General features: G+C 44.2%; 11 protein-coding genes and 1 long non-coding RNA gene across 16 annotated transcripts; 10 read left to right on the top strand and 2 right to left on the bottom strand.

Moving 5' to 3' along the window:
• The first annotated feature begins 42,175 nt into the window (after nucleotides 1-42,175).
• On the top strand, nucleotides 42,176-44,430 carry LOC135447341 (histone H2A.Z). Of its 2 annotated transcripts, XM_064712274.1 has the most exons (5): nucleotides 42,176-42,396; nucleotides 42,739-42,816; nucleotides 43,190-43,303; nucleotides 43,756-43,885; nucleotides 44,037-44,430. In XM_064712274.1, the coding sequence occupies exons 1-5, from the start codon at nucleotides 42,394-42,396 to the stop codon at nucleotides 44,096-44,098; spliced, it is 387 nt and encodes a 128-aa protein (XP_064568344.1). In that variant the 5' UTR covers nucleotides 42,176-42,393; the 3' UTR covers nucleotides 44,099-44,430. The 2 variants fall into 2 exon arrangements, with proteins under 2 accessions (XP_064568344.1, XP_064568343.1); XM_064712273.1 differs by lacking the exon at nucleotides 42,176-42,396 and having other exon boundaries at nucleotides 42,691-42,816.
• Nucleotides 44,431-45,614: 1,184 nt separating this feature from the next.
• On the top strand, nucleotides 45,615-68,518 carry DNAJB14 (DnaJ heat shock protein family (Hsp40) member B14). Its single transcript, XM_064710881.1, has 8 exons — nucleotides 45,615-45,913; nucleotides 51,505-51,679; nucleotides 60,396-60,541; nucleotides 63,525-63,710; nucleotides 64,058-64,152; nucleotides 64,803-64,912; nucleotides 66,130-66,302; nucleotides 67,951-68,518. The coding sequence occupies exons 1-8, from the start codon at nucleotides 45,781-45,783 to the stop codon at nucleotides 68,073-68,075; spliced, it is 1,143 nt and encodes a 380-aa protein (XP_064566951.1). The 5' UTR covers nucleotides 45,615-45,780; the 3' UTR covers nucleotides 68,076-68,518.
• A 5,755-nt stretch (nucleotides 68,519-74,273) lies between these two features.
• LAMTOR3 (late endosomal/lysosomal adaptor, MAPK and MTOR activator 3) lies at nucleotides 74,274-79,138 on the top strand. Its single transcript, XM_064710880.1, has 7 exons — nucleotides 74,274-74,383; nucleotides 74,613-74,665; nucleotides 74,833-74,867; nucleotides 75,517-75,575; nucleotides 76,358-76,491; nucleotides 77,563-77,626; nucleotides 78,283-79,138. Exons 2-7 carry the CDS (start codon nucleotides 74,657-74,659, stop codon nucleotides 78,354-78,356), a joined length of 375 nt encoding a protein of 124 aa, XP_064566950.1. The 5' UTR covers nucleotides 74,274-74,383; nucleotides 74,613-74,656; the 3' UTR covers nucleotides 78,357-79,138.
• Nucleotides 79,139-80,077: 939 nt separating this feature from the next.
• On the bottom strand, nucleotides 80,078-101,163 carry DAPP1 (dual adaptor of phosphotyrosine and 3-phosphoinositides 1). Its single transcript, XM_064710879.1, has 9 exons — nucleotides 101,084-101,163; nucleotides 92,615-92,737; nucleotides 89,363-89,496; nucleotides 86,504-86,634; nucleotides 85,166-85,213; nucleotides 84,865-84,927; nucleotides 82,845-82,930; nucleotides 82,230-82,317; nucleotides 80,078-81,280 (listed from the first exon to the last, which is right to left on the bottom strand). The coding sequence occupies exons 1-9, from the start codon at nucleotides 101,128-101,130 to the stop codon at nucleotides 81,230-81,232; spliced, it is 771 nt and encodes a 256-aa protein (XP_064566949.1). The 5' UTR covers nucleotides 101,131-101,163; the 3' UTR covers nucleotides 80,078-81,229.
• Nucleotides 101,164-132,319: 31,156 nt separating this feature from the next.
• Nucleotides 132,320-136,969, top strand: C4H4orf54 (chromosome 4 C4orf54 homolog). The gene has a single exon (XM_064712301.1). The coding sequence runs from the start codon at nucleotides 132,320-132,322 to the stop codon at nucleotides 136,967-136,969; it is 4,650 nt and encodes a 1,549-aa protein (XP_064568371.1).
• Nucleotides 136,970-148,993: 12,024 nt separating this feature from the next.
• On the bottom strand, nucleotides 148,994-176,850 carry MTTP (microsomal triglyceride transfer protein). 2 transcript variants are annotated; one of them, XM_064712272.1, is made up of 21 exons: nucleotides 176,727-176,850; nucleotides 175,176-175,338; nucleotides 174,643-174,977; nucleotides 174,289-174,460; nucleotides 169,819-170,006; nucleotides 169,116-169,259; nucleotides 167,142-167,249; nucleotides 166,262-166,378; nucleotides 165,087-165,226; nucleotides 164,070-164,220; nucleotides 160,572-160,729; nucleotides 159,566-159,734; nucleotides 158,878-158,985; nucleotides 157,763-157,975; nucleotides 156,540-156,751; nucleotides 155,853-155,950; nucleotides 155,630-155,751; nucleotides 154,633-154,860; nucleotides 150,734-150,858; nucleotides 150,212-150,382; nucleotides 148,994-149,325 (listed from the first exon to the last, which is right to left on the bottom strand). In XM_064712272.1, the coding sequence occupies exons 3-21, from the start codon at nucleotides 174,760-174,762 to the stop codon at nucleotides 149,157-149,159; spliced, it is 2,913 nt and encodes a 970-aa protein (XP_064568342.1). In that variant the 5' UTR covers nucleotides 174,763-174,977; nucleotides 175,176-175,338; nucleotides 176,727-176,850; the 3' UTR covers nucleotides 148,994-149,156. The 2 variants fall into 2 exon arrangements, with proteins under 2 accessions (XP_064568342.1, XP_064568341.1); XM_064712271.1 differs by lacking the exons at nucleotides 174,289-174,460; nucleotides 174,643-174,977; nucleotides 175,176-175,338; nucleotides 176,727-176,850 and having other exon boundaries at nucleotides 169,819-169,913.
• Nucleotides 176,851-178,221: 1,371 nt separating this feature from the next.
• On the top strand, nucleotides 178,222-189,232 carry TRMT10A (tRNA methyltransferase 10A). 2 transcript variants are annotated; one of them, XM_064710877.1, is made up of 8 exons: nucleotides 178,222-178,361; nucleotides 179,481-179,784; nucleotides 180,764-180,926; nucleotides 181,357-181,428; nucleotides 181,857-181,931; nucleotides 182,904-183,053; nucleotides 183,620-183,725; nucleotides 185,027-189,232. In XM_064710877.1, the coding sequence occupies exons 2-8, from the start codon at nucleotides 179,510-179,512 to the stop codon at nucleotides 185,191-185,193; spliced, it is 1,008 nt and encodes a 335-aa protein (XP_064566947.1). In that variant the 5' UTR covers nucleotides 178,222-178,361; nucleotides 179,481-179,509; the 3' UTR covers nucleotides 185,194-189,232. The 2 variants fall into 2 exon arrangements, with proteins under 2 accessions (XP_064566947.1, XP_064566948.1); XM_064710878.1 differs by lacking the exon at nucleotides 178,222-178,361 and adding an exon at nucleotides 178,390-178,824.
• A 4,344-nt stretch (nucleotides 189,233-193,576) lies between these two features.
• On the top strand, nucleotides 193,577-205,167 carry LOC135447339 (alcohol dehydrogenase 1). Its single transcript, XM_064712270.1, has 9 exons — nucleotides 193,577-193,742; nucleotides 196,614-196,715; nucleotides 197,910-198,048; nucleotides 199,075-199,162; nucleotides 199,271-199,490; nucleotides 200,177-200,437; nucleotides 200,921-201,056; nucleotides 202,879-203,017; nucleotides 204,457-205,167. Exons 1-9 carry the CDS (start codon nucleotides 193,725-193,727, stop codon nucleotides 204,479-204,481), a joined length of 1,128 nt encoding a protein of 375 aa, XP_064568340.1. The 5' UTR covers nucleotides 193,577-193,724; the 3' UTR covers nucleotides 204,482-205,167.
• A 2,980-nt stretch (nucleotides 205,168-208,147) lies between these two features.
• LOC135447338 (alcohol dehydrogenase 1-like) lies at nucleotides 208,148-212,910 on the top strand. Its single transcript, XM_064712269.1, has 9 exons — nucleotides 208,148-208,525; nucleotides 209,818-209,916; nucleotides 210,121-210,262; nucleotides 210,579-210,666; nucleotides 210,765-210,984; nucleotides 211,109-211,369; nucleotides 211,657-211,792; nucleotides 212,110-212,248; nucleotides 212,659-212,910. The coding sequence occupies exons 1-9, from the start codon at nucleotides 208,508-208,510 to the stop codon at nucleotides 212,681-212,683; spliced, it is 1,128 nt and encodes a 375-aa protein (XP_064568339.1). The 5' UTR covers nucleotides 208,148-208,507; the 3' UTR covers nucleotides 212,684-212,910.
• Nucleotides 212,911-216,924: 4,014 nt separating this feature from the next.
• On the top strand, nucleotides 216,925-221,101 carry LOC135447337 (alcohol dehydrogenase 1-like). 2 transcript variants are annotated; one of them, XM_064712266.1, is made up of 9 exons: nucleotides 216,925-217,119; nucleotides 218,003-218,101; nucleotides 218,559-218,700; nucleotides 218,804-218,891; nucleotides 219,005-219,224; nucleotides 219,349-219,609; nucleotides 219,898-220,033; nucleotides 220,351-220,489; nucleotides 220,891-221,101. In XM_064712266.1, exons 1-9 carry the CDS (start codon nucleotides 217,102-217,104, stop codon nucleotides 220,913-220,915), a joined length of 1,128 nt encoding a protein of 375 aa, XP_064568336.1. In that variant the 5' UTR covers nucleotides 216,925-217,101; the 3' UTR covers nucleotides 220,916-221,101. The 2 variants fall into 2 exon arrangements, with proteins under 2 accessions (XP_064568336.1, XP_064568337.1); XM_064712267.1 differs by having other exon boundaries at nucleotides 218,804-218,885; nucleotides 220,351-221,101.
• A 4,227-nt stretch (nucleotides 221,102-225,328) lies between these two features.
• LOC135447336 (alcohol dehydrogenase 1-like) lies at nucleotides 225,329-229,316 on the top strand. Its single transcript, XM_064712265.1, has 9 exons — nucleotides 225,329-225,346; nucleotides 226,230-226,328; nucleotides 226,786-226,927; nucleotides 227,018-227,105; nucleotides 227,213-227,432; nucleotides 227,557-227,817; nucleotides 228,106-228,241; nucleotides 228,557-228,695; nucleotides 229,106-229,316. Exons 1-9 carry the CDS (start codon nucleotides 225,329-225,331, stop codon nucleotides 229,128-229,130), a joined length of 1,128 nt encoding a protein of 375 aa, XP_064568335.1. The 3' UTR covers nucleotides 229,131-229,316.
• Nucleotides 229,317-232,056: 2,740 nt separating this feature from the next.
• Nucleotides 232,057-240,484, top strand: LOC135447334 (uncharacterized). Its single transcript, XR_010440075.1, has 3 exons — nucleotides 232,057-232,536; nucleotides 239,360-239,466; nucleotides 239,609-240,484. It is a non-coding gene; the product is annotated as an uncharacterized LOC135447334 (long non-coding RNA).
• The last annotated feature ends 34,824 nt before the right edge of the window (nucleotides 240,485-275,308 follow it).

Here is a 275,308-nt window from a genome sequence, read left to right as displayed (position 1 = left end):
CATACCTGGTAGAGCAAAATAAGGAAAAGTTAATGACCATAAGTAGTGGAGAAAGAATTTTAGGTATTCAAGGTGGTGTTCAGGGAAGAAACCCTAACTATTGAGGATCAAATAATCTCACAGCTTTTAGACAGCTCTTTGCAATGGAGCACATGAATACTTGGAGTCTGTTTTCTAAGAGAAAATGAGAGACATTATTTCCACGTTACCAAGGGAGAAAAACAAGAGTGAAAGAGCTTCACCTTGCCAAGGCATGGCACATGCCTGTGGTGGGGACAGGAAGAGCAGCCATCCAAGGCTCACTCCTGTTTTGCTCTGCAGGTTTCATGCCCAGGAAAACATTTCAGGCCTGAAGTCCTGAAGGTGAAATAGAAACCAAGGGAAATTGCAAGGGCCAAGCATGTTTTTAGAGGCTAATATTTGGATAATTTTAGCCCACCCTGTTTTATTTATTTGGTTTTTATTTAAATTTAAGTTAACTTTTTAATCGTTCATCCTACATGGTTTTGTGGCTTACCTGAAGCTCTGTGACAGCAGGTGCCTTACCAGAAATATTTAGCCGGCAAACTTGTTCTATCAGCCTCCAAAACTGCCTCTTGCCACCTCAGAGCATCAATGTCTCATCAACCACTCATTTTGCTTGCCATTTGCTTTCATCTCCCATATTAATCTAGACTGGTCTGCTTTTAGCTAAGCTGGCTTGCAATGTTCAGCACAACACAGCAAATTGTTAGAGAAATGCTGAAACTTCTGGAGCAGGCGTAAAACAAGCAAACAAATCAAAGCAGTGGTTTGGATCTGTTGGGAGAAGTAAAAGCACAGCTTCCCAAATATACAATCTATGAAATCCATAAACTGCAATAGAGAACTAAAGAATTCCTATCCTAAAAATACCTGTTAAAAAGTTGCTTTACAAAAGGAAGCAGTGCTTTTTGTATTGGACAACTTGCAGCAAACTTTAATCTTTTATCCAGAGAGACTAGAAATATCAGTGTAACAAAATAACCATCTTTCTTGATTTTCTTTCTCCTCAAGCAGCAAGAAATTCAGCGTTCTGATTGCAAATGCCCTTAGATGAACCCTGGGTGCACCATGTGCAGTGGCAGTGGGTAGGTGGAGAAGTCAGTGATGGTTTATTTTTCCTTGGGGTTTCCATCCCCAGGAAGCAAAAACTCCACTGATGAAATGAGTAGAATTTTTCGAGGGGAAATGCCTGACGAGCCCTTGTGCAGGGCTGCCATGCAGGGAAGGATATTTCAGCAGCCCTTGAGCTGTGAAGTACCATGGCCAGCTGGTAGGTGGTGTTCACCTTCACTGAAACCAGAGCCTGGGAAGTGCAGGTCTCACTTAGCCCTGCAGGTGGTTAAAGTCTTGTGCCTTCAGCACCATGCTTTCTCTCAAATATACAGACAGGTACATGATACAAATGATCTCCTTGAGCCAGGTCTTATGAGCTCATGGAGAAATGTATCACACCCTAGATAGCTCTTCTACCTCTGAGGGCATAAAATCAGCAGGATGGCTTCTATGGTAGTGTTGGAAACAGAAAAGTTTTAATAAAAGGCAAAATAACAAATCTCTTTACAGAGAAAGACCAAGCCAGGGGCAAGAGGCTCTTGCTCCTGGTAAACCACCCCACAAAAGCAATTAGTTCCTTTGTTATCTTATTTTTCGAGTGAATTGCTCAGGTGGGACTTTTTGGCTTCTGTCCAATTGGTTCTCCTTAAGTTTGAGGTGAAGTCCCCAAGGTCCTATGAGGTGTCTTTTTACCTAATTGAGGAAAGAAACTTCTCGGCTTTTTTCTTTTTTAAGGAAACAAGGATAATTTGGTCACTCTGTCAACAGGGGCACATTCCTACAGGTACATGCCATTGGCACCCGCTGACTGCGTCCCATGTAACTCCTGGGATGGACGGGGCCACTTGCTGCCTGCCCACGACAGCACCCTGGGTCTAGGAGCTGCTACTAGCTCCTCAACCCCTCTGGAGACAATTTGCTTTTGCAGTGGGAAAGGTAAATGGTGAGATGGTGATATGATGATGATGATAATGACAGTGATGGCATTGCTTTGTTTCTTTACCTGTCTAGTTACTTCTGTCTGTTGTTTTGCAGGCTGTGTTGAGTGCAACAGTCTACACATCTATATTCTTCTGATTGCCCTTAAGCTTACAGGCTTTTTAGAAGGGTGAAGAGCTTCAGAGAAGCTGGCAGTGCTCCTGTCATCAGCTGGCAGTCATAAGTGGAATGCTTTAACCACAACATAATGGAGCAGCTTGGACCATAAACAAGCTGTCTGGATACCTACAAGTTATTCTCAAAGAAAACTGTTTTCTTTGTATCTCTGAACAACTTACTGTTCTTTAAATCTTCAGAGCACCGAAATCATGACATTTTCACCAAAACATCCACCAGAGTCTGGCCTGAGAAATACAAGGCCTTGCCCCGCAAGCAGGCCCTGTTTCTTTTTCCCCGTACAACACACGCTGGCCACAAGAACTACAAAGCTTGTGGCTTTAGCACATTGCCCCCAAATCAATGACTACAGGGAGAGGAAAAGAACAAGCTTCTAACTGCTCCAACCAAGAGCCTTATTTCCACCTGTTAGACAACATCTTTAGACAACATCTCTGCCTATCAGCACAGTCCAACACAGAAGAGCAGACTGACTATATTTAAATCAGTCAAAACTTTATTTAAATTGAATTAATCAAAAATGAAACTATATACAGGAAGAACTATATGCATAAAGAAACAAGTCTCTATAACTATCTAAGTCTATAACTATCTAAGTCATCTAAGTCTATCCTGAGAAACAGAAGCATTCATAAATAAACGGGATGGTATAGTTCTGGACTGAGCTCCACCCTGCAGGTTGGGCACATGTGAGAAGCCTCCAGGGCAAGAGGGAGGCATCTACTGCAGAAGACATGGCCACACAGGGTTGACATAAGCTGTCGTCCACGTCGCACAAACTGGAAGAAAGAAAATCACATGTATTGAGAGGAAAGAATTTGACTTTGCTGCTCTATTGGCACTAGAGGCTCTATTTAGAGAATAATGAGGGACCCACAGATGTGCCAGTGCCATCTTGGCAAAGGCTTCTCCCTCTACATTCACCATCAAGAAGTGACTTGCGGAGCTTCACAGCAAGGGCTGTGCTTCCAGCCAGCTGACCACAGCACCCCACATCACCCAACTGACTTGTGCAGCTCCCCTTCTGGCTTTCTCCTCATCACAGGTGGATCCTTACCTGTGAGTATAATTCCATGCAAATGGGACACCTAATGACAATTCCTTGCTGTGCACTAGAGGGAACAGAACTAGAAAGAAAGTACAGCTGTTAATATCACCACACTTCAATGGTTATTGATACAGAAAATCTCACACAATCATGCAACTGCACTGACTAGCCATGACACATCTCCTCTGAAGAACCCTGCTGTCTTTAAGGCTCTGTGTGCTGCATTTAATGAGGATTTGGGGTCTCCCTGTCCTGAGGGAAAGGGTGTCCTGCTTTTCACCAGGAGAAAGGTGCAGTCAGTCACCCTGCCCTGGGATTTGAAGTAACAGCAGTCTCTAGCACTGGCCAGTTTCTGTATGGCAACGTTGACTTCCAGCAGGTCATCAGTAAGAGCTTTGTAACTACAGCATCCAGCTGTCCTCTGGGAACTCTTCACCCCAGAATATTCATTCCAGGACCCAGTTCTAAACTACAGAGTAACACGGCTCTGGCAAGATCCAGCCCTGGGAAGGAGCTTTTGGTCAATTTTAAATGCTGCAGCACTGAGCTCTTTCAGCCTTACCTAAACAGAGCAGTTACATTCAGTAACTGAGAGGCTTGAGACTGAAGGAACAAAATATGCCTTTTTTTATATTAACCAAGTGGTGGGATTTGTTCACCAACAGACTTAAAAACTAAAATTTAAACATCTACAGATTCGTTGGCAAAATGCATGATGGTTTAGAATAGTAGAAGCCCTTTAGTGGCACATTTAAGGCCTGACGCCTAAAAGTTCCATGCTCAAGTTCTCTCCTATATTGCCTTTCCAAAACATTCAAAGCACACCAATTACATTAAAACCTGTGTATTTCCTCTCACCCCAAAAAACCACTTTAGAAAAGCTTACAGATAATTCTCATGTTCTTTGTCTTCCCTAGTGACACAGACACCTGGTTTCATTTAATCAGTCCAATGAATTGCATCTTTCTTATCCTGATGGAGTGCTCCTACAGCAGGACTTCCCTGTTTCTCTGCAGAATGGGGATTTTACTGTAAGGCATCCAACTTCAACTGTAAGATCTCCACCACAGGAGGAAACAAATCAGGGCTTGTGGCATCCAGCACTGGCCATAAAAGCATGACCTCCACAGATGCCTGTGTACAAGTCTGCCTTGGGAAGAAGGGCTCCAGCTCCAGGAGAAAGGCACCAAGCTGGCACCATTCCACCGGGGAATTTCTGCTGGAATTTGCCCAGCTGCTGCCTGCCAGTTCCATGATGCCAAGCCCAATTGATAACAACGGAAGCATTTCCATATCTAACATCACTACCAGAGCTTGCCAGAAAAAACAAATGCAATACTGAGCTATGGCCTGTGACCAATCCCCCTTCCTCGCCATACCCCCACACTCATCACTCAGGTTCTGTGCAAAGTTGTACATCTGCTCTGGGCTGCCTTTTTCTCCCAAAATGCAAATGGAATCATTTGATCATCATACAACACGGGAGAAGGAGGGAAATCCATAGAGTGTGGGAAGGCGTCAAAGATAAACCAGGCACAGCAGAATAACTTAGTGCTACACAGAACAGAAAGAAAGGCACAGAAAGGCTCTGTGTTTGGTAGGGCAGGAGCCATACATACTCTGAACTTTCAGTGTCCTCCTCCTCTGCTCCCTGTTCTGCAGGGGCTGAGTCAGCCTCAGGTGCATCATTAGCTCCTGTTCCATTACCAGAGCCATCCACCTGTTCCTGGCTGTTCAGTGTAACATTTCTCCTTTCTTGTTCATGCACTGTAATTTAATTTTCAGAAGTTAGATCTATTATCCTCTCTCTCCCTGGAGCTACCCTTGAAATGAGTTATATAAATAGTCAGCAATGGTTCCAATTTTAAATGGACTCTATTCAGCTGGGTTAAGAACAATCTTCAACAAACTACTTTCCCAAATACTAAGGTCGAACCCTTCCAGATATTGTGACTATTCTGCTACAGACCAACACAAAACATTTGCTCTATTGCTCTATATAAGCACTGTCCTTTGCCTTTCACTAAAGGCAGTTTCAATCCCTGCTGCTTGAGTTTCTTTAATTTTTTTTTAAATATATATATTATGTTTAGGACAATTCCATTACCAACTGTAAAACATCAACTCACCTTCAAGAAACTTCCATCAATGCACATGGAAAGGTGGAAAGGGAGAGAAAAGAAGATACAGTTAGATTTGGTGAGGTCACTGGTGCTTCACACAAGCCTCAATGCAGAAAGCAGTTACAGCAGGGGAGGTGAGCAAGGGTAGGTAGGGTACCACCCTCTATGTTTGGTTAAGAGCATTCAAAGCAGTAGCACAAAGAGCTGCTGCCCTGAAAAACAAAGTGGGTGCTGCTGATTCTGCTCTCATTGCTGCAACAGGGTAGAAACAGAGGCAGCTTAGGAACCCCCTGAACACCCTCCTCCCTCTCCACCTGTTTCAGCTCCCTAATTCAATTTGGCCTAGAGCTGTTTCTTTCCCTCTTTCTTCCTCAAAAGGGAAAATTCAAATGTGATATCCATAAACACTCAGTATAAGGTGAACCACTGCTGAAGAAAGGAAACCACAACAGGCATTGGGAGTAAAGAATTCCCGTTTGCTGCCCTATTGGCACCAGGAAATCTGAGCTGGGAATATGTGCAATCTGTCACTCAATGCTAGAACTACAAGGAACACACAGATCTGCCAGTTCCAGAGCCCTCTGCCGGAGGGCTTCTCCCTCTATGGACACCACCAAGGAGGCACTTGGAGGGATGGGTAAGTTGGAGCTTCCCAGCAAGGGCTGTGCTTCCAGACAGCTGCCAATGGTATCCCACCTCAAACAACTGAGTTGTGCAGCACCCCCTCTGTCCCCTCCCTTCCCACAAAGTAGAAATTATGAGTGGATCCTCACCTCTGACTCCTCATCCTCACTAGTTGGAGGACTGGCAGGACCTGCTGGCTGTGCACTAGTGGGAGCAGAACCAGAAAGACCATGCAGCCATTCATTCCACCATTCATCAAGGGATATTGATGCATAAACTGTAAGTGATTGAAACACCCCCTATTCTGATTTAGCAACATCCCAACCCACTAACACAACCATTCAAAAAACTTTTATGTAATGCAGTGCAACTCAGGCCATTCTCTGAGAAGCATTCAATATTGTTGAAGAGAGCAGCAAGGTTTCTTCTGGACTTTGGTGTTTGCTTCTCTTAAGTTAGTTGGTTCTCTTCCAGACAGGCCACTATATGCCAAATCAATTTTTTTTCACACAGAATTGAGTAGACCCCAAAAGCTTGGGAAAAAATGTTTCCATGGTATAGTAGAAATTAGGTTTGAAGAGACATTTTCTCTAACGTACTCATTATTATCTCTTTGTTCCTCTTCGTTGTTCCCCATCACCAGCACAGCTGAGTTATCTTCTGCTCTGACGAAGCGTGGCTGCCGCCGCAGGTACCACCACTGTTGCATCGGAGTAGAAATGAAGGCCCTTAGGAACCACCTGAACACCCTTCTCCATGCTCCCCCTGTTTCTGTTCCCCAACTGGGCTTGGGCTGGAGGTGTGGGTCCTTACCTCTGAGTAGTAATGCATCCAAAATCGAGCAACATATACACTGTCTGGCCATCTCCTAAAGGGAACAGAACCAGAAGTACACACAGCATTAACTTCACTGGGCACCGAGGATTGCTGAAACAAACTGTCAGAAATTGAAACATTCCCTATTCTGATTTAGCAACATCCCAGCCCAACAATGCAGTCATTCCCATAGCTTTTATGTACTGCAAGCATTTCAGTATATCTCAAGCCTTATTTAAGAAACATTGAACAATGTCTTAATGCACAGAGAAGAAAGGCTTCTGCTGGATTTTGCTGCTTGATTTTTTCATTACTTCTCTTCAGGACACTGTATTCTAGGTCTGATGTTTTGACACAGAATCAAGCAGAGCCCAAAAGCTTAGCAAAAAATTGGGTTAACCATATATCAGAAATTAGAAAGACAGTTTCTCTCTCCCATACCCTTGATTATCTCTCGGTTCCTCTTCAGTATCCCTTGCAGGTAGCTCAGCTGAATTCTCTTCTCTTCTGAAAAATTGTGGGGGCTCCCAGTCCTGCAGTGAGATAGAAATGGAGGCACCTAGGAATACCTTCCTCCTTACTCCCTTGTTTCAGTTCCTTAATTCAGTTTGGTCTGGAGCTGTTTCTTTCCCTTCCTCTCCCCCAAAAGAGCAAATTCTGCCATCACAGCTCTAAACACTTCATGCTGGATGAATAAATCAACGTGTGGATCCTCACCTCTGAGTCCTCATCCTCACTAGCTGGAGGACTGGCACGACCTGCTGGCTGTGCACTAGAGAGGACAGAACCAGAAAGAACATGCAGCCATTCATTTCACTGTGAACCAAGAGTTCCCAGTACATAAACTGTCAGTTATTGAAACATTCCTTATTCTGATTTTGCCATATCCCATCCCAGCATCACAATAATTCCAAGAACTTTTATGTACTACAAGAATTTCAGCATGTGTGAAGCCACTTTGCTAAATGGCTTTATGAACAGAGGAGAAAGGTTTCTGCGAGATTTTGCAGGTTGGGTTTTTCTTCTTTTTTTTTTTTTTAATTAGTGCTTTTACAGACCACCAAAGAAAATGTTGGTTATTAAAAACATCCCCTATTTTGATTTAGCAATATCTCAGCCCAACAACACAATCATTCCCAGAGCTTTTATATACTGCAAGCATTTCAAGCCATACTGAAGCAACATGCAGTAATGGCTTCATGCACAGAGAAGAATGGTTTCTACTGGATTTGTTTTGCTTGTTGGCTTTTTAAAAATTACTTCTCTTTCTGTCAGGCCACTCTATTCCAATTCTAAAGTTTTGGCACAGAATCAAGCAGAACCCAAAAGCTTGGCAAAATCTCCTTCTGCTATGTATCAGAAATTAGATTTTAGAGAGTCAATTTATCTGTCACATACTCATCAAAATCGCTTGGTTCTTCTTCATCCTCCCTTGCCAGTGATTCAGCTGTTGCTGAAAGATTTGGCTGCTGCTGGCTCTGCTCTCTATCCTGCAATGGGGTAGACATGGAGGCATTTAGGAACCACCTGAACACTCTACTCCCTGCTCCCCCATTTCAGTTTCCTAATTGCATTTGGGCCTGGAGCAGTTTCTTTCCCTCTCTTACCCCCAAACTGGCAAATGCACTGTGGTATCCAAAAGTATTTTGCAGTAGATTAAGAGTTGCTGATGAAAGAACCCCAAATCCAAACCCACATTGCTTTTGGTGGAACTGGAACTGGGTCATGCAGGTTCTCTTGTAAAGTTTGAGGCCTTTCCTTTGCGAAGGCTCAGGAATAATGCTGTCAGGAGTTATCCTTTATGTTATGCCTGCTGCATATTCTGCTTTGCACAGCAGCGTGACATCCCAAAACTGTGGGAATAAACTACACTGTGGGCTGGATCAAGGGCTATTCTTTCAAATAGCAGGAAAATGAAAAGAAAAAAAATAGTGACATTTTTAAAGACTTCTTGGAGTAATAAAAATACAACTGGTTTTCACCCCAGTCAGCTGCAGTCGCACTTGGCACCTCAGTGATAAGAGCACCTTAAACTGATGTTGCAGCAAAAACACTTCTTATTTGGGAAGTCATAACTTCCTGTCCTTCCCCTTGCTTTTTCTTTAAATCACTGAAGCAACAAGATCTTTTAGATTATTCTTCCACTCTCTGCAAGTGATACTCAGAGAGATAGATGCCAGAAGACAAGCCCAGGAGATCAAGAGAAACTAATTTGAAAGGAAGATGGAGAGGAGTGTACCCTTCACTGCTTACCACAGGAGACTCATCGTCACTGATAATGATGACTTCAGCCTCAGAAGATTCTCCTGTGACATCTATGATGTCTTCACCTCTGAGATCTCTGCCTTCGTCGCCTGTGACATTTATGACATCTTCATCTGTGAGATCGGTGACTTCTTCACCTGTGGGATCTATGGTGTCTTCACCTGTGAGATCTATGACTTCTTCACCAGCTGAAAAAGAGAACATTAGAACCAAGGTCAGAGATTACAAAGGAATGAAATGGGCTGCCACTGTAGAACAGGCTGTTGGATTCATTGTGCCCTCGGTCTCTTTTTTTCAGGAATGTGTACAACATTCCACTCAAGCTTTGCCCTCAACAGTCCAACAGGGGGCATGGCCAGCCCTGTCCCTCTGAAGGGACAAAACAACAGGAAGAGCAGCTGAGCTCCAAACAACTTCTGTTGGATGACAACAGCTTACAGGAGGTTCACATCAACAGATTATTAATTTCATATACAGGAATGTTTAGCACACAGGGAAAAAAAGCCCCACCAAAGGTGTAATCATAGAGGGGATCTTCATTTTGAAGTATCATGCTGTGCATGTTCCCCTGAAGGATGGACCACAGCTAATGACAGGTTTTCTTCATCTTCATCCGGCTTGGGAGATCCCAAACTCAGCTGGCCACCCTCCGCTGAGGCAGCTGCAGTGACTGCCAGCTCATCAGAACACACAGTCAGGGCTTTGAGCACCACTTGAGCACCTTTGCTACACAGCTCCTCTCCCACTAGCTGCCAGTGTATCGAGCTCAGTAACACCAAAACAGTTGTCAGAAGGCTTGCTGTTTGGGGATCCCATTCCAGGTGCTTCCTCAATCCCAAGGTTTCCCTTCCAGCCCAGCAGAGGGCCTAGAAATTGGCAAAAGCACATGGCCAGATTTTCTTCAGCCCTCCAGAAGCAGTTTCTGTTCTCACCAGGCTCAAAGGCAGGTGCACCACTTTCCTCAAGGTCTCTTGGCTCGGTCTGCGAAGTTCCACCTGCGCTGGAGGGCAGCAGCCTGCTCCGTTTCCGAGCTGGTCTGGAACCAACTGCTCCTCCAGGGCGCTTTCGCTGACGCTGACAGGGAACAAAGCCTGAGCACTTTCTGTGGCACAAATCTTAACACGGCCCTCGGTTTTTGCAACACCAATGACAGCACACAAGGATACAGAAAACTCTCCTGCAAAGGCTGCAAAGGCTGGAATACACACCAAAGGGTGCTATGGGCCATTCCCACCTGAGCACATCACATCAGGGAAAAGACATCACCCCTGATCTCCCACAAGCCGCCTCCCCAAGAGCGAGCCTGTCCCAATGGCTTGAGAATGAAGAGACCAGTTCCCAATTCCAGCAGCTTGCTGCTCACACCATAAGCATTTCTGCACTACTGCTAACACCCACAGAGATTCAAAACCTTCACTATTCCAGAACATCAAGTTAATTACATGAAGTTTTCAAAGGCTTCTGATCCTCTGCATTTGCTATAAACTCTTGAAATGCTTTCTAGAAGTACCCTGGAAAATGTTTTAAGAATCAGATTTCCATCAAGTAGCAAAGTACTTACTGAGCTCATGGTGGTTTCTGATCAAAAACCACCAGCAGAATAAGTGGGGCAAACACCAAAAAAGAACGTCAGGGATGCGATCAATCCCTTTGGTTCCTTCAGGCAGCCCACTGCAGATTTGTTGGTGTGACAGAAAACTGCTCTTCCAAACCTATCAGAAAAGGAGGGGGGAGATTATCTATTTGGAATGCCAGTTTTCTTGAACACCCTCATGTCCCAAGACTCCCATTCCTGAGTCCCCAGTTCCTGTCCAAAGACAGAGGGGTATCTGTGACTCTGGTACTTGAGCCCACCTGCAGCCCATCCACCCATCCTGCAGCTCAGCCCAGCCCCTGAGCATCAGAAGCCTTGCCAAGAATCGCCTGCCCTCACCTGTACAGTCAGTGCAGAGTTTGGCTCGCAAATGTCAGCAATTCGCTCTCTATTCCCAGCCGGGATGGAGAAGACGGATGCTCCACGTCTGCTGCGCAGCAGAGAATCCGTCAACTGGCTCAACAGAGTCCATGCCAACAGAACCTTGGGAGCGGGAGTGCCCCTGGCAACCAGGGGCAACATTCCATGCCTGGGTAACGGGTGTCTGCTCTGCCCACCCATGGAAGTTCCAGAGCGCCATGGAGGCACCTCCACCATCACCTGCTGCTGCTGCCACCCACCAGATCAGGGTGCTCAGGGCCCTGTCCAGCCTGGCCTGGAAAGTTCCAGGGCATCCACAGTTTCTCTGGGCAGCCTGTTCCAATGTCTCACTGCCCTCATAGCTCTTCTGAACATCTGATCCCAATCTCCCCCTTCTGATCTAAAGCCCTTCCCTTCCCCATCACTCTCTACCCCCTAAGGCTCTGCAAGGCCTCAGTGAGGCCTCCCCAGCCCTGCTCCTCCCCAGGCTGGACAGCCCCAGCTCTCCCAACCTGGCTGCAGAGCATGGTTGCTCCAGGCCTGCACACATCCCCACGGCCTCCTCCAGCCCCACTCCACAGGCCCATCCTGCTGCTGGGCACAGCTCCACAGGCACATCCTGCTGCTGGGCACTGCTGGGCACAGCTCCACAGGCCCATCCTGCTGCTGGGCACAGCTCCACAGGCACATTCTGCTGCTGCTGCTGGGCACTGCTGGGCGCAGCTCCAGAGGGCCATCCTGCTGCTGGGCACAGCTCCAGAGGCCCATCCTGCTGCTGGGCACAGCTCCACAGGCACATCCTGCTGCTGGGCACAGCTCCACAGGCACATCCTGCTGCTGGGCACGGCTCCACAGGCACATCCTGCTGCTGCTGCTGGGCACAGCTCCACAGGCCCATCCTGCTGCTGGGCACTGCTGGGCACAGCTCCACAGGCACATCCTGCTGCACTGCTGGGCACGGCCAGGCACAGCTCCGCACGTGGGGCCTCAGGGGCAGAGCAGGGATAGAGCTGCACCTCCCGCTGCCCTCAGCCTGAGCTACCCGAGCATCACTGGAGCCTTCTGTGGCTAAAGAAACCTCAACAAACCACACATCCCCAAATCAGAAAGAAATTTAAACCCTTCCTTAGTCCTCCTCCAGGTTTATTAGTCTGTTGCCATTTTAACTTTAACTCTAGTAAATAGCAACTAAAATAAAATCGGAAGTTTTTTGTTTGTTTCTTTTTTTTTCCAAAACTGTTAAAAGGATCTAACCATTCAGATCCTTATTGCAAGTCTCTGAGGCCTTGACATTTTCAGGTGTTCAGCTATTCCTCTGACAGCATTTCACAACAGGGTTGAGTAGTTTTGCTCTGCTCCCGGGAGTAGCACCTTCCTCCCAAGGCCCTGCTCTGCTATGAAAGGTGAAACAGCACAAAAAGCAGAATTAGTAATTGGTTTTCCTTCTAGACATGCTGCCACTGGACCTATGGAGTGGGCTGGGGCTCCTGAGAGAAGCAGGGAACCCATCTTAGTCCTGCCAGATGCAGGGATGTTCCTCAGCAACTGGTCCCATTGGGTGCTCTGTGCTGTGGGAAGAGGCATGGAAATTCATCCAATGCTGAACAAGGACATTTTCAGCTCATGCTTTACATGAGGAAGATAATTTTTTACAACAAATTTTCAGTTATTACAGTTGTTGCTTTTAGGCAATTGGCAACATGTTGAGTGTTTAAGAATGGGTGGGGATGACTTTCCCAGTATTTGAGTCTTGTGTCTGGGAATTGAAGCAAAGTCTTGCTCTGGTCATCACATCCACATAATTTCTCATATTCAGTGTTTTGAGACTGGTATGAGGTACTTAAGTATCTATTAATTAATTACATATTTGGAATTGCTTTAGCATCTTAGCATTAAGTGTTAAATCTCTTTTAGTATTTTTCTTATCTAATCCTCTGCCCTTTGGGCCCAACATTTTTTGAAAGCAAAAGTATTTAAACAGGGAAGAAGTGGATTTACAGGAGTCTGAGACATCACATGTGCTAAAGCAGAGAGCCTGTCCACTCATGCCCCAGGTGCAGCTGAGGTTGTCTAAGTGGACTCAGCACCACGTGTGTTTTGGGACAGCACTGGATGGCTTTTAGCAGAAATGTGTTGTCATGGGTATGTGGTGTTTGTGAAGTCCCCAGGACGAGGTGAGAGATGAGAATCTGACTCCATGTTCTCAGAAGGCTGATTTATTATTTTATTATATTATATTAAAGAAAGCTATATTAAAACTATACTAAAGAAAGAGAAAGAATACAGAGAGAAGGCTTAACAAGAATGAATAATAAAAACTCGTGACTGACTCCTCAGAGTCCGGCACAGCTGATGGTGACTGGTCATTAAATAAAAACAATTCACATGAAACCAATCAAACATGCACCTATTGGTAAACAATGTCCAGACCACATTCCAAAGCAGGCAAACACAGGAGAAGCAAATCAGATAATTATTATTTACATTTTTCTCTGAGGCTTCTCAACTTCCCAGGAGAAGAAATCCTGGTGAAGGGATTTTTCCAGAAAATATCACGGTGACATGGGTAAGGGACAGGGGAGCACTGAGGAAGAGGGGCAGATTTCAGGAGGTCAAACATTTGAAGGCTCTAATCTACCTCATCCCTGGTGGACAGTGGCAGCAGGGGCTGGGAGACCTTTACTGTAAGGCCCAACACTTTTTAATTAAAGCAGATATTGAAAATATTCATTGTTCAGTGGTAAGAGGGAGAGAAACTTCCTGTCCCTGCACCGCACATCCCAGGGAAGCTGCAAAGGCCACATTCCTGTTTCATCTCCTCCCATGTGAGTCACCTTTGAAGCAAGGTGCAAGACTTTTGAAGCACCCAAGGCTTTTCCATTTTGGGAAGGAAGAATTTTGCATATATTAACTTCCAAAAATAAAAGCTAACAGCCTAAACTAAGCCCAGATTGAGCTGGCTTGGTATATGAAACACCTGGAGTTAGAGCACTGGTGTTTTCACATGATTAGCTATGGTTTGCCAGGAATTTTTGGAGAGAGGAGACTGAGGAGAAGACATCTCAGGGAGTGAGAAAGCCAGGGCTCACTGGACAGGGGTTGTCAGCTCTGTATTCTCCCAAACCAGGGCTACCCTGAGGATCAGAGCAAGGGCCATGAAGTAATTTAGGAAGGGCCATGAAGTAATTTAGGAAGGGTGAATGTAGTGAAGGATGCTGTATACCAAAGCGCTGCAGCGTGATCACTGATGACAAGCAAGCCTACAATGACATGAGGAAACCCACTTTCCACCCCAGCTGCGTCAGTGCTGCCTCTCTGTCTCCAACTCACCGTCTTCAATAACCAAAATTATTTTAATCTGAGGGTGGACAAACAACTGGATTCCACAAGGCAGCAAAGGTCCAGCAAGCATCCCAGCCCTTCAGCCCCAAGACCATGGCTGTGGTTGCCCACAAGGGTCCTTCCCACAAGCAAGCTGATTTCACTACTGGGCAACCCAAGCGAAAAAGAGCTGCATTGTCCTCACAGGCTGTCAGGGACATGTTATTGGTGTGAGGCAGCCAAACACCCAGCTTCCCACACAGCTTGGCACAGGGACAGGTCTGCAATCCCTAGAGCAGTCCTGCAGACCAGTCTCTCTAAATCCACCATGGGGATGTGGTGAAACAGGCAAGGATTACCAAAAGAAGCCCCCAAAAAGCTGATAGTCTTGACAAATGATAACTTGCCCCAGTCTCACTGAGGACTACATTTCACTTCATGTGTAAAAATGTGCCTTTACTTGACTCTAGTAATAGCTGTGATTGATGTCTGTGTCCTTGAAGACTGTTTAAAGTAAAACCATTTTTACCCTCCCTGATGGTAGGCAGTAGGCATGGCTTGTTCTGCAGAGCAAATATGTCTCTGATTTCCTTCTCCCATTTTTTTCTAATACTCCACAGAGTTATGAAATTCCTCCACAGAGTCTACATGGTCTTGAAAGCTGATCAAGATTTGTATCTTGCTCTGAATCTGAGGGTGATGCTTGCTCTGAATCTGAGGGTGATCTATGAGTGAGCTTGCAGGGAGATGTGCATAGAGGGCTTTTCAGGCAGTAACCAAATGGAAAATGTTTTTCCATCTATAGCTTACGTTGCTTGTTCATACCCCAGACCTAACACTAGGAAAACTCATCTTCATAAATTGCTTTCTTGTGAAGGCAGGTATCGTATAGTGTTTTATACAATGTTAGGCAAAAATTATCTCTAAGAATTGGGTCACTATGGTAACCACTTCTTATCTCAAAATCAAATAGCTGTTATGGCTGTAATTAAACAATATATTATTTCTACCAAGAATTATTCTAAATTATAATTCATTTTCTGTCATAAGCTGAATTACTTTTATTGCCCCCAAAGGCATCAGCATTTGATCTAATTCAGCAGAACAAAACTTTGCAGAGAGAGACTACAGCCTGTCAGAAATCATGGTCGATTACTTCAATCTCTTAAATACTTAAAGAGACTCAAAATATCAGTAATCATTTTTGGGGAAGGCAGCAGATAAACAAGGTGTCCTGAAACTTGTGCTCCATTGCAGCTAGCCACATGTCCTGAGCCCAGTGGTGCACAGAAGAGCCACGTTTGCTGCTGCACACACAGAGCATGCAGGCCACAAATTCAGATTTTCCTTTGGCTTAAGCAGAAACTTTATCTGAAAACAAGCAAAAAAAAAGATTGAAAAAAAGAAGAAAACCTCTCAGCTTTTCTTCCTTGGGCATTTCTGCCTATCACTTCTGTTCTTGGGATCAAGGACATGCATGGAAACCTTGGCAGACTAGTGGGATACAGTCAACATCATTCACAGGTCAGTCACTGTGACTGCCTTTAAAACCACAACATGAGTGACAGCAGCACAATGCTCCATGTGGGCCCAATCAAGCCAGTGGCAAGCTGGTTTCCAAATAAAGGGGGACAAACCCAGCCTTGTGATGAGGTGAGCTGCACCAGCTGGCTCTGGTGGGAGTTATCCATGGGTGGCTTCAGGGAGGAGCAAAACCCCCAGTGCCAATATGAACCACTTCCAAGGGGGTAGCAGGAGGGTGATTTTATTCTGTCCTTTGGCCTGGGGCTGTATTAGCTCAGGAGACTTTTAGCAGGACTTTTTAGTACTTGCATATGGGAGGTTTTTTGTTTGTTTTTTTTTTTTTTTTTTTTTTTTTTTTTTTTTGTTGTTTTTTTTTTTTTGGGGGGGGGGAAGGCTACAGGTGGTTTGTTCTCTAGCTAACACACTATGGAGCAAATATACACCTATGTTCTATGTAAATATTAATAGAATTGTTTGCCAGAATGTTTCCTTTTTTTATTTTTCTCTTTCCAAGAGGGAGGCAAAACAAACATTTATTTTTCTAAAAACCTGTAAATTTTTGAGGCACTCATTTCTCCATACAGTTGTGAATCCCTCTGGACTCTTGAGTGTTTTCTCCTGGAATTGAATTTACTGCTCAGTGGCTGCAGTTATTCCAGCAGGAAGCCATGGAAAGCCTTTTGGTGCCTAAAATAAGAGGTGCCTAAAAAACAGAGCCCCAATATGTCTGTGGGGCCTGAGCATTGCACCCAGCACAGTGGCAGCCCTGCCTGCAGTGGCAGAGCCACTGTATATGTTTGGGTGCTGCACAGGGATGCTTCCAGCACTGCCTGCAGCCTCCTCATCACAAGTACAAGTCTGTGGCTTTCCAGGTAAACCTCTTGCATGGTGAATGGCTTCCTGAAGCATGGACTAAGTAAGAGTTTAAGGTGCTGAAGCACATCTGAACCAAGTGCAGCTCTGAGGTGAGTTAGCTGGGCATGCCATCAGGAGGATGAGGGCAGTGGGAGGGCTCTGCAGGCTCCTGCTGTGGTGCTTCCCCAGGCATGGAGCACCCTGAACGGGAGGGCAGCAGCACAGGAATGCCCTTAGGCAGAGGGGCTTTCCTCACCCTGCAGCGTGCCCTGTCACTGCACAGGGACAGGACTCAGTGAAAGGCAGCTCCTGTGGCAGAGGGACTGAACTTTCTGGCCTTGAGGCTTTTCTGTGGCTTTGCCCTGGGCATCCATCCCTTAGCTCCACTGTGGAGCATCAGTATTTTGGCCTTTTCTCTGCTGGCTTTTTCCAGAGCCTCCCTGCTGGTTTCTCTGTTCTTCTTTGACAGCTCAAGCTAATGGTTTTTTCCCCAAACCCCAGGCTAGCGACTGCTTTTTTTGTCTTCTCTCTTCAGTTTTTTGAGATATCCAGAAATTCTCCTTTTTTTTTTTTTTTTCCTGAACTGCTGTAAAAGAGTCACAGCTGAGCTGTGGTTCAAGCTAGTAAAAAATATCCTGTGCCCACCCCCCACCCCAGCCCCCAGTGCAAGCAGGTTTTGCACTCATGATGGGTTTAATGCCAAGCAGTGTCTTCAAGTGGGATGTCATTTGCAGGGACTGGATCTTTGCACTGCCATGAATTGTTAGCCTCCTCTGCCACCCTCATTTTTCTGGTTTCATGAAGGCAGTTGCTTGCTGGCATAGCCCTACCCTTAAATTCAAGAAATGAACTTGTGTGTGTTGACACTCAAGACTACACTTTCAGTTTTCAACACAGAGTGTCTGCTGTGTGAAATCCTGCTCACCACCAAGGATGTGTTTCATAGTCCCAGCCAGTGGGGACCACATCTCCTCCCCTGAGGAGCTGCTCCATGAAGAGTGGAGATGTGTGGAGGGATAGAATGTAAGAGAATAGTGCAGAAGGCAGTCTCACACCTGAGGAGTTGCAGCTGTACCAATCACCAAAGATTAGGAACAGGCCTGCCCTTAATAGGCCTCAGCTCTGTCCAGTAAGAAGAAGAGTGCTACAGAAGAGTGGGTTAGCTGGGTGAGAAGAGGGTTGGAGTCTGTTGGTTGTGCAGTGAAGGAGTCAGTGCTGTGAAGAGCTGTCCATGAGAAATCACCCAGAAGGGATGGGAGATTTACAATGAGATGACAACAGAGATGTGCTGCGAGCAGCAGGAAAAGGTGGTGTGTCAGTATGCAGCCCTGAAACTGAAGAAAGGAGGCCTTATTTCTCTACCTAGCCCTCTTGCTTTGAACTGACCTTCCCAACTCACCCAGCAGCACCTGGGGTCAGAAACACAAGAGACCATCAGAGGGAGTTTTGGGGGAGGGGACTCCTCTGCAGCCCTGCAATTGCAGAGGTGCTTGTGCTGAGCTCTGAGGAGCCCTTGGCAATGATAATTACTCAAGACTGCAGAGGCTATGCAATCAGAGCCATGCTAAGCTTGGAGGAGCCTACTTCAGTTTGAAGTACATTAGCCTGCTCAGTGCTGGAGAGCAGAAACCAGCATGGTGCATCCTCAGGCTGTGAAGTGAGAAACAAATCCTGCTGTTTGAGCTGGCTACCAGGATGAGGTGGCCCTTCATCTGTCTTCTCACACTGAATTCATTTCCTCAGCCTCTGGAGAGGGTAGCACAAGACAGTCCTTGCCCATGGGGTATCAGAAAGAAGGGAGATGTGCTCACACAACTTAGTGCCCTCAGAGAGCCAGGTTGTAAAGGTGGTCAGGAAAGGACCAGCTGCACTGGCAATGCTGTGCCAGTCCTCAGGGGCAGTGGAGCCTTTCCTCCCCCTCTCTGCTGAGCACTCAGCCTTTGGATGATGAGAATATATTTTAGTTGTTTTTTTCTAAATGCTGGAGCATTCATATAAGGCTTTTCATTCTACAGTTTTTCAGCCATTATATATATAGGAGGAAAAAATATCCTAAATCATATCTTTCAATGGCTACAGGAAAGTACTTACTGGCCTGGTTCCCACCTCATGTAAGAAGGAAAATGTGTGCAACTGGGTTTTCCCCTCATCACTGAAAAGGTGAGTTCTGTTACAGTTGTTACTGCTGTTTTGTGACTAAGCTCTGAGCAAACAGCCTGGGAACTGCTGAACACGCTGAGACCCAAGGCCCTGAGTCATTTGTTCATCCCACTTTATAAAACAATTTAATAGAAAATAATTTAAGTGTGGACTTAATTGTGTTGCTGAATTGATACTTTGGAGTAAAGTCCCTGCTGGATTCAGTTCATCTTAAGCACATATTTATTAGAGCTTGGGCAAGGCCACTGACATTTTGCTAAAAGTGTTTCATAAAAATGCTGCTGGTGATAACTTGGACACCACCAAACAGGCATTTTGGGAAACAAATGAGTACCAACCAGAGTTGTGCTGGATGAGTCATATGGGAAAGGGGGAAATCTGGCTGATTTTGCTATTCTTAAGGCAGTCAGCCATACTGATGTGAGTGGCAAACAGGAGAGCCAGGCAAATGTCAGCTATGATGGAGTCTGTGATAGCCTGCTATTCATTTCGGAGGAAAAGTGGCAGCAAAAAGGATCTGGTCATCATTAAGCTCCAGCAGAGTTTATTCTAATTTTGTCAAGCTGACTCCTTAATTAAATGGTTGTTTTATGGGGAATTGGAGAAGTATTGCATGCGAAGTTGCAACAGGTAGAGTCTGTCATCCCAATTCATCTATTTTTTCTGAACTCTGAGAAAACATTTTCCACCTCTGAGAGTCTCTTCTCCCAAAATCTGCTGATCCTTCCCTGAGCAGACGAGATGAAAGTTGGGGGTGGGTGGGAGGGAATCCCCTTGTTTTTGTCATAGCCACCTGCTTCTGTATCCCAGCTATAAAGGATAATTTTGCATTTAGTTTCCAAACAGTGCCCAGGCATTTGTCTTTTCCTAAGGGACAACTTAATTCCTTTTGTGAACTCATTTTGGCTTATAATGTGACTATATTTCAATGCCTCTTATTAATCCCATATTGAAGGCAAGCATAGTAAAGATGGGAGAGAAAAAGAACTACAGTTTGTTTTTTCATTTCCTTTGAAGGTCTTTCTCCTTCTCCCCACTCCCAGGGCTTTCTCTGGGTTTCAACCCAGTAGCCCCTCCATCTTACAGTGCTCTTCTAAAAGAGCCACAGGAGATGCACCAGGGCACTAGGTGGAGCAGAGAGATGGGCTGGATTTTTGCATTGTACTGCTTTTCTCCTCTGTACATCCAGGGCAGGGGGTAAGGCCAGTCACACCTCGGTGTTTGCTTCTGAGGCTGGGCTTGTGCTGTGGGTTTGTGATGCAAAGCTGTGCTGGGGCTGACAGTGCACTGCACTTGTGAGCTGCAGCAGCATCCCCTGTGGCACTCAGCCTGCTGCCAAGCTGTGTTCCCAGCGAGGCCTGAGGGCTCACACCCGCCTTTAATGAACACTGTCCCATCCAGGCTTTGGATAACCTCGAGTAGTTTCAGGGCTTTGTGACTTTCACCAAAAAAGGAGTTTGCCACTGGAGAGGGAATGTTGCTAGGTGCTGTCCCAGCAGTACCCACTGTGTGGCAGAGATGGCTTTGCAAAAGGTCCTAAATCCTGCTGGGAGCAGCTGCCAGGGAGCATTCCATGCAGAACATGAACCGTGTAGGAATGCAAAGCTCATCTTGCATATGTCTTACCTTAAGAAATCCTTAGTGCTCTAAGGACACTTGTATTACAGTATTAGAGTGCTTGTACCTTTTTAATTCATGAGTGAAAGCGATGTGGAGTATCACATGTGATTGTGTCTGAGAGCTGAATGACAGAGTTGTCAGCTGTGGGACACTGCAATGACAGCCCTTTAAAGTGCTGTCGGCTCTTGTTGGATACTTTTATCAAAATGCTTATTTCAGCCTCCGGAAGACAAATCCACTGTGTCTTCCTTTTCTGGGGGGGTCTCCTTAAAGTACTGCTATTCAGTAGTGGGATGTTTAAAAAAATGTCTTTCTTGAAGTTTTCTGCACTGTAGGCAAGCTCTCCTCCCTTCCCAGAGACGGGAACCACACCAGTGCCACAGTCAGGGGCTTTAAGCAGGGTTCCCAAGATACAGAGAACTTTCCCAGGCCTTGTGGCCCCTGCCCTTTCAACATTTGATGGATTCCAAAAGTGCAAATGATCTGCCTAACCCCACTGCCAGCCCCTCTCCCATGGGAAGAGCCCAGCTCCTTCCCAGCTGGGGGAGGTTTGGTGCACTGTGGCAGTGCCACAGCAGAGCTTCCCCTAAACCCACCCACAACCATTAAATCTCCATTACAGGGCACTGATTTCACTCTGCAAATGAAAGATAGATAATGTCTCCTGAGGAAAATAAACTAAAAGCGGGGAAGGGGATTGGCAAAACAAAAACAACCCTTCCCACTGCAATAGCACTTTCAATTAAGAACAAAACAGAGCAGGAAGCTTTGAAGCTTGACTTTGGGCAGGAAGAAAAGGCCCTTTCTGAGAGCCCTGGGTTTCTGTAGGCACAGCACAGCGGCTGCTGTCTTCTTTTTACGTCAGAGCATTAATGCTGTTGTTTCGCCCCTGGTATCAACAGAGCTTGCCTGGTAGGTGGGTGGGGTATTGGGATTTATATTGTAGACTAATTCAGCAAAGCTTCAGTCTTTTTCTTTTTTTTTTCTTTTTTTTTTTTTCCCCTAACAAAGCTTTTGAAAGTCCACTGGGGACCCCTAATGTTCAGCTACTGCTGAAGCAAGCACTTCAAAGCCAGAGCTGCACAGCTCTTTCAGCCATCTATGGGTTTGATCATTCTGGTAGGCTTTTATTACAGGCAAGCACACTCCCTTCCCCCTACTAAAGTCATCTTTCTGAGAGGGTCTGAGAGCTCCTCAAACTGCCTGGTAAAACAACATTTCTATGGTCAGAAAACATGCCAGCCAACTCACACTGAGATGGCCTGGAGATGCTTTGGGAGGCAGAAACCTTTTTGCCGCCTGCAGAGCAGGCAGGATCCCTCCCTGCCCTCAGCTGTGGCAGCAGACACACCTAACGTGCCCCACAGAAATGTCTGGAGAAGAAAAGTGGGCAGAAGTGGTTATTGTAAAAGGGGGTGGGAGGAGTAATCCTGTGGGATTATAAGGATGTCAGTGACAGTGTTAGACCTCCACAAACCCCCACTGCCTAGTCCCTACACCCACATATCCCCCTATGGCTGCCTCATTTGCCCCCCAAAAAAATCTCCACTGCCCACCTTCTATGGCCCATACCAAGCTGGGCAGCCTCCATGACCAAAACCTACAGCCTTCCCACTGCCTTCAGCCAGGGCAGATGGGAACTGCTGTTATCCCAGGGTTTGCCCTAGCTTCCTCTGCTGGTGAGGCTAAACAGAACATACAAACACCTCCTCAACAGCCAGGTTTAGGATTTTTTCAGCCAGATTCCTGGGGTCAGCTTTTATCTCTCTTATGATAGGCGTGCATGTGTTTTCTCTCCTAGACTAGCATTAATATAACTCTAATTTTCCACCATAGCCAAAGGCAACAGAGTGGTTGGTTACTGGGAGAGCCACACCAAAAGCACTTGAAAGTCTGGGCAGAAAAATGTTACAAATGCAGCTGGAGTAAGTTACCTTCCAATTTCATATCTCCATTTCCAATCCTAAGTAAATCAGAAAAAATTGTGCTTTCTAAGTGGTTTCTAACATAATGAAAGTCAATTAGAGTGATGCAAACAGAGCTTATAACTGCAGGTTTTCATCACTGACTCTGTGCTAAATATCTGCACTGTGTGGTTTGCAAGGAAGTAAGGGTGCATGGAGAGGAAGGGGGGTTTTAAAAGCACTTAAATTACCTCTAATTAGCAACACAACTGTAGTCAAAACATAATGTGAGGATAATAAATTGATATTTGCATAATGGAAAGACTACCAAACTGTACTTCAAATAAGATGAATTAGATTATAATTAGAGCTGTGTTTTGGGAAAGAAAATCCTTCTAATTGCCTGAGTACAGGCAGTGCCAAGGAGGGGAGGGCTGGCAGCAGCTGGGGAGGTCCAGCCAGGGCTGTGTGGGACAAGTGCCCCACAAGTGGGGCCATTCCCTGAGGGGGGACAGGGTGCCCACATCTACCAGCAGCCAGAACAGCCATGGCAAGGCAGGTCTGGGGAGAAAAAGGGAAAAAACAGGAGGAAGGGGAATGTGTGCACTCTCAGCCATCAAGCGCCAACCATGAACTGAAAGGAGATCCAGGGTGAAATGGTATGGACAGCAATTAGGGTGGGAGACACCTGTGTTTCAGGGGAAGGTGGTGCATGGGTAAAAATGCAAGCATTCCTTCTGTAAATTGCAGGAAAACAGTGAACATCTTTTTCTGGTAAAATCTTGTCACCACCTTGAGTTCCAATGCTTCCTCCTGCTGCTGTTTGAGAACTGACTTTATTAAACCAACAATTGTTTTCATTCTGTTGAATCATATGCAAAGTTGTTTGCAAAGATTGATTGCCCAGCTCTTACTGCTCTTTTTTAGTAATTAGGGCCACCAGGATAGCACTGGATGATGGGTCACTTACCCATTGTACATGACCATGTATACCAGTAAGGAAATTACTGCGGATATGTTGTATTCCAAAACAGCTTTTTTTGAGAAAGCAAACAGTAGAATTACACCTTGTCACTGAAGTGAAGGCAGAATGAACCCTGAGGCTGACTTGTTGCCTGGTAGCTGCAGAATCTGGTGCTGATGCCCATTTCATTGTTGGGCAATGACATGGTTCAGGTGGTAAAATTGATCAGCATTAAAAACCTGCTCCCTCATTTTGGCTGGGGACTGAAAAAGGTGATTTCTTAAGTCCTGTGTGGCCATATTTTGATAGTGAGGGGGGCTATGGGATGGTTTCTGTCAGAAGCTGCCAGAAGCTTCCCCCATGTCTGACAGAGCCAATGCCTCCTGGTTCCAAGGCATGTGTGTTGCTGGCTAAGGCTGGCCTAGTCAGGAATGAGAGTAATGCCCTTGTGATACCATATTTGTGAAGGGAAAGAAGTTATTGCACAGATGTAACTGTGACCAAAGAAGAACAGGAGGGAACTGCACCTCGTGAAAAGTGACCTCATTGGAGCAGTCAGGGGAGAACTGTCTCCTCTGGGAGGGATCCCACACTGGAGCAGGACTCCTCTCCTTGAGGTGGCAGCAGTGGCAGAAACAGCTGTGGTGAACTGACCATAACCCCCATTCCCCATCTCTCTGCACTGCTGGGAGGAGAGGAAGTAGAGCCAGGGAAGGAGGGAGGGATGAGGAGGAAGCTGGTTTTAAACTTTATCTTCTTTTTAATTATTCTGCTCTGATTTTTTTAGTAGTAAATTTAATTAATATCCCCGAGTTCAGTCTCTTTTGCCTGTGACAGTATTTGATGAGTGATGTTTCCCATCCCTTATCTCAACCCATGAGCCTTTTGCTATATTTTCTCTCCCCAGTCCAGTTGCAGAGGGGAAGTGAGGGAAGGGCTTTGATGGGGGTCTGGAATCCAGGCAGGGGCAATTCAGCAATTTACTGTGAAATGCAATGACCCTGCTCACCAGGCCCTCTGTGTATTTGCTCCTCACATACCCAGGTGAGTGTGCCTTGGCTCACTGAGCTTATGTCATACCTGGGCCACCAACAGCACCATCCTGGGCCCAGTGGCAACAGGGAAGGTGTGAAAGGTGCCTGAGCTTGGCCATCGCTGGTTGGCAGAAGTGTGCAGCAGGATATGGCTCTCTGCAGCCATGCTTGGATGTCCCTCTGACATTGGCTGCTGCAGTTAGGGAGGATGGAGAAAACAAGGAGGATGATTTTGGGGGTAGAGGAGTGGCAGCACACACTGGTTCTGGGTTTCAGTGGGGTTTCTGAGACAGCTCCTCATGTTACTCGCTCTCTGGGTGCTGTTTTGAGGACACAAAGACAAGGTTTTCCTGCTCACAGGCACAGAAAGGAGGGTACCAGAAGCCTGGAAAACACGCCTGGTGCACTTAATTGGTGCATCTCTCTGTTTATGAGACGTAAAGCATAGGTCTGGTTTCTAAATCAGGAGCTACTGCTCATGCATGTTTACTCTGTGAGAAAAAAGGGCAGGGTATGAGATGTGATGCCGCACAAGCCCACATCACGGGAAATATTCCCCTGCCTTCAAAGGGTCCTGGCTCAGGGCATGGCCCACAGAGACCTTGGGAATAAGCTCCTTTTTGAGTTGGCAAATGGTGCCTTGCTGTTCTGCTTGAGGAGCTGGAAACAGAGAAACTCACCTGGAGCTCTGCTCTGCTGTGCAGTTAGTGGCACCAGATTTAATAAAGGGCTGTGTGGGAGGGAGCAGAGAAGGGAAGGAGAAGGGAGAAGAGTGGGGGAGCAGGCAGCTGCAGTGCACCAGAGAGCGTTGGTGTGCAGCATGCTGGCAGGGATGAGCTGAGGGCGGCAGGAAAGCCAGGCCACAGCTTTCCCCTCCTTTGGGAGCAGGACAGAGAGCTGGCCCTGAGGAGCCCAGCCTGGGGACAACCAGGCAGAGAAGAGGCAAAGCATCCCTTCCTTAATGTGTGGCCACCACACAGCCTCCACTCTACTGTGCAGGGTGCTGGCATGCTGTGCCTGTGGGATGCCCCCCAGCTGTTGCCAGGATCACCTAGAAAGATACTGAGGCTGACAGCCAAGAGGGGACAGGAAAATGGGAACCTCAATAAAATCCTTGATGCCTTTGCCTATGAGTCATGGCACAACAGCAAATCTCAGAAACCAAAGCTTGGACCCCACCATGGACTTGCTGTCCCATTTGCTCCCTCTGTGGAAGCCCCTTGTTCTCAGGCTCACCAGTGTGGCCTCAGGCACCCAGGGGGACTGCAGGACCGTGTGTCATGCAACAAGTGAGCTGGATAATCATGGTAGGAAGAAGGGAAACATTGCACACCAACAAAAGCCCTGGGAAACAATTTTATTGCTAGCAAAACTCTGCAGGTCTTTGTTTAGTGAGTGCACTTCCCATGAAATGCAATTGCTCACTGAGGTTTTAAACTGCGACCACCCTGAAAATGAAGGCAGTTTCCATTAAATTGAATTACTTTTCCCCAGAACTGGCATGACAATGGTAATCTTGATAAGGAACAATAGCTGTTAAGTGAGAGCATCATTTCTATTTTCTATTAAATCACTGTCATTTCCAGTACAAATGGATCATGTGTGCATGTCATGCTGATTTACAGTGATAAAGCCTTAGTTGTGATCAGTTATCACAATGCCCAAGCAGAACATGCAAGGTGCCACAAACATGCAAGCAACACTGCACCAGGCTCAGATCAATATTTGGATCTAACTTAGCATTAGCAGATGAATTGGTGCAACAGTGATGGAAGTTTTTCCAAAAATATTCATATGCTTGTCATTAGTATAACCCTAAAGGCTACTGATGCCCTCCACCTCACCTTTCCTGTGGTCTTCAGAAGGGGCAAGCCAGGAAGCAAATGGAGAAATGCTACAGACCTGACCATGGAGATGAGGCACAAAGCAAATGTAATGTGCAGTGAATGATTCAAATTCCTGAAGATTAGACACTGGGCAGGGAGATGGTGGGGTAGCTGAGCGCAGAAAAATGCAAGGTTGGATGAGCACTGGTGTTGCAGCAATCACTCAGGGAAGGTTTCTGCTCTTGAAGATGTTTTCCAAAAGTTGCTGAGCTTCTAGGAGCCCATGGGCTGCTGCCACACTGAGGAGCTTCTCCACCTCCCTGAAGGACATGAAACCTTCATCAAGAAAATATAGGAGGACATTCCTAGCTAAATTTTAATTACACAGGCTTTTTAAAGGGGAACACAGCTACTGAATATGAAAACATCTGTAAAGTTAACTCTCCCCTACTCAGAAAATTATCTGATTTTCCTTCTGCTTTTTCCTGTGGTCTGAGCACATATGTTCTAGGTTTGGTGACTTTCTCATTTTAGTTGAAGGAGAAATGATTTTGGAGTTCTTGAACTACTACTCAATATATGAGTCTGATCATGCAATATGTTGTGCAGCCTGAAACAAAACGCATTGGCTTCAAACCACAAGGTTTGTCCAAACAATGCTTTTTTAGCTTCATTTAGTGTACAAATGCTCTATCCAACCTCAGTTTTAATTTTCAGGCTTGAAGCAAATGAAAAGAATCAAAATTAAACAATACATTAAACCAGAAAAGAGCTGGGTTTCACTGTGGTGGGATCAGTTTCTTCAGTTTCACTTAGCCCTAAGACAAGTTGTCACAGTGACTGTGTGAAGCACAAGGCAACTTTTCTCAATCTCTGGGCCTTGCTGGGAACACTGGTGTGCAATGTGCCCTCGCACATCAGGGAGAGAAGCTCATCCCAGGCAGTTTCAATCTAACTCCCAGGCAGTCAACAGGAAGCTTCTCATTGACCCCACTGGGTGCAAGGAGAGTGAAAAGGAAGCCCCCTTAAAAGAGAAAACCAGAATTTTCTTTATAGCAGAAAATGCACGTGTTGCTTCAATACCTCTTTCCACACCAGTACAGGTCTTGTCCCTTGCCTTCATTGGGAAACCATCATGGAAAAACATATGCAATCAGACCACGGGAATTTTAGGTGCTGTGACACCTAAGTTTTAAAATGTCATTGGACTAACTGTGCTTTTCCCTTTCCCTGCTGCAGGTACTGCATTACTAAAAAGAGGGCATTAGAAATGCTGGAGTGGCTTTGTGCACAGAGCACCTACAGCACCAGGTTCCCCCCTCCTCAAGAGGAGCTGAGAATGAAGCTGTAATAGGAAGGAAGAGGATTATCTCAGGTTACCCTTCTTCAAGTGCCATGGTCATGTTTCTGAGTGTCCCCACTGCCAGGTTGAAGGAGGAGTGGGCATGGCCCTGTCCTGCAGCCTGCCTACAGCCAGGAAGAGACAAGCACAGAAAATGGTAAGAGAAGTACAGAAGGAAACCAGACTTTGAATGTTTTCAAGCAAGGTCAGAGTTGTTTTTGGCTGAGTGTTACTTTTCTTCCTAGCAGCTGGTACAGTGCTGTGCTTTGGGTTCAGGATGGGAATAATGTTGGTTACACACTGATACTTGGGCTGCTGCTGAGCAGTGCTGACCCTAAATCCAGGATTTTCAGTCTCCCATGCTCTGGCAGTGAGCAGGTGCACAAGAAGCTGGGAGGGAGCACAGCCAGGCCAGCAAACCTGAATGTGCCAAGGGGATATTCCATCCATGGAGCATCTCATGGTCAGTGTATAAACTGGGGAGGTTGGTCAGGAGCTGCTGACTGCTCGTCAGGGACAGGCTGGGCACTGGTCAGAGTGTGGTGAGCAATTGTGTTGGGCATCACTTCTGTTTCTTGGGGTTTGTTCCTCTCTTTTGTTACTACTGTTATATTTAACTTTATTTCAATTATCACGCTGCTCTTATCTCAACCCACAGATTTTACGTTTTTCTAATTCTCCTCCCAAAGGAGCAGGAGAGAAGAGGAAAAAACAGTGAGCAACAGCACAGTACTTAGTTGCTAGCTGAGATTAAACTGGACTGAGCAAATAAGGGGAAAGTTATGTATAATTCACTTTTAGAAATGTGATTCCTTTGAAATTTCAGGCCTGATTTGGGAAGCATCCTTATTCAGGAAAGCATGAAAGCTTCAGCATTTCTCTTGGTGTGGACATCTTTAATGATTCCTCCTTGATTTCCATCTCTTGCTGTGACAGGCATAGTTCTTTTAACCCTAAAGGTCCTGCAGCTTGATGCTGTTCTATGCCTTGAGCAGGCAGAGATACCATCCAACATGCCTACCTCTCTCCCCTTGTTTCTTGGGGAGCACAGTAAATTTCCCTGTCCTTAATCCTTCCCATTTCTCACCAAGACTGGCAGGATTCCAGGGAACACAGCCCAGGCTCCCACCTCAGGGGTAACTGCTATGGCTACCACAGCCCATGCACACACGGCATGGCTGTGTCCCTCGTGTGGCAGAAGCCTCGTGGGAGGGTGTGCTGAGAGCAGGACAATGATACACTGCTGTAACTTGATTTCCCTTTGCCTCAGCAGCTCCTGGCTCACTCCCTTCCTGCACCTGTGCACTCCTCCTGCTGCCCACCTGCAGCTCAAGCCTCCCCAAAAAGCCACAGAGCAGCACCAGCATCCCTCTGCACTGCCCCTGTCAGGATACTTCCTTTCTTCCCACGGGTTAAAAACAATAGCAACAGCAGGTGGGGAAAGGGGAGCAAAGCATAGTGCAGCCCACAGGGAGAAGTCAGGAGCTCCCAGTGCCCCTGCTGCCACCTGTGAACCTCCTTCCCACCAGCACAGGACAGCTCAGTGAGGGTTTCCCCACAAAGCAGTGTCAACTTTTCCTTCCTCCCACACCACAAGTAGCCTTTCCCCAGAAGAAGCCAATTTCCCATGACAGGAATCGCTTGGAGGGTTTTTGAGCCTCACCTGAACCAGTGCATGGCCATGTCCTCATTTTTTTCCACTCCAGCTCCTGGGTGTGAGACAAGGTAGCAAAGGTTATAAGATACAGTGTCCAAAATCCAGCAGGGTATTGGTACCACAAAGGCACCTTTGTGTTTCCGGCCTATAAGCATGCACACTGTGGCAGCCACAGACTGGAGAAACACTACCTTGCAAATACCTCTGTGCCAGGATGTGCTGGGCATTGGGGTACCCCAGGCGAGCATACACATGAGCCACATGGAAATGGAAATGCTCGTAGCACAGCAGGATGTACAGCAGGAGGAGGCCAGCAATGATTACAGCTGCCAGCTGTAAAAGAGAGCAACAGTCATGATGCAAGGAAGAAAATAAGCTGAGGGCTAGCTACAGCAAATATTTCATCTGAACTCTGAAGCCTCCCAAAGCTATTCCCCACAGAGAAATGGGAGAAAAGGCCCACACAACTGCAGAAAATCAAAGTCACCTTTGATAGAGAGCTGGTTCCAGAACTTCCACTGAAGCTGGCAGAAAAGGCCCTGCTGAATTCAGTGAGCAGTGTATGAGCTCCCAAGTTAATTTCCCCTTTAAGCTCTCCTGCAGCAAAGGAAAGTACAATCATTTAATTTTGTAGTGGTCCTCTTGAAGTAAAGGGGGGAAAATAAACCCTAAGGTGCCATCAGGCTTTTAGAAACAATTCATCAAAGGCACTTACCAGAAGGAGCCTCATTCTCCAAGCACCTGGGGACTTGTGGCCACCACTGCCCACATAATTGTCATACAGATGCGAATTTTCATATAATCACAAAATGGGTCAGGCTGGGAGGGACCACAGTGTGTCATCTGGTCCAACCTCTCTGCTCAAGCAGGGTCAGCCTAGAGCACATGGCACAGGATTGCATCCAGACAGTTCTTGGATATTTCCAGGGAGGGAAACTCCACAGCCTCTCTGGGCAATCTGTTCCAGTGCTGTCACCCACACAGTAAAGGAGTTCTTCCTTGTGTTCAGGTGGAAGTTCCTGTGCATCAGTTTCTGCCCCTTGCCTTTTGGCCTATTGCTTGGCACCAGTGACAAGTGCATGGCTCCATCCTCTTGACATCCTTCTTTCAGATACTTCTAAATGTTGATGACTTCCCCTCTCAGTTGTCTCTTCTTGAGGCTGAACAGGCCCAGTTCCCTCAGCCTGTCACCCTCCCTCAATCATCTTCATTGCCTTGCACTGGACCTGCTCCAGGAGCTCCATGTCTGGCTCCCTTTGAACATCCACAGCCCATAAACCCTTTCATTCCGTGTTACATCAAGGACATGCCTACACCTGACAGGAGAATAACCTTGAGTCTGAAACTCTTCTTGCATCCAAGGTATAAATCAATGAAAAGCCTGAACAGCACCAGCAGGGGAAAATATATGAGAGACCAGAATAAGACTGCTTGCTTCTTTTGCCAAATTGGATTTTCTTTGTTCAGTGAGCTAGCTATTAGCTTCCAGTGAGAGGAGCTGGCAACTTATGCACCCACATCTTGGCAGAGTCAGATGTTCCTGGCTAGGGAAAGAAGAACATACTTAGGAAAAGGCTGTAGGAGGCCCACGTGGAGCCCCCTGCCTGCACAGGTTACCAGAAGCCCTTTGCCTCCCTGAAGGGGAGTGCAGCCTGTCTCACCAGTGGTGCCAGCCCTGCAGAAGGTAAAAACCTTCCCTACTACAGGGGAAGATGCACCAGGTACAGTCCTGGATGGAAGGCATGGCTTTTGAACACATCAAGGAGGTGAGTGCTGATCAGTCTCTCCGTGCTGCTCTGTGCAGAAGGAAACCATGCTGATGGTGTGGGATCTGCAGGAACTGGGGGTATCCACTAATACCTCATCCTTCAGCTCTGTAGCTTTGGTGAAGCAGTGATGGACTCTTGGAGCTGATGCTCATGGGGACGTGCAGAAGTGCCTGCAGGTGCTCTGCATGCCACCGTCCCTCCCTTGGGGGGAGAAAGCAGAGCAGACACAAGTAGCCCTTTTTAACAGCCAAGTCAGAATCAAGCCCCAAGGTCTGTCCAGTTGACCACAGCTGTTCCAGAACAAGCTCACTTTTTCATCTGGGCATAATTTCCATAGTGGCTACAGCATGTGTGTGTGCATTTGTCATCATGTCACATTCAGAATGAGCCAAGGGGACATGAAGCAGCTGCAAAGGATGATGAGATAGAAGAGCTTTAATAGTCAGGGGCTCTTCTGGCCACTGTGGATGGTTTGATGCAACTGACACAGACATGTGCAAACACCAACTCTCCTTCACTTTTTGGGGGGCAGGAGGGAGAGGGTGTAGTCCTCAAGATATATGCAGACCACTGCAAAGCAAATGATGCATTTAGATCCTGATCTGCTGCTCAGTTGTCTTTACAGCTTGAGCACAGAGATGTTGTGGGTCTGCAATTCCTTGCTGTTTCATGGGGGCTTCTGCATTCCCACACATCACTATCAGCTGCAGGGATTGCTGGAGCAGCAGATTACCAAGAGCTTTTATCTCCTAATTGGGACCCAGGTCCTGGTTTGGGCCCATCTCTAATTGGGATTAGTGAATGCTGAGGATTAAATGAGCCTAGTTAGCTAATTAGGCTAAATGATAAAATAGGTAAGCAATAATGACATGCAAATGCCCCAACATTTCATTTTCTGATTGATAAATTTAGGGATTTAGGAAACTTGGACACACATATTCCCCCATTCAGCCTGTGTGATGCTGTTCTGAAAGTGCTGATGGATATGTAAATCCCTGTAAGCCAAAGGCAAGTCCAAGAGGAAATGCAAGTCATAGGTCAAACTGGTTGTTTTGAAAGCTTTTGATCTTATTTAAGAGGAGGAAATGATACTCCTCCTGGTAAAAAGTGCTTCTTGCTGGAGATGTGGCTGATGTTAAAGGTCCAGCTCAGGCAAAGCTGAGTACAGACCTGTGGTGAAGGGTAGGACAGTGTTTCTGAAGCAGTGCAAAGAGTCTGGTTTCACACAGGGGCCGTGGGCTGTCACTGTGCTGTTTTGTCACTGCTGCAGTGCCTGGAACATGTCAGGGAATGTTTCATGTGGCTGCAGGCGATGCACCAAACTGCAAGAGGCAGTGGCAGTGCTTTTATGGGTGCAGGTCTGTGACCTGCAAGATGCTCATAGCTGTGGTGTCTGCTTTGTGCTCCATGACAGGTTGTCTGAAGCCTCAGGAAAGGAGTAGGAAATGCAGGGTTTTGGAGGAGCTGTTCCTATTGCAAGTCTGGAACATCCAATACATGTAACAGCAAACAAATGACCAAGAAGGTGAAAGGGAAAGGATATGGTCAGAAGCAAGGTGACAGGGGAAACCTCTGTGACCATGCACCAGTGCCATGGGGGTACACCCTGGCATATATGCTCTCTGTGGAACACCACCTTTCCACAGCAGTGTCCATAATGATCAGCCATGCCCTGCTGGCAGCCTCCAACCTCACTACTGCAGAGATGCTGTGCCTGGCTCCTTGAGACAGGTGGTGAAGGAACCTCTGGATGTTCACTTTTTATCACAAGATGTTTTTTGAGGGGAGGTCTTCAACTTTTTGCAGTTGTGTAGGCACTGACATGTATGACAAGTTCACATTTCACAGGGACCTCCTTTAGAAATTGATCCCTCAGCATCCCCAATCTGATTCGCTTGTTTGTTTATTTGGGAGGGGTTGTGTTTGTGTGGGGTTTTTTTCCTATTTTTTTTCCTAAACAGCAAGAAGGAGAGAGACCTAGACATGACAAAAGGCGGGTGCACAAAGTGCTGGAGTGCACTGATCCCAACTGCAGAAGATAGTACCACAAACAGCTGTTGCTTGGCTGCCCACCACCTGAAAATGCATCCACAAGAATCTACATCTAGTCCTACACAGGCAGAAACATTAGCAAAAACACTCCTTTGTCCTCCACTGTGCCTACATCTGAGTTCAGGTAAATATTGTGTTAAATGTCTCCAAGACCAAGAGAGGAGGGAAACACAGCTGCTGTGGATGGGGAGTCACTTTGAAGTAAGGTCTGCCTGGAGAAGGGATGAAGGAAGGAGATGCAAGTCCCCTGGGCTCCTTCCTTCTGCAGGCCTTTGTCCTCACAGCCAGCAGCAGGGACTACAGGCACCAAGAGCTCCTCAGGGACCCCAGCTGGGCAACAAATATTAGTCTGCTTCAAATGGGGAGCCTGTTGCGTTGCATGCAGAGATGTGAAGCAGATCACTGCCATGAAACAGCCTTTGTAGTCTTGGCTGGCACCTCTCCGTTGCACTTCACAGCCTTTTCTGTGGTGACTCATCAGAAAATACTTTGCATGCTTGGAACCCTGCATCCTTGGGGCAGCTTTAAAGCATGGGGAAGCCCAGTGCTGTTGTTGGGGCTCTGCTGGGCAACCAGGCACTGGGGGACACAGATCAGGCTGTGTATATGTATTTATGCAACCTCGTTCCTATACACCACCCATGTGCCAAAGTCAGGTGAACAGGACCAAAATCATGACCAAGAGGAATGCCTAAAAATCCCACCCATAATCACTGCATTTGAAGATGCCACATTGCTGTGTGCTAGCAAAAGCCTCTGCTCCCCAGGCTGGGAAAGGCATCGCAAGCCTTGCCATTTGGAGAGGCTGCTGTGAGCCAGCAGCTCCTGTGGCTTCACCCACTCTGGCACCAGTGGCTTTCAGAGGCAGGGTGTAACACAGCACCTGCTGCCAGCACTCCCACCCTGAGCCCATCCCCACACTCACCTCCCAGCTGCTCCATGCCAAGCTCGGGGGGTGGGGGTTCCCACCTTCCAGAGAAGGATTTGCCCCACAGGGATCAGCTCTGCCCCTTCCCTGCCGTCGCCACCGCGCCGCAGCCTTCGTGTCCCCCATCTCTCCCTCCCGCAGGAAGTCCGAGCACCTCGTTGGAAGCTGAAGCTGCTCTCTCCCTCTCACCAGGCACCACCACTGCCCTGACATCACTCTTACCCATCACCATCCCTTGGTCTGGCTCCTGATTTACAGCAGCAGCAGCCCAGCTGCTTCACTGAGATAAGAGGGATGGATACACATCCCCTTGGAGAGTCACAGAAAAGATGGTCCTGACAAAAGCCTTTCAAACCACCAATGTTTAACTCTCCCTGTGCTGAATATTTCTCTTCTTCCAGACTGCTCCCAGGTGTTGCAAGGCCTTACCAGTAAATCATTGTATTTGACAAACTTGTTTACATTTTTTTCCTGTTTTTTACATGCACAGATTTGGGACAAATGCAAGACCATGCAGGCCCAGGTGAGAAAATCAGAAACAATGCAGTGATGTTCAATTGAAAGGTATCAGGACATACAACCCCCCCCCCAAAAAAAAAAAAAAAAAAATTGACAGGATGAGAGAGGTTTTTTTAAGCTAGAAAAGGGCTCACTTGTAAAGTCAATCATTTTATAGCTGTGCAATTATGCCTCTATTCATCTGCAGTAACTTCACCTGGTGAATTTCACATGCTAAATTTTGTTTTGCTTTCACATCTAAGAATAAAAATCCCTTTTTTAACACAAGATCTCTAAAGCATGTTACCTTTCCTGCTCTGAAGTCCTAGCAGAGGATCTTAACCAGATGGCAGCCAGGCAAGGTCCATCTCACATGAAATGCTGACCTTGCCTGGTCTCCTGACCACAAAAAATAAAATGTTTTTCTTTCCAATTTTTCAGCAAGATAAGTGCTGTGCTTTGGTTTAAATGGCAACCCCACCCCCAGAGAACAAGGATACCACTTTGGTGATGATGACTCAGCCTAAAAAGCCTTACAGAAGAGGAAGCCCTTCATATTTTTTTGCATTTTATTTCTTATGTTATGCTGCCACCATTGGGACAATTTCATTTGGTCAGTCACAGCACCTTTACAGTTGAAGAGATTCATCTTTATACCCTGGTCAAAGTGTGACTCATTTTCACAGTATATCAAATTTAATTGGGCAGTAATAGTCATACTGCAAGATCAAATGCTTCCAAGTGCAAACCTCTGCATTACGGAGACTTGGAAATTTCCAAAACAAGTCCAGCACAAAAGGCCCTTCACTGTAGCAAACAGTATACAAGAGATGAAACAAGGTGAGGAATCTACTTACCTACTTGACTTTTTTTTTTTCTTCTTTAGGAGCAATTTAAAGATAAATGAAAAAATAAATAAACATACATTAAAAAAACCCAAAGTCAACCTCTCTGGGAGTTACTGTTTGTGGGAATGAGATGCTCTTAGCTATAATCCCAAATTTTGGCAGAAGTGAACTTCTGAGTTAATCTTGCTGGTTTTTGTAAAGGTATGTCAGTAAGAGTTATACTCCCCTTGACCTCTGACCTATGACACCTCATCTTTGATCCTTGACCCTTACCCTTTACCCCTTATCCTTGGCCCCTGGCTTTTGACCCCTGTCTCTGGAGCCTGGACCCTGACCCTGGTCCCTAACCATCTGCCCTGCCTGTACCCAGCCCTGCTGCTGTGTCCTGTGTCCCCAACCCTGGTGTGCAACCCTCAGCGCCCAGCCCTGCGTGTCACTGAGCCTGCAAGTGCCATCCCTGCCTTTCTGGGGGCTCTTGTCCTCCTGTCAGGGTTCTGCTGCTGGCCTGGTGCCATGAGGGTGAAAATGGCATCCTTAGGGCAGTGTGACTTTCTACTGCTGGTTTTTTTTTTTTTGTTGGTTTTTTTTTTTTTAACTAGAGAGAAAAATTACAGTCTGGTTTAAATGCAGAAGAGCAGAGGAGCCTAGGTCTTGACAAAAAAAAGCAGATCAAATGCAGAAAGGTTTAAAATATACCCAAAAAAACGTGATTAAAACCAAATAAGGTCAGATGTTGGCGCCAAAACATTGATATGTTTTATTTAATAGTAAAAGAGGGAGGAAGGAAGGGAGGGAGTGACAGGAGTTAGGTAGAAAGGTGTCATCCTTCCAGGGATCCCGACAACATCTTGTTTCTCCTGTCCATCTGGTCTTCTTGGTGGTGAGGGTCCCCCACAGCCAGGGCCATGCTGAAAAGGACAGAATCCAGTGGGATTTGTGCTGACACCTTGACTCACTCAGAAACTGGTAAGTTCTCAGTAGAAAATAGGCCCTAGATCTCACAGTTCTTTGTTGCAGATGACTAAAAATGAGAACATGTTATTATTAATTATGTACTATTCAGTGAGGGCTAGGCTGTCTGTGTCACAAGTTAGGTGTGGTACAGGATCTCATTCCAGTTGTGATCTTCAGTTACTTCTCTACCAAACCCAACTTGCACCACGAGGAAGAAATGACAGCTGTTAGTAGCTGCTTCCTACCACCTAAGAAAAGTTGGATTCCTTCTACTTGCAATGACTTCGGCAAGGAAAGGGTTAAGCCCCCCAGTGAATTTTCTCTCCAGACTTCCAAAGGGCAGGTGGCGTTTCTTTTTTCATGTTCACAGAACAAGTTGTGTAGAACCATTTCCAGCTCCTGCAAGGGAGCATTTTGTTTGAAAACCTAGGAAAAGCCACCTTCGGGAAAATGTAATTTTCTTCCTTTTTTTTCATGTTTTCCAACTTGCTTTCTTAGGCAAACAAACTGGTATAACCAATTTTCTATAGCTGGCAAAAGCCCATTTGATTACAATGCCCTCGGGACATAGGTACCACAAGGCAAATTACGTTCACCCAGAGTTCCCCAGCTTGAACACAATTGGAGTAAGTACTTGCAAATTACTTTGTAGCCAACACAAAAGATCATGTAAATATAGCTTCAATTACCATATTGAACAGAGCTGAGATAGGAGGAAGGTGGAGGACCAAAGCAAACCCCAAAGAGTGTTGAGGGATAAGTTTCTGTGTAAGACCGTGGGAAGGATGGGGTTAAGGAGTTCTGGCTGTCACCATCTCTGACAGATTCTCATTCCACCTTGCCTAACTAGCTGTAGCTTCCTTTCAGAGCTGGCTAAACAAGAACAAGATAAAAATCGATACAGACTAGTCGTTGTGACACTATTAATAGCAAATACAAGGGTGTGCCATGAACAACAGTGTGGATATAGGGGTAGTTCAAGTCTTTCTGAAATCAGCATGCAAGTGTTATCTGCACAACTATTACAGAGACTTGTATTTTGTTACAAGTATAAAATTCATCAGAAAATAAACCCTCCTGCTTTCCAGTTGGCCCTCAGAGGGTCTGGGTGCAGCTAGGTTTAATTTTTTTATTATAACCAATTCAGCACTGTAAATTCAGTTGCATTCAGTAAGATCCCAGAGGCACCAATACAATGGGTCTCATTCACAATCAGAAATTCAGAAATAGTGCAGCTTACCAATGAGACACTGTAACTCTGGTTGGGTTCAGAAGAACTTGCACAAACACAGACTCACCAAAAGTGCAGTTTATTGGAACAACAGATTGTAGATTCTTACAGATTGGCAGTGATGGATTCGCCAGATGTGCAAAGAACTAGAACTAGAACTAGAAATATACATAGAAATAGAAATACATAGTATAAATAAAGTACTATGTACAAGTGTTTCCAGATATACTTTAGAGGTGTAAATCTTACCAAAGAGGCATCCCAACTTTGGGGAAGGAGAGAGGAGTAAAGACTTTGACTTGTCTGCAAAGTGGTCATATATCTCAAACTCTGCCACAGAGGATTTCAAATACCAAATCACATTTTTTGGAGAAGTGTGAGAATGTAGTCAAATATTCTGTTAGCTGCTATCACAAAGGGGAAGGGTAGACATTTTACACCTAAATGAGGAATATTGAGAGTTACAGAAAGAGAGATTACAAAGGCTGCATGTCATGGCAAGGGCAGAACAGGACTGTGACAAGTGAGTGTTACTCCCTGTTCCAGCTGGATTGCAGTGATGATCTCACCTTCAACCTAGAGACAAGATAACCTATCACCCCAACGGCAGGCCATCATGCCCATCCCTACAGCACATATTTCACACCACATCTCACCCCTACAATGTGTGAAGCTGTTTAGAGATAATAGATTAACAGATATATCTGTTAAGCTGAACAATTGAATTCATTAATCACTACAAACAATACAGTGCAGCCACAGAGGGTGGGATTTTCCTGAACCCAAATGCAGCAGCCAGCAAGGAGATCAGCAGAGCAGAACCCTGTTATTTGATAGAGATCCTGGAAAAGGGCACAAGGGAACCCTCTGCAAGAGGAAAGAACCCTGGGGGCAAATGCAAGTCATACAGGAATTCCTCTCACCACAAAAACGAAATAATTTAAGTAGTGTCTAAAAAAACCCCATATGAAGTATATTACTCACCTAAAGGGAGTTGGTTCGAAGTTCAGCATACTAAAACCTTTGACTAAAAACTGTGTACTAAAAACTGAACTGCTTAACTCACACCTAAAACAAAAAAAAAATTCTCAAATGCTCTCTGCTGCCTGGCTCTTGGAAGTTCCACAGATATCCAGATTTGTATCCTGGAAATACCATGGCAGAGCTGAGCACCTCGACATGTATCTGCCACTTAAACTCATGCAGGATGCAGAAACTGTAAAGTTCTGAAGGCTGTGGTACAAAGAGCTTTCTGGGAATGCTTCATCAGCCCACTGAAGATTATCTCCACCACTTCTGCAGAAACTAAAATCCTGCAAAAAATTAATTCAAGGAAGTCCAAATATTACCATGTTCATAGCCCAGTACTTACTGAGGGGGGAGCAGCAGTATCCACTTTAGAGAATTTCTTTATATTTTTGGGGCAATTGGAAATAATAAGGAAATAATACCAAGTAGTAGGCAGAGTAGAAAAGAAGGCAACGCCACACCCCAATTCTCCTAAAGCTCTGAGAACACGGAAGGTCCTTCAGGTACCACTCTGTCTCCAAGGCAGAGGTAACCTTTACCCAGCAGCTCCCACTGCAAGGCTGAGAGCCTCTCAGCAAGGAGGTGCCCTAAAGGCAGGGCACCAGCAAAGCCATCCAGCTTCCCAGGGCAGGGGCAAAGTGGTCAGGACAAGGCAGCAGCAGCCTGGGTGCTGGGCTCTGTGTGTGTGATGGACTGCAGCAGCCTGGGTAATGGGCTCTGTGTGTGATGGGCTGCAGCAGCCTGGGTGCTGGGCTCTGTGTGTGTGATGGGCTGCAGCAGCCTGGGTGCTGGGCTGTGTGTGATGGGCTGCAGCAGCCTGGATGCTGGGCTGTGTGTGATGGACTGCAGCAGCCTGGGTGCTGGGCTCTGTGTGTGTGATGGGCTGCAGCAGCCTGGATGCTGGGATGTGTGTGATGGGCTGCAGCAGCCTGCATACTGGGCTCTGTGTGTGTGATGGGCTGCAGCAGCCTGGGTGCTGGGCTCTGTGTGTGTGATGGACTGCAGCAGCCTGGGTAATGGGCTCTGTGTGATGGGCTGCAGCAGCCTGGGTGCTGGGATGTGTGTGATGGGCTGCAGCAGCCTGGGTGCTGGGCTGTGTGTGTGTGATGGGCTGCAGCAGCCTGGATGCTGGGCTCTGTGTGTGATGGGCTGCAGCAGCCTGGGTAATGGGCTCTGTGTGATGGACTGCAGCAGAAGCAGCTCAGGCACAGCCTGCCCAGCACAGACAGCCCACACAACATCAACAATGAGAAGCACTAGAAAAACTCCACAGTAAAAAAAGTAGGGGCACAAGGGCTGGGTAAATGATGCAAAGCCCATCACCACTGTGGCCTTCAAAGGTAAGACACCTGGGGATAGGTTTTCAGTACAAATATCATTCAGAACTTGGACATGGTAAATGCTCCCTTGGCTCCTTTTATGCATGCATGTGGGATTGAGGTTGAGTTATTTGTGCTCACAACTGGGTCTGAAGTTGCTATGGGATTGCTCCTGAGTACCTAAGTTTGTTTCAATTTATCTCTTTAAATAGCAGAGAGGGGAGTCCGGGTTGTGCTCATGAGAGTGTCTTGTCAGCCTGCATGAGGTGACCTGAGGCTGGTTTCATGTACTCTACCTGACACGTCACTAACCTTACCTGGATGGTAAGAAATATCCTTGCTTTGGCTCAACATTTGGTGTTAAGCTGCCTTGCCAGGTAATCCCAGCTGTAAGGAGCTCCAGGCAGCCAAAGTAAGCCATGTGGAAAGTTTGTGTGTGTGAAACAGAGAATGTCTGTGGCAGGGATATCTCCATGTGATAGGAGGCCTTTTTGTTTCTCTTCCTAGCACTTCTGTGGACAGAAACTAGAGAATTTTTTATTTTGTTTTGTTTCTTCCTACATCATGAATGGTGTTCCATAGGGGTATTATGGCCTGCAACTTGCTTCTCTTTTTCTGCAAGGTAAAGGGCACATGGATCCTTGATTTTGAAAACAAACAGTTTTTAAACAGCATGTTGAATGACATCTTAAGTTCTGGAGGCTTTTGTAAAACCTTGAGGTTTGTTTTTAAACTTTACCCCCCCCCCAAATCCTTCAAACCTTTTTTTTTTTTCTTGCTGAAGGAGAGTATAAACAACTGATGCTTCAAATAGACAGAAGCACCAGACAGTTACATAAAAACAAACTGCCAGATCCCTGCATGTAGGAGTGCTGCTCTCAATTCAGTCCTGCCTCTCTGTGCCTGTGCCTGGAAGTAGGTCTCCCCACCCGGAGGCGACAGCAGCTGGGACTAGAAGCCCCAACTGAAACAGGGGGATGCAGGCGTTGATGATGTGGCCTTGGGCTGTCCTTCATAGCCAGGGGACCAAGTACTTGCAGTCAGACATTGGAGAAGAAGAGCCACAAAGTTTTAAATCTTTACTATGTGTGTGAACAGCTCGAAAGACCTTTAAGTGAAGCTCTAGGGACATATCCTCCTGTCTTAGAGCTCTGAGTACTTCGGTTGTTGTAGACCTGAATAAAGGGGAAAAGTTATGGTGCGGAGAGCATCCTCATGAGGACTTTTTGGTGTCAGCTCTACCTGCCACTTAACATCTGGCTGTAAGAGTATTCATTGTGCTCAGGACTCTTCAATATCAAGGGAGAAGAAACAGAAACTACACCTACCCAAGTGGTGGGGGGTACCTTGTCCTCCCTCTAAAGAGCTATTCAGCCATCTAAAGGCCAAGGTTTCTCCCTGAGTTCATTGCAGGCTCACAGATGAACAGCAAATCTCTCAGATAATACAGACTTACAGTGTTCTGGAAGAGCACAGCGAATTGTTACTTTTTTGAAGCTGAAAATACAGGATTAACCAAGAACACCCTCAGTCGAGCTCTGAGGTTCAATGGTAACATACTGAAAACGGCACCTCGAAAAAATAAGTGGGTTATGGCCTCATTTTAGGGAAATACAGGCAGGGATTCAAAGTGCCCAAGGTAAGGAAATCTGCACTACGTTAATGGTTACACTTGGAACAGAAAGGATGATAAACTGCTTTTAACTGCAGTTTGTGAAATAGCCGGTGACACAAAGGGGTCTAAGGCTGGGTGGCCCTAGGTATTAGAGATAAAAAATAAAAATCAGAGCGCGTGTGTAGTTATTGGCACTTCTCCAGGGCCGCAATTTTGAGGAGTTGATGGGGGAGCTTTATTCGACGCCCCTGAGCAGCCTCGTGTCCTCGCTAAGGCAGTGTAATAGCTGCTCATCCCAAACCCGCGCATGATCTCCTCCACGCTGCTCCTGAGGCGCTTTGCACACAAAGCCAATTAACTCCATTGTGGGAAGAAAGCTTCGCGGGCAGCGCGGCGGCTCTGGAGCCATCTGAGCACAGAGGCGAGGCTCGGAGCGCGACCCGCCGATACAGAGCCCCGCGAAAATGAGTGGAGTGACTGTGGACAGGGTCTCTCTCGCCGGTGACCCCACGGAGCGCCAGCCCCAGAGCAGGCGGCCGGCGCCGAGCCGAAGGGAGCCCCACACCACGGGCGACATGACCGAGACACCCCCGCCGCCATCACTCCCCCCGCACCGTCTCTGTCCGGGGAGGCGGGGCCTCTCCCGCCCCCCGCGTCGCGCGCCCGGCCCCGCCCCAGCTCGCCATTGGTTGTCGCTGGGGCAGAGCGGCCGCCCCGCCCGCGGCCATTGGCTGGCGGCGAGGCCGGGGTTCCCGGATGCGGCCGCGCGGTGCGGATATAAAGGGCCGGGGGAAGGCGGGAGTGGGCGCAGTTTGAATCGCGGCGGGTCGGGATAGGTCGGTGCTGTCGCCCGGGCTCTGTGCGTGCGGGACGCTCTCTGCTTCAGCCTTCCCCTGCGCGGCACTGCGCTCCGGTTCGCTATGGTGAGGAAGCGCGAGGGCGCTCGGGGGACGGGCGGCGGCGGCCGGGGCCGGGCGGGTTCCGTGCTGCTGAGGGGGGGTGGAACGCGCGCGGGCTCGGTGGGGGGAGGGCGGGGGCGGCTGGGGGGGGTGGTCGCACGCGCTGTGGCGCCCCGGGAATGGGGAGCGGGGGCCGCGCATGCGCGCAGGGAGCGGCCTGTGCCGCGCGGTGCGGCGGGTGGCGCGCACGCGCCTCGCAGCCGCGCGGGTGGCTCTGCGCGGGGACGGGGGGGGTGGGGTGGCGGAGGCGCGGAGCGCATGCGCGGTGGGAGACGTCAGCGTCTGCTCTTCTCTTGGCATTGCCAGGCTGGTGGGAAAGCTGGGAAGGACTCCGGGAAGACCAAGACCAAAGCAGTGTCTCGTTCCCAACGGGCTGGATTGCAGGTGAGCAGGGGCTGAGGTGTGCGTGAGTGAAAGTCAGGCGGACCTGTTGGTTTGTTTGTGCAGTGTGAAACCTTCACACTCTGCTGTCTGGCTGTTGTCTGGAACGATGTAAGGATCGTCAACCAGATATTAGCACACCCGGCCGCTTTTAGACCTTTGCATATCTATGCAGGGAGGAAAGCAATTCCCTTGTGGCCATTACTGGGAATCGTGAAAGTTGCTGATGTGAGTTTGGCATGCAGTCTCTTAACTGGATTCTCAAGTTCTGAAATGCAGCCCGTGCTTCTGCTGCTGGGATTTTGCTGCCCACAGTGTGGTTTTGTGCAGACCCTTTCTGTCATCACAGCCTGTTCACACTTCCTTTATTTTGCAGTTCCCTGTTGGCCGCATCCATCGGCACCTGAAGTCCAGGACAACCAGCCACGGGCGTGTAGGAGCCACAGCTGCTGTGTATAGTGCTGCAATCCTGGAGTATCTGACAGCTGAGGTAAAATGCCTGCAAGGGGTGCCAGCAAGTTAGTCAGTCCCCAAAAGGTGTAACGACCAATGCCCACTGTATTTGACAGTTTGGACGGGGTTGTGAACTCTTCATGTGCTTTAAAACACTTTTAAAGTGTCTCAAAGAGCAAAAAACCATGGAATATCACTCCTCTGCATTTCAAGCAGATTCTGCAGTGTGCCTTGTAGGAAAAATGCAGTATTGAAATAACTTTGAGAATGGGCCATTACAGCCTATCATATCTGCTGCAGAACACTTACTCTGTCATTGGGAAAACTAAATGCAGAGCTCCAAAGGAGGAACCCCTTGAAAAGAGACATTGTTTGCTGTCTTGTTGTCACTAGCAGTGACACTGTATTTGGAGAAGAGAATTGAACAGGTGACAGTGTGCTGTTGGTCTCCCTTGATTGTGTAACTGTTGAAAAATGGTCTTGTTTAAGGTCCTTGAGCTGGCGGGAAATGCATCCAAAGACTTGAAGGTGAAACGGATCACTCCCCGTCACCTGCAGCTTGCCATTAGAGGAGATGAAGAGCTTGATTCTCTGATCAAGGCAACAATTGCTGGTGGAGGTATGTCAGTGCTTCCTGTTTATGGGTGCTTGGGTGGCATGAACTGTCACAGACTTGAAGTTAGTTAGTGTTGTCATTTTATTTGAAGCATGAAGTTTAGGAAAATTGTTGAAGAAAAATAGCATGGTCTTAACTGTTGTTTTTTTTTTAGGTGTAATACCACACATCCACAAGTCCCTCATTGGCAAGAAAGGACAGCAGAAGACTGTCTAAAGGATACCAGGATTCCTTGTTATCTCAGGACTCGAAGTACTTAATTTGTCCAGTGTTGGTGATTCCAGTGGACTGTATCTGTGAAACACGATTTTGCCTTTTTTTAACTTTGAGAAGCTAAAGCTCCCTTGAGCTTTCTAACAAACCAAATTTCTGCGTTGAAGTCTTAACCATATTTAAGTGTTACCATGGCTTCAAAGAAGCTATTGTGTTTGTAGTGGATTGTAATTGAGCCGACTGTTTTTAGATTGGTTTAAGTAAAGGAAATGTTTGGTTTTGTACAGACTTTTCATCTACTAGAGTGGAAATACTCAATAAATGTTATGTCAGGACTGATTTGTCTCTTTGTCATTAACTGGAAAGTCTGGTCTCCACTGTGCAGCTCTTGAAGTTGTTCCAAGAGCATGTAATGGACAGCCCTTCCTGCTGGGCTTGGGGCATCTTCAAATACAGCCCAAGAATACTGTAGTCAGTAAATAGCATGTAGGGAAAGGGCACAGGGCTTTGTCCTGTAAAGTTACACTCTTCCTACTGAACCTGCTCTGTCCTGTGCTGAAATTGTCTTTAGCAGGGCACGTAAAAGGCTGATGTTATTTAAGGCCAGTTTTACTCCATGTCAGCCTTCACAGGGGGAGAGGGTCTGTCATGCAGGAGTATAAGATAAGCTGAAGGGATGCGGAAATTCCATGCTTCACATAATTTTGTGTTAGGGCCTCTCTTAACTGTTTCAGCTTGCAAAAGCTTTGGACAGACATCCATGAGAACAGGAACTGTACTGCAGCACCCTTTAAGTTGTGCCATGCAGTAGAATCCTCAGTAGCAGTGGATTACAGGGGGGTCTGGGCACACCTTCAGCTGTCCCCCACTCTGCTAGTTCATTTCATATAGCAAAGCCCTGCCTGTTGTGGTAAGGGAAAGCCGCCTTTTGTTAAGGCAGAGGGAATGGTTACTGCATGCAGTTGGGGGTAGCAAGCTCCCTGCCTTCCAGAGCTGCAGTCAGCAGTGAAATACTGCAAATAGACTTGGTTCTGCTGAGAGCAGGCTCTCGTGTTTCCCTAAGCTCTTGGAGGCAGTAATCTCTGCTGCAGCACTGTGGCTGGGAGGCGGTGACCTAGATCGGAGACGCCGGTGAGACCTGTGCTAGCTGCGCTCCTCTGGCACTGCGCTGCTTCCCCGGACCAGCACCCTCCTTGGCGGCACAGCACTCCTTGCGGGCTGGGACTGTTGTCACTAATTACAGTCAGCCGCTGCCAGCTGCTAATGAGCACCGTCAGGCAGAGTCGGGCACGGGGAGCGGTGGCACCGTGCGGGCCTGCAGTGCTGCGGCAGCGCGCGCGGTACTTTTCCATCGCAGCCGGCTCCCCCGCGGGGCCGGCCGTGAGGGCGGCTGCGCTCCCGGCCCTTCCAGCCGCTCCAGGCCGGGCAGCGGCGGAGCCCGGGGCGGGCGGGGCGGCGCATGCGCGGCGGGGCCCGGAAGGGGCGGCCGGGCTGGCGCCGGTGCGAGCGCCGCGCTGGGGCTGCGGCAGCGCCGGGGCAGCGGCGGGATGAGCCCTGCGGAGTGAGCGCGGCCCCGCCTGACGCCCCGCGCCGCTCTCGGCGCCTCCGCCCCGCCCGCCTCCGCTCTGGCTTCGGGCCCCTTCTCTCTGCGCTGCGGCGGGCGGAGGCGGCGGAAGGAGAAGCCCATGGAGGGGAACCGGGACGAGGCCGAGAAGTGCATCGGGATCGCGCGGGAGGCGCTGGAGGCCGGGAACCGCGACCGCGCCCTCCGCTTCCTGAACAAGGCGCAGAAGCTCTACCCGACTGAGACGGCCCGAGGTGAAGCCCGGCCCCCTCCCCGCTGCCGCTGCCCGGCTCCGTCGGGACGAGCCCGGACGGACCGCGGGCCCGCAGGAGGGCGGGCGCAGGGGGGCCTGCCCGGGGGGGCCGTGCGGGCCGAGGCGAGCGGGAGCCGGCCCCAGAGGCAGCCCGGGGGCTCTGGCGGGGTGCGCGGCTCGGCTGGCGGAGGAGGCCGGAGTGTGTGCCCGGGGGCAGCGCTCGGGGCAAGTGCCTTCCCCCGCCGGTGCATGACTGGCGTCAGGCGCTGCGGAGGAGTGGGTTTGCCTCCCCCGGTGCCAGCGGGGATCTCCCAGGGCCGACCCAGCTCCTCGCCTGCATTCCTCTCCTCCCTACAGCCATCAGTAAAAGCGCAGCCGTACAGACGAGGCTTAGCCCCGATTAACATCAGGACATCTCAGGCCCCAGGCCGAGACAGGCTAGGTTGGCTTCTTTTCTGTCACTGTGAATCACCCCTCTACCAGCTTGCAATGAGAGCTGCAGCTCCAGAGTGGACCGTGTCTTCATTCTCTAATATATTTGTGGTCCGTGTCCTCATTCTCTAATATACTTGTGGTTTGGGTTTTCTCGGGTTTGGTTCCCTTTTGGGTGTACAGCGGCCACATAGGAATTGCACATGGGTTTGCCTTTGCTAGAGAAAATAGAATATGTGGCACCCCCAAGACCTAATTAGCTCTCCTGAATATTCCGTACTAAAACCAAAAAATATTACCTTTAGCAAAAAGTGTTTAGAAATAATTGTTTCAAAGGAACAGTAGTAAGGTTTCAGTGTATGTAGAACTGTTTCCTGTCTTGGAGCCTTTCTGTCACACAGTGCCAGAAGTCAGCTCAAAACACCTTTGGACGCAGCAGGGACTTGTTGCGTTCCTGTGGTTCTCACTTACGTGGTGTGTGCTGTGCAAGGAGTAGGAACAGCTTCGGTGCCCTGTACCAGTTAAAGGCCTCAGCAGTTGCCATTTCTGCAGCGGAAGTGTGAGGCCAGATCTTAACTGGAAGTTGCTGTGAGGAGATGCAGTGAACATTTTTGGGCCTCCTATCCCCTGACTTCTTCTTTTGTGCAAACAATAAATGAAGACTTTGCTGGCACTTTTTAAATTAGTATTTAATTTTTTCAAGTGTTTTGTTTTCTGCAAGACAGCATGGATATTGCCATATTCCCCTAAATTTCTGTGGCTTGAGAACATGTCATGCGTGAAAATACTTGGAGCTTTTTGGAATCTGTGTTGGTCAGGAGGCAGAAAGGCAGAGTATTTCAATTCAGCTTCTTTCACCAGGGAGAGCAAATAGCTTCATCTGCTTCACACAGCTTGTTATCATCTTATATCTCAAGGAGTTAAAGCAGCTTTCAGGAAGAAGATCTGACTTATTTTGAACATTTGGTTTTTGATTTTTTTTAAGTAGGACTGCCACTACATAACCACCATGATAAAGTATTCAGTGCAAGAAATAGATGGCTAATTAGGCTATTGTCTGTAGGACACTTGTTTTAGTCACTGTGGAAATTAGCCAAGTCAATCACAAACGAGATACAGACCTGAGGAAAAGAATTTGGCCTTGTGGTAGTGGGCTGTAATCTGGGGAATTGTGTCTTCTTAAACGAAAAGCTTCCCAGAATTTCTCTGTGATGTTAAATAAGTCAGTTCACACCATTTCCATTAGTTACCAGCTAATTGTTTGTGCTTGGTTTTTCAGGTATTCAGCTTGAAACAAGGGCCTGATTTGTGGAACTGGTGGGCAGTTAAAGCTCCATCTGAAGCTAAAGAGAATTGCAGATGCCCTAATACCACTGAAAAAGTTCAGGCCTTAGGCCTGATTTGAACTAGGTACTTAGAAATTAGGGAACTCTGTAAACATCTAATATCTCTGTGCTTCAGTTTTCTATTTGTGGAGGTTGTTGAATCTTTTAAAGTCATCTCATTTCCTCCCAAAACAACACCAACTCATTGAATTTATTTTGGTTTTAAAGTTTGAGGCACTTAAATGGCCCAATTAAAAGTGCAGTAAAGTTCAAGGACACAGACTGTATTTTTTTCAGAACAGATTCTGGATGGGCTGCAATAAATTACAGCTGGCATTTTACACTAAGAACAAATTAAATTGCTCTCATTGGCATCTTTTAGTTGGGGGCCCACTTGAAGGAAAAAATCCAATCTGTAATTCATAATTCAGGTAACCAAAAATGTGTCATAGCATATACCAGAGAGAAAGACGTAGTTAAGGTTTTGTGAGCCCCTTTAGTTCTAGCACAAATTCTCATTTTGCAGTCATAATGTGTTGGGTTTTTATGGTGCTAGGACAACGTGGTGCAGCCCCAGTTGCCTGTCTGCTCACTTATGTTTCTCTGGAGTGGGTTGGAAGGTAGTTGAACTAATTTCTCACTGAAGTTGCAGATTCTTGGTATGCTGTACCTTTAGTATCGTTTTGAGAACAGTTGCCCACCATTTCACAAACAAAGTTCTCAGTCATAAAAGCAACGAGAATGGTAATGCTGAATCTTTTACTGGTGGGAGCTTCCTCCTCCTGATGTTGTAGTGGATTACAAAAGGGCAGAGAATAGGTTTTAACTATTGTCTCTAAAACAATAGTATGTGTGATCTGCTTTTGGCAACATTTACATTTAAAGGGCATTCAGCACTAGTTCAGTCATCAGTGAAGTTTAGTTTTGCTAAACAAAGCTTCTGCCTGAAATACGCTGACTGCAGCAGTGCTATTTTAGGGCTTTACTAGTGTGAAATGTAAGGTCAGTGCTTATTTAATGATACTGAGCTAATGACTTCATAGTAGCAGTGTCCATGTTGACGTCATTCTTTGCTAGAAAATTGTTTGATTTTGGTTTTTGCCAAGGATTCATCATGCAACTGAACAGAATCTAATTGCTTGTCTGGGAAAGATTTTTTTAGAGTGAATTTAAAGATAACAAAGGACAAAATGCCCCTTTCAAACTTAGGTGCCATTCTGTTTGAAGACAGAAAACTGTGTTAAGGAAAACTTTATTTTTTTAGTGCTTCTTAAGATTTTCTTGCCCCATTTTTGATGCTGCCTTTAAAAACAAATTTTTTGGGAGCATGTCAATTTAGTTTTTAGTCTGTTGCATTAGGGCAAATTCTGAATTAAACAGAATTCTTCCATTAGTGAAGGTGGGGGAAGGAGGGGGGTCATGTTCAATGCATAATGGAATCAAATGTAGTCCAAGGATCTTTCATTCAACAGCAGGTAATAGTACACACAACAGAGGCTTCAGACACACTCAGAGATAAGATTCATTGCCTTACCTGCTAACAAAATAAGTCTTTGGTTCCCTGTATGCCCTGTTTTGAAATGCTAGATGCACAGTTAAAGTTTTCTTAAATGCAGTGTTAGTATTACATTCTAACAGCTGGTTTTACCACCAGCAGTTCATGGAAGAGCCAGAGTAATTTCTGAATACCTAAACTGTATCTTCTATTTGAAGGAAACAATGGCCCCATACCCTTTGTGTGGTTTTCTTTTTCAGTGTAGGACAATAGCATGTTTGTGTATGCTGTGTCCTGCTATTTTAAGAAGTTCACACTGATATATTTGAATTTTATTTTTTTAAGCATCCTGCATTGTATTCTCAGCAATGCAGCTCCATTATGAGGTCTGAGAAGGGGGTTAGAAAATAGTGATGTTTATTAAAGTATACTGCAACCAAACCTGTTCATTAAGAGACTTAGAGCCACGCTTGCTGTGGAGAAACACTGCTTGTTAAAAATGCAAACCATGGCCCATGCCTGTGTTTCTGCCATTTCTGCTCCCACAGCTTCTGCATAAATGTTGAGGCAGGGATGAGAAATTTCTAGAGCAATACCAATATGAAAGGAGGAACTGCAAAACTTGGAGCAAGCATTGTTTCAAGAAGGCCACATGTGCATTAGGATTCTGTGCAATGCCATTGATAAATGTCATACTCACTGGATAGAAAGATAATTATTTTTTTGTTATGTTTTCTGGTAGCAGTTCTTTGGAGCACATTGGGATTGAAATGCATCATTCCCAGGGCACTGTCTGTTCATTCAAAGCTCTGTTCTTGATTAGTTCTTAATCTGCAGACCTGGTCACCTCATTGGAGTTGTTACTACTTCATTTACCTCAGAACTTCATATGCCACAACGGAGGATATTAGAATAAAGTATTGCAAATATTCAATATGTCCTTCAGTTATAATCCATAATGCAACTGTAGCTCTCCTGTTTTCAAGCTTCAGATGTCATTTGTAGTGAGAGCATCCCCTCAGTTACAACTAGACATCTAAAGCTTAGTTGTTTCCTTATATCTGCTGTAAAGAGCCTGATCTGATCAGTCCACGAGTCTGGCTGAGGCAGGCAGAGGGCAGGACTTTCAGCTGACTTTCTTGTTCAGGCTGAGTGTAGCTACTCACTAGTAAGTGAATGTAAAACTAAATGCTGGGGTGCTTTTAAGAAGTGGTGGCTCTCCTTTTCAACAAAGCTTCACTTTCTTTTCTTCCTGTGATACACAAGGTATGATGCGTAGGATCCCAGTTTTCTGCTGCTCTAAGAAAGACTATGCTAAGCAGAGGAGAATTTTATTTTAGTTTAGGAGAAAATTCTTAAGGATTCTTCCCATGGGCTTTCTAGAAGAAAGTGCTGTACTTTCACAGTGCATGGGACATTTTTCCTTAGCAGTTTTTATTAGTGCATTTTTAATGCAGATAGTAACTAATTTTCTTTATGAAGCGAATTTAGCTTATGTAGTTTGCCATGTTGCTCTGAAGGAATCTGTTTTCAGGAAAGGTGGACTATTTAATAATCTTTAATCTATGTTATACTTTCTGTGCAGTCCCTTGTGTTAGAATGGTATTGTTTCTGATTCATTGCTAAGACAGATACCCCTAAAATAAAATACAGGCTTACATACAGAAATGGACTTTGTGTATAATGTTTATTCAAACTGCTACATTTGAGATCTACTGGAACATGGAATGAAAGAGGATTTCAAGAACTAGCAGAAGCCAACTGGTTTTCAAGTTTCAGGTCTTGAGTTGGGTGTACTTGGCTGGTCCTTGCTGGTTGTGGCATTTTAACAGTGGTTTGAATTTCAGCTGATATTGCCTGGAAGGAATAGAGCATCAGTTTGTGGCAGTAATGACTCAGGTTACAGATAGGTATGTACTGTAGGAACTGAAATGTCTGGAGATGGGCTTGATGTCTGTGTGGAATGATTTGCATTTTATATAGTGTGAAAGGTTAGTTCCTCTTCTTCAATTTGCAGTTGCTTATTCAGGTGTTCAGATGTTTTCACCCCAAGGCACAGGTTCAGTGGCTCTAAAAAACATCTAGAAATGAAGCACCTGGACATATTAGCTCCAGTGTTACATTACCTTGGCAGAGACTGATGGGAGGAGCCTGGTTACTGATTTTGAAACACTGTTCCATAGTTTTGGCACGAAATTTGTGACACAAAGTGGTGATCAGTAAGGAAGGAGGATGTAGCAGCTAGTCTTGTCATGTGGTGCTCTCATCTGAGATACTTGAGAGGCCTGACTTTTTCACTAATACCTGTAATGATACTATGATACCCTGTTGTTTTTACAGTTTTGTTGGAAGCTATTATGAAGAATGGAAGCACTGCTGGGGGAGGCGCTTACTGCCGAAAACCAGCCAGTAACAGTGATCAAAGTAAGCCCAACAGCACGAAGGAGAACAATGCATCTGCTGCAGGTGAAAGTGGAAAAGGCTACAACAAAGACCAAATGGAAGGAGTACTAAGGTATGGCTTAAATATGTCACTGCTTTTCATTCTGTGTATTATCTACTTACCCTTTCAATTCTGTCATCTAAAGGAGCCACAGGAAGTTTGAGGTTATCTCAGAGGGATTACTTGTACTGAACTTTGACTGGAAGGAGGAGTTTTGCTGGCTTTAAACACTGAATGAGATGCTGCCACTTTCTGCAAGAAAGATGCTACTCCTTTCTTCAAAATATTAAGGCTACTTTATGGAAAAATAATACTCAAAATAGTTACTGAGTAGATCTCATTCTAAATGGAAAAAGTTATGAAAATTATGTTGTACAACTTGCAGGGCAGTGTTTCTATTCAGTATTTTTATACTAAAGATACACGGTCACTCCTAAAATTTATTTTCAAGCTAATCTTGCTGTCCAGGCTGGTCTTAGACAAATGTTAAAATCATCTTGGTTTGAATGTAAAAGTGTCTGAGAAGCACTGGAATACATCATCTGAGTTGCTGTATAAACTCTGCTTAGTGCAGCTTGATAGTATTAAGATGAGGTGACATCAGGAAAGGATGTGGGAAAAGAAACAAAGGTCAATAAAAATGCCATTTTGAGGCAAGTAAGTCTTAAGTCATGTTATTATTGCATACTTGCTGGCTGTAGGAGCAAGAAAAATATTGTTTCATATGTGCCCAGGTTTCTGCTAAAGAAATATGGATATAGCAAGGAAATTTCACAGCTCAAACCCTGCTATTTTCACATAAGCCTAGCCCACATATTTTCAAGGGAGCTTGAAGGGAAATCAAGAGGTCCCTGTCTCCTGGTTTGTGTGTATTGGATGTTGTGCATAACAGAAATTTGGGGTGGTTGGGGTTTGTGTGCATCTGTGAAATGTATGTTTCTGTTGATACGATCTTAGATCTTCCTGCATTTCAAAAATCTGTTCAGCTGTGCTAACAGTGAGGAAAGAAGTAGTTTTTCTTTGTTGATACAGAAGCTCTGCATTCAGGCAGGTAGACAGCAGCAGGTCTTGGTGTTATTTACTAGTGCTTTTCATTGACCATTATCTCTGCTTAATTAACATTATTACCTTTTGTGATGTATCTAAAGTAAAGCCTGGATAAGCCTGTATGTTTTTGTTAAAATGATTGTAGAATGCATGCTCATACACACATGTGTGAGACAAAATATCCAGAAAGAAGTCCTCTGTAAATGTGGCTTAGGTCAAAATAAGACATGTCACATACCCCCAAAAAGCTGCTGCAGGGAGGGCTGTCTGGTGCCAGTAGTCACTCACCTGTGACGTGCCATTCTGAGCTGCAGTCTGCTTCGACATCAGGCTCCCTGCAAGATCAGTCTGTTTGTTTTAGCAGAAGGTATGTTGCCTACTTTGTCTTGGCTGAAATGGTGTTGTAGAGCTAGCTTTTTTCTCTGGTTGGCTTTTGTGCTATTGGGTATTGCTTTTTTGAGGGGATTTGTTAAATGCTACGTACACTTAATCCAGTTTGTTGAGATCAGGACCAGAGTTGGGGGTATTCAGGAATAGCACATTGAGGATAATATTGATGCAACGTTGCTTCAAGAACATTGAATGTTGAATACAGAGTTTTAAAACATACCAAGATACTTGCAAAATAAGCGATTGTAATACAGAACAACCCATGTTTGTTTGTTTAACATACCACTTAAAATCGTGTGTTAAAACAATGTCTTCACCTTTGCTCGGGGAACGCTGCCATCCTTTAATACAGCACTTCATGAACCTTTAGAGAGAGATGAATTTTTTGTTTAGATTTGTGGAGTGATCATGTTGAAAGTTTTGAAATGTTCGTCATGTTATTATTTAGTGACATAAACCACTTAAAAAATTTGTGGTTAAGAATTAAAAAACATGTGTGCCTTGTCAATGAGAGCAGAATTAAATACAAACAATGGCCTAAAACTAAATGGAAAAATGTAACACATTCAGCGATGATAACTGAGAGAAAGTTCATGTTTAAACCACAGTGAGAATGAGCTTTCTAGTTGGAAACATGACAGATAGCATATGATATTGCTTCAGCCAGGTCCCATATTTTTCCAGTTAAATGAAACATGCCCCTCTGGGGAGGGTATTCTTTAGAGAATAGAGTTTGTCACCACCATATGCTTCTGCTGTACCGCAGTGGAATGGTTTTCAGATGTTTGAATTGATTAAAGAAATTGTACATGAACAGAGGTGGTTTTAAACAGTGTTTCATGCCCAGTTGTTGTCTTTTTTTCTGTAAGGGAAGAAGTTTATAGACAGCAAGGTAGCAAAACCTCCAAACTTCAATAAATTCTGACACTCAGCATGGACATTGGACAGAGTGGTTTGCATGTGCATGATTCAAGAGGTCATTATCCTCAAATATTCTTCCCTTTAGGAGTTCTTGGTTCAGTAACTGAATATAGACATAGGGAAAGCTTTCAGCTACACTTCCATGCCATTTCCAATGCTGTTGTTGTAATCTTTACTGAACTGTCAGACAGGGAGACTGACTCTGAGCTCCCTGGCTTGGATCACTGATTAAAGTTCCTGGCATTGTACAGCTTTCTTGAATTTGTTTGTGACAGCAGATTTAAGAAGCATAGTGAGGATATGCTTGGAGCAATGTAACTAATTTAGCTGCATTAATTTTCATCAGGGTTACAGTAGTAATGTGAGTAGCTATGAGTACAAACAAGCACCTCTGTGCTGGCTTCATTTTTTCCACATACACAGGGGACACTGATCACTAGCAAGTTACCATAACAGTTCTGTAGAGTATTACGGGAGCTTGCAAGCTGCTCAACAGGGAGAAGCGTAAGATGTAACATATTTCCTTTGATTGCATAAGTGCTGGGTAATGCTGCTCTTTGTGGGAGCTGTACTTGCTATTTCAGTGTGACAGTTTGAAGGTTGAGAGCATTTCCACTAAAAAGATTTGTTGCTTTTTAGTGGAAATGCTTTGAAAATCCCATCTGTAGAACGTGCATCTTTTTCTTAATGATCCTTACCTTGTCACTGGCAACTGGATCAAGTTTCCTTAACACCCTTAGGTGACCTGCATGTGGGAGGTATTGACAGGAGACCAGCAGAAATACGCTAGGGCCCACAGTAGCCTTAATGCCTTCTTAGAGCAAGTGCCCTAGAGGTCTCTAGGCAACTGAAAGCTACACAAGCAGTGTCAGCTTAAGACAAATGTGCAAGAATCACATGCACGACAAAAAAAAGGCATTTTCATGTTGTATGTTTTATACAGGGTCTTTTTAAATTATCTTAAAATGCACATGGTGTTTGACCTCTTTGGTCTCTTTTTTTTAGTGAATAAGCCATAGCATGTATTCCATATTGCCTTTTTGACATCTGAAAGAAAACTGCCATGACTACTAGTATGCTAAATTTGCATTGTTGTCTTGTGAAAACTGTGGTGGAATACTGCTTTTCCTGCCTTGCCAGCACCAGCTTCTTGGAAGAAAGCACAAGAATCAAGTTTTGTATTTGGATTTTTGAGATAAAACCAAATGAATAGAGGCATGAGTTCTGTAGAAACCTTGCAAGGCAGGATTAAGTGCCATCAAGTAGTGGTCAGGAAGAATCAGTAGCTTGATTTGAATTCATGTAGTGAACCAAAAAATTGCCTGTGCACATTTCGTGGATCAAAGCAGGAGTATAAGTTGTGTGACTGACTTTTTCCAAGCATTCTGCTGACACTTTCACAAATCCAGCAAAAAGAGAGATATTGGTTCTTTTCTACCATAGTGTCAAGAAGATAATTAATTGGAAGTGGATTAATAAGAGCAATCAGTATGTGTTAAAAAAAACCAAACCACCAAAGCAGAGAAATCAGGACATGCCTTTAATTAGGATGTAGAGCTGCTGTGAGTTTTTGAAATATCCAGTTGAATGGTTGAGAAATTAAGGTGGAAATCATAGTCATAGAGCTTGTCACAGAAAAGTGGCAGAGAAGACATGATGGACTTTGTCAGAAAGCTCATAACTAAAATAAAATATTAAATTTAATCTGGAGAAAAGTATGCTGATGTAAACACAGCCTTGACTGTTTCATATGATACACACAGTAGAAACAAACTGATCAGGTACATCCAAGAGCAAGGTAGTAAGACAAGCACCCTAATGTGTTGTTGAATCTATCAGTGCAGCAGAAGTCTGAGAGTTCTGCTGCATTTGTTTCAAAAACTAGGGGTATGCTGGTACCAGCTTGAGTTCCTTGACAATGCTTGGACCTTCTCTTCCCCATCTAGAGCACTTCTTTCAGGCCATGTTTGTCACCCAAACTGTGACTGGCACATTCCCAGCTCAGCTGCAAGATACCATTTGCATCAGGCTCTCTGGCATAGCTGGAAATTTGACCTGTATAGATTTTGGTCTGCATTTTACTGTGTTTGTCGGCTCAACTCTAGGATCAGAAGTCAGTATAGCTTCCTCTTGCTGGATTCTTTGTCACTAACATTCACATTGCTGCTCAGTGTGCTGCTCAGTTCAGATTGCCATTGGGAGAAACGATTGTGGCTCCCTTGACATGCTTCTGGTTGAAGTATTTGTCTTTTGGGCTGTTTCTGTGAAGCTTTGGAAGACCCTTTGAAATACCTCCTCATACTCCAAATTTCATGATTGTGCATTGCTGCAGGTATTTGATACAGTAAGGCAAGCATCTCTGATAGGTTTTGTTAATCTGATAAAAGCTGGCAGCGCTGACCTAATCTGAATTGTAAATTTGAAAAGTGATCTGACAAGCACAGCATGAGGATCACATCATTTTGTAGTCACAGGAGAACCAGTGGTGTCAGCCCTTGTGTTTCTGCAGGTGAGAAGAGACGTTTCAGCACCTGAAGGGCTTCCTGTGCTGTCAGCCATGAGAGCATGGAGAGGAGCCCAGCATCCAGCAGAGTTGTTGGTGCTGCAGTTTGCAGCTGGCTGACCAGTTCTACTGCAGGTGCCTTGTCAGCTGCAAGCTGGGATAGTGGAGCTTTGCAAGTGGTGATGAGATGCTTCTGTCAACAGATTGGGCATGAATGTAGGCCATCACTTGCTTTCCTGCAGTTTGAGAAGTCTATTCTGTAAAAGTCAGGTGTTATTTCAGGAACAGCCAGAAAATCTGTTAATCAGAAGGACAGTGCCAAGGTGTTGGCAGGGGGACTAACAATTCAACAAGGAGAGAAATAACAGAAATAATTTGATAGTAATTCAGATACAGAAGTGATCCAACCAGAAATGAAAAGTACAGGAAAAGCAATTCACAAAAAAGCCAAAACCCCAAGCAAAGTGTCAGTGAAAGCACCAAACTTCAAGTAAACCAAAAATAAAGAACAACAAAAATAACCTGTTCAGTACAAAACGGGCAGTTAGTAAGCAAGTGATGTGTACATTAGAATTTTAAAAAGAAATGTCTGCGTGGAGTTTAGGTATGCAAGAAAACTAGCAGTAGGAACTGCAGTGCCTTAAGGGCAGCAAAACCAAACAAAGTTGATTTTTGTGCCCTGTAGTAAGAGAAAAGTGCCACCTGCCTTCCCATGACAAATCTCCACAGGATAATTCAGTGGTGCAGGTGAGGGTTTCTGGCTGAGTGAGGATTGTCAGAGGTCAGTCTGCTAAAGTAAAGAGGTGAGGAATATGTCCAATAATGTCTGCATCTTCTGAGGGGCAAGGATCAAGTTGGCCATGGCTTCCAACAGCTTCCAGCAGCTGGAGTGAAATTTCTCATCAGGAGAGTGGAGTTTTGGGGGAGGAAGACTTGGAGCATCTCTTAAAGGATGAGGAGGAATGGGGCATCTGAGGCTGTGTGCTGAGGCATCCGAGGGTGGGCTGTGTGCTGCAGCAGTGTTAGAGAAGCCTTGTGGCTGCACAGCCATGTGTGACCTGAGTCCTGGTGACCCCACAGTTTGTCCTGTGATAAACTGACTTTCCAGGTTCTGTTTGTGGTGCATTAAAGTTTTGCTTCTCGGGAGCACATCACAAACACTGATAACTTTGTTTAACTGGAAAGCACCTTCTAATCATCTTTGCTTGTCCTATCATCCCCAGTGCAAGTTTGAGTGCAGAACTCACATGAACTCAGTTGAAGGGGGGAGAAATGGAGGTGTTACCCTGTTATGATTGCCCTGAATTGTGCTCTGTCAGGAACATCCTGGCAAAAGTCACTGATTTCCTCCCAGGAGGAAACTGCATTAACCAGATGCTGGCAGCTTACAGTCCAGGTGGTTTTTGCCTTGAGGTGGCCAAGCAGTGGTGTAGAACTGCTGGCTAATGGCACAGTGTGGTAAGGGCTTCATAGAATAAGGTCACTGCTGAAAATTCCAGGCTTAGGTATTGTTTTTGGCCCCTGTGCATTTGTAAGATCATGTAATGGTTTTTAGCTTTAAAACTTGATCTGCCTAATCCAAAGTCCTGCTAAACTGCAAAATTTCTGTATGTATATGCGTGTTCCACATTTGTGTTTGTAGAATTTTTCATTTACCACTAGGAAAGACTTGCAAAGAAAAAGCAGAAATGTATTATACTTTGGCTGAACATGTTTCTCAGTAATAACAATACCTCATTTGTGGGCCAGGTTCAGGATAGCTGTTGCATGAAAGTGATTGCATTAATCCTTTAGATCTTCTGGTAGATACCCACCACTGCTGCTTCTCCTTTGAGGGTCATCCTCTGTGGAGCATCCACTGGTTGTGAACAGGAGGAAATCTCAAATGGGTTTTGGGGAGTTAGAAGTACAGGTTGACATCTGTTGCACTGGTCTTTTTTTTTTTCCCCTATTTCTCCTCTTGGCATCCTAGAGTTGTGAAATGAATGTATATTGTAAATAAATAAATTTCTGTGTTTTTTTTTTTCCCATGAAAAATTACAATATGCTGTTGAAGGAGAGAGTAGTTGAGGATGCACAATGCTTAAAAACACAGGAATGAATGTTTCACACCAGAGTTTTAATGCTAAAACAATAACAACTTTGCTAAACATTGACGGCTTGCTATGTAATTTTATATCAGCCAAAGTTCTGAAGAGTCTGGCCCACAAACAGATATCTCAGAAGCAATTGTTGAAGAGAACTTAAGATTGGATGCTGAGATAGCAATTTCATGAAATAAAAGCTTAATTTGATACTGTTAGACATTTACATAAAGCTACCTGTTCTTGGTACAGTTGATAAATCATCCCAGCATTGAGGCTATGGATTAAGGGATCTGTACACTACCACACTTCTTTCTGCTTGTACAGATTACCAAAAAGAGCTTCCAGTACTCACAAGTATAATTTAATGTATTTTCTTTCCATCCTTTCTTGATGGATTCACTGTGTTCTTTTTAGTTAGCTCTATCAGCTTCCTAATTGGAGCTTATTAAATGTTACTTCAATATAATGAGCCATATTTATTTCACAGGATGTTTGTGTTGGCAGCTGCCTGCATACATTCAATTCAGTGCTCTTGTGAGCATTGCACCGAGGCTTCCATCAAAGCTTCTGTATTTGAACACAGGAAACAGGATCCCTCAAATGAAACTTGATTTGATCAATCTGTGAAGTAGGATGGACCACACATGATGGTGTGGTTGTACTTGTGATGCTCACATTCCCTTAATTACAGGATTCCATGAGAATGCCAAAGGCTTGCTTGCCCCCTTGCAATACACAGGGCTGCCCTGTGTATAGTCTTGGAAACATTAAACCCAAATTTATCTAGACATTTGTGCGTGTAAGAGAATGCAAATACAATTACAGCCACATGAAAGACTCACATGAAGGCTTTTAAAGTATTTGTGGATATAATCTCTATTTCTTGCTCAGACCAGCCCAATTTTTTTTGGCATGCACCCTGTGTCAGTGTGCCTTATTTTTGCAGTGCAGGTTTGGGATTCAGCCTTTTCTTTCTGAATTTTTACCGAAGTAACTTGGTTTGATTGTTAAGCTGTATTTACTGGTTTGATCAGTTCTTCCTGCCCACAAAGAATTAATGTTCTCACTTTTCCTCTAAGTGCTCTTTCTTTCTTCTGGGGTATTGTGAAGTATACTAAATCATTACATCATTTTCAGATTTTGCTTTTCCTGTCTGGGTTAGACAGCCTACAAAAAGAATATTCCTGAGGTTTGAATTTTAAAAAATGCTATACTTGATTAATGAGATAAGCTAAATATGCAATTGCTTGAGCTGATAGTGTGACTTTGAATTTACATAAACACTTACAGAAAGATTGTTAAGATCCAGGTGCATTCCCAGCAGCAGAAGTATTCTCCCATGTTTTATTCTCTGAAAAGTGAATGCTTGAGTGATGGTAGGATTTGGCTTTAGTTTGGGGAAAGGGAGGTGTTGTTTGCTTTGTTTTATATCCTTCATACTGAAGTGCATTTGCTGTTTACAATCAAAACACATTTTCCTACCTGCTAGTTGTGCAAAGTAAATTTGGAACCTTCTTTTTATGCATTATTAACATCAACATTAATGTAATTATGGATGAGGAAATGCTACAGTAGTTGCAAACTGAAACCCTTTCTTACAACCATGGTAGTTCTACAGCAGAAGTAAAAGAAATGTACATAATAAGCTCAATAGTGAGTTTATTATTAAAAAAAGACATTCTTTGTTTCTAGAGTGGATATTTTAAAAATAATTTATATTGAAAGCAAAAGATGTAATATAATGCACCAGTGTATTGTATGATCTCATTCACAGCTGTGTGTTAACCCATTACTTTTACATCTTTTTGCTTGCAACATTTTACATCATTTTCTTTTGCAGTATAAAGAAATGTAAAAATTATTACGAAGTCCTTGGAGTGTCAAAGGATGCAGGTGAAGAAGACCTAAAGAAGGCTTATAGAAAACTTGCTTTGAAATTCCACCCTGACAAAAACCATGCACCTGGAGCAACAGAGGCTTTTAAAAGTAAAACACCATTTTTACTTTCAATTTCTTTTATCATTAAACTTCATCCAAATCCGTATTTATCTGCATTGATTGCTTGTATTTTTACAAATGTAAATGTGTTTTTTAGCTGTGGTTGGAATGACATTTTTATTCAAGAAAATATTTGACCTTTGTTATATTAGAAGTAAAGATAAAGAACATGGACTTCGGCAGTAGGGCTTGGTTTCAGAAAATTAACTGTAATGTTCAGTACAGGGAAGAAATACTTTATCTGTGAAACCCAATCGTACTTTTTTACTGTTGTTGACTTAATGTACTTATCAAATTTTATTGCCTTGGATCTTTACTGTACTTGAGCTAGATAAAAAAGAAAGCAATCCTTGATACCAAAATGCAGTGTTTTTCTGAATCACGTGCCACACTAAGTTACCTCTTCCTTAGAATTTCTTGGATGTGTGTAGTTTTACTACTTTTCCTGCATAAAAACACCTGAGTTCAATCATGGCCTTACTAGTAGTTGCCTTTAACCAATTTTTAGGTAAAATTTACAGTCTGACTTGACCTTATTTAAGGCTGCCCAGCTTAGCCCTACACAAGGGAAGTTATTGAAGCAAAGCTTTTTAAAAAAAACTACAACTTCATCTCAGATGAAGAAAAATGTGAATCTGTAATAAATGATAATGCATAAACAATCTGATTGTGGTACATCTTTTTATTTTTTTCCTGTGTGAGGTTTACATGCAGACATTTGAAAAAATCATTCGGATAAAACACTTAAATTGGGGAGGGGAAAAAAGAAAAAAAAAGTCCTGAGCAAGACTTCTGATACAGACTTTAAGAGGTAATTATAATGATATATTAACAATTCCAGATGAAAAGTAGATACAGCAGAGCAGGAAAGTTGATTGCTATTGATTCATTTAATACAGCCTTGTGATGTCTTTATCTAAAAGATGCTATTCCTATAAAATTGTCTCAGGCCCTGGGAATAAAATAGTTCTTCCTTGTTAATAGCATTTCAAATAAATTATCTTTAAAATGTTAAAAATCAGCTTCTTAATATTTTATTTAATGTGAGCACTTTGTACAAGTCTAATTTCTTCAGCTGAATTTCACTTTCTGGTTTTTAACTAGATGAGTAAATGAACAGAAAATTTTGTAGGGGAATCTCATTGCCCAAAAATTATTTCATGACAACTGGCATTTTCTTGCATTGAAATTATTGTAACCTTTTGTATGGCTGAGTAAATTTATGGTTTAGTTTTCCTTTAAAGATATCTGATCAGTTTTTGATATCAATCTGAGAAAAAGAGTTTATAACAATAGTTTTTATTTCATAATAATGCTTTATTTTAAGGAAAGGTCACATTATAAAACAGAATTGCATTTCATGATAGGTAAGGTACTTAGATCTTGACCTACCTAGTACTTCTATTGCACTGAGCAGTCTTACTGAAGTGAATTTTAAATCAAAAAGTATGTGCAAATGTAATAACTTCTGCTATCTTTTATCAATTTAATCAAAAATCTTTCCTGTGAAAGTTTTGACCAGTGCCTTTTTTTTCATTTTTATGTCCTTTTTGAAAAGAAAGTTATATTGGAATCAAATCTGTTGTGAATTAGCACCAGATAATCAAGAGCAAGTAACAAACAGACATATTGTGACAGTAGGGTAACTTCACTTTATGTGCAGTCACCTGAATTATCTCTCTTAGTTTTTAAGGCTTGGGATAATCTAAATTTTTACTACCTATTTTATCCTCATACTGAGCAACAGAGCAATATTTGATGTCAGTTTGTATCATGCTGCAGTTCAAAATACCAGGCTTCATTTATTTGGGTTTTCTCCTTCACTTAAAGGAATTGTTTAGGTTTTTTCCTAAGAGCATTTTAAAAGACTTGTGGCTAAAACTCATTAACTTTTGCTTAGATTGGATAATGTTTAAAATATTAATTATAAAACCACAGTCTTATTTGCCTGTGTTGAGGTTATAGTGTTGCACCTTTCACGAACTTTTGATGACTGATGGCTTTTCAACACTGAAAATCATAATCCCTGTGCCTTGGGTTGGTTGGCTGCAAAGGAACTCTTTTGTTGGAGAGGCCTGGAGGAGAGAGTAGAGAGGAAGGCAGAAGGGGTTTAATGAAGATATGACTGAGTGAAGATTGTTCATCAAGTGGCAACACAAACTTTCCATCAGTCTGTAAGATCATTATGTCTGTGCACCGCAAGAAAAAAGCTTCTAAAGTCAGCAGTGTGTGTGGGTTTTCTTGCTGATATTTTCTGTGCTTACCTAAGTGAGGTTTTTTCCTTTCTACTGCCAAAATGGAAGCTGTTCATTTGTGACACCTTAGCATAAACAGGGACAAGCATCCAGGTCAGGCCTTCCAAACACTGAGGTCATACTGACCGCCCGGGGAGCACTTTCCTGTCATGCATGCATGTTCTACTCCTCAGGTTACATCATGCAGAACTTTGTGTTATTCATGTAACCCACAAATACCTTCAGAAGCATGAAGAAAAATACATTCACACACTTGTAGACAATGAGGTTGATGCATTCCAAGAAATGCCCACTTTACCAAATGAAACCAAAGAAAACCTCCTGAGTCCATGATGGTTTTTTAAGCTAGCTGCTAGAGCAAACTGCAGTTACTCAGCTTCAGTCTCATTGTAATGCTTGATGCTTTTTTTGTAACTGCAGTGAGAGAGAACATTTCCACAAGGGTAGGTGTTCCCCTAGAAAAGGAAACAAAGCTCTCCTGCCTTCGTCCTTGTTTAACAGGATAAAAGGCTTTTGGATAGCGTTGGTGGGAAACTTTGTGGAAGCTATTCTAAGAAAAGTGGGATGTTTCTGGACCTTGTTCTACTGTAGCTGTTTTGTAACATACAGTAAATTGCATCATTTGCTGCCTATTTTTGACTTTGAAATCGCAATTTTCATGCTGGAATAGCTTTTATCATGCATTTATGGGAGTTGTGTTTTATTCCTCGCTTCAGAAATTGGAAATGCGTATGCTGTGCTGAGTAATCCAGAGAAACGAAAGCAGTATGACCTTACAGGCAGTGAAGAGCAAACCTGCAATCACCCTAGCAATGGCAGATTCAACTTCCATAGAGGTTGTGAGGCAGATATTACTCCAGAGGATCTGTTCAACATGTTTTTTGGAGGGGCCTTTCCAACAGGTATTTGTATACATCATCATAATAATCAAGATTTACTGCCAAAGTGGCATTAGAGTTTATGACATTATAAAATGTAGAATTATTCCAGCCAGCCTTGAACCCCAACTCTACAATCTGCATCAGTTTATTTTTCTCTCAAGTGTTCCTAAATCCCAAAAATGTCAGTTCTTTGGGGTTACTATCATACAGCTTAAAATACTTATTTTAAACAACTTTGAAATTTCAAGATACCTTAACGTCATTTTATGTGCTGTTGAGCAGTAATGTAAAGTGCTTTATGTTGCTTCTGTACTGACCTCTAAACAGTGTTTTTGTACATGATTTTAATGTGGATGTTCCTTCCCCAGGTAGTGTACACTCATTTTCTAATGGTCGTGCTGGCTACAGCCATCCAAACCAGCACCGTCAGAGTGGGCACGAGAGGGAGGAAGAGAGGGGTGATGTAAGTTTAAGCACCAATGGCTTTAAACTACAAAATTTGCTTTCAGTATTGTGATTGTACAGGAGCTCTGTACTGTAGTGGAGGATTTGTACCTGCCAGTTGGGTATTTTAAACTTCAGTGGATGGTTCGCTTACTGACTGGTAAATAGGTGTGCAAATTTGAGAAGGTAATAGCCTGGTTTTGTAAACCTGATGGTGTATGTCACTCTTACTGGTGACTGGTATTATTAACCTATATGTGCCATTAATTGTGGCCACTAATCCTTGTATGCATAGAAAAATTTATTTGGGCTGAGGTAAAAATTGAACTTAAGGCTCAGTATTCACCTCCATGAATTATCTCTAGTCCCGTATAATCACATATCACTGCATAGATGAGACAAAATCATGGCATACAAGTAGCTGAATCCAGCTTTTATGTGGTAGTTGCTTGTGTGTATGTGCTAACCCATGAACTCCTGCAGCCTGAGCACTGTGTGAATATTGTGTATGCATCTGAAAGTTCAGATAATACCACAGTGTTTGCAGTTACTGTTTTCCTAGCAGCTTTTGAGGCTTAAAGCAAAAAGTCACACTTAGCATTAAGTATTGTCAGATTTACCTGTTTGCCTGATGACTTACGAAATACCTGAATCTGTTTTGTTCCTTAGGGAGGTTTCTCTATGGTCATTCAGCTGATGCCTATTATTGTGTTGATCTTTGTCTCCTTGTTGAGCCAGTTGATGGTATCTAACCCTCCTTACGCCTTATACCCAAGATCGTAAGTAATGCTTAATTACATCACCTTAAAGCGGAGGGGAAGGTATTGTGATCACCCTCTCCCACTTAGAAGCATTCTGGAGAGTCTTCCCTTAGTTGATCATTGATTTCCCACAGTGAAGAAAGGGAGGGAAGGTGTAGACGAAGCAGAAAAACATGTTCTGTTTTTCAAAAAATTGAGGTGCAGAGAACATGCTGTGAGAATGTCATGGAGAAAAGAGGTCAGCAGTACCTGGAGTTCAGGAGGTCTAGTACAAGGCAGTGGGTCCATGCAACATGGATGTTGCAAACGTGTTTGCGTCTCCAACATAGTTATCAAAACCTGAAATCTTCTAAGGTTCATTACTCTTTTGGGGTAATCTGTGTTTGTAGAAGGTGAAGAACTTGAAAGCAACTTTCTCATTTTCATTTAAGTGGTAAACATGATGACGACTGGGAAGATTGTCTGTTCTTTGCTTCATTCTAGGTGATGGTAAAATCTTCTTTTTCTTGTGAAGAATTCTACTTGTAGAACTTACCTGTTTCATACAGTAGGATATTTAAACCTTTTTATCTTCTAAGAAATAAGTAACTTGAATCAAGCATGCAGCTAGCTGGTAGAAATAGCCCACTCACCACACTGATTTAAAGGGCCTTGGTTCCTTGCAGAACCCCTCAACAGAGAGGTTTCTTTTCTCCTGTTTTTCAGAGTTCTCTATTTCTGGAGTAGGATGTTTTTCCCTTCTGCAACTAAGCTGTTGTAATGCTTAGAAAAGCTTTTCTGCCAAAATGTTTGCACCCAGTCTTTGATTTTTAATCTACAGAATGCCAGCAGGAAAATGAATTTATCAGGGCTGGCAGCAAACACTTCAGAATGGAGATGCTGTTCTGGATTACTACAGAATAGTAGCCTGTTTCTGTTGAGTTTGAATGTAATTTTCTATTATTAAAACTTGTATTTGGCTAAAGAGGTATGAAATAAGTGTCTTAGTAAAGTGGATTTTTTTTTTGAGATCAAGTGTTTTGGCAGCAGAAGTTTAATGTTTAGGTAAGTGCAATAATTTTTTTCTCTAGCAGATTATAGAGCCATTCTTTTAATTATTGTCTCAGAATGGCAAATTTGGGAATGTGCTGCTATTATTCTGTAATGTCAATATTTTTTTAAGTCTACTTGTGGTGTAAAAACAATAATCAAATTAATATTTAGTCTTTCTCTCCCCCCTGCCTCCTTTTTTGCAGAAGTACAGGGCAGACCATAAAAATGCAGACAGAAAATTTGGGTGTCATTTATTATGTCAATAAGGACTTTAGAAATGAATACAAAGGAGTGTCATTACAGAAAGTGGAAAAGAGCGTGGAAGAAGATTATGTATCCAACATTCGTAATAACTGTTGGAAGGAGAGGCAACAAAGTAAGTTTGGTAATGTGTGTAATTTCATTAAATCATGCATTACTATAAAAATAGCCTGAGGCTAGAAGGAAGTGCTTGTATTATTACAACAGCTCAATGCAAAAGTTAGTGTAAGGTCCCCTGCTGTTTCTCACTTTAAAACTGTCCCCAGTGTTACTTAGTTTTTGAATTTTACTCAGTGATCTAACAACCATTTGCAAATTATCAGCGACTTTAACCTGATTTATTAGCTGTGACCATTTCTCAGAAAATTAAAGACTACACTAAATTGATTATGACAAAGCTTTTGTCCTTAACTCACTGCAATTTCTAAGAATTCTCATGTCTTCCACATTACTTTATCATGGCAATAGCTCATTTCCCTAGGTGTTTTTATACAAGTAAATAAATAAACCAGAAGCTTACATAGGTGTTTCCAGAGAGATGAAAAAATAATCTGCCTTGGACCACAGTACATACAAACACTGCTTTTCCAGGCAACCAAGGACAGGCAGCACATCCTGTAAAACAAGGGGGTTTAGTTTGCCATCTGTTTCTCCAGTCTAATATTATACAATGAGTTACTTCTTTTCAGAAACCTAGAATTCAGTGTTAAAGCATAAGAATACTGAAGAGCACCAGCAGCCTTCTCTCAATCAGCATCAATTTTAACCAGTTATTCTGTTATCTGTGACCATTCTGTGAGCTCTGTGGGAACAGCACTGCTAAAATTACATCAGTGTTGAAACCAGATGGTTTTAACTTTTCATGTGGTGAGCTTCAGTCATAGAAAACTGTTTAGAAAAATAATTCATTCATGATCTGTCACTACACAGACTAGAAGCAAATAGAATGTAGTTCTCTCAGTCAGATCACATGTTTCTGTCCAGCTTTAGTCTCTGCAGTCCAGTTGTTTGGTACTTGTCATTTATCAGGTTGTGAAAACTACCCAAACTGATTTTGAGTGAGAGGCTCCTAATGGTTTTTCTTTTTATCCTGATTATAGAAACAGCTGATTTCGTGGTTTTATGGATTTAAAATACCTGTTGTGTGTTAACTCTCTTTGACAGTTAAAATCTATCTGGGGTTAATTGACATTTAAGAATGTCTTGCATTTTGAGTTGAAGTGACAAAAAAGATTTTACAGAATTACAATGCTCAGCAATGTCAGGCTGTTGAGCACCAGTATAATACAGAGAGCTCCTAATTATTAATAGCTCTGAACACTGACAGTCTGAATCAGCATCAGTTGAAGTAAAGGGCTTAACATTAAGCATTAACATTTTGGGGCACAGACAAGATGCTAGAGGTATCAACAAAAATGCGGGATCACAGAGAGTGGCCTATATTTGTAATGTTTAATGAGGTCTGACGGAAGTAGTAGGGGATTTTTGTAGGGTGTGTTTTTTTCGTGTTAATCAGATACTGCTGTATGAACTCTGAGGGAGCTGGAAGGCTGATACAGCTTTACCTGCTCAAAAAGATGGAAATGTTACAAAGATCCAAAGGAAAACTGTAGCAGTGCTGTTTCAGTGGCGCCTGAGGGAAGTTAGAATAGCGAGAAGGAAAAAAGGGCAAGGGTTACAGTCTGAGGTGTTTTGTACAGCTCTGTCACGTGCCAAGTATTCAGTTTGTAACAAAAAAACTCTTTTCTCTTTTCTCCTTAAAGAAACAGACTTACTTTATGCAGCAAAAGTCTATCGAGATGACCGGCTCCGAAAGAAAGCAGAGTCCATGTCCATGGAGAACTGCAAAGAACTAGAACGGCTGACCAGCCTCTACCGAGGAGGATGAGCTACAGTTACACACACATCTTACCTATGCTGTTATCTCTCCTGAAACTGAGAAGAGATTTAGTTTCACCATGGATGTTGGAAAAGAGGGTGGATGTAAAACTCTACTGTGTAGCTGTTTCCAGAAACCTTATGCTGAAATATCATTTAACGGCTTCTTTACCTACTGTGAAATATAGGTAACTTTAATTGTTTAGATTTTACTTCAAAGCTTCTGTGAATTCTTTCAGCAGAGAGAATAGCTCAGAAAGGATGCTATACTTATAGAGACTTAGTCATAGTGGTTCTCCTCTAACATATTTGCCATGTAAATATCTGTGGAAAGAACTCTTTGTGTATATATGAGTTAAATGACTTTCTATTTAAAAATCTCAGAAATTTAGTTCCATATTACATTTTGTCTCACTGATGGAATAAATGGTATGATTACATCACTCCTATTCAGATGTCAAGTGTGTGGAGTTGAAACAATAATTTTTAATATTTTATCTCTAACTCTATGTAAAATCTTCTAGGTTTACCACTTAGAGGAACTTGGTATTTTTAAATATAATGGCATATATTCCTAAATATCTGTTGGGGTAAATTGATCTGGTGTAGAGTAGCAGTTTAGCTGTTGTAGTTTTTTAGCATTTCTAAGCAATGCTGAGAAAAATAAGAACTACACTAATCTCTTTTCAAAGTAAATATTTGCAAATGCTGTACAGACCATTATAAACATTGCTTTTAGTACTTGCAACAGTTTACAGCAGCTCTACCATTTGGTATTCCAGTAGTAGTAAGTCCATACATACGGTTAACATGCATCCATAGCTTCCTTAATTTTCACTGGAAAGGTAGAGGAAAACATGCAGCACTAAAATCTTAAAACTAAAATAAAAAGGCAACCTAATTATTTTTTTCCTGGCAGGCTTCCATTTTCTTACTACTTTTTTATTTCAAGCTGGGTCCCAATACTGATTCCTCAATGGGCACCACAAGTGGAACAGGGAAATTTTGCTAAGGACAAGCTATGTGCCTTTCAACCCTTTTGCCAACTATTTAAATGCTTTGCTGCTTTGCAGTGTGCTCCTATGGTCAGAGCCCTATCACTGGTCAGAAGAGGTAGGGTATGTTTTTTTGGGACCAGAATGTAGCAGGACTGACTTCGTAGAAATGAGCAAGCCTGTTGTTTAGCTCCTACATAGAAGATCATGTAACTCAGTGGCCTGGAAATGGAGACTATATGTAGCCACACCTGCTGATGCAAAGAGGTGTTCTGAAGCAGCTAAGTACAATGTACTTAAAGTTTATCAAAGTATGTTGAAAATGTTTTTAGGTTCAGTAGCTGATGTTTTTTACATTTTAACAGTGTTATGCAGGGGAATGTTTCTTGAATTTGAGAATGCCAGACAGCTTGTATTATGGGCAATATATTTTGTTTGACAAAACTGCTGTCTTTGAACAATGCTATCAGTTCATGTGGAGCCAAATATTTCTTCTAAACTGAAAATTTAAATACTTTGTCTGACTTCATTGCAATTCATTCTGATCTACAGCAGGGTATGACTTTACAAACAAACTAAATTACTCCAAGTGATCCAGAAAACATTTTGAATATATCCCTTTTCCAAATTGTCCCAGTGGAAATGTCTTCTCTTGAATTGGTGTATCATGAGACTGGCTGCAGGCTTTTAGCTAAGCAGCTAAACCAGCATTCAAGGTGAACATAAAAGCCTGGGGCACAAAACAGAACTAAAAGTTGCTGAAACAACAAAAAAAATAAGGGGTTGCTGTACTGAATGTCCTTGCTCAGACTGCAGTAAAAGGGTTCAGATGCAATGGAAAGGCATTCAGTTGTTTGAAATATGCAATTCAAATCTATGGAGAAAACCAGATTCCCCAGATTTTGTAACTGTCCAGAATGTATTGTAATTATATTAATGAAAACAAACTATCAAAGTAGATCCTGGTACTCCTGTGTCTTCTTAAAAGAAGAAAGTTGTTCCAAGGGCTTTAACAAGTATTTGGGCCTTCCTGTTTACAAATGAGTCTGAGTTTGCAAGTGATCTTTTAGTTAACAGGAAAAAGGATATATAACACATTTATCAAACATTGGAACTGTGAAGTCAGAGTGAACAGATGGTCTTAGCAAAGCTGCCTGTAATAATCCTATGGGCTGTGTCTGCCCTGCAGCCACTTCTGGTGCAGGTGAGAAGTGGGGAAAGGGATGGATGCTGAGCTGGGTTCCATTGCTGTCAGTTCCTCTGCAAACTGGAATGATGTGCTGGCTGTGCCCTATGGCAGCACAGACATCCCAGAAGGTTAAAGGTGAGACCTAGACTGCAACGTTTCATTTGACTACCTATTGCAATTAGCACTTTCTGAAAAGGAAATTGGTGGAAGTATGCTGCTTAGCATTTAACAGATTAAATAGTTGCACACTTTGAAATATGGAGTAATGTGCAAAAGGATGCTGTGATTTCCTGTGGCATAAAGATTAAGCTGCTCTAAATATAGCCTGCAAACATTCTTTTAATATTTCAAGTGGGTGTTTTTCTCCTCATGATTGTTGCTTTTTTTCCTCAAGTCTGAAGTGGTTTTTTCTTCAGAAATGTCAATATCTTCCCTGGATTTGTTAAGGGAATCTGCTGGAAAGTTCAGAAATCATTTTCTCATGAGCAAAATGCAAATTGAAGAGGGTGGAGTACTTAAATCTTTTCAGATGACCTTTCTTCAGAAGGCAAAGTTCCCATTAAAATCAGATATTGGAAAGAAAAGGGAAAAACAAAACTGGTTTTGAACAGCCTGACTAAAAATCCCTCAACATTTTATTTACCCGCTCCGTACTGTTTTTATTTAGTCATTACCTTTCATTTAATCTAAAGATAGCATGAATATGGGTTCTTGGTTTTATCCTTTAAAAGGGCAGGCAGAAAAGCCTTGCAAAAAGAGAAGAATCTTGGCATGGCTCTGACATAGCCTAATGAAAAAAGGAGGTGATTTGCATCTGCTGAAATATAACATCAATATGTGTTCTATTAATGGAGCATCCTGAGTCACAAGCAGTTCAGTGTTCACATCTGATGAACATTTCCCTACAAGTTCTCTGTTTGGGTAAAACAAGTCTAAATTGGAATTTTTAACCTTTTTTTAAACAGTCTTTTTTTCTTTTACCATCTTCCAAGAAATGGTAGAACATTACAGCACTAAAAATGTAACAGATGCATTTAAATAGACAGCAGAGACAACTTTAAATAATAAATATTTTTAATATAATTTTGTAACAAATGCTGTAAAAGGATTAAAATGGGAGGGCAAGAATATTTTTTAAGGTTGTGTGTTCATAAATTTCATTCACCCTTAAGCAGTTGTTATGCTGACTTCTTGTAGCTCTTTTTGTCAAATAGAAGGAAAGTGCAATAGTAAAAGCATTTTGGTTTTTTTTAAAGCAGGTAATGTTAAATAAATTCCTGAAGCTCTAACTTCGATATGATATAATAAATACAGGAAAGAACAAGGCCATTTGTTGTGGTTTGGCCATGACCCCAGCACCATGCAGCCAGCTGCTCCCGCCCCACAGCAACAGGAGGAGAGCCAAACTCAGGTAAAACCTCTGGGCTGAGATGGCAGAGGTTTAATCAGCAAAACAAAATCAGAGATCAGTGATCAATAGCAATGAAAAGGGAGACAGCAAGGGAGAGAGGAATAAAGCCCAAGAAACAGAAGTGATGCCCAACACAATTGCTCACCACACTCTGACCAGTGCCCAGCCTGTCCCTGACGAGCAGTCAGCAGCTCCTGACCAACCTCCCCAGTTTATACACTGACCATGAGATGCTCCATGGATGGAATATCCCCTTGGCACATTCAGGTTTGCTGGCCTGGCTGTGCTCCCTCCCAGCCTCTTGTGCACCTGCTCACTGCCAGAGCATGGGAGACTGAAAATCCTGGATTTAGGGTCAGCACTGCTCAGCAGCAGCCCAAGTATCAGTGTGTAACCAACATTATTCCCATCCTGAACCCAAAGCACAGCACTGTACCAGCTGCTAGGAAGAAAAGTAACTCCCCCATCCCAGCTGAAAGCAGGACACCATTATAAACTATACTTCCCATACTGCTCAGTCTGGCAGGAATTAGGTTTGAGTATTGGGCTTCTCCACATTTTTAGAAGTAATATTAACATGCACTGTTTAGTTATGATGTTATCCTTCATGCAGAATACACTTCTCCCTTCAGTACTGGTTTATTCCATGTACAGAATGACTGTCATTGGGATGGGAGAATAAATTGCCATTAATGGCAATACAGGGGCCATCTCATAGATGCTTTTGCATAGGTCTTATTCAAAATGTGACAGGGAAATAAATAAAATTGATCACTGAGCATCATGGCTGCAAATAAAAAAAGTTGCATTTTTAAACATTTTTAGTGTATAGTAGGGAAGATTTTAATAAATGAGAAGACAAAGGTTGTTGCAGGTAGCATTTTCAAAATACTACCAGAAGCTCACATGATGATTTTATGGGGTTCTCTTTTAAGTATCTCTCTAATATGACCAAGTCCTTATCAAATTGCTGTGTGTGCATGGCTTGGATTAAGAAGGAGGTATGGATTCTCAGTATTCAAATAAATTTGTTCTTTTGAATGACCTTTTCCTCTGTTACTTGCAAAAAGTGGCTTATCTCTGTTTCATGCTTTTTGGAAACTTCGCTGGAAGTTCAGAAACACTAGCAAGTGATTTTTTTTTTTAATTTACACTTTTTAAAATTTTAAGCAAAATCTTCAGGTATCCACAATGCTCTAGTCACTGGTGGTGTCCCCTGGGCTCAGTATTGGGCCCAGTCCTGTTCAGTATCTTTACTGACCATCTGGATGAGGGAATTGAGGCTACCCCCAGTAAATCCACAGGTGACACAAAGTTGGGTGGCATTGTTGATCTGCTGGAGGGCAGGAAGTCTCTGCAGGGGATCTGGACTGGCTGGATCAATGGGCTGAGACCAGCAGAATGAGTTCAACAAGGCCAAGTGCTGAGTCCTGCCCTTGGGTCACAGCAGCCCCAGGCAGTGCCACAGGCAGGGACAGAGTGCCTGGGGAGCTGCCCAGTGGAAAAGGACCGGGGGGTGCTGGTGACAGCAGCTGAACATGGGCCAGGGTGTGCCCAGGGGACCAAGAAGGCCAAGGGCATCCTGGCCTGTGTCAGCAGTGGTGTGGCCAGCAGGAGCAGTGACTGTCCCCCTGTACTGGGCACTGGTGAGGCCACAGCCCAAGAGCTGTGTCCAGTTCTGGGCCCCTCACCGCAAGAAGGACACTGAGGTGCTGGAGCATGTCCAGAGAAGGGCAATGGAGCTGGGGAAGGGTCTGGAGCACAGGTCCTGTGAGGAGTGGCTGAGGGAGCTGGGGCTGTTTAGCCTGGAGAAGAGGCAGCTCAGGGGGCACCTGACTGCTCTGCAGTGCCCTGACAGGAGGCGGTAGCCAGGTGGGGGGCCGGACTCTTCTGGCATGCTGCCAGTGACAGCATGAGAGGAAATTATCTCAAGCTGTGCCAGGAGAGATTCAGGTTGGATGTCAACAAGAAATTCTTCTCAGAAAAGGTGACTACTACTGAAATGGGCTGCCCAGTAGGGTGATGGAATCACTGTTGCTGGAGGGGTTTGAGGAAAGGCTGGATGTGGCACTCAGGGCCATGGTCTGGGTAACGTGGTGGTGTTCAGTCATAATTCAGACTCGATGATCTGGGACGTCTTTTCCAACCAAATTTGTCCTGTGATTCTGTGCTTGGCCTTTAGTAGTTTTTTCTTTGGTTTTTTTTGGTGGTTTTTTTTTTTGTTTTTTTTTTTTTTTTTTTTTTTGTAGAGAAAAAGCATTGATATGTGCTGAGCAAGCTTGGAGGTTTTTTGAGATCTACCATGATCATGGGGTCCTGCATTCTGACAGAAGACTTTAAAAACAGATATGTAGTTACCATTGTTACCCTGTAGGCATCTACTAAATTAATCTATTTATTTTTTTACATTAGCTGTTTAATTAGCCTGCAGCTCCATGAGTTTGATGGAGTAGATCCAAAAGCAGGGGAAATAGGCAACAGCGGAAGCGTGGCAGTGACTGCTCGGCATAAAACCACGTTTGCTCCCGGTTGCTGATCTCCTTTAACCGAAACGCTGTGCTTTGTTTTGGTTTTGGTTTGTTTTGCTGCCGGGGCGCAGCAGGGCGGAGGCGGCGGGGAAGCGGTTCCGGGCCGGGAGGGCGGTGCCGCGGCTCATGTGACAGCGGCTCCGAGGGGAAGCGGCGGCGGCGGAGCCGTGCGGGGCGCGCTGGGGGCGCCGACAGGTACGGCGGGGCGAGCAAGGGGCGCTTCCTGCGCCCCCCTCCCGGTGCGCGGTGGTCTCGGCCCAGCCGAGCGCCTTTCCCGGCGCGGCTGTACCACGACGGCGGGGCGGGGGGTGGCGGCCGGCCGGGCCTCGGGGACGGAGAGCCCTCCCCTCCCTCCGGCCGCTCCCCTCCTGGGAGGCGGTGGCCGCGCCGCGGTGACGGGGCCGCCTCTCGTCTTGTCTCGCAGGCCCGCGGAGGTGGCGGCGGCGGCAGCAGCGGGCGGGCCCAGCCATGGCCGACGTGAGTGCGGCTCCGCGGGGCGGGCGGGACGCGGGCGGTGGCTGTGGCTGTGACTGTGGCTGTGGCGGGGGTGGGGCCGGGGGATGCCGGAGTCGGGCCGGGCGGGGAGGGAGCTCCGGGGTGCTGGGAGCGGCCGTGAGTAACGCGCCGCCCGTCTCTGCCCGCAGGACCTGAAGCGGTTCTTGTACAAGAAGCTGCCGAGGTAACGCGGGGCCGTGCGGGGCGGGCGGGCAGGGCCATCCGGTGCCAGCCCTCTGCCACGACAGGGACACTTCCCACCAGACCGGCTTGCTCGGTGCCCCATCCAGCCTGGCCATGAATGCTTCCCGGGTGCGGTATCCACAGCCGCCCTGGGCAATAGGGCACTATTCCAGTATCTCACCACCTGCACAGTAAAGAATTTCTTCCTGATAGCTAAGCTGAATTTCCCGGTCTTCAGTTTGTATCCATTACTCCTTGTCCTGTCACTGCAGTTCCCGATGGAGGGTCCCTCTCCAGCTTCCCTGCAAACCCCCTTCAGATACCAGAAGGTTGCTGTGAGGTCTCCACCCAACCTTCCCTTCTCCCGACTCCGCAGCCACAACTTCCTCAGCCTGCCTTTGTAGGGGAAGTGCCCCAGCCCTCTTATCAGCTTCGTGGCTTTCTCTGGACTTGCTCCAGCAGCTCCATGTCCTTCTTATTATTGGGGCCACCAGACCTGTACTAAACAGAACAAATACTAAATTAATGAGGGCATCAGTTTTTTTCAAAGTTTTCCCCTTTCTTGCACATTTGTTCACACAAAAAAACCCTTTCCTACTAATTACTGTGTTTTTAAAATGGTGTCTCTTCTTCCCTTTTTTTTTTTTCAGTGTTGAAGGTCTTCATGCTATTGTAGTCTCAGACAGAGATGGTGTGCCTGTTATCAAAGGTAACTTCAGCTTCTTGCTATGCTCTGCAGCTGAAACCCTGATGGAACAGCAGGGGGCGGAGAAGTACAGAAAAGTCTTCTGGTTATGCCAAATACCCGAACATCCCAAGTGGTAGAGTTAAATTGGACTTTAAGTAGAATTCAGTAGTTGATTATGTACCTCTTTAAATATATCCTTTTGTTTGTGCCCTCAGTAACTGTAGTCCATGGAAGTTTTTTTTCCTCTGTGACAGGGATTGGAGTGCTGTAAGGTCCTTCTATCTTCAAGTCCCTCAGTCCCTCACAGGCTGATTGATAATAAGTGGTAGACAGAGCTTGGCAGTGTTTTGTTGGCTTTTTTGGTACTGTAGTTTTTATGTTCTGCAGTCCTTGTTGCAGATGTTTTTGGCTTGTGAGTGCAATAGTTTAAGGATACAAAGTTTCAGGTATTGCAGATTTATTTTGTTCAGTGCCCCAGAGTATTGAAGCACCCAGCAGAACTTGTACATCATCACCTGTCTGCAGTCAGGTGACTGTGTGCCAGTCAAAGGCTGGAATGGGTGCAATGGGACATGGAACCAAAGGAACATCAGCACAGGCATCCTAAAGGAAAAGGATTAAAAAGGATCATAGAGAGAGCACTAGATGATGTACAGCTTGTGAAAACTGTTTGGTGTTCCTGTGGGAGCACCTCAGAGGTCTTGCATGTTTCTCTGCTTCTGGCAGAGCAGTGAGCTGGATGAGGGTTTGGGGTGCAGTCAGAGACCTCATGTAAAGATAAGGATTTTCTTGTTTTGTTCCAGTTGCCAATGATAATGCTCCAGAACACGCCCTGCGACCTGGCTTTTTGTCCACCTTTGCCCTTGCCACAGATCAGGGCAGTAAGTTAGGACTCTCCAAAAACAAAAGTATCATCTGTTATTACAATACCTACCAGGTGAGTAACCTCAGTGTGCCCTGTCCTCAGTGACATGAGCTGTTCTTGCATTACATTGAGCAAGAGGAAGAAGGTTATTTAAGCTCTGGTAGATTTTCGCTAGGCTGCTATTGAAGAAATTTTGATTTATTTCTTACACAGCTTTAGTTAAGCCTAAATTTCACAGTATTTTTAAAACTTCCGTTACCTTTCTCATAACTTGAGATTTACTTGTTGACAATGGGAAAGTGTAGTAGTTCTGAATTTGCAGATGTTGCTCATATGTTCTTCTGAATCTTTTATGAAGGGTTTATGTTCTTTTTATAAACAATGTTTATAACTAGTGACACCTAACATGAATTAAAGCACCTGCAGCCTGCTTCATAGCTAATGCTGCTGCCAGTATGACTTTGAGGTAAGAAGGCTTCAAAATGCCACTCACATTTTTCACAAATAAATGGATTATTTGTGTCCAAAAGTCCATCATCTACTACATTTCTGCTCCTTCACAAGTTCTGGTGGTCCTGAGAGCTTTTAATTATGGCTGCAGTAAACTGGCCAGCTGTTTGGCCTGCAGTGTGTCAAGGTTTGTTTGCAAATTAATTGGGTGAGTGAATTAGTGCATTGCTTTGACTCTTGATGCTGCTAGCTTACTGTTGTGCCCGTGGCGCCGTTTCCCTGTAATGGAGGAACAGATACTCCCGTACAGGGAACAGTAGTGTAAAACAATAAACCTGCCTGCCCTCCTGTTTCCCATGGAGGGTGTGGTGTCCACAGTGTAATCTGCAGGGTCTGCAGCTGAGGCAGGCTTCTGGTGGACAGCACTGTGTAGAACAGAGTGGAGATGGAGGGAAATGCCAGGTTTTCCATCTGCAGCTCCCTGTACTGTAGTGGAAGTTCTGTTGGTGTTTTTAGCCATGACTCTTGAGAAACAGGTACACTGAAAAGTCACCTCTGTGGCTCTTGCTCCTGCTTGTCCTTTAAACTGAGGAGACTGCTTGTTGCAGAAAGAATTTTTGTGGAAAGAATTCATCAGAGCCCTGGTGTGCACAATGTGTTGGCTGCTGGCTGAGCACTTCTCTCTCCTTGCAGGTGGTGCAGTTCAATCGCTTACCTTTGGTAGTGAGTTTCATTGCTAGCAGCAATGCCAATACAGGTATGTCTGCACATCTGGTTTAAAGGTTGCAGTATTTTAATAATTGAAAATAAATTCCCTGAATTCACTGCAAGCTGTGTTAGCTTTGTTACTGCTGTGAATTTTGTCAGTGTATTGTGAAAGGTGTGAGTAAAAATTGACAGATTTTAGGTGTCTTTCTGGAGTTGTTATTCTTCTAGAAGCATATTTCTCGTGTGATTACCCTTGCCCATGCTGTGTGGGCAGTACTGTGCTGTGCAAGCCAGCTGTTGGGTCTTTCCTGCAGAATGTTAACATTCTGCAGGAATGTGTGCAGATTTGTCTTCAGTTCTGTGGGTGGGGAAGTCCTTCAGCCAGGCCCTAGCCTTGCTGGTGAGGACATTGGCTAATGAATGTGAGCAGAAGGGATTTACTTCTGGTACAGCTTCTTGGGCCACAGTAGCTATGGAAGTGACAAGGCAGTAGTGGGGCAGAGTTGTGCTGCCCTGGGTGCCTCTTTTAGTGCCAGGGACTGCAGACACCCTGCCTGGGGGTACTGCCCACTGTGCACAGGAAAGTGAGGAGCTCACATGAAACTTTGAAAAACACTGCCTGTGACTTGGGAGGGGGAGGGAGCTGTGGGCTTTGGACTCAGTGATGTTGTTTGATGGAACATTCTGTCTCTTCTCTCTTTCCAGGGCTGATTGTAAGTTTGGAGAAGGAGCTCACACCCCTGTTTGAAGAACTGAGGCAGGTTGTTGAAGTTTCTTAACCCAGTGGTACAGCCAGAGTGCAGCATTCCTCTGCAGCCCAGTGGACAGAAAGATTCAATAATCATCAGTCAAATAACACGTCTCGGAAGAAATACCACAGCTCCTTAGTATACTAAGTAAGAGTAAATTGTACATAGTACTGAATCTGAAATGATCTACTAGTGTGTTGTAGGTGGATGTTACTTTAGGCCATGCTTCTTGTATTGTGCAGTACTGGAGAGCCCACCAAAATAGCTCCCATGGAGTTTAGCTCAGCCAGCTGAGCCAGGCCGGCGCCATGCCCTCGGCTCCAAGGAGCGACCCCCAGATCTCCTGCCTCACAGGGCACATGGCACATGGCAGGGCTGTCCTCAGGCTGGCCACCACTGCCTGTGGGAAGGCACATCAGGTGGAGGGAGTGAGCAGAGACGTGCTTGGAGGCATTGTGAGAGCAAGTGTGATAGCAGTGATGTGTCGGTACAATCAATGTCCCAGCTTCCTTACACGGGGGGCACTTTGGCAAGGGAGTGCTACTAATCTGGATGCTAGCTGCATCCTGCTTCCACTAGGAAGAAAGCTGTTTCTATGGAAGCTATTGCTGTAGGGATTTTCATGATGCTTAGCTAAAAGCACCCAAACAATGTCTCACTTCTTCATGGGGTTTTTTGTGTAATATGGTTGTGAAGATCTCATGTCTCATAGTCTTTGTGTGGGTTCATCACTGGTGACACTCTCAGCTTATTTACCCTTAGGTTTTCTTAAGTAAATAAATATAAATAAAATACAGTATTTTTAAATGACAGAGCCTGGTCCACTCTTCTGTTGCACTGTAATAACCTCACAGCACATCTGCTTATCTCTAGAGAGAGCAGGTCTCTTAATTGTTTGTAAATGTCCAAACTCCATGAATTATACACTGCAAACTAACCAGTGTGTCTCTCAGTCGGGCAGTAAGGATACCAAGTCCTAGGGCAGAGCAGAGACCCCGTTGCTGGGGGTCAAGCCTGTGTTCTTAGCCCCATCCCTTGTTCCCTCCCACGTCCCCTTATGACAGCTGCCAGGCACTGCGGGTCTGGGGACAGCTCTGGGCAGGTCTGTGTGCCAGGCTGGGAAAGGGGATGCCATGGCCCTGTGCTCACACCTCACTGACCTGTGGTGCATCAGGCAGGATGGGGGGAAACAGTGGTGCTGGAAATGACAGCTGGGAGTTCTTGTCTCAAAAAGAGATTACAGCTTGTCAGTCAACCCTTTTCCATTTAAACCAAGCTGGAATGGGACTTTGGTTGCTGGTCATTACAGAAGCAGCTGGAAGGTGTTTGTATTTCTGGCAAAATGTGTTTGTGTTCCAGCAAAGGCCTCCCTTTGCTGTTTGCTTCTGTTCAACCCATCTGTCTGTGATGGCTTCCAAGGCCACCCAAGTGCTGTTTCTTTCACTGGCTTCAGTTTGTGTGACACTGTGCTGAGCTTGTGCCCAGTGTTTTGTGAGGCAGCTTGTTGCTGTGAAAAAGGGAAGGCAATGTTTGTGGTTTCCCCACAAGCTCCATTTCCAAGCCATGTTCACAGGACACTGATGGTGTTGGAGAATATAATCTCTCTCTTCCCTTTATGCTGCCTCTCTCTCACAGAAACTCAGCAAAGGTTTTGAACTAAATGGGAGATGCAAGTTTGTTAAAGCTTCATTAAGGGAAAAAGGAGGACAAAGCTTTAGCAATACAGTGCAGGAATATAAAAGACCTGTGGTAGTTTTATAATGACATTTTATTCAGAAAACAGTCTGTATAAAGATATTTACAAATACTTTGAATTTCTAAGTTGAAATAAAATGCTATTTATATGTCCTAATTTAGATTTTCTTTCTTCTTCCAATGTGCTTTTGCCTTCCTCTTCTGTGCTCTTCTCCCAGCAAAGGCAATTATCAAACACCTTCTGCATGATCAATACCAAACAGACTGCAGTGTTGCATAGCAGGAGAGGTTTGCAGATGCTGTTTCAGCACAAATTTGATTGCTATGCAGGGAGAGAGGGTCCCCTCTCTTTGCCAGCCCTCGAGGAGGCACAGAATTGCTCAGGGGATCTTGCAGCTGGGTCAGTCTGGTCTTGAGCCTCTCCAGTGTGTCAAACTTTGCTTCCAGAATGTAACACCTATTTAGAGTACAGCACTAACATCATGGGGTTTCACTTCTTGTCTCTCTAGTGAGCCACAACGCTGTTCAGTGTGTGTCCTATGGTTTCTCAGAACCCTGGTTTGTATACAGCTGTGCTTACATGATGCTGCTCACCATTACCTACAGGTGCTGTTTGAAACAAACATTCCCTTGTAGCCATCACTGTGGAATAAAGCTAAACCATATAAAAGTTTGTTTGACATCTGTCACTTTGAAAAGGCCCTTGAAATATTACTCTCTGGATTGCAATATAGATACTATTTACAAAATGTAATTCTGTCATTTTTCTTTTGGTTTAAAGCCTAAACAGGTAATAAAAAGATATTTAATGTTTCCAGAAAGGACCTGTTTTAAATAAAAGGTTCAAGGTTACAGAATATGATACCGGTGCTTAGTTGTGATGCAGCTTGTAATAAATTAATGAGTGCTTTGAATAAACCCAGAAGTTTTGAACAGTGCCCACTTCTGTGATTAGGTGGCAGGAGTTTGAATTAAGTGTATGCATTACAGGCATACACCAAACCCACACTCTGGCTCTGCAACCATCCCCACGCGTGACTCGGCAGCCCCAGAGCAGCCAGAGCTGCAGGATCCCGTGTGTGCAGCGCTGGGTGACCTCTGTGAGGGGCACAGACAGCACTGCAGACCTGAGGCTGCGCTCTGGTAAGCAACGCCTTCCCTTGGAGAGAGGCAATTCCTGCCCGCGGAGCAGGAGCGCTGGCACAGCGCTAGGAACTGAGGGTGGCGCTGCGCTCCTCCAGCTGCTTCCGTATCTGTGACTGCAACAGAAACACAGCCCATTAATTACTGCTTGGCTGTGTGCATGGGGGTGAGTACAACCCACCCAATTCCTGCAAGTTTTATAGGAAGTAGTGCTTTCAAGCCTTTACATGGTCTCCTCATTCCTGCCATCATGACCCAGGACACGCAGTCTGGGCTGATGATCAGCATTGTTTACCAAGCACACATAATGACATTCTTAGAGATGGAAGTAATTTTTTCTTACAAATGAGTGTGCCTGTAAAAGTGCATCCCAAAAATGCTGAAGTGTGTTTGCAGAGAGATACATTATGCCCCTGTGCGTGGCACTGATGAGGCCACACCTCGACTGCTGTGTCCAGCTTTGGGCGCCTCAGTTCAGGAAGGTGCCTGATTGCAGAAAAGGGCAGTGGAGGGGAAGGGGCTAGCTCATAAGTCCTATGAGGAGCAGCTGATGGAGCTGAGGGTGTTTAGCCTGGGGAAGAGGAGGTTCTGGGTGACCTTATCGCTCCCTGAAAGGAGGGGAGAGCCAGCTGGGGGTTGGTCTCTTCTCCCAGGCAACCAGTGACAGGATGAGAGGACACAGCCTCAAGCTGTGCCAGGGGAGGTTTAGACTGGACATCAGGAGGAATTTCTTCACAGAAGGGGTTGTTAGACATTGGAATGAGCTGCCCAGGGAGGTAGTGGAGTCACCATCCCTGGAGGTGCTTAAGAAAAGACAGGGTGTGGCTATGACAATGCCACAGTGTCTAGTTGACAAGGCTGTGACTGATCACAGGTTGGACTTGATGACCTCAGAGGTCCTTTCCAACCTAATTGATTCTGTGATTATGTGAAAATGCATATTCCAATCTAGCTGGCCTGGCAGCCAGAGCAAGTTCTCCCTTGTTGGAGGTGCTGCGAGCTGTAGCCCTTGGGTGCCCCAGTCCTGGGGGGCTGTGCTGGCAGTAGCAACACACATCACCTTACCAGCTTCCACCGCAGGATTTTAATCCACTCATCAGCTTCTATCCCCGTTTTTGCACACAGGTAGTATGTCCTCAGTGGGAACACTAAACTGCAAGCAAACAAAGCTTTCTTAAGTTGCTAGGACAACTGGCAGTTCTCCCCAAAACTGAGCCCAGCTGGCCTGTGCCAGCAGTTGCTGAGACAGAGCAGGACAGGGAGGCTGAGCTCCCCTTCAGCCACCAGGAGGGAGATTAACCAAGAATGGGTGACAGCCTTTTACAGCCCAGGGTCCTTAAGGACAAGGACCCTTCTAAGGATAAAAGAGCCACATTTGGGCACAGAAGAGGTCACCATGTCACCTGTATCAGTGTCTGACCCCAACATCCATGAGTCTAGGTGATGATTATAGATGCTCACAGAATTAGAAATGCCCACTACACATGGGCCCACCTTTTGCCAGGAGTAATTTGGCAAAGCCATGCAGGACTGACAGAGATTGTCTGACAGAAAGAGACTTATGAGTTAGAGGATGAGCAGGGTCACAACCACCAAAGGACCTTTCAGAAACACACATTGTTTATATTTCAAAATTCCCTTTGAACTTCCCAGCAACATGGAGAAAATCCTGCAACCTACCAGAAACAATTGACTCTTTCCTGGGAATAGTCAAATTGCACAGCTGAGCATTCAGTTAAGTCAAGTGCTCGAATTGGTTCTGTAGCCTTGAAGAGAAAATGTTTTAAAATGTGGACACATGAAAACAGAAGATAAGGTTATCTCAGTTCATCTTCAGTGCATCTAGAGTTTTACAGGCACCTCTACAGGTTTTTCCAGGCATAGTTACAATGGCTGTAACACTATAAGCACAAACTAGCAAGCATAACATCAGTGGTATGACACAAAGTGAGCTTAATACAAAAAATGCAGGGCTGTTCACATCTGGACAAGCAACAGAGGAGATCTTTGAATGTCTGAGCTACATGGAGCTGCTGAGGGTTTGGCTGATGCCTTGTAATGTGACTGACACAGCAGCAAACCTGGCACCACTTTCAGCCAAGGTTTACAGAGACAAAGGTGTGGGTATGTGGGGGGGGGGGCTATCAGACCAGCCAGCTGTTGGAGATTGAATTAATTCCTAAGTGCCTTAAATGGATGAAGCTGGGTCAGGACAAATGTAGAAGTAAAGCCAAAGTAGTGCTTGCAGCAGAAGTGATAGGTTTGGCTGCCTGAGAAGCATGTGCACACACACACACGCACACACACATATACATATATGTGTGTGTAAAAGTTTCTTTGGGGGAGCTCAGGTGCAGGGATTGTGTATAACAGCAACCCATCTCCCTCAGGAGTTTCATTCTCCCTAAGTGTGAGAGCTCTTCCTCCATTTGTTTCAGCCTCACATTAAGGCCTCAGAAGAGACAGCTGAATTGTTTTCTGCCCAAACACCGTTAGCTGTTTTCATGGTCCTTCATCAGGTGTATGGAGGTGTCTGTTGCTCTCTCATCTTCCCTTAATATTTTTGCAGACTCAGGGGCTGTTAGTAACACCCTATATCAGAAGAAAGCCCCTTGGGCTGTGGTGTGATACCAAAAGCTATCCCAGGGTTAGCTGCAAGCTGCCCATCTGCAGGTCCCTGCAACCCCACAGCAACAACAGGAGTGCCAGGAGACACTGGAACTGCTGCCTGGAAGGAGATTGTAGTCCTGACAAACACAGGAGTTCTTCTTGCCTGATAAGTCACTAATGGAGTGCTGCTTTTTGAAATGCTATCCTGCAAACTTAACTCAAGTTGTCTTGAACTGAAATGAAAACTGGTGGAAAGCCCTGCAAAAACATAACTGTTTAGAAATGGTAATGTTTGGTGAGAGAAGGCTCTTGTGTAAAAATCTGTTAGATGCTTGAAATGGGGCTTGGCAGAGGTGAACAGTGTGCATGTGTTTATGAAGGAACTTCAAACAGAGGCATTGTAAGGGCAAAGAAACTCCAGCTGTGTTTCTTATCTTTACTCAGATCAAGATAGAAATGGAGCAGCAACTGTAAGGATGCTGCAGATTAATCTTTGTCAGAAGGAATTTTTAAATGAATAGTTTTTCATGTATCCTGTGAGACCACTTGAAATAAGAGGATGAAATCAAAGAAAGCAAAGGATACTACCAGTATTTTCAGAACTATTTTAGCAGCATGCTCTCTGTCAGGTTGAGAGCATGCTGCTAAAATAGTTTATTTGTCTGAGCTACAAATAAAGGTTGTGTTGTGCTGGTAGCTTAAAATCCACTTTACAAAGCAAAACAAAAATGTATTCTAGGCCAGGTTAGGCAGGGCTTGGAGCAGCCTGGTCTAGTGGAAGGTGGAGAGCTTGGAAGAAGAAGATCTTTGAGGTTCCTTCCAACCCAAACTATTCCATGATTCTTTGCAAAAAATCCCTGTAAACTCTATCCAGTAGCTAAGACTGGCAGAGCACAGTAAACATAAAACTTAATTTCTCTTGTTGAAGTCATCAGCAAAACTGACTTTACTTGACAGGTTTGACCCCTCTGACAGTTTGGGAAGCTTTAGCTTGGAAAGCTGTGATACAGATGTGAGAAACCAGAGAGACAAGGAGGCTGCAGCTGCCTGTGTAGATGTTTAAAAGGTGGAATTGTTGTTTGCTACTTACTGTCTGGTCTTTGAAGTACTTCAGTTCATTCCTATGCAGTGTAAACCACCTTGTTTTCCAGTTCTGAAAGATCAAGAACGAATGGTAACTGCTTTGGGAGAGTTTAGTCTAAAACTTCTTGGGGAAAGAAAAACTTTCAAAGCTGCTGGCTTGCCCTGGTTTACAGCTGTGCTTTGTTGTTGCTCAAAACACAAATTGTTCCTCTCTGCAGGGAAATACAGGTGGAGCACTTTCAGCTCCATGCTGTCTTTAGCTTCTGTGGGTGATCGCAGGGTGGAAGCAACAAGTAAGTTTTCCTTACCTTGACTATTTTGCCTTGTTTTATCAAATATCCTTCTTTGGTACCGAGCTGTGAAGTAAGAAAGAAAGAAAGGGATTGTGGTTAGAGGCTGAGCTCTGCTTCCATGTCCCACATCCCCCCCTTTGCCAACACTGGGAAGATGCATCAGGTCTTTGGGAAACTCCCCAGAGCCCCTTGCCCTCACTTCAGTGCTGCCCCTGGGCTGATCCAGCTGTCCTAGGGTGAACACGGAGCAGTGCTGGCTCTGGAGCAGCCCCCAGGCTGCCCCAGGGAGCTCCTGCCCTGCCCTTCTCAGCCCAACACACCACAACAGCTCAGTTACTCTTCATTTAGTGAGGCTGGATGGCTGTCCTGGAGGTGTGTGACCAGGAGCACATGGGGTTTAACTGACCATGGAATTATCCCCAGGAAAGGCTCCTCAAATGCAGCCAGGGGAAAGTGCTGTTTCACTGAGCTGCTCTCTTCTCTCAACCAGGCCCACACTGGACAGGAAAAATCTGTTATATTCAATGTGCTTTTGGAAAAATTGGGGTTTGAACTGTTTCTCTGGCATCATGAGTGACACTTGGACCTCATCACTTCTTAGATACTGAAATTCTCTGTAGGGAACTGGCTGTGAGATCTCTGAAAATCAAAATATTGCCAAGTTACTGCTTGTTCTTGGAAAAAATGTTACCTTATTATTGGTGGTGTGCAGAAATCAAGCTTCTTTGGAGGTTAAAGTGTAACTTGGTGATGAAGGGTTGGTTGTGAGACACATCAGAAGTGGTTCTTCTTGCAACTTCATTAACCCATATTAACATAATTCTTCCTCTTCCCCCAAAAATACAGTATATAATTAAAATACTTTCCTCTCTGCTCAGAGCAAACTGTTTTGGAGAAATCACCTGTCTCACTTAGACAGGAGTTACAAGAGATGTAGAGACTCCAACTGCTGTTCAAGTGAGTCTCAAATGTCAAAATAGTTGGCCCAAATGTATATGATGATTTTTTTTTTGTATGCATTTTTTAAAAATTCACGATAATTTTAATAATGATTATTCTAAATAAATTATTCTAAAAGATAATGTGAGAATGAAAATCTTTCACAGATTCTTTGTTTGGATAGTCAGACTCACCCAGGTTTTTCCAGGGACAGTATTGACAACAATTATAAAAGCCTTTATTTGCCATGGGCCTGTACTGAGCAAGTCTGTATTTGCTTTGCCTTGTTTGGCAGAGACTACCTGTATTTACAAACCCACAGAGGGATTAATAACCAGCCTTACTCCATATCTCACTCCAACAACCATGCTAGGCTCAGGCCAGAAGCACCCCTCCCACCAGAACACAACTTACTGAGGGAGCATTTGGGACAAGGTCACTTTCTGTCCTTCCTGTCTGCATTGCAGTGTGAACTCGCACAGACTCATAAATGGAGGGCTCCTCCACTTGCCGTGGGTAGGGATGCTTCAACACAATTAAAGTTCCTGGACAGAAAAGAGCAGGAGTCATCCATCTGGCAAGTCCAGCTTAGAAAATAACTTGTCAGTAGCTACATCTCTGAGGAATGGTTTATTCCACCTTCTCCTAAAATTAAAAAGGCAGCTGTGAAAACTGTAAATAGATGGTACCTTCTCAAACCTTTACCCTTGCAAATGCTTGCATGAAATCTCTTGACTTTTCAAGTTGCTTTCCTGCCCCAGAGGCTGGCATGGAGGGTGGGCAGGATGCTGAACTAGACAGGAGGCACAGGAGTCATGGGGTTTGCCAACATGCCACGAGCTGGTGCTTAAATCACCTAATCTGTCAGAGCTTTGGCTACAGACTTCCTAACAGCAAACCCATGTCAACTGTTCTTACCACAGCTCTTCCCAGGTAATCTTTTCATTATAGCCATTCTTCTTTTTCTCCAAGTAGGGTCATGTTTATTGCATGTTCCCTGAAAAAAATCTGCATTCTCAATAGTGAATGCATTGTACTTTTCAAAATAGTATTTTTGTACTTTTAGTACAATAGTACTATTGTACTTTTCAAGAACATCCTTGAAATAGTAACTGCTCCACCATCTAACTCCATTCTTTAAAAATAATGTCACAGTATTCCAAATGCTGCTCCATTTGCATTTTATGCTGATATTGCAGCTCTTAAAGAAGAGGGATGCTAGAACGGGAAGCAACTTGGACTTGAAACCTACAGATGTATGAGTAACTTAAAAGTATTCTGTAATGGGAGGGGCTAAAAACAGAAGTGGAAAAATTGTATTTGAAGTAACCAGCTGAAATCTGTTCACAGGCACAGGGGGTGTATGCAAATGGGATCTTTTCAACTTGCTGTAGGTGGAAAGTCAATATTAGTTTATTTCTATTTGGCCTTGCAGAAAAATTACACTTTACCATTTAAAATAAAATTGAGAACAGCTCCATCACCGTTCCAGAGAAACTACTCCTGAGCTGTTGCACAGAATCAGGGTATCATCATCTGGATATTATTATCCAGATGGATGTTATTATCACATGGATAAAAAGCTACATTGCAGAAATAGAAGGACTAATATAACATTTTATACAATATTTTTCTCTGTGGATTATTTCTTTTCCTCCACAAAGACAATTGTACAGAATAATCTGGTACTTATACACAAGATCTAGCAACAGCTGCACTGTAGCAAGATTATTCTGCCACGTCTGCAACTGCTGATGCTTGGATTGGAGTTGATTCTGATGAGCCCCTACCCCATTTTTGACAAAACATGGTTATGACCCACGAGAAATTTGACACCTGTATCTGAAGGACTAGTGCCTGAGTGTTAATTCTCTCTTCTCCTCTACTGTTTTCCATGGTATTTTAAGGCGGAAGGTTTCTTGATAAGATATCCAATTTTTTTTTTTTAATTTTGTAGCACATCTGGCTTAGAGGTTTCACAGAGCCAGTAGAATCTGATTAGGAAACCTTATGGCAGCAAGTGTTAATCTCATCCATAGAGATCAGATAAAACCAATGTCTTGCTTATTAGTGTCTGTTACACATGCAGTGAAGGAGTGAGGAATGGGGAAATACAAGTTTTATGTCATCTGAAATCTTTACAGGGCTAGGCCTGTGGGTGCATGCTTGATTTCCCAGGAAAAATAGCTCACTGGCACAGATCATACATGTGGGAGCTCTGTGTTTGAACCACTCTTGAAAGCAATTTAAAAAGAGTGTTTTGAAAGATACAAGTGCTATATTGAGTGTAGAATGTAGCATTTTTCTTGAGGGGAGAAATTGGCAAAGGAGCCCTTGAATTTAATGTTTGGGTTAGCAGAGTACTGGTGCAGATTTAGTGTGTGACAAGTTGCAGTTATTGCATGTGCCAGCTATGATTTAACTGGGCTCTTGCATACATCATTAGCACTGCTCTGAGTTATTTGCATACCCTTGCCACAGAGGACAAGGTTTGACATTAACTTGGTTTAACTGAAGTTTTGGCATTAACTTGTACTGACGTCTCTTCATCGCTTACACTCGAAGCTAACCATAAAACTGACATTGCCATGATAATATCCACTTTGTTTCTCCAGGGATTCTAGCCTGATGGCGTTCAATTCTTGTAGGAATCAAGTTTAATATTTTGACCCTTTAATTCAGCCAGAACACTGGTTGTTAAAGAAACCTGTGGTTTTCTCTCTCCTCTTAAAAGCAAGAAAAATCACTGTGATGGCAGATGGCATCAGCATGGTGATGGCATTGCAGGCAGGACAGGAGAGCTGGTTAAAAACACATTCCCTACAGAAAGGAGGAGCATAACACTGTAGGCTCCTTCCTTGGACAAACAATTGTGAGATGAAACCATTTCAAGTCACTTTTCTATTTATTTTATTGGGGGATTTCAAGTTCATAGATGAATATTTATTTCCTCACTATCACTGTGCTTTGGTTTTGCTGGTTTTGAGAATGTTCTACTCCTCCTGATATTTTGAAATCCTCCTTCCTCTGAGAAACTGAAAGGAGCTCACAGCCCTGGTTAGCAAAAGCCCAATAAGCTTATGTGTGGTTTATCTTCAAAGAACTTGAAAGACTTTTTTAAGGGGAATTGATTTAGATACAAATACAAATGTGAATTTATGAACACTTTAGGAGAAGATCTATTTGCTAGCACAACAGAAAAGATCCTTTTAGTTAGATCTTTGTGAAGCATGGCTACAAATGTGTTCACACACACAATATGGCTCTCCTTACCTGTTTCACTTCCAATTAAAGGCTGGTTTGCAAAGTGCATGACCAATTCTTTCAAGCTAGAAAATTCATTAAAACCAAATTTGAATGAAGTTCCTGTGTGCTCAACATGGAAGTGTTTCACAGAGTCTTTACCCCTAAAATAAAAGAGGAAGATTTGTCAAGACATAAATGCCAAAGGCATTTTGCAGATAAAATCCTTAAATAGCATCTTTCACTGCAGGGCCCCAGGTCACAGGCTGCCAATCACTGTCCTAGTAGTGATACTACTGCCATTACTGTCTCACTCAACACAGATTGTAGTTGCTGACTTAGAGATATGAGATGATCACAGCCTAGAAAGGCCAAGCGGGTCAATTTAACTCTTGCATCAACAAAAAGACTCACAAGAGAGATTTCAAGCCTTCTGCCTAAATCCTTTCACTTACTGGGCTTCAGCCTTGAGGGTGTACTCAGTATGTGTCTTGCTCTTCAAGCAGCATCCCAATCTCACTGAAAATGTCTTCTGTTTCCCTTTGAAAAACAGGCTGTCTCTGTTTTGCACCCAAACAGGTTTAATAACCTAATTTTAAATACCTAAGGCTTTAGCAGTTGTTTGCTTTGTCTCTGTATTTGGATGATTGGTTCCACTAGGATGGGCACTGACAAACATGAACCTGGGTCCTTGTTCTCTAAGGGAAGTGACAGCTTTTGTTTATGAAACCTGATGGCATTTAGAGAAGTGTGCAAGGTCTCACTTCCTGGGTAGGCAATTGTTTTGACTTCAAAGGACAGTGAAGCACTTATTGCAAGTATTTCTCCAGTGGAAAAGAGACTTTTGTTAATGTTACTAGCACCCAATGCAAACTGTCTGAGCAAAAACTTACACAGCAAATATACCGGAAAAGTGTGGTGAAGAAAATTAATTATAGCATCTCTTTCATTGTTCATTGCCACTTCCAAAGAAGATTATGGTTTCAAACTGGTATTTAAAGATTTATCTTTGAGCAGTATTTATGGTACTGTAGAAAACAGAAGAAGGCCTCTGTGGGCCTCCCACATGTTTTGTGCTACAGTAAGCTGAGGCACAACAAGCCAAGTGCAAATGCTCAATGCCAGGGGAGAGCTGCTGTGACTCTGCTGCAATTACAGGCATTTCCATCTTTTTGTTTAATTTCTCAAGACAATGTTGCAATGAGAGCAAATTCTACTCTGCTTCCTACTTCCCTTTCAAATGGGGGGAGGGGATTTCAGGGAATAAGTGATCTCTCTTCCTACAGCTGTCAATAAAAACCTCAAGGGATGGCTAAGCAGTTTTTCCTTGAAAAACCCCAAGCTATAATCATGACCAAAGTTCCTTGTGAGGCTGAGGCAGAAAATAAAGTAAAAGCTACAGAAGATATTTCAGGACAGAAGGAAAAGGACAGCTAGAATTGCTGAAGTTATCTTTTCTACAGAAATGTATCAGAAAAAAACTGAATTACTTATTCTACTATTAACTTTTAATATTAGTCAAAAAACTGAAAGAAGACCTAACGTTAACCAGTAGAAAAGTTGAAAAACATTTTAAAATCAAAATCAGTATTCACAGGAGATGTAACAAGAGAAACTAGCAGAACAGAATAAAAGACCAAACTTCAGACTGGGCTATTCAGTTCACATGGTAATGCAGTGAGTAATTCTCACTATATGAAGAGCTGAACAAGAGATTGGAATGGACCTGAAACAGACTTTTGTAGGTCTTCTAAGGCTAGAATCTAGTCAAGCAGCAAATTTATTTTCATTAATTAGCACTTGTGTTTCCTGTTAAAAGAACTATTTAAATTTTGGTTTATTACAATAAGTTGTTTCCTGAATGCCCTTTAAAACTACCTTCAAGATACATATATATATATATTTTTAATTAGCTGAGGTAGCTACCTCAAATAATGCTTAATATTTTAAAGTAAAAAAAAATATATTAACCAGAAAAACAATTATTTACTTAAAATTATTATTTTTTTTAAGGAAAGCTATTGATTATAAATGCCACTGTTCTTTTTGGCAACACTTGCACTGAATTCAGTCATTGCTAGTCTGAATACTCATTTTGTAACATCACCTGCAGATCTGTAGGGCACCCTTTGTATAAACGGCTGCCTATAGTGGAAATAATTTCAACAGTGTGTGTATAGGCACACTTGCTCCTAGATCTTCTGTCAGAAGTGGGTCAAAGACCTCATTGTTGCCTTTCCTGGGGAACAGGGTATGTGCAAATCAGACTTGCCTCAGCTCCCAAGCAACTGCTCTTCCAGATTGTAACAGCTCCTGGTACTGAATATGCAGAAAGCCACAATCTCAAGGGCACATGCTGTGCCCCTGTCAGGGGTGGAAATAACCAGCAGCATTACACTGATCAAAGTGACTTTAGAAAGTTACTGTGATTCAGCTGAGTGGTGGTCATGAATTGTTCAGAGGCTCAGTTTGCAGCAGGAATCAGCCTGCATGCACCAGTTTAAAATTTTGGTCTAGAGGCTGTTTTTATCACACAATTGCCAAAGATTACACATGTTTTTAGGGCTGGTTACCTCTAACCAGCCAATGTGCAGGGAGTACCTTGTGTGTCTCATGCATGTGTCCTTAGGTTTCCTCAATAAAATGCTGTGGCTTCTCTCCTTCTAGGAGACTCTTTAAATGTGATTCCATAGTGAAGTAACCAGGCCAGGCTTCCTCTGCTTTGGCTGTATCCTGAACAGTTGTGTCCTAAACTGCTGTAATTGACTTCAAGGCCCTTCAAGGTGCTATTCAATTTAATCACCCAGACCTGGCTAAGACTGAACCTTAGCACAGAACAGAGGAGTAAAACAGCCAAACCCTGGATCATCCTTCAGAGGTGATGGTTCCTATACAGAGATTCAGAAACTAGTAAGATTAGCACCTGTTAAGTGTTTGCTGCTGTCCTCATCATAAAACTTTTCTATTCCCACCAGCTGTTTCTTAAGCTCTTTTAAATGACATGCGGATTTTTATCATGCAGACTGAAAATTTACAGCCATTCTATAGAATTATGTTTTGTATCAATAAGATTAATTCATAATTTGGAAAAATGAGAGCAGCTGTCAAATCCAATCCATTTTTTTTTCCTCTTGCAAAATGTCATTCAGTGGGATTACACCAAAAGGAATATATTTCAAAATAGTTTAAGCCCTAGGGAAAAAGAAAAACCTGTAATGCATGGGACATTCAAACGTGGAAGTAAGTGCAGCATTAGATTAGTTCACCCTGTCCATAGCCTACCTTACAGAGAGGGAGTACAGATCTTCCCTTTCATTGCTCTTCCTCAGAAGATAGCTCCCATCCTGCCCGTTGGAGAGCAGCAGTGCTTCTGCCGCGTGCCGGGTGAGATTGTCATGGTACCACCTGGGGGGACACAAGGGGATACAGCACCCTTCACTCTGCTGCTGCTTTTTGGAGCAGGGTTAGAAAAGGCTGTGTTAATTGCAGTCCTTCCTCTACAATTTTGAGTTGTCACCCTCCTCGCAGGCACTCGCAGTTTACACAGATCTGTGCCTCTTGCAGTGGGCATCTTTTGACACAGTCAAAAAACTATTTTTCCTTAATACAAAGTTGTGTACAAACAGCTGAGTGTTTTGCTGGATCTAAAAACCCTGCCAGTTCTGCTTGCATGAGCAACAGATTACCCAGGTCTGTGCTGATAAGGTGAAAGCAGCTTTGGGGGGTATAGAGGATCCTTTGTCTATTTTCAGAAGCTGCACTTCCTGACATATGTATGTTCTTTGGTACACATCCCCTTCTGGGCAAACAGGCAGTGCCTAAACTCCTCATAAATTCTGTATTTCCTTCAACGTGTCTTCTCTGCCAAGAACTGCAATTAAACGTGCTTGTCTAAGCTTAGAATTAAAGGGAACAAAATTAACTGACAAAATTTCAGTGAAAATTAAGATAGCTTGCCATTGTTGCCTCTTGGCCACCTGTGAGCTGAGCAACAAAAGAAAACATTTAAACACTGTTTCAATTTATCTTCAGTGAAAATAAACTTCATTTTTATATCAAAAGTTTTGAAAGGACTTCACAGGGAGAAAGCCCTGCAAAGAAGTCCAGGAAGTGTAGTTTATAGGTTTCCATTCAGAATGTTCCACAATGGAAACACCCAATTTTCAACAAGAGACAAGGATCTCACTAGAAATGAGCCTGAGACTGAGCACAAAAAGCTGGAGCTGTAAAAGGTTGGAGCTGAAATGCTGCAAGGCATGTGATAAGAACCATAGCCATGCACACACACGAGCCTCTGGAGCAGAAAGAGGGAGGGATAACACACCCAAGGCTCTGCTGGGAGCAAGCTTCCCTTGCTGTGTATGGAGTGGTGCCGTGTCACCTTTCCCTTCCTTTTAAATGCCTGCAGCATTGGGAGCAAAGCCTGTCACTGCTTCAGCCAAAGAAACAGTTCCCCTGAAAGCATTAGTGCCATGGCAGCACTTTCCACAGCTTGTAACCTGGCAGTCTTAGAAATGAAACCAGGTGTAACTGTATCCTCTTTCTCCTTAGCTGTTCATCCCAAATTTCCACCAAACTTGGCACCTCACACAAAGCTTTAGCTCTGGATTTGGACGGCTGCCTATTTGAAAGGCCAGCTGGCTGATGAATTGCTTTATGAGAGACTCCAGGCTGTTAACCCAGAGGAAGAGAAGATCCATGTGAAACTCAATACAGGCAGGGCATTGCTGCTTTGGCTCTAGAATGTGGTCCATCTACACAGTAGAATAAAATAATGAATATTTAAAGAGTCAAAGTGTCATCCTCTGGAACACCTGTTAGCCAAAATCCACTTTGGGATTAACTGCCCAAGGAAGGAACAGGCAAAGGTCAGGTCATTCCTGGTGTGGCAGGATGGTCCCAGCATGGCCAGACCTGCAGCTGAGAATGCAGCACTGTGTTTTGGGTGGGATTTCCTCACACTGTTTGGCTAACTTCAGTGCAAAAGAAGCAGATGCTGAGAAAATCTGTGAGTGGTCATTGTCAGGAAGGAAGCAGATTTAGTTTGATGTTGCTCATAACTGTGCTGTTACCTTATTTCCAAAAAACACCCCTTTACTAAACTTTTGAAAGAGAAGTCAGTTAAGTTTAAAAAATGCTGTGTTTAAATTCACACTCTCTTTACACATAAAAGACCAGTGACTAATGAAATGTTACTGCTATGCAAAAAAAAAAATTACATAAACAAACCAGAAACCAACAATAAACCCCTTAATTGGGGAAATAATGTTGTTTGAAAGCACACTTTTAAAACTTTGCTGACAAGGCTGTAGCAGTTTCATGCCTAAATATGCTGTCTCAGACAAAAGTCCCTCAAATGTTACTATGTTCCTCTTCTTCAGCTCAAAAAATAGAAGTGGATGGGAGACAGTATTGCAGATCTTGGTGTCAAAGGGACTGCTACATGTAGTTTTGGGGTTTTACTCTTCCTGACTGTGATAGATGGTTTGATCAGGTTACTTTGATATTCCACTGTGAAAATAGTCACATAAACTTTGTTCCAATTGCATAAACACAGGTAAAATATTAAAATGCTGAAGAAATTTTAGAACTTGCATGACATACCACCAGGAAGGTAAACAAATACTCACCTATACAGTCTGCTCTCACAATCAAGCCTGAGCTGACAGTACAAGTAATTTGGAAAATTGAGAGCAGTTGTCAAATCCAATCCAATTTTTTTTCCTCTAGCAAAACTAATCCCCAACGTCCTGTGATTAGACACTACTAGGTATACTTCAGGTAAATTTAAGTATTTTTCACAGGGAGAATCCTTCTATTTATCTGTCTCAGAAAAAAGACTTTCAAGCAGTTCTTTGAAATTGGCAAGCAATTCAAGATGGGATTTATGCCTCATTTGGCAAAACTGTAAAAGGCAGACCACCTTCAGGTGAAGTTTAGGTTGTCTTCTGAGTTACACTGGGGCAGGAAACAGTTGATACAAAACACAATACTGTATCAACCTTCCTGCTGTCTTAAAACGAGACATAAAGGAAATTAAAATGCTTTACAAACATCCATCTCCTTGAAGACCCTAAAAGTCCTTTATAAGGTGAATTGTCTTAAATCTTTGGTTTTGAACATGCTGGATAACGTTGGATAATCGGGATGTTTCTGAAGGTGCCTCCAAAAGTCACCTTTACAGAGTCTTGTATTCACTACAAAACAAGTCCAGAAATCTGCTCTGTACTTTGACACCTTTCAGACTGAAAGCCATCAGTAGTGTAAAAATTGCCTGAGGTTCTTGATTGAGATTTCTCTGAGAAACACAAGAAGAAAGATAGATGAAATTCTTTCCTTGCTTCAACCCCACTTCTGGCTGCCCTTGGCCTTGTACACCCTCCTGGTATTTATATATACTTCTGGGAAGTTTCTCTTTTCTAATAATTTCATTTCTTCTATTAATAAAAAAAAAAAGTGTGGCCAACTTTTTGGGGTTCCATTTCCACAATTTGACTAGCAATCTTGGGCTCAGAGTTTATAGCTGCCATAATTTATCCATTCTTGTTACTTTAACTTCATCCTAAATGGCATTAAATCTCCTTATCCCATCCCTGTAAGCATGCTTGTGTTGTCACTGTGTGTGGCTGAATGGCCATGCCATCCTTCCTGCTCATTGAAATGGCCAGTGAAGGCATGGCTTAGGGTGGGCAAGCACAGCCACTGAGACCACTTTTGCTATCCTTTGAAAAAGAAACCATTTCCAGACATCAGCCTATTGTTTATGCCACACTGCACTGGTGATGGCATAGAGGAAGGACTTCACTGATGGCTTTTACAGGAAGGAGAAGGAAGTGAAACACCCAGTGCCCCAGAATGCCCAAACCCATCAGAGCACTCAGCCTTGCCCTGAAGATCTGTCCCTCCAAACAGGATGCACTTATGCTAAAATATCTTCTTTGGAAGATCTCTCTGTAGTTAATGCAGCAACTAGAGCTACCTACACCATAGTGAAGATCAGGAATATGTTACAGCAAAGTCTGGGGTGGGCAACTCTTTGTTCAGGTTAGAACATCATCCTCAAAATGTTCATTCATTCTTTAACAACCCAAGCTGTTCCAATGAAAAATGTTAATGAAACTTCATTTCTGTGTCTCCTGCAGATCAGTGCCCTTAGGTATGGCATCTATCAGTTATGATAATGCTGTTTTCAAAGCAAGCACCTGGATATTTTGCAAAAAAGAAAAAAAATCTGCCTGTGTAAATAGGGACTGCTGAATAAACTTGTAGCTGGCATCAGGTGGATAAACTTTTTAACAATAACAGAATACACAAGGAACACAAACACTCATCCATGAAAGGGTGAATGCTGACTTGCATAATTCTCTTCTGAGCCATTTTAATGTGCAAATTGTGTAACATCCAGTAGAAACACTTGCTTTTCTTCCTCACAAAAATGAAAGATAGTAGCACCAAAAGAGCACAGCTGGAAGTTCTGGGCTGCTATTTGGTGCAAGTGTTTGGAGTGATAACTCTGCAGTATGCCCAGCTACCAGATGAATGCAGTAGGCAGAGGTCACACTTGGTTTTTGTGTCCTTATCAGATGTTCTCAGGCGGGTGTAGCCTGGATAGAATCAGAAACTGTGTGCATGTTTGGCTTGCTTTTGTGGAAAAGTCAAGCAATTCAAAGTCCTTTCTGTGAAGCAAGAAGGAGATTCTTGGTGTTCAGCTGGGTGAGCTGTGCTCTCTTCCCAGCAGCTCCCTCCCTGCTGCAGCAGGGGCAATACTGCTGGTGCCATGTGGTGGGGGAAAGCACTCGGGCTCTCTGAGCTGCAGGAGCCGAGCAGGAACACAGCAAGTCCAATTTATCCTTTGTCCACCTCTGAAAGGCAACAACAACCCAGGCTACTGGGAAGATGAGCTCCCAGTAGGACTTCACTCCCATAGTGCACACAGCAGTTATTTACCCTCAGTTGCTTGACTGGATTTTTTGTTGTTTGTTTGTGGGGTTTTTTTGTGGTGGTAGATGCTGGCAAGCTTTATGTTTTGTTGTTTTGGGTTTTTTTTATTTAATTAAATATATCTTCTACCACAAGGAGCTGAATTTACTTACACTTTGAAACTATATTCTAACCTCAAAGATGTATTCCCACTCTTAGGTTAAAGCAGTAGTCCCCAGCACTGCTCGATGGAGTGTCTGGGAAAGCACTGACTTATCTCCTCTGGCTGGATGCAATGTTCTTCACACGCCTGTGCTCCAAAAATGACTGTAAAACTGACTCATTAGTTCTCTATTTTTGGCAATCTGTATTTCAGCAACTTCCAGCTCTTATCTGTCAAGTTTAGTACTTTGGGATTTTAATTTTTTTTTCCTAATATCACACCCTAGAAGCATTGCCCATCATCTGAAAATTGCAAAAGGGTTCTATGTACCTCACATCACTAAAAGTGAAGTTTTGGCCATGTTTTTAATGGCGCATGAGTTGACAGAGCTGTAGAGAATCTCCAAAAGGGCAACAATGCTAAGACAGAAGTTACAGATGTCAGTCAACCAAATTAGTATTTATAGACATCCTTTCAATGTGTTACACTGAAATTCACAAATCTGTGTAAAGTACTTTGCTGGAATACAAGGAGGCCATTATATGGGGGAAAATAATTTTAAAATAGAAATAAGCAGAAATAACGTCATTGTATCCAGTCTTAAGGTTTGTCTTCTAACTGTAGACTTTCACTAGTTCATCTTCTGCTTTTCACTTCCATTTTCACTCCCCCTTCTTTTAACTGCCTTCATTCTGATTTTCACCCATTATCTGGCCCACTTTCTAGTCACTTTAATTTTTATCTTCCTAAAATTATAAAATAGAGATAAAAAAATTCTTATGACCATTTACCCTGTTCCAGCCTAACATGTTCCTCAGTTTCACAATTTTATTATCACCTGATCTAGGCCTGTGGCTCAATTTATCTCCTGTTGCTAAAACTAAGCATGGAATGTATTGTCCAGCCTTACAAATATCACCTGTCATGGTATTGTCAGACCTGAAAGGGCATAAAAGTTCTGCTGCAAGGGGTGACAAAGATTAAGTTTGCACTGTAGAAGGAAAAAAAGGCTACAAAATTTTGCTTTCTCTTGCCCTGTGCCTTTCACTTTTGATAAACAAAGTGTCACCCAGACGAAGCTGTATTGGGATGGGAGCTGTGCTGCCAGAGCTGCCTGTAATTACCGGGATGACGGGATCCTCCACATTCTCCCCTCTTGCGCAAACAGCAGCGGAATTCCCCGCAGTCCGTGCTCAGTGCTCAGCCCCGGAGCTCCACGCTGCTGCCTCTGGCTGCGCCTCGGCTCTCACAGCAGCAAAGGAACTGCAAAAGGGACCGACTCCAGCAATAACCACAGAGCCCTTCAGAGGAGAATCCCTCGGTCAGCTTCCTTCTCCTTTTAAGCCAAGGTGCTTGTGTCCCTTTTGGCAAACTTCAGCGTTTCCCTTTAAACATTTTGGTAGATTTAGGGACAAAGCCAACGGGTGAGGCAACAAGTTTTTAACAATGTGTTCTGCTTTTGATCTTCCTCTTCATTAAGCATTAGGTCCACCTATATACACGTCAATACAACGAAGCTGACTGAATCTGAATTTTCCCGACAAGTTTCCATTCTGTTGAGCAGCTAACCTGGTAAACTACGAGCATATCCTGGTACTCAGCTTTTTCTCTTAAGAGTAAAGTCCTTCCCATTTCACACTTCTTTAAACCTTATCCAACTTCTTTGATTTTTGTACCAGAAAGCAGAAGCTTTAAAATAAACTGCTTCAAATTCCCCCCCAAAGATATGTCAATGTTGAAGCTGCCTCTCATTGGAATGACAATTGTCTCTGTTGGACACATGCTCCTCACCAGGACTGAGTCTCAGTTGTGCTGGACACTGCATCACCTGTCATGGGAGCTCTGCACTGTGAGAAGGGGGCTAAGTTTAGGATGGAAAACCCTTGTGATTACTGAAAATTTCATTGTATGGTGTGGAGAGTGATACACTTATTTGTCACGGATGGAAAAGTATTTACATTAAGAGATCTTTCAGATTATGCTATAAGAATGTCTGGTGTACAAGGGCTTCTTTTTGCATCTTTAAGCAAAAAAAAAAGGGGGGGAAGAAATGTGGCTTCAGTACTAGGTGAAAAGAAAGGGCCTTGTTTAATAATTTGAAGGGATTCTTTATCTGGCATTGTTTATTCAACTTTAATGCATTAAACTCAACACACTTCCCTGAAGGAGATGCTGAGTGTTCTGTGGAAGGGTGAAAAGTTTAGGTTTTCCATTGAAGTGGAAGTAAAATAAAGAAGATACAGCTTTAAAAATGCATATTTGTAGCCTTCTAATTTGTACTCTTTCCTTCTTATGGATACCACATTAGGTACCACATTAAGCTCTATTTCTACAAGACTGTCTATGAGAATGAACTCCTTGCTGCTAATGTTTCTGGCATATATTAACTCCGACCACATTGTGGAAATCAGTAAAAGTCTGGTAATTGGGAGCCATGCTTCCTACAACAGCTGCAACTAGTTTTTCTTTCCTTCTTCCCTGTAGACTCTGTTTTAGGATGAGCATAATCTTACAGATGTAAAGAAAAAGTATAAAATGGCTACTCTGGGTACCACTGCAAAGTGACTTCACTGAATTTCCTACCTGTTAGGTGCTTCAGTTTCCAGGCATTTCATTGAAAGGTTCTTTTAAATATGGGAAAGTAGCACCAGTGTGGAGATAGTGAACAAATCTGAGTGCAACAAAGTAGCTTGGAATTACCAAGTGAATGAACTGCAAAAATAAGCAATGAATTGGTCCGAATCCACAAATACTCGGGAAGCAAAACACCTGTACTTTTTTCATCAGTTCTTTTTGAATGCAGAGCTGACACCAGAGCCTTTTTGCTTTGTCAGAATGATCACTGGCCTTTCTTCTGCCTTGCCTCCCCTCTGCATTGCTGCCACTGTTCCCACCCTGCCTGTGCCCACCCGTGCTGCTCCTCCTGCCCGTGTTTCTCCTTGCCCACGGCACTGCTGCCGGTGACAAAGGGACCCAAGCCTTCCTCCTGCAAAAACCAAATGTAACTGGCAGAAAAAATGGTCGAGCCACGTAAGACAGGGAACAAGGTCTGTTGCAACCTTCAGCCTTCCTTTTCGCTCCCGGGCTTTTGCTTTTCAGTGAGCATGGTGTCCTCGTCACAGTGGCTGTGACTTGTCCGCTCTGTCCCTCCCGATGCGCCGGGCACCTTTGGGAATCCTGCTGCCTCCCGGGGCCCAGCAAGGACAGCAGCTCTATAGAGCCCAGGCCCAGCTCCAGGGAGGCAGCGGAAGGGATGGCACAGGGAGAGCAGGGATCTGAGGGCAGGTGTGGGTTTGGTGCTCCCTAGAGACGCAGGGAAGTGGCACGGCACACCCTGGGCTCTGTCCCATGGCGATGGCTTCGAGGCCACAGAGGTTCTCCGAGGGAAGGTGCACCCCTGCCACCGGCTCCCCACTGCATTCGAACCGTGTGCCCGTCCTCTCGGTTTTCTAACTACTCTTTATTTCTCCGGGTCCCCTGCGCCAGCCCCTCACCCCTATCCATTACCGGGACGAGGCGCGGGGCACAGCACTGGAGCGCCTGGGGCCTCGCTCAGACAGACCCGCCGTCCCCTCCCCATCCTCACTCACCAGACACCGAGCAGCCGGAGCCGCAGCTCCCGTCCCGCCAGCCCCCCGGCTGTCCCCAGGGCCCTGCGGTGCCCTTACCCGAGCGCCAGCAGCTCCCGCTCCAGCGGCTCCCGGCGCTTGGCCATGCTCGGCCGCTGCTCCGCGGCGCTGAGGAAGTGCGGCCCGGCACCTCCCCGGGCGGGGCCCGCCCATCCCGGCCCGGCCCCACGGTGAGACCCCGGCCCTCGGCAGGAGCTGCCGGAGCCCCCCGGCTCCCAGCGGTGCCCGGCGTGGCTCCCGTGCTGCTAACATACCTCGGTGTATCGCCAGAATAATTCATACCTCCCGTTGCTTTAACCTGTCCCTCCCAGAAGTTCTTATTCCCAAGCGTTTCGTTGTCCGCTCGTTTTATTCCTGCAGTCAATCCATGAACGCCCCTCTCCTCTTTTGTGTCCTCCCAAGTGCTCAGCGAGGAAATCTGTGGAGGTGAAATTTGTGGATCATTCTGTAAGTGTCAGGTGCCCAGTACTGTCCCCAGCCAGCCCCAGAGCCCAGGGGGGCTGTAGTTTACAGCTTTCCATGGCCCTGCCGCTGGATTGCCTGGGAAGGGGATGCTGCTTGCCCAGGGTCTGCCCCGGCAGCCGGACCCGCCGATTCCCGTGTGATCCTCCGTGCAGGCTTTGAAGGGGTCACACTTTCTTTCTGAAACAGGAATAGGAACATAAACTGCTAGGAATTTACAGCTTCATTCCTTCTTTGGAAGTATCAAGAGGACTGAGGTTTGTGGATGAGAAATTTCTGAGCGTTATTTGGTATCTGTTCTTTCTAACGCTTAAACGATCTCCTGCAATACTAGAGGTTGTTGGTATCCCCTGATACTTCATGGACAGTAATTATAATAGTAATAATTATTATAATGATCTTTTTTAAAAAAAGGACAGGACTCCACAAAAAAAAAAAAAAAAAAAGAAAAAAAAAAAAAAAGACAGAATTCTCCTTTCTAGTCATAGTGAAGTTTTCACCAGGTATCCAGGACTAAAAATCACCTGTTTCCAGAAAAGCTGTTATTTGGAGAGGATGGAGCATGGAACAGCTACTTATTTTCCCAAAAGTAGTTATATGAACTGCATGCTGAGTGTGGAGCCGATAGTCATTTGGAACAGGATTTTTTAGCCTGCAGATCCTGCTGGTCTTGGGGAATCAGTTTTGAAAGAGCTTTTCTAGCCTCCCAAATGGGAAAATCTTCAGAGAGGTTCCCTGTGTCAGTTCAGACTGTCCTTTGTTTGAGTTTCTAATTGTGGCAGCAAGGTGCTCTGCTTCTGTACTTACCTGTTCATGCTGACAGGCAGACATTCAGTCGTAGATAAAGATTTTGCAGATAAGCTGGGGGTTTGTTCCTTGCTAGGAAAATGTAATTTTTTAGTGGGGAAAAATACTTTTTTCTGAGTTTTCCCCTTCCTCTATTGCTTGTTGAAAGCTTGTGATCTGATACTCTGTTTGGTAACCTGACTCTGAAATCCACAACATTTGTTAAATAGATGCTTTGATGTCTCCATGGTTTGCTTGTATTTGCTGGATAGATTTATTTATTATTGTTCTCCTGTTCCATGTTTGATTTAACAGTGATGAACAGTGATGAACCCATTCCAGGTTGTCTTGTCTGTTCTACTGATAGAGGCAGAAAATGAAAATTTATTGGTTACAGAGGAAAAGGCACAGAAGGAAAAATAAATTAAATTCCAAGCAACAAAGAGCCACAACTAGATTTTACTAAATTCTACTTGTATTTGTATCACAAATTGTACTTGTATTTGTATCACAAATGGTCTTACAAGTTCAGCAATGCATGCTCAAAGGTGGTTTCCAGCCCTTGTGTACACCATTGTGTTTTGTGCACCACTGTGCTGCAGTGGGAGGGGGTTCCCATCTGGGAGCAGACACTTCCTCTTACTCTGCACCTGACAGAGCAATGTTTCCTCTTCATTTGTAGAAAAAAAAATATCTAAAAATAAATTTTAAAAAAAGGCAGAAATTGTACTCTCATGCAGCAGAGACAGTCTTCCCCTTTAATGAAGTCCACTTGAATTTGGGTTTTTGGCACAGGGTAGCCACTGGACAGAGAGGCTGCAGATTGCCAGCTTGCACTTCCCCAAAGCCAGAACACTTCAGTGTCTGTGTTTTGGTCCTGTTCCCAAGCATGGGCATCCCTGTTGGAGGAGTGGTTCTGTGTGCAGGGTGAGGCTGTGCAGAGCAGACCTGCAAATAGCAGCAGTGCTCTGGTGCCTGCAGCTCAGCCCAGCTGGCCACACAGCACCCCCAAAGGACAGTTTGGCTCTCTACTCATCCCCTCACAGCTGCCAGCTAAAAACCAAAGTGGGATTCAATTAAAAAAAACCCAATCTCTTCAAGCCTTTCTTGAATAACTGCACCATCTCACAGGAAACAAACACCAAACCCCTATTGTTTTAAATTTAGGTCGTGAAAAACAGAAGAACGACAGCTGTCAGAATGGGGAGGGTCAGTAATGATCAATGCATGTGCTATTATTCCTTGTGTTGTGTCACACTAGGGTTATTCCAGAATGCCATATTTACCAGCAGACTTCAAACCAGTGAATCCTTTACAGTGCAGCCACCAGGTCTCTCAGTCCAACAGGTGCTTGCTTTTACGACAGTGCTTTTGGAGACTGTGTGTTCTGTTTGGGCAGAAATAGTGGGGTGGCTAGGTGAGCTTCTATCACGTGTCCTGCAAGTGGTCAGGTCCCAGCATCATGATGGTTCTTCCAGATTTTTGAGTTATTATGCAGCAATTGTTTAAAACTGTTTCAAAGGTTTAATTTTTATTTTCAGGTAGCTGTAATTTTGTATTTTAAGATATACTAAATTAATAAAGGAGAATTTGGCTTAGATAGGCATGTGACTAATACATAGATATGATTGCTGCAAAAGCATAATTAAATAACTCCTGTTACTTGACAGAATATGGCAGGAAAGAATTGAAATTTTTTTTTCTTTTAACTATTTCACCTTCTAATAGCCTGAATAGATTACAGATAGCTGTGAACCATCTGAGCAAAGATGGTCAGTCACAAAGACAGTGATTCCACCCAAATGAAAGAAAAAAAGCCCCAGAAATATCACAAAGCCATTGTTAACATGATTGGGATGAGGGGCAGGTTGGGATGGAGCACAGTGGGCACCTGCAGAGCACAGGTTTGCTACACAACAGAGAGCTGGCCATTGATTTATTCCTTTTAAGGTGATTGCATCTGATAATTTTGCAGTGCCCAAGACATCCAATCCCTATTACACTCAGGTATGACCCCATGGGATTCTGTGAAACCCTCTAAAGCAGCTACAGAAATCTTTCCACTGTGTTCAAACACAGGATGCATGCTAACATCATCTTCTGAAGTTAACCTGATTCTTCCCTTCTGAATGTGGCACAGATTGTCTTGGAATGTTTATTGGAAACAATTGTTATACTGGAAAACTTCAGACACTGGATATCAGCATAGTGATGAGTTTACTCTGTGGATTTTGAGGCACCTAGGGCATGTTTATTCAATATGTTTCTAATGTCCACAGTTGGCACATTTCCAGAGCATGCCAGCTAGCCCTGTGCTGGCTGCAATCTATTCAGACAGGAAACACAGAACAGTGGTGAGAAAAGGAGTTTGAAATTACCCAGGTTCCTAGGGGAAAATGGCTTGAAGACAGATTGTGCCAAAGGAAGGGTTGTTCTTGCCCCATTTTCTCCACAGTTTGGGTGGGGTAGGGCTCCTATAGCTAAAGATCACAGTAGCTGTGCTGCTGTCAGGGTTCATTCCCCACACCTGGATTAGGAACATGCCTCCACCTAGGCACAGCAAGAGGTGCAACAGCCATGCCCTCCCAAGCCTTTTGGAGTTTCCTGCCAAGTAGGATAGGCCCAGCCATGTCCCAAAGGAACCAAAGGAATATAATTATGTATGGGATCCCAGAGATATTAATTTAATAATTCAGCTTTATAAGTCTCTTAACTCTGCCCCTAGTTAAAAAAAATAGCATTCTTCATACTCTTCACAATGTGACTTTTGGGACCAGACATAGTTATAATTTCTAACATCATGCACTTTCTCCTCTTGTTTGCTCTAGGGAATTCAGCTACTTCTCTAGGGCTAAGTGCAGGAGGATTTTTTTTTTTCCTGGTTTCTGAACTTAAACAGGGACAGAGAAATAAGTACAGGAAGTTTCCCTTGATGCTTACTAATTTTTTTCCTAGCCCTTGATTGCTGTGTGCATAACCAGGAGCTGGAGCATGTATATTTTGAGATGATGGTGGGAGATTAAATGCCTCTAGCTAGAACAGCTGTGTTATTGCACGTGGTTTGGTTTTCACAGTTTCAATAATGTGGATAATGATGTGAAGATTATGTGTTTCCACTTTCAGTTCTACAAGGAAAACTTTCTAGGAATTTTGTCAATCCTCTCTTTAATGTACATGTGTGCTTGAAGCCTTCAACACTTTTTCATGTCCTCTTACACACAGCCAAAACTTTAAAACTTCCCACTTTAGAGCAGTGACATGCTCTCCGAATAGATGCGCAAATGCTTTTCCTGTCCAGCCCAACTCCAAGAAATAAACCCAAACACCAATAAATTATCTTTAAATTATAAAATGTGGGTGTCAGTACATGAGAGGAGGTGGGGGAGAGCAGCTCTTGCTGCCGAAGGCCAGGGTGAGGGGCAAGGTGGGAGGCAGGCAGCTCCTCTTGTGGTGCCTTGTGCCAAGTGGCCTGCTGATGGTTCAGCCTCTTTCCAAGAGGAATCAGGCCTGGCTGGCAAGTCTGTGCTCCGAGATTAGCCAGGATTTAAACATGCAGAGAGGAGGAGCCTCTCCAGACTGCAGGTGAGGAGGTGCTCCAGGTGGGGAGCACCTTCAGGGCTGGAGACCTGACTGTCCCCATCATGTGTCCTGCAGCAGAGCCCAGGGCGCCAGCTCCACCTCTGCTCTGGCTCCCAGCTCCTCACAGACAACATTACAGTACCCATGGTGATCCTGAGGCAGAGACTGCACCCAGAGCAGGACTGACCCCACACACCAGTGTCCAACATACATGAAAAGTGATGGAGAAGCAGCCTGTGGTTTTAGGCTTTGGTAAAAGTCTCATGAAAAGGTAGGCTCCGGTAAAAGTGTCATAAAATACAAAATGGAACTGTTTAAACTAAAGACAGGGTAAGGGGGATAAAAGGCTGAGAAAAGTCTTTCTTGCTGTTTTGTAAATCTGTTGTTGTGCACTCTTGTTACAGCTCATAAATTTTATTTTTTTTTAATTTTTGCTTTCTGCAACTTTAAAGTTTATGTTCAAACAACATAAATAAATAATGAATTATCTATATTACAAATAACATATCTACTAAATAAAATAACATATAATATAATAGAAATATATCTGTGCACTGTCAAACTTGATAGCCCTGTCACCTTATGGAACCGTTATGGGTACAGGGACAAGCTTTAGGAGTGATACCAAGACCTGAGTAGAAAGGAGCTCAGAAGAAAAAATCATTTTACCCAAATAAAATTATGTTACGTCAGTAGCTCTGAAAACATTTGAATGTTACATCATTTTGCATTTTATGGCACTGCTGATGCATAAAGCAGGATACTGAGAATCTGGGTGAAAATGGGGATGCAGCTTGCTGTCTGAGAGCAATGATTGTAAATACAGTGCCTTTTCCTTGCAGAGGGAGCATGGGTTAATATGTTAACATTATGTGTGCATAATATGTTAGGGTTATCCCTGCAGACATCTTGCTGGAATTACAGATGCCAGGCATTTTTCAGTGCCTTATCAAAAGCACAGTTCACGGCCAGTTCCTAATTTAAAGATGTATATACCTTGTGGCAAGTCTTTTTTTTCCTAAAATGAATAAGAGCCTAACCTAAGGAAGGGTGCAGGAGCTTTATAACTAATATTTTGTGGACCCTAATTGGTCTAATGGGTGTTCAGTGCACTGCAAATGCCTGGTATGGATGGCTGCTGCTCCTACCAGCACATGGCATCAATGACCATTTGCAAGCCAGCAGCAGCTACATCTTCCATTCCATTCCATTCCATTCCATTCCATTCCATTCCATTCCATTCCATTCCATTCCATTCCATTCCATTCATGTTCAGGCACTTCAGTGACTTTGAAAACCAGCACTCTGTCACATTAACACCTAAGAGCAGTCTCCTGGCAGGGTCCAGGTTTTAGACAGCGATCCTCTCCAGAAGCCTGGTCTCTTACCTGAGATGTCTATCTGGCCATGCTTGCAGATATGATCTCTGCATGCCCATTTTGGGGTGACTGCAGTGGATCTCTCCTGCAGTACTGGGAGAGGCTGTGCACATTGCTGTGCCCAGCACATTCTCCCTGCTCAAGGGGACGAGAGCATGTCCTCTGCTGGTTTTGGTGAGGGGAAAGCCAAGCTGGGGTCATCTATGGAGGATTGTGCAAAAAAGAGGAGAGAGCAGTAGATGCAGGCAACCATGCCATGCTTTCCTGCTGAGGAAAAGCACCAGGACTGTTGCCTTTTTTGTATTTAAACTGTAGATATTGTCTTCTTTTATTTATTTTTTTTTCCTCCCCAAGGCGAGTGCGTTTGGCCAAGTAGCACAGTAGGGGGTATTAAAAAATCCTGCCTGACCACGCTGCTTCCCTTTCCTATAGCTATTTATTGTACCATGGAGCACAACAGCTGCACTGGGCAGCCACGTGACACACAGGCCTGGCCTGTGCCAGCCCTCTTATTTATACTGCGACTTTCATGGCAGCCATCTCACCCCACCTCACTGTTATAATTAGACCTTGAAAACCAGTTCAGATAAACATAACTCCAACGTTAAAAATCTCCAAACTGATTGACATAAGCAAATAAAGTAGTGAGGGGCTGGGGAGTTTACTCAGATGTGTCCTTGTCACCGTGATTTTGGCAGAGTAGGCGGGCTCTGGTTTGAATGAAATGCAGCTTTCAGGTAGTGGTCCTTGGTTCTGTTACCTTAGAGCAGAGCAGGGTGCACTCATGTTTAACTGCTGCAAAGTTGATACAGCTCAGGCCTTGTCAGCACTGTGGGTGTGCTCCAAGTCCAGCCACTGATCTAATTTCACTGCAGATAGGCAAAACTAATCAAAGGACAGTTGTATCCTGCAATACAGGTGCCTGTAATGCAAGCTGTAATTGAACAAAGAGAGAATTTTTGGATTTTCCTGGGTTAAGATGAAGAATTAAGGAAATTGGGATTTGAGACACAAACTTGATACTGCCAAGAAAGCGGAGGAGGCTCTTAGAAATATGGGGCATTTATTGTTATTATGGCCTGATTTGGTTTCAGGGGGTTAAGATTCTCCTCTTTGAACTCAGAAATTAAATTTGCATGTTTATGCAGTGTGTGAGTCAGCTTTCTTTCTCAGTTCTGACAGACTGTAAGTTTTAATACCTGGAACCAGAATTTGGGACCTCTTGTAGGCCACCTTTATTTCTCCAGTTTTTTTGCCCTCCATTTAGGGCATGTCATGGGCTGGAGGGGAACTGGGCTATGAGTGAGCTCACAGGAAATCCTGAGTTTGAAACATGAAATTCATAAGGTGCTAGTTCTCTATATCATTATTTTTATGAACATTAAATTTAATTAACTTCTTTCTTTCTTTGAAAGGATTTGATAGTCCAGGAGTCTGTTTGCCAGAGCTGTAATAAACCAAAACTTCATGGTCTGTAATCTATTAGGAAGTGTAATTATGCACAAGTGTCAAAGCCCCCAACTTACATTCAGGAAATTTCAATTATTTAAACTACATTTCTCGTCTATAATAACCCAGATCTTTGCAGCCTTAAAAAAAAAACATAGTGCTGGCCAAAGTATATATGCTATACCCACAGAAAGCATTTTACTAACTGGTGTAAAAATTAAATATTGCAAAATTGAAAAAGCACAAGATCTTCACGTATAAATCAGGCTCCCCTGTCCTATTTTTGCAGGGGTTAAAGGAATCATCCTCACAGTCCTGAGGACCAGGTAAAATTCACACTCTAAACATCCACCAAAGCCAGGAGGCTTCACTGCAGAGCTGCAGCCCTTCACCACGGCTATGCTGCTCTTTTACCTGGAACACACAGAACTGTGCCACCCGAGGGTTTCACAGCATGTGCCAGTGTCAGAGAGAGTTCTGTGAATTTTGTGCTCCTGGCATGGCTCCAAACTGGTCACAGAATAGCACCAAGTATTGGAGGTACTAGCCAGAAGCCCAGGTGGGCTGCGTGGCTCAGTGAGGCCAAGCAACCTGTACCACAGCCAGAGCAGAGCACAGGTGCTTTCACAAGCAAATCCCTTTCTGTATCACCAATGAAAGCTTGGAAGTCATTGTCTTCTGGGATGGAAATGGCCTGGCAGAGAAAAGCAATGATGAGATTGAAGCTATTTTTAAGCTGCTAAAATGAAGTTGAGTTGTTTGGGAAATGCTGCTGAAATGCAAAGTTGGTTTAGTACAAGTTTAATCACAGTCCTGAGCCTGACCAAAATAAATTGAAACTCTGTAAATGAAAAGTTCATGGAACAAAAGCACCCAGTATAAAAAATGCAGGTTCATCACAGAGATCTCAGAATATAACAAAATGTTTATCTGCTTGAGTTAGTGAACATTATTTTGACTTCTGTATCAGTCCAAGTCGTGTCAGAGTGCTTCTGGCAAAGATGCAGACAATGACTCTAAGCCAATTGATCTGGATGTAACAAAGCTCCAAGAAGCTGAACAGCAGTTATTCTGTGGCATGTTTTGCAAATGATAAAAATCCATTTAAATAACAGGTGCATGTTCATAATCATGTTCACCAAAGGGGAGCTGCACACCCAGCATACCTTGGAGATGTCTCACCAGTGCACAAATAGGGATCTTAATCAGCATCTCCAGAAAAAAAAAAAGCAAACTGTGGAGTCAGGTGTGAGGGTGAAGGTGGGGACAGTCTGGTTGATGCCAAGAAGTAAAATGTCACTTTGATTCTTCATCTGCTATCATGGTTACAAGAAATAACCTAGGCAGCAGCAGCTCCCATTAGCACTTTGAAAAATGAGCTTTTGCTCATTTGGGATTCAAGGTGAAAACTGCTTTTTGGATTTTGAAGTGGCAGGTTCTGCTCACATTTCTGGGCTGCTTCACATTGTGGGAAGGTTCAGCTGGCTGCTCTCTGCCACCAGCATATAGTTAGGTATTCTATGCTTCCTTTAGGATCTAAATACAGGGTGTGTAAACGATCCTTCTTGCAACTTAAACAGCTTGACACTAGAAAACCCCTTATTTTTCTGTCCTTCTATTTTGCTTCAACATTTGAAATGTATAGAAATACAATACATTGAAGCAGAGCTGTTTCAGGGATGTCCAAGCATAAACACACTATCATACTGGTGAGAAGCAGCAGCAGCAGGGGAGGAAAGGGGAAACCTTATCCAGGAGGAGCTGGCACATAACTGGTACTGTGGGTCTGTCAGGCCCTTCAGACCGACACAGGAGCAGATGGTTATCTACAGGAGCACACAGTGCAAGGAAATAAAGGCTGCAGCAAATCTTCCATGATCAAACACCATGGCTTCAGGGACCCCTCATACTGTCAGGCTGATAAATAGATCTTCCTTATTACAGATATTTATGTTGCAAAAAAAGCAGCATCCACAGCAAAGTCACTGTGGAAATTGCCTCTGAAGCATGCTGAAAAACTGGGGAAAAGATGTCTAGGACTGAGATATTTTGGAAGGATATCCTGTGCTTGGAAAATATTATTTTCCAAGAGCATCTGTCAAGAGAGCTCTTCCCAAAGCCCTCCCAGTGACTGTACTCAGAGAAGCAAGGGTCTCACATAAAGCTGGGCTTGGTTTAGGCTGCCTTGGTGACCTACTAAAGAACTTGGAGTGCCAAATTACCAGGGAGAGAGAGTCCTTAGCCAGGCTTTTAAGTGACTCAAGCCAGGACAGATGGAAAAATGCTGTTCACAAGAGGTAATGTCCATATGCCCATCTGAATGCAAAGAGGTGAGTAGTAATGTAGTGTTTTTCAGCAACATCAAAGTAGAATATTTCTTTTTCAAGGGCAGAAATAGCTCAAATTAGTCAAATGGTAATAACTCCATAAGCCATAGGCAAGTTTTGCACTGTCAGTGCAGTCCATGCACTCCCCCATTTCTACTGCTGCAGGGGGAGAGGGGCTCCCAAATCTGCTCTCACTCACCCAATCTGATCTTACTCTCAAGAACAGCTCATTCCAGCCTTTCCATCTGTACAAGAGGCTCTGAAGGTGTGACAAAAAGTAGTTGCTAATCATTTAATCTGTGCACCAGGGTGCTGCTGACAAGTCCAGCTCCCTGCAGCGCAGCTGAGCCCAAAAAGAAACTCTTCTTGTGGGAATTGCAGCACGCAGCTAGGCTGCTGTGGCAGTCACAGTCCTTCAGAAGAAAATACAGTAGTATCCTGAGTAGAAAAAATAGAGAAAGTGCCCTTCCTTCTCTAGCAAGGAGGTGTACTCAAGTATTGTTAGACTGGATGAGATCCCATATGCCAGCTACGTGCTTGCAAACCCCTGTGCAAATCCTTCGTGTGAGGGATTCTTCCCCACCTATGTTTTATTTCAAAGGTTTCCTTTGAGAATAGAGAATTGTAATTTATTTATAGAGAAGAAAGAAATCAATACGCAAAGCTCATATTTCAAATTCTCACTGATTTTACAGCAGAAAGTCAGCTGTTCAGACACTTGAAAATACTTGTCTTTAATATGTGTTGGGAGGGAGCTAAACATGTGACAGAGAGATGCACATCCACAAGTTCTTGAACAACCATTTCCTTTTCCCCTGCATTTCAACCCATTTCTAGCTGTTGTCTTAAAAGCCCTGTGACTGGATTTTTGAGTGAGAACATGAACCTCTTTCCTTTGAGCAGGACTTCTGAGGGAAGGTGCTTTGTACCTTCCCTTTGCATGGATTTCCCCATCTGTAAGGCAGGGATGACAACTCTGACCTCATCTTCTGAGTGCTGCAGGCTGGCAGGCACGAGCCAAATCATCTCCTAAGAAGAAATAGTAACGTGTTTGCTTCATGTAGGAACACAAAGTGCTGTGGCTGGAGACTCAAATGAAGAACCTTAGGGGCTCAAGTAGAGTGAGAAAGAGCTGTTGAAGAGGAGGGGGAAAAAGAAAGATCAGTTCTTTCAATCTTCCCAATTTCTAATCCATGGCAACCTGGTGCTGAGGACAGCTGAGGGAGCTGCACGTCACCAACACGTCTCTCAGCTGCCTTGGCCACTCACCCTCCTTGCCCACCCTTTGGGCTTCCCTGGCTATTGCTGGCTCTGGATTTATACCACACTCCCCAGATACTGCAGGGCTGGCTGGGGTACAAATACTGCCAGACAGCGATCTGTCCCTCCTGTCACTGTCCTGACAGGCCCCAGGATGGCACTAATATGGGTTAGCAATGGGTTTCTGTGCTGGGAGAATTCTGAGCTGCTTTCTGACACCATGAATTCTCCCACTGCGGAGCTCCCACCTTGGGATTCAGTGCCTGCATGTACACTGAGGGAAACTGGGACAACCCTGGGACAAACCTTTTTTGTTGCTGCCAGCATTGTTTTGAGCTGTGCCATGCTAGACACGAGCTGTAAGGCTTGCTGCTTCTATAGCAGTGAAGAAGAGTACAAATCTTGATGGGCTTGCTACCACACTGTTTATTTTGGGCAGAACTGGCTCCTCTCCAAGTGGCACAGAGCACAGCTTTGAGGCAGTCGTGATTCACCCACCTCTGCTTTTACAAACCTGAGCAGGGAAACCAGTCACAGACATCCCTGGAGAGTGGTCACAGGCTTCTGGAGGTGTGATGATAAGTCATTCATCAAAATCAAAGACTTTGAGTGTTTCTGTGACACTAGGAAAAGAATAATACCATGAAAGGATGTAAAGGAGTGCAGAAGTTATGAGGGCAGAAAACAGTCCTTTTTCCTACCATTTTGACTTCATAACCAACAAGTTCACAGTATTCTAAATGCTTTTACCACTTGCACTAAAGCAGCAGTGAAGGAGAAAAAAATTGTAACCAAAAGAAAAATGCAGGCAATCTCATATCTTTTATAAAACTAAGCATCAGAACAGTTTTTTGTTCCTAGTTACTTTAGAGTAGGTAAAATATATCTAATTCTGAACTGCTGGGTAAGAAAATTATGTGCATTTGATATATACTTCGAGATACCACTAGGGGTAAAAAATCCTTTGATATACCACATGGGGAAAGAGCCTTTAAACCACTGAAGCTTTCTGTGTTTGGGGATGGAAATGATGGGCAAGTGTTTCCATAATGCCAGCAGAGGAAAGATGGATGAGAGCAGCCCCAGGCACTGAAGCAGCATAATAACACACCTGGGGGGCTTGGGTACTGAAAGCAGTTTGTGAACTCTTGGGAAACATGAGAGCAAAGGAAAGCTCAGAGGTTTTCTTGCAGCACAGGACATGTACCACCAAACTTGCAGGCAAATGTTCAGGGAGCCAGAGAAGATATAAAAGAGTAATGACAAGGTCGATAGGAAATATCTACAGGTTAGAAGTAATGAAGAAGGAAAGATGGAAGAAAGAAACAACCTGGAGTGGAGAGGTGAGAGGCAGGTAATAAAAGAGAAAGCCCAGAGCTTCTCTGTTGGTTGTAGTTGTAGTCCTAGCAATTACTTTTTGCAGACTATTTAAATAGCTTACAGTACCTGTGGGCCATGGTATAAGCACCTGCTCCTCCTCAGAGCTAATATAATTGAGGAGATATAAAAAAGGGAATTTGTAAACATGTGTCAGTCTTGGGGATCCTAATGCAACCTATAGGTCAAGGATATCTGATGGATATTCTCCTGGGTTTAACAGGGGAATTGTATTACTGCTTTAAGAATGGTGGTAGGGAATATATATTTTCATTAGAATGAGAATTAAAATCTTAATCTTTGGTTTAATTAAAACGATATCATTCTTTAACCATAACACTAAGTGTCTCTGGACCATACACAATCTGTGATAGAGAAACTGAGGTTCCATTGCATTGTAGCTCCCAAAAGATGAAGTATAACAAAGAAGTGTAACACAGAAGTCCCTGTGATGCATTAATATGTGTGTGTGTAGGAGGGAAACACCAGCAGGCAGGAGCTGGAGAAAGCTGTCTGAGGAAGAAGCAAGCGTACCAGCCTACCCGTACAGTGCTGCCTGGGTGCTGGCCAGGTGGTAAGCTGGTGGGTATTTGGCACAGGAGAATTTGCTGGTTTTACAGTTTTGTGTCCAAGATGGACTGTGCTTTGGAAAACACAGGAACTATACATTGCTTGCACTGTTGGGAAGCAGGACAGGGATGGCATTTGCTGGACACAGTGCCACCATCCTCCATATCAGGCTGCAGAAGAGCCTATTTGGGAGAACAGTCAGAGGGAAGGGAACTCTTGCTTTTCTCAGTGCCAAAGCCCTAATGGTTTATCTCTATTTTTTTATGGGCTGGACTGAAAGAACAAGGGATTCCAGAAATGTGAGACTCCATCAGAAGCAGGCTCAGGAGGCCACTGAGAGCTGTGAAGTGACAGAGACACAGGTAGAAGACAAGAGGTGTATGATGACAGGGGGCAAGCTGGGGAGATCCTGCTCAGCGCTCCTCATCCTGAGCATCCCCCAAGCTGGAGAATTTCCTCCCAGGGTGGAGGAGGTGTGCTGATGATGCACAGCAGCACTTCATCCTTGCCCTGCAAGGAGAGAGAAAGGCTTGATGCGGCCCCTGTGGGACTCAGAGAACAGCACAGTGCCTGCCTCAGAGCTTGGGTTGACAAGGGGACTGCAGCAACGTCAGCCTCCAGGGCCTGTCTGCCCTGTGCAGCTATTTCTGTTTGGGTGAACTGATGTGCAGAAGGGTAATGTTGTTAAATGTTGGCATATAAACAAGCATATAAAATATTAGGGGAAAATTAAAGTCAGAACAGCCTGTGGAGGTCATCCAGTCCAACTTCCATCCATAAGTCTGTTGCCCACTCTCTGTGCACCTATCAAGGACACTTGTATGAGTTTTTAAAAATAGTTTTTGTCAGTGCAGTAATTGCATCATAATTATCTCATTATGTAGCCATAAAAGTGAGGATGATGATAAGAATTCAGAGGAAAAAAAAGAAAAAATGACATCAGAGCTCTTAACTCTTAATTCCCCCGGAATTAACATCAGACTTAAACCACAACTATGAATCTGGAATATTACCCACTGATATGTGTGGGTTTGCATTTGGTCTTTTGGTTAAGTATTCAAATATGTATTCAAAATTATTTATGTAGTCAGAACACATATGGTCTTACTGAATTAAGTAGTGCTTGTTCACACTGGGTATGCTGGCCTAATTTTCAAAAAAGTGAAGAGGATGTAGAAAAAGGCTAATTTTTTTGGTGATAATAGTGAAAGCATAATTTCTTACACCATGAATGGTATGGTTATTTTCAGGAAGAACTGAGGGTCAAACAGTCTTTTAGGACTGGAAGTGTGAGACAATGGATAACCATTGTACTGGTACTGTCAGTACTGTCAATACCATACAACACAAGAAGAAAAAGAAAATTTTAAGGAAGTCTTTCAGAAAGTTCCTTTTTTTGACATAACCCTCCTCATTTGTATACAAGTAGATTCACACATCCTTACTTATGTGTCTGCTCTGTAGCACTAGCTTTACTGATGATATATGAGTTGCTTGGGAGTTTTTATGATTTAAAGAAGCGTGGGATAATTTTATCATTAAAAAGCCAGAAGTGTGGGATAGAAGGAGTAGAGGGCTGCAACCCTGCTCCACATAGACTCTCTTCCCTGCCCAACACCTCCATCCCAGGGAGCATTTTACTTCCTGAGAAAGCAGGTTGTTTGAGATGTAAATTAAAGTTTAGATACCTTGCTATGTGGCAAGGAAAACCATAACCTTGGATTTGGGTAGCTGGCCATTTAAAAAGCACCATAGTGAACTCTGTGATGGTGTCAGCAGGTAGCTCTTATTGATGTGTGACATAACTGGTTGTGGTTTCTTCCTGGACGGATATCTGCACCTAAAAATAAATGTGACACAGTTTGTGTTTTTAGCAAGATGGCACAAATACTTTTCAAATTACTCTGTTGACTAGAAAACAATTGCACTTCAACCTCTGATGAGTGCTGGCACCTGCTGCCTCCTCAAGTTTATTTGCAGCATGAATCATCAGCGGGGCCTTGAAGTGCCATCAGTCCATTTTAGGCTCTGAAGACCTGGAACACATGAAGACCTGGCCTTTTATGGACTCCACCTGAAAGCCCTTCTTCTGCTGAAGCTTTCTTTTGCTCCTCGTCCTGCATCGGTCCTGTGGGAAGGGCCTGTGACCTGCATATCCAAACGGTGGAGTTCGTGCTGCTGTGGCTGCAGTTTCTGGTCACTCCAGGGCAGTGGCAGCTCCTTTTGGCTCCACCAATCCAAGTGCTGAGGACCTCAGTTTCCAGATTGTGATCTCACTGTGCAGAAGCCAGGCACCAAGCAATCTTTGCCACCCTGTGGCCTGTAAAGGAAATGAATGAAATGTGATCATATCCATGAACCAAAGGAGCATGAAAAGGATATTTCTGTACAAAGACATACAGGCTTTTCTTATCAAAAATGGGGTCAAAGCTGGTCTGTTCTATTACTTTCAGAGAGAACTTTTATGTGTTATATTCTTTCCCAAACTGCTAGTGGCTTTATAGGCATAATCTCTTCAATTATTTCTGCATGCATTTTGCCATATTCAGAAATAATTTACAACCTAGAGATACAAGGATCATAAATGTCTCTACCTCAGAGCTGCAGAAACTCGATACTTTTCAATGCCCTTGGATGTTAACAGTGCTGGGTGTTATTATAGTAGCATTTACTCAGCCACGCTGCCCTGCTGAACACTGAGGGGCATGCTAAGAAACAGATTGGTCCCTTAGAAAAGGGAGTGGAAGGCAAGTCAGGATGTGGCATGGTTTCCCAGGCCACAGGGAGGAAAGCAGCATGAGCTCCATGTCTCTGTGAGCCTCTGAGGCTGTTGCAGCGGCAGTAAATTCAGGGTTTCCAGTGTGTGCAGAGCACACGTGCAAGGCAGCAGCGTGTCAGGGTGCCAAAGTGAGGTGGCTGGTGAGCTGGCTCTGGAGTCAGCGGCAGTGCAGGCTCCACACCAAGCCCTGTGCAGGAGGGAGCTGCCCTGGCTGAATGCACGTGGGCACAGTGGGATACAGTCCTTGTCCCTGGGCTCTGTGCTGCTGCCCAGCAAGGTCAGGAATGTGTAAGGATGGGGACGCACTCATCCTGAGCCGCCCTGCACGGAGTGGGCACGTTCTGGGTGTCCTTGGGTACCTCCTGCCATGCACACTGCTCCCGTGTGCCAGAGCCTCTCAAATAGCTCCTGAGAGCTGCACAGCCACCCCCACACTCCTGCACTAAGACAAGACAGCTGCAACTGATCTCTCTTCCCCTTTGCCACCTACTTCAGCCAGGCACGGCTGGCAAGGGCTTCGCTTTCCTTAAAATTCCCAAAGGTCTCCTGCCCTGAATGAACATGACCCATGCAGAGCTTGATTAGACCGTCTACCACCCACAGCATTTCAGTATGATTGACTTAGACCCTGAGGGCTTTGAACCTGCTCTTCCTGACCTGGATTAGAGCTGCTAAAATATGGGCACAACAGATGTCTCCTCTGTCCCACAGGTGCCAATCTGCCCCTACACGCATCTCCCTTGTTGCTGCAAGGTCCCTGCAAACACTGGCCCCATCCAGGAGAATTCCAGTGTTAGCTTGTTTAAAATGTGGCTGCATCATGCGGTATTGCAATAACTTGCCTGTAAGAGGCGAACATCTAAACTGAACATAAGCCATAAATTACAGCTGGGAGGCAGGAAGATGTTGGAAAAATCCACAGCAACCTGAATTTTTCTGGGACTTTACATGAGACTGTCAGATCAGCTTGAAAAAGTTCAAATAAAGCAAGTTCCCATCCGCACCCTGCAAAAGCAGCTCAGCTTTGCCTCACTCTAGGCAAAAAGCAGTCAAGCATTTTGGACAGAGGTCACTTCTGATCCCTCAGTGAGAAGCTGTGCCTTCTGTCTCTTTGTGCCATTTGGAATGTTTCAAGGCAACAAGGACTGTAATTTAGGCCCAGCACAGCGGAAGGATTGTGACCACCTGATGAAGGCTATTGAAGCCTCACTGGGACCTTCTGTACAGAAACTTTTCATTGCCTCTCCTCTGTGCCACTGCACAAGCAGACCACACAAAGGACCCAAGCACAGCCTTGTTCTGGGCTGCCTTTGGGTGCAGGAGGTGAATTTTAAATTTTATCAGGATGCTGGTGAAGTTGGCTGCTTCTGGCTCAGGGCCCTGTGAATGTCTAATGAAGGTCAGAGTATTCTCCCTGATGGTTATCCATGCTGCTGGTCAGATGTAACGAGAGATGTGTGAAAGCACAGGCTCTGTTCTGCTCAACAGGCTAAAGTGAGAGCAGGGATGGGATTGTGGCAGATATTTCCTCCCATCTGGCAGCTCTGAGAGCGCTCTCTGTATGGAGAGCTCACTTTCCATATGGAAAGGTCAAATGAACTTCACACTTACTAAATTTTATTAGCCAATTTTTGACATCCTTCCTGATGGCTCTACCACATGGTTAGCTTGAGCTCTTCATCCTTCATTAACAGTGATAATGATGATCATTTTTACGCTTAGCTCCCTGTCTCTATAAAAAAGCCTTGACCATGGGGATGCCTGAGGGCTGCTCAGCCTGCACTGACTATGCTTTTGTGCAGACACGGTGCATTTACTTACCCTGCAGATTAATTCACTCTGAAGTAACTCACTGCTTAGACAGCTCACCCTGCAAATTTGGCAAGAGTATTTAGCACGAAACAAACGTGGGTAAAATAAACCCAAAGAAAAAGAAGTTTTCCAAGAGAAAACCAATAATTATACACTTGTAGTGACTTAGCTGACACTTGCCTTGGAAGCATACTGCAATCAGTCTGTCACCAAAATGTGCTGTATTTTGAAAGGTAACCTTTGTACTTACTGTATGATTTTAGCAAAAAACCCAAAGCTGCACTGCAAATTTGCCATGACGAGGTAGAACTGGTGTTGCGTTCTGGTATGTAGGTTGGTTTTCAGCATCAGCTCTCATTAAAAGCTGTGATTTAATACTAGAATTTGACCATGACCAATGGATGCTCCAGATCAGTATATCTATCTACATTGTTTTAAAAAAATCTGATTAATTTTCAATTTTAAATGTTTGGGATTGGCCAAAAAATTAACTTCTAATCAAGAGCCAAGAATTTAACATATACCTTGTCTGAGGTGTTGCTATGACTATTGATAGAATCACAAACTTTGATTGCTTTTTCTACACTTCCATATTGTTTTATGGAATAAAACTTTGGCCTGCCTTTCCACACTTTCCCCTTCAATATTTTTTTTAAACTAATATTGATCAAAATGGAAGTAGCCCCTAACAGTCAGACTACCACAGCAATTAGTCTAACAACTGGTGGATCCTCTAGAAAACAACAACAATTCAGGGCTTTTATTGTGAATTTATGAATTAAGGCTTTTTATACTGCCCTGACTTTGCTAGTAACCTTTGAAGTACAGGGCTGTGCTGAAAACATCTGTTGATCTTTATACAGTGCCTCTATAAATAGCCAGTGCAGCTATTGCATCCCCGCCTCAACACTTGGGTGTCAAAACCACATTAATGTGACCAAAAAAAAAATTGTCCATGGACAATACCAGGTTATTAAGGCAAAAAATTTCATATGTCTCATTTATCATTATTATTATTCCTGTCTTCTATTGAGATATATTTTGGTCCTGTCCAGCACAAAGGAGATAATGAGGATTCTTGCTATGGTACTCTGCATTTAAAATTAGACTGAGTAGAGCTGCTAAAATGCTGCCTGATGAATACAAATCCAACATAGTACAATGCCATGCTCTTTTGTTTAGAAACTTAGTTCAGGTGATGTCCAGCTGGGTGGGAATCTCCATCTGGTGCCTGGTGAAAGCACTGGGGCAGCCAGTGCTGCAGGTTATTCAGCAGGTGGAGCGAGCATGCAGTTGTGCTTTCATGCTGGTGTAAATCTGGAGATGTGCTGTAAAACCAACAGAACAGCTGTTCCTCTGGTCAAATGGAAAGAAAGTTCACATTCAGCGGCACCTGACCAATGGAAAGTACCCAAATATGAGCCCAGGATATAGTTTTATATCTCTAGTTTGCAAATACAAAAAATGGGATAAACTTTTTTGTTAAAAGTACGTTGCATTTCACTTCTGTAAATGATACTCAATTGCAGGGAAATGCTCTGCACGAAAAGAACAGCAAGGTTATAGAATTCCAGTAAACTTTGGACTCAATGATCCTTGTGGGTTCCTTCCGACTCAGAATCTTCCATGAATTAGAGCATTATAAGGAATACTAATAGCTCCGTTAACTTTTCTGATTGCTAATGGAAGAGTGGGATGGTGTCCTCCCAAAACAAAGCCACAGTTTTTGGCTTCAGTCACAGGTTTTATCATCTTCTGACAAGCGCAATAGGAAAAGCTATTTTTTTAACTTTTAGTGGTTTTCTTTTTGAGACATTCTTTTAACACAGGTGCATTTTTAACATGCTCTTACTAAGTATTTTTTTCACTACTTTTAGTACATAACTTTATAAGAATGACATCTGAAAATAAGATATGGGCAGAATGTGATAAAAGACAGGTATATCTTCACCTCTTGCAGCGCCATACTGTGACAGGACTGAATATTCAGCTCCCCAGCCATCTCCTGAGTAACCAAGCTTAGGAACCAAACTCCTTTGTTAAAAACAAGAATGTCATTACTTTCTTCCACACTGGTACCCAGAGAGCTCTCTGTGAAAGCCCAGTGTGGCTCATTTTCAGCAGGCATTAATGCATGTGGGGGCAGAAAGGCTTTGTACGAGTGCCTGTGCCTTGTCTGTCTCTTGTGCCAGCTGCAAAAGCCTGTGCTGCGGGGTGGCAAAGCTGCCTAACAGACGAAGGCAGCTGCCAGGAGAGCTGCTGCTGATCTCCCAGCTACTTCTCCTGTAACCTTGGATGACCATCATTTCTGGGTAAAGGGAGAGAACATGAACCTGTGGATTAGGATCTGATAAATCGTGCCTTTGCCCCAAACCTACGTGATCAGTTCTATCACGCCCGGTAAGCAGTGGCCTCAACCGCGTAACCTGAGAGCCTGACCACGTACAGTAGAGATCAGCCTGGGTCTGCTGGGCTCAGTCTATGGCCTGTACTCTCTCCATGGCTGCACAGCTCTTCTCAGGTTGCCATCACATCCCTGTAACTGCTTTTGGCTCTGTCTGATGGCTAAAACAACTGTACGGCCGCAACAGGATACGCGTTAAGTAAGGCTTTGTTGTCAGTGATGCTGGATTTCTGCCCAACCACTTTAAGTGCCCATCCTCTTCAACATGTCCACAGGAGGAGGCATGGAGGTTTCAGCAGAGAGCAGTGATTTGTCCAAAACGATCAGCATGTGCTTCCTTTCATCAGTCAGGGATAAAAACCATTCCGCTGTGTTCTCTGCTTGCTTTATATATTCAGTTCATGTGACTTACTGCATGGAAAGTTAAGTGGCTTGAACTGCTGGTGCACCAGAATAAGACCTTAATGGACTCCTCTTTTTCCAGCATGGAGAGGAACATGCCCTAGTTGAATGCATTTCAACCAGGGCTCAGGAGTTCATTCAAGCTAAAAATATCCCTGCAGTGCTGTCAAGGTATCAGGCACGAAGCTTATATATAACTACATTTTTTCCACACAGACCCACTCATGTGGGTTTATACCATTCAATAAAACAGCACAAGGCAGAAAGTAGATTTCATTTGCTTTCCTTTTGACTACATAGGCTCAGCCAGATCACTGATCCCAGTTTGGACAGAGCAATCCATCTGGCAGATCTTTTTATTGAGACCCCACAGTACACATAATTATGGATACAATACATGCCTTTATGCACCAAAGTGACTCATCTGAAGTAAAAAGCTAATTACTGTCTGCTAATGACAGACCAGCTGGGACTTTAGGTGGGTTGAACTCTCCCTTTGCTGGTTGTTTTTAAAGTTTTGGTGAAAAGTTATACTCTAAATGCCTTTTCTCCTTTCTGAGCTTAGTCTTGGCAGGGTCAGGACATAGGAATGTAAATATGTAAAGGGATAAAACTAAAACTCAGTAAAGTTGTAGTTTTTCTGTCTTCTAAAGTACAGAGTAGCAGGTGTGAAATAGCTTCTGGAGAAAAAAATAAATCTAGAGTCGCTCTTCTTTTAGAATCATTTTTAATCTCTTTCTCCCCACAAACGCTAAAACAAACAAAATTTCTCTGACAAGGAGCTCATTCTCAGGTTTGGCCCTTGAAGGGTCTTCACTGTTGCAGAAAGGACTGTGTTGGGATGATGAGGGGAAAATGCTCGCATAAAGACATGCCAAGATGAGATGCCCCAACTTAACTGCTCTGCTTTTGCAGGTGAACAAGTGGCCAGCACCCCAGCTAGCCAATTTAAAGCTGTCTCAGGAATCCCTGTGCTGGTGCTGCCCTGCAGCCAGCAGCTAATATACAGCTGTCACTTGTGTCACTGGCTAGCAACCTTTTGTGCCATCTAGGCTTGTACAGGTAGTAAAAGAAAACAATTACCAGAGTGTGGCCAAATACAAGTTCCAGCTGGTCACTTCACTAACTGAACAATTCAGACCTATCTGTTAATTTGGGTTAAGCTCAGCAAATGGTTCACAAGAGGAGAAACAGTTGTTAAGTGTTCAAATTTTCTGAAACAGAGAGGGTTTTTTGCTTTCTTTTCCCAAACTTGATGCACAGAGAGGTTTGGAAGCCATTCAGAGACAGGAAGGGGAAGGCTTTCTGTTTTATTTTCCTCATCCTTGAGAGCTATCCAAAGCAGAATACGATCCATGCTCAGTTCCATGACCCCCCAGCCATGATGTGCTGGTGCAGGGGGAGGGATAAGAAGCCACTTGGCAACTGCAAGAGCCTCTGAGCAGAAGAGGCTTCTTTGGAGAAGGAATGCTGCCCCATGGGGGTTGGTTTGGGCTCTGGAGCTGGGCAAAGAGGAGTGACCTGCAGCATCCAGCTGGGCTCTATGGGGAGCCCATCGCCCCAGAGGGTTTGCACACCAGCCCTCATTGCTGAGCAGCTACAGACTTCAGTCACAAAGTGGACAAATACTTCAGTATTTTGGCAGAATGAACTCCACAGCAGCCAGTATTTGCCCAAAATTCACCCTGCCTCATTACCAGGATGATCAGTTTATTAATGGAGAACCTCCACAAGGGCGTCACTTGAGGAGCAGGTTGGTGCATGCTGCAGAGAGGAGGATTCCCAGGAGGGTGTCGGGGGAGATGTGCTCAGTGGCTGCCCAGCCTGGGGATGTAAGTCCCAGGGATTTCAGAGGGCTCATCGCTTCCTGGGAAGCACTCATCACCTCCCAGGAGCAGTGCACACTCTGTGCAGAGCACCCTACTAAACCCCACAGCCCTGGGTGCCGAGGCACCACCTGTGTTCTCAACATGCTGTGGCCAAGGGAAGTAGCAGACCTGGAGAGAGAGCCTCAGCCTCCTTGCAGAATAGACAATACACCATTTTTGTGCTCAAAGTATTCCTATTTTTCCTATTTTTAAAAATATTCCTATTTTTCACTGTTTTCACTATTTTTCCCACAAGGAGTTGTGGGAAACACTGAAGTGGATAAGAAAATCACTAGCGTAGCTGTAGATAAATACTGTATGTTTTGTGTAACTATAGATAATACGCTATAGCATATCTACAGCTATGTTTTGATTGAGAGATATTGTATATGTTGAGGCAAAACTTGAAACTGCAGTTTAATGAAAATTGCACTAAGCTTCAGCATGACAAGAACTGTTCAGTTGATGAAGGATGTGTTCAGGTGCTCGCAGTGTTCTAGAGGGTGAATTAACTCATTGCACAAGGTAAAAAAAAAATAAGCCAACAAATTCAACTTGGTGTTGAACTGCTTTTTGGAGAAACAGTATTAAGATGAGAGAGATTTTTAATGCAAATTAAAAAGTATTTTTTCTCTGGTTAGATACACAAAGGCTTACTCACTTACTCTAAGGGTGCACATGCACCTCTGTTAAATGTATATATTTGATTACAAGCTCTTCTGGACAGGTCGTCCTCCTGTTCTATGGCGAAATGCAGTTTCTCTAAGTTAAAACTGTGTTAAAGTTCCTGTAGAAACTCCTACTATTTCTACTTCTGAGGCTAGCTATTAAGAGTAGATGTTTTATGGGTTTTTTTGCAAAGCATAGGCATCAAAATTTGTATAACTTTCAATAACATATTCTGCAGAAAAATACGTAAAACCTTTGGAGGGTAAAATTACAGAATAATCCCTCACATAAATAACCTTTTCTTACTTCAATTGTCAGCTGAATGTGGAGAGCTACTTACACATTTTTCATCCCTGTGAGATCTGGAAGGATCAAGGGCAAAACAAAAAAAAATAAAAAAAAAGTAGTCCAATTTAAATAAATCCCTAGCTCTAGTATTACTCAGCTTCTGCCAAGCTATCATTTTCCAGTCTCATAAAACTGTCATGTCATTAGCATTTTGGGATGGTCTCCTTATAAACCTGACCTTTACAATGGATTTTACACGTGGATTTAAAAATCGTATTCTTACTTTGCTCTGCAGTTGCCTCATGTACTGACTAAAAGGTTTTGTCAGATGGAAACTGGCTGGATTCCTAAGTCCCCATTAGGCAGCCAGCTCCTCACCTGCAGTTCTTTAATTTGTAAACCAAGGGAGCCGTGGAGAAGCACACACAAAAGCGTGGATGTGACCTTAATTCTGGGCAGGCGCGCCGCATGCGGATCATAATGGTGTTTATTGAGCTGCCCTATATTTAGCCCCTCCATCCCGAGGGAGCTCTGCCCTGGGGGCTGCTTGATCCCCCTTGTCAGTGCCAGGGTGGGAGGCACTTTAGCTGCCTTCTGCTGTGAGCCCAGTGAGAAATGCCTGGGCACGGTGGCCGCACGCACCCAGCAGTGACCAAACATAGCCCCGCGGCAGGAGCTGTGTGAAACCAGCAGGGATCGCTTTCCACAGGGCCTCCCGACGTTATTTATTGAACACTGGGAGCAAATTAATCCCAATCCCACGCTGGCTGCCCTCCAAAGCATGGCAATTTCATGGTACAGTCTCAGAGCAGGTTTGCAATTGACTGCTGGAGCGCACATTCCTCTGTAGGAGCTCTTCTTTGTCAACAAGTTGTTGCCAGAGTTCAGAACCCCTCTGCAAAGCAGTTGGTTGCATCAAGCAATGGTATTATCCAATATAAAATCCAGACTGACTGCTTGCATTTTTAAATCTAAAGTTAGTGGGGAAAAAAAACTGATACCGCTTTGTGGTTTTGTGTGATGGCCCCTGGCCAGTTAAAAGATGGACTTTTTAAAATATTAAAATAATAAAACTAGATTTAACAAAATCTAGTGATAAAAATAAGAAATTAACAAACCATGAGAAAATTAAGAAAAATACCTTGAGTACAAATAAGTTGTATTTTAAAATACAACACAAAACATCATAAAAATATAATCCACATTGCTTCAAGAGATAATGCCTTTTTCATATCCAAATACCATGAACTTTGCAGGCAGGTTTTTAGCCTGAACTTCTTAGCTGAAATCTATCTCTATAATCAGTTTTGTGTAGTTTTAATGAATGGTCATAAATCATGTCTCTTTCCCCCCACCAGCTTGGCTGATAACAACTCAAGGAAAGGTCATGGTTTCGGGTTTTTTGGCAATCATCTCCAGAGTTCCAATAATCAGAGACATCTGTGGTTCTCGGGTTACCCAATAATACTGTACAAAGAATAGGGTCACTGAGGAAAGTTCATTTCCAAAGCAGGTCCATGATTGGAGATTTGAGCAGACCCAGGCCCCTGGGAGGGTTGCTTCTGTGGAAAGGGAATTTAAGGGACCTGGGGGAAGGGGCAGTAAAGTTGAAATCAGTCAATGCTAATTCAGTTCCTGGAGAAATGTGGGCTTAAACTTGCACTCTGTAGGCAAAGAGAGAGAAACATAAAGAACAGATAAATAATGTGAATTTGATGGGATTTGTTCTTGATGGGTCAATGGGTTTTGCAGAGAGAGCAGAAATGGTGTTTGCCTTTCCCAGGGCGTGATTCTCTTCTGTTAGCCAGGTAGGAAAGCACTTTGATGGTGAAATTATGAGGTGAGAAAAGCCTGTTTGGATTGTGCTTGAAGGTCAATTACAAATACTGCATCATTTATGTTAGTAGTGAACTTATGGGGGTCAACACCATTGTGTTTGTTCAGTATTTTCATTGGTACCTGGCAGAAGAATAGAAAGCATGGAGCCTAAGCTGAAGGACACAGTCATGCCAACATGAAAACAATGGATGTTACTCAGGGATGGATGAGCAGGACACAAAATTATTCTTCTCACTGTGGGAGAGGCTCCACCTGGTATCTTGTAGGCACCACTTCTGTCTGCCCTACAGATGGGCTAAAGGACATCTGAAGAGCAGATGGGAGATGCAGCTGCTGTGTCCCATGGGTAAAGATAACGTATACCTAGGCCTAAGGAAAGCTGGAGATTGAAGGAAGCACACTGTTCACCCTTAGTTATGAAAAACCCTCTAGCACAGAGCGGGAATCATCTTCTTCCTCTGTCTGTGGCAGAAATAATGGATTGACAGCAAGGAGAAGCCAGATAGACCTGAGGACCATCTTTCTGGTGGTGTATGGACAATCAGGTACCACGGAATTGGCCTGGGGAAGCCATGAAGCCTCTGCAAGCAGAAGTTTGTCAGTGCAGGCTGGGCAGGCACCTGCCAGGATGCTTGTGAAAGCAATAAAGTGTTTATAATTAGTCTTATTCAACAGATTCCCAGAGTTTGCATGTGCTATTGCTGTCTACATGTAATAGCCACCAGAACATTCTCTTGTGTCACTGACATTGTAGACGCAGTTTAATCTGTCATGCACAAAATTCAGCAAGTACTTGATTTATTTTGTCTGAGGAGCAGACACCCCATATAAATACACGAACACATATTTAGACTGTATCTGCAGCACTACTGAAAAGTAGGGCTGAAATCTAAACTCCTTCTGGGATTATGTTCCTGCCTGTTTGTTTTGGCATGAGATTTTGGGGTCTGGAAGGGAAGGATGGGTAGCGAGGGGGAGGATCTGGTTTAAAAACATCTATATCTTCTGCAGCCCTTGTAAGGCACCCGGCAGGAGCTGAGAACAGCAAGGGCCAGGGGAGCTGCGGGCAGGGCGGGGGCTGCCGCTCCAGGGGCTCAGGGACACGGGAATGCACAGGGCAGCGGCCAGAACCTGGTCCTGTCCCATCCTAGGAGGAAAAGCGGCCTCCCAGTCAGAGAGCCACGCCAGGGTCTTTGCATCATGCAAGCTCGAGCACTCAGGGTTAGGGTCTTGTGAAATCCACCCAGCTCTGGAGTTTCTTTAGAAAGGGCTGACACTCACTGAGAGAGAGAGCTCTGCCAGGAGGGAGTGCACATTTGGTTTCCATTTGCAGGCTGAGTGTTAAGAAGAGCCCCTCAATCTCTTCTACAGGCTCAGATGGAAAAGGAAATAAAGAAAGATCCCCTTGACTAGTATAGTCTCTGCGAGAGAAAGGATTGAGCCATCCAGGTGTTGGTTTTCACTTAGTTTTTGCTTAGTACTTTTGCAGTCAGACCCTTGCTAAATGCTGTAAGAAACATAATTTTAGTGCAAGCTACAAAAATCTCATTTTATTTCCACTTGGTTTTGCTAGAAAACTTCCATACCAACGCACACGTGTGGTTATTGTATTTCCACTCAGTATATCTGGTAGCACTTGGAGATGTATAATGTGTGCTGGGCTGCACTGTTTATTGCTAAGCCACAAATCACCTCTTCCTTTCCAAAGTGGAGTTTGCTTCCTCCTTCTTGGGTACTAGTCCTCAGAGAAAATCAAGGTGCTGCTTTCAGTTTTCCCTTCTCCTTAACACACACACATATCTAAATTCCAGTATTGTATTTTTTTGCTTTGATTTCAAAGATTACCACAGAGCTCACCCTGACAATGTGCAACATTACCAGAAAACTACTGAGAGAAAAACTTAATCCAGCAGTATTCAAATACTACTCAAGAAAATAATCAGCCAAAAATTAAAGCTTCTCCCTATGACTCTATCATTCTTCACTTTTCTGAACCTATAGTAAGTGTTTTTTGCTGTGAGCACAGAATTCAACAGAATCCTTGTGCAGTTTCCTTATTTTTTTTGTGAAAGACATCACTTTCCATGCAAGAAGCATAACCTTTCCTGCAGGCCATCTTAGTTACGGGAACAGTGTTTGTCTTCTCCATGAAAATAATATTTAGATTTTTCTTCTGTATGAGTCTGATTTTTATAACTCTTTTGTGATGACTTTACACTGTAATAACTAAAATATTTGAAGTGGTATTAATGTTTCCTAAGGTTAAATTAACAGATTAATATTTTACCTTTCCCTAGTCAGAGAAATCTCAACTAATTACTCCCCCACCAATTGTTCACTTCCTTGTCTGTCTCATTTAAAGGGGAAAAAACCCTATGCCTTCCTCTGTATGGTCTCCCATGTAACTATATAGTTACAGTCTTCCTCATTCTTCTTCTCTTGATTCCACTTTTAAGTGCCTCTTCTCAAATCCCTTTTAAATCCCACTTCCCTGCTACTTCCATGAGTAATGTATTTTAAGGCGCAGAGTGAATTCAGCCTCTCTACATTTTCCCCACCACCTTTACCTGTCTGACCTAACCTCTAGAAGCAAAGGACAGAATGTGGTTAAAGAGTGTATGTTGTTATTTTTAGCAGAAAGAGTTTAAAAGTGGAGTACCTACTGTGTTACAAAAGGCATTAAACACACAGGTCTTCTGTGATTCTGAGGACAGGTCCAGTTTCACTCACTTCATGACAGATCTGGATGCAGAAATCTTAGACTTTGGTACCTTTAGTGAGTGAGAGAGATTTAAAGGTGGAAACCACAAGAGAGTAATTGATGCTGATGCATGCCTCAGCTGAGTATTGCTAGAATCATCAGGAATCAGGATGACATGTTATTTACTGATATCCCACATTATTAACCAAATCACACTGATCTGATTATTAATCAGTGGAGATGTTATGCCAGCATAGAGCAAGAAATTGCTATTTGCAAGAAGATGTGATGGAGCTGCACTTTTCCTGTGTACTTTTGACTGTGACAAAACAGGTCCAACACTTTGCTTGCTGTAGAGCTTTTCTGGCAACTGTAGTAGATACAGAAAAACCATGAACCCAAAATCATCCACCCCTTTGCAGAGCTGCTGATCCCTTGTGAGGCAGTGCCACAGGAGAGCAGCGCTGGGGAGCCAGCTCTGGGTCCAAGCTGTGCACCCAAGCTTTGGATGCAATGCATGGAGGCTATTAGACACCTCCAAAGCAGGCTTTACAAAAGCTGACACTGTGGTAGCTAAGAGGAAAGGCTGGGAAGAAGGCATTAAGCCTAAACCCCATGGAATTTTACGCTTTGCTCGAGGCCAGACTCGCAGCAAAGCGTCTCTGAGGAGCTGGCACAGCATCAGAGCAGAAATCTGTGACACAAAAAAGAGAGGAGGCAATCCTTCTCATTTTCCCCCACTCTTCTAACACCATACTGTGATTAGAGCACTTAAGCTGTGTGTCAGAGACTCACTTTTTACAAATGGCATTAAGATTTTTGTGGCTCTGTATCCTGCAGCAGTGTCTTAGTGCCATGGGAAATACCCAGATCTGACAGCCTAAGGCATGCAGGCCTCCAGGACTAGCCCTGACTGAAAGTGGAGAGGAACAGGTGTGGATTTTATGTATGTATTTTTGTCACCAGGGGCATAAATTCCCTGTGCTGGAGACATCAGTATGTTACAAACATACATGTATGAGTGCTCCATTGTGGTTTCTGCCTCAGTTGGGAGAGGCATTGCCCGGGTTTGTAAGATTGAGTAGATTTAGTTCAAGATACCACCAAAGGAAAAGGGCAGAAAAAAACATCTCAGGACCATAGCTAGAAACTGGACTGTGAAAATAGATAAATAAAGAGTCAAGTTTCGATGCTCATTTTGGTGGGGATCTTGTCAGGAATATATGAACAAACAACTGTTACTCAAAAAAACCAACACCACTCTCAAATGTGCAGGTTTGGGGAGCAAAGATCTGATTCATTGTGTACTCTTAATGCAGGAAAACCAAACATGAGAGGGGAGAGTGAAGTGTGAGAGACTGACACCTGAGACCCTGGTTAGGGAGATCGGAGTGTGGGACACTGAGAACCTGGGGTGGAGACCTTGCTTGAGAGGAGGCATCTGGCAGAAGGCAGAGCAGAAGGCCAGGCTGCTACAGCTGCCAGCAGTCACCCAAGTACAATGAATGATCAGGGTTTAAAGTGCATTCCTTGGCGTCCCAGGCATTTGGAAAGGACTGTATTGGAGGATCTACTCTTAGCCCACCACCAATTAAAACTAAGATGTCTCTTAATAATGTGCTAAAATATTGTCTTTCTCTAGTTATGTTGTGATTTTATTGTGCTGCTTGAGATTTCATTGTGTTGCTTGAGGGGCAAGCCTGTAATATATGTGGCTGGGACACAAAACCCAGTGAAGTTGTTTGGGGATGAGGATGCCACTTAACCACAGCTCTGTGGAGAACTGCAGTCACTGTGTGCACCAGGGGACTGAAGCTACATAAGCCTGGGCTAAGATTGAGGCTGAGGAAGCCTAGTGCCCATAAAAGCTGCTGCCTAGCTTCTCCCCAACAGCACACTGGGGGCAGGACAGACTCAGTAAGGATGGGAAGCAGTTATCCCTGCTGCCTGGGAGAGCCTCACTGCATGTGACCTGACTTGCTCTGTGTCTTTCTGTTAAAATATCACGGGGTGCTTCAGTAATATTCTCCATTCTGTCAATCCACAGCCTAAGAAACTACCATTTATCTATGTAGAGTACTAAAAGCTGGAGCCACCTCACTTGTTTTCCTCCAGGCAGCGGAGACCCTTATCTGGAACAGGCTATGAACCTGCCCTTGCTGCAGGGAGCCTCGCAAGACTCCACTTGGGCTCAGTAAAGAAGGCAGGTCATTTTTCCTGGTGGCAGCAGGGCCTCCTGGCTACAAGGTGGGATGAGGAGCTGGGAGCACCGGGAAACCCTTGTTTTGACATGGACAGTGCTGGGAATACTTCTGGGATAGCGTCACCTTTGCATCTTGGCTCCTCTATTCCTGTGGCATCCGTGGCAGAGCTGCACACCATGCCACCCCATGCAGCTGGAAGGTCCTGGATCCTGGTAATCACTTTAGGGATTTCCACAGCTCTCCTGCACCTCAGTTCAGTGTTACCAGCCCAATGCCAGCTTGCTCACCTTAGTGTTCAAGTACTTTAAATTTGGGATGTTGTTTTTTAAGCTGTGAATTTGAGTTATTATTTGCATTGTATACCCATGGGGTGCTCCTCAACATTTCTGGCTTTCCTTTGTTTCTCCTCCTCAGTGTTATCAGCTTGCCTTTTCAAAATTCCCATGGTGCCAGACTGATTTTTGGTTTGTCATCTTGGGGACCGCTCAGTGAAGCTCTCAACTGCCAAAGGTCAGGCATGCCATAGAAATGCCTATTAATAGGTCTTAGGTGCTGGTTGTGTCTAAACTGGCATTTCTTGGAAAGAGGAATATTTCTTGGAGGCCAGTGGCTCTCTGGACTGCTGTAAAGGTGCAAGGCCAGACTGCCATCCATAGGGTGTCCCTGTGCAACGACGCCTCCTGCGACTGGGGACGTAGGGTGCAGGAGGATAGTTTAGGGAAGAAAACAGCAGTTTAGCCACTGCTACGTGTAGAACGAGGAGGGTGCGCTTGCCGCTGACACGCTGCGTGCTCAGCCAGTGAGAGCCCTGGGAGTTGTCTCCTGCAGCCGGTGTCGCCGGCTCCCCGGGGAGCTGGGCAGCATCTCTGTAGGCATGGGCAGCTCTCCCCTTCCAAGCGGTGTCCGGGCGCCTTTATTCCGGGGAAACACAGATGTTTAAAATAGGATTTCAGACGGCCCAAGTGACGCCGGCTCTATGTATAGTCCGCGTCTCGGAAAGCCCGCAGGACCGGGGCCCGTGCCGGGATGTGCAGGGCCAGCTCCCCGCCGTGTCCGGAGCGGCTGCGCTGTGCCGCGGGGGGAGCTGAGCCCGGCCCGACCCCTCCGCCCCCCGGCGGCGATGCCCGCCCGGGCCGGGAGCCGGCGCGCCGGGCGGAGGAGGGCACGGGAGAGGAGGGGACGGGAGGGGAGCGGAGGGAGGGCAAGGAGAGGAGCGGAGGGAGGGCAGGGCAAGGAGGGGAGGGCAGGGAGGGGAGGGCAGGGCGTGGGCGCCACCGCCCCCCCGTCCCGCCGGCACGTGCCTGCCCGCCCCCGCTGGCCACTGCCGCGCCCCGACGGCCCCGGCATGGACGCGCCCGGCCAGCGGCCCGCCAGCCCCCGAGCCGGCCCGGAGGGCGCGGCAGCGGCGGAGCGGAACCCGACCCCAAACCCGAGCCCGAACCCCGGCCCGGAGGCGCCCGTCCAGGAGGAGAGGGAGGCGGCGTACGTGGAGATCCGCGGCTCGCCGCAGGGGCCGGAGGAGAGCCGCCAGAAGCCCGAACTGGCCCCGGCCGGCGGCGCGGAGGGAGCGTCCGGTCCCGCACCGGACAGCGGAGCCGGTGGGACCGGGGATGGCGACTCGGCGAGCGGCGGACCCCCGGCGGAGGAAGCGGGGTCAGCATCCTCGGACCGCGGGCGGGATCGCCCTCCTTCCCCGGCGGCGGCGGCGGAATGCGGCGCTGACACCGGCTCCGGCTCCGTGGAAGCAGCGGGGAGCGGCGGGACGCCGGAGGCGGGGGGCTGCCCCGAGTCCTCCTCCTCCTCCTGCCCTTCGCCTGTGACCAAGGCGGACGGCTCTCCCGCAACGGGCGACCCGGTGTCGACGGAGGGCAAAACCTCCTCGTCGTCCTTCGGCTACGAAAGCGAAGTGGAGGATGAGGTCGCGGGGCGCAAGGCGACTCCCCCCGGCGCCCCCCCGGGCTCCCCTCCCGGCGGCGGCCGCGACGAGGCGCACTATATCAGCACGCAGGAGATCCAGCTCAGCGAGGTGGACCACGACATGGACTTCGACGCGGGGCTGGCCGCCCGCTGGGACTTCGAGGATAACAACGTGATCTACTCCTTCGTTGACTACGCCTCCTTCGGGAGCGACGAGACCCCGGGGGACACGCTGACGGAGGAGGAGGAGAATAGCTGCTACCTTAGCACGACCACCAGCGACCCCAACAACCAGACGGACAGCATCGACAACACCAGCAGCACCGAGATCGTCAGCCTTACCTCCGAACACGACACCCCCGGCGCGGACAAGCGCGCCAGCTCGGGGGAAAGCCGGTCCAAGCAGCCCGGCCGCGCCGGCGGGAGCCCGGGCGCCCAGCTTCTCCTATCAATCAAAGCCGCTTCCCGGGCTATAAATGAGTCTAGCAACGTGCACGGAAAGCAAAACACTGTTTACGCTGCCAAGCATGAAGGCGACATGAGTCTCCGTGTCGCCGCGGCTCCCGACCGCAGTGCGAGTTTAAAACAGGATGCGCTCCGCGACCACGCGAAAAAGTTCATCGCGGTGCCCGCGCGGCTGCAGACGCGCTGCGGGGCCGCCAGGGCAGGGGAGCACTCGAGCGGCGCCTCCAGCGCCGTCAGCGAGCTGGACGATGCCGACAAAGAGGTGCGAAACCTTACGGCCAGGGCTTTCCGCAGCCTGGCGTACCCCTATTTCGACACCCTGCGCCCCGGCTCCCGCGCCTCCTCCGCCTCCCTGTCCGACAATGCCCTGGGCATCAACCGCTGGTCCACCTACCTGGACCTCAAGTGCGGCTCTCTGGGGCCGAGAGCCGAGCCCAGCCTGCTGCGCTCCGGCCGCTCGCAGACCAAAGCCCTCGAGTTCGTGGTCAGCAAGCTCGACGGGGAGATCGCCCACGTCGAAACGCCGCGGCGGCTGCGGGCGGGCTCCCGGGTGGTGACCCTGCTGGACCTCGGCGATGCCGCCGAGGCCGGGGAGCCGCCGGCGGCGGAGGGCGGCGGGAAGGGCTCCAGCAAGAAGTCCAGGTTCGCCTCCAGCCTCCTCAAAAACGTAATCTCCAAGAAGATGCAGCTGGAACACGAGTTCAAGATGGAGCGGGGCGAGATCACCGACACCTCCTACACCGGGCCAGGCGCGGGTCGGGAGCCCGAACCCCCCGGCGGCGGCGCCGGCCGGGAGCGGCACCGGGACGGCGGCGTGCAGCGGCAGAACTCGCGGCACTCGGAGGGCGGCTCGGAGGGCGCCGCGGCGCCGGCGGAGGATGCGGGCGAGGGCGGCGGGGGCCGCTCCCCGGCCTCCAAGGCGTCGCCGGCCCGCGAGGGGAACCGCGGCCTGGACCGGGCGCTGTCCGAGGAGCTGTGCGAGGTGAAGCGCAGCGCCTCGGAGGCCATCAAGGCCACCTTCCTCCGCAGCCAGAACAGCGCCTTCAGGTCCTGGAAGGAGCGGGAGGCGGAAAGGAAGGAGGAGAGGGCGCCCATCGGCAAGCTGAAACTTTCTCCCAAGAACGACTGGCGAGCCGACCTGGGCGAGATCTCTGCCGGCAAGTCCACCAAGATGTCCCGCCTGTTCGTGCCCGCCATTCAGCACACCCCTCGCGAGAAGGATCCCGGCAAGAGGGCGACCAAGTGCTCCGCCGCCGCCGCCGTGTCCTCGGCCGCCGCCTCGCCCCCCGCCGCCAAGCCCAAAGCGCCCGAGATCAAGATCAGCCTGGGCAGCGTGCAGCAGCCCCGGGACGCCGCTTTCAGCATCGCGCAGCTGCTGACGCCGCAGATCGCAGGCCGGCCGCCCGAGGAGGGCAGGGGGCAGCCGCTCAAGCCTCTCAAGGCCGTCGACGGCACCGACAAAGTGCCGCAGTTCCTGGTGCGCGACGTGAGGGACAGCAAGTACAGAGCGCAGGGGATCCTCCACCAGGTGCGGGACGTGCGGAAGCTCATCAAAAGCTCCTACAGCGCTGACTCGGGAGATAACAGCAGCGACAAGGGCAGCGGTGCCTCCGAGCAAGGCGGTGCGGAGCAGAAGCCCCGGCAGCAGCTGGTCATCGCTGGTGTGCCCCGGTCGCTCTCTCCCGTGGTCATCACCTGCCAGGCGGTCGGCCACACCGGCACCAAGCCCACCGAGGCGGGGGCCAAGGCGGCGGGCAAGGCGCCCGCCTGCCCCCCGGAGGGCACCGTGCTGGTGCACCGCACCTCGGGCAGGCTGCCAGTGGCCACCATCGCCCCCAACAAGAGCGATGCTCGCCAGCCCGCTGTGCTCAAGATCGTTTCCAAATCCTCCGCGCCCTGGCGGCACCAGCCGCCGCCGCCGCCGCCGCCCCCCGAGAGGAGCCGGGGACCCGAGGAGGACCCGCGGGAGGAGAGCAAGGCAGCACCGGTGCAGAACGCGCTGGAGAAGCTGACGGCGGCGGTGCGGAGCATGGAGGAGCTCTACAGCTTCAACAAGCGCGAGTGGAAGCGCAAGAGCGATCCTCTGCCCATCACCGACAGCCACGTCCTCTCCCTTATCGCCAGCCAAGAGCGGGGTGCCGGCGCCCGACCCGCCGCTGCCGCCGCTGCGCCCCCGCCGCCGCCGGCGGACAAGGCGGAGGAACCGTCGGGGGGCAAGGGCCCGAGCAGCGAGCGGCTGCCCCGCCGCCCCTCCAACAGCGCCGCCGACAAGGTCTCGGCCAAGGCGGCCGCCTTCGAGAGCCTGGCCCGGCAGCGGCAGCGCGGCCCGCCGCCGCCCCGCGCCGAGCCCCCGGCCGCCCCCCGCGCCCTCCTCACGCTCCGCGGGGCGGGCGGAGCCGCGGCCCCCGCGCCCGCCAAGCTCCCCCCCGACGGCGGCCCGCGGGCCCCGGCACCGCCGCGCTCCCCTCGGCTGCCCGCGGGCGGCGGCGGCGATGCGGAGCGCGGCCCCGACTGCGGGAACTATCTGTCCCTGCCGCTGAAGGCCGCCGAGCCCGGCTCCCCCCCGGCCGCGGCGGCCACGGAGGGCGGCGGCGTCCGGCCCAGCCCGGTGTCGGCGTCAGCGGCGGCGGCAGCGCTGTGCGGCCTGCAGCCCTTCGGCGCCGCCAAGCCCCCCGGCAGCCCCAGACCGCCGCCCGGACCCCCGCCGGCCGAGGAGCCCCCCGCCGCCGCCCCGCCGCCCACCGAGGGTGCGCCCGCCGCCCTGTACCGCCCGCCGCTGCCCTTCGCCGCCCTGCCCGGCGCCGCGCCGCCGCCGCTGCTCTGCTTCTCGCCCTCCGTGCCCGCCGCCGCCACCGCGGCCGAGCCCTTCCCGCAGACGCAGCGCAAGGTGCTGCTGGACGTGAGCACCGGGCAGTACTACCTGGTGGACACGCCCGTGCAGCAGCCCCTCAAGCGGCGCCTCTTCGACCCCGAGACCGGGCAGTACGTGGAGGTGCCGGTGCCCCAGCAGCCGGCCGTGGCTCCCGTCCCGCTGCCTCTCTCGCCCCTCGCCCTCAATGCCGGTGCCTACGGCGCCACGTACATGCTGTACCCCGGGCTGCTGCCCGCCGCCGCCGTGCTGCCCGCCGGAGCCCTGCAGCGCCCGCTGTCGCACTCGGGCAGCGACGGCAGCGCGCCCGCAGAGCCCGGCAGCCCCGCCGCGCCGGAGGCGGCGTTCCCCGACAGCCCCTACTACGTGGCCAGCAGCAAGGGCCCGCCGCCGCCGCGGCACGGGCCGGCCGAGGCGAAGCCCGTCATCAGCATCACAGCGCCGGCCACCGGGCCGCGCATCGTCGCGCCGCCCTCCTTCGACGGCACCACCATGCGCTTCGTGGTGGAGCACCGGTGAAGTGCGCGGTGAGTGGGTGGGTGCTGCCTGCCGGGCACGGGAGACACCGCGGGTGGGCAGGGCAGAGCGGGTTAATGGCCAAGTGGCAGCAGTGCCACAGCTTCTGCTCAGGGGAGAGAGTTCACCGAGGGGGCCCTCACTAGGGTGTAAAATATAGAAAGGTCAGGCACACCCCTTGATGCAGTTCGGTAAAACTTGGAGCTTCTTTTTTTGGCAGTTTCAGAGAAGCACACCATAGCCACTCATCACACAGCCTGTATTTGTGCAGCCCTATGGCCGGGGCACCTCCCATTGCCCCCGGGGATGGCAGTGTGGTTGGGTATCTCTGGATCCATCATCTGGACCCACCTTGCAAGCCATGAAAGAGCCCCTTCACCTTGGCATCACGTTCTCCTCTTATCTCACCTCTCACCTCTTCCTCCCAAGAGGAGGTGGGCACCTCTCTCTTTCCCCTGTACCTGTTTCTCCCCAACCTCAAGAGGAGTGGAAGTGGGATCTAATGGAAGCAAACCCTTATTTTGGGTCCTTCTTGTTAGTGGCATGAGGGAGCAGGATGCATGGAGCAGTCCCAGGTGAGCTCTCCTGGAGCCATGGGGCTGCTGGCAGGGGCAGAGGTGCCCGCAGCTGCAAAGCACGGTTTTACACAGCAGCTCTGAGCTTGTAGTGCCAGAGTCCTGACAGTGCCCAGCTACCTGGGGCTGTAGCCCAGGGCCAACCTCCAAATTCAGGCATGTGCCTGCAGAGACACTGAGTACCTGTCCTGGAGCACAGGACTGTGCATACAGCATACACTGAAACCAGTGGTGCAGTATGTCCTGTGCAAAACAACCAAGGAATGATGGCATTTCATTTTAAAAGACCTGAAGTGTTACAGAAGTGCCTTCAGGACTGGTGTCACTGCTCCTTCTGCCTCATGCATTAGAATGCATGGCTCATCTTTATCACGTGCAGTATTAGGCAGAACTGCCAAATCTCCAGTGGCTTACCAAGAATTCACAGAGTTAGTTTTTTGGTGTATATGAAAAGGCAAAGAGAAAGAGTAGAAGACTGGCAGCAGCCAGAAATTTGGTTTTGTCACCAGTTTGGGCTGAGCTTTGCCCAGTTGCATGCCTGAGGGTAAATTTTGTCTTCCAGCACTTGGGTTATTTATTTTGCTTTAAAATATTTTTTTTTTAGCTCGCATCATTTACTGCATAGTAGATTATTTGTTGAATGAAACTCTATTGATGTAATTTATACACTTGCTTCTCTGCTTGTAATTATTTTATGTTGAAAGTTCCATTCTTTTATCCTGGCTGTGGAGGAAGTTGTTTTCATTGGCCCTTACAGATCACTCAGGACAGGCAACATGCCAGTTTAACTTGAGCTCTGCTGTGCTTTGAGTTCATCTTGCCAGTAAAATCTAGAACCTAGATGAAATGGCAAAAAGTAGTTCATTATTTTCCCTTTAGTCTGGAGGCTGGATTGAGATGGCCAGCAGAAGGAATTTGTTAGATTTCAGATTAGAGATGTGATGTTTTTGAAAAGATAGGGTGCATAGTACATGTATTTGTAACAGTAACTAAACAAAACCCTTCAGCTTTTCTTGTCTTTTTCACTCTTTAAAAGTGAAAAACATCATATTTCCTGGTGTGCCCTGCCCCTCAGTTCCCAAAGGGTTATCCTGTTATCATGTTTTTAGCTTGCCTTCAGTGCCTGGTGAGGCAGGTGATGCTCTCACCAAATTGCTCTTTCTCCGTGGTGAAGTTAAAACAGCAGCCCTGCTTTGTTGTGCTGTGTCAGAGCTCTGCACGGCAGAACTGTGTGAAAGCTGCCCCAAAACGCTGGTGGTGCATGCTCAGTACAGAAGGTCATGCACCAGTGTGCAGCCTTGAGTTTCATTTCACCATCCTGATCAATCTTTGATCATGCCAAGGCATTGTTGTCCAATACAGACAGGGGTGCCCCCATGGGCTGTCCCAGACCTGCTGAGGGAGGTGTCCTGCTGCTGGACAATGCATGCACTTTTTTCCCTTGACCTGTTCTGACAGTCTTGAAAGAAATAATTTTACCTGCTTGCTGCAGGATGTGTTTAACTTGTCATTAGACTTTGTTTATTTCTTACTATCTTATGTCTCTGTGGAAAATTAGGTATATGCCACTGAGGAATCACATCTGTAGCCTTCTTCTTCCTGTTATTTTCATTCACCTACATAACTTTCATGTCCCTGTGGATAATTTTTCAACTTCTTCTCTCTTTTGATGTCTACTTTTGTTTTCCATTATTTTCCTTTATCTTTTGTCATTCCATTCCCAATGCAAAGCCTTTGTTTGCTCAGTGTGGTGTTTTTCCCCAGGAACATCAGTATAATTTCATGTGAATCTAAGGGTGAACTGTTGTTAACTTTTTTTTATTCCAGTTAGTTGCTTTCACACCAGACCAGGGTTTTTTCATTGCAGCAATGCTGTGCAGATGCTAACATGGATTTGAAACCAGCCAGACTTCATCCTCTGAGTGCAAGAATTGTATAAAGTCCTGTCCTTTCAGGTCCCTTTTTTTAACTAGGCAAAATGAGCTGAGTGAATGTTTTTTCTCTCCACTCCTGAATTCCTTTCTGCACTGCACATACTCTCTTCTTCTTTTCTTTGCTCTATTTCTTTCACATCTTCATTCACAAATGTGTCACTGTGTTAAGGACTGCTCCATCTTGGTCTCTGTCACCTGTGGGAGGTCAGTGGGACCTGAAGTTTTGCTGAAGGTGTGATGCCTGTGGTGGATTGACACCAAATCCCCTGCACATCTGCTGCTCTTGCAGCACTCCCCCTTGTATCTGGCGCTCTTTCCTGCATAATCATTGGGATAAAATGGATCCCAGCAGTTTGTGTTCTGACAAAATCCAAGCTGCCATTTCTGAGCTATTCTTAAGTTTTTGATATGCAGGAAATAGTGGAAAATACGAGCATATTTCTGGGTGATATCTTATGGTTGCTTCTCTCCCCCTCTTCTTCACTCACAGTAAATGGGGAGCTTTAACAACATCATCCTTTCCAGCTGCACTTCTTCCTTGATGCTAGTTTTCAGTTCAAATAAACCTGCACCCAGACCTCGACAGAACTGACCTGTAAGAGTGAACTGCCTGACAGGAGCTCATTCCCAGTATGAGTGAATGAAAATGTGGTTTTAACTTTTGATCTGTTCCCATATTTTACCCTCTGGAGTTGCTGCCACGTGTTAGGCAAATAAATGAGAAAAGAACAGGTAGCAAAGTAGAAAGTAACTAGTAAATTGTACTGCCAATATTAGAAGGGTATTTTTTATTGTTCTGTTTAAACCATGAGCATAAACACCTTACAGGTACAGGAATGCATACGCAAATATACTTATCAGTTGTGTTTTCTCCCTAACTGCTATCACATAATCTATGCTTTCCTTTAAAAATTAATTTTGTGTGGATAGTATGTAAAAATTATTTTAAAGGTTCATAAATTGGAATTTTTGCCAACTTTGTTTTAGTTGTTCCCTGTTCAGCAGGATGTATGCTCCACATTACTAAGCCAAGTCAACTTACAGTGTAGTATGCATAGGACTTACTTATAGTGATGCCTTTGCTGAGAATTTAGTAAAGAATTTATCCAGTTTTCATGGGAAATATTGGAATATTCCAAGAACCAAACAGGCTCTAACATTTGACCTAGTAAATCAGTCTACAAATGGAAATAAGTGTGACTTTGTGCTCAAAAGTGTGGCTATTTAGGAAACTTTTCAATAGTGCTGAGCCTTGGTACCAATAAAAGTTCCTGGTGGCCTTAATGACTCCTCCTGCCCAGGATGATTTCCTGAGCCAGTATTGAAGTGTTCTTACAGCACTGGGGGGGTTGTTTCCCCTTTCCTGATGTGTTCCATGCTGGATGCTGTGCTGGTAAGGGAAGGTCTTTAACTGAGCACATGGATCACTGAAATTCCACACAGGTCACATTGGCCTCTTTCCACCTGTGTCCATGGGGCTCCCCAGGACCTGTCTGCTGGGAGCTGTGGGGTTGGAAGGCACAGCCTGTTCCACACCTTGAGCAGCAAGGATGGGCTCTGCTCAAAACACCAGGGCTGCCCAAAACTGACTCAGTTTGAAAACCTGGGTGCCCTTGGCTGATCCTTGGCAGGGGCTCAGGAAATGAGGAGCAAGAGTAGTGTGGGGACAAAGGAGGCATTTATGCACCTCCCTGGAGGAGTAAAGATTGTTCAGATTGTTGTGGCAGCTTTATTAATGATGCTTTTCTGGTTTTGTTTGTTTGTTTTTCCACAGGGATAAGGAAGAAGAATTATGCTTCTTTAATTTGAAATACACTTGGTAACTCTTCAACATTAATCCTAAAAACTGCTTCTACAGTTTTCTCAATTTTTTTGCTTCATCATACAAAACAAGCATGTAAGTTTCTTGTTTTCTCCTAAATGCCCCCTCCTTTGGAGTATGCCTACTTTTAATTATGTGAGCAGCACTAAATTGCTGCATTAGTTTGTGCAAAGTTCTTTTTGTGCTGAAGCCGATCTGCAGGCTTTAGGCATTGCTCTGTGCTGGTAGCTAATGACAGTGATGCCACTGCAGCTGTTTGTAAAATGCAGGGTGTAAATGCAGCAGTGTTTCAGTGTGGATCACCACACAGCTTCATTCAGGTCCCTGGAATGTGTTGTGATGATCCAGTGCAGCCTTGCAGCTCTTCAAAAAGGAAATAAAGCTCTCAGCTCTCTCCTATTGCATTAAATTAGGGTCTTCCATATAGACTTTAGTCACAATTTGCAATCAGATGATTTTTTGTATTCTCTACTTCTCACTTGGAATTGCAAAGAAAGAGAGCTGTAGTGTTGGAATTGCAAAGGAAGAGAGCTGTAGTGTTAAATTTATCCTTAGTGTTTATTTTTTGCCATGGTTCAAAACAAGCTGTGTAAATGTCAGAAAACACATTTGATTGCTTTCATTTTTTGTTTGCTCCTCTGTACTGTGTTGAATATCACAAGTTGCCTTAATTAGGACAGTGTTTAAATACTGGGAAACCAGAAATTGAATGTAATATTTTAAAATCCTGGTTCTAAAGGAGAGAACAGCATTTATTTTCCTTTAAGATTGCAGTCTATTCTCCCTCAATTGCAACATTGTTGAAAACATAATCCTAGTCACTGCCCTGTGAGAATAATTTTTAACTGTTACAGCCTCATTACTATGCAGTTGTTTCTTTAGCTGTTTGACAGGTTTATCTGAGGGCTACAATTACGATTTGCTAAGAAAATATTTACCTTTGGAACAAAAAATATACAATAAGACTGCTGACAGTGCAGTGATTTATATGTCCAACTCTGCTCAAACTGATTGTTTCTTGTTACCAGCAACTAGTTTGTCTCAGCAAAAGAGAATTGTTATTATGACACCAAATCTAAAATTCAATAGTCTCTTCCCTGCCCAAAATTTTGGCTAAATGAAGCACTTTGGGAAGCAAATAAATGTAAGACCAAACCTAAATTATATAACATAAAGCTTTCTTGAAGTAACAGATTAGAATTTTAAAGTCTAAATGCAAATCCCAGAAGTCTTTATTTAAGCATTTGCCAGCAGGCGGGATTTTTCTCCCCCTGTTCTCAAGGCTTTCTGCAGCTAGGAAAGTTTCAGTGTTTCCCATTTTTAAAATAAGCCCTGGGTTTTCATTTTCCCGAGTAACTCATGACGTACAGAAAACTCAGGTAGAAGTGTCTTCAACCATGTGTGGGAGATGGTATTTCAATGCAATTTATTTGTTTACAGGCACAAGTTGTAATTGCCCTCAGGATGAAATGCACTACAACTGTGCAGATAGCGAGTGATTTCTCATGTGCCTTCTCACTAATTTTCATCATTGTGCAAATCCAGTGAATATTCTGACTCTTTTTAAAGAGCACAGATTTTGTAAGGCTTATCCCTGTGCTCTTCAGCTGTACAGTCTGCATGACAAGCTTTACCTGCCCTCTGGGATTGGGGCTGACTGCCTCTTAAAGGAGATGAATGCTTCTCCCCCTCTCTCATGACTGCTAGGTCCATAGGTGTTGTGATTCGAGTGTCAGTGTTAGACAGAACAGTACTTGGGACTGCAGGACAGTGCAGGTACCAGAGTGGCTGGTTCCCTGTGACATACACATGTGCAGAATGTTCAGTATAATACTAGCATCCCTGTTCCATAATGGTCCTGTCCTACCTTTTCCTGTATCGGTGCTCGAAGCGGAGTTTCCTGTTGCAGTTTACAAGATATAGGTTTGCACACACAACCTCAGGTTTACAGTTTCACCCGGTGTACTTGAAAGGAAAAGAAAAAAGCACAGAAAACAACTGCCCAGGATTTCAACACGTGTTTGTTGGAGGTAAATTTTGCAGGGTTTTTTTTTTTTTACTGTCTGTGGAGATGAAAGCAATGAAATGAGGGAATGCCAACAGCTATTTATTTTCTCAGGGGAGTTTACTTCAGTGGAATGTGTCAATCCTAATGTCAAACAGTGTTTACTTGATTTTGTCTATTACTAAAAAGACTTCTTGTTTACATCAAGGGGTCAGTTTTGCAAGGTGCTTCGATAACCCAGCAAAGCCTTCACATGCATCTCCAACTTCAGATACTTAAGCAGTTTCCTGGGGACTTCAGTGGAAGGATTTTTTTCTTTCCCTCATCTATGCAAAGCTTTGCTGAACTCATCCCAGAGTGCTGAATGCCTTGCAGACCTGAGCACCAGGTTCTTCCCTTTACAGAACCGATCTCTGGGCTTGAGTCAAGCTGGACCCAGCAGATAATGCCACAAAAGGTCGCCAGAAAAAAGCTCTGGTAATATGGTGCTCCTCCATGTATGCCCAGTGGTGAATTTCTCCAGTGGATGGGGTGATGTGTAACCACATATCTTGGATTAGAGTCAAGCCCTCCATGTCAGGGCTCACAAGCTGCTAGTATTATATGTTTCACGGTGCAGTCATAGTATGTTACAGCTGAAATTCACCCCATGTGCAAAGCAGGGCAAAATCCTGTGCACCACTCAAGTTCCCTCCCAGCCCTGCTGTCGGGGTTTTGAGGGCTGCACCAGCCAACTGTCCATGCATTTTAGGTCAGGATCCAATTAAAAGTTTGAGCGGGACTGGAGTGATGCACCAGAATGTTGTTCTGGTCCTTTGCAACAGGGTTGGTTTCACTCAGTATCAAATTTAACCCTTGGTGAATCAACTGGTGAATGATTTAAATGTATTTATGGGTTGTGTGGGGTGTTTTTCCCCCTTGTCTGTATTCAGTGCTACCTTTATTCTTTAGTGTTGATGGCCAAAGTGTCATTCCTTATGCTTATATGTTGCCATTAACTTGTGGCTACCTGAGAACACATACTTCAAAAATGCTTGTGCTTTTTTTCACCTATTTCTTTTTTTTTTTATTTCTTCTTTTTTTTCCTCCCTGCCCCTTTCTTTTTCCTCTCATTTTTAAAGGGGTGAGTTAGTTATTGGTGTAAAGATATTTCAAAGTGCAAATGTGAAGTAAGCATAATGACTGTTAAGAGGATGTGGGTGGTATGTTTGATGAGAGAGAGGTGGGCTGTAAGGCAAAGGGGAAAACGCCGTGAACTGTTGATGACTGTTGCCTGTGGAGGAAGAATTAAGAAACAGAAGATGTATAACTGGAGAGAAATGGACTCTTTGAGCTGCTCTCAATGGAGACAACACTGTGGCAAGTGTGTAGCTGAAACCCAAAGTGATCCCACTGCAGGGTGCCGTGGGCCTGGGATTGAAGGACGGCGTCAGCGCTCTGGGAATTGCACGGCGGGAACTTCGGAGCGTCACTGCCACGGAAGAACAGAGCGTCTGAATCTGCCAAGTACCAAAGTTTGTACCTGAATGAGTTGGCATTTGTATTATGTTGGGGTTTGTTGTTTTTGTTTTTGTTTTTTCTCTTGAATGTTATGATAAATAAAATGTATTTTTCAGTAAAAGACACACTGCAAGTAAGCCTGCAGTCCTGCCTGGTTGTATATTTGCAAAGTTACCTTGGGGGTTGTGCAGAACAAGTGAAAACAGAGGCACTGCTTGGTTCAACATGTAAACAGCAACAGAAGAAGGGATTACACCAGAGAGCTGATCAAAAACCCTGCATTCAGAGTCTCCCTGAGTTTGTCTCAGTATTGAAAGTCTCCTTCTGACCTGATCTCTCTTTATTCTTTCCTCTTACAACAAAGGGAAGTTGGCATTGCTTATTTTTTTACCCAAGTATAATTTAAGAAAAAACTCCCCAGTTTCAGTGAACTAACTTTGACTGGTGAATGGATTTGGGTATCCAAAGAACTGCATCTTTGTATGTTGTAACGTGTTCAGAGAGAGCAATTGGTGGAGTAAATAACTTTTTTCTGCTCACTCTCCATGTTATTTCATTGCCTAACATTTGCATACAAGCAAACATGAGTTTATTAGTGGATAGCATTATTGCTTGAACTGTAACTAGGAAAAATCTTTTGCTGCTTTAGTGTTTTCCTTCTATCTTCATGGAGACTGAAAAGGTTTCTATTGTTAAGTCCAAGTGTTTAAAAAAGCATGAATCAAACACCAGAAAATCCCAGAATAGACTTGAAAACTGAACTATTACTTTTGCAGTTTAAAAGAACACTTCCGCTTAAAGGAAAACTGAAGCAAGTTGGGCTACCAGGAGATAAAGGGTGACCAAAACAGACACAAAATAATAGTGGGTGTGTAGAGCAGAGAGAAAGGCCTTGGATCACTTTATTAAATTCAGAGAAGTCCAAAATTGCAAAGGGACCTGGGGTTGTCAACTGGAAAATTTGGGAACTGCTTATCTTGAAGGAGAGCTCCTGAAGCCTGATTTCAGTGGAGATCTGTTACAAGATTTTCACAGCACTGCTGGTTTCTCACAATAGATGGAAAAATGAGGCTGAAACCTCCACAAAAGAGAGGTCAAAAGTAAATAAACTGAGAGACATGAACTTTAACCTTTCCTTAAGAAGCCCAGTAATGCAACCAGTGTTTGTCCACACACAAACTGCCTCACACCACATGAATCTACTGAAATTAAAGTATGAGGATTTCTTACAATACCTTAAATAAACTGAAAGGTGGAATATGTCTGGGATTTTCAAGGATTGTTGGAGAAAATCTTATAAGTTTCTACATAGTCGTTAAAATATCACTGGTCTGAATGACGGTAAAAGTGCAACTCTATTGTGAAAAGGAGTAGAAACAAAGTAAAATGAGAAGCAAATAATTCCTTGATGTCAGATCTAAACAAGTTACCCAAACATAGAACATAACACTAAAAAAACCTAAAAACTCAAACAAAAAAAATGGCATCTATATTAGAATTGCTGACCCTTAGGCTTGTTGCTGTTGAGAACATGTAATCTGCCTGCCAAACCCAAACTGTATCTCTATATATATGAATATTTTTTTAAGAGTAGTTGAAAAACACTGTTCAAAAAACCTGAAGGGGAAAGTTTCCAAGTCTCTATTGCAAGTGGGTTGCTTTTTGGACTTAGCTGGATTTTCATTGCACTATTCCTTCTGTGGCTTCCAATTAGAAAAGACTGAGCATTTGTTTCCTTCTCTGAACTCCAGGTATGAATTATTGTTTAATTGCTACCACTACTGATTACTTAAAAGTATATGTAATACCACTATTAAATACGTATTTTACATCTTGATTAACCCCCACTAATTGGATAAATAGAGCATTTGCTTTGTTTATAACCCTAAATGTGTTTTCCCTTCAAATGCAGGCTGGAGCAATGTATTCATTTCACCTTATTTTTAGAAGTTTGTTACTTTTGTTGTTTCCGTAGCTATGGAGCCCCAGTAAGGAAGCCATGGCCTTCCACTACCCAGCTGCTGGACTAAACCTCTCCTGGAATCCCCATTATGTCCAGCTGTTGGGATCAGATAGCCTCAGAAGCATCTGCTGCCATGCCACGGGGTATCCACAAGGACACTTATCCCTTCTGAAGGAACAGTGGGGGTCTCAGGGGCTCTGTTTAAGTGTCAAAGCTGTGGGAGGTCCACAATGTCCCTTTACTGGCTGGTTCTTCAATTTGACACAATTGAGAAGGGGTAAGCTTTGCTGGTATGATGTAAGGATTGCTGGTATCAGACAAAGATCTTACAGATATAAACTGCATTATCTAGAACCTTTTTAATCTGATTTTGGGTAAATTGATAGGCAAGCCTAAGTCATCTGTTGATATCTCAACTCTTTGCAAGTAGAAGAGTGATGGCAGCTATTTCATTGTCCACCTTCTGTATTTAGGGTGTCAGGTCTCTGCAGGAGGAGACTGCCTCTTGCCAGGAGAGTAAGTAAGTAGCTCTGCTCTTCTTTTTGTTTGTGTGTGACACAAAGAGCAAGTATTAATAACAAAGGTTTGTCTTCAGTTTGTTCCTGAAACAGCAGTGGAGGTATCAGAGTGTCTACAACACTCACAGTCTGGGAGCAGACTGAGTGGATGCTGAGGGCAGTATTGACACTGAGGAGGAGTGGCTGGCTCTTAGCTCTCCTCTGGGCAGAGGGCTTGGGCAGGCACCTCCAGCCCATGGTGCATCCTCATCTAATCAGGAGGTCTCCTGATTAGAGAGGGAGCCCAGGACCTGAGTGCCAATTGAAATTATTGCTTCATATTGTGAAGGTGAGTAAAATGGTTCCTCTTACCCCAATCAACAGCATTTCTTCCCCAATGAGAGACTTTCCCCACCCAGAAAGTAACAGACAATAAGACTGGAAACAATTTCTTCACACTGTATTTTTACCTGTTTTATTTAGGCTTTGACTAGAAATGTGCCAGCATTTTCAGGAAAGACAACAAGCAGACCATTTCATCCCACTAACAGTTTGATTTTTGCAGATTTCTGCACTCTTGGCTTTTACAACACAAAAGAGTTTGGATTTTTTTCCTTAATCTTGTAATAATTTTTTTTCATGACAATTTATGAGTTTTTCCCGGCTGCTTTTGGGTTTGGTATTTTAAAAAATAAGCAATTCTTCTTGCCTTTTTATTTTACATTTTTTTTTTTTTGTGAACAGCACTTGCCCACCTTGTCTTATAAAAATGAAATCAGATGGATCAGAGCGATCAGCTGAGCTGGGATGGGGTATATTCTTTTTTAATCTGCAATGCTGATGTAAAACTTTTTTTTATTTTTTCACATATCCTATGAAGACACTGCTTGAAGTGTCTAAGTAATTTTAATCAGAGGACTTGTCTGAGTAGTGATTATTTTTTGCATTGAAATACAAGCCTAACTTACCTAGAAGAAAATGTTCTGGCTCAGCACTTTGCTAGACTGTGCATCCAAAATCTATTTCTTTCAAGATCCTTTCCTTCTTCATAGTTCTGAATTGCCTTAATGAATGCTCATTTTTTGAAATGCACCTGCCTTGATTACACACAGGGAGACAAATTTTGATGAGCTGCCAGTATTGGCTTAACTCTGCTCCTGCTTCTGGTAGCTACAGAAATTACACCATTGATTTCAATGAGAACAGAATTACGGCAACTGTAAGTTCCTTCTGGAAACATAACCCCACACTGTTAATCAATTGTATTTAACTACAGCAGTTAATAAAAAACTCCAAAAGATAAATAATAATAATCAAGTTCTGCCTGCTTAAAAAAACCCACAAAATGCTTTAAAATCATGTAAAATAAAACCTGCTTTTTTGTAAACAGGCAATACTGAGTAAGCAGGAATTCATGGTCCTATCTGGATGTTAATTGTACTTGAATATTTGAACAGGGATCGGTCATAGGCCTAAAATACCTAAATACTTTAAAATACATTTATAAATAATCATTCTTTATACATCATAATTGTTCTTTCCACACATCAAAAACACAGACTTCTGTATTCCCCAAGAAAAAAAAATGAAGGATTACTTTTGCTTTTGGCACAAAAAAGTAAAAATGAAGAACAAGCACCACCCTTATGGGAGTGCATGAAAAGCTACCAAATTGGTCTTTATTTGCCTTAGGGCTTTTTTTTTTTACAAAAGTTTTAAATACAGGTTAATATGTAAACACTGTGCACACACTGAGAGTTTGATGCTGGCCCGTTGAAATCAATGGCAAATTTCCCATTAATGCAGCAGTGCAGGGTCAAGCTCCACGCTGGTAAGGTGTGTGCAGGCCGAAGTCACTGAGGGGCGCAGGAAAGCAGGAGCCCAGGCGCTGCTTTCAAAACCAGCCGCCAGCAGAGTCCGACTTGGCGCCAAACACCTTCTTGCACATGTTGGAGTTCTCCTGGTGCAGGGGGTATTCGTTCCCGGCCAGCGTGGCTGCCTTGCCCCTCCGGGCCGTGTAGCGCCTGCCGGAGGGCAGGCTCTCGTACTTGGTCATGTGCGTCCTGCAAAGACACAGCACCGGCTCTGCCACCAGCACGTCTGGGCACAGCTTGCACCCCGCTACCAAACCCTAGCACACGGGCCAGGTGGCCCTTCCACAGTCAGCAGACAGAAGCAGCAGATGTTTTAGTAGCTGCAGAATAGCAGACACTGTTTTCTTAGGATTTCCTGAAGGTTCTCAAAGCCTTAAAATACTCAGGTTTTTAACAATCTTTCAGATGAGAAAAACCTGAAGGGAAATCTGGCACAGGCTCTACAAATGTTACCTTCCTTAGGTGTTAGCAAATAGGGATTAGGAGAGAGCAGTATACCCAATAAGGCAAATTTGATCATCATTCTTTGGCTACTGAAGAGCATCTTTTTAACCTTATTGCACAGTTGTTTAGTTTTCAGGAAAAATGGTGCCTTAATAAAGTATGATAGAACACAATGGCTGCAGGAGTACCAGACCAGGTACTTTTGTTGACATGAGTAAATAGCAGATGATGAGAGCTTTCCACTTCAGCTCATGTATGGCTTTGCACTTCCTTTCTCAACAGCATAATAGAGAACTACTGCTGGCAAAACCTGAGGTCGCCATCAGAACTGATTGCACACAAGGGCACTACTGTCCTGCCACTTCAGTTAATTCACTTGCAAAATCAAATTAAAAAATTGGACTGAAGTGCACATTCAGAGCTGATCAGTTGTGATCTTCAGAAAGGTTATTTCTGAATCTCAGGGAGGAACAGGTTAGCAGAGAGGTCAGTGTGTGTAACAGCCTGCACTGCACTTCATTGTGTTAGGCTGGAATTTGGCCTCAGTGGATAATCTCGTGTCTGTGAAAACCAAAAGTTCCAGCAGCTAGCTGGAAAGACCCTTCAGAAAGTGTGTGCTCTTAGTTCTTACCTGAATGGAGAGTCCACTCTATCCATCTGCATACAGACCAAAAATGGGTACTGTGAAAACTGCACTGTGGAGATGAAGTCTAAAGCTGTTTCTGTTTCCAAAGTGGTTTCCATACCAGTTTTTACAAAGAAGGAATCCACCTCGGTGTTACCAGCTACAAACATGGCTACCCTACAAAAAAAAATTAGGCATTACAATTGTTTCAAAACACATTAAAAAAGAGGAAATTGAATTACAAATAGTCCTACCACACAAACAAAAACTGCCCTCAAAGCAGCCTGTTCTTCACCTAAAGGTATATAAATTCACACAAGACCAGTGGGAACTGGTATTATCCAGGTGGAAAGGAATAGAGAAGTACAGACATTCTCCCATGCACATAACTATTTCATTCTATTTATTTAGTTGCTTAATTCTAACTCATCTGCAAGGTCTTTCATATTTAAATTTGTGTCATTGGTGCTACCTTGGCTCAGAAGCCTAAGGTGCCTACAGCTACAGTGTGTGCTGGGGGTATCTCACCGGTTCTTGACGTTGGTTTTGGATTCCCGGTACCACAGGCTGAACTCCATCCCTCCAGAGATGTCGATGGCCAGCCCACCCATGAACTCTGCACTGGCTGTGGGCCCAGACTGCAGCTGGATTTCCTGGAGCCATGGCAAAGCACAGGTTACTGACTGCACACCTCTGAGGTTTCCTTATTCCCTTTGGTCCTGCACTCACACCACTTGCCATTTTGCAGGAACAAAAAGGAATAGAAGGATTTTCTGAAAGGATGGACAAAACATCCTGATGCACCTTCCTCCCCCAGAAATGGGATGAAGCTACAGCAAGGCACTTTGCATCCTTCCCCTCTCCCCTGTGTGCCAGCTGGCATCATTTCTGCACAGAGTGTCACTGCAGGGAATATCATGTCTCAAGAGCTACCACACGAGCCCCACGGAGGCTGTGACAGCAGTCCAGCTGAATCAGACTGAACTGCTTGCTGGAAGCCCAGCACAGGTGCAGTGCAGAGTGACCAGCACCCCTGTACTGGCAGTGGGATGCTGCCACTTGTGCAGTGGCTCCAAACCCACCATATGACAGGAATTACGTCTTCAGTGGCTGGGTGGCCAAACCCATCAGCTAATGCACCTTAATTGGCATTAAATGCATTTTCTAACAAATATCAAATGTGCTCATGGCTTCATGAAACCTGTAAGGCTGGACTGGAAACACATCCATGAAGTCAATTTTGGAAATGGTAATGTAGCACAGGGTCATGGCAGTTAATTCCTTTTAAGGTTTGACACACAGCCAAGATTTCAGGGTTTACCCAGCTTGGTAATCTATCTCTCTTTACATATTTGTCCTGCTTCCCTAAGAACTAGTGGATTAATTCACCATTTTAAAAGAAATATTAATTGGGGAAAAGCTTCTTTTGATCATGTGTCTCATATACAGGACACCTTCTTCAGTCTCACAGATGGTTTTCTCTCTCCTCTCAGAGTTCTGTGCCTGTGGTATTCTCAGCACCTGTGATGTTGCAGGCCTTTATAGGATATATGGGAATATGAATTTCCTGTCCCTTTTTGATGTCAAGGCACCCTAGAAGACTCTATTCTCTTCTTAGCTATTCAGTAGTCCAGTGGCTCCAACTAATGCTGTCCCAAGATTTAAGAAAGAAGCAAGCAGAGAGTCAGTCTAGCTTCCTAATCCCTATAGCAAGGAGCAACATCAGGGAAGGGTTTTGTTCAGAACATTAAAGTTATCCAGCTGTAATCGAAGACTCGGATAATTATGGTAGCTGTACATGCTTACTTCACCTTTTAGGGTAAGTTAATTATCCTTGAAATTATTTCCTTGACAGAACCAGCTTGGCAGAGCCATCTTGGCAGTCAGTTGCTGCTAAAGTGGGCTTGAGATTTAAAGAATGCAGTGGGCTGGCTGTGGCTTATAAATCCAGCGTGACCCCAGCAAGTGTGGTTATATGATGCTCTGATTTCTTATTTTCATCCAAGTTAAAATCATGGATTGAAACTGAAACCTTTCTGAAATCAAAGGGAGTTTTTATACTGACTGCAATGAGACATAAAACGCTTCCCTTGTTGGTCTGTTTAGGTGTAGACACAAAGCTTGTTTTACTTTATTTTACTTTGCTCTTAATTGGGACTGGATTGGTGGGTAGCTGCTAATGAGTGAGGAGGTAACAGTATACATGCTGGCAGAGATAGTACACACAACCAGAGGAGCAGATATTTTTAGATGTATTGTCACATTGCATCCAAGAATATTAAAGTAGGCTGGGTTTACAAAGGCTGCATGGTTCAAGACTTAAATGCTACCTAGAATTAAGCTGTATTTGTCACTGAAACCAGCAGAGAAGTTAAGGAGCACTTGTCTTGTGTTTTACTAGCTCATCTATTTCCTTATTTATAGCTCAGCCTGTCCCTCGTCTCATGTGCAAATCCAATCCAGGCTGATGGGAGGTGTAAATCACAGAGACCCAGCCTCCTAAGGAGAAGTATTTTCCTTTGCTTTCCTATTTTAAGCTTTGTGTCCCATTTGCAGTGGAAAATGTGACCCACAAGATCAGAATCAGTCATTTTTTACTGTTTAAAATGCTGAAATGTGCCATGTTTCAATAAGAAAGTGTCTTTAACGTGTCTTTATGTATTGCACTGTAATGCAATCTTACTGTAATGCAACATAGAGATGGCTGCAACAAGCACTTCTCTGGGAACTGGCTACCTTCCACTGGGGTCTGGCTTTCAAATGGCTTCTCTGACCTATCAATACAGTATTTCATTTCTCTGGGCTTGTGGCAGGCGTGTTGCCTAGGAGAACTATTAACACTGCTGAACTTTAATGCAGGTGACCTAGGAGTCTCGAAAATAGTTTTATGAGAGCTGTTTATTTTCTAGCAGGAATATAACTTCTGGGTTATTCTTAGCCCTCAAACTGTGGCCACAGGGAAGTGCCAAAACCATGTTGATGTGCTGTTGAGTGGGAGTGTAGCTATAAGACCATTCTTAGAAAGATGGGCTGTGCTTAAAAGGGAGCTCAGCCTGAAGCTGTGTTCAACAGTGCTTTAAACCATTCCTGCTCTTGTGGGGTGTGGAGGTAAGACACTGCTGCCAAGGCTTCCAAAAAGGCAGTGACTGACTGAAAACCCTGCACCCTGATATTGTTAAAAATGGCTCACAGTCCCAGCCCTGGCTGCCCCAGACTTTTGAGAGGCTCTCCAAAGGCAAGGAGTGGAGAATTTGCTGGCGAGCAGAGCTCTAGGGGTGCCCAGCCAGCTGATTCAGCCAGAGTATGTCTGGAGCTTCGTGCATGCACAGCAGTTGGAAATATTTAGTTCTCTAAATGCTCCCTGTGCTCAGGACTAGACATGATTATCTTTCTCACCTCTGCGGTCTGTTTGTTAAATAGGTCACAGCAAAGTTTTTGCCCATAATCTGCGTGTGAACTGTAAAGCACTGCTGGAATGAGCTTTAGTTAGCCAATTTGGGCACTACTTGGGAAGCCCTCTGGACTTAAAATACCATTAGAAGGAGCTGAGCTGGGTTCTGGATGGGAAAACCTGTCATGTGCAGAGGGTGTTTCTGTGTAATTTTGAGCAGAGTGGATTCTCTTATCATCTAATTCTGGCATTTTCTTTGGTCAAGAATTAAATGGGAAAAGCCAAAAGTAAAGTTTGAGACTGCAGATGTTTTGTGAGCTGAGTACAGCTGTTAAATCCACAGGTCCTAAGGAGATGTCAGCTTGGGAAGAGCAAAGATGCTGACCCTGCACTTTGAGAGAGATGTCTAGATTCTTAGTCCTCCAATAACACATTATGTAGCCAGCTATATTTCAATGTAAATCTATTTAAGCACAAAGTTAGCAAATCATTTGGGATGACAGTTGCATAAAAACTGTGTAATCCTCATTTTAATTGCTTGTTTTATCTAGAAATAAACAGTTGAAATTTGGACCTCTTAGCATTGTTCTTTGAAGGACACTTCTCTGATTCATTCACCTGACAATTATTGCCTAACTGGACACAAGGTCCCTGGACAACTCGTGAAGAGGAAAACTTAGGTGGTCATATGGGACAAGAGTGTATTACAAGCAACTGTGGGAGGGGAGGTCATAGCTGAGAGCAACATGAGTTTGCAACAGGAAACTCAGTTGCATTTGCTTTTGTTAAGTTTCTGGTTTATTTTCTAGAATATCTGTTCTCACCTTTGTTCTAGGTTGCTTTTCATGTAATTTCATTCTGGTTTTAAATACCCATGACTTTTCTATTGCTCTCCTAGTAAAGGTAACCTGTGTAACACTGGTCAAGTTTCAGCATTGAGAATAAAGAAAATAAGGTGTCCTACAATAGCAGTGTGGGGGAGGAACCATCTGTGCTTAAGAGACAGAAAAAGAAGCAAACAGTGTGCTGTTAGTACCTGTAAGAAATCTGTGAGGAGGACAAGTCCTTTCACCACATTCATGGGATCTCCAGTTGCCGAGAGCATTTTAGACATTAAATCACCATACCCTTGGAAAAATGTCACTGGTCTCAGCTGGAAACCAAACAGAATGGCTGACATGCCAGCAAAGGAGTCCAGGTTTTCCTCGCCTTCATCAGGAGTTGCAGCTATTATGGACTCCAGACCCTGAGCTTCGAGAACCACCTATGAAGGAACAGTGATACAGAATCAATGAGAAAATGCTGCCTGACTCAGACTATTAACAACACCACATATTTTCTTTATGTCTAAATGCCTAATTCTAATTTATGTAGTTGTAGTGGAAAAGGTATGAGGGTAAGACTTAATGGAACTAGGAAGAGTACTTAGAAAAATGGAAAATAAAATAATCTCATGCCATGTTTTTGCCCTTTAGGTGCTGAGCAGGATTTACCCACACGCAGATCATAATCCTAAGATAAGTTTTCCTTCAAACACATTTTCCTTAATGCATATAACTATGTTTCAGGGACAGTTGGGAGGAAAGACCAAAGGTGTTCCACTGCAATATTTTTGTCCTGCATAAATTTAGAAGAGTTATAATACTGAAGATTCTTGCCAATAACAAGAAAATTCTAAAACACAGACATTAAAATCTCTTTGATTTGTACATTTGATCTACTCCTTGAATTTCCCTTCTGTGACATAACCTGAACTGGGACCTGATTTTACAAACTCACAAAGCTTTTACTGATTACATCAGAGAAACGGCGTAGGCTTTACACAGACGCAGACTACAATGTATGATGAAAAACAAAACACTTGTTTTGTTTATGGCAACTTATGCCACATTGTGGGGTTTTCCCCTGTTATTGGCTTGTTGTCTGCCCAGTGCAGCAAGCCTTATGGTCTTAAGCATTAGCTGAAGTGATTTAGAAGCTGTGAAAAAAGGACCACATCCTGGCTAAGTTATTGTGCACAGTGTGGCAGTTACCTGGATGGCATGAAGGTCAGTGCTTCTGTCAAAAACACGGATGTTCATGTTACTTCTCCGTAAAATGCCAGAGCCAGAGTAGAGGATGTCGAGGCTGTATGTGGATGACACATCAGGACCACCTTAATTGAAAAAGAAAGAAGATACCTGTGACTACACTAGTGGATTAATGAAATGTTGGGGAATACAAAGAGGGTTCAAAGGCAGTTTCATGGTTACATACGTGTGATATATCCAGTGTAGGCAGAGGAAGAGCCCATCTTGGAGAAGCGATCGTAGTTATGGGCACGCATGTCCTTCAGAACTTGCCGAACTGTTTTGCTGTGGGATTTCAAAACAAACAAACAGACCCACTGAGATACAAAAATGTTACAGTACCATGCATTACTTTTTCATAGAAAGATCAAATTTGAGAGGGTGAATTTCCCAGTTGGAAAGAGGGTCTTCCAAACCCTAACCTTTTCCCACTAAAAATCTGCCATAACCCAGTCTCTCTTTCAATTTCAGGTACTCCCTGCAGTCATAGGAAGAAAGGCAAGCAAAGATCTCGCTTGAAAATTAATGGTTTCAAGAAGATATACATTGATTATTTTCATTCTCACACTCTGATGTTTAAAATTTTTCCACATCACTGGTTTTGAAAATACAGAAGCAAGGGACCATTTGAGAGACAGAAGACATTTTTCACAGTAATGCAAGTCAGATGCCCAATTATTTTTTGTACCTGTGAAAATGTGAATAGCTATTAAAATAATGACATTGAAATTAAGGGAGTTATTTTGAAATAACAATACAAGGGACATAAAAATAAGATATTCCTTTATACTCTCCTTAAGTTTTAGTAATTCATGAGAACCTGTGTGTTCTCTGTAAGGAAGGGCTGTATTTATTTACACTGAACTTAATGTACCTGGAAGGCATTTCAAAGCGCAGTATATCTTGGATCATGGACAGCATGTACTTGTTCATCTCCATAGGCAGTTCCCCAATGGAGAGCAGGATGTTTTTCACTTCCATGTAGGATGGGTTACTGTTTAAGAGGATGGCAGCTGCTGTGGTTCTCACTGTCTTTTCGTGGATTTTGCGAGTCTGGTGGTATATCCTGTTCATTGTTTCCTTCACCTGGTCAGGAAACACATTATTCACTCAGTGTTCATGCAGATGACTGGGCAAAGTACAGGTTGGAATGTCGTTTATAATATCAGCTTAAGTTAGATTAGTTAGCTCCATAGCTAAGGCTAATACATAAGGATATATTTTCAGCATCATGTTTTTCATGGTCCTTTTGGAATGTTGAGACATGTATAGCTCAGTGACCACAAGGACAAGTGGGACATCTGTTATGTTCTCTGAGCCACAGACCAAATACAGCCTTACACACTGGTTTTAAAGCAGGGCTGTAAATAAGTAGCAGCACTAAGAACAAATACGGCAGTGGTAAGACAGAGATTTTCTTGACTGTTAAGGAAACATGTACTTTAAAAACCAAGAATATTGTTATTTTAATTTTCTAGATAGTGCCTGTGGTGGCGTGTCCCTGAGAAGATTGTGACACATCTTTGTCACATGGGAATTTGTGGAAAGCCATGTAGTCCCACTGAATGGCCTCCTATATGCTCATTGCAGAGCAGCACCCGGACAGCCTCAATCCTGATGGCCAGCAGGTATGAAATGGAATACAAGGTAATGCAGCAGAGGAAGGACCTCTTGTCCCACTGTTTTCTATGTCTTTTCCTATTTTTAGAGGCTGCAGGGTAAAATGCAGCTATTTTACCCTTCTCTTACTTTGTGTGCTCTCCCTGTGTGAAAACACAAGGAAGAACAGAGCTGCACAGATGCCCAAGTGCTCCCTCTGGCGAGCAGAGCCCGGTTCTCCCCGCAGACTGCAGGCAGCCTTTGGTGGCTGTGTGTGACCCTGGAGCCAAGGGCTGGCTAGCACGAGTCCACCAGTCCATTCCTTGCCTTCAGCATGTTGACTGCACCACACAGCTTGGTGCCATCAGCAAACTTACTGAGATTGGACTCAACCTCACTGTCCATGTCGGTGATGACAAGAAATGAATTCTGTGAATTTACTCTTTATTTTTAATACAGTCTCCTGCGCTTCTTTTCTTGGGCAGTATATTTTCTTACCTCTTTGGTGAGAAAAGAAGGATCGTATCTCTGCAAGGCAGTGGCAGCAAGGCTGCTGATTGGCCCTTCTCCTGACTCGGCATACTTCAGGAGCACTGGAATTGCTTCGGGAAGGAGTGCGTTCTTCAGTGCCAGCAGGTACATCTGCACGTTGTCATCTTTGCTGGCCTTCTCCAGCCTATTCAGAATCAACCTTTTGGCTTCCGCAACAGCCTAGGAAAATCAACAGCACATTCAATGGTGATCATAAACCCCCCTTTTTCCCCTTGCAGGAGCAGAAGGGGCAGGGCTGGGTTCTGGCATGTTTTGTGGCACAGGGGTAGCAAAGGTTTCATTTGTACATTGATGGCTTCCTTCAAGCATAACCAAAGTGACTGCAGCCACAGTGACACCTGATCCAGAGTTTTATCACTTGCCAGCTGCTCCTGACCTGATTCAGGGACTTCACAGGTCCTCCTTGTGGGGCCAACAAGTTCCCACAAAAAAAGGCAAGGGAAGTGTTCTTCAGTGCCTCAGAACATGATATTATAAAACTACTGGGCAATTAACAAGGGAGATTAAAAGGGCCTGTTCAGGTAATTAAAAGGGCTTTGTAAGTTTTCAGTGGTGTGCTGCAGTGCTGAACAACACAGATCCAGCAGCCTTGTCTGATCATTCTCATCCTCTAACACCAGCATCTACTCAGTTCATGCTCAGAGTAAAAGTCTTCCTCCTTCTATGCATGTTCAGGGCACAGTTGAATATTTGAATCAATGAATTTTCTTTACAGAGGTGAAATAACCTAAGATGATTGCAAATAATAAACAGACCCTGAGTTGGCCAGTGTTTCTCTGAGGATATGCAAAGCTTTTGGACAAGACAGCACAAGCACTGCTTCTGCTGACAGGTTCAGCCACAGAAATGGGAAGAGACAAGATTAAAGCCTAAATCTGACAAAAGTATAGGTCATTGTTAAAAAAAATACAATCCTCTATCAAATATAGGAGTTCATGGACTTATTTTAAGTGGGAGAATCTGCTTCCCATGTCTGTCATGCTCCCCCAGTAATGTCACCAGGGATCGGTGCTGTGTGTTGCAGACCAGAATCTGGGCAGCAGTGACCATCAGATACTCACTGGCAGCTTGCAGCCGTCCCTGTCACACAGCTTTCTAATGAGCGCTCCCATGACAATGACAAGAGTTTCTCTGATTTCTTGACTGGCGACATCCCCCTTGAACTTCTCCTGTCATGCAAAAGCAAAGCTGTTTAGTGTCTCAGAGTAAACGTGACAAACCACACTGCTGTGGGTTTGACAGGTTCCCTCATTTTCTGTGAAAAATCATGCAGTGCAAGGGCAGTGATTACCACAATGGCCTGGGCTCAGGCTAAGCACAGCACAGCTCTATCATTACATATATATTACATATAATAACTCAGTGCCATTTTCACCTTCAGTTACATTCAGTGTCTCAAGTAGATTCATTCGGGAAAAAAAGGGGGGATTTACAGTTCTGATTACAGAACTTTCATAATGCAACAATCAAACAATCCTCAAATTATTTTCTTAACATTCAGTATTATGTTTCTTTTTCAAGTAATGGATTTTGGTAATATTTTACAAAGTAACTAGACTTTCAGTCTGGACATAGGAATATTTGTTGCTTGCAGGCTCTGTGTTAATAGCACACTTATAGGAAACCTTGGAAGGCATAAAGAAAGGAAAATTAGAAACAGCAACAGTTGTTTCTTCTTCTCTTCCCCTTTGGCTGGGACAAGGCATAAGAATATTAGCTCTGTTGTGTTTGTTTTGTCGTTGGACTTACAGTTAATGATTTCAGGAGCGTTTCACTGGGGTGAGAAGCAAATCCACAGGCATACAGGAACCGCTCCTGCAGGATAAAAGTGCTTGCATCCTTAAAGTCAAGAAACTCCAGCATGGCCTCCAGTGATTCTGGGGTCTGAGCTGAGGTTACAGCATCCACTACCTGTGGACTACAAAGAAGTGCAAATTAAATGAACACATCCTTGCAATGAGCCAGTCAATACTGAAAAGACTTGGCTGCATATTGAGAGAAAGAAGCTTATGTACTGAAACAGCTCTTCATTGCAAGTAGGAGAATCTTTTACTCTTGTTGGAAAAAGTGTCCCTGAACTTTCACCTCAAAATGGTACACAGATTCATATCCATGGATAGTATTTTAATTTATGCAAATAAGGGACCAAAATAAGTTTAAAAACCCAACCATCACAAGTGTATTAAAGTTTACAGGAAAAGGCTGTAGTTTTAAAGAAGTGTTTTAGTACTGCATGCACAATGAAACATAGAGAAAAGGCTTCTATGCTTCCTAAGTGACTCTCAGGTTTATCTCCATTGCTATAATTTATTTGAAAGATCCCAACCATATGACTCAGAAACGCTTTTCAACTCTCAAGTTTCAGTGTGCATGCTGTTCACAACCAAACTCTAATACTTGGACAATTCCCAGGCATCAATGTTGCCTGGGAATACTTCTTTGTTGTATTTCCTATTGAAGGAAACCAGTGGGAAGTCAAGAACAAGTTATAAGGTGTTTCAGAACAACCATTTGGTTTGAGAACCTTTGGCTAAACGACAAACTATGTTGGCCTTGCACTGCAGATACAACCCTGGTGGCTGAAAATTTATTATATTACAAGAACAAACATAACTTTTAAAAAAATCCTTTTCCTGTAGACAGTACTGAACACTGGGTTTGCATTGCTAGGACATCACCAGCAGAACTCAATCTCTTTGTATGCAATTTGCCCTTGTGCATTTTTCAGTAATTTAGCTTGTTCATGGTAACTTACAGAAGCTCTTTATTTTCACTTTTAATAATTTTCAGTATCTCCTCCTTCGTAGCTTTCCTGATGTTCTGAATGAAGGACAAAAAGCTTTTTGCTGCATCAGGTTTGGAAAGTTTGTCAGGATGCATTTGTTCTCTGATGTTCTTCCAGTGCTCAGAAAGCTGCAAAACAATTCATATTTTGTGAAATCTCTCAGATTATAGCTTCAGTTCTGAAAATCTAACTAAATAAATGCTGATATGATTTCAGCTACTTTGAGCAAATGCTGTTGCTCAAAGTAGCTGCAATCCAACAGACCTATGATCCTTTAGCTCAGTATTAAGTAACTTATGATATCCCAGCACAAATATCTTAGAAATCTTTCTATAGCTGTCTCTCTTCCAACTCTTTATTATTTTCCTGATGTTGTACATGACCTTCACTGCAATCTCTTTTGGAACAATAAAATTTATTTATACTGTAACTGGAATAAAGGGAAATCTCTTCTCTTGCAAATTTACTGCGCTTTCTGGTGAATATTGTGTTTACCTTATGTTCCCATTTTTTCCTAAGTAGACTTAAAAAAAAAAAAGGGGAGATGCACAATCCCCAATCCACTAATTAATCATGTTTTTTGAGAAGATGGTAATTTTGGGTTAGTACAGAACAAGATTAAATATCCAAGAAGTTATTCCCATTTTTTTTCATAAACTTTCATAAAAAGGGATTTGTAGCTATTGTACAAAATAAAAGGTAGGATGATGGCTGCTGTATTTATTCCCACATCACATTTTTTACCTGAACAAGCCAACATGGTAGCAAAGCACCCATATCTGTCCTTCCAGATACACTCCCATAAGAAACTGGTGCCAGTATTTTGACCTTTCTTCTCTCCCTTGCCTTTGCCTCTGTTATCTCAAGTTATCGAGAACATTCCTTGGTGAAAACTCAGCTGTTCTTTGCAACAGTCTTTACTGCAGTTTTCCTGAGTGGGAAATAAAAGTAGCACCCATCTGACCTTCACTAAAATAGTTCCCCTCTGTGGATTTTGTGTTGGGCAATAGCACTTGAACCTGCTGGCAATTAGAAGTATCATTCATCAGTACAGAGTGCAACTTCTATTGACTGTAACAAACAATAATTAGGCAACAATGATTGAGACATAGGATATTTCCTGAGGATTAATGACCAGCTGGGAGGAGCTCATGTTCTGAGGCACAGATGGGTCTTTTAACCTCAACTGGTAATTAGTGCTTAGCACCAAGGTCAGTGTTGCTATTATTAACTGAAATTGGATAAATATATAGGTCACTTTTTATTCCCCCTGTTGAAGTTGCACCACAGTCTAGCAAAAAAAACCCTCTAACCTCATTACTCCTACATTTTCTCCTGTGCAGAGCCCAGCTGTGTGGGCTGCTCTTAGGCAGTTTGGCCCATACCCTAGAGACAAGCAAGGTGGGAGATGCAAGCTGGAGCTATCTCAAGAAAAAGAGAGTGGAGACCAATCCTTCCTTTGGTGGGTGCTCAGGAGCAGCTGCCATCTCCTGCAGTGACCATGGCATTAAGAACACCATTCACAGGTGACTTTTCTGAGGGCCCTCATTCTCCTGATGTGAATGTCAGGCAGTTTGGATTTAAAAACCCAAACATTCAGGCACAAGATGCACACACTTCCACATGGCAATTCAGTGTGGACACAGACCTGTGTTTCTCTGACAGAGAGATCAGAACAGAGGTCTTGGGGGCACTCCAGGAAAACTCCAACCAAACCAAGAGATTCTAAACTGAGCAGGAGTCGGTTTTGAATGTCTGTGTATGACAGCTGCTTACCAATGTACAAAGGGTGGCTGCACAAGACAGAACAAACCCATCTCACCTTCAGAAGGGGCAAGAATCCTTCCCCATAGGAACCATGAGCATAAAAGAGTGTAACATACATGAGCTCCTCTGAAAAGAGCATGCTTTATTTTGTCTTAACATAGAAATCTAGACCTGATTTTAAGTGCAAACATTTGCCATAACCTCAGAGAAGCTAGTGCTGCCATCTGGGAAATGAGGGTAGTAATGATTATTTTATCAAATTCATAAAGATAGAGATAAGACCTGTTACAATTTAAAAAGGGCTTTGAGAATGTAAAACCCTAAGGCATAGCATGTCAGCAGGGCATTAATGTATACCATGAAATATAAGTAGCATATGCTATGTTGCTGCTTTGGATACAGTGTTCTGTTTATAGAGCCCATCTTTTCATAGCAGTTACTGAAAAATACAGTGAGAAAGCAGAACTTCATTCTCCCCATGCCATTAGGTTTATAATGACATAGGTCAGTCCCCAGGCAGTGCTCTGGAATTATACCCTGTGTTTGTTATCTTGGTCTGAAAATTATAACAGTTATGACAAGCTCAGTCCCAAGTGACAAATTGGTCAGCACAAACCCCGACAGGCAGAATCAAGGAAAAACCATCTGTCCCTACTCTGTTTAAGATGCCTTGATATTCCCTGTTAGAACTGCCCTAGCACACAGGCAGCATCATTTCCATATTGTCCAAATATGTGTTTTTGGTCTTCCCTGTGGCTCAACAAGCATTAGATATTACAGTGTAATGTAAAAATTATTACAGTGTAATGCTACTTCCAAATAATAATAAAAAGCAAAAGTTCCAATACAGGAACATATTTGTGCTCATAAGGAGTATCTTGGGAGGACTAAAATTCGGTGTGCTGAATAGAAACTATATCTTGCTTATCAACACTAGAGAATAATGATTCTTAATGTTCCCATTCATTCCTCAATGGTAATAGCATTAATACTGTTTGCTAAAAATCACTGTAGTAATCTATTTAGCTTATGATGAACATCATTAGTAAAACAAAAGATGATGCATTTACACTGTCATGCTCTTAGCCTTCAGATGTCTTAAATATAAAAAAAACAAGGCAATGTTTTTCCCAGGGAAAAATGAGAACATTATTGGACTCCCCAAGAATACTAAAGCCCCATTTTATACTTGCAAAATACCTATAAAATCCTTAAAACAAAAGACTTCCTCGGGGTCAGGTAGTAAGAAGACATTAAATATACCACCAACAAATGCTTAGCCTGCCTGAGGAATGGCTAAAGAACTTGAATCCTAGGAACAGATCAGCTCCTCCATGATAAAACTGTTTATAAACACCAGTCAGCAATCTTAAAATTAATTTTCACCCAGAGGAAATAAGGTGCACCCAGCTAAAGGCTGGCAAGGTGAGATAAAACAACAGGGTGCTGTATTTTCTAGTGATCTGGAGAAATATTGCAGTCTTTAAAAGAGAGCAAAAGTGTTGGAACTTTTAGTGGTAGATCTTACGACACTCTTGTGGGGTGAGCACCATTGCAACACTTCTGTACTCCCTACTCCAGGGTGCATTTTATATTGCTCTGCTGGACCTGTCCTAGTTCTTGCTTGGACAGAAAATTTGCTTTCACACTTGTCCTGCTCAGCTAAGCAACGTGATGTCCAATGAACCTGTGTTTACTTACTGAAGGGCACTTTTTGCATTCGGATTTCACTGGCTCTGCTTCCAGGGCAATGGCAACATAATTGGGGTCCAAGGTCTTGATCACACCAGCGACTTGCTTTGCAGCGATCAGTCCCGTCCCAGCTTGGACTGACTTCAGCTCCAGCCTCTGCCTGCACATCCACACAGTGAGGACACCATCAGAGCCCAACCATCAGCACACAGATGCAGAAATCACACCAAGGGGAAACAAAAAACCCCTCCACAGACTAAAAAATGTAGAATGCAGACTGACTGAATTCTTATTTTAAAATGTTCAGAACATGGCAAGTCTGTGGGGCTTTTAAGGTAACAGAAGTAATTGATACCAGCAAAATTACTGCTAGAGTTATGTGCAATAAATTACCTGTGTGAGAGACTTTCTAAAGCACAGATTTGTTATATTTGATAAACAGCCTTCAGTATTCACATACATTCTGAAATGTTTCATATATTTGTTCTTAAAAGATCTAGAAAATGAAATTTTTGAATGTACTTTTTCTTTTAAATATCTATTATTACCGAGTTGCCTGAATTATTTATCTTTTACGAGTATCTCCACATTTTCAGTGCTTTGGAGTCTGGAGTCTAACACAGATCTAGGTTTCACTGTTGTTTCCTTTCTATGCAGTAGATTTTATTTTCTATGCTTCCAAACTTTCATATGCTAGAAATGGAAATCCATCAGAAGTATTTCTTGAGAAATGAGACGACAGAAAACCTATAGCACTAAGGGGCAGATTAAGAGGGTATGGCCAATTCCTGCTGTTGCCTGTTAACTTCTTATAAAAGCCATTATTTATTATTTGTGGTGTGGTAGAACCCTTAATCAAAGTTGGACCTGGTACCTGGCACAGTTGGACCTGTATATGGATAAAAAAGAGACCTAAATCCTGGAGAGTTCACAGCCTTAGATCTTAATTCTATAAAACCTACACATGTAACCTAACTTGAAGCACTAGTCCTCCACCATCAATGACAGCCCAATTGCCCAACTTACTTTGAAACTATTTTGGCACCTGTTTTTCGTCGGTAATTCAGGGCGAAAACAAAATTTTCTTCTGCCTTAATGGATTTAATGAAACTGTCTTCCAGCACATAAACTGTAGCAGATGTGGCTTTTGTACTGATATCCAAGATCTGAAAATAATTAAAAAATAAAACAGAAAGCGGGTTATTCAACAAACAACATAGGAAAAGAGCTCACTGTTCCAAATGAAGGCAAGACTTGGAATGAAGCAGAGCCATATGAGGAAGGTGCATATAGGCAGGCATCTCAAGCCTATGAACCAGGTTTTCAATTATTCCCTCTGCAGTAAGTAGCCACTCACTTCTACACCATGTGCTTCAAATTTAGTATGTACCAGAGTACCAGGACAGTAGGAGCAGGCTGCAACTGAGAAAATACCCAGTACGACATTTAGTTTAAGATATGCTTTAAATAAGATAAGAATCTTTTCCAGAGAAATGTCTTGTAAATAAGATTGTCATGTTCACAATCAAACAGACCAATGAACAGATTGTCATGTTCACAGATCAAACAAGGAGGCTGTCTTTGCTTCTTGTTTTGTAAACAAGATGATGTCTTTGAAGTGTGAAAATGGGCAACCCAGTCATAATGTTAAGGCAGTTATTAAGAGAGTGTGTGGTGTCTTTGTACTTCTCTGAGATGAGAAAGGTCAGTTTCTGATGTGGAGAATCCCAGTGCCTCCAGCAGGTGTCCAGCCTGTCCTCAGCAGTGACTACTTGGAAAGCCATTTACTAACAGTGGAGGACCACTAGGGCTGTAGTAGGGCTTCATTTACCCCTATGGCACATCTCCTGTATTACACCTGTGCATGAGGGAAGCCTCTGACCTTCCAGGCAAGCCTAACCAGGCTCCTTTCAGGAGTCAGCATCTTGCCTAGCATTTACAGCAGATGGGGAAAAACTTACTATTATCACTATGACTGTATCTGTATCAGCTGAGCCAAAGTGGTTTGCACTACAGGAGAATCCATTCCCTGTTCTCTCCATGGGAACTACATGTGACATTTGGGCTAGTAAAACTACAAAATTTACATACAGAATTTGTTTCCTCTAATGCTAGAAGGACTTCTGAGAAGATGAGTAGTGGCTGCTAAGAATATATTTTAAATAGGAAGAATAGATTTTATTTTGTTAAAGAAATCATACCTTGTTGTGGCTGGTAAATCCTTTCTTTTCTATTTCACAGGAGTCCAGGTCTTTTATTTTAGTCACTTGATCTTGCCGCACATGGTAAGTAGTATCACATTTCCCAGAAATGTCCACCTTGGAAAAGAGAGTTAGATTAGGACAATTTCTTGAATTTATCTTTGGAAGGTGTTGGGACCCCCCCAACACCTTCCAAAGATGAAGCATTTTCTCTACTGCTGGAATCCTGTACCTGAGATGCTGTACTGCTTGGGTTTATTTAACAGTTTTGAGGATGTCAGTAGTTCTAACTATCTGCTTTGGATTGGCAGGGGTACTGCTCATTAGATGGCTAGGAAGAAAAATAACAATGGCTGTTTAAACCAAATAATTAGGAAATACCAGGCAGCTTACACTATACTCACAAGTTTGAGTTAAATTTGAGCTTTGTTTAAGGGGACAGGTTTAGAAATATAACAATGGAAGGCAACTTGAATGGATGCAGCTAAATCAGTGCTGACTTCGTGTGGGTACTTGGATTTAGAATGGGATTCCACTAAATTGAATTTAGGAATCAGCCAACTTTAAAGAGCAGTATAATCACTTTTATAGTGACCTGGTTTAAAGTGGTTTATTACCAAATTGTGCTAGATTTATAAAGGCATTTTAAATCAAATGGATTGCACTACTTCTTTATGCTAATTGCAGTGATTTGATTGGTGCCACCAAATATGCAGAAGACTGTCCTTAAGGCCCTAATCTCAAACGTTATCAAAGGACTGATTTCTATCACAGTTCACTCTTTCTGAAGTCAGCAGGAACCACAGGTCTGCCTTCCAGAGGAGATCAGGCTCTGCCTGTTCCTCATGTGATGATAATCTTGTCTGATAGAGCACCATACCTCACGGGAAGAGCCAGAGTGCAGCTGCAGCTGGAAAAGGCTAGCCAGACCTCTCTTAATGTTCTGAGTAAAACCAGGTTCATTTTGATATGAGTAGAAGGTTTTGATCTGTAGGAATTGAAAAAAAAAAACAAAAAAACAAACATATAGTAAGCATTCAAAAGTGTGTAACAAATCTGGTTAAATTAGAAAAGAATAGTGAGGATCCACTCTAGAAAAACCTTTACTTTGAATCTGGATGTTATTTGCTTATTTTGAGCAAACTGCGGAGGCTGCAGGGCCTGGCAATAACTGTACAAACACATTTTGGCCTTCAGCTGAACCTAAGTACAGTTTCAGTGCAGTGAGCATCTCTCCTCCTGGAATTAGAGAGAATTTAGATGGAAAATGGGAAACTTTTCATACTTCCACAGGTGACTCATTTTTCTGCATAATCCTCAGGTAATCACTCCCCACAGGGGCATAATATCTGTTGCACTTTAATCACAGGTTACAAAAACTCAGGATGAATCATAGATAAATCACAGATAGAATGACTTCAATGACGTGTCAAACATATCACAACCTTTGCACTTCATGGGTCAACTATTGTGCTTGAGCCTCTCCTCTGGTAACAAGACTTTGCACCTCCACTCTGCATTCAAGGTGCTTTAGAAATGCCCCTTTATCTGGAACTGTAAGTACAACCAGTATGTTATCTTGGGGTAACCCTGAAAAGTGAAATTACTGTGCCAGGGTTGAAATTGTCATACCACAAAGAAATCATAAAAGGAGCATATAGACCCTATCACCTGAGAAAAAGCTCAAGTTTTTAATACTACATCATAGCCTTAGCATATGAAAGTGTGCAATGTATGAGGAGCAGATGCATTCTGTGTTCTTCTGGTACCTCTGTTCTCATGTAGGGATGTGTGCAGTTCACAGCCAGCGCTGTCCTGTTTCTTTTTATGTTGTGTAAAACTGATGACAAGGCTGAGTCTGAAAGTTACTGAGCAGGTCTGACAGCAGCTGCAATTCAGCAGGCTGAGCTGGCAGCCAGGGTATGTGCTCAGTGCCTATTTACAGCAGGAGGTAAAGATCCTGCCGGGATAGAGTGTCACAGCTCTCACTGCGCTCTGCAGACGGAAAAGGGAGTGTGACCTTCAACCTTCCTCCTTTCTCACAGCCCCTCCTGCCCCACCTGCTGAGCATTGCCCGGGCTGCAGAGGGGAAAATGGGGCTCTTGGCCCAATGCCACAAGCAACAGGAGGGTGAAGGACCAGGGGCAGGAGGCAGAAGCAGCCATGGCTTGAGCCCCACCACTCCCTGGCCACAAGAGTAGGCTGAGTACAAGGGCAGCTCTCATAAGCAGCTCTGTAGGGGAAAAGAGAGTGGGATGGATGTACTTGAATTCCCTTCCCAGAGGAAGTGTGTTAGAGAAAGGGGGACACTTTGGAGACTGTCTCCCAGTGGGGGAAAAACATATAAGGCTGTAGCTCTTTCAGCATCAAGTTCATTAACTTGGCAGGTGACACAGAAGTAAATAAGAAAACCAAGGAGCTAGGAAAAGCAATCCTGGTAAAATACTTGATAAGGGTTTAAAGTGATTAACACTCTACTGAGTTCCTCACAGACTCAGTAGAACATCCCTCATGACAAATTGTATCTGCTTTTCTGCCTTCAGATCTTGGACAAAATCCTTCCCTGGCTGAAGTCAATAGCACAAATCCCACACAGCAATTTTGCATATACATGTGTACCTATCTTTGTGGACAATCTGTGCTTTACTTCCCCATTGTGTGGTGTTCTTCTAGGCTTGGGCTAGAAGGTAAATTACAGTCTGTTCTCAACTATTGTATTGCGCACAGAATGATAGGACACAATGGCTTATTAAAAACACTGAGTGAATGGTGAACTGGTAAATTCTTCAAGTCTATAACAAAAGATTTCTGTCATGTTTCCTTAGGGACTGAATTTTAAAAGACAGGCTCTTACTTTTCCACGAACTAGCTCAACCATTATGGGCCTCTGCAAAGCCTCCAGATACTCTTTGCCGATGATCTTCTCCGTGCTTTTCCCTTTGAAGATGTTTTTATCAGCTGGACGCTCATTCACATTTTCAACCTGAACATCTTTCATCTAGCAAAGCAAAAGCAGAGAAAATTAATGTAGAGAGCAGTGTAGAATTGGCCTGGAGTAGAGTAGATAGACGAAATCACACAATCAATGTTCTTTCTTTCTGCATTTCTGGTTCTGATTATTAATCTTCCATGATTACTATGTCAAAGTTTACAGAAGAAGCCAGTGCTCTCCACTGGGGAAATAAGTCCCAGAAAATGTCACCAGAGAGCTAAGTACCAAACCCAGTTTCTATTTAAAAATATTTACAGTTACAACTGAGGACAACATATTGCCCCTCAGGTAAGGGCTTGCACACCAGTTGCTTGAAGCTATAGGTGCTGTATGAAGCAATTTCTAAATACAGGAGACATTCTGAAGTGCTGGCTTATGATGTTACATAGTTACTTGTGAAATCTATAGGAACTAGGTCATCAAAGCAGCTGGGTTTAGTTGACGAGACTCGAGAATAAAAAGTTTAGCTTGTGTTCTGAAAGTGAGTTCTCTGAGATTAGATCAGCAGCTAGATAAGTGCAGAAAAGATTGGGTATGTTTTAAGTTGTCTGAAGGCAATAATTACCGTAATTTTGACCAGCTGGTCATCATCATTGTCAGGATTTCTCCATAAGAGGTTGACATCCACACCAGAAGAAATCCGATATCCTGCACTTTTCTGCAGGGATGCTTTCACTTGATCAACATAGACTTCAGCTGAGTAAGCAAACTTATATAGCTTGTCATTATTTAGGCTGGGCCCAGTAGTGTGCCCTGTTTGGAAAGGAAAAACAAACAGCATTTTAGAATTGACTAACTCTCATAATCTACCATTTTCTCTAAGAAACCTTTAGAAAAATTAAAAATTTAATTACAAGCAAAAGATTTATGGGACTGATCCTGCTACTCCTGATTACAGAGGCTGTCTCACTTGAAGCAGCTGGGGTTTTTTGTGATTAAGTTGACACTGATCATACATATTTAACATAAGAAAGGTTTTCTAGCTCTTTAAGACTGTCAGATTCTTTTCTTCAGCTATGTTAGCATTACAAATTAATCCAAAATTATTTGTAACTCAAAATACTGTCAATAATCACACAATTTGTGAGCTTAGCAATGTGAAATGCACTGATGCAATTTGTTGGGGCCAACATAAATAATTCTCTGCATCTCTTGCACATTTATTGGGAATCTTTCCATGGAGAGACTTGCCCAAGGGTGACATGAGTGTGATGAAAACATTAAGAATGTATTTTTAGATAAAATAATTAAGCTCTTGTTCTTTCAACTAAATAATTGTTCCCATAGCTGTGTCTCTTTTGTTAATTTATATATTTTAATGAACGTAAAAGGGAAGAGAAGGGAAAATAAGCTGGCTGTACACTAAGTGCTCTTAACATTCTCAAAGCAAACACACACAGAGTGACCTTAGGTGCTATCTGTAAGCAGCACAGCACCAGCCTCACACACCCAAATGCTGCACCACTGAATGCACAGGAGATTTCTTCATGGAGTTCAGGAGGTACAGAGCAGAAACAAGTTCATAACAGAGTTAATCTAAGAAACACAAAGTGCTGTCCTCAGGGACATGCATCTCAATCTTATGACAAGTGCAGGGAAGGGCAGAGGAAAGAAGAAAAATCTCCCACAACAGCTCAGAAAAATTCTTAAGCATGCTGTAATGGAATCAGTGTCTTCAAAGCCCCCTGCAGAGATTCATCAGGCTATCCTGATTTATGTTATACCCCTCTGTTTTATCTGACTCACTTACATAAGCTTCAAATCACTGCATTGTTAGAAAGGAAAATCAGTCTTATTTCACTTTAATATTTTAAAGCCCATTTAGGTGGGTGTACCGGGTAGTTCCATCATGGCTGTATGGATACATTCTGCAGTTCTTAAAGAGTTCAAAACCCCTGCTTCATTAAGACTTTGCATCACATTGTTTCCCTGTTCACTCAGATACCATAGCAGTGGATTAAGGTCAGCTTCAAAGAACGTTTTCTTGAGCAAAATGGACACTCCAGCAAGTTTAATCTGCAAGTTGGGTAAACTGGCAAAGTTACAGAACTAAACAGACTTTATGCCAGCTGGGGATGTGGTGCAGCAAGTCTGATGATCCCAGTGGGCTCAGCCTGCTCACACATGAGAGGCCAAAGCTGTAACTATTAATTTTTTCCCAGGGAGGTTGAAGGATTCATGTTGGCACAATGGGGCTGTCTGGTTTTGCATGTCTTGTGTGTCTGTTTCAAAACAAAGTCACCAAGAGGCATGTAACCCTTCTTGGAGGTTTACTGTGAATTTCCTAGCCAATTTCCTTCCCCAGTTCCCTGCTTTGAAGCTACCTTACCCCTGAGAGTAGAGGGTGCTCAGTGCCTGCTCAGAGGTGGCTATGCCTTTCAGGGACAGATTCCCGGCAGTGCCTTGGAGCCAGTTGCTTCCTGGTTCAAAATGTCCTTGATTTGCAGCAGAAACTGCAGTGCAAAGGACTTAGTATTGGCTGAGATTTTAGGAATACCACCCACTAGGTGCATTCTAAACACAGTCCCATCTAAAGGAAAAAAGTAGGGGAATAGCACATCCAAGAGAAATTATTTGGGTGCTCAGAGACAAGTCTTATTAGTTAAGGTGCATGTTATGGTTTTGCTCCCTCCCTATTCTCAGTTAAAAGCACCTTTCATCTACCCTCTTCCTTTCCCCACAGCTGAACACATACATGGTTTTATTCTTCTTTTGTAAGAGTTCCTTCCCTCCTCCTCCCTTTTAGCATTTGCTTATCCCCACATACAATAGAGCTGTTCCATCCTAAAGGAAACAGATGAGCAAATGATGCAGGACCTTCTTGCAAGTGTCATGAAAGAAAACAATAATTGCAAAGTATTCCTGGGAACTAGAAGAACATGAAGTATTGAAAACTTTTACCAATTCACACACAGAAAACACTGCAGGAACCAGGGCAGAAGACACCTTTAGTTGCCAGACTGGGCAAGGGTAGGCCAAGAGTGGATGATGATAAGAGAAGCAGCGGGGATGAGGCAGTATTGAAAGCAGTTCCAAAGAGTTAGCACTTATCCCTGTGGCAATGGGGAACCCAAGAGAGACAAATGAAGAGTGTGGTCAGGCTGAGAGATGACAGATGACAGACAGAGGCACAGGGTCACTGAGCAGAACCAGTACTCAAAACAACACAACTAAATTTTCATGCCGACTTCCACGAAGAAAACACCAGTACTATTCCGACAGGAATATTGCAACACCTTTCTGATGGAAACTTTTCTTAATAGAAAGTGACCCTTTTAGAAGCTCCTTCCTCTGTATTCAGCACAGCACTGGGATCCTTGCTGCCTGTGCAGCCATTGACATTTCAGCTGATGGCAAGTGTCCCACTGCCTGAGAAGGGAGGAGAGACGGACACACAGACTGCCAGCAGCCCAGCCAAGCCCTCTGGGGGTCAGAAGTGCTGCTTCCAAGGTGGAGGGCATAACACATAGTTTGACTAGTAACGTTAAGTGTCTGTCATTAAGGGTAACATGCCAAGTCTATAATTAAATCATGATACTGTATAATACAGAAGGTTACACTGCATAAGCAGAGACAGCTGTCAAGTCCTGTGCCTTTTATTAATACATATGGCATGCACAGCATGTGTGTCTCTAACTACTTGCTAGCTCTACCTTCATAAATCATATTTGCCACTATCTCTGACACCAGATAGCTTTAAAAAGCAAACCCCATCCGCTTATTTGAAAATATTTTTCAAGTGGAACTGCAGTAGGAAAGTTTTAAGTGTGCTGACCTACCTGAATCAAACAGAATAATGTTTCAATATTTCCAAAAGGCAGTGTGGCCTGATGAAAAGGTAGAACACTTATCCTAATCCCAGCTCTCACCCTGAGGCCCTAAGTGGCCTTTGGGCCAGTAATTTAGCTCTCAATCCCTCTGCACAAGAGAGAGGAAATCTGGCAGAGCTGAAGGGATGACTAATTAAAGGGAAAATGCTTGCTCAGTATCCTGGGGAATGTGACAAGCAAATACTACTTCACATCAAGAAGCTTTGCTTAATTGATATTAAAGGGAAGCTGGGAAGATCAGACACCAGAAATGTGGCACATTGGTACCTAGTCATAAACTGAATGTGGCAGTCTCATGAAATAAACTGACAAGTGAAGGCACTGCTTGCAAATTTCTCTGCTTTATAACTCCTGTCATGAGGGCGTATAGAGGCAGGGAAGAAGGAAGGTTGCTGCTCTGTGCTTACACAGTGTCCTGGATTCCCTGCAGAATGCAGGAGGTGGCACCCATGAGAGCATCTCTACAGCCCTTTTAACAGCTTGGCCCGGGATGTTGTGCTCCCTCTGCTTCCATTCATGATGAAGACATCCTCATTAAACTAAAAAACTCAGTTTATTTCATAAGGTTGCTGCTCCTCTAAATTTAATGTGAAGTTGTACATGAAGAGTCACTACTACAGACACCTTTCCTTGCTTCATATATTGGCACTGCTGAAGCAGACAGTCTCCAAGATTTCATACCCTTGACTTTGTCAGGACACCTGAGTAAAGCTCTGCTCACAGGGTTTCTGCAGACATCCAGATTTTCAAGACTTACTACAGAGCAACGTTCTCATGAAATTAACAGGATGCTTCTTACTGACTTCAGTGGTAGCTGAGTCAACTGCTCAGAAGCTGAAACCTGGGCAGCCCTGAGCACTTCCTGGCTCTGCTCCACAGAGCACTCCATGTGTTTCACTTCTGAGCGTGTGAAAAGTCCCTTTGAAGTCAGTGCCCCCACAGTATGTCCTGATTAAGCAAGTTCAAGATCTCTGATCTCCTGGTCCCACCACAGGCCCTGTGCACTTGAAAACATCATCTCCTCCATCACCTCTGCCGAGAGGAATGCCACAAGCACTTAAACCTAGCTAGTAAATGCATCTTGTATTACTCAAACATGTCTGAGTAAAGCTGATAATTTTCTGAAGCAAAACAGGGATCTGCATACACACACTGGTTTTGCCTCTGCTGAGGCAGAAGCTGAACCAAGCCCAGCACAGACCTACCTTTCACAGAGGCTGAGTAGGTGGAAATGATGCAAAGGAACAGCACGGTAAGAAGAATCATGCTGGACTCTGCCGAGCTCCTGACTGCAGCATGAAGTGTGAGAACCTCCAAGAAGTGAGCTGAGAGTGTGGAGCTTGCAGAGAGAGCCACAGGCTTGGCCACACTGTTTATCTAGATGTAGTAAAGGTCAGATTCCAAATTCCACACTCAGGTACTAAGTTCATTAAAGGACTTCCAGTTAATTATTAAGAACTAGGGTAACTGGCAGTTTCTACCCCATTTTATCGATCACCCCGGCTTTCATTTTTGAATACTGAGCCCACACAGACCCATTTCTGAGCAGCAGAGCCCACCTCCAGTGCTGGAAGAACCAGGAGATCCTGCCACCACTCCTCTCTCTGAATGAAGGGACCATCAGCTCTGTTTCTGCCAGGGGCCAGATCTTGACCACTGTTTCCACTGTCTTGCATCATCTGTCATCATCTCTGAGCAACCACAGAAGCATAGGTTTTTAAAGGTCTTCCAGGAAGCAGAAGTACATGGGATTTATCAGTGCCATCCCAAAAACAGATCCTACTTCATTACAGACTCAGATGTGATGTCGGTGCCTGCTGCACTGTACCATACTAAATCAATGTTCTTTCTTTCAGCCCCCATCTTACATCATTGCAGTGGCAGAGGTTAGAGCCTGAAAAATGAGATAAAACAAGACATTTTGTCCCATCTCCATGAAGGCCAGCTTGGCAAGGTCTGGGAGCAGGGCAAACCAAGCCCTTCCCCCTTTTCTTGTGCTTCCTTCACCACCTCCCTTGAAAAGGCGCTGCCTGACTAACCCACATGTCTCCCTTTTCCTCTGACAGTAAATCCCAGGCCCTCTCACACTAACCTCATGGCCACAGGGCTGGGTAAAGGATGTCCTTCAGCTGTCCCTCAGGTGTCAGTGGGGCAGCAGGCCAACCCTCCGTGTTTCTTGGCATGCCCTGCGAGGCTGCATGCCTCTCCCCAGCACACAAAGCCTTCCCAGCTCTGGGAGGAAGCAGGATCTGCTCCTGCCAGCAAAGGAAACACACAAGGGAGCCATCGACACACTCTTCCACTTCACTTCCGCAGGTTGATTTCATGTGACTGTGATCTACACATACCCCAACCCAGCAAGTGCCACCCCAGGCTGCAATTAGATGCTCCCAGAGGGCCCCATTCTCTGTGAGGGATGGTAAAGTGAGAGCAGCCTTCACCTTGAGGGGTACAAGTGCCTCCTCTGGTTTTTTTCTGTGGTAAAGAGAAGTTGAGCAAACACTGTGGATGTCAATCATTGCCCAGCAGTGGGAAACAACAGGCCCATGCCACTGCTGCTCCCCCATGCTCATCTGCACCTTGTGAAGTTCCCCCTGGGCCTCTTCCTGTATTTTGTTTGTGTTTGCACACGTGGGAGGGAGGAGATTAGGAAACCCCAGGGGTCTGCCTTTGCTTCTTCCCCATTTGTGGTTGGTTATGCTGCTTTCTCAGCACAGGTTGTGGCATGCTCCCAAATTCAAGGGGCTGAGGCAGAGGCCTCCTTTTGCTGCATTTAGTAAACAAGCATTTAGAAAACAAGGAGCTTTCCAGGCTTTCTGTGCTGTTTTGAAAAAAATAAGGGCACTATCTTGGTGCAAAACCAACTCCATCTAGAGAAGGACCAGAGATATGGGTCCTGCTTCAGAAAAGTAGCATTGACATTTTACTCAGAAGGGGGAGGTGACGTTGGTTTGAAATCTGAAGAAGAGCAATTGTCCTCTTTCTGTGCTCTTGAGACACAATAAATTTATTTCTTCTTTCAAATAAAATACTTTTTTTAAAAAAGGCCTCTGTTAGAATATCTCTAGCCAGATCTCCTGCTGATGTAAATCCACATCTCTCTTTGGACACCACTGTAGCTGTGTCAATTGCAGAGCTAAGGGCACAACTGCCACGTAAAGGAATTTTGTCCATACAGTTCCACGTGCACACACATTTATACACCCACAGGCTTACCTGTAACACAGAGCTGGGGTGCTCTTCAGACATCTTAGAAACAGGAGGCCTGAGCCTCACCCCAGTTATGGCCAGAGTTAATCAGCAGTGACTTCCTTTCAGGCAGATTACACCCGTGCAAACGGCGCTGTGCCCACCAAAGTCCACTCCACGTACAGGCTGTGGGCTCAGCCCCTCATGGATGCCTCAGGCCATGCTGGCATACAGACTGGGGTCAAAGTATTCCTACTGCTGCACATTTTCCAGAGTCCAAACTATAGGGCTCATATCTTTATACAGCCTAATAAAACTAATGAGATTTCCTCCCATGTTCTGAGTCAACAAAATGTTTCTTTCTGCCTTCTCTTCTGAAGCAACAGCACAAAGATCTTGCTTTTCAACTCAAACCTTCAGGTGTGAGCACCAAAGTACCCCAGTGCATCCTTACCTTTCAGCTGCTGCCTGTGAGCCCCCAGCTCGCAGGCTTTGGGTGAATAAGACCCCCTGTTTCTGCCGCAGGGGACAGGGGGTCAGAGATACCCACCCAAGCCACTGGCCAAAGCCAGTTTGCACCCTGAGCCTTCCTCAGGAGTGCTGCAGTCAGGCCCAGCCCACAGGGAGCAATGACATTGCCCACACCTGAGCCTCCCCTGAGTATCTTTTTTCTTCTCCATAGTCTGCCTCTTGAGCTGCAGCTCTAAGCTCTGGAATATTTAGTTCTTTCTGTTGCTGGGAGAGAGGGTGACTCACCATCGGGATCAGCATCTTGAAAAGGTCACGTTAAGGCCCTATAAAAATAATGAAATTTAGACAGACAGCTCTTTCCCAATATTTGCAACTGCTCAGTTTTTCATTTCACTTTTTCACCACTTGGCAGACTTTGGAAAACATTGCATGATGCTCTGTTGTTGTCTGAGGACACAGGGGGCTGGACGAGCAATACTGACGCTTTGCAGAGGGCACTATGAGAAAAACAAACTACGTAAGCAGCTTCTTCATTCTAGGAAAAAGCACATCTGAGTATTACATGACTTTGTCAGATGTCTTTTGCTTTTTTTAAAAAAAAGGCTTCTATTGGTAACTCATCTGCTCCCTTTCAGTGACCAAAAAACACCAAAGGATTCTCCACAGGGAGACTGGAGCATTTGGGCTTTTATGATGCTGGCGTGTCAAGCTAGGTATTAATAGTAACGTGAGTGAGGTTTTAAATAGACCCCAGCAAATGCAAATCTAGCTATTTTTAAAGTAATGCACTGAACAGGAATCACAAATTAGATCAAATACTACAGCAAATATTAAATTCCAGCAGCAGTTGAAAGGTCAGTGTCTCACTATAGCGACACAACGCAGTTTTGTGAGCGCAACACAGCTGTGGCGAACCTGAAACCAGCACTAAAACTGTCCGAGTGTGTACATGTGGCACCCATGAAACCTGAGCTAAACACTGATGCACACGGAAAGGGGATTATGGCAGCGCACGCTCGTGTGTTTGCTAACTTTGTGTGCCTCGTTAACCGGGGGCAAACAGACATCTACATACTCAGGCTGCCCAAAATACATTGTTCCCATAGAATATCATCCCAGTCTCCAAAACCGACTCCTGTAACAGGGCAGCATTCTTTCGTAAAGTTATCTGGCAGTGAAAGAACGCTGCCTTCGCTGAGCATTGACACCGGAGTTAAAAAACCTAATTGTCGGCGGCCTTTAAAAATAGGAAGCGCGAAGGCGCGGCCCTCTCCCGCGGGGGCGGAGGGAGCGCGGCAATGTCGGGGACCTCTGCAGCTACAGATCTGCCCGGAGGAATGCCATCAGCCAAAAATACTTCGCTGGCCCCTGCCTGAACTCAAACCATCAGATAAAAATAAGCTTTTGTCTTCCTTTTCGCTGCCCTTTATCCCCACGGAGCCCCCAAAGCCACGGCTGGGGGTGTGAGGGAGGTGGCGCGCGCCCTGACACCGCCCGCCGCTGGGGGCGCCCTGCCCGGCGGCCTCACGCGGACGCCGCTCTGCTTCCCTCTCGCGCGCGCCTGCGCATGCGCGGCTCCGCCCCTTCCCACGCCGGGCGCGCGCGGGGCGGCTCGCGGGTACGTTGCGGCCCCTCGGGGGCGGGGGGGAACATGGCGGCCCCCAGGGGCCCTCAGCGGGGCTCGCACCGCGCCCGGCCCGGCCCGGCCCGGCCCCGCCGCCGGGGTGGGACACGGCCCTCCGCGGGCCTGCGGCCTGCCCTCTGCAGTCATGAGGGGCGTATGGCGTGTCCGTGTGTAGATACACGTGTGCTTGCGCGTGTGTGTGTGTGTATGTATGTATGTGTATGTGTGTGTGTGTTTGTGCTCCTGTATGCAAGCACGCAGGTGTGCGCAGGTGTGCGGGGCTCGGTGTGCGAACGCCCTCACACAGGGAAATGGGGATGTGCCAGCAAAAGCTCCTCTGGGTTCTGCTGCGCTGTGTGTTTCCTGTCTCTGCTGCCGCTGCAGGAAGCAGGGGGTTGCTGTTTCCTGCCTGGTGGAGATGTAGCGTTCTCCGGTGAAGTTGTCCTTGGGGAATTGTGTGGGTGTCGAGCACACAGGAGCTCCTAGTGCGGAAAAATCGTGCTAACCATGAGAAAGGAGTAGTTATAATTGTAGTTGGTTTGAACCGAGAGTGTTTTGCTGAATTACATTTGTTCATCCTTTTACTTGTATTTGTCTTCTGACAGTGGCCGGTGTCTGTTACTGTCCAATGCCTTCTGTTTTCGGGAGAAATAAAAATTAATTTTGCAGGAGTACAGCTCGTTCACACTTTTTTTCCCCCCAAATGGCTTTAGTCCCTTTAAAATTACATACTTCTGTCTTACATACTTCTCTAATATGCTGCTGTAGTTATATTGTAAGACACGTCCTTAATTTTTTGTGTTTGTGTACACACCCTGCTAATGCTTTTTGTTCTATTACATTTGATTCAGTATGATTCCCTAAATTTATGCTGGTGTTCTTTTGCAAAGTTTTTGATCAGAAGCTATTCACTACCTGCAGATCTAGCAGGCAGAATTTTAGACTCTCAGGATATAGGTTATAATCTTTTTAGAATGTTCCATGTTATTATTTGCAGAGGCTTTAAACAAACAAAAAAGATCTTCTCTTTATTCAGGCTTATAGTAGGTGTTGAGTGGTGTTTATTCTAGTTGAGTATCTTGTTAATGACACTTATATCCCTTTGTTTTGTAGAGAATTGGTGAGCAGAAGAATTGTTTTTAATGAAATATCCGGCATGTGCTGACAAACAAGTCAGAAAACCCAGCCAAAAGCTAATGTCATCTGGGTCACCCACAGACAGTCCAGAGGTGCCAATGGAAAATACCCCATTCCCTGAAGTTCCTGATGTGGAAGGAAAGGTGAAGTCAAATGACAATCCAGTAGAGAGACTGGAGGCAGGCTCAGGCAAGGAAGAATGCCTTGAGTCCATGTCCAAGAGGCAAAGGAAGAAGCTGTTGAAGCAGAAGCAGTGGGAAGAACAGAAAGATCTACGGAGGTATGGTTTGCAAAGCAGCTTCCCATGGTTCCCATGTAATATTTAGTGCTAATAATAATGATGTGTCAGCAGAATGTGCTTGTGAATTGCTTCATCAAATCAAGGCAGTTGAACCAGTTTTCTCCCACACCAGGTTTAAAGCAGTAGCCCCAGGCTACTTGGTCTGCACTGGAAGAGGCTGTAGAGGTAAGCATCCCCTCCTCATGCTAGATTTGTTCCTCAGCTTCAGGAGGGATTCAAACATGCATGTTGTTATTTGTCAGAAGGGAGACAGAATGTGTGGCCTTGTTCCTCTTTTCCTGGTGCTGGCAGACTTGAGATTCTTAAAAATACACTGAATAAAAGCAGCCACATTTGAGACAAGAAGTGATGTGCTACAAGTTACACTGACTTACATAGAGCTTCTGTTTTGATGTGTTGAGAGAAAGTGTATCTGTAGATGTGCTGATGGTGGTTTATTCTTATCCCACTGACTGCTCCTTCCCAAGGCAGTGGTTGTTGCTGTCTCTGAAATTTGATCTTCCAACTGCCTGCTCCTGTCAGGAGGACAGGAGGATGGACCAATTTCTTCAGAAGCCTGTTGAAAAACTGTGCAGTGAAACGGGATGTAAATTGTCTTCCTCATTCTAATCCTGATACTGTGATTGCTGTTCATGTGTAAACTAACTACTTTTTTGCTAGTTCTGAGACTTGACTCAGAGGACCTGTAAATCCATGAGACTCCCAGTATTGAGTTAATTGAGCAAATTGAATTTGTGTCAGATGTCTGTAGGTATTTACAGAACTTCACAAAGTCGGGGTGGGGGATGTGTTTTGTGCTGGTCTCAGTGTGGCACAAATGCAGGCAACAGGCTGAGTTTAAACTATCACAGTCACAGGACAACCACTTTGGCCCTAGAAGTCTGCATTTGTGTGCCCAACACAGTACCTCAGCAGTGCTGGCAGCACTTTTAGAGGATTGATTTGTTTGTTTACTTAGGCAGAAACGAAAAGAAAAACGCCAGAAGAGAAAACTAGAACGTCAGTCAAAATTGGATTCCAGTAGTGAGGGGAATGGCAGAAAGTGCATGCGCAGGGAAGTTGTTCCTAGCACGCTTCGCCTCATCGTGGACTGCAGCTTTGATGACCTGATGGTGTTAAAGGTAAAAGGAACTTCAGATTAACTAGGTATATTTAATTCTCTTAAATATAGATTGTATGTTCTCAGGATTTTCCCATGGGTTACAGACTGAGTGTTGTCACAGTGATAAACCTGTTTGATTCCTCAGATTAATTCTGTATGTTCATTAAATCCCTCTGATTTTTTTTCCCCTAGAATAATGTAAATCAAGCACAATGCATAGAGGTGTCTAAGTACACCTGTGTGGAAGATGTGTGTGTCTCCTTGTCAGCATAATCCCCTCACAATGGGTGCTTTTCCTCTCAGGATCTGATGCCCATACTCTCCAAGTAGTCACTTTAGCCAGTTAAAAGCTTCCTTTTTCTCTCTTTAGCTTCAGACTGGCTCATGATAAAGCATTTTGTGATGGTCTGTGTGAAGGATTAAATAAAAACAAACTGTGTTGTGTACAGGATGTTAAGAAGCTTCACAAGCAGATTCAGAGATGTTACGCAGAAAACCGCAAGGCATTTCATCCTGTGCAGGTGAGTTTGAGCAAACTGAATGCTGACTGTTGCCAAGTACCAAACATGAGAACTGTAGTAGGAAAAGAAAATATTTAAGCTGCCTCTTTCATAAGAAAATTACTTGTATTGTAACACCCATGTGTTATAAGGATACACCTATATATGGAACAGTATGTGCATGCAGATGAAAAGTGCCAGATCCAGGTGTGCCAGTAAGAGGCTGTTGATACTCTTGGTTTTAGCTCTGGCAGATTTTTTAAAAAGTCATTGTAAGTCTGAATTTGTCTTTTAAACGTATCAGTAACTATATGAATTTGGTACTAGTCCCACTTCCATCTAAAAAATATTATGAGTTTTAGGTAACAGTTAAGGGTAGAAAGAGAGGAAACAGATTGTGGCAAATTGACGTTTCTGTATTTTGTACCTCTTGTTTGTTCTGTTCGAAGTTTTACTTGACCAGCCATGGGGGACAGCTGAAGACCAACATGAACGAAAATGACAAAGGATGGGTGAATTGGAAGGTGAATATTTGAGTATTTCTGTAAAAAGTTAAAGTCTTGATTGTAGTTGTTAACTGTATTGTTAGTTGTGAAGAACATTCTTTTTTTCCACATGGGTTTTTGTAATACATGTGAGCAATAGCGTATTTGAAAAGGTGTAGTCTTTTTGTCCTTTCAATTGATTTAACTTTAATAAGCCAAAGACTGCTTCTCTTGAATCTAGATTTGATTTTTGCTTGAAAAACTACACACAAATCCATTTTCACTTATTTTTTTTAACAAATTCCATTCTTGATAGACTAAGCAGGACTCCTTGATTTAGGCAGTTCCAGCAGTTGTCTGTCTTGGCAGTGCTCTTTTATCCATGTCCAAAACAAGACTTGCCAGTTGGGATGTGATTCTCTGGTGGGCACTTTCACTTTCATCACGTTCCTTTCAGCGCTGAAGCGTTCTGGAGAGAAGTCACTTCTCCTGTGGTCAAGCTCTTGTTGGTTTTCCCTGTGACTCCCTGTTAAGCCACTATTCCAACAGCTGCAGAGGAGGAGCACTTAGAACAAATAAAAGCAGTCCTGTTTCCAGCAGTTCTTGTGCAATAGCTTCTCCATGAGAGCTTAGCATAAACTTCTCTTACTGAACAATTAATGTTAACTAAACGTTTGCTTCTGGGTTCAGTTCTTTAATGGGCTTGAAAACTACTTGGATCCATAGGAGAAACATGGCAACGTTTGAAGGGAATCACAAGAACTTAAGGACTTGTAAAGTTCTTCTGGGTTTCAGAAAATTTCATGTTGATTTTTACAAATCGGTGCTCTAGGGACTGGATTGTTTACAGAGAAAATCAATCTGCACTGTGCTAGGTATTTGAACGCGAAGGAGGAATGTGGAATGACCACATACTGTTGGATTTATTTTGCCAGTCCCATCTTGGGTCTGTAAAGCTTGGCCAGCAATTCATCAGTTGAATGTAACTTCTTTTAATCACCTTTTTTTGAGGATATCCAAATTAGAACAGAGCACTATAGTGAGCTGATAAAGAAAGAAGACCTAGTATATCTTACCTCAGATTCCCCAGATGTTCTCAGCGAGCTTGATGAGAAGAAAGCCTATGTGATTGGAGGACTGGTGGATCATAATCACCACAAGGTAAGCTGTGGGTCTGTTCCTTTGCAGCTTTTTTTTTGGCACCTTATTTGACATTATTGCTGTTCATGTGTAAACTAACATAATTAATAATGAGAAATCTTCTTCAAAAAAGAATTCAAAAAAATGTTGAAGAAATGTGAAAAACACTTGTGGTGGTAGCAGTGGCTTGTGTTCCAGAGTTTTCTTATTCTTTACTCTTCCTTTGAAAAAAAATACTGAGTGACTACAACCTGAATATCTTTGTACTTTAACATAAGCTTGCCTTTAAAACAGCCAACAGCTGATGGTTCTAGAGCTGCAGCTGCATGAACAAGTTTCATTTACAATCCTTTTGACCACAGGTCACAATGTGAAATACATATAAAGTAATGAGTTTTCCAGTGGTGGTAGCCCTTGAGGAAGGTGCTGTCCAATCCAGTTAAGTTTCTTTTTGTAACCAACTTCTAAAGCAACACCGTGGCAGCACAGGCAAAACTCTTGCCAGGAAATTATACTTGTAGTGAATCTGTATGGGCTCATCTGAAACAATAATTCTCAATCCACTTGTTTTGGTGTCTTTTCCCCAGGGAATTACTTACAGAAAAGCTATAGAGCAGGGAATTGGTCATGCACAGCTCCCACTTGGAAACTTTGTCAAAATGAACAGTCGGAAAGTGTTAGCTGTCAATCATGGTAAGTTCTAAATCACAAAACAATTACATTATTTTGGAATGTACCTGTAATAGTCACGCCTCAAACCCACTGCACTGTAGTGCAGATGCCTAAACCTTGTTTTATTATGTTGATATTTCTTGAATTTAGTTGCCTTCAGAATACACTATTTGCCCTGAACTTTAAATATTGTAGATATGGTTAAATGTAAATGACAGTATCTTAGCCATTTAGAAGACATTGTGTCCTGTTGGCTTGTTTGAGGATTACTTGTGACTTTCTTACCATCCTGGTCTTGTTCCCAGTTTTACTGTATAAGTGAGTAAAATGTTGGAAACTATCCAACATTGTATTTTATGCCAAGGAAGGATGAATGAGTGTGATGTTTTCACCTCTTTCCACAGCTTTGTTCAGCAGTAACTGCCTCAGTACCTGTAGACTTTCCTCAGTTGGCATCAGCAGTACTCCAGCTACTGAATTTTCATAACTGTATTTTACCTGATTTCCTGGTTCTGATTGAAGTATTAATGGCTTAACCAAGCCTTAAATCTTGCTCCTTTTAAACTTTCAGCTTTATTATTAGATTGTCTTTCAGTGTCATTAAACAAAAATACATGCAAAATGCAGCCTACTCAGACCCTCATGGAAATTTTTGACATGGTGCCAATGTCTTTATTGTGCCCCGCTGCACATTCTTTAGCTTAACTTACCTTACTTTATTTCAAGTTTATTTTTTTATGTAACACATTGCCCAGTGATCACTTTATTTTCTGAAAGTGCCATATTAATGAGGCTGGCATTTGCATGATAGTAAAGATTATTTAAGCATGGAGGAGAATATGGTATGGCACGGGACTTAAAAATTGTCCAAAAAATTATCAGAAAAACTTAAGTATTTGTAAGATTTTACATGTTCCTAAAATTGGATCTTTCACTGTTGCTTTGTATAGAAAGGAAGAGCTAATTAGAGCTAATTATAGGAGGGGTCAAAATCTTTAATCAAGCGCATCCACAGCAGGATTCCTGTCAAACATGTGAAAGTATTGGTGCCTGTACAGAAGGCAGTGGTGAGACTGAAGTATTTGTCTCAGTTCCTAAGAGAAATACTGTCATGCAGCTGGAGACTTGGGCTGTGCTTGGCTTCAGGCTGCAGCAGTAGCAGAATTGCAGTGTCTGTTCCTGCCTGCATTTCATCAGCTCTGCTCTGAAGAAGCCACAAGAGCATGCACCTAAACCTCTGTAAAGATGGACTTAGGGGTGTGTTTCTGTTAGCAATTCACTTACTTCCCTGTAAAAGCTGATGGGCTTTTCTGATGTTGCAGTGTTTGAGATCATCCTTGCTTACCTGGAGAAGAGAGACTGGAAGGAGGCCTTTTTCAGTGTCCTGCCACAGAGGAAAGGGGCTGTTCCTTTGGGAGAAGCCAATGATTCATCCAAACATGCTCTGTCTGGGAAAGAAGATGAAGACAATGACTCAGACAGCAGCTAGGCTTCAGAATTGGTTGATGGGAATGAGGAGACATGCAGTTTGTGGAATAAAACTGGGGCAGGAAGGAGTTTTGCTTCAAAGACCATCTGCAGCACTTGTAATGCTGAATTGTCTCAGTGCCCGGTAGTCCCAGAGCTGTTTCTGTGCATGAAAGGTTAAGTTAAATGCAGGTTTTACCCTGAAACTTCAATATAATAGCTTTTTAAAAGAGAGGGTAAAAAAAGAAATTAATGGAAAATGCTGCATTTTTTCCCAGGGAAGCTGTTTAATTTAATTTTTTAAATATTATTTTTTATACATACCAAGCTGGATGTAAGTTCCAAGAGCACAAGTAGTTAATATTTTAATGTACACATTCTTGTCTCCATTTCTGTTCAAAAGTTTTCTTAAAAGCAGTGAATGACAAGTGCTCCTTTGGTTCCAAAACCTGTACCACTAGTGCCTGCTGCAATGTGTGCATAAACACTCTAAACAAAAATTCTGATTTTCCTGAGTATCTCAACAGAGAATCACAAGCAACTGAACTGCCTGATTTATCTACTGTGTTTAGTTGGCTGGGGTCAGTAGGTGAAGTATGAATGTGGGGTTAAGCCAGTGCTTTATACTTGAGCTTGAGATGGTTGGGTGTTAGCACAGGTGCAAATCCTATGCCTTGGTAGGCACATGGTGCACACTGAGGTGACTCAATCACTCTTGATTATTCCTTCATATTCTCAGCAAAATTTATCACACAGCCTCAGAACAGCACCAGGAGAGAGGAACTCTTCCTTACAGGTCACTCAGATTCAGTATTACTGTGTAATCACAGGATCCTGTATGTATTGTATTGTCTGTCAAATATTTTTCCTTTAAAAAAAAGTCATAATCTTAGTCTTGGATGGACGTTCTGATTCTGATTCATCCCCTGACTTCAGTGCTGTGGCAGAGTAGTGAAGTGGACATCTTGGAAGTGAGGCTTTGCTTCAGCTCCGTGAGCCTGCCTGTCCCTCTCTTCCCCAGGGAGTAGCCAGGTGGCTGCAGTGCCTGAATAAGTGTATCTCTCACACAGGTTTCTCATGCCTGAAGAGCTTGAGGTCATGGCATCCTAAGTGTTCCTCTCTGCTGAGCTGCAGTCAGAGGGCTCATTCAGCTGTGATTTGCCTTTTGCCCAATTTTCTTCTTCCCTTCGTTGCTAGTGCTTTCAAGTGGAGACTGCAAGTGGGATCCCTGTGGCTCCCTATGGTCTGTGAAGGCTTGGCACACAGCTGGGTATGACTTACACTCTTAGTGCACTTCTCTGTATGCTTTCTAAAAGGCAAATAGAGAAGTTTATTCTGTTAAAAGGATGGATTGTGGTTTGTTACTGAAGATCCATGGGGCTTTTCTTAGGCTTTTTAAAAGTGTGATTGCTTTGTTGCAGAAACTAGATCAGCCTTTTCATAAAAGCATTGCTGGCTTTATTTCTATAACAAAAAAGGCAGCATAAGTGTACCCAGCCTGTATAACACTGATTCTCTAACTGAAATGTGTAACATTTCAAGGAATTACGCATTTACAGCTGAGAGAACCTCATGTTAATCCATGTAGCACCTACTAAACCTGATCTAAGACTCTTCAGTCTGTCCAAGGTTTCCTTAAGACCATTTCATACATGTGCCTTATTTACTCAGGCTTGAGAGTATAGGAGCTCAGACAAACTGGGGGCTTTTAGAGACATGCTGAAAGAGTTCTAAAGCATCTTACAGAACTGTTGTGCAACTTAAAACACAGCCTTACAACATTACCAGTGAAATAAGATAATCACATCCAGGTGTTTTAAAATCCAGTTGTTTAAATCTGAAGCTTACCTGTCTATGGAGAAATAGAAAGAAAACATGGTCTGGGGTGTATTGCTGTTCAGAGGCAGCTCATACCAACTGCGCTGTGTCACAACAGCTCAGTGGCTGCTGCCTGTTCATACGTGTTGCTTGTCTCGCCCACACAGTGGGGTCTGCCTGTCCCCCATCATAAGAAGCATGGCAGCAGCTCAAGGAAGGTGATCCTCCTGCTCTGCTGAGACCCTGCATGGACTGCTGTGGCCGGAGCTGGGGCTCACAGCATATGAAGCCCATGTTTGAGCAAGTCCAGAGGAGGCCATGAAGATGCTCAGAGTGCTGGAGCACCTCTCCTGCAGACGGGCTGGGAGAGCTGGGGCTGCTCAGCCTGGAGAAGAGAAGGCTCAGGGGACACCTTACAGCACCTTCCAGTACCTGAAGGGAGCCTACAGGAAAGCTGGAGAGGGGTTTCTACAGGGACAGGTGGTGATAGGACAAGAGGAAATGGGTTTTAACTGACAGAGGGTGGGTTTAGGTTAGATGTTAGGAAGAAATTCTTCACTGTGAGGATGAGGACTTTTAATTGTTTTTTGTTTTGGATTTACATAGTGTACAAGTTATAGCGGTGTTTGGCACTCTGTTGTTCTAGCTTGTGGCATGCTACTTAAGAAAGCACATTTATTCTTCATTTGCAATCTACAGACCTGGCTGCTCTCAATATTTTCAAGATGGTCACTTTCATATTTCAGGCATGGCTTACAAATGCATTACACTGGAAGCAGAGATAAATCACTGCACTGTTTTATAATAAGAAATGACAAGGAATTTGTTTCTGATGCCAGAAATAAATATTGACATACAGTGCTTTAGGACACTTACAGAAAGATCTTTCTCTGAAGCAGCTTTAGGTGTATGAAGTTAATGCGACTGTAGGAAAACACACTGGGAAGTTCTCTGCTTCACACTGCTGTCCTCAGTGAAGATCAGCTCTGACATGCTTGTCTAACCAAGACTTAGAGATCTCCAATGTGATTTGTTCCTGGGCCACAATATTGAAGAACAGAACATTAAAAAACACTGCACAGCTCTAGAACAGGATCCCTGTGTTTCACCACCAGGTGTGAAACACCTGGCGTCATTGCTGAGCTTAAGAAATGCCACCAGGCGTCATTGCTGAGCTTAAGAAACCTCTGACTTTCATCACTAAGCTTTGTAAAGTTTCAGGTACTCCCAGAACTATTGCTCAGCAATGCTGGGCAGCAGAATACATCCAGAGGTCTTTAAACCTGTGTAGGAAAGCATTAAAAAGGCAATAAAGAAGGCTCAGGGAACCTGAAAAGAAAGAAACAGAAAATAGGAAGGGGATATGGCAGAAAGTCAAACCTCACTGAAATAGGCAAACTTTCTTTTAGTTTCATGCAGTGGGGAGGCCATAGCAAGGTGCCATAAATAATCCTGTTGTTTTGTTCCCTTTCCATTGAGCCTCAATATCCTTGGTCCAGATTTCTGAAGTCAGGAACCTCAGCACTGTTTATCTGCATCCATGTTGTGACAATTTCCCAAACTGTACTGCTGCAGGTTGCTGTACTTTCCCCCTTCTTGTCCATTTCCTGGATTCAGGTCAATTTGCCTTTCCTTTGGCTTCCATACGTCCCATATGCTCATTGTCCCATATGTCCCATAGTGCTCCATGTTTGCTTATGGAGCAGTAGTGTTTGACTCTAGACAGGACTCTGCAGAAGAGCACCTGAGTAGAAAAGAGCCTCTCTGAAGTGCCCCATCTCAGAGGCTTTTGGTCACAAGGTTGACAGCGATGGTGGGTTTTGCATGGAGCTCAGGGGTGTAGCTGTCCAAGGGGATCCACACTGATGGTTATTCCAAAATCCTGTGTGCATGACAAGGCACATGCACTCAGGGCAGTCTTGGGGCAATGTGACTACCAGGTGCAGGATGTGGCATTCCTAAAATCCTTAGAGCTTGAGGATAAGGTCAGGGAATTTTGAAGAGTTTTGTGTTTCTCTGATTTAAACAGAACTTTTTATTGCTCAGGCTGTGCTGTAGATCACACTGAAGATCACGGGTTCACTGCACCATTATTGGTATTGGCTCATATTATTTTAAAGAATCCATTTATTCTGCAGGAGGGCTTTAAAATAAGCTATCAGTAAGCACACATTCTTCTTATCCTAAGTTATTGAAAAGCAGAGGTGGATTTCGGTGTGACTTCCAAATCTAAAGCTGAATAAACTTTGGCCCATCTTTGAAATGTGTGCCTTAATTGTCTCTCTTCCAAGAAGGTGGCTTTGTTAGCTGGAACAACAGCATCTACTACTGACAATCCTAAAGCCAAATAATCAAATGTTTGATTTGTATTTATTCCCTTTTGTTGCATTTTTACTTCAAGTACTATAAGATGTGCTTTTTAATTTCTTGTTTGGCTGTGATAAGAGACCTAAAAGGAAGAAAAGCATTATTTAAAAAAAGGGTGTTGATGCTTGATTGAGTACTCTCCTTGAATATTATTTTCCCCTTCAAATTCTTCTAGTACTTGCTCTGAACCCACAAGCTAATTTACACCTTTCAGCTTTGGCATTTCTTCAGCTTACTAAAATGAATAAGCCATTGTCCTGTGAGCAGTTGATTTATTTCCTGTGTGTGTTTGGAAAGGTGTTTATTTCTGGATGTCTTTGTTCATGTTCTCACAAAACTGGATGACATCCTGTATGTGCTTAATTCAGCTCCATTGCTGTGTCATGCACATTTGTATAATCTTCAGACAATCCCTAAACTTTTCGAAGGGCATAACCTGCCCTGCCAGCTAGTTCTGCTCAATCTCTGTGCTTCAATAACAATGAGCACTTGCACTTAGGGTTTTGTATACCTAATCTTGTGGACATTCTTAAATGTGCAGGTGGAAAAATGCAAAGAAGTTGGAGCAGTCACAGCTTCTATACTGTGTAGGGTGGGACTTCAGAAATGTTGCTCTTTTTTTCCTATTTTCTGCTAACATGTGTGTTCCAGGGCTTTTGTGTTACCAAGTTCTTCGGAAGTGACTCATAAGAAGGTAACTTGGAAATTGCTATGGCACAGTAGGAAGAAATGCTGGATTTTCAATTTAAACACCCCCCAGAAGGTTTATTTTTCTTAACAGCTAAGTTGACTGTCGGAAAGAAAGAAAGAAAGGTAACTTTGGTAAGCTTAAAAATCAACATGGCAGATAAGGAAGAAGTAACCTGTTTTTAAAAGTGCTAAAGTTTTAGCTAAAGTTAGTATGCATTGTATTATTTGTCAGTTAAATCTGTGATGCATAACTGCTCTTAAAAGCTTTTTTGTTGTTCTCTGAAGAGCTAGAGAACAACAGGTTCTCTCTAGGTCACTTGAGCTGTGGTTAAAATAGTCTCCTGTTAAATAGAGCCAGGTTCAGTGCAGAACTAATTTTTCATTACAAGAAAGCTGTTTCAGAAAGCACTAGCTCTCTTCACCTGGAGTCAACATCATGCACTGCTTCAGGCAAGCAAGCAGTGCAAGGCTGCTCAACCCCGGCAGGAGTAAGGAGTGGGAAGCAAGCTGTGCTGCCTGGGAAGTGGCAGCAAAGAACCACTTTGCTACAAGTGCCTTGTAGGCAGAAACTGTAGCTGTGGCTACAATCTGCTGAGCATGGTCAATGTTTCATGTTAACATTTGCCCAAGTTACAGTCCGCAGGTGAAGATAACCTGGAGTGGCAAGAACAGGCCCTTGCCCACTGCTTCTGTGTGCAGGCTCACCAGCCTTGAACACCTCCAGTATGCTCTTTGTCTTCAGCCTCTGACACACATTTCACTGAAATCTGCTGAGGTTAATAAATCACTGGAGAGGGGATATTACTGCATCATGTTCAGTTGGATAAATTGAGATAAAAAAACGATAAAGGAATTATGTATCATATTTCCATAGAATTACAGGCTATCCTGATTGGAAGGGACCTGCATCAAAGTCCAACTCCTGGCCTTGTGCAGGGCAGCCCCAAGAGTCACACCCTTTGCCTGAGAGCATTGTCCAAACCCTTCTTGAATTCTGTCAGTTTGGTGCTGTGACCACTGCCTTGGGGAGCCTGTTCAGGTGCCCAACCACCCTATAGGTAAAAAACCTTTTCCTAATATTCAACTGAAACCTCCCCTGACACAACTTCATGCCATCCCCTTGGGTCATGTCACTGGTCACCAGAAAGAAGAGATTTTAATTGCACAACATGTAGATAAACAGAGAAAAAAATTCTCTTCATAGTGACAGGCCTAAAAGTGGAGAGATCTAGGGATCAGCTAAGTATTTTCTGGCAAAGGGTTCAGCCGAGGGCCTGTGCAAGCAAGTTGTAAAGGGGTGGCACTGTGGTTTCCCTGCATTCCAGGCCATTCCAGGTATGCCCTCAGCTGGAGCCTCACCCTCATTTATCTTTAGGAATTGGGCAGAGCAAGGCAAATAAAGCAACTTCTGCAACATGGCTATGCAAGTCTGCTTGTGCTTCACTGGAACCCTGTGCAGTCTCTTTTCTTGTCACCTTTTGCCTAAAGACCATGACACCTGCACAGGCTGCAGACAGGATCCACTGTCTGAACCAGTGTTCTCAGCTGGAGAAAAAAAAAGGTCATGGTCTTGATATGCATATAGCTAAAGATATGAGGAAAATGTTCAGGGGAAAGGAAACATGAAGGGATATGAGAAATAAACCAATAAGGAAAAGGGATGGGAATAGTTGGAAAAGATCTCTAAAATCGTCAAGTACAAAAGAAGGGAGGAAAGGAGAAAGATAAACATCAAACAATAGAGTGGACTAGAAATAATTCATTGTGATATAAGTTATTTTAGGAAGTGCAAATCACTAGGTTGTACATTCTGAGAAGACTGGAGAGATTTGGCTGGAATTCTGAACAAAAAAGGAGAGTTTATGTCCATTGGAAGAAAGGGCTGAGAGCTCAGGAAGATTATAAGGACGTTATGAGTTTTGGCAGGGAGAAAATTAGAAGGGTCAAAGCCCAAGTAGAACTTAATCTGGTCACTGCCATTAAAGACAATAAAAATGTTTCTATAAATATATTAACAGGAGCAGGGCCCCATCATGTGTAATGGTGACTTGGGAAGACAAATGCCATCACTACAAATGTCCATGCCTTCCTCCTTCTTCTCCCACTTTATATCCTGAGCATGATGCCATGAGGTCTGGTGCAGCCCTTTGGTCAGTTTGGGTCACCTGTCCGGGCTATGTCTCCTCCCAGCCTCCCCCACACCCCCAGTTTCCTCACCAGTGTGGCCATACGAAACACAGAAAAGGTCTTGGCTCTATAAACCATGCTTAGCAATACCAAAAAATCCCTCCGTTATCAGCCCTACGTTCAGCACGAATCCAAAACCCAGTCCCAAACCAGCCACAGTGAAGAAAACTAACTCTGCACCAGCCAAAACCAGCACAGATGTTCAACTAGGCCAAGTGCCAAGTCCAGCCCTCAGTAACAACAACTCCATGAAGCACCACAGGAAAAGCTGCCTGGAAGAAAAGGACCTGGGGTGCTGGTTGATAGCAGCTGAACATGAGTCAGCATGTGCTCTAGTGGCCAAGAAAGCCAGTGGCATCCTGGCCTGGATCAGAAATAGAGTAGCCAGCATGACTAGGGAAGAGAAGAATCTCTTCTTGAATTAGTTACAGTCATACAGGTAAACATGAGAGAATGCTATACTTAGTAATTACTACTAAGGTTATATGCAGCATTTTATCTCTTTTTTACTTGTTTATGAAAGAAAAATCTTGATTTCAGGATGCTGGGCATAATTTAAAAATAGACGAGGCTTGAAAGGAAAGGCATGCAGTGCTGACTTCCACCCAGTCCCTTGCACCAACGTGTAGTGCCCGGAGAGGGAAAGTGTGTGGGCATGTGAGCAGTGATGGGGCTGTGCTTGTGGGTATTGACAGAACCAACAGGTCAGGCACAAAACAAGCAGGGTGTTGCGTGTGGTAAGAAACATTCTGTCACAGCACTTCTGACTTACTGATTTTTGTTCTGCCCTCAGCATGATTGGCACATTGTCCTTGGACACAGTGAAAGCCAGTCCAACAGATTAATGAGTAGCCGGACTGTAACACTAAGAATTCGGGAGCACATACAGCCACAGGCACACAGTCAGTGTATGGTTCTTAAGCAGCCTGCACAATCCCATGTCTTCATGGATGAGCTGGGCTCTTACAAGTGTCACCAAAGTTCATCAGCAAAGCCTTCATGTTCTCACTGTGTCCCTGCTGCTGTGAATTCAAGAGCCACTCTCTCCGTTTCTCTTTGCACTTACAGTGCCCCTGAGAGTAGTGGGTTGGGAGATCAGCTTCCAGGGAGGTGGAAAAAGGGAAATAACTTCTAGCCAGGGCTGTTGCTTTTGTCCCATGAAATCGAGGGCAACCACAGGTGAGCTGCAAAAAAGGGTAGGAAGAGCATGACAAAGGAGTCAAGAAGAGGGAAGCACTGAAAGAGTGAGGTTTAATCCGATGAGTGCTTCACTCTCATTCTAGCACTTCTTCTGATTAAGGGGTGGGACTCTGAGCTGGGAGGCTTGGCTAAAAGATCAGAGCAGTCCACTTGTGGGAGCACTTCACACAGCCAGGTTCCCGTGTGCTGGAGAGGGCTTGTGGTGCTAGCAACCCAGCTGCTCTGGGGTGACTGAGTTCTTGGTGCAAGAAATCAGCGGTGGCAAGCTTTGAAACAGACACAGCGGTCAACATGAGCACGGCAGGCAAAGTAAGCAACAGTTTGTATTAGGAAAATTTCTTTGCTGCAGCTGAGTAATACATTTTTAAATGTGAATTCTTTGCAGGAACACTGTAAGTCCTGGTGGTATAGCACAGATTAAAGTTTAGGATGGAGCTGGTACAGAAGAGCTGCCTTTATTTGCAGGCTACTGTAGTTTCTTAGGAAATGGTTGTTAACTCTTCAAGGCAATAGTTTATTTGAGGCAACATAAGGTAATAGCACCAGAATAAGTATAACATCCTGTCTGGGTTAGCAAACTTTTTAATCTCTGATTGGATAGTTTAAAATATGATAGAATGTACTAAATGTTTAGATCAATGTATTTATTTCCATTCTGAGATCCTATAGTAGTTTAAACTATTTTTAGTTTATTTATAATTCTATCAGCTTGTTTTCTAAAAAGAAGATATAGCTAATATTGTGTGAAATTTCAGGGTGAATTGTGCTGCCATTAGGACAGTTATTAAATTTGAATATGCATATAACAAGTCTCGGACTTTAGTTAATGAACACCAGAAGTAAATTTCACATGCAATGCAATATTGAACTGTGACTCAAGTTATATCTTTGTAGAAATTAGATTACAAGAGAGATGGAGGTTGATACCAATACATGTTCCTTCTTGCACTGCTGGGAAGATGATAACAGGCACCCAGGGATCTGCAAGAGGGATTAAGGGACATGCAACTAGAAATGGAAAACAACTGAAAGCAGGCACCTTCCTAGAATGTGTCTTAAGATAGCACCAAGATCATTTGCTGTTACTGCCAGCTGTCTTCACTATTCTAAAACCAAAAGAGAGAGGAAAAAATGCTCTTTAACTCTGAGTTACTGCAAATACAAAATTAATTGTAGCTTACTGTAGGTAAATTCACCAAGTTCAGTCCCCTACTCAGCATAGGATGGCGATCAGTAAATGAAGGGTTGTGATGTAGCGTAACTGCTTTGATTTCACCATGTTTATCTGAGAATAACACGGGAGTTACAATTGCAATTTATGTAACCAAACAGCATAACGTGTGTCCTACAGAAGGGTGTGTTTCTACACCTGCCCTCCCCCTGCAGTAACTCACTCAGCTGGTAGAACACAGGAGCAGAGAAACAACTGTTATGGCAGGGCTTGTCTTAGCAGATGAGGTGGGTGATATTGTGCTGTTGCTGCATCTGTGGGATCCTATTGCAGTCCATAAGAGCTCACAGGGACTAAGCAGTCAGAAAAATACATAATTAATAATGTCTCATTATAGGAGAGATTTGTTTGTTCTCGGCAATCCACAGTTGTTGACCTTTGTTCTTAGAAACACTACATGTGCTTTGCATGTGCAAGTCATGGGATCATCACTGTGTTATGTGGGATACAATACAAATATATACACTGCCTTTTTCAGTAAGCTGGTGCCCTTTGAAATGTGATCTTTGACCACACTTGTGAATTTTTCACTAACCACACTTGCATCTAAACATTAAATTTAAATTTAGTGCAAATATCTCTTGATGCATTTTTTTTCAAAGCATTGTGCCCACCCCACTTCTGTGTCTAGCTGCTGGAAGTCTGCTATTTTATTTGGTTAGAATTTCCTAGTAATTATTTTCTTTGTTACCAGTTTTCAGTTAGTGGGTAATCAGACATTATTTCTACTTCTACTTCAAAAGTTTTGATACTAAACATTTGTTTGTTTGTTGTTTTCCCCTGTGACTTTTGCAGCACGCTGGTGTTAAGTTGTCGTGGTCACACGTGATAAATATGCATGTGCTAAACTTCTTGCATCCTGGATTTGATTCCCCTCTGTTTCCTTTTCAAGATCATGTCACCTGGACACTTTCAGTCAGTAGACTTAACACGAGGACTGAGGACTTTATAGTGTGTCACCCAGGAAAGTAATATTTCAGGGACTGGAGTTGTTTAAAGACCTAGAATGAAATCTTCAAACACCTCCAAGGAGGAATAGCAATTATTGGGACAGAGAGGTCCCACTGCTTTTGAATACACTAGGATTGAGCTTGCAGGGAGGAAACCTGTTTGAGAGCCTAGGATTAGGTGTGGACAGTGCTCTTCTCTTTTCTGAGGGGATTTTTCTCTCAGTGGCAGATGGTCAGAGGCGCCCTAAAGCCTGTCATTACCTGGACAAAGCCTGAAGAGTTAATGGACAAACTTCAGTCTAAGAGATGGAAAAAAACCTGTCTTGGATAGTTGGGTAGTAAATCCACCTGAGTCAAATATCCCTTCTGAGAAGGGGGGTACCTTAGCATGCATAATACTGCACTTAAAGAGACTGTTCAAGATTACCTCTGTGTAGTGCTACATCAGTTTGCACAGGTGTCCTTTCAGTCATCACCTCATGCCTGAACTTGAACTCTACTAAAAGTTTTATAAAGCTGTACTAGGCTCTGAATTCCATTTTTAGCAATTTTGTCAGTTCCCAACACAGACAGTTCTAGGCAATACAGACCATCACAGCCTGATAAGTGACATCATTTAGTGTGCCATCTTCAGGAAGATAGAAATGCAGACAAGTAATACTACACAGCAAAAGAAATTGACCAAGGAAGTTAGCAAAGGAGCAATGAGAATGGGTAGGGTATCCCATTACCTAGGAGACTATTACACATGATGCAGCTGAAAACTTGACAGAAGTGACAGAATGATGAGCAAAGTCAGACATGATCTTGGTGAGGGGAAAAGCAGGCTTACACTGACCTTTGGTGTTGACTTTTTTGTTGCTTGGTTTGGTTTTCTTCCCTGTAGTTTCCCTCTCATCTACACAAATATGAGCAGGAGTTTCACATGCAAAAGGGAAGAATCTGTGTGGTGAATTGAAAATGCAAATGCCATTCCCATTTTCTTTGCTCTGTTTGCAGGTTATTAAATGCAAAGCAGCAGTGCTGTGGGAATCCAACAAACCATTCAGTATTGAGGATGTGGAAGTTGCCCCACCAAAAGAACATGAAGTGCGTGTAAAGGTACTGAAAATAAAATTTAAAACACCTCCTATGATTTGAATTCTATCTTGCTTTAATCAGAATTAGTTTTATAAATTTTTAAAACCCAGTCCGAAAACATTCTACTAGAAAGTAGTTTCTAATCAGTCAGCTTCTATGAAACACATTTAAAGTCCTTAATTTGATAATGAGGTTCTTTTAAAAAAAAATTTTTTTCAGGGTTGTATTTTTTGTTTACTGACATCTGTTTTTCTAATAGGCTGAAAAAATTACAGTACAAGGCAAAAATCAGAATTTCCTGTAGTGTGGAGCAAGAAAATTTATTTTACTTTGTTTGAATCTGTGCTAGGAAGTAGCTCATTAGGCCTGGGGGCTTCCTTTTTTACCTGGATATTGGCCTCAGTGGAATTTAGCAGCTGCCTTAATTTTTGAGCAGCTTCAAGTGTTACATACGTGAGTAAAACTCTGTCATGGGGTTGACAAATCCATTTGTCAGAATAAAAGTTGTAAACACATACCTGAATATTTCAAAAGAAATAGTGCTGTTCTAGCTGGAAGAAAAGGCAAAATGTCATATAAAACACTATGTAGCCCACATTTTTTAATGTAATATATACATATATTTTAAATATATACACAGCACAGTAATATAATTATTGTGCAATTATCTATAATATAAAATCATTCTATAATACATAATTTATATAAAATATCTATTATACATTATCATATAATCTAAACATAATAAATACAAAATATACACAATAGTTATATGTTTATAAATAATATGTGATGGGTAATTTGTATTTACATAATTTTATAATATTTATATAATATTTCACACTTTTTAAATATTTCACACTTTTCTTTTTAAGTATTTATATATAAATATCAGGAATAATTTAATTTACTCTGTTCTCCCTATAAAATTGTATTGCTAGAACATTAGTTCTACAGAAAAACCATTGGACTCCCTATACAGCTCAGTACTGCATAGCAAAGATTCACAAAGGGGCATTGCCCTGTAGATTAAAGACTAATAAACACCATGAAAATCTTAGACAACTAAATTTGTTTTACCTGTAGATTTATTGTGTGCAGATTGGATTTTGGGGAGAAGCAAGTGGCTTCTCCAAGTGTAGAACATCATTTCACTTCCACATATGACATGACATAGTTAAAAGCAGAAATATTCTTGTCTTTCCTGTGAATCAGATCGTGGCCACTGGGATCTGCCGCTCTGATGACCATGTGATAACTGGTGCACTGGTTATGCCTTTTCCAATAATTCTTGGGCATGAAGCAGCTGGTGTTGTGGAGAGTGTTGGGCAGGGAGTGACTGCAGTCAAGCCAGGTATGAAACAACACTGAAAACAAATCCTGTGCTAAGTTTCCAGACCCTCAAGTCAAAGATTATTTCTTTCGTGAGTATTTTTACTGGACAGGAAAATATTCCAATTTCAGTTTTTTCAAGGATACCTCAAAGGATATAAACCTGCTGTTTATGCCTTTCTGTGTCCCCAATATACTTCAGATTTTCTACTCAATTTCTTTTGGTTTTGGCAAAAAACATCTGCAGCTTGCTTTCCACCTACATAGTGCTTTTCCTGTTGTGGGACTAAGAACATAGAGTCTTTGCTGTTGTTTGTATGAAATCAGGCATTAGCTGCAGGTTCTCTGAACAGTTTATGTGGCTCACCTTTCTCAAGGATAAGGCAAGGCAAAGCAAAGCAATAGATGACAAACAAGTCAAAGCACTTTTTAATTCTCTTAACAGCTAAAGAATCCATTGACTTAAGTTGACCAGAACTTAGGTCTTACCCCACTTTAAAAGCACCAGGGCACAGCTGGGTTGCCCACCCTGCCTGCAGGCCTTGCATGTGGGCAGCACCAGTGCAGGTGAGGCAGCACTTTTCCCTGAGGGTTTGCTCTGAGGACACTCATCTGGACCAGCTGCTCCTCTCCCTGTGTTCTCTTTGAACCACAGTTCATAGACAGTCAGTGAAAGATGACAATTTTCAGCCAAGTGCTGCAAGATGAGATGGGATTACTCTACACTTTTGTTGGACGGAAAAAATTCTAACAAGGGTTAAATTATTAAGAGAAAATAACATGGTTTTATGACATAGGTCTCACTCAGTTCAGCGGAAAGACACCAGAAATTTTGCATATCAAAATTAGTTGTAATAATTTTGCCCTAATTATGTCTTTTATATAAAAGAGAGATGGTTCATCTTAAAAATGTAGCAGAAGGAAATAAAACCATGGCTGTGTTCCTAGTGTATATTTGCCTGCAGATTAAATACAGTTACTTCATGTTTTTACCTGCATACTTCTTGTTTGCCTTTTTAATCCTCTGTCATTACTGTTTTATTTCTAGGAGACAAGGTTATTCCACTCTTTGTTCCGCAGTGTGGGGAGTGCCAGAACTGCTTAAACACCAAGGGTAATCTGTGCAGTAAAACTGAGTGAGTTTTTCTGGATTATTTACAACCCTAATTTAATTTGACTTTACCCAAAATTGGTTACTATCAACAAGTTTCACTTGCCATTATTTCTGGTCATCTTTCAAACAGTCTTGGTACAAGTGGTGGATTAATGGTTGATGGCACCACCAGATTCACCTGTAAAGGAAAAGCAATTCACCATTTTCTTGGTACAAGTACCTTCACTGAATACACAGTACTGCATGAATCTGCTGTGGCCAAAATTGATTCTGCTGCTCCTCTGGAAAAAGTTTGTCTTATTGGCTGTGGATTTTCAACTGGTTACGGGGCTGCTTTGCAGACTGCCAAGGTAAATATTGTGCTGGGTGTTTCTGATATTTTATGGTGTCTATTCAAGATTGTCTAGCCTGCAAGTGGGTTGTCAGCATGGCAGCCAGAAGGTACAGACTCTATGTAGTTCAGTGTGGAAAGAAGATACTAGTTCTTTGCCTACTTCAGATTCTGTCTCTAGGGTACCCAGAAGTCTTCAATTCAAAATCCAGTAAAATTATTTATTACCATCTATAGTGTTTTCCCTCATAGCTTTATCACCCCTAAAAAAATGTTACAACAGAGTTCATTTTTTTATTGTAACTGGATTGAAGCAACACATATAGGCAACACTCACAATTGTAGCAATATATGAATGTGAGTTTTAGAGCTGGCACTGTCAGGAGTTGAGTGACACTATAGATCTTAACACCACTGGAATATAAAGCATCATAAAAAAAGTGTGTGTCTAAACCCGAAGCTGAGACATATAATGAAAACCTGGTCTCAGAAATGTATTTTAGGGAGAATTCCTCTTAGTCACACGTAGCATTATAACAGTACAGCTGGCTACTGCACTAGCAGGTATGCATGTGCAAATTCCTTCTCAGCAGGTAATCTCTAAATTGCAAGTGGCTTAAGTGAAATCCTGCTGACAATGAGGAAGTGCATGGTAGTTTCCCTAGCCTGTAACATTATGCCATGTTTACATGGTTGTTATTGCAGGTGGAACCAGGCTCCACCTGTGCCGTTTTTGGCCTCGGAGGAGTTGGCCTCTCCGTTATCATGGGCTGCAAGGTGGCCGGGGCTTCCCGCATCATTGCTGTGGACATCAACAGTGACAAGTTTGCTAAGGCCAAGGAGCTGGGAGCCACCGACTGCATCAACCCCAAAGATTTCAATAAGCCCATCCACGAAGTGTTGACGGAAATGACCAACGGGGGTGTGGACTACTCCTTCGAGGTCATCGGCCGTACGGATACCATGGTATGCCACCAAAGGAAGGGGTGACACTCCTCAGCACTCCCTTCACCAAGCCACCAAGCACTGAGGATGAAGAGGAGCTGGCCAAGTACCAAGCTCACTTCAAACCTGTTAGTCCAGCTGTCGGCCACTGAGATGCAGGGACAGAAGCATACTCAGAAATTTAGGAAAGGGAACTTCACTGTAGTGCCCTGGCCACACCAGGGTGGCTACAGGTCACATATTTCTTATGCTCTCTAAAAGTGAGAGCATGAGAATCACTAATAATTTAGACAAAATGGACAAGAAGAGCAAAGCTAGGACATACTTAACCAGTGAAAGAAGATACAATAGTGTAAGCAGAAAAAATGGACAATTTTTTATGTGGTTTCAGCTACAAAAAATTAATTGCAAGCAGAGCCATGAGAGGAGGAGATGGAATTCAAACTTCTGTGCCCCAAGGACAAATCTTGCCTGACCCTGGGTGTCCCTCTGTTTCTAATGCAGACTGCAGCCTTGGCCTGTTGTCAGTATAACTATGGAGTCAGTGTGATTGTGGGAGTGCCCCCTGCAGCACAAAAGATCACCTTTGATCCCATGCTTCTCTTCTCTGGTCGCAGCTGGAAAGGCTCCGTCTTTGGAGGTAAGGACTTGGAAAGATGTGATTTACATGGCTTGAGAAACTTGTACATCATCTTGACTGAAACAGGATACATGAAATTAATTGCTTAGGCTGTGTTATTGGAAGCAGTGTTGACGGTTGTTTTGCTGATAAAGAAGTTGAAATGGAATTAATTATGGGAACTATAATGTCAAGTGAAGGAAGGAAAAAATCGAAGGAGGAGGAGGGAAGAAAGGAAGAGGAGAAAGAGGAAGAAAGAAATAGAGCAAAGAGGAAGAAGGAAAGGAAGGAAAGGAAAGGAAAGGAAAGGAAAGGAAGGAAGGAAAGGAAAGGAAAGGAAAGGAAGGAAGGAAAGGAAGGAGGAAAGGAAAGGAAGGAAAGGAAGGAAAGGAAGGAAAGGAAGGAAAGGAAAGGAAAGGAAAGGAAAGGAAAGGAAAGGAAAGGAAAGGAAAGGAAAGGAAAGGAAAGGAAAGGAAAGGAAAGGAAAGGAAAGGAAAGGAAAGGAAAGGAAAGGAAAGGAAGGAAGGAAGGAAGGAAAGGAAAGGAAAGGAAAGGAAAGGAAAGGAAAGAAGGAAAGGAGAAGAAAGGAAAGGAAAGGAAAGGAGGGGAAGGAGAAGGAAAGGAAAAGAAAGGAAGGAGGGGGGGAGGAGGGAGGAGGGAGGAGGGAGGAGGGGGAGGAAGGAGGAGGAAGGAAGGAAGGAAGGAAGGAAGGAAGGAAGGAAGGAAGAATGAAAGGAAGGAAGAAGAAGGAAGGAAGGACAAAGAGAGGAAGGAAGGAAGGAAGGAAGGAAGGAAGGAAGGAAGGAAGGAAGGAAGGAAGGAAGGAAGGAAGGAAGGAAGGAAGGAAGGAAGGAAGGAAGGAAGGAAGGAAGGAAGGAAGGAAGGAAGGAAAATGAGAGAAAAGGGAGAGAAGCAAAAGAGAAAAGGAAAATGAGGGGGAAGGGAGGGAGTAGGATAGATGAAAATAAAGAGGAGGAAAAATGAGAAGGAGAGAGATAAGAGGAGATAAAGAAGAGAAGATAAAGCAAAAAAAAAAGAGAGAAAATCATAAAGAGGGTGAGAGGACAGAAGGAGGAGAGGAAAAGAGCAAGTGCAATAGTGGAATAGAAAGAGAGGGAGAGATAGCAGGATAGATGGAGAGTCAGAACTGTAAAGGACATCAGGGCTTATACTCAGCTGATTTCCACAGGGGTCAGACCCCACCTTAGCCCTTGGCCAGCTGCCAACAGTCCCTTCCCATTCTTTCTCTTTTTGGAGCTCTCTCAGCAGTCCCACACTCAGCAAGTCCTAGCTCACTCAACTCAAAGGCCACAGAAAACTTGTTTCCAACAACAGGTTTTCTCACTCATGACCTGTTCCTCTTATGTATTCAAAAAGACACCTGAATAAAATAGCAGAGACAAATCAAGTTCCTCTGAAAGGGCATTCTACTATTTATGACACTTTGTCCGGTGGTGCTTGTAATAAAAGAGAGACACATCCACCACCCACTCCCCAGTTTTGAACAGACAATCAAATTTCAACTTACCAACACGGATGTCAGCACTCTGGCTTTTGTATGACGTGATTAAGTTGGAACAGTGTTTGATGTGGGGGAAAGTTTGGATTCTGTAAAGACTGACATTTGTACTGGTGTGCTGGGTTTGCCATATGTGGAATAGCTGCACTTTGTCCCATGTTTTCTGCTGGCACCCTGTGTTACAAAGTTAAAGAGCCATGCTGCTACATTTCATCCCATTACTCTGCCTTAGAAAGTTTATCTAAAAATCTAAGCTGCCCTGGGTTGTATGAATTTTCAGAAGCATTTAATTTCATCGTGCATTTTCTGTGGGGTTTTTTTCAGGCTGGAAGAGTAAAGATGCAGTTCCCAAACTGGTTGCTGACTATATGAAGAAAAAGTTTGTTCTGGATCCACTAATAACCCACACACTACCTTTCACAAAGATCAATGAAGGATTTGATCTTCTAAGGACAGGGAAGAGGTAAGCATAATTTCACTGTAAAGGTTCTGTATAAATAACCTAAAGGAGATCTATGGTAAGACAAAGTTCTGACTTCACGGCAGAGAATGGGGAAGGCAGCCCAGCATGCCCCTTAATCCCTCCCAGTGTGTTCCCATGGGCTGCAGCTGGAGTCATAAAGTCAGCAAACCTTCAGCTTCTGCAATGCAGCGGGCCCTTGCAGAGGAACATTCTAGTCTGAGCAGAGACACTGATTCTAGTCTGAGCAGAGACACTGTGTGGCAGAGGGAGAAAAGACTGCACAAAAAATTGAGGAAGTCCCAGTACTCACTGGAAAAAAGCGCACAATGAAGGAAGCATGGGAGTGCCAAGCTGTAGAATGCCAAGGGTTAGTTACATCATATTCCAAGAAACATTTCAGCATGAGGAGCAGGGACACAGAAGTAGCCAATTTCTCTTGTGAGTTAGGGAATAGAATCCCAGTCCAACTGGTCCTAAAGTCACTGGGTACTTTACCTTGAGCATTGGAGCTTTTAAAAAATTAAAGTACTTGGTATATATATACATTGCAAACGCGGAATTTAGCTCTTGTGCATTCCTCAAATATTATGAAATTTCAGCTCAGACTATTTTCACAGGGTAATGAAATTGGAAATATTTTTTGACAGAGACATTTAACAAGACTCACCATGGGAATTGAAAATTGTCCTTAGCAGAAGTAGGAAATACATTTGTATATCTTAGTATGTGTGGGGACTGCCCTCTTTGAAAGTTCTAGATGTTTATAACTTACAGAGTCTGAAGAATTACATTCATGTTTTCTTTTCATTGTCATTTGCTAGCAGTTATTTTAGATGTTCCTCGCGCTGAATATGAAAGCAAGTAACAGCAGAATTTCAGCCCCTGAGGTTTGTTCTCAGGTTCTAACGATGCAGCATACACTTCATTTTTTGACTGTCCTTATTTTACATAGGCTATAAATGTTAATTTTAGTCTTTAGTATAACAAATGGAAAAGTGCTGAGGACAGAGATGCCAGCAGCTTTTCTAAGATACTGATAGTCATCCTGAAGATGGAAGCACGTTGCAGCGGATCATTTTACAGAGTATAATACTTCAGTGTTTCAGAGCAGAATAAGCTGTACCAGTTATTCTGTTATTGGAAAGATGTGTCTAAGCCCCTCTCTGAGGAACTTCTCTGGCTGTAGCTAGTAATAAATTACCAGGAGCCCTGGACTTCATCAGTGAAGGCTTTGCAGTCTTCTGTGAATTTTGTTCTCCACATCTGCAGAAAAGTTTGCACATCTGTTCTGACATTTTGCCGCAGGCTGGGGTGGGGGCAGGCAGGGAGGGAGTACCTGTTTGACAGCAATAACACAGATTACAAGAGAAAACCGCAGTGTTCTGCTGATGCCAGCCCAGGGGATCTTCTAGTCACTAACTTGTCATTTTATACTGCAGCATCCGCAGTGTCCTGACATTTTAGGATTCCCAGACATTAAGCAGCGGATGGCTCAGTGCCAGTACGAACTTCACCGTCCTCCAATACAACTTACATGAAATGCAGACCAAGGCTTTCCTGAAGGATCTACCACTGCCCTTGAATAAAAGAATCAAGCTCAAACCCCACATTTCAAGAACAGAATTTATAAATGAAACCATCTTCTTCCCACTACCTCCCTGTCCTCATTCCTGTTTTATATTCTTTATATTGTGCTGCAATTTTAATAGCCAGTTATGAATTACAGGACTTGCTCCAGTCACAGATGTTCTAAAAATTTGGATTTTTACAAATTACTTATAATATGCAACTTTTAATAAAATAAAAAGGAATACACTGTTTGTTTAGGCTTCCATAACACTGCAAGCTTAAGAAATTTGTGCCTGCAGTTCAGCATAGTGAAACTCTAGATTAGAACTGTGTATCCATCCTGAAGGACTGTATCATTCCAGTGCCTAATAACCAAGGAATGATATAGCAGAAATTAAAATTTATGGTGACCATGTGTTTGAATCAATAATTTAAGTAAATCATAGACTTATGACACTGTCAAGTCAGGGATGGAAAGAAAGACTCCAGTCTTCAGGTGGATCAGAAGGCTAACTTTAATGAAAGTAATGGATCTCTTATAATGTGACTCAATAAAGTGATACTTGATTGGTCTCAAAGTAGAAACATCTCACACTACTGGTGACTATGAATAGCGCACTGTGAAGAACCATAACTATTAATAATAGTTACAGAAAGAGAGATAATAGTTGTTTTAATTCTTTCCTCTAAGATTCCCAGGCTCGGCCTGGGAGAAATTATCTCTGTTTTTTCTTCGACTGAACTGAGCATCTCCATAGACTTAGGTACTGTAGAATGTCTCACCACTCAGTATTTTACCAGATTAACACTCCCAGATATTTTATGTAAAACTGGCATATTATTGTTCTGTGTTATGGTTTGTATTTGGTGGTTTGGAGTTTTTTTACCTTTATGCCTCTTTCTTGAGGCTGTTTTAGTTGTTGATCAGTGTGGTTTAACACCTTTGGCCAGTTTATACAAATGCCTCTGAAGTTTGGGAAGCAGAGTGAAGAAACATGAACATCAAGTTTTTTGTTTCCATTATACAAAGGGGAGGTTCCGTAATTTCTTAAGCATGAATACAGAATAAATGGGAAGAGACAGGTGAGTGGTAACAGTTTGCAACAATCCAACCATAGAGCATCTTACAGTTTTCTGAATTTGCAATGTGGAAACAGAAACAAGGCTATTTCTATCTTGGCAAATATGGTCAACATTGACATATCTTTAGCATGGACTAATCAGAGCTTGCAGGCACTCACACACATGGAACCTGGGTAGAAGAGGTGCCTTGTGAAGCAAGTGGACTGTGCTATGGATGACTTACCTGTCAGCAGAAACAGCCTTTGAGTGGCACAGCTAGTTTCATGATTTGAGGACAAGAGATCACAGTTTAATGATTTGAGAATTCAAAGATTACAGTTTAACCTTAAACATGTCTACAAACTAAATTTACACAACAATTGAGAGCTGAACTTCAGTCATCGGTGTAAAAGAGCTGAAGTACAACAAACCTCACTTCTGTCCTCTTCAGGATGATGCAAAGCCCATTTTTGTGGTTGTCATCTGCCAAGCATAGTAAATTCCAGCTATTAGTATCTTTAGTATAATAGCTGCTGGAGTCCAAAACAATAAACACATTATATAATTTTTATTAGGAATATTTCATAAGGCAGCCATCTAGATCTGTCTTCACATGGAGGAATGAAGCGTATTCTGACTCAGAAACAACAAAAAGTTCATACTTTCCTAGCTTATTTTGCCCTGCAGACCCTCATCAACACTCAGCTGAAGATGAATTTGTTTGTGTGATTGTATAGTTTGGACAGAAGGTTTCTGCCAGCTCTTCCTGATGACTCTCTGGCTCTGAGGTACTCCTGGGGGGTCCAGGACAGCTCTGGACAGCTCTTGCACAGCCCTGTGTAAGCCTCTCTTTAGGAGCTTTCCTGGCAGCGAGTAGAGACCACATGCCCCATCAGAGCACCAACTGTCCACTAGCACATGATGACACCAGGAAAAATCCACCAAACTCATGAAAAATCCAGGAATTTCCCAAGAAGCAATCTAACTACCAGACAAAGCACAAATGGTGTTTCCTCTGACCTTGAACTACAGCAGAGTTTAACTGAACATCACTTGGCTTTGCTTACAGCTGAGCACTCCCATGTTTCTGCTCTCCCACCACACCCCATCCACTCAGGCACTCAACCAGGAAATGGCACATGCTCCAGTGTGCAGCTCTATTTTCACATGCTTTTAAGATCACGCTCCTTGACAGTGCATCAAAGCCAAATGATCATTCCCACACAACATAATTTCCTCCAGTGCTTCCAGGTTATCAGATGGGGACCACAGAACCCAGTAATAAGAACAATTGTGCTACAGAGATACCTGGGAAACAAGAAGCCCATGTTTTGTTCAGGGGTTATCAAATGCTTGGACAAGTAAAAAAAATTGCTCTGGACAAGTGAATTTTTTTTCTCTAACAAGATACACAAAGCATACTAGAAGTCATGATAGATTTATTTCTTTTTAAATGCAACAGGTTGACCAGGCTGAATACTGAAAATCTTCAAAACTTCATTCTAAAACTCCTTATTCCTGGGAAATTATACATCATCATTGTTCATGGTCTGATTGAGGTTACCAGAGGTGTGCAAACAAATGTATGAAAAAGCAGAAATTTCTTGGGAAAAACTGTTAAACATCCCTGTTTACCTAAAATACAGATAAAAGTGATCCACAAGTGCATGTCTGCTCTAGAGCCAGTTGCTCACCTCCAAGACAGGAGCATGTCTTCGCCTAGAGGTCGAGTTGACCAGCAGGGCTGGAGAACTGAATGCCAAGCAGCACATCCATGTGGCTGGGACCACTGTCCCGCCACAGGGCTGCCATGCTCTGTGCAAGAGCTCAGACAGCTGCTGGGGCAGGATAGAGCAGCTGGGCTGCATCCCTGGAGCTGGAGATACGTTCAGGGTTCTTGAGAGCTGGGGGCTTGGCCAGCCAACTCTGAGCCCTGCAGCTGCTACAAACCTCCCCCCCAGCCCATGAGAAAGGGCTGGGACATTCAGTAGCCAGCACCAACACAAACCTCTGCGGGCACTCCACTGAACGTGTAAATGTGGGGCCTCTTCCCAAACACAGAAACAGTTCTCAAGTACACACAGTGCTCATCTTAGGACGGTCCTCCAATAAGTTCTCGCTCATCCTGTTTCTCCTACACATCACCTTTTCCAATGCCTCAGCAGAAAACAGCTCTGGGGAAACCTGAAGAGCCCAGGGGATGTGAACCAACAAACCTGGCTACACTGGAGTGAAGCAAACGTGTCCTTGGAAAAAAATTCCTTTCTTGACAGATGTTCCCCTTACTGCTGTGGTGAAAATAGCTCCAATACCACAGACAGTAAAGCTTCAACCCAGACAGCAATGTGTCTTTGGCATCCACACCACATCTTCACTGCCTTTAACTGGATTTTCTTTGCATTTTTTAATTTTTAACCTCTTTGCAAATATTGTGGTGTAAATGGCCACCAGGTCAAATGCTCCAACCTGGCAAAAACGGGATGCCAAGGAAGCCCCAGCAGAGACGCAGATCTCCTCCCTCCACACCTGCCAGAATCATCTGGAAGGAATAATCCAACATTTCTGAGCTTCCTGGCCCTTTCAGGCAGGGAGGGCAGGCAATGACCCAAGGGCAGAGTCACTGATAAAAGGCTCCCTGGAGGACTTCTGCCCCCATCCATCTCCCAGCCGCTGTCCAGCTCCTCCCCTCAGCACTCCCTGTGCAGCATCCAGCCCCCGATACTCATTAGCCAGCGCTCTCCAGAGACGGTGCCGCGCCGCGACTGCTCCGGCTCCACGCCTGGCGGATCCTGCAGCACGCCCGGGCAGCAGCTTCCCTCCAGCCAGCGACAGCGACAGACACGGCTCTGCTACGACCACATGGCCACTGCGGGAAAAGTAAGGACAAGGCATTTCCTACCCTCCTTTCTAGGTGCCCTGCTCTTGGCCAAATCCGCTGCATAAGGCTCAGCCTGCACAGCACTCCGCGTGCCCTCTTTCCTCTGACCTTACTCTCCCTCCTCTCCCAAACCCCTGAGAATTTCTCCAGACTCTGCATTCGGTAGTGCATTCCCCCTCTGTCCTGCTCGGCTGCTCAGCATACAAAATTTGCAATTGTGCTGCCCTGAAAAACACCCTCCTGCTCAAAAATCCCACCCTGAGCTCCTGCTCTGGCAGCAAACGCAGCTCTCCAGTGGTGCCCTCTTCAGCCGCTCACCTCCTGCACTCAGCCTTGTCCGTGGCAATACCCTTTTCAGGCTGCAAGCCCCATCTTGCTGATGCCAAACTGCTTTGAGTTGATCAGGCATGGGTTTGTGCCATGTCACACATAAATCATCCTTTTGGCAAGGAGAGAAATGATCCAGTTGCCAGCCAGGCTGGGACTGTTTTGTAACCTCTTTTTAGATACCATCAGCTCACTGAAACTAAAAGTTCTGTCTTGCTTGCCTTAACCTGCAGAAGCGCCCATGTTGCTGTCACATCTGCCCGTACACCACACGAACCAGTCACTTCATTTTGTATTTCACACTTCACACAATGCCAGTGTTTACTGAACATTGTTTGGCATTGCATACAGCTGAGCACTCCAATGTCTCTGCTCCCTCACCAAATCCCACCCAACCAGCAACCCTCGGAAAACAGCACAGGGTAGTTGTGTAGCTCTGGAAGTGTGTGCTGCAGTGTGCACAGACACGTGTTGTGCAGCCTTGGCTTTGGTGATTGTAGGACAACTGTCCTGGGCTGTTGTCAAAGGTGAACCTTGTCACAGACATCTTTTGTGAAAAATCCTTTCTTTAGGATTTTTCTCCCTTCTGAGAAGCTGTGGCCTCAGCAACAAAATGTAAACAATGGTTATCTGCTGCTGTGGAATGCAGCAGGTGAATCTGTGATTGGTCTTGGGTGAATGTTTGGATTTACTGACCACTCACAGCAGAGCTGGGTCCCACTCTGTGCTGAGACACAGACCTTTGTTTATTCATTCCTTTTCTTTTCTTAACTTAGCTAGCATTCTGAGAACTTTCTCTTTATTTCTTTTTAGTAAAGTTATAATGTAATATATATGATAAAATAATAAATCAAGCCTTCTGAACATGAGGTCAACATTCTCATCTCTCTCTTCACCCTGAAAACCCTTGCAAGCCCTGTAACAGAACCTTTCCCTGCAATGAATTCCTCTTGGTTGTTTCCAGGTTATCAGGTGCAGGGCTGCTGTTGCCTGGGCCCCAGGCAAGCTCTCTGTTGAGGAGGTGGAAGTTGCACCCCCAAAGGCAGGGGAAGTCCGTATCAAGGTAAAAATGCATCTCAATAATTTTTTCCTCCCTTGAGGGAGCTGTTCTTCTTGTGGCTGTAGCTTGGATATAATCCAGTGATCAGTGTCCACCCATCACCTTAACTGCCCAGAGAAGTTCTGTGGAAAATCCTTCCACAAACTGAAGCAAACAGTGTCTGGACTATTTCTAGAAATCACCATTTACTCTTTCCTCTCCGAACAGATTGTGGCCACTGGCATCTGTCACACAGATGAGCACGGTTTGAAAGGTTCCTTGCCTAATATGGAATTCCCATTTATTCCTGGCCATGAAGGAGCTGGGATTGTGGAAAGCATTGGAGAAGGAGTGACTGCTGTGAAACCAGGTAACCAACACACACTCAAACCCATGTCCAGGGTTCAGTCCTCACAGCTCTGCCAAGAGCTCAGAAATTTCTCCCTTCTCCTGAGTCACTGGTTAAAAAACTAAGTGCAGACTCAATGCACTGGACTCTCATGTCCAATTTTCCAATCTGTTCCCCACGTAGACAAATGAGGAGTGGAGCATTCATCCTCTCAGGGAAACAAGAGGGTTCATTGTAGGTTTCTACCATCATAAAGCTCAGGAAAGGTGATTAAACAGGCAATGCCCTGAGGGACTGTGGAGCTAAAGGCACCTAACAGAGATCCATTTTGTTGCAGGAGACAAAGTAATCCCACTTTGTATCCCTCAGTGTGGGGAATGCAGCTTCTGCCGGAATCCTGAATCCAACTTCTGCCAGAAGTCCCAGTAAGTTTACTTTGCCCTCCCCTACACATACATGGGATGGACTTTATGACAAATCAGTGCTTCACTCAATCAAATACATACTTGCATCTCCTCCACAGTTTTTTTGAACCACAAAACCTGCTGCCAGACAAGACCAGCCGCTTCTCATGCAAAGGGAAGCAGATCCATCACTTCCTGTGGGTCAGCACCTTTGCAGAATACACCGTGGTCCCAGAATACACTGTTGCCAAGATAGATGCTGCAGCACCTCTAGACAAAGTCTGCTTGTTTGGCTGTGGGTTTTCCACAGGCTATGGGGCTGCCATCAACACAGCCAAGGTTGGTGTTCAGGCGTGTTTAGCACCCCAGGGTCACCCTCACATGCTCATCAATCCTGTGCAAAAGAAACCTTCTCCTCCTCCTGCTCTTGCTGCTGGAGACTCACAGGCTCCCATCTGTGCAGGTAAAACCAGGCTCCACCTGTGCTGTTTTTGGCCTTGGAGGAGTTGGCCTCTCTATTGTCATGGGCTGCAAGGCAGCTGGAGCTTCCCGCATCATTGCCGTGGACATCAACAAGGACAAGTTTGCCAAGGCCAAGGAGCTGGGAGCCACCGACTGCATCAACCCTCGAGACTTCCAGAAGCCCATCCAGGAGGTGCTCACTGAGATGACCGGGCAGGGCGTGGACTACTCCTTTGAGGCCATCGGGCACAAGGACACCATGGTAGGTGTAACTGGAGCACCTGTCCTCCCTCCCAATCATCACAGGCTCCTCTCAGGGCAAAATTCACGCCCATGGGAAGATCCTCACAGGCTGCCTGCAGTGCTGGGCATATGTTTGTGAGAGAAAACAGCATGATCTTAAAAAAAGCCCCACTCTCTCCAGGTCGGCTCCACAAGGGAATATGCATGTTTTCAGATTCCCAGGGAGGAGCAGGAGATTGCACAAAAAGAGCACTCCCCTGACTGACCCATGAGGGCTCTCTCTCATTCTCCTGCCTGTCCCATCAGATTGCTGCCTTGGCTTCCTGCAATATGAGCACTGGTGTCTGTGTGATGGTTGGTGTACTGGATGCTGGTTCAGAGATTTCCATCGATCCCACACTTCTGCTGATTGGGCGTACATGGAAGGGATCTGCGCTTGGAGGTATTGTATTTCAGAAGGCACTCTAAATTATTCAGTTTTTTCTTTCTTGGCAGTTGATAATCCATAGGAAAAGAGGGTTTTCAAGTAAAAGACAACTAAAGAGGAGCACGCCACTGCCAGTATTGAACATTAGCACTAGACAAGCAAATAATCCTCCACCTGTGTCACACAGTAACCCACTCATCCCAAAGAGCAGAAAGCATCTCACAAGGGTGTGGCACCAGCACTGGTCACTAGTCCTGACCCTGACAGTAACACTACCGTACCAAAAGGGCCTTTCTCCTATTATTCAGGCAGCTGGTCTCTCCTGTTTCTAGGCTGGAAGACGAGAGAATGTATCCCCAAATTAGTTTCCGGCTACTTGGAGAAGAAATTCAATTCGGACTTGCTGATCACACACACGCTGCCATTCGCTAAAGTGAACGAGGGATTTGAGTTGCTACGTGCAGGAAAAAGGTGAGACCCTGACCAGCAGGAGGTTCAGCAAACCTCAGCACCACCTCCTAAAGTTCCAACAGGCAGAGCATGCAACACTGGCTTCCCAAAGAGCACCTGAGCCTTTTGAGGAAGCAGGGCCTCCCAGCTGAGTGCTGGCAAGATCTGCCACAGCCCCAAGGGAAGAGCCCATGTTCAGCACAGGGAACCCTCCTGCTCATGCTTCAGCTCAGCACAGATCCTGTGGCCTTATCCCGTGAGGGGCTCCCCTCAGCAGGGATTTGAAGGCTGCCCCATTGCTGCACGCCTCATGCAGCTCAGTCAGGAAGAGGCTGGATGGCAGAGAAGGTGGCCGGTCCCCAGGCACACCTGCCTGCCACACTGCCTGCTCCTGAGCTGCAGCCAAGCCTCCCTTCCCTTCCACGTTTCAGTATCCGCACTGTCCTGCTCTTCTGAGGGACGCGGCCTACGAAGCCGAGCGGAGGGACCAGCGCAGCAGGTGCTCTCCTGGCCCGGGCCCTTCTCAACCAGCACCTCCCCTTGTGGGGCACCAGGAGAAGAGAATGAGGAACTCACCTGTGCTGCTGTCACTGCTGGTCCTGCTGTGCCCAGACAGGACATGAAAGGATGTCTCTCCCAGGAAAGTGCTTTTACTAATAAAGGTTTTTAAACCAACTCATCTAATACTGTGCACTCCATCAATAGAGCCTCCAGGGCCTTGGGACAATTGGTTGATAGATCAGGAACACTGGTAGTGATTTCCTTGACCTGTCTGTAACAAGGAATTATACTGGTAGGAATAGGCAGATCCTTGGGGTCAATGCATGGCTCCACGGCTGGTGCAAGCAAATAAAAAATACTGGATATTTGACTGTGAGGTGATCCGTTCACCACCTCGTATACAGAGACCTGACAGGATGAGCCGTTCTCAGAGGGGAGAAGGAGTTCTAGCACAGGAGCTAGCAGGGCTGCTTGACAGAGCTTTAAACTAGTCTGGGAAGGGGAATGGGAGAATACCAGGCTGGCCAGTGATGAACAGTGGCATGGTGAGCCAAAGCAAGAGGAAAGGAGCAGGAAGGGAATCCCTCAATCTGCTTCATAAGTGTTGGCTACAAAACACCACTTGTGAAAATGTTTCTATACCAATGAATGCAGCTTGAGGAACAAGGTGACCTGGAAACTTTTGCCAGGTGCCAGAGACTTGATATCGTTGGCATAAGTGAAACTGGTGGGACAAGTCCTGTGATTGGAGTGCCCTGGGATGGTTACAGGCTCTTCAGGAGGGAAAGGCAGGGCAGAAGAGGCAGGTGGGTGACACTGCATGGAATAGAAAGGTTGGAATGTATGCAGCCGTAATGGCACAGTTGAGAGCCTATGGGTGAGAATCAAGGGGCAGACAAATAATGTGGATGTCACCATGGGCATCTACTATAGACCCATCACTGTGCTCTGTACTATTCCCTCCTCATTTTTCCTTCCTTCATTCTTATTTGTCCTCTTTAGATCCTGATCTTAGAATGGAGGCTTTTCTCCTGCTCTAGTTTTCATCTTGAAACAACCTCAGAGAAATGTACAGACTGTAATGGGGAAGAGACATTACATGTGCATTTGTGTCCCATCATGGGGGTGCTAGAGGTGCTATTCCTAGGCTATCAGAAATCATAAAGTCAAGTTCCTCCTTGGCAATGTAATTGCAGAATGAAATTCTGGAGGATGTATTATGATCACAACTAGTCCCCCAAAGGAAATTTTTCTGAGCAAAAAAAAGAAAAGAAAACAGAAATACAAGGCTATGGTCCTAATGGGTCCCCCCCAAGTTGAGATATTCGATCATTCTATGATAGCATGGACTCAAAACCAGCAATTGTTCCAAGAGTCCTGTTCTCTGTTTTAACATTTCTTCCCTAGCCATTCTCCTCCACTAGGATGAACTCAATCAATTGCTCATTTAACAAATTTTTGTCAGAATTGTTTTCTATATCTCTGCTAGGTACAATATATCAGAGTGAATCTAACTCCCACTTTCCTTACCTCATTTGCCTCAGACCACTATCATTTTGTAAGAGGTACACAATATTTCTGTTCTTATGGAAATTAAAGCACCAGGACGTCTTTTAGAATAGGGAATTATTAATACTGCAAACAAATCCTGTAGGATATGGTCCAGTTTGTCCTTCACAATAGAATGCAAAAATTGTCTCTGAAACAGGTGCCCACTTACACTGAACAGAAATGTAATGCCGGGTCATCAATAAGGGAACTCCTATCAGACTCTGACTTGTAATTAAAAATTACAGAAACCTGATGCTGGCACCAGGAAAGATAAGATTTGTACTTAGCCCTCATAACTGCGTTTCAGCATCTGTTCCACAGAGATTTCTGTCAAATATTCTACCGTCTTTCCTCCTCTTTGATACAGGCAGCAAACAACCAGAACATAAAGTGGGGGACAGAAAACTGACTACCAAGATAAAGACAAATACCTTGAGGTCTGTGCCTGTGTGTAAGGGCATCTGACCTCACAGATCAGCTATTAAAGCTTATCAAATACATGACTACATACTGCAAGTCAGGATACCAATTATTTAGAATGTAGATACACAGGATTGGCCATTGCAAAGTTAATCATTAAATCCATGCCTGCTGACTTACAAGTTTGATCTTATTTTCCCTCTATTACCTGGATAAGACAAAAACAAAAACAATCTCCTGTCTGAAACAGATACAAAAAAACTGCATAGCAAGAGGACCTCAGTATCAGCTCACTACAATAGTTGCATACATTTCAAATGTTTTGCAGAGGTGCCAGCTCCCCATGGCCCTTAACAACTGCAAGCAGGGCAGACAGAAATTCTCATTACACATCAGTGGTGGCTTTGCGAGTCCGGGAGACTAGAGCATCACATGGATGTTTTAAGGAAAAATAACAGTACATATTTGAAAGATCTTTTTACAACTACTGTGTAGTTATCCTCTCAACAGCAGACACTAGAAACGTCTTCAGAGCCATGAAGTGCCAGCACAAGTAGCACATTTATATCCTTAGGTGTGAGATGAGATCATAAGCCATCTGTATGGAATGTTATCTAGGAAGCAGGTGAACGAATTCCTTATTTGTTACAGGACTTTTGCAATTTGTTGGTTTCAACTTCAAACACTGCCAACCCTATGGGCTATCTGCCATAGAGCATTCATCCTCTGGAATTGCTTTCCGGCCCTTGTGCAATGCAGAAGACAGAATGGGAATCAAAGCCAACTACTCTGTGTCCCAGGAGTTCTGTACAGTGGGTCTGCCTGCACAGCCTACAGAGTATTTTTGGTTTTGGCTGAGCACTTAAATCAGCCCACCTTGGGGCTGAAGTGGGGATTGCAAGGCACAGGAAAGCACATGAAAATCTTGGAGAAGAACTGTATTCTTCTTCTACAGCATCTGGTGGGTGCCCTGCTAGGATAAGAGGTGTGAAATGTAGCAAGTTTGATCAGATATTAGGAAGAAATTCTTTACTGTGACAGTGCTGAGGCACTGGAACAGGCTGAGAAGTGGCCCATGCCCCAGGGCTGGCAGCATCTGAGGCCACTCAGATGTGGCTATGAGCAATTTCCTCTAGTGAGAGGTGTTCCTGCCCATGGCAGGGGGGGTGGTACAACATGATCTTTAAGGTCCCACATAACCAAGGCCATTCTGTGATTTTGTGAAGGACATGTGAATCTACCATAGAGCCGAATGTGCCACGCTTGAGTCTACAGAGCAATGCCCTCCTCATTCATGAATGTTACACTTTTTTCTGATCATGTCTAGTCCCGTTTGCTAATCCAAATATCAACAAATGTCCCTTGATTAAAAAAAAAAAAAAAAGAAACTTATATATACTCATATAATTATTCCCAATAGCCAAAGAGCTAACTTCTCCTCATTATAGCATTCTAAATGCTCCGTGATCCAAACCGGGGTTTATGTCATTAGTGGCAGTCTTCTAGGAAATTATCCCATGCCTTAGGTTTGCCAAAGTGTCTTTTCAGCCACACAGAAGGAAGATTCCTTTCTAACTGGGGGGGTTACATCACACTCAGACTGCTCATCTCAGCCTGGTCCTCCAACAAGCTCTCGCTCATCCACTCCCTGCAATACACCACCTTGTCCAATGCCTCAGCAGAAAACAGTTCTGGGGAAACCTGAAAAGCCTGGGTGGAGTGAACCTACCTACAAACCTGGCTACACTGGAGTGGAGCAAACGTGTCCTTGGAAAAAAATTCCTTTCTTGACAGACGTTCCCCTTACTGCTGTGGTGAAAATAGCTCCAATACCACAGACAGTAAAGCTTCAACCCAGACAGCAATGTGTCTTTGGCATCCACACCACATCTTCACTGCCTCTATTTGGTTTTTGTTCATTTTTTAATTTTTAACTTCTTAGCAAATATGATCGTGTGAATTGCCACCAGGACAAATGCTCCAACCTGGCAAAAATGGGATGCCAAGGAAGCCCCAGCAGAGACGCAGATCTCCTCCCTCCACACCTGCCAGCATCATCTGGAAGGAATAATAATAATTATTATTATTCCTGGAAGCAATAATTTCTGAGCTTCCTGGGCCTTTCAGGCAGGGAGGGCAGGCAATGACCCAAAGGCAGAGTCACTGATAAAAGGCTCCCTGGAGGACTTCTGCCCCCATCCATCTCCCAGCCACTGTCCAGCTCCTCCCCTCAGCACTCCCTGTGCAGCATCCAGCCCCCGACACTCATTAACCAGCGCTCTCCAGAGACGGTGCCGCGCCGCGACTGCTCCCGCTCCACGCCTGGCGGATCCTGCAGCACGCCCGGGCAGCAGCTTCCCTCCAGCCTGCGACAGCGACAGACACGGCTCTGCTACGACCACATGGCCACTGCGGGAAAAGTAAGGACAAGGCATTTCCCACCCTCCTTTCCAGGTGCCCTGCTCTTGGCCAAATCCCCTGCAGAAGGCTCAGCCTGCACAGCACTCCGCGTGCCCTCTTTCCTCTGACCTTACTCTCCCTCCTCTCCCAAACCCCTGAGAATTTCTCCAGACTCTGCATTCGGTAGTGCATTCCCCCTCTGTCCTGCTCGGCTGCTCAGCATACAAAATTTGCAATTGTGCTGCCCTGAAAAACACCCTCCTGCTCAAAAATCCCACCCTGAGCTCCTGCTCTGGCAGCAAACGCAGCTCTCCAGTGGTGCCCTCTTCAGCCGCTCACCTCCTGCACTCAGCCTTGTCCCTGGCAGTACCCTTTTCAGGCTGCAAGCCCCATCTTGCTGATGCCAAACTGCTTTGAGTTGATCGGGGAAGGGTTTGTGCCATGTCACACGCAAATCAAAACTTGCTAAAGGAAATCAAGTATCCAGGTGCCCATCAGATGGGGACAATTCCATAGTCCCTCTCTCTCACCTTCAGCCCAGTGTTTCACAAGGTTGACATCAAAGCTCTCCATTGGCATTTCCATCAGGTAGGGTCTGCAGTGCTCATGGAAGCACAGTCTGGCCAGTAACACATGGGGATATTATGAAAACTCCACCAAAGCCATCAGAACCCAGCAGCTTTCCAAGGCTACACCTGATACTCTTTGTGTCACAAACCACAAATGGGGTTTCCTCAGACCACAAACCAGGCCAGCGTTCACTGGGCAGCACATGGTTTCAGGTGCAGTTGAGCATCACCAGGTTTGAGCACTTCGGGTTTAGGTGATTGCAGGATGACTTCCCCCGAGCGTGTGCTAAAGGCAAACGGTCCCATGCAATGAATTCCTCTTGGTTGTTTCCAGGTTATCAGGTGCAGGGCTGCTGTTGCCTGGGCCCCGGGAAAACTCTCTGTTGAGGAGGTGGAAGTTGCACCCCCAAAGGCAGGGGAAGTCCGGATCAAGGTAAAAATACATCTCAATAACTTTTTCTTCCTTCCTTGTGGGAATTGCTCTTCTTGTGGTTATACCTTCAGTAAAACTCAGGGATCTGTATGATCCAAGAGGTTTTCATTGCCCAGAGCTGCCTTGGCTCAAATGCACCATCTGCCAGGGGCTCCTTTTTGGACTAATTCTTGTCTAAGCTGTCACATAGGAATTCCTGTCTCCAGCCCTTGCTCTGCTGGACAGGGCTCTGGTGTCCACACTGTGGCCTCTCCTCCACTTCCACCTCCAGCTCAGTGCAGAGGAAAGCCATATGGAGCATTCAGAGTGAGCAGAAGGGGAAAGCCCAGCCTGGGCTCAGTGTGCTGTCATAGAGTGCCAGCACTGACTGAGAGGCATCATAACACCCCTGGGAAAATTGCTTCCACAAACTGAGTTAGACAGAGTCCAGGACATCTGCTTGTTCCTCTCCAAACAGCTTGTGGCCACAGGCATCTGTGGCACAGATGATCACGTTCTGCAAGGCTGCTTTCCCAACGCAGAATTCCCAGTTATCCCTGGGCATGAAGGAGCTGGAATTGTGGAAAGCGTTGGAGAAGGAGTGACCTCTGTGAAACCAGGTAACTGACACACACACATAAAACAGATCACATACCCAGGAATCAGCTCTCACACAGGCAGCAACCTTAGACCCACATAACATGGGATATTGCTTTCTTCCAGGTGACAAAGTGATTACAGTTGGCGTCCCTCAGTGTGGGGAATGCAGCTTCTGCCGGAATCCTGAATCCAATTATTGCCAGAAGTCCCAGTAAGTTTATTTTGCCCTCCCCTTCCCCTACATGAGATGGACTTTATGACAAATATGCCACCCCCATCAGTGCTTCACTCAATCAAATACAAATACTTGCATCTCCTCCACAGTTTCTCTGAACCACAAAACCTGCTGCCAGACAAGACCAGCCGCTTCTCATGCAAAGGGAAGCAGATCCATCACTTCCTGTGGGTCAGCGCCTTTGCAGAATACACTGTGGTCCCAGAATACACTGTTGCCAAGATAGATGCTGCAGCACCTCTAGACAAAGTCTGCTTGTTTGGCTGTGGGTTTTCCACAGGCTATGGGGCTGCCATCAACACAGCCAAGGTTGGTGTTCAGGCGTGTTTAGCACCCCAGGGTCACCCTCACATGCTCATCAATCCTGTGCAAACGAAACCTTCTCCTCCTCCTGCTCTTGCTGCTGGAGACTCACAGGCTCCCATCTGTGCAGGTAAAACCAGGCTCCACCTGTGCTGTTTTTGGCCTTGGAGGAATTGGCCTCTCTATTGTCATGGGCTGCAAGGCAGCTGGAGCTTCCCGCATCATTGCCGTGGACATCAACAAGGACAAGTTTGCCAAGGCCAAGGAGCTGGGAGCCACTGACTGCATCAACCCTCGAGACTTCCAGAAGCCCATCCAGGAGGTGCTCACTGAGATGACCGGGCAGGGCGTGGACTACTCATTTGAGGCCTTCGGGCACAAGGATACCATGGTAGGTGGAACTGGAGCACCTGTCCTCCCTCCCAGATCATCACAGGCTCCTCTCAGGGCAAAATTCACGCCCATGGGAAGATCCTCACAGGCTGCCTGCAGTGCTGGGCATATGTTTGTGAGAGAAAACAGCATGATCTTAAAAAAAGCCCCACTCTCTCCAGGTCTGCTCCACAAGGGGATATGCATGTTTTCAGATTCCCAGGGAGGAGCAGGAGGTTGCACAAAAAGAGCACTCCCCTGACTGACCCATAAGGGCTCTCTCTCATTCTCCTGCCTGTTCCATTAGATTGCTGCCTTGGCTTCCTGCAATATGAGCACTGGTGTCTTTGTGATGGTTGGAGAAGTGGATGCTGGTTCAGAGATTTCCATCGATCCCACACTTCTGCTGACTGGGCGTACATGGAAAGGGACTTTGGTTGGAGGTATTGTATTTCAGAAGGCACTCTAAATTATTCAGCTTTTTCTTTCTTGGCAGTTGACAATCCATAGGAAAAGAGGGTTTTCAAGTGAAAGACAACTAAAGAGGAGCACTGCATTGCCTGTATTGAACATTAGCATTAGACAAGCAAATAATCCTCCACCTGTGTCACACAGTAACCCACTCATCCCAAAGAGCAGAAAGCATCTCACAAGGGTGTGGCACCAGCACTGGTCACTAGTCCTGACCCTGACAGTAACACTACCGTAACAAAAGGGCCTTTCTCCCATTATTCAGGCAGCTGCTCTCTCCTGTTTCTAGGCTGGAAGACGAGAGAATGTATCCCCAAATTAGTTTCCGGCTACTTGGAGAAGAAATTCAATTTGGACTTGCTGATCACACACACGCTGCCATTCGCTAAAGTGAACGAGGGATTTGAGTTGCTACGTGCAGGAAAATGGTGAGACTCTGACCAGCAGCAAACCTCAGCACCACCTCCTAAAGTTCCAACAGGCAGAGCATGCAACACTGGCTTCCCAAAGAGCACCTGAGCCTTTTGAGGAAGTAGGGCCTCCCAGCTGAGTGCTGGCAAGATCTGCCACAGCCCCAAGGGAAGAGCCCATGTTCAGCACAGGGAACCCTCCTGCTCATGCTTCAGCTCAGCACAGATCCTGTGGCCTTATCCCGTGAGGGGCTCCCCTCAGCAGGGATTTGAAGGCTGCCCCATTGCTGCACGCCTCATGCAGCTCAGTCAGGAAGAGGCTGGATGGCAGAGAAGGTGGCCGGTCCCCAGGCACACCTGCCTGCCACACTGCCTGCTCCTGAGCTGCAGCCAAGCCTCCCTTCCCTTCCACGTTTCAGTATCCGCACTGTCCTGCTCTTCTGAGGGACGCGGCCTACGAAGCCGAGCGGAGGGACCAGCGCAGCAGGTGCTCTCCTGGCCCGGGCCCTTCTCAACCAGCACCTCCCCTTGTGGGGCACCAGGAGAAGAGAATGAGGAACTCACCTGTGCTGCTGTCACTGCTGGTCCTGCTGTGCCCAGACAGGACATGAAAGGATGTCTCTCCCAGGAAAGTGCTTTTACTAATAAAGGTTTTTAAACCAACTCATCTAATACTGTGCACTCCATCAATAGAGCCTCCAGGGCCTTGGGACAATTGGTTGATAGATCAGGAACACTGGTAGTGACTTCCTTGACCTGTCTGTAACAAGGAATTATACTGGTAGGAATAGGCAGATCCTTGGGGTCAATGCATGGCTCCACGGCTGGTGCAAACAAATAAAAATACTGGGTATTTGACTGTGAGGTGATCTGTTCACCACCTCGTATACAGACACCTGACAGGATGAGCCGTTCTCAGAGGGGAGAAGGAGTTCTAGCACAGGAGCTAGCAGAGCTTTAAACTAGTCCGGGAAGGGGAATGGGAGAATACCAGGCTGGCCAGTGATGAACAGTGGCATGGTGTGCCAAAGCGTGAGGAAAGGAGCAGGAAGGGAACCCCTCAATCTGCTTCATAAGTGTTGGCTACAAAACACCACTTGTGAAAATGTTTCTATACCAATGAATGCAGCTTGAGGAACAAGCAATGGTGAACTGGAAACTTTTGCCAGGTGCCAGAGACTTGATATCGTTGGCATAAGTGAAACTGGTGGGACAAGTCCTGTGATTGGAGTGCCCTGGGATGGTTGGATGGTTACAGGCTCTTCAGGAGGGAAAGGCAGGGCAGAAGAGGCAGGTGGGTGACACTGCATGGAATAGAAGGGTTGGAATGTATGCAGCTGTAATGGCACATTTGAGAGCCTCTGGGTGAGAATCAAGGGGCAGACAAATAACGTGGATGTCACCATGGGCATCTACTATAGACCCATCACTGTGCTCTGTACTATTCCTGCCTCATTTTTCCTTCCTTCATTCTTATTTGTCCTCTTTAGATCCTGATCTTAGAATGGAGGCTTTTCTCCTGCTCTAGTTTTCATCTTGAAACAACCTCAGAGAAATGTACAGACTGTAATGGGGAAGAGACATTACATGTGCATTTGTGTCCCATCATGGGGGTGCTAGAGGTGCTATTCCTAGGCTATCAGAAATCATAAAGTCAAGTTCCTCCTTGGCAATGTAATTGCAGAATGAAATTGTGGAGGATGTATTATGATCACAACGAGTCCCCCAAAGGAAATTTTTCTGGGCAAAAAAAAGGAAAAGAAAACAGAAAGGCAAGGCTATGGTCCTAATGGGTCTCCCCCAAGTGGAGATATTCCATCATTCTATGATAGCATGGACTCAAAACCAGCAATTGTTCCAAGTGTCCTGTTCTCTAGTTTAACATTTCTTCCCTAGCCATTCTCCTCCACTAGGATGAACTCAATCAATTGCTCATTTAACAAATTTTTGTCAGAATTGTTTTCTATATCTCTGCTAGGTACAATATATCAGAGTGAATCTAACTCCCACTTTCCTTACCTCATTTGCCTCAGACCACTATCATTTTGTAAGAGGTACACAATATTTCTGTTCTTATGGAAATTAAAGCACCAGGACGTCTTTTAGAATAGGGAATTATTAATACTGCAAACAAATCCTGTAGGATATGGTCCAGTTTGTCCTTCACAGTAGAATGCAAAAATTGTCTCTGAAACAGGTGCCCACTTACACTGAACAGAAATGTAATGCCGGGTCATCAATAAGGGAACTCCTATCAGACTCTGACTTGTAATTAAAAATTACAGAAACCTGATGCTGGCACCAGGAAAGATAAGATTTGTACTTAGCCCTCATAACTGCGTTTCAGCATCTGTTCCACAGAGATTTCTGTCAAATATTCTACCGTCTTTCCTCCTCTTTGATACAGGCAGCAAACAACCAGAACATAAAGTGGGGGACAGAAAACTGACTACCAAGATGAAGACAAACACCTTGAGGTCTGTGCCTGTGTGTAAGGGCATCTGACCTCACAGATCAGCTATTAAAGCTTATCAAATACATGACTACATACTGCAAGTCAGGATAGCAATTATTTAGAATGTAGATACACAGGATTGGCCATTGAAAAGTTAATCATTAAATCCATGCCTGCTGACATACAAGTTTGTTCTTATTTTCCCTCTATTACCTGGATAAGACAAAAACAACAACAATCTCCTGTCTGAAACAGATACAAAAAAACTGCATAGCAAGAGGATCTCAGTATCAGCTCCCTACAATAGTTGCATACATTTCAAATGTTTTGCAGAGGTGCCAGCTCCCCATGGCCCTTAACAACTGCAAGCAGGGCAGACAGAAATTCTCATTACACATCAGTGGTGGCTTTGCAAGTCCGGGGGACTAGAGCATCACATGGATGTTTTAAGGAAAAATAACAGTACATATTTGAAAGATCTTTTTACAACTACTGTGTAGTTATCCTCTCAACAGCAGACACTAGAAACGTCTTCAGAGCCATGAAGTGCCAGCACAAGTAGCACATTTATATCCTTAGGTGTGAGATGAGATCATAAGCCATCTGTATGGAATGCTATCTAGGAAGCAGGTGAACGAATTCCTTATTTGTTACAGGACTTTTGCAATTTGTTGGTTTCAACTTCAAACACTGCCAACCCTATGGGCTATCTGCCATAGAGCATTCATCCTCTGGAATTGCTTTCCGGCCCTTGTGCAATGCAGAAGACAGAATGGGAATCAAAGCCAACTACTCTGTGTCCCAGGAGTTCTGTACAGTGGGTTTGTCTGCACAGCCTACCGAGTATTTTTGGTTTTGGCTGAGCACTTAAATCAGCCCACCTTGGGCCTGAAGAGAACACTGCAAGGCACAGGAAAGCACATGAAAATCTTGGAGAAGAACTGTATTCTTCTTCTACAGCATCTGGTGGGTGCCCTGCTAGGAAAAGAGGCGTGAAATGTAGTAACTTTGATCAGATATTAGGAAGAAATTCTTTACTGTGACAGTGCTGAGGCACTGGAACAGGCTGAGAAGTGGCCCATGCCCCAGGGCTGGCAGCATCTGAGGCCACTCAGATGTGGCTATGAGCAATTTCCTCTAGTGAGAGGTGTTCCTGCCCATGGCAGGGGGGGTGGTACAACATGATCTTTAAGGTCCCACATAACCAAGGCCATTCTGTGATTTTGTGAAGGACATGTGAATCTACCATAGAGCCGAATGTGCCACGCTTGAGTCTACAGAGCAATGCCCTCCTCATTCATGAATGTTACACTTTTTTCTGATCATGTCTAGTCCCGTTTGCTAATCCAAATATCAACAAATGTCCCTTGATTAAAAAAAAAAAAGAAACTTATATATACTCATATAATTATTCCCAACAGCCAAAGAGCTAACTTCTCCTCATTATAGCATTCTAAATGCTCCGTGATCCAAACCGGGGTTTATGTCATTAGTGGCAGTCTTCTAGGAAATTATCCCATGCCTTAGGTTTGCCAAAGTGTCTTTTCAGCCACACAGAAGGAAGATTCCTTTCTAACTGGGGGGGTTACATCACACTCAGCCTGCTCATCTCAGCCTGGTCCTCCAACAAGCTCTCGCTCATCCACTCCCTGCAATACACCACCTTGTCCAATGCCTCAGCAGAAAACAGTTCTGGGGAAACCTGAAAAGCCTGGGTAGAGTGAACCTACCTACAAACCTGGCTACGCTGGAGTGAAGTAAATGTGTCCTTGGAAAAAAATTCCTTTCTTGACAGATGTTCCCCTTACTGCTGTGGTGAAAATAGCTCCAATACCACAGACAGTAAAGCTTCAACCCAGACAGCAATGTGTCTTTGTCATCCACACCACATCTTCACTGCCTCTATTTGGTTTTTGTTTATTTTTTAATTTTTAACCTCTTTGCAAATATTATGGTGTAAATGGCCACCAGGACAAATGCTCCAACCTGGCAAAAATGGGATGCCAAGGAAGCCTCAGCAGAGACGCGATCTCCTCCCTCCACACCTGCCAGAATCATCTGGAAGGAATAATAATAATTATTATTATTCCTGGAAGCAATAATTTCTGAGCTTCCTGGGCCTTTCAGGCAGGGAGGGCAGGCAATGACCCAAAGGCAGAGTCACTGATAAAAGGCTCCCTGGAGGACTTCTGCCCCCATCCATCTCCCAGCCACTGTCCAGCTCCTCCCCTCAGCACTCCCTGTGCAGCATCCAGCCCCCGACACTCATTAACCAGCGCTCTCCAGAGACGGTGCCGCGCCGCGACTGCTCCCGCTCCACGCCTGGTGGATCCTGCAGCACGCCCGGGCAGCAGCTTCCCTCCAGCCTGCAACAGCGACAGACACGGCTCTGCTACGACCACATGGCCACTGCGGGAAAAGTAAGGACAAGGCATTTCCCACCCTCCTTTCCAGGTGCCCTGCTCTTGGCCAAATCCCCTGCAGAAGGCTCAGCCTGCACAGCACTCCGCGTGCCCTCTTTCCTCTGACCTTACTCTCCCTCCTCTCCCACACCCCTGAGAATTTCACCAGACTCTGCATTCGGTAGTGCATTCCCACTCTGTCCTGCCCGGCTGCTCAGCAGACAAAATTTGCAATTGTGCTGCCCTGAAAAACACCCTCCTGCTCAAAAATCCCACCCTGAGCTCCTGCTCTGGCAGCAAAGGCAGCTCTCCAGTGGTGCCCTCTTCAGCCACTCACCTCCTGCACTCAGCCTTGTCCGTGGCAATACCCTTTTCAGGCTGCAAGCCCCATCTTGCTGATGCCAAACTGCTTTGAGTTGATCGCGGAAGGGTTTGTGCCATGTCACACGCAAATCAAAACCTGCTAAAGGAAATCAAGTATCCAGGTGCCCATCAGATGGGGACAATTCCATAGTCCCTCTCTCTCACCTTCAGCCCATTGTTTCACAAGGTTGACATCAAAGCTCTCCATTGGCATTTCCATCAGGTAGGGTCTGCAGTGCTCATGGAAGCACAGTCTGGCCAGTAACACATGGGGATGTTATGAAAACTCCACCAAAGCCATCAGAACCCAGCAGCTTTCCAAGGCTACACCTGATACTCTTTGTGTCACAAACCACAAATGGGGTTTCCTCAGACCACAAACCAGGCCAGCGTTCACTGGGCAGCACGTGGTTTCAGGTGCAGTTGAGCATCACCAGGTTTGAGCACCTCGGGTTTAGGTGATTGCAGGATGACTTCCCCCAAGCGTGTGCTAAAGGCAAACGGTCCCATGCAATGAATTCCTCTTGGTTGTTTCCAGGTCATCAGGTGCAGGGCTGCTGTTGCCTGGGCCCCGGGCAAACTCTCTGTTGAGGAGGTGGAAGTTGCACCCCCAAAGGCAGGGGAAGTCCGGATCAAGGTAAAAATACATCTCAATAACTTTTTCTTCCTTCCTTGTGGGAATTGCTCTTCTTGTGGTTATACCTTCAGTAAAACTCAGGGATCTGTATGCTCCAAGAAATTTTCATTGCCCAGAGCTGCCTTGGCTCAAATGCACCATCTGCCAGGGGCTCCTTTTTGGACTAATTCTTGTCTAAGCTGTCACATAGGAATTCCTGTCTCCAGCCCTTGCTCTGCTGGACAGGGCTCTGGTGTCCACACTGTGGCCTCTCCTCCACTTCCACCTCCAGCTCAGTGCAGAGGAAAGCCATATGGAGCATTCAGAGTGAGCAGAAGGGGAAAGCCCAGCCTGGGCTCAGTGTGCTGTCATAGAGTGCCAGCACTGACTGAGAGGCATCATAACACCCCTGGGAAAATTGCTTCCACAAACTGAGTTAGACAGAGTCCAGGACATCTGCTTGTTCCTCTCCAAACAGCTTGTGGCCACAGGCATCTGTCGCACCGATGATCACGTTCTGCAAGGCTGCTTTCCCAACGCAGAATTCCCAGTTATCCCTGGGCATGAAGGAGCTGGAATTGTGGAAAGCGTTGGAGAAGGAGTGACCTCTGTGAAACCAGGTAACTGACACACACACACATGCCAGGAATCAAATCTGGCACAGGCAGCAACCTTAGACCCACATAACATGGGATATTGCTTTCTTCCAGGTGACAAAGTGATCCCAGTTTGCGTCCCTCAGTGTGGGAAATGCAGCTTCTGCCGGAATCCTGAATCCAATTATTGCCAGAAGTCCCAGTAAGTTTACTTTGTCTTCCCCTACATGGGATGGACTTTATGACAAATATGCCACCCCCATCAGTGCTTCACTCAATCAAATACAAATACTTGCATCTCCTCCACAGTTTCTCTGAACCACAAAACCTGCTGCCGGACAAGACCAGCCGCTTCTCATGCAAAGGGAAGCAGATCCATCACTTCCTGTGGGTCAGCGCCTTTGCAGAATACACTGTGGTCCCAGAATACACTGTTGCCAAGATAGATGCTGCAGCACCTCTAGACAAAGTCTGCTTGTTTGGCTGTGGGTTTTCCACAGGCTATGGGGCTGCCATCAACACAGCCAAGGTTGGTGTTCAGGCGTGTTTAGCACCCCAGGGTCACCCTCACATGCTCATCAATCCTGTGCAAACGAAACCTTCTCCTCCTCCTGCTCTTGCTGCTGGAGACTCACAGGCTCCCATCTGTGCAGGTAAAACCAGGCTCCACCTGTGCTGTTTTTGGCCTTGGAGGAATTGGCCTCTCTATTGTCATGGGCTGCAAGGCAGCTGGAGCTTCCCGCATCATTGGTGTGGACATCAACAAGGACAAGTTTGCCAAGGCCAAGGAGCTGGGAGCCACCGACTGCATCAACCCTCGAGACTTCCAGAAGCCCATCCAGGAGGTGCTCACTGAGATGACCGGGCAGGGCGTGGACTACTCCTTTGAGGCCTTCGGGCACAAGGATACCATGGTAGGTGGAACTGGAGAACCTGTCCTCCCTCCCAGATCATCACAGGCTCCTCTCAGGGCAAAATTCACGCCCTTGGGAAGATCCTCACAGGCTGCCTGCAGTGCTGGGCATATGTTTGTGAGAGAAAACAGCATGATCTTAAAAAAAGCCCCACTCTCTCCAGGTCTGCTCCACAAGGGGATATGCATGTTTTCAGATTCCCAGGGAGGAGCAGGAGGTTGCACAAAAAGAGCACTCCCCTGACTGACCCATAAGGGCTCTCTCTCATTCTCCTGCCTGTTCCATTAGATTGCTGCCTTGGCTTCCTGCAATATGAGCACTGGTGTCTGTGTGATGGTTGGAGAAGTGGATGCTGGTTCAGAGATTTCCATCGATCCCACACTTCTGCTGACTGGGCGTACATGGAAAGGGACTTTGGTTGGAGGTTTGTATTTCAGAAGGCACTCTAAATTATTCAGCTTTTTCTTTCTTGGCAGTTGACAATCCATAGGAAAAGAGGGTTTTCAAGCAAAAGACAACTAAAGAGGAGCACTGCATTGCCTGTATTGAACATTAGCATTAGACAAGCAAATAATCCTCCACCTTGTCACACAGTAACCCACTCATCCCAAAGAGCAGAAAGCATCTCACAAGGGTGTGGCACCAGCACTGGTCACTAGTCCTGACCCTGACAGTAACATTACCGTACCAAAAGAGCCTTTCTCCCATTATTCAGGCAGCTGCTCTCTCCTGTTTCTAGGCTGGAAGACGAGAGAATGTATCCCCAAATTAGTTTCCGGCTACTTGGAGAAGAAATTCAATTCGGACTTGCTGATCACACACACGCTGCCATTCGCTAAAGTGAACGAGGGATTTGAGTTGCTACGTGCAGGAAAATGGTGAGACTCTGACCAGCAGGAGGTTCAGCAAACCTCAGCACCACCTCCTAAAATTCCAACAGGGAGAGCATGCAACACTGGCTTCCCAAAGAGCACCTGAGCCTTTTGAGGAAGCAGGGCCTCCCAGCTGAGTGCTGGCAAGATCTGCCACAGCCCCAAGGGAAGAGCCCATGTTCAGCACAGGGAACCCTCCTGCTCATGCTTCAGCTCAGCACAGATCCTGTGGCCTTATCCCGTGAGGGGCTCCCCTCAGCAGGGATTTGAAGGCTGCCCCATTGCTGCACGCCTCATGCAGCTGAGTCAGGAAGAGGCTGGATGGCAGAGAAGGTGGCCGGTCCCCAGGCACACCTGCCTGCCACACTGCCTGCTCCTGAGCTGCAGCCAAGCCTCCCTTCCCTTCCACGTTTCAGTATCCGCACTGTCCTGCTCTTCTGAGGGACGCGGCCTAGGAAGCCGAGCGGAGGGACCAGCGCAGCAGGTGCTCTCCTGGCCCGGGCCCTTCTCAACCAGCACCTCCCCTTGTGGGGCACCAGGAGAAGAGAATGAGGAACTCACCTGTGCTGCTGTCACTGCTGGTCCTGCTGTGCCCAGACAGGACATGAAAGGATGTCTCTCCCAGGAAAGTGCTTTTACTAATAAAGGTTTTCTGTGAAACTCGTTCAATGCAGTGCACTCAATCAATTGTGTTCCCAGAGGAACCCTGGAGGGAGCTCCTCCTCACATCACATCCCTTCCACCACACCCTTGTTCTCAGCAGTGAGCAATGGCCTGTGCCCCTCCTCTGCTGCTGCCTCCCACCTTCATCTCCCTCAGAGAACTGGGCCCTCTCCTCTCTGCCCCTGTCCCAGCTGGGTGAATGCTGCAGCCTCCAGCAAAGCCCAGCAGGGAAACCTCTTCTGCTGCTGCTGCTCTGAAGCATATTATAGAAAGCCGTAGATAACTTTCCTATAATGATATAACACTCATAGAGCTTCCATGGATGCTGTTTCATTTTTGGCAAATGTTATTGTACTTTTAATATATTTTCCACACCAAGTCCCACGGTATATTACAGTACAACTCTGAAAAATATTCCCCAAAGAACAGGCTTATCACTCCAAATGGTCATTCTGCTAAACAGATGCTTCTATCAGTTTCTGACATTGGACCCATAACATCACTGTGCCTTTTGACCTCTTTTGTGCAACACTTATCACATCCAACAGCCCTTTGAACTTCTGGAAACCCCTTAGCACAATCAGCAATCACATAGAATATGGACACACAAATGAGTTATCGAAGGTAAACAAATTCCATCTTGTCCACGAAATTTTACTACCTCATGCTGTGCCTATTGAGGGCTTTGACTTTGGGAAAGACTTTTTAAGGTTTTTTTTACATATCTATGCCATGTCCCTCATATCTTCCCCTCCAAGCTGTGTCTTCCTGTCCTCCTCCTTAATCTCTTCCCCTGCTTTTGCACTATCTGTATGTTTAGTTTTGGCCTGTTTTGGCCTGTTGAGATGCCTTTACACAGCATCTCAATTCCTCACAGACCATTTTCGAAAGCACCAAATCTCCTGATTATCTGGACTTTTCCAGTTTTTTTCAAAAGCATTTCATTTGATCCTATCTCCATCCTAGAGTGTTTGTAAGCCCTTCTTTTCTGTCTCAAAAGATCCTGTTTAATTTCCTTTCGCAAATGGAAACAGTACCTTGCAAAAGAGAAAAGAAATGCCTACAAACGCTCTGGAATGGGGATAGGATCAAATAAAATGCAATTGAAAAAAACCCACAAACCCAGAAAATAAAGAGATTTAATGCCTTAAAAATGGTTTGTGAGGAATTGAGCGGCATGCAAAGGACAAAACCAGGCCCAAAGAAACATCACAGATATTGCAAAACCAGGAGAAAAAAATCAAGGAGGAAGACACAGCTTCAAGGGGAAGATATGAGGGACATGGCATGGATACTAAAAAAAAAAAAGGAAAGGCTCTCTGGAAAGGAGAGAGGATCAAATGAAATGCAATTGAAAAAACCCAAAAAACCCAGAAAATCAGGAGTTTTAGTGTATTCAAAAAATGGTCTGTGAGGAAAGGAGCTGCATTGCAAAGGACCAAAAGAGGCCAAAACTAAGCTCACAGATGTTGTGAAAGCAGGGGAAAATGCCAAGGACAAAGACACAGCTTGCAGGGGAAGAAAGAAGGAACATGGCATGGATACTTAAAAAAAAAAAAGAAAGAAAAAACAAAGAAAAAAATCTTTCCCTAGATCAAAGCCTTCAAAATGCAGGCCATATGCCATCAAGTGCAGGCACATGCAGCAAAGCCTTCCAAAATTAATCCCCGCTGAAGGCCAAAACAGAAAAGAAGGACTTACAAACACGCTGGAATGGAGACACTGTCAAAGGAATTGCAATTGGAGGAGAAAACAAAGAAAATTGAGAAATTTGGGACATTTAGTGACTATAAGAAAATGGACCGGGATTATATCAGGAGCAGTGCAAAGGACCAAAGCATGCCAAAACTAAGCTCACAGATGTTGCAAAAGCAGGGGAGAAAGTCAAGGAGAAAGACAACTTGCAGGGGAAGATATGAGGGACATATAAAAAAAAATAAAAATCTTGCCCAAAGTCAAAGCCATATAAAGGCAGGCCATATGCCATCAAGTGCAGGCACATGCAGCAAAACTTGCCAAAATTGATCCCCTCTGATGGCCAAAACAGAAAAAAGGACTTACAAACACTCTGGAATGGAGATACCATCAAATGAAATGCAATTGAAAAACCAAAAAACCCAGAAAATCGGGAGTTTTAGTGCCTTTAAAAAATGGTCTGTGAGGAATTGAGCTGCAGTGCAAAGGACCAAACCAGGCCAAAACTAAACTGACAGATATTGCAAAAGTAGGGGAAAAAAATCAAGGAGGAACACACAACTTGGAGGGGAAGATAGGAGTGACATGTCTTGGATACTTAAAAAAAAAAGAAAAAAAAAATCTTCCCCAAAGTCTAAGGTTGTTGTCATCTTATTGTGTCATCACAAGATTTGGTTTCCATTCCCTAAAGGAAATTATTTCATTTCCCTTCCCAAACAGAAATTATTTCCTTTTGGGAAAGGAAACGAAATCTTGCGATTTCAATGGGAATAAATTTTGGCAAATTTTGTTGTGTGTCCCTGCACTTGATGGCATATTGCGTGCCTTTTGATAGCTTTGTGTGGAGGGATAGAATGTAAGAAAATAAAGATAGTGTAGAAGGCAGTCTCACACCTGAGGAGTTGCAGCTGTACTAATGCCAAGGATTAGGAACAGGCCTGCCCTTAACAGGCCACAGCTGTGTCTGATTATGATGAGTGCTATAGAAGATTGGGTTATCTGGGTAAGGAGAGAGTTGGAGTTTTTTGGTTGTCCTGTGAAGGAGTCAGTGCTATGAGGAGTTGGCCATGAGAAATCACCCAGAATGTATGGGCTTTTGCAATAAGATGGCAACAGTTGGTGACCCTGACCTGGTTCTGACATGAACCTGTGGTGGTTTGGGAAAAAGGACTTAAATATTAAGCAATGTGATCCCAAGGTGATTCAGGAAGATTACTGCAGGCCTAAGAGAAATTACAGTGGAGTTAGGCAGACCAAGAGTCTGAGAGCCTAAAAATCCAGATGAGCTATAGCCAGGCAGACCAGGGAGCCTAGAAGTCAGGACAAGGTATGAGATACCACCCCCAAGAAGAAGAGTGCTGGATATGAGGAGTGGACACTATGCACTTTGCTTAGTTGGTGCATTGGATCAAGCCCCGTGCCCCCTGCCAAGGAATGGCTGCAGTCCAGAGGGGACCCAGCATGTGCAGAGTTCCCCCGGAATGGCAGTGTGCGTACAGCAGGACATAATGGGAAATAACATATGGTTTGCTAAGTTTTAAATAAGTTTTATAGAAAATGTTTTATTTTTTTTGGTTTTTATTTGATGCTTAATAAGAAAATCAAACAGAAATATTTATCTTGAAAATATTTATTCTACAGTTTTTGTGGACTTTTTTGTTTTGTTGGTTTTCTTTGGTTTTGTTTGTTGTTTGGTTGTTTGGTTTGTTTGAGTTATTTTGTTTGGGTTTGTTTTGGTTTCGGTATTTTTTTCCCAATAGCCCCATTCCCTCCTCCACTTCTTGCAGAGAAAAACATGTATGAATTCAGGCTTTACTTGAATGTGAGAGATTGGCACATCTTTGCATAGTGTATTCCTGTTTTGTTCATTTGACAGGATTGTACTAGAGTACCACTTCTTAAAGTTTGGACACTTTATGAACCTAAATATATAATTTTCTGCTTTTGAAATAGAAATTCCAATCTCTTGTCTGTAAAATGTTAAGGTGATTAATTCTTTCTTCCTCTTCACTTTTTAGTCCAACATCTTTCAGCAGCATTCTTGATAGCGGTAATCAATGCAGTCCTTGATAGGTTCTTTGGGAAAAGTTTGTGTGGTTTATGGTGTGTGTTGCGTTCCTTCCCACAATCTGCTTTTATTTTTTTGTTTGTTTTCCTTGCTGCCTTCTGTAAGCTTTTTCCAAATGAAGGTGAGGAGGTGCTCTTCAAAACAATCTTTTTACTCCCCAAAAACTTGCATTTGTTCTCATTAGCAGCAGCCCAAGTAAGGCAAATAGCCTTTCCTCAGCAGCTCTGGCACACTCACAAAAATACAGCTTGCAGGTACTAAGTGGTGAACACAAAAATGAAGGGCGTGCATCCATCACAATTCATAGTGGTGTCCTAAACAGGGCACAAGCTTCCAGCATGGGATGTCATTGGGCCCAACTGGACATTATTGAAAATGAATGGTTGCTTAGAAACAATGCAACTCTGGACATTGAGCATTAGGGCGAGGCCTGTTTTGCCCAAGAACCAGGGCAAGCTGGAAAGCTGGCAATGAAGTTTGCTACCAAGATTGTATTGCTATGAGTGTCTCACAAAATACTGCACTGCAAAGAGGTTTTTCAGAATCACCAGATAGCTTTTTCTGACAATTTTTCAGTAAAGATAGCTGCAGGCGCTATGCTAGTCAATCAACAAAATTGGGATTGTGTTTTAGAGAGAAAAAGAAAATAAGCAGATACTGGACTGTCCATACAAATGTGAAGCAGAAAAAATTCCCTGAAGAAATTCACACAACACTTTAAATAAGAGATAATAGAGAAGGAAGTCTGTAGTTCCTTTAGGCTTGGTTTACAACTAGGTTTGTTACATAGGTGTAAAAAATAAAATAATGGTTTTGAAACACAAAAATAGTAAAATAATCAATTTTTAAAATGTCTAAATAAGGATTTGCCATGTTTATCGAGATATTGAAACATTTATAATAGACTTATGTATATCTCTGTTGGATCAGCTGTAGAAATTATTTTCATACAGTAATAGCTGATGTGCTATTAGATATTCAAGTTTTCAGGTTGAGGATGTAGTTCTCAGCAACCCTGTATCTTCTGGCTGTCTTTATGGAATGGTATGTGTATTTGAACATGTTGTCTTTTTATTATGTTCCAAAGTAATTTTGGCTTAATAATCAGTTTCAAACATTATTTTCTTTAACTCTGTCTGAATCTCTTGATTATAATTTAGTTAGGAAGCTATTTCAGCCTTTATTCTGCTGCAGCATTGCTTATAGTCCCTGTTCAGAGGCCACTTGGAAAGATTATGTATCAGGTTTTTTCTAATTAGATAGAAAAAGTAGTCAACTGAAAAGTATTCATCTAATGACTCTGATGTTTTGTTAAGGCTTGAGCAGAGATTTTTTTTTAATATAACATAGCAATATATTATAATGATGTAGCAATAAGTTGCTTTGTTTCTGAAAATTGTCATGTTTCAAGTAATTGTTGATCATCCATTCAAATGGAGAATGATAACAACTCTGACCTAGAGAAGATAATTTTTCAAGTTTAGCAGTGTGCCTTGCCAGAATTTTTTTAAAGTCTCTTCATTTTATGATCACTTATTAGTATTTTAGAGGTGCTGAAGTAGTGAATTTTATTTTTAAAATTAGGACAAAAATCAAGAAAGGGGAAAATGATTTGAAGTGGTCACCTTGCAAGGCAGAGATAGGCATGAATTCCGGAAATACTAGTTGATATGACAGAAAATGAAAGAGTGAGAAATTAGAAAGTTGTGAAATAAGTTGGTTTTTTTGGATGACATTGGTAAGGTTTAAAGAGGTGCTGTCAATGATGACGTTGGATTGGGTCCTGAACTGTGGTATTGGAAAGATATAGCAGACAGCTTGGGTCCAGATAATGTTGTCCAGCTAATGAACCTGACATAAAGTTGGAATTCTGGATTTTTTTTAAGCTGGGAGAATAACAAGATGGAAATAAAATTAGGAAGAAGTTGATTTTAATTATTTATTGTGTTTTTCTAATTAGCGTTACATAAGAGATCCTGTGTTTCAACAGGTAAAGCTACAATGATAATTTTGCTCAGAACAGAGATCTCTGTAAAGGGACTGTTTAGATACAGTCATAGTGACATAAGAAGACTGGTATATTTTGCTTCTTAGGAGAGACTGGTTCTGTTTCCATCTTTATAGCATAAGTGTGTACTTGAATAAATGCACAAAAGATTGGGGGGCTGCCATGAAAAGTTTGTGGCTGCTTACATATAATCAACAAAAAGGAAGGAATTTTATATATACATGCATACACATAGAAATATGTAAATAACAATGTACAACAGTGCCTGAAGAGTAAAGTTATATGGACGTTTTGTAAATGAACTTCTTAAACCTGGAGGTGGCAGAAGAGCAATACTCTGTTAACTCATGAATAGACGTGCCCAGTGTGATGACTGCCGCTATCCCTAAGGATGATCATTGCCCTGTTGATACCATCAATCAAGATAGCAGGAGTTGCCAGAAAGATACATCTGAATACGCGATTAACACCAGCTATTGACCAGGAAACAGCGATTGTCCAGCTCTGCACAGAGAAGGGAACAGTCTTGAATATACAGAGTTACAAAAGAAACTGGGACTCCTCTGCCTCAGGCATAAAAAACTGTATAAAACAGCCCCGCAAAAAGCAGCCCTTGATCTGATCCGATGCGATAGAGGTCGAATCCAGGTTCACCCTGCGCCGATCCCAGGCTCGACGCCGTCTCTTTGGCTGTGCTGGTTTTGAGGACCGTATTTTGGTTGCGGAAAAATATAAAATCTTTTCGCATTTTTGATAATTTTGCTTTTTGATTTATCATTTATAACAATTGTTTCAGAGCAGGCTTCAGTACAGATTCTCTTGCCTGTCTATAAGCTAGTTCACTCAGGTTGATCACAAGTGCAACAGTGTGATGCTTTACTGCGTTCTGGTGCCAAAAAGAGCTGGGAAATGCTCAAGCATCTTGTTTTGAAGTTCTTAAATGACTTCCTGATTTCTCTCTCTTTATGGGTAGACAGCATTGTAGAATCAGTGATCAAGAAACTAATGGCAAAACCTCAGTTGCCAGTTCAAACGACTTCAGTGATCAGATTTACAAAGAAATTGCTATAACCGATGGTTATATCAACAGAATGACCAGAGAAGAGCTCAGGAGTAAACTCAGAGTTCAAGCTTGAAACCAGGTGATTTGAAAACATGTTGATTTGTCTTTGAGAACAGCAGAGTCATGAGGGATGATTATTTTAAAGCTTAAAAACTCAGCACAAAGTGAAAAGCAGACTCAGCACCAGACACCAATTGGTTTTATATGCAATCTCGTTGCAACTTTTTTGCTGTAGGATTAATGCATACTGCTTAATGTCTCAACTGGCAACCTAAAGAAATGCAAGAATACATAACTGAAAGGTAATTCTCATCATTTTTTGGTCAAAGGGGAAAGAACTGCTGTGGTTCTCAGTGGTGCTGCAGACCTTTATCATACAGCAACTTGCTTCATAACATCCATATTTTTATTTAGTGTACCAGTACCGATCTGGCACTTGCTATAAACCCTGGTGATGGAGCTTAGGATTTAATCACTGCATCTCTCTTTAGATGGAGAGATTTTTACTCTGAATATGTGTGCTAGAAAAATGTGAAAAAATGAATGTATTATAAGCTGGGTTTGTGTTCACTGGGGCAGAAGCACGAGAGTATAGTGTAGTTCCTACTGTACTGGCAATGACCTGCAAGATTAATAATCCTGTGGACAGGCAAGATATTGAGATATTGTGAAGCAGGTCAGCTGAGAAAAATAGTGTGTTGTTTCTGTAGGCAGCAGGAATGAGGCAGTAGTGCTGGGGAGTTGGTTGGTTAAATTAATTTAGTGCCTCATGAGGAAAAACTCTTATCATTACTTGGGAAAATTTTTGGTAAAACACATTAGATTTCTATAGCTATTAAGAATTGCTGTGATTTAAAAATTGAAAGCAGAATTCAGGTAGTATATGATATATTTGTGGCCTTCTCTTAGGTTATAAGTTTTCTATATGAGATTTTAAATTTAGTTGTAAGTGCTGAAGGGTTAAAATTTCTTTTTTACCCAAGCTAGGTTTCTTTTGTCAATATATTCAAGTAAGTCTAGTCAGAATATGTCTTATTTGTAAAACAAATAGTTCATCAGTTCTAATGTAGAGTATTGGGCAGATTACCACACATCATCCTTTCCTTCAAGGTTATTGTGATAGTCAATAATTTCCTATTTTCAACGTTTTTTACAAGTTTGATGAAGAAAGAGGTAATTTCCCCTTCCATCAGCTCCCATACTGTCTCAACTTTTAGTGAGCTGGTCATTGACTTAAAGTAGACCAATAAACCAGAGTAAAGAACAGTTGTCTCTGCAGAAGCAGCTGATATTCCCAAATGCATGTTTAGTAGTTTGATTTCAGTTCTTCTTTGCGGATCACTGGACTGCTTTTCTGATAATACCACTTGCTGCACATATCTCTTACAGTTTCTGTGATTTCATTTGCAATGAATAATTTTGAAAATTCCTTCCTTGGAAGGGTAAATGATCCTTATTTATTCCGTTTAGCTCTGGTTTGGTACATGACAGTTCTGGCATATGCATTAATATATTAAAATGTTTACATTAAAAGGACACAGTAAGTAACTTCAATTGCTTGCCATGTGAATTTATTTATAGCCACAAACCTCCTGAAAAGCAGGATCTTGACCAGGAGGGTTTTTGACAACTGAAATCTCAAATACTTTATTTTAATAGAGTTATTCAGGCTCAATTTAAAATTTAAATTGAGAACAATGTAAGATGTGGACGTTCAAGATGGATTCTGCGTTGTCTATGCCCCTGATGCAGAAAGGCCTCAGGCATGCATCACTTCAGTAGAGGGGAATGAATACAGGTGAAGCAGTGCTTCTTCCATGGCCAGAGGTCAACCAGGAGTAATCTGCAAAGACTTGAGCTTTGGAAAGGCTTTGGATACCGAGTCTTGCTGAAGCAGAGGTGACTGCAGAGTGGCTCTGTGCCATGCTTCCCAGTCTGTCTCTGGTGTTGTACTGTGAAGGGGTACCACAGCCTCTGGGTTATCCCAGAAGTGGGTTTAATGTAGTGTAGGTAATGGGGCTAACGCTCCTCTATGATAAAGTGGAATTCAGACTTCACATGTGCTGCTGTTCAAAATGAGGTTAAGAAGTGTTGAGCTTTCAAATGTTAAATATAGTTTCAGTTTTACAGCAAGGAAATAATTAAACAAGAGTGTGATCTTTGTCACTTTCTCTATTTATTTAGAGGAGTGAGAGATGTACTGAAAGATATTGAAAAACTATTATAAGAAACAGAGGCTGATGCAGAAGGAACACATTAGTGGAGACAGCTGCTATGACTACATCTGTGTAGTTGACTTTGAAGCAACTTGTGAAGAAGGAAATCCGCCTGAGTTTGTTCATGAAATAATTGAATTTCCTGTTGTCTTGGTAAACACACATACCCTGGAAATAGTAGGTGATCTAATGGCTGTGTTGGTCTGCTATTCTTTGAAGTAACTTGCTTGCATCAGAAAGTCTAGATTAGTTTCTAGGTAGATGTTGAACTTCATTAAAAATAGCATACTTTTTTTCATAAGGTTTTATCCTCTGTGCCTCTTAGGTACAAACAGAACTTTCTTTTCTGAAAGCATTTTCCAAATGATTATCCAAGTAGATCATTCTCCTGCTCACGACTCCCTCTATTGATATGAGTTTCTCAGTTGTCCATGTATGCTCCCACCTGTCCTTTCTTTCCCTGCTTTAAGACCCACAAACTATTTCTAGGACTCAAGATCATAATCAAAAATTATCAGTTCTGTGGTCCTGTGTGAGGCGATCCAGAAGGCACTAACGCAGAGGTCTGGAGAGTGAGGTTGAGTGAATTCTACTTCTTGTCAGACTCAGCTGTTTCCAAACTGCACCCAACAGACTGACAGCTGTGTAACCTGATTTTAAACATACTTCACAGGCATTTGGTAGCCTCAAGTGCTCTGTTGCAGTACAGCTTTCTTTTAGGACAAACTACCTGCTGCTTAACTGAAATTGAGTCACCCAGTGAAACAGAGGCTGTGCACACACCTCTGACTAAAATGATTCATTTGTGAAGAACTCTTAATGGAAAGAGGATTTCCAGTAATCCTTGGGATGCTACCATAAAGAATAGCTGCACATATGATTTAACAGCAGAAAAATGATTGTGCAGATTACCAGGATTATGGCTCTTAGAGTGTTGTTTGTTTGTTTGTCCAACAGCTTTTGTATAACAGCAGGGATTTGGGGTCTAGACCAACTCCTGTTGACTGTTTCTCCTCTGTTAAAATGAGAGTCTCTGTCTCACCAAGGTGCTTTGAAGTTAAATGGTAAGTGATCTGACAGAAGGCAGCATGAAAGTCATTTGTGACTTAAGTAGGCTTAAAATCTGCATGTGTTTCTACTGCCCCCTGTTAGACTAAAAAGACTTGGTACCAAACCTGATCCTTGGTTACTCACTTTCTCCATCAGGTTCCTAGGAATCAGACCAAGCTGACAATCATGCCTGAAAATCTGGGCATGAGTTCAGATGGGAGCCCTCACAGTGGACTTGATGACTCTAAAAACATTGCAAGGATCGCTATAAGGATGCTGCAGGGTGGCTGTGACCTGCGGGTGAATGAGAGAATTCACGGTGGACAGCTGATGACAGCCTCCTCCTCAGGCCCCTTAGAGGGAGCCCCTGCTCCACAGATGCCCCGCTACAGACACTGGCAGATCCGGGCTCTGCCCCGGGCTGCCCTCACATACCCGCTAAAGATCCAGAGTTGTTCAATGGGCACCTCTGCCAGCTTGTCTGCCTTGCAAAATCCTAAAGCACCTTACCTAACCATCTCTGTTGAAATAAAGAGGAGCATGGAAGCTGTTTGTTCTTTGAAGCCTATTACAGCAATCTCTTTTTGTACTGGTGACTTCTGTGAGGTTGATATCTGGAATCCAGACAAAGTGTTAAGCTTTTAAGAAGGTGTAATTTGAGCACCTGCTAAGAGGGATTGGGCCTGTGTGCTGCTGTGCCATCCCAGCCTGTGGGCAGCATTTGTTCACTGTGATGTACTCCAATGGTATCCAGCATCTATCTGCTTATTCATTGCACACAAATAAGCCATTCCTGGAAGAACTGAAAGAGCAGTGGTTGGGCTGGCCCTTCCTGATGAGGCACTCTGCTAAGTGTTCCTGCCAGTTTTTTGATTTTTTACAAAGTCTAGGAGAAATGGGTGTGCATTCATCAGTTCTAAAGCAGTAGAGGAGTACTCTGTTGTTTGAGGTTCTTCTTTAAGGGATATATTTGTCTGCTTCCCCATCAAATGGAAAGGCTGGGTGTTGAATAAAAATTTCATCAATGTAGAATGATGGTATTTTTCTATTGTTTCTTTAGATTTTCACTTTAAGGATCCCATCTATTCCTGCAAAGCTGCCCTTCATTTAATGTTGTTTTTAAACACCATCAGCCATTTGCTCTTAAAAATGAGTGAAGTAAAAGTCAGTTCAAAACATGCCAAGTTGCCAAAATTTCATGCTCTGTGATTATTACATAAAACAAAACAAGAAGCTTCTCATTCATGGCTGAAGACATGTCCAGCTATTTTTGGTGTCTTCTTGTGCTTCTGCCACCATGGAGCTATGCCTTTATTACAAAATCTAGCACTGAAAGATTAATATAATTTTATTGCTAAAGGTCACAGTTAATTACTAGCAACTTCTGTTTACTCCCCAGGCCTCAGATAAGATGATATTCAAAGGCGGCCAAAGTACTAATTTGCTTTGTCTCCATGGGCTGTTACAAAGTGCACCATTAATGTGATCAACTTTGCATTCTGAAAAGTGAAATAATGTATTTTGGTTGCTCTTGATTTCAAGAAAAAAAAAAAAGAATTTGCTATCCCTGTATTACAATTCACCCTTTTTACCACCTACATTCAGGACACAAAATAACCAATTAATAAACTTTGTTAAGAACACTGACTGTCTGACTAATCCAACTCTTCCCAGCCCTGCTTTGCTCTTCTGACTGTTAAACTGCATCAATGGAACTATGAAAACTTCCATTTAAAATTCATGCAGGAGGGAGAAGTATTAGTCAATTCTCTGTTGCTTCATATGATTTCTTTCTTGAGTCACAGATTTGGACAGTCATAACTGCTTCAGAGTTATGGTTTTTGGTGTGGAGTTTTTTATCCCTGAAAGTTAGGGGTTTTTTGGGGGTTTTTTTGGTTTTTGTTTTTGGTGGGGTTTTTTTGCCTGAAAGCAGATAGTTGTTCTATTGTAGAGAACTTTGTTGAACTTTATAGTTGTTTTTCCTTTTGTAGCCCTACTTGATGGATTTTCACAAGATAAAATAGAAATCTCTGATATGCTTTCTCCTCAAATGCCATTTATCTGTCTGCCCGTATTTTGTACAAATTCCTATATACATGCTTTTCACTGTAGTGACTGTAGTATCCTCTTTTTCTGAAGTACCATGGTAATTTACTTTTTTTTGTGTCCGAGTTACAGTTGTGCAAGTTTCTGTGACAAAATTGAGTCTAGTTCAGCAGATCCCCTCTGGGCATGGTGGCAGCCAGAGACTATCACTAGTCTTTATTTACAGGTCTGGAACCAGGCTCACAGTCAAATGAGAAACTTTTTTTTTTTACAGATTATACTACAGATTGCATAAGAGCTGTTGTAATTGTACCTAATTTATTTTAAGTACAGAGTTGTTTATTTTTGCTAAGTAACTTCAAAAAGATGTTTTGAGATAAGGGTTAAATCATAACTGTTTTCTGTTTACTGTTTGAGTAGGTTTGGATATTTTCTATCAGTGAGCTGCAGAAATCAGTAGAATCATTCCAGATACTAATTTTATCTGTTGGATTAATGTCAAACTGTAAGGTGTAAGTATTTTCACAGAATATTTGATTCTGTGATTTTTGAGATGAAGTGAATTTTAACAATCCTGATTTGCTTGAAATGTAAACAAACTTATTAAAATAATTTCATATTTCTAAGTATGTCAGGTACTGAATTTGATCTGTAAAGCATGAGATGATTTCAACAGTCTTGGGGCCTTTCCATCGGCTCAGCTCATGATTTGTCTTCTCCAGTAGACCAGCGACATTGCCATGGATGGATGGCTTAAATCCCATGCATGTGACTAGTTCACAATGCTCAGTATTGAAATAAATTTTCCTGGCTACTTCGTAGAGGGGAAAAAAAGGGGTTTGGTGATTTTACTAGTAATGCTCATATTCAGCCAAACAGTGTTTTTTCAGGTTGATCTCATTTGTTCATCCAAAGAAGCTTGCTGAGAGCATCTGCTGTAATGGATATTTTATTAGAGGAGTCTTCCCATGCTTGAAAAAATAATTGACAACTATGTCAAAAACAATCCCATCTCTTTTTTTATGCAGGAAAAAAGCATGCAGACATTGATTGCCAGCTATTTAAAAGATATTCCAAAAAGGAAAAAAAAAAAAAAGGAGAACCCCAAGCAAGAGTAGGGTGAAAACCCGCGGGAACGTTTGCCCGCGGTGCCGGTGCGGGGCGGGCAGGGCGCAGCCGCTGCAGCGGCGATGGCGCACTGGAGGCGCAGGTGCGGAGTGCAGCCGGCAGGGGGCGCCGCACTGTCCCCCCGCAGCGCCGCGGGTGCGGGATGTCACAGACATGTTTTATGAAAAATCCTTTCCTCAGGAATTTTTCTCCTGAGAAACCTCAGGAGCAAAATGTAAACAATGATTATCTGCTGCTGTGGAATGCAACAGGTGGATCTGTGATTGGTCTCATGTGGTTGTTTCTAATTAATGACCAATCACAGTCCAGCTGTCCGGACTGACTCCGTCAGACACAAGCCTTTGTTATCATTCCTTTTCTATTCTTAGCTAGCCTTCTGATGACGTCCTTTCTTCTATTCTTTTAGTATAGTTTCAATATAAAATATATCCTACAATAATAAATCAAGCCTTCTGAAACATGGAGTCAACATTCTCGTCTCTTCCCTCATCCTAAGACCCCCTGTGAGCGCCATCACAGCCGGGCTTGGCTGGCACCGGGGGGCTGCTCTCAAACCGCGTGGTAATTATCTCTGTTCCATGCAAAAACAGAACAAAACAGCGCCCCACCCCTCCATGCCCACCCCCCCAAAAAAAAGAGGGAAAAGCAGGGATTACGTCATTTGTTCTTAAAGCAAGTGGAAATCCTTTTTCCTTGAGGAGTGGAGGGGAGACTGTTTTTCCCGCAGCCTTCTGCAGGTGGAGAGCTGGACGATAATTTAAGGTTTGATGCAGTCGGACACAGAAGACAACTCCGCTCCTAATCTCAGACGGAATTTCTTGAAGTCAGAATGGTCAATCTTGATTCAAGTCACTGCCCCATCATAAACACAGCCTTTTTCTCCTCTTTCTTTTTTTCTCCTCTTTCTTTTTTTCTCCTTCTCTTTTTTTCTCCTTTTCTTTCTCTTTTCTTTCTGATTGATTATTGCTGTTTTGGTTCACAGAGGAATACAGTTTGAATGAAAAACAATGCTTCCAGTGGACAAAGCTGAAACTTCTATCAGCTTCTCAGGGAAGTCTCCCTCTAGTCCCCATCCCCTGTTACAAAACCTCACCGCATAACGCCAATACAATTGGCAAAACACACAGTCCTGGAAGGTGATTGCTTCTGTCTTCACAAGCACGTGAAACAGCCCAGTGCTTGCTTCAGAGCTGGGTAGACAGTGACCCAACAAAGTTACAGTAATCAGTTTTCTGCCAAAGAAAATAAAATATACGGGCCGTAAGGAGGGTAAAGGGAGCATGTTGAAGAAGGCTTATTCCAAATTGTTGCTTGTGAAATGTGCAATGTTTTGGTGATCTTTGAAAAGAAAAATACTCTCCACTGTGAAAAAAACCCCAAACCCTGTTTGTAACCTCATCCTGAGTAATTTTGTGTTCTGTGAGAATCCTGTTGCTAGTAGTGAAACTGTTTATTGTCAGATATGCTTTGATACTCTATGAGAAAGCTAGTGCAACCATTGAAATTATTAGCATGGGAAAAAAAAGGGATGATAGTAGCATAAATGAATGAAGGGACTGATACTGGAATAGGAAAAATATTGATAATACTGAAAATACTTTGCTGATGACTTATGTGTTGAGAACTCCTGGCTTTTATTAACAAAACAGATAAAATATCACAGGTATCCTAAGTAGACATTATTTCTTTATCCTGAATACTAATTCATTTTACTGAAGCCCTTTTGATTTGCTCTTCTCCTCCAGAATCACTCAGATTCATTGACAGAATCCCAGTATTCTGAGAGGAAAAATTTTCCAGCTGATTTTTAAAACTATAATTATTTCAATAACATAGTAAAGATAGTAATTTGAGATTTTCCTTATCTTTCAGTGTAAAACTTGTATAGTCAGGATATTTTTGTAGGCATGGACTTTTGCATTTTCTTCTCTTCCAGCTGTGAAAATAGAGCTGCAAAACTAAATCCAGTTTATGTTGGTAACTGTTTTTTCCCAAGGTTCCGAAGAAATTATTACCTCTCTGATGAAGGACTCTACTGAGGAAGCTGTGACTTCAAATGCAGCAAAAACTGGTGAATATAGGCACCATGCAGGACTCAGATGTTGAATTTAAAGATGATTATAATGACAGTTTTTATCACCCAAGTGATACTAGTATGATGAGTGTTGATGAGATTCTGTTGCTGATTCTACTAGATTTTCTTCCTTTAGAAAATGTTGGAGCCTAGGCAGTAGAGGAAATAAAATAGTTGGAAGCACATTTTGAAGGAAAAACTCCAGGCAGAAGTAGCAGGGGGAAAATGGTCTAAGTCCTTCAAAGTGTTGCTCTTCATATTTTGTTTTATGAATATTTGCATTGGTATTGAGAGGCAGCGGAAGGAGTAGGCCAGGAAAACACTTAAATGAGAATGATGAAACCAAACATGTTAGACCAAGTGTTTTCTTGAAAAGAGAGTTAGAAGTGTAAGATTTATCTCCTTTTTTATTATTGGTGCAATGAGGAGAAAAGGTTTTACTTTGATCTATAGTATTTTTCCATTTCAAAGCATGATACTGATCAACAATTAAGTACTTTCTGGCCAGGTCAATGTCAGGTCTTACACACTAGGAAACTGTTTAATAAGTCTGTCTGAAAGTACAGATATTAAGCATGATATCTGAAATGTATATTCATCCTTTGCCAAAGCCCAGAGAATGGCTTGGAATAGATCCCCTTCCACAATCATCTTCTGAGAATAGTGTACTTTTTGAACAGTTCTCTTACAAACACTCTGGAAAGGAGGTAGGATCAAATGAAATGCAATTGAAAAAAAACCAGAAAATCGGCAGATTTAGTGTCTTCAAAAAATGGTCTGTGAGGAAGTGAGTTGCAGTGCAAAAGACCAACACATGCCAAAACGAAGCTGACAGAAGCTGTAAAAGAAGGGGAAAAAGTCGAGGAGGAAGACACAACTTGGAGGGGAAGATATGAGGGACATGCTATGGATAGTCAAAAAAAGAAACATTTTCGCAACCTCAAAGCCATGCAAAGGCATGGCATGCCATCAAGTGCATGGATACGCACCAAACATTCCCCTATTGGTCCCCATTGAAGTCGCAAGATTCCGTTTCCCTTCCCGAAAGGAAATTTCATTCATTTTCAACGGAATCTTGTGAACCCGAAAAGAAAGCCTTACAAACACGCTGGGAAGGGGATAGGATCAAATGAAATGCAATTGAAAAAAAAAATCAAAATTCCTGAAAATCAGGACTTTTACTGCCTTCAAAAAATAGGCTGTGAGGAAAAGGGCAGCATTGTAAGGGACCCTAACATGCCAAAACTAAGCTCACAAATGTTGCAAAAATAGGGGAAAAAGTGAAGGAGGGAGACACAACATGGAAGGGAAGAAATAAGGGGCAAGGCATGGACACCTGGAAGAATCAAAAAAACGAAAATCCTTTTTCCCTAAGTCCAACAAAACAGCATGTGAGTAAATGGGTTGTGTTGCAAAGGACCAAAACATGCCAAAACTAAGCTCACAGATGTTGCAAAACAGGGGAATAATTTAAGAAGGAAGACAAAACTTACAGGGGAAGTTGTAAGGGACATGGCATGGATGCTTAAAAAAAAACAACTTAAAAATAAGAATTCCTCTAAGTCCAAAAAAATATGCGGCGAGAAAATGGGGTGCATGGCAAAGGAACAATACATGCCAAAACTAAGTTCACAGATGTTGCAAAAGCAGGGGGAAATGTCAAGGAGGAAGACAAAACTTGGAGGGGAAGATATGAAGGACTTGGCATGAATACCTTAAAAAAAAATAGAAAAAAAAGTTTCCAGAAGTCCAACAAAACAGGCTGTGAGAAAATGGACTGCATTTCAAAGAACCAAACATGCCAAAACTAAGCTCACAGATGTTGCAAAAGCAGGGGGGAAAGTCAAGGACGAAGACAAGCCTTGGAGGGGAAGATATAAGGGACATGGCATGGATAGTAAAAAAAAAATAGAAAAAAAAAGAAATTTCAAGAAATCCAACAAAACAGGCTGTGAGAAAATGGACTGCATTGCAAAGGACCAAAACATGCCAAAACTAAGCTCACACAGATTTTAAAAGCAAAGGAAAATTCGAGGATGAAGACAAAACTTGGAGGGGAAGATATGATGGACTTGGCATGGATACTTTAAAAAAAACCAAAAAAAACCCCAAAATTTTTCCCTAAGTCAAAGCCATCAAAAGCCATGGCATGCCATCAAGGGCAGGGACATGCACCAAAGATTCCTCTCTTGGTCCCCATTCAAATGGCAAGATCCTGTTTGAAATGAAATTTCCTTTCGGGAAGGGAAACGGAATCTTGCGAACCCCAAAAGCACAGCCTTACAAACACTCTGGAAAGGAGATAGGATCAAATGAAATGCAATTGAATAAAAACTCAAAAAAAACTGAAAATCAGGAATTTTAGTGCCTTCAAAAAAAAGGCTGTGAGGAAAAGGGCAGCATTGTAAAGGATCAAAACATGCCAAAACTAGGCTCACAGATGTTGCAAAAGCAGGGGAAAAAGTCAAGGAGGAAGACAAAATTTGGAGGGGAAGATATAAGGGACATGACTGGGATACCTTAAAATAAATAGGAAAAAAAAATTTCCAGAAGTCCAACAAAACAGGCTGTGAGAAAATGGGGTGCATTGCAAAGGAACAAAACATGCCAAAACAAAGCTCACAGATGTTGCAAAAGCAGGGGAAAAAGTCAAGGAGGAAGAGAAAATGTTCCTTACTTTTTTGGGTTTTGGTTTTGTTGGTTGTATTTTGGGGCTTTTTTTTGGGGGGGGGGGGAGCTTTGGTTTTTTTTTTTTTAATTTTGTTCCCTTACGACATTGTTGATAAAGCTGATATTTTTCCTCAAGTTCTGCAGAATGTCATGGAGTGGATGAGACAATGAGAACTGGGAACAAAGTACAGCTATTCCATGTTGACTGATGCGTATGTCCTTATGCAGCCTTCAGCACAATCTAAAACTCCAAAACCACGTTTAATATTTGTGAGAGTACTGCTAAAGATGGATCAGGACGCTGCCATTTTGCTGGTTTTATTTTAATTGAAGCTTTTAGTAAAATTTGTAAAGCTGAACTACTCAAAATGAAGCTTAAATCCATCAGAGGGCGCCGTTTCTTTCCTAGTGCTCTGTATGCAACAGAGTGTTGCTGCAGACTTTATACTTTGTTGCTGCTGTAATTCTCCATTTATATCTAGCATATAATAGATGAAAAAAACACTCTGCAATTTTTAATTTTTAACCTATAATTACATTGCTATCTTTGGAAGCAACAGTGAATTAAAAAAAGAAAATGCTAAAGAAAATCTAATGCAAAACTGGTTATGTTACTGGGCCTAAATGTCTCTGGAATTCCCCTCCAGAGGAATCCTCTCGGTGAAATTCCTTAAAGGAAAACAGGTGCATTAAAATATCTGTTGTATAGGTGAGATTGCATAGACAACTGGAAGAGATGGGAGGAAAAAAGCTTTACTTTAGCTTGTAGTTTACAAACTTGTTGGGGTGGTTCCCTTCACGAAGGCAGGCTGCTAAATAAATAGGATTATAATTTCTCCATATTTTCATAGAGATCTGGTTTCTCATAAAACTTGGTGCAGTCTAGTCTCAATAACCTACGTGAAGTAGAGAGATAAATGCATACACAGATAATCACAAATATTTAAGGTGTTGCTTGCTTCCCCGAGGGCTGTGTAAGCATCTAATTTACTGGCAGTTTTCAGTGCTGATGTGGTAGTTGGTGTGCTATTTTTTGTCCCAACTGCTGTGAAACCATCCTGGTGAAAGTCTTGCCCCTGTCATTATTTTTTCCCCCATGATTAACAAATTCGTATCAAAAAATTCTTTACCAGGATTACAGCAAAGGAGCTTTTCCCAAACTGTTTTCATTCTACTGATCACCAGAGACAAGACAGCTTTTAGTTCTACACCAGTACAATATGTAGAACACAGGATTATATATGACTAATAATATTCCTCTTTTGACTTTCTAATATCTTGGGACATGAGTAAATTTTTGAACATCCAGTGCTTTATTAGCAGTACCAAATACCCTTCTTTTGCCAAAAAGTGGATCAATACTCAAAATTATGGGAACCTCTACAAGGTTTGTACAAATTGTTGTTTCTCTTATGGGAAGTTTTGGTTTAAAATCTAGAATGACCTGTTGCGCTTGTCATCTCTACTTGTGTAGTATAAAATTATAGTACTTGAACTACTTACCTGGTACCTGATTTTCAAATGTGTTTCATGTGCAGATCTCACTTCACTAACTGAAGATCATATAATTACTACATTTTGATTTTAATCTTGTTTTTAAGAATTGGGATGTGCTCCTTCAAGGATTGTCTAAAAATTTTACACCGCTCCTCTTAGATCAAGTATTCAGCTGGAAAGACTGTCTTGATTTTTTGATTATTTTTTCCTGTTTTCATGCAATACACTACAAAACTAATTTGTACCATTCCCCTCATAGAATTTTGACTTTTGACAGTGTAATGGACACAGAGAAAGATTAGGATGTATCTACAGTGGAATCAAATTGTCAACAGGAAAGTAATACTGAGTTCAGTGCTGGACCTTATTGCTGCTTTCTGTCAGACTACCATAAAATGAGTTATTGGAGATTCTAGCAAATTCCCAATCAGCCTTCACTAAAGTACTTTTTTTGAAAGGGATTTCAGCATAGCTAATGTCTTCATTTGAAGGACTTTTTCATCCAAAATGTAACCTCTAGATAAAAGAGAGATTGACATTTAATTAGAGAAGAGCTTTACTTTGTGCTGGACAAATATTACAGGCTTGCTGTAGGTGTTGCTGATCAGATCCTGTGAAGGTTGAAGGCATTCAGGAGCTCGATGTCAGTGAGAATCAGGAGCTCGGTGCATCTGTAATCACTTAGAATTTAAAAGGAAAACCAAACTCAGATTCCCGCTGCAATGCCAATGTTTTTTGTTTTTTATAAAGATGGTTAAACTTATCTAGGTCAGAGCTTCCACCCTTGCCAGCACAAGTGTATCTTGAGCTGGTGCTGGTCAGAGGCTCTTAACCCAGGACCCAGGTCTAGACAAACTCCTGTTGACTATTTCTCCTCTGTTAAAATGAGAGTCTCTGTCTCACCAAGGTGCTTTGAAGTTAAATGGTAAGTGATCTGACAGAAGGCAACATGAAAGTCATTTGTGACTTAAGTAGGCTTAAAATCTGCATGTGTTTCTACTGCCCCCTGTTAGATTAAAAAGACTTGGTACCCAACCTAATCCTTGGTTACTCACTTTCTCCATCAGGTTCCTAGGAATCAGACCAAGCTGACAATCATGCCTGAAAATCTGGGCATGAGTTAAGATGGGAGCCCTCACAGTGGACTTGATGACTCTAAAAACATTGCAAGGATCGCCATAAGGATGCTGCAGGGTGGCTGTGACCTGCGGGTGAATGACAGAATTCACGGCGGACAGCTGATGACAGCCTCCTCCTCAGGCCCCTTAGAGGGAGCCCCTGCTCCACAGATGCCCCGCTACAGACACTGGCAGATCCGGGCTCTGCCCCGGGCTGCCCTCACACACCCGCTAAAGATCCAGAGTTGTTCAATGGGCGCCTCTGCCAGCTTGTCTGCCGGGCAGAATCCTAAAGCACCTTACCTAACCATCTCTGTTGAAATAAAGAGGAGCATGGAAGCTGTTTGTTCTTTGAAGCCTATTACAGCAATTTCTTTTTGTACTGGTGACTTCTGCTAGCAGTGAGGTTGATATCTGGAATCCAGACAAAGTGTTAAGCTTTTAAGAAGGTGTAATTTGAACACCTGCTAAGAGGGATTGGGCCTGTGTGCTGCTGTGCCATCCCAGCCTGTGGGCAGTATTTGTTCACTGTGATGTACTCCAATGGTATCCAGCATCTATTTGCTTATTCATTGCACACAAAAAAGCCATTCCTGGAAGAACTGAAAGAGCAGTGGTTGGGCTGACCCTTCCTGATGAGGCACTCTGCTAAGTGTTCCTGCCAGTTTTTTGATTTTTTACAAAGTCTAGGAGAAATGGGTGTGCATTCATCAGTTCTAAAGCAGTAGAGGAGTACTCTGTTGTTGAGGTTCTTCTTTAAGGGATATATTTGTCTGCTTCCCCATCAAATGGAAAGGCTGGGTGTTGAATAAAAATTTCATCAATGTAGAATGATGGTATTTTTCTATTGTTTCAAACAAAAAGGTTCTTTAGATTTTCACTTTAAGGATCCCATCTACTATTCCTGCAAAGCTGCCCTTCATTTAATGTTGTTTTTAGACATCATCAGCCATTTGCTCTTAAAAATGAGTGAAGTAAAAGTCAGTTCAAAACATGCCAAGTTGCCAAAATTTCATGCTCTGTGATTATTACATAAAACAAAACAAGAAGCTTCTCATTCATGGCTGAAGACATGTCCAGCTATTTTTGGTATCTTCTTGTGCTTCTGCCACCATGGAGCTATGCCTTTATTACAAAATCTAGCACTGGAAGATTAATATAATTTTATTGCTAAAGGCCACAGTTAATTACTAGCAACTTCTGCTTACTCCCCAGGCCTCAGATAAGATGATATTCAAAGGAGGCCAAAGTACTAATTTGCTTTGTCTCCATGGGCTGTTACAAAGTGCACCATTAATGTGATCAACTTTGCATTCTGAAAAGTGAAATAATGTATTTTGGTTGCTCTGGATTTGAAGAAAAAAAAAAAGAATTTGCTATCCCTGTATTACAATTCACCCTTTTTACCACCTACATTCAGGACACAAAATAACCAATTAATAAACTTTGTTAAGAACACTGACTGTCTGACTAATCCAACTCTTCCCAGCCCTGCTTTGCTCTTCTGACTGTTAAACTGCATCAATGGAACTATGAAAACTTCCATTTAAAATTCATGCAGGAGGGAGAAGTATTAGTCAATTTTCAGTTGCTTCATATGATTTCTTTCTTGAGTCACAGATTTGGACAGTCATAACTGCTTCAGAGTTATGGTTTTTGGTGTTGAGTTTTTTATCCCTGAAAGTTATGGGTTTTTTGGGGTTTTTTTTGTTTTTGTTTTTGGTGGGGGTTTTTTTTGCCTGAAAGCAGATAGTTGTTCTATTGTAGAGAACTTTGTTGAACTTTATAGTTGTTTTTCCTTTTGTAGCCCTACTTGATGGATTTTCACAAGGTAAAATACAAATCTCTGATATGCTTTCTCCTGAAATGCCATTTATCTGTCAGCCCATATTTTGTACAAATTCCTATATACATGCTTTTCACTGTAGTGACTGTAGTATCCTCTTATTCTGAAGTACCATGGTAATTTACTTTATTGTGTCTGAGTTACAGTTGTGCAAGTTTCTGTGACAAAATTGAGTCTAGTTCAGCAGATCCCCTCTGGGCATGGTGGCAGCCAGAGACTATCACTAGTCTTTATTTACAGGTCTGGAACAGGCACACAGTCAAAGGAGAAACTTTTTCTTTTTTACTGATTATACTACAGATTGCATAAGAGCTGTTGTAATTGTACCTAATTTATTTTAAGTACAGAGTTGTTTATTTTTGCTAAGTAACTTCAAAAAGATGTTTTGAGATAAGGGTTAAATCATAACTGTTTTCTGTTTACTGTTTGAGTAGGTTTGGATATTTTCTATCAGTGAGCTGCAGAAATCAGTAGAATCATTCCAGATACTAATTTTATCTGTTGGATTAATGTCAAACCGTAAGGTGTAAGTATTTTCACAGAGTATTTGATTCTGTGATTTTGAGATGAAGTGAATTTTAACAATGCTGATTTGCTTGAAATGTAAACAAACTTATTAAAATAATTTCATATTTTAAAATATGTCAGGTACTGAATTTGATCTGTAAAGCATGAGATGATTTCAACAGTCTTGGGGGGTCTTGGCATCAGCTCAACCCATGATTTGTCTTCTCCAGTAGACCAGCGACATTGCCATGGATGGATGGCTTAAATCCCATGCATGTGACTAGTTCACAACACTCAGTATTGAAATAAATTTTCCTGGATACTTCAGACCAGGGGAAAAAATGGTTTGGTGATTTTACTAGTAATGCTCATATTCAGCCAAACAGTGTTTTTTCAGGTTGATCTCATTTGTTCATCCAAAGAAGCTTGCTGAGAGCATCTGCTGTAATGAATATTTTAATTTATTAGAGGAGTCTTCCCATGCTGGAAAAAATAATTGACAACTATGTAAAAAAACAATCCAATCTCATTTTTATGCAGAAAAAACCCATGCAGACATTGATTGCCTTGTTCAAGTTAGAAGCTTTGTTCTATTGTTGCTTTTTATTTCACATTTCAGGAGCTGTACTTGAGCAATTCTACTGCAGACAGCATTTGTGGAACAGCAGCAACTTTAAACAAAGGGATTGCAGACTAATTTCAACATGAGTGCTTTCAAGTAGATTTCTTAATGTATATTTATATGAACATGAGAGGGCTTCACAGAATCTTGGGGTTATGTTAGGGGAAAAGGTTTCTCAGACAGGTTAAAGAGCAGTAGCCTCTGTTTCAGTGAGCAAATGCCTGAGCAAATGGGAAAGAGAGGTTACAACAGTTCATGGCATCCCATTAACTCCTTGTTGGAGGTGTGGCTACAGGGGCCACTCACAGCAGCTCAGCTGTCCGCAGAAACTGCTTTTGCCTGAGCTTGTCTGATAGCAAGGTAATTTAATAAATTGGTCTAACAGGGTATTTGTTTCCATATTTTGTTGGAAATGAACATTGCAATGAGGAAGGGGCTATTCTCAGCAGTGGAAATAAGTAAAAAGTCAGTTCACTGTTGTCATGCCCTTGGAGAGCTCTCTGCGTTTCCCTGCAGGCCTTGACAGCTCTTCAGTGACCTTGTGAAAGCATTGTTTTTTCACTCATTTCTCTCACCCTCTCACACTTCCCATGGCTGGTTTTAATTCCTCCTTTTCCCTTTTTCTTCCACTAATAAACATTTGTCTCTTCTGCAGAGAGGCTTGTGCCAGGTAAGATCGTGTATTCTCTTTCTAATAACAACTGTCAGGCCCTTTATAGAGAAATTGGAAGTCTGTATGGAAGTATGGAGGGTAGAGGAGACCCAGTTACTGACTGCAGGCTTTTGAGATGGGCCAAATGTATAGAACATCATTCCTGCTGCAACCAAGACCATTCCAGCCTCTTTTCAGGGACTCCACCTTTGGCAGCCCCATGGGGTGGCAGTGACATCTCACCAGGAGAACTTCCCAGGTGGAAATCCATGAGGTGCCCGGGTGTGCTCAGTGCACGCTGCTGCTCTGCCTTGTACTGAGCTGTGGCCTCAGCTGCAGAGCCATGGTTGGGAACAGGCTCACACTTTGTTCCAGAGCACTTTGCTCCAACAGAAAAAGGGGTGCTGATCTGCAAGTATGGGTGCTCACAAGACTTTGGAGGTTGAGCAGTTGCTTCTCTCTTGGGTTCCTTCTAGTTCAGTCCTTTCCCATTCACTGCCTCCAACACTGACTGGCTTTTGCCCTTTTTAAACTGGAGGGATTGGTGTTGTGTGAGGAAAACCTGAAACAGATTAAGGGATGTGCTTTTTAAACAAAAAGATTGTGATTGCTTCGCACTAAAGTGGCTACATATGGAAAAAAGTCTTTTTTGATTAAATGGCAGGAGCCTTGAACACCTCTTTAAGGCAGGGGTGACCTCTGGGTGTGTTCTGATTAGGGATGTGATTCCATGGGTCAGGCATCTGTCTGCTCTGTGGCCACTCAGTTCAGGAATGCCCATGGGGAGCACCATGTCCTGCTCCTGTGATCTTAACTTGGTGTGGTCATGACTGCACATCTTAATTGTAAAACTTGTGGTGCTACTTGCAGATATATCATGGTGGAGTTTTTGCCTAGTTTGCTGGCTAAATTAGTGCTAACTATGAGGTTTTGCTGTTTGAAGTGAATGGTAGTAGTGATCTTGCATTGGTAAAGTATTGGCAGGTGATTCTGACCTCCTTTGTTTATTTGCCCTGTTTCAGCAATGTTAATTTTTAAAGAGCACATGTAGCCAATGGATCTCTATGAGCCAGAGATGTCCCAATAAGCAGGAATTGCTTCATTGTGGTTGTGTTCAGGTTTGGAGTGGTATGCAGGACCTGGGCTGTGGAGCATGACACGCCTTCCCAGAGAGTCCCATGCTGAGCAAAAATTATTTTATTCCTAGCTTGAATTCAAGCTAGGTAAGTAGTTGAATACTTATGCTGTGTGCAGCATGAAAGTGTTTTATATGTAATTTAGAGGCAGGTGTAGCAGCCTGCTGTGAGACTCAGTGTGCCCTCCTTTGCTCACTTGAAAACACTCCTATGTTTGTGATTCATTTCCATTTGTGCATATGGGGACTGAGACGACAGAGGACTAAAAAGAAGGGAGAAGTGACATTTTACTAGTTGATCTAGGCAGTCTAGGCCATATATTACCTGTCCATATAGTCTGAGCATTTGATACAGCTGAACTATGACAACAGGCTCTTAGGGATGCCAAGCACCATGTCCAGAGAGGTGACATGCTACTGTGCTGAGCTTGGCTGTATTTAAGCACAATCTGGGTCACACTACTCTAGGCAGACTTCAGTAAACAGGCAGACCTGAAGATAAGGAGCATTTATTTGAGCTGAGAAGCCTGGGAGGGGCACAGCTGAAACAGAAGCCAGGTTTCCTGCATTGGAGGGAATTGTGGTGGTGCCTGCAAAGCCTCTCTGGTGGTGTACTGCAGATCTCTGGGAGCCGATTTCTTCAGCTGTGCTGATGCTTTGTTTTTTCCCTGCAGAGTCATGTGGGCATGTTTCTTCTTTGGACCCTTCTCAAAAACCTCACATTTGCTGGTTTTGGTGACTGGCTACCCTGAAATTTGCTGGTTTGCTCCTTTTTCTTGCTTGTTTTGCATATATGAAATAGTCCTTCTCTGACCCTGCCTGTACTGATTTTCTAACAAGCCATGTCTGGAAGCAGCTGTACTCTCTGCTGCAATCCTGTCTGCACTGCTGGCCTCGCTGTTATGCACAGGTCTTACAGAAACCTAATCAGATCAGGGACTGCTGCCTTGTGGAGTGTGGTGCTGGGGTTCCTGAATGCTGCCACAGCCATTTAGCAGACACCAACAGTAGGGAAGACAGTATAAGTAAATGGAGATTCTGTTGGCTTCCTTCACATGTTATGGCAAACAGCTTGTGGTAAATTCTCATGGTTTAATGGCACTTTCATTCAAGCATGCTACCACATGCACATCGCTAGAGGGGCTGCCACCATTAGAGATTAAAAATCTTGGGAAGGACATTTTGAAACTAAATGATAATTAAATTAGATGTGTGATGGGTATTTGTGTGATTGGTATTTGTTTCCACACTAGAGCTGCATTGGTAAATGTTGCATCATGTGCAGGAAGTAGTGTGACACTTTACTGCAAGTAAACCTGTTCAAATGCCTTTGATTTTTCTGATAGATTGTCATTAGTCTTCAAGCATGGAAAACTTTGTTGGCCTTGAAAGAGGAAAATAATGTTTTTTAAACTGAGAAGAACCTTCAAAATTTTGTATTTGAGGGATTGGGAAGATGAAGAGGTCTGTATATGATTTTAACATAGCAGGAGGTAGTTTTCTTTCACTCTAGTCTGGGAGATGGTGATGTCCCTGCAAGTGTTGGATCAAGGCTTCCAAAATGAATGATCTCCAGACAGTGCTCTTTCACTATGTGAACATAATCATTGTAAAAGCCTATGATTTAGCTCCCTTTCAGGGAGAAAAAAGAAATGCTGCCATGCTGTCCTCCTGCCAAGAGAACCTGCCCCACCTTGGTGGATACTGATTGACAGAGACACGGGAGTTTTTGTTTTTTAGTGACATGGTTTGGCAGAGAGTGAATAAGCTCCCCTGTGCTTGGCTCAGTCTGTGCGTGAAACATTTCTGTAGGTGGTGTAGCAGGTGTGTCATACTGGATGAAACTTCTGCCTTCAACCAAGGTGGTCATGCTCAAGATTGTAGAACTGCTTTTCTGACTCAAGAGGCCACAGACCCTCTTGGTAGCTGTGGTAGTGAGCAAAATGCTCTGAGGTGGAAACATCAGCTTTTGTGTCCAAGAGATGAAGAGCATGGATCTTGGCTGTGTGCTGCTGGGTATAATGGAAACTTATCCCACCGTGTTCATACTGGATATGAAATGTCTTCACATCTTAACAACTGAGCTGGTGGCTGCAGCCACATGGCCATTGCTGTGGGGAGCTTTCCATCTGTTCCTCCTCTTCTGCCATCTGCAGAATATTTTTTTAATTGTGCAAAATCTCCTTGAGCACTGAATCCCGCAGTTCAGCCAGCTCTTTGTGCTCTAGGGCCATATAAACTGTTGTAATCTTTAAAGTGCACCCCCACCCCTAATCTTTGAGTTTTGGAGCATGTGTAGAATGGACTGAATTGTCTTCATGCACTCTAGCTGACCTCTGTTCCTCTATCCACACCACCTAACTTTCAGCCTGGCAGACAACCACTGCTCTGTTCACTTATGTTTTTTTTGGCAGGACAGAGTGTCTATAACATACATACCTTGAAGTACAACTGTCTCCTTTCTGTCCCACTTTTTGCTTTTCTGTCCCACTTTTTGCTTTTCTGTCCCACTTTTGCTTTTCATGCTTTTGACTCTGTCCTGCACCAGCTGTTCTCTGCATGTCTGGGATGCAGCTTCCCTTTTGTTTTACCCCTTTCTTCCTCTGCTTCCCCATGCTGTGGTCCTGACCATGGCATCCTGCCACAGTTAGGCAGCTCCTCGCTGTCAGACACACAACCTTCAAAAGCGTGTTCTGAGCCCTGTGGTTGCTTTAAGGAAATGGACAAGTGTAATGACTTTTTGACATCACCTGTGGTTTACAGGGAAGTTACTAGCCGTGTTCTAAAGAAGAAATCCAGGCATAGAATTAAATTGCTGTTCAAGTTTAAGCAATGACTAAGGAAAGTGCAAGAAATGGAAACCAGCTGCCTTGCGTACCCAGCTGCTGTCTTCCCTAAGCCCTCTACTGTTTCCTTTCAGTACGCAACATTTTAGTGTAGGTTGCCACCAGAGGAGGAAGCCGAGCTGCGGCTGTCGTAATTTTGGCTGAGCTTTTGAAGGCAGGCCCTTGCCTGGGGGAATTCCACACAAGCTCCTTGTCTCCAAAGCAGCTGGCTCTGCATATCCTCTCTGGACTTGCAGGATGTGTCTTCTGGGAATGCTTTCCTGAGCAATGGGGCATTGCAGTCTGCGCTGGCTCTAGCACTGAGACTTCCAAGAGCTCTGAGTGCATGCAGTCACTTCAGCTGGCAGCATAAAACCCTCTGGACTGTATTTGTGATGACTGCAAAGAACATCAGCAATTGCTCTTCTGCTCTCTTATGCTGCCAAGAGTTGTAAAGATTAGTGGAAGACACTCTGACATAAATAGAAGAAATGTCTACAAGCATCAGAAAGAAATAATTAGATGACCGGTGCTGATGGCACACGTGTTAGCAGGTCATCAAAATTAGCACACCTACAGCTCATAGAATCCTAGAATGGTCTGGATTGAAAGGAGCCTTAAAGATCATCTGGTTTCAGTGCTTCTGCCATGGGCAGGGACACCTTCCACTAGATCAGGTTGCTCAAAGGCCATCCAACCTGGCTTCTAACACTTCCAGGAATACCTACATGGAATAAACCACAGAAAGCCTAAACCTGACAAGACAAATCTGAAATCTCAAGGCATTAAAATATGCTGGTTGGATAATAAAGGAATGGGATTGGCACTATTAGTTGTTGAGATAAAGAGACAAAAGACAGTGACTTTACTCTAATGATTCACAGAGCTAGAACAAGATAATCCTAGGATTATAGTTATGCCAGGATTCTCTACCCTTCCATGTTGTTTGATTTATTTTGCTTCATGAGAGCATAGAAATTGGTCTTAGGAGTATTTATGCAGATAAATCCTCAGGCTGTAGGGTGGCTGTGGGCCATTTAAGATGCTGTAAAGGCACTGATGATTTACTGGATTGTACACATCCCACACAGATACAGAGGGCAATGTGGCTTTGCTTGGAGCCATCCTTCCAGAATCTACTGACACGAGAGAGAACTCAAAAGATGGCAGGGGACTATAGTTTCCTACTACAAAACAATTTTGTTGATCCACTCTGAAGCGTACAACCTAAAATGACAGGCTTTGAAATGGAAAAGGGGTCTGTGAGTCTTCCCAGGTATGGTGCACAGAAGTATGATGGAGCATGCATTTTCAACAGAGTGTAATGGTAAATGAGGACCATCTAGGGAGTTGTTTTCTCAAGACAGAAGGATGCCTGTTGATTAGAAATGATTGTCACTTGCTGGATTTGCCATAGAGTTATAGCTTTCAAACTAGTCCTGTTCCAATTCCACTTTATTTCTTCCTCTCTCAGAACAGCTTGGCACAAACAACAGATAAGTCCCTCTATCTTAAGCTCTTTAAGAATTACACCTGTAGGGCCTGCTAGGGGAAAGATTTAGCTACCTAAACATAGGTGTCTGGTGCCCTCTGGTATGTGAGGTGTCTGCACAAAGCATGTGGGACCTGCAGGACCTCCTGTCATCTGAAGCAGCAGCTGGAGGCCAGCCTGGAGGCCTGAGACATTTCCAGTAGCGCTGCTGCTCATACCCATGCGTAGGCACTGGAATGGTGTCCCTGGAGCAATCCCATGGCCCAGTCAGCTTAACAGGAAGAGGCAGGTACTGTCAGAGGATGAACTGTCCCCTTGGTCTTTGCTGCCTCTTTATATGACTTAGCTGGGAGGTGGAAACTTGCTGCTGCTGGTGCTGTGCAGCATCCAAGCTTCCACAGAACTTTCGCTAGAGAGATGGGGATTTCAGGGAGCCAGGAGAGGGAATGCAGTTTTGAGGCCCACACATGATTTCCCAGACATCAAAGGCTTTGGGAAATGGGGATGTGTTTCTCTTCAGTGCACTCACCAGCAGTCCCAAAAAGCATGGGAGGAAGATGGCTAGGTCTGGATTTAGGTGTTTTATTTCTGCGCTTCAGTGAAAATCAATAGTGACAACTGCTCTTTGATTGTGAAGGTTGGGATCATGTTCTGCTATACTTTGCACTTTGCACAGGGGTGGTGGAGGAGCTGATCTGGAGGTCAATTACTAGCCACAGTCCTCAACTGCAGGTCGCGGTGCTTAGCCTTTGGCCTTTAGAAAATCTTGAACTGGTTCAAAGTTGGGGAGAGTCTGAAGTGACAAAAGTATGGTGCTTATTTTTTGATAATGGTTTGGTGCTAAAGTTTAAGCTGGGATGAAGTGATTTCAACTTTTCAGAATCTTAGATGGAAGATTGAAGGTTGTTCTTCAATCCCATTTGGGATGCCTGGTCTTCATACTTTCACAGTTAGGTGTCACTCCCTCTCAGGGCAACTTATGGCTGCTAAAGTACCTCTGTGGTTGTCTGCACAAACCACAAAGACTGAGACTATTGTCTCTCCTGGTGGAACATGAAAAGGTACATTCTGCATGGGTGGGACAGAGCTAATTTCTGTGCAACTGTGTTAAAACTAGTGAAGCAAACCATAGCACTGGGCAGTGAACCCAGTCTTGCAAGACACTGAGACACAGCTGATTACAGGTGAAGGGGTTGGCAAGAGAACTGTCCCTCACCTGCAAAATGAATGCCCCCCAAAAATGGTAGGAAAAAAATTAGTTCTTTATTATTTTATGATTTTATTTATTTATTTTCCCCTTTGTAATTTTGGAGCAGCTGGTCTTTCTGGGCTCCCTTCAGCTCCATCCCTCCTACTCAAAAAGCAGTTTTTCTGCACTAGAGGCTGTTCCTGATAACAGAGTCCTGCCTCTGGAAAAGGTAGTGCAAGGCCTCAAAGGGATGTGCATGTGACACTGGTGGTACAGCCCTAGCCTCTTGCACAAGCATGGGAGTGCTTTGTTTTAATTATTTAGCCAAGAGAATTGGGAATGACTGTGAGACTGTTGAAGGCAGAAAAGGACAGAGGGCTGGCTATAAATAGAGGGACAGCAGTAAGAGAAGTGCATCTAACAATTGACTCTTTACTCCCTTCAGTCTGGTCCCTCAGATGGGCAAAAAAGCCCCTCCAGAGAAAGGGGATGGTCTGACACACGAGAACAAGAAAGAACACAAAGTGGATATAAGCAAATACATGCATAAGCATCTGCAAAAATGGTGGTGAAACCTAGCCATGTGCTTTACAGGCAGAATCCTGCTCCTCCCTATGGGCTGTGTCTCTCTTCTGCTCATAGGTAGGATTTAGGTACTAGAGGGAGCAGGGATACCATCCTTGGCACAATCCATGGGGCAGGGAGCTACAGAAGTGAAGACTGGCAAACAGCTCCCAGGCTGAAATGTGTTTGCATGAACAGTTTGTACTGTTCTGTGTAACAGACATCTGTAAACATCTGTGAACAGGTAGCAGGGCTAAGGTTTGCCAATGAATAATTCAACCAGTCCTGCTACCCTTAAATTTAGATAATAGTGCTGCAGTCAAAGGCTTTGCAAATTTGGCAGCTAAAGCCATTATGGACTTGTCTCTGCGTTTGGCCTGGGGCCTGCACTATTTCACAGGTGGCTTTCACCTTGTGTGACAGCATCACTGCAAACCGGTTCCCTTTTCACCTGGCAAATCCGGCACAAATTCTTTCACCAGGCTGCTAATACCAAAGCAGTAAAGCAGCCAATGTTGGTTTAGAGGAGACTGGAGGTGGAGGGATGGATGCTGGCTGCAAGTTGGCATCTGAAACACCTTCCTGGAGTTCAGCAATTTTTCTTCCCAATGCCATCTTGCCACTGGTGGTGGAATTCGCTCAGGGTCCCCTGAGATCTTACTTCTTGAATTGTCTCAAGGTAGCACCTCTTTTCTCTTTGCCTTTTTCTGGTGGCTGTAGGACACCCTCTGTATATAACACTATAGGATTCATTCCAGTTCATCTTGACCCCAAAACTGGCAGGCTCAATACAAAAAGGAGTCTTCAGCGAACGCTAAGGGACTCAGAAGAAAACAAAATTGCACAATATGGAAAAGAAAATGAATAAATAGTATGCAAATGTAATGGTAGCATAAACCTTAAACCCAGATGCATATTTGCCAGTGACTAAGCCTTTCCTGCAGTCCATGTTACCATGGATTCGGTGTCCACAAGTACACCCTCTCTCCCAGCTGTTGCCACACCTCTAAGGACAATTCCTGCTGGCGCTTATCAAGCCTCACTCTTGTTTTTGGACAGGACAAAAAGTATCCTTGATATTCTAGAGCTACAGCTACACGTTGTTTGCCCTCAGAGGTGATTTCTCCTGATGAGCCTCCACCCACTTGACAGGAGCAAAGGAGATGGTTGGTTTCCATCTGCTTGGTGTTTGTAGCTTTGTTTCAGAAGAACAGTGTCCAGTTTGAGGACCTCCAGAGAAAAAAAAAAAAAAAGATGTCAACAAACTGGAGTGATCTGAGCAGTCATTATATGTAAACAGCCTCCAAAAATACAAGTTGGCAGAAAACCACAGTCCTTACTGGTAAGGCAGGAACAGTCCTTGGACAGGGTGGTTTCTGTTATAAATGGTGCATGTGTGATGGAGAGACATGCCTTTCTTCTGAGCCATGGCTGCAGGGAGAGGCAGGGTGTGGGGAAATAATGCTGCTCTCACCTTTTACTCAATGTACTTCTGAGCTCTCGGCACTGGGGGAAGTGTCCTGTCAGGCAGGAAGGGTCTGACTGTGCTCACAGAGAGACAGGACTGAAGAAAGAGTCAAGGCAGGACATGGAACTTCATAGTTTTGTTCACTGCCTATATCTGGACCTTTCTTAGGTGTCCAAGATGACTCCAAGTACATTTCCAAGGTTAACCAACAAGGACTTGGAGGTGAGCAGGAACAACGGCTTCCAAGTCATGGAAGTGCTAGTAGCCAATTCTCCAGAAAGAGCAGGAAGGTGCATTGTGTAGCCATAAGCATCACTCAAAATGCTCAGGCCAATTTCAAGTTTTAGCCTTTCCTGAAATTTTTTCCAAATTGCTAATCTTTTTTTTCTTTTTTTTCCAGCCCTAGCTTCTTTTTTAAACTTGTTAATGTTTGATACCACAGGTTCTTGATTTGTCTGTGGATTACTGAAACATTCAACAAGCAAGAATTCTTGCAAGAATTCTTCATTAATATACAGAAAGTCTTTTCTCTACCAAGAAAAACATAAGAAAGCATTGAAATCATGTTTACCTTACACTTTATTTCCATTTTCAGATATCTGCAGTCTCCTGTGATGTAGCAATTTTGTAGCAGCATTGTGTTCTGGTTTGTTTAGTTTGTAAGAATCAGCTGAGGACAAATTCATGCATTTTGTGTTGCTCAAGATGTCAAATAACTGGAAATGTCACTGAGGCAATGAGGATCTCACTTTGAGAAGGGTCATTGCTTATTCAGGTGCTCTTTTTTCCAGATCCAACTGGAGCGAAATGCTGGCCAAGTGAGTTCAGGCAATCTTTCACGGAGAGGCAAGCACAACTAGCATTGGGAGATGAAAAGCACTGATATATCTGAGGTCAGTAACCTCCAGAAATAGATCCCACTGGATCCTTGTGCCACTGTAGGCATTTTCACCTGTGCTGGCAATAGCTTAAGCCAGCTGCAATAATTTCTGCTGGTACTGCTGAAAACTCTCTGTTTAAGGATTGTGCATAAGAGAAAACAACATCTGAGAAGGAAGCTTTGAGTTTCAGAGGTGTTATGAAATTCAGGGCCAGTCCCTTTCTGTGTTTGTCCAGAAGTAAGCCTTCTCTTTGGAATTTCTTTTCTTGGTGTTGCCACACAAGGCTGTAGGGCTCTGGATGTTTTTGAATGCTTTTGAGAGCCTTTTCCCTTGAGAAGGCCTTCCAGTTGCTGGTAGGCTGTGCTCATACTGAATTCTGCTTACATGGTCAGCTCACAGCTATGTCTTTGACGGCAGGCTGGTTGGTGCGTCCTTAGCTCACCCTCAGAGCAGCACAGAAAAGGTCTCTGAGGAGGGAAACACAGCAAGGTCTCCTTGCTCAAGAGCTCAGAGCTGAGAGTGGAGAACACCTATTCTGCCAGAGACAAGTAATTTGTTTTACAGCTTGGACACAGTGTCAGCTGCACAGCGGCTCCTTCTCGGGGGTCTCCTGTGCAGCCCTGGTGCCTTGGGGTGCCCGAGGGCCGGACCAGAGCAGCCTAGCTGTGTCCCACACTGCTGTGCCTGCTGTGGAGTTGATAGCCTGTTCTCACCTCTGGTCACTGTGGGGCTCTGGCACTTGGACATGTCACCTCAGGTTTGGCACCAAGACTTCCTCCCCTGCCCTGTTCCTGGGAGAGGGCTGAAAACTGCAATGGGCCATGGGATTTGCCAAGTGTCAAGTGTTTGTGTTTGGAGCAACACAAACATCCTTGATCTCTGCACTTCCAGTCTGCATTTTCTGCTCTCAGGAGCCAGAGCAGCAGGGAATCTCTCACCACCAGTGGTCCTGCACCAAGTCTCATGGAGTGTGATGTCCCTGGAGGAGAATTCCCACTATTGGTATGCTCAGCCTCAATTTTTGCTTGGAAGAGAAGTTTCACAGGTGTTTTCTGCTACAGCAGACTGACAGCCTACTGCAGCAGTTCTCACCTTCCTGCAGACCTCTGACCTCCCCAGGAGCAATGTTTGACCAAGGCAGAACTGACTGACAGAAAGACCACAGATACCTACAGGAGAGTTGAACAAACCATCTCACAGCATCATGGGCTAAAACACGACCCAGACCCCATGTCCCTGTGCTGCTGGAGGGAGAAGGGAAGGAGAGCTCAGCACAAGTGACTGTGCTGACTGCTTCTCTCTTCTCTTTGTTGGTTGTGTGAGGATCAGCTCATGGGAGGCAGTGCTTCTGCAGAAGCAGAGACTGTGGGTTTTTTTCCTCATTAACTTTGCAAAAACTGGCACTGTTCCCATGTTTGCATACTTCTGTCAGTCTTCTAAAGTGCACGCAAGCCAAACATAGAGGGACTCAATTAAACACAGACTGCTGGCTTTTGCTCTTTTGCACAGCAAAGATGTTTTTTGAAGGAAATGTTGTGTGTTCATTTAAAAGCGTATTTTAAAAAGCAGATATGTCAGACTTCAGCTAGCTTGGTATTACTCCACTTAGCAGCTCTGAGGAATTAACAATTAAAAAGCATTTGTCTCCTTTGGCAGGTACTAGTTAAGAAAGCAACAGAAATGAAGAGGGAGTAGTTCTGCAGCCATTTTTACCACTTCTGAGTGGCTTTCTGATTCCAGTTTTACAGTCTTTCAGTGTACACAATTCAAACTGTTTTGGATAGCCTCAGTTCATATGGCTTTCACTAGGGGAGTCTGAACTCAGAGGCATCTTGTTTTTAAACAGGATTTAGAAACACAGGGGCAGGGGAGCAGGGAGTGACATGAGGTTTGATTCCCTATATGGAAGATGGTGAGATTCTCACTCCAACACAGGCTCATTAGATGACTTCATGGGGACAATGCCAACTCTGAAAACGTTGCCAACAGGCTTAAAACATGGTGATCATCACCAGGATGTCCACCACAGCCTTCATGTATTATGAATGCCTTTGCTTGGCAGCATTCCTCTGCGGTCACATTCAGCGTGAGCTGGGCCAGGAGACTGTCACACAGCCCTGCTGCAAGAGCAAACCCAGAGAAGCAGTGCTGGGCCTTCCTCAGAGCTTTTGTAGGGCTGATCTTTCCCCATCAGACTGCTCCTCAGTTGTCCAGGCTTCCCTCTTGTCTGTCTCCTGTCTGACCTTTGTTCTGTGTGCATTAACCCATTTGTGCAAAGGCTGCTGGAGCCACACTGGCCCCTGATCCGCCTGCCATGGGTCATGGCAGTCAGCCGAAGGTGACTGGAAAAGGGGAACACTGCACCCATCTTAAGAAAGGGTAGAAAGGAGAACCCTGGGAATTACTGACCTGTCAGCCTCAGCCCTGTGCCTGGCAAGGTCATGGATCAGATCCTCCACACCAAGGCCCATCATTGCGTGTCCTTGCCCATCTTTGCAGGCCGCCATCTCAGCCTCATGACTTCACTGAAGAAAGATGCCATTTCTTCCTTGCCTCTTGGGAAACCTCACCTCCCCTGCCTTTCCAGGCTTCTCCCATCTCTGTGTCTGAGCACTGATCACTGCCAGAATTCTCGGGATCAGTTCTCATAGTGAAGAACTGGGAACCTCTGTTGGTTGCTTCCATGCAAGACAGTGGCTTCAGTGCTTTACCAGCACCACTGATCTGACCCTGCTGGGTCAGGAGAGTGCTGGGATGGCTGGCTATACATCTGTGTCTGCAATGGGCTCTGTCCATCTTATCTCAGAGAGAGGAACAGTGGCACATGCTCACGTTCCCCTGTGCCATGGAGGAGTGAGGAGGAGGGCTGTCTCCTCCCTGTCTCCCTCTGGGGGATTCCCACCAAGGGAGAGGACCGGTATCCTGTGAGTCCACAGCTCTCTCTGGTGTGGGGGTTAGCTGAGGAAAGGAAACTTGCAAAAGCTGGGGAAAATATGACTGTTGTCACCAGGGAGAAGGTTTGGAGCCAGCAGGCAGTAATAACCATGCCCTGGGTAAGAAGCAACTGGCTCAGAGCCTGGCACGGAGCCTTTCCAGACAGCAGGAGCTGAGTTCCAATGGGATTTTAAAGACTCCAAGGCATGGGTCCAACTTTGATGCCCAGGGTTTGCTCTGCCAACACTATGAGTGAAGGAAGCCCCAGACTCCAATGCAGTACCCACAGAAATATTTTTCCATGTTAATCCTTCTTTTTGGTTAAAAAACTCCCTGAAGAGTGAATGAAAGGCCTAAGTTCAGTTTCTGGGTTTGTTTATGTGGGAAGAAAGCCATAGCTGTGCCATAGGCAGACACTGCTCCCTACAAGCCTTCAGGCCTCTGGTGGTGAATTCAAGCACCCTTATGGGGAGGAGTTTGCCTGTGCCACAAAAATGGCAGTATTTTATTCTTTCCTCACCCCAAACCAAGATGGAGGGTCAAAGAGAATGTGAATCAAGGCTCAAGGGATACTTTGGGTTGGATTTCTCCACATGTTCCACCACACAGTTTTCAAACACTTGATGTTTGGCCTTTTAAATATCTTCATTTTCCTCTTAACCAACTAATTCCTTGCCCCAGACTTTTTTTCATGAAAACCCTGCTCCTAAGTGACTTAATATTAGTTCATGGGGAGAATTTTTGCCTCCAAAAAGGCAAAAGCTGGCTCCAGCAAAACCACAGCTGATCCTGATACCCTGTGTTTAGATGGCTATTCATGGCCACCTGAGGAAAGGCTTCTTAACCCACCCTACAAGAAACTTTGGGGAAACTTTACATCTCTCACTGGGTGTTTCCCATGGACCTTCTGACTTAGAGTTGCATATGCTTTCCTAAAATAATTTTGCTGCAGCAGGGTTTGGCTCAGCTGAGCCCTAGGGTTACTTTGCAGTTCTGTGACAGCTGGTATGACTGAGAGCTGCTGGCTGCCCTCTGGTCAGGGCGTGACACACATTTTTTTCTCCTCCTTTCCTCGGGGGAATCTCATGGACAGTGCTGCTTGCTGGTTAGGTGAGAAATGTGCAGCTTACCTCACCTTGAGGCACCCTTGTCTGTGGCTGCTGCTGTGTCTTGGGGAGAGGAGTGACCTCTCACTAGTTCCTCACTCTCCTCTGACGTGGAGCACTGTGGTGGAGGAGGATGGCCTTGGTGAGCCTGGGGAACTCTGCTGTCCTTCCTCAGACTTGTGAAGGCACACAGTGGGAACAGAAAAGGCCTCTCACTGCCATTCCCTTCAGCCTTAGTCTCCCATAATTCCCATTCCGTGGTGCTGGGGCACCTCTACCTGCCTTCTTGGTCTTGGGCTCCTTCTCCAGGTCCCTCCCTCCTCCACCAGCCCATGAGAACAGCCCCTCACCAACCCACCCACCACTGCCCTCCTGGTGTCTGTGTATTGGAAGTGGCACGAGGGGAGAGCAAAGCCACCAAGGAGAATCCTTTCCTTATCATCCTTCTCCAGCCTCTCCTAGGCTCTCTTTTCTGTCCCTCAGCATGCCTGCCAGTCCCTCCCAGATCACTGGCCCCTTCCATGTGCTCTCCATAAAGGAGTAGATGTTTGTTTAGCTGGGCCCCTGTGCAGGGCATCTTGTCTCAGCAGGGTGGGTATGTGGATGGCGTCACCCCTGAAGCTGTCCTGGAAGATGATTTCCACATGGGCAGCTGGGCCTTCCGTGGGACCTGCCCCATGGAAAGAAAGAGGCTGTCTGTCTAGGCAGATTTGTTTTCTGGCCACAGATATACCCTCTTCTTGTTTAACTGTGCCATGTTCTGCTCTTTAGCTGCCTGCCAAACACTTCTTCAAGTAAATGAAACTAGAGTAGCATCTTCCTCCCCTTCCTGGTCATGGTGAAGAAGGGTAATTTGCAAATACTGCGAAAAAATTTCACTTTTTAGTAACACAATGAAATTAATAAATCTGGTTTTACTGCTGTAAAGTGGGAGCCAGCACAGTGCTGGCAGTAAAGGGAGACACTTGAACTCCATGGGGGAATGATTTGTGAGGAATGCTGTAATATCACCAGAGACATGTGAGGTGCAGGACAGCAGATCCCATGGAAAGAAAGCTGTGGTCTGTGTGCAAAGGTGAGGGCTCTGTAAAGGGGAGTTTGAGATGGCATATCTCAATGGCAAGTGAGCACACTCACTTCAGGTAACTTTCTAGGGTTTTGAACATGGTGTGATAATAACCCAAGTTGCGCTGGAAAAATTAGGAAGCTGTTTTCCCAGAAAACTGGGAAAGGAAAATTCTTGAGGTGCCACAAATAAACGCAGTATATTCTGGGGAAAAAGCACCTGGATCTGCAGTCCTGAGGACAGAGGGACTTCCCTGACAGTTAGCAGGTCCAGGGGTCAGGCAGCCTAACAACCTCCCAAAGCAGCAGGATATTGGGTGTGAAGGTTGAGTAGGTGCAGGTGCACAGGGGTGAGGGTTGGGTTTGCCTCTTCATGCAGCCCTTTGAGCTGCACATCCCACATGATGGCCTCACCACGCAGCCCTGTGACACGTGGCCTGCAGGTTCTGTCTTGCCTGTTATTAATAACCCTGTCCTGATGTCTCTCCATGATACTCTTGCAAACTATTTTTTCTCCTTCTTCAAGCCAATTATTGGGTGAGAAGCCAGGCCCTTGAGCAGCATGGCTGTCACGTTTCTCACGTCAGGGCATGGCTGGCTGCTCAGCCTGCACGGAGCAGGAGCAACAGATGTTTGGGTACCACTATGCTGTGGACATCTCAGGAGCAACCTTGCCCCAGTAGAAGTGAGGGGGGTATCATGTGCTCCTTTAGCAACAGTGGGTTTCCAGAGAGAAACCAAGGCAGGGAGAGGAGACCAGGAGTGTCTTATGGTATGAGAGAGATAGCCTGAGTTACTGTCTGGCCAGAAAAGAATTTGTGTTTATCTTGTAAACACGTCCCTGCCTGAGTATCCTTTAAATATTCCATTTCTTTTTAGGTGTGTGCATTGTCAGTGCAAACTAAATACCAATAAAAAACGGAGCTGCCCTCTCTGCCTTCCCTTCAGCCTGTTCTCTTCCACTACTCACTTCTTCCCCTCATTCTACTTTTCATGAAGGGGCAGTAAGCCACATCATGCTGGAGAATTTATAAGTGTAAGTAAGGCTAAGGTATTAGGGGTAATTATAAAATCTAGGTTACACAAAGCATATCAAACCTGCCCTTGGAAGTAAATTCTTCCAGCGTCCCAGTGATAAGGCATTGGGTGGAACTCTGTTAATAATTGACACAGTAGACATTAAATAGTGGTATCATATTACATTAGAAAGTCTGGGGTTTTTTTGTTGCTAAACTAATGGACTTTGGCTCCAGTGCAAGCTAAGAATTGCTGTCAAATGCCTTGGAACAAAATGGTTGTGGCCATCCCTTCCTCTGACCCATGGTTGTCTTGGCAGAGAGAGGCTCTGCCTCTGCTGGTTAAATTCTTGGCTGCTAATCAGCATGAGCTAGGTCAGAACCTGTGCTGGCCTCTGAAACTCAGGCTTAGAATTTCTTTTTCACCCCTTGCTTATCATAGAGTTTCTCAGGTCCGGCCAAGCCATGTTCTACCAATGATGACCTTGTGGCTAGACACTGTGGTTTGCACGTGAACAGTTGATACAGGTAATTAAATAAACACCAGAATAAAACACCTGCTCCCTTTGCTGGACTGGTTCTTCCTGGGTTCAGAGGAGTAACAGGCAATAAACCCCTGTGACAGCCACTAACCTCAGCAGATCTGGCTTAGATCTCACACAGAGAACAAATTTAAAACGTAAGCAAATAGTTTCACAAAGTCATCTGTTAGAGCAGAGCTTTAACATTAAACTGCTTTAGCTTTAAACTGGTAGGACAGCAGTTTAAGATCAGGGAATAGAGAGAGAAGGGAAGAGGAGGCTATGGCACAAAGATAAACTTATTTCAAATGATTTGCATAGCTTTAAAGGATAAACAATAGATAAAATTCATGTTGGCATTGCAGAAAATAGCACAGTTAACTTGCATTGGGTGGGCCAGAGTTTGTACTGCTGTGTGAAGGTACTGCAAAGAGGCAGGCACTCATTTCTGGTTCAGGTCACACATCAGCATGAGGTCAACAAGTCTCTGATGACAAGGCAGGAAGACTAAAGAGGCTCATCTCCAAAAGCTTTAGTTCTGGGTGAATTTCTGTCCTCAAAGAGAGTGCTACTCGGAAATATGCTTTAATCTCTGTTGTTTTGGCCTTGGGTGCTAAAGAAAATTCCCAGTCTGACCATTCAGGAGACTCTCAAGAGTCACACTCCCAAGGCCAGACTGCTGGGACTGAAGCCCTTTCATGGTGAGTGGCTCCAGTGACCCAACAGGTGCCCCCATGACTCCCTGCACACCCCACTCACACACGGTCAGACCAGGTTTCCTTATCAGTCTGACCCCAGGTTTCCCACAGCAGTCTCAGATGTCCCATTCCATAAAGCCATTTATTCGTGGCACAGTAACACAGAAACACCTGGAACTGGTGCCATCGAGGAGGACCCCAACAATGGAACCCCTGGGCTTTTTATACCCTCAACATCTACCCTCATGCAAGTGTCATTCTTCCTCCTGGCTCCTAGCCCCCTCTCTGCTGGCATCACCCCTCCTCATCTCCTTTGTTATCAAAAAGGTCAGCAATTCTCAGCTCCCATGTGTCTCTCAAGTGTCCATTCACCTGGCTGGTACCACCTGCCTTTGTGCCTTTTGTTATCCCAAAGGTTGGCAGTTCTCGGCCTCTTGTCTCCCTGGGCCCCCACCCAGAGCTCAATTTGCATCTCAGTCTGCAGTTTGCAAACCGAGTTACCAGGACCAGATGCATTGGGTTCAAAACCAGACACAAAAACTTCCTTCCTCAGATAGCCTCCCTCAGCCCACAGGTCAGCCAAGATCTGGCATGTGCACCTTTGCCTCTGGCTTCCTAATCCCAGATGGGCTCCCAGCACCTCTGCCCCTGCCTGCCAGCTGGTGAGTGGGCAGTGCACGAGAAGATACAGGAAGGATCTGGGAACATGGCCCATGGTCTCCAGCACACCAGCACTGGGAGGGGAAACCACCGGCAGAGACATCCTTGGGTCCCGTTTGCCACGTGAGCTGTTGATACCTCAACTCCAGCCCTTCATGCTATGCATCTTTCCCTTGGCTCTTCCTCCCCTGCTTTTCACAGAGTGGATGCTGAGGCTGTTTTCCAGCATTCCAAGAGAGGAGTAAGAATTTCCATGTAGGCCACCATTCCCTGAGTACGTGCTCAGTGCTGGCTTGGGGCATCTGTTCCTTGTGGGAATGCTCTAGGCTGGCTGCACAGAGCACGCTAAGAAAGGGATTTCAGGAGAATCAGAGTCATCACCAGAGGAAGGTACTCACAAAACTACATCTTGGCAAGCTAAGTGAATCAGGGAGGGCTGCCTGGCAGGTTGGCCATGCAGTTCCAAGAAGAGAGCTGCAGTCTGGCCAACTCTACAACTCAAGGGACCAGGAGTGGTCAAACAATGGAGCTTTTGCTAATTCTGTGGCGTGGGGCTTGTGGCACCAAGTTGGGAGCGCTCTGTGAGCCACAATGGAGAAAACAGAAACAGTCCCAAATCTGCTGAATAGGGAAATGCCATCCCAACCATTCAGAAAAGAAACTGGAAGTCCTTTCAAAGTAGCACAATGCCAGAGAAAGCCGGTCCAAAAAGGTCCCAGAGATCTAATTATAGCCTGCAATCAGTGCTGCTCTTATCCATGCTGCTAATGAACATACATTAAGTGAGCAGTTTTGCTGCTCCAGGGCTTCTTGCAGTAGAAATAGCAGCTTAGTAATAACTAGCTGCCTTGCCTTATTAGGGCTCACTTCGACTTCTCCCAGATTCCCAGCCATTGGTGCATGTCCTTTGGAAATGTGGGTGCTGTAGCCAAGGTTGTTCAGGGTGGGGTAACCAGGTCAAAGCACTGTGGAGGCTCTGGCACACCCACATGTGGCTGCATTAATGGCACACAGAGAGCTGCATGATGAGGGACAGGCCTCCCAAGAGGGGCAAAATGCCACCTTTCAGAATGTGAAAAAACCCCAAATTGCTAATTGCACAGGGAAAAAAAAACCCTTCGAGGTGCCAGGTTATATCCAACAGCTTCCTCATGGAAAGAAAAAGTAATCACCCTGCTTCTTCAGAGAATGATCGCAGAGAACAGAGGCCAGCACCTCTGTGTTATCAGATCAGCTGTTGAAATACAAGGCTGTGCCAGGCAACCACGTCTCCTTTGCAAGCTCAACAGAAAATAGATCCTGTACCCATGGCTCTGGTCCAACAACACCTGCCAAGTGGAAGGAGAGGCTGCTGCTGCTGTGGAGGAGTTGTCTTCATGCACAGATGGCAGATGCCAGAGGCAGTTCTCAGGCATCTGTTTTTTTCCGGCATTCATTTTTTTTTTCCAAACAAACAAAACACAATCTTTGTCTTGGCCTTGAAGGACTTGCAGCTTTTCACTAGATGGTGCAGAAAAAGATAGATACTGGCTGCAGTGAAAATAACGACCAGAGTCGAGAGAGTCCCTGGCACCAGAGGAGGAGGGACTGATCTGCTGGGATCTGACCTGGGAACCAGCCTTGAAGTCACTCAAGTAGCTTTCTCAAGGATACTCCTTTCAAAAAACATCCTAAAAACATATGGTCTCAATTTTCACATGGTTAGTGACATTTCTTCCCTGTATTGCCTGAAGGAAGTTATTTGGATGATTCATGCCCACAGTTCAAAAACTGCACCAGTTTGGAGTGGTCTGGTTCCCTGGGGCTCTATTTAGAGCTTGGTCTGCTGGGCTGCAGAGCTGCTCTGTGCCAAACAGAGAAGAGATCATTCTCTCCAATCAATGGAAAAGTTTGAGTTATGGAGATATCTCCAGGATTCAAAATGTTCTGTTCTCAGAATCTGTACTGTATTTGGGAACCTGCCTTGGTGACTGCTCACCCATTCCTCTTACTGGGTCTCCTGCACCTTCGAAAAATGTGGCTACTGATTCAAGCACAGATGAGTTTGATGATTCTAGCTGTTCTCAGTGTTCCTTTGGTGCAAGATGCTATAAACTGCATCTGATCTTTTCCTGTAAGACCATATCCAAATTTCTTCATTCTCTGTTAAGGAAACAAACCCACCTCTGGAATTTGGAAAGGAGGAAGCAGCCAAGCACAAACACAAGCAGCAGAGCTGAAAAGCAACATCAGAGCTGAAAATATAGATTAGCTGCAGGTTAGCTCATGACCTCCTGTATATTTCAGAAGAAAAGAGCCTTTGCTTTTGTTTGGCTGGAGATAGAGCTGGGAGGACCCTTAGAGCAAATTGTGCAGAACTGGCTCACAAGTCTCTCTGCTCGTGGCTGATTCTACGAGGGTATTCCCTCAAGCAGCAGGCAGACTGAGTGTCAGAAACGCAGATTCCCTGAGGGTGGAGCTGTGAGATCCTGCCAGATGGGCGCTTTTTCCAGACTCTGGGAGATTTCTCATTTTGTTAATTCTTTCTCCCTTACTCTTTCTACCCAGCATGGGGGAAGATGCTTGTCGTCACTGGGGGGGCTTTGCTGTGGGGAGCTGGCTGATGGCAAGAAGAGATGAGTGACTGCGTGTGCTGTGCTGGAATGCCAGCATGACTCCACTCAGCTAAGGGACCACTGAGACACAGAAGACCAAGGGGATGGGTCAGGAGTGACCTGCAGCCCATTCCCAGCCCCTTGGGAAGCATGGCTCTAGTTGACAGCTGGCTTAGAGGTGTTCAGAGGTTCTGTGCCTTCTCCAGTGTGGCCGTGCAGCTGCAAAGTCTGGGGATCTGAGCAGTGCTTCAATGCTGAGTGTGACCTTAATTGTACACAGACAGAAGAAACCCAAGAGCCTCTGCTGGCTCAGCTTGGCATGATGTGCAAGCATGCTGGCACTTTTTCATCCCAGACATTCAAATGTGATGCAGGATTTTCCCAAGCTGTCTCCAGCTACAGCTTTGATAGATTTAGTCCTTCCAGCCCACAGAAAGCAAGAGCAGTGAGTGTTTCTGATGCCAGGTTATGTAATCCAGCATGAGGGGCTTGTCCCTGGCCCTACATTGTGAGACCATCTTCTCCACTCCAGGAGAGGCCTGCAGCCTGGATCATTCACTTGTGCATGTCTACCTGACCAGGTATTACTTCTGACTGTTTGTTGTAACTTGCCTTGCTGCTGCATTGCTGTCCTGTAAAAGAAAGGAAAAAATTACTAAAGTGCTCAGTCATCCTGCTATGAACCCCCAGGAGTGCATCCCTGCTGGCTTTATGATTCAGTTTATCAGCACTGGGCTGTTATTGCAGGGCATTTAGAAGCATTGAAAGATTTGTGCGTAGATTCATTGGTTGTCTAAGAGATCTTGATGACCACCAGCATAAAAGTTAGTGTGTGTCTGCTATGATTGCTTGCATGGCTATAAAGCATTCAAGAGATAATTGCTGTGGTCTCTGAAGTGAAATTCTTCTCCTGCCGAAGCCACTGTGGAGAAGCAGAGGGTTTGGTAGATTTATTTGGGTTTAACTTGCCTCCTTTTGTGGCTTGATCTGCTCAGAGACAGCTTCTTGGAGAAAATAAAGCTGCACTGTGAGAGTCAGCCCAAGAGGGAGCCCTGTTCCAATGTCTCCTAGTCCAGCGACCAAGTGTGCTGTGGCACGAGGGGTGGAAGGTGCCACATCACCTATAGCTACCCTGGAGCCTGGCCTGCAGCACGATCAAGGACATATTCTGCCAAGCTCATGGATAAAGAAATACTGCATTTCTGATGGCCATTCAGATGCCAATAACTCACAGCAAGTAGGGAAATGCAGGAGAACAGCACCTGCCAGGTGTCCAAGGGAACACCATGTGAAAGGGGAATGTCATAAAACCCTCAGTGGGCTGGAGAGGGCTGCTGTATTTCTCCCTATGAAAGTGGCTGTCTCCATAGCACTGGAGTGTCACCACACAAACACTGAGTTACACTCCTGCTGATAATGCTACAGTTTTGTCCTGGCAGGAGCCATAATGATGGGAAGCAGGTGTAAGAGACCATGAGTTCCCAGCTGCTAAATATTGAGGGAAACTGGGTTCTGTTTTGCTTAGACTGGGAGGTGGGCTGTAGGTCA

The sequence above is a fragment of the Zonotrichia leucophrys genome, chromosome 4, assembly GCF_028769735.1.
Source record: "Zonotrichia leucophrys gambelii isolate GWCS_2022_RI chromosome 4, RI_Zleu_2.0, whole genome shotgun sequence".
Classification (NCBI taxonomy): domain Eukaryota; kingdom Metazoa; phylum Chordata; class Aves; order Passeriformes; family Passerellidae; genus Zonotrichia; species Zonotrichia leucophrys.
The sequence above is the reverse complement of the archived record's forward strand: the minus strand, read 5'-3'. Positions and strand labels throughout refer to the sequence as shown.

Excerpts from the sequence above, each read along its gene's own strand:
- LOC135447341 (XM_064712273.1), top strand. The coding sequence starts at position 42,691 with ATGCGCGGTGGGAGACGTCAGCGTCTGCTCTTCTCTTGGCATTGCCAG. Across the intron at positions 42,817-43,189 it reads CCCAACGGGCTGGATTGCAG|TTCCCTGTTGGCCGCATCCA; the intron begins GTGAGCAGGGGC and ends TTTATTTTGCAG. Across the intron at positions 43,304-43,755 it reads TGGAGTATCTGACAGCTGAG|GTCCTTGAGCTGGCGGGAAA; the intron begins GTAAAATGCCTG and ends GTCTTGTTTAAG.
- DNAJB14 (XM_064710881.1), top strand. The coding sequence starts at position 45,781 with ATGGAGGGGAACCGGGACGAGGCCGAGAAGTGCATCGGGATCGCGCGG. Across the intron at positions 63,711-64,057 it reads TGGAGGGGCCTTTCCAACAG|GTAGTGTACACTCATTTTCT; the intron begins GTATTTGTATAC and ends TTCCTTCCCCAG. Across the intron at positions 64,153-64,802 it reads GGGAGGAAGAGAGGGGTGAT|GGAGGTTTCTCTATGGTCAT; the intron begins GTAAGTTTAAGC and ends TTTGTTCCTTAG.
- LAMTOR3 (XM_064710880.1), top strand. Across the intron at positions 76,492-77,562 it reads GTTATTACAATACCTACCAG|GTGGTGCAGTTCAATCGCTT; the intron begins GTGAGTAACCTC and ends CTCTCCTTGCAG. Across the intron at positions 77,627-78,282 it reads TAGCAGCAATGCCAATACAG|GGCTGATTGTAAGTTTGGAG; the intron begins GTATGTCTGCAC and ends CTCTCTTTCCAG.
- DAPP1 (XM_064710879.1), bottom strand. The coding sequence starts at position 101,130 with ATGGCCAAGCGCCGGGAGCCGCTGGAGCGGGAGCTGCTGGCGCTCGG. Across the intron at positions 86,635-89,362 it reads TTTAATTGGAAGTGAAACAG|GAACTTTAATTGTGTTGAAG; the intron begins GTAAGGAGAGCC and ends TTTTCTGTCCAG. Across the intron at positions 81,281-82,229 it reads AAATCCTGCGGTGGAAGCTG|TCACAGATACGGAAGCAGCT; the intron begins GTAAGGTGATGT and ends TTTCTGTTGCAG.
- C4H4orf54 (XM_064712301.1), top strand. The coding sequence starts at position 132,320 with ATGCCCGCCCGGGCCGGGAGCCGGCGCGCCGGGCGGAGGAGGGCACGG.
- MTTP (XM_064712272.1), bottom strand. The coding sequence starts at position 174,762 with ATGATGCAAGACAGTGGAAACAGTGGTCAAGATCTGGCCCCTGGCAGA. Across the intron at positions 164,221-165,086 it reads GGTGCCAAAATAGTTTCAAA|GCAGAGGCTGGAGCTGAAGT; the intron begins GTAAGTTGGGCA and ends GTGGATGTGCAG. Across the intron at positions 156,752-157,762 it reads CTTCTTTTCTCACCAAAGAG|GTGAAGGAAACAATGAACAG; the intron begins GTAAGAAAATAT and ends TTTCCTGACCAG.
- TRMT10A (XM_064710877.1), top strand. The coding sequence starts at position 179,510 with ATGAAATATCCGGCATGTGCTGACAAACAAGTCAGAAAACCCAGCCAA. Across the intron at positions 180,927-181,356 it reads ATGACCTGATGGTGTTAAAG|GATGTTAAGAAGCTTCACAA; the intron begins GTAAAAGGAACT and ends TGTTGTGTACAG. Across the intron at positions 181,429-181,856 it reads AGGCATTTCATCCTGTGCAG|TTTTACTTGACCAGCCATGG; the intron begins GTGAGTTTGAGC and ends TTCTGTTCGAAG.
- LOC135447339 (XM_064712270.1), top strand. Across the intron at positions 196,716-197,909 it reads AACATGAAGTGCGTGTAAAG|ATCGTGGCCACTGGGATCTG; the intron begins GTACTGAAAATA and ends CCTGTGAATCAG. Across the intron at positions 199,491-200,176 it reads CTGCTTTGCAGACTGCCAAG|GTGGAACCAGGCTCCACCTG; the intron begins GTAAATATTGTG and ends TTGTTATTGCAG.
- LOC135447338 (XM_064712269.1), top strand. Across the intron at positions 210,263-210,578 it reads AGTGACTGCTGTGAAACCAG|GAGACAAAGTAATCCCACTT; the intron begins GTAACCAACACA and ends ATTTTGTTGCAG. Across the intron at positions 211,793-212,109 it reads GAAGGGATCTGCGCTTGGAG|GCTGGAAGACGAGAGAATGT; the intron begins GTATTGTATTTC and ends TCCTGTTTCTAG.
- LOC135447337 (XM_064712266.1), top strand. Across the intron at positions 218,102-218,558 it reads CAGGGGAAGTCCGGATCAAG|CTTGTGGCCACAGGCATCTG; the intron begins GTAAAAATACAT and ends CTCTCCAAACAG. Across the intron at positions 218,892-219,004 it reads AATTATTGCCAGAAGTCCCA|TTTCTCTGAACCACAAAACC; the intron begins GTAAGTTTATTT and ends TCTCCTCCACAG.
- LOC135447336 (XM_064712265.1), top strand. Across the intron at positions 226,329-226,785 it reads CAGGGGAAGTCCGGATCAAG|CTTGTGGCCACAGGCATCTG; the intron begins GTAAAAATACAT and ends CTCTCCAAACAG. Across the intron at positions 226,928-227,017 it reads AGTGACCTCTGTGAAACCAG|GTGACAAAGTGATCCCAGTT; the intron begins GTAACTGACACA and ends GCTTTCTTCCAG.